General features: G+C 41.9%; 2 protein-coding genes and 1 non-coding gene across 7 annotated transcripts; all 3 read right to left on the reverse strand.

The window, feature by feature from the left end:
- Window positions 1–9,860: 9,860 nt before the first annotated feature.
- LRP5 (LDL receptor related protein 5) lies at window positions 9,861–166,892 on the reverse strand. The gene is made up of 23 exons (XM_063117061.1): window positions 166,757–166,892; window positions 121,029–121,425; window positions 104,405–104,602; window positions 100,590–100,786; window positions 97,465–97,596; window positions 82,795–83,191; window positions 82,074–82,245; window positions 60,388–60,604; window positions 56,711–57,000; window positions 56,044–56,270; window positions 52,781–52,965; window positions 49,073–49,396; window positions 46,451–46,653; window positions 43,119–43,330; window positions 42,333–42,523; window positions 33,082–33,291; window positions 30,314–30,439; window positions 25,509–25,745; window positions 24,161–24,271; window positions 22,138–22,374; window positions 20,028–20,167; window positions 18,024–18,121; window positions 9,861–16,328 (listed from the first exon to the last, which is right to left on the reverse strand). Exons 1-23 carry the CDS (start codon window positions 166,842–166,844, stop codon window positions 16,067–16,069), a joined length of 4,851 nt encoding a protein of 1,616 aa, XP_062973131.1. The 5' UTR covers window positions 166,845–166,892; the 3' UTR covers window positions 9,861–16,066.
- Window positions 166,893–218,169: 51,277 nt separating this feature from the next.
- Window positions 218,170–249,617, reverse strand: C2H11orf24 (chromosome 2 C11orf24 homolog). Of its 5 annotated transcripts, XM_063117064.1 has the most exons (6): window positions 249,511–249,615; window positions 245,390–245,502; window positions 243,366–243,416; window positions 224,434–224,682; window positions 222,108–222,221; window positions 218,170–220,408 (listed from the first exon to the last, which is right to left on the reverse strand). In XM_063117064.1, exons 4-6 carry the CDS (start codon window positions 224,657–224,659, stop codon window positions 219,249–219,251), a joined length of 1,500 nt encoding a protein of 499 aa, XP_062973134.1. In that variant the 5' UTR covers window positions 224,660–224,682; window positions 243,366–243,416; window positions 245,390–245,502; window positions 249,511–249,615; the 3' UTR covers window positions 218,170–219,248. The 5 variants fall into 5 exon arrangements, with proteins under 5 accessions (XP_062973134.1, XP_062973133.1, XP_062973135.1 ...); XM_063117063.1 differs by lacking the exon at window positions 245,390–245,502 and having other exon boundaries at window positions 249,511–249,617; XM_063117065.1 differs by lacking the exon at window positions 245,390–245,502 and having other exon boundaries at window positions 249,545–249,609.
- Window positions 230,382–230,453, reverse strand: TRNAE-UUC (transfer RNA glutamic acid (anticodon UUC)). The gene has a single exon. It is a non-coding gene; the product is annotated as a tRNA-Glu (tRNA).
- Window positions 249,618–288,358: the final 38,741 nt, after the last annotated feature.

The raw sequence follows: 288,358 nt of genomic DNA on the forward strand, positions 1-288,358 counted from the left end.
TAGATCGATGTGCATTTTCACATGAATAAGCAATAGTTCTCTGTTTTAGATGATGTATGCATGGGTCACAATAAGCTCCATTTCAGAAGAAAATGCTTTCGTATGATAAAGAGCAGGAGCGCAGGGGAAATGCTTCTTCAAGAAAGCAGTTCCCTGTGCCACCCATGGATTTGTAAGAGTTTTTAATGGATTAATCTAAGCAATTACTCAACTAAATGTTGCAGCTCTACATTTAAGCAAGCCATAAACAATGGGAAAGATTGGATCATAAACGCAAGTCTTTTTTCAGAGTATACCCAAGTTGCAATCTCACTGTGTGCCTCATGGCTACCAAGGAGAGAGCTTTTAGCGTTGCAGCTCCTGCCTGTGGAACTCCCTCCCCATTAATATGAGGCAAGCTCCAACAGTTTCTGCCTGCTTAAGATGTATCTCTTCGCTCAGGCTTTCCCTGTAGTGTCAGCTAGATTATGTGATTGCTTTATCTTTGCATGTTTAATGTTGTACACCACTGTGGTATTTTTATGTTCAGGAGTATATCAGTTTGTATACATCACTACATGAATGAATAAATAAAATGCCACACTACCTATTTATTATGCAGGAGAAAATATCATTCCCATACCAGCCATATATTTCTGGTTGTCTCTTTCAAAATAAGTTTCTAACCTAAATAAAAACTTAAGAGAGTCTAGGATGTAAATAAGTTTTTTGATAAATTGATTTATAGGAAGAGCAGGCAACCTGATGCCCTCCATAGATTTGGGATTACAGCTTTCACAAGCCCCAGCCAGCATGGCCAATGGGATTGTGGTCCAAAACACCTGGAGGACACCAGCTTGTCTATCCCTGGTTTACAGTTCCCACCTCTATCAAACACGCAACTCTGGGCCAACTGCCCATTACAAAGCACGATAAAAAATGATTTCTTGAAAGGAGAAACAGCATCCTCAGATGATGGTCATTACCTTTTGGATGCAAATTCTATTGTTGCAACCCATTATTGCTGCCAATCTCTTCATAATCCACAGTCTTCTATATCTGGATCTTCTTTTTCAAAAGCTCATTCTCATCTACTTAAGGCTTCAACCATATACTTACTTGTCTGGGAATAAGTCCATTAAACTCAGTGGAACTTCTTAGTTACATAAATTGTAAATTAACAAGTACCACATATTCTGTGTTAATATATTCTCATGGATAGGACCATCTGCTCCCATAAAGCCTTAATAGTTCTTATGCCTATTTTTCACAAAAGGCCAAACTTTTTGCTCCTACTTTCTCATAGATCTCCAAGGGACAAGTAAAAATACCGATCTTTCAGATTAATTTAAAATAATTTCCTCTACAGCAGCTTTCCCTCAACCTGGAATGTTTGGGATGACAACTTCCAGCATTCCTAACTATTGGCTGGGACTGATGGGAGTTGAAGTCCAAAAAAATCTGGAGGGCACCAGGTTGGGGAAGTTTACAATACAATTTGTGCTTTTTAACTTCTATATGAAGCCACTGGATAAGCTCATCAGGAGAATTTGGAGTAAAGTGTCATCTTTCTTCCTGACATCTGAGATAGATGAGGCTGTGCTGGAGCTGAACCAGTATCTGGACTTAATAATGGGCTGGATGAAGGCCAATAAACTGAAGATGAATCCCAATAAAGCAAAGGCCCCATGGCTAAGTGTTTCTCATGTCTGGGAACTGAGTTCTAGATAAGGTTGCACTCCCTTTGAAAGAGAAGGTGTGTAACTTGGGGGCATTCCTTGCTCTAGCTTTGCCACTTTAGGTCTAGGTGGGATTGATGGCTAGGACTGCCTTTGACCAGCTTCAGCAGGAGGGTGGCCAGCGGGGTTCTCCAAGCAGCCACTTACTTCATACTGGCAACTTCAGACTGGTCCTGGCAGCAACAGCAGGGAGTGGGTGGCCCTAATGGGGGTAGTGTGGTGTGGTGCAATTTACCACCTATTCAGGTCCGCTGTCTGAACCCAGGGGATTTACCCCACCTTATGGAAGGGCTAGACCTGCCACCTACAGTTGTTCCTGGCTCCAGTGGTTCATGCTCTGGTAACCTCCCAATTTGACTACTCTGAATCATTGTACAAGGCTTCCCTTGACAACAAACTGGAATTTCAACTAGCACAGAATGCAACTGCTAAATTGTTAATGGCTGTGACCTGGTAGGATTACATTACACTGATCCTGATGTAGCTGTCCACCAATCTGCTTTTGGGCCCAATTCAAAGTTATAGTTTTAACCTTTAAAGCCCAAATACCCGAAGGAGCATCTCTCTCTGTACCAGTCTGCCCATGTCTAGAGATCTGCCAGACAGCCTCTGCCTATTAGAATCTACAATAGAATCTACACATTATGCTTCAACAAGGGAAAGATCTTCTCTGTTGTTGAACACTCTCCCCATAAAAGCGAGACTGGTGTTGACTTTGATGTCTCTTCAGTGCCAGGTTGAAACCTTTCTATTTGCAAGGGGTTAGTCTGCCCTCTGTATGTTCCTGCATTTTTAACACACTCTTATTTTTGTATTTTGCATTTTTTAATCGTATTTTATCATATGACCATTGTTGATCTCATAATGAATACTGCCCCCATATCTTTTGATGAAGGCCAGTTTCAAAACCTTTTAATTAAAATACAGAAAATAGCAAATAAATAATAAATACATGTACAGATGTCAATATTTCAGAAAGAATGGGTATATAATTGAAGAGGGAGACTTGGGGAAGGTTTCCTAATAATTTACTTAGCATAATTATACCTTCGCTTTAGATACAGACCAATTTGAGGCTTTTCTACATTTTGGAATTCATAGTTCTAGCAGTTATTCACAGTTATTCAGTTTGACATTATAATCAACTCTACTAGCATGGTGATTTCTAAAATAAATCAATTTAGAAATGCTTAGGAATTGAATAACAGTCAAGACTGACAAAGAAGCTGAGCTTTGATTTCAGAAATCAGCTTGAGATTCCCCAAAATGGAGCAAATTCACTCCTGCCATTTTATTCGGCTTTACTTATGCATGGATGAAGCACAGCAATTCAGATTCCACAAAGGGAAAATAGGTGACCTACATATTGGCTCTGGACATCTGGCAGTTAACTCATCCTTTCCCCTCAGTTCATTAACACTTTCCTCCCCTCGGAGCTGTGACACACGGACACATTCAAGTGGTCCCTTGATTGCCAAAAAGCTGCTTCCTAAGTTTGTACAATAACCCCATTAGCTTGCTAACAAGCTCCAGCCAAAGGCTGGAATTAGTTCCCAGCGACTTTTTATTTCTGTTGTAGGACTCCTGTCTGTGCTTAAGAGAAAAGATGTCAGAATTAACGTCGTGTTTCAAGGACATGCCTGTAGTTTGTTCAATTTACCACCTGAGGGCCCCAGAATCCCACCTGATCGAGCCATTCTGCACTTCATAAAAAGAATGCACAGTCTAGAATTAGCACATATTTCACAATGTTATAGTTTGCACTCCATGATCTCTAGTCTGCTGCCATCTACTGGACTCAAGTTTTAATCCCCCCCCCGCCCCCACAACTTCCTGGGAAACGTAGTTATTGACCAGGGTTTAAAATTCTGGGATAAGGGAATAATGCACAATTATTCAAGCATAGTAGCTGCAACAGAACTGCAGTTGGCTATTGACACATGCTGGAAACATTGGCCATGCTAAAGCAGAAATTAAAGTTGCTGCAATTCCCTGAGGGGATGCACTTATCGTGCTGGTAACCACAAGAGTGTTTATTGCACTGACCCATCTGCATCATTGCTCTTCCCCAGCTGGCCTGGGCTCCACACACATGGCCTAGACGGCTGAGAGCAAAGACCATAAAAAATGGGTTGGGCACACTTGAAAAAGAACACAACCGCCGTCAGAGTCTGCATAATGAAGACATCAGAAACTGGCAAGGTTGAAGCTGAAATACAAAGCCATGCAATCAATAGTTGCACGTAGACATTCCAGGGCAACTTGGCAAGCCAGTCTTCTATTTCTAGAAGAGAAATCCAAGATGGAAACAACCAAGGCAGCTAAAGACAAGCGCTAGGCCCAGTTGTAGTGTGTTCTGACCAACTTAGTAGTCGTGATGGGAACACTAACCTGCTGCCTATGCAATCGAGAGACTGGGCATGTGTAAGACAGGTAGCATTGGCTTTCTACTTTCACCACCGCAATAGGAAGGTCCATTCATGGTCAAAACCTTCAAGTGCTAGAAAACAGCCACTCCCACTGCTTTATTCTCCAGTGACCAGCAAGGATTGCACTAGTTGGGCTGATGGCAACACTGTTCTTGACATTCCCATAATGAATGCTGGGAAGGGACAGAAAAACAGGGTTGACCGAGAGGGAGATCTGTTCCTATGTTTGAAGAAGTATTTCACAAAATGAAATGTTGTGGAAGAGTCCCTTTGGTAAACAAGAGCATGGACCAGACTCAAGTATTCAAGCATCAATTAAGAGAGTAGATGGCAGAGAGAAGGACTAAAGGTCTGCGAATATCTGAACATCACTGGGTAGTTTCAATTAACCTTGTTTTCAAGATATTTAATTCCTTCCACCCTATTCTGCTCTTCCATCACTGGGCCACTGTGGGATCAGGGCTAGTTGTATAGTCTGTAGAGTTGGTGTCCCACTGGAGCGGTGCAGAGGCAAAAGGATACCAACCTGACCCTTTCAGGAGACACTCAGCATTTTTGCTGTGTACTACAGCATTTGGCAATTCAGAGCACTGTCAGGTGGGCTGGCCCTGTGAGAGAAGGAATGAGAGAACTCCCAAGGTCTCATGAATTCAGCCTTCCTTATTAGGATGCCGGCAGGAAAAGCTGGGCAGAATTATGGATGAAGGGGAAGAGATGAAGTTTATCAATGTGAAGGCCCTTCCCCTTTCCCTGAACATCCCTAAAAAGGAAGTTTAGAGGGGAAATAACTTCTCTAGATGACTTTACCATATATACTGTCAAGCCTCTTGATATTCGCCTATAGGCATCTTATTAGACATCTGCAGAAAGGAAGGATTTATTGCTTGAGCTGGTGAAAGGGACAGAAGGGGAATGGCTCTCTAGGATAAACACCTTGTCTAAATACACAGTCCAGGACCAGATAGACTGGCCTCAAGTTATTTTATGCATTCTCAGTTCATCGGAAGAGGCCGACACCCCCTATTCAGGAAGTGGGAGAGCGTCTAGCACTGTTCTCGCCTCCACTTCTTTGCTTTATAAGGAAGAAGGACAGCTCCAGTCACTTCACTAATTAGAAAAACACACCGGTCTGGGACAGCAAATCTACCAAAATGTAAACTTGAATCCTAACCCTCTTGAGGTGGTGGACTCTCGCCAGCCTTCCAAAGAAGCAATTGCTATGGCAGTCAACCTAGCTGAGCTGAAGACATTCTTTCCTGTTTAAGTCAATTTTTAATTTGATCACTCTGATTCTTGCAGATATCTGGGGTTCCCAATCAGCAGACAATGTGTTGGATCACATTGATTTGTGACCATTTTTGCTTCTTCAGCTCTAAAACCTAAGGGAGATTTAAACACGATGTGGTTTGTTGTTTGGGGGATGCTCAGCTGTAAGGAAGATTATTCATCTATAGACATTATTTCTATTTTAGGTTTCTACACTAGCTTTGTTTTATTTATTTATTGTTGCTGTTTCCGTGGGGCTTAAACAATAAAAGTTGTCTGTGACTGAATTTGGAAGTCAGGGAAATGAGGATTTACAGTCTGTTGTTCATGTGGACACAGCTGTTTCTGATGATCATGAGCTTTATCTCAGACTTTCAGAGTTTAGAATTCTGAATTCAACAATTTAAAGTTATACTACTAGAAATTCTGTATTTGGCAACTAGAACAGATTTATTCAAATAATATGATTCGAATTAACTTGAATAAATTCCTGGTGCTGCCGTGTGTGTGTGTGTGTGTGTGTGTGTGTGTGTGTGTGTAAGTATGGAAGAATGGCTACATCCCTTCCTCTGGCTCCCTCCCCAACCACTGATGATTTGGTGGTTTCCTGACATCTGTACAGTTTTTTCCCAATTCTAAAAGGCTGAAATGCCTCCCTAAGGCAACTAGAAGCTAAAATATGCTGGCATTTTGGGCCCACCCATTTTGCCTTTGGCCCCACCCATGACTAGAATGTGGCTCCTGAGAAATTCTCCAAAACTGAATTTGTGTTCAGTTCCCCACCTGTGAAGTAGTGGGTGAAGTGTGGTGAAAAGGTAAGGTGAGGGACTGAATGATCCCACCTTACCACCATGTGCTCCTCTGCTGCAGGCAGCTTTGTTCTAGTCAGAAGTGAGTTGGGCTGGAGAGAAAATGTCCAGAGTTCCCTTGGCCCATGCACATCTTGAATTGTAAAAAAAATCAGATACACATCCACATAAATGAGATGTGAGAAAAAGAAAGCTACACCTGTCATATCTACTTTGTCTCTGAGGAACAACTTGTGGATTAGAGGCTGATATCCAAAAGAGAGCTGCATTGGTTGGGAAAGTCCACTCAGACTGTTGCCTTGACTTTTAATTCAGCCAAAGACACATGGTGTCAGAAGTTGCTTGGCACTCGTAAGAGCTAGGAACACTTTTAATTTTTTTTTAAATTTTTAACGAAGTTCAAGATTCTGTAGACTACTACATATACTAGTTGTTGAAACTCTGGAACAACAATTTCTAGAGGCCCTGGCTAGGCAACCTTATTCAAAAGAGAAGGAGGCTATCAAAAGGTCAGGCAGCAGCAAAGGAGGGTAAAGGGGAGGAACCACGCTTTATATTTATGTGCAAACACTAAAGATGATTCCCATCTTTCCATTGTGCAACTCTCCATTTAGAAAACACATGTTCAGGAGAGTCTATCTGTTCTGGCCATTGCTCCACTCAAGATGCTGCTCCATCATGGAGATGGGGAGCAAATGTATGAGCTTATTAAACACAGTACTGCTCCATAGACATCAGAGTCACCAACCTCCATTGCATTAGGGGTAGGCAACCCAGTGCCCATATTTTTTTGACTACAGCTCCCACAATCCCGGACCATGCTGCCCGGGGCTGATAGGAGTTGCCAGTCCAAAACTTCTGGAGGGCACCAGGTTTCCTAACTCTGGCTGATGTGTTTTTATCTAAAGATGTAAATGGGGTACATACATCATTAAGACGAATGCATGGGATAGATCATATCTATGTATCCAGAAGATGGTAGGCTAAACTACACAGGGAAGGCTTGCATAAACAGATGTATCTTCAACATGCATTTGAACAGCTCAAACCGTGGTATGGGATCTTAACTATGGCTAGCCCAAAACAGTCCAGCATGATGCCTAAATTGAGCCAGAACTACTTGAAATCTGTTTCAATAGTTGTTTGTGCTATGAAGAATAGGATAAACCCAAGATGGAGGCCTGGAACAGGGCAGAACAGGGAATTCCAAGTGTTTGGCTGTCCACAAGTGATGGTCAGCTCATACACTGGCATGATTCCGCATAGAGGCAAGCAAAACAAACACTTCACATAAGCGAAATTATTTCCAGATGCAATAAAATGGCAAAGAGCAAACAACCTGCAAGCAAAATGTTATCTAGCCAACAGCCTGTCTTAACAAGGGAAGAAAACAATGCAGTTGTTTACATTCCCTAGTGTTTTTAGTGGTGGTGGGAGAGACAGATGGACAGACAGAGATAGTACTGGCACACACATTTTAAAGGTTTTTTCAAGAAAGATCTGTCTCAAACGGTACATAGAGGTGGCTAGAGTTTAAGCACATGCTAGTTTTCAGAAAACAAGCTGAGGACAAAGTGAATTTTAGTCCAATCAAATCCAGCAATTCTTGGTGATGGATCCAATGGAGTATTGTGTACTGCAATGAGGGTCAAGAAACCAGAGCATCGTGTGTGTGTGTGTGTGTGTGTGTGTGTGTGTGTGTGTGTGTGTGTTTATCTTTTTACATAAATCACATTCTGCCTTCTTAACTTTTGCCATTGGGCTATTGGACCAAGCACGCACTTTTTCAAAGGCAATCAGATTCAACCAGCTGTTGCTCCAGTACTGCCACTCCCCGGCTCAGCAGACCAGAGGCAACAGCACTCAAAAATATTGGGACTATACATGTTCTGCAGCAAGAATGAAACAATAGCCAAGAGCTATTGAAAGGATGGGCAAATTAGGAATGCTTGTGAAAGGTCAGGCACAGAAGGAGACGCTGCATCATGTACAGTTGCATTTTGGGATATAAATGACCTACTTGCTGCCTAGAGAGAACATTTCTTCATGGAGAACCATGCCATCTTGTGGTTTTATTATATGCTGAGCGACCACATCCTCAACTCTTCCTCTGGGACTCCCACAGTGAGCACAAGGGCATCAAGCAATGACAGATTGCTACCCTGGAATTGGCAGCCATTCTAACATGCAAACATGTTAGCTGTTAAATGTTGCAGTGAAATGATTTTTACAATGTCTCCTTGTGAAATGCAGGAGAAGGAGGAAGATTTCTGGGTGTATAGCTATTTATCTCTACAGTGTCCTGTTCATTTTCACAAATCTGCCTGTATGATTCTCTGGACAAGAAGCCAACGCCAGCTGGCAAGGTTAATCTTGAACCTTATCCCATCCCAGTTATCCCAAATGTATTAGATTGTTTTCAATTGTAAACACATGAAGTGTGTGTGTGTGTGTGTGAGAGAGAGAGAGAGAGAGAGAGAGAGAATTTATGCTCAAATGCTTGCATAATGTGTATCATCTGGAATTGCCATTTCTAACAGTAGAACAGTTATTAGCACTTGGGAGAAGCAGAGTTAACTCGGGTTCAATATATTACTTAATTAAAAGAAGTTGGCTAACTTCCACTGTCTCTCCAATCCCAAGATTACCACACACAAATTATTTTGTTGTTTTAGGCTGCAATCCAAAACACACTTACTAAGGAGTCAGCCCCATTAGACACAGAGGGACTTGCTTCTCAGTAAACAATGCATAACATTGCACTTTCCAGCCACAAAAGCTGAACTAAGTCTAGTTAACTATGAGGTCAGCCATATTGTTTCGGCACCACACATTCCAATTGTCAATCTATTTACTTTTCTGGGCAATAACTTTGAAGCCTTCAAGATTTGTTAAAATTATACAATAAACATGGAATCAAAATCTCCCTTAGAGCAGAAATCTGCTTTAGAACCATATAAGGAAGAATGAAGCAACAAGTGTATTTTTTTAAGGTACCCTATGAGCTACAGTTACCCCTTTTTATCAACTCTGGTCATGTCCAAAGGATATTGAAGCTATGCTCAACATTTCAAAGTTTTTTTTTTTTAAAAAAATAATAATCTAGCTGTGGTATTGAATGTGTGAATAAGTCATAACATAAGTCACCAAATTTTGCTGCAGTTATCAACTGGTGAAACAATGGATGGATGAATCAGCACTTGATTATATAGTTTCTCTATGAACTTTAGGATACAATCCTGTACACACTCACCTAAGAGTAAGTCCTGCTGGACTCAGTGAGCCTCACTTTAAGATAGAGATATTTGTGGTTGCACAGTAAGTGTAAGAAATTTCCTGAAAAGCCCTTTGAAAAGATTATGAGAGGGGATAGGAGAGTGGGAACACCACCATAAACTTCAACACAAGTTTAAAAATGCTCATGTAAAATGCATTCATCAACATTAATGAATTGAAAGGGGGAAAGACACAGTCCCTAAACTTCAGAAACAAGTATTTAAAAATATGCATTGGAAAGAATGAGGCAAGTACCCTTTAAAAAGCACCTATTTCCACTAAAAGTTTACCCTGGCGGAAAAACACGCACAAACTCTCAACAGTGTTAGATTAAAAAATCATTTATGAAGGAAAGTGCCAAACAATTTTCCCCAAAGTTTTAATTACAAAACACAGTAATCAAAATCTATAGTACAAAATGCAAGAGCGTTAACTTTACAGGTATACACAAAGCCAGTAACTTCAAACAGAACTCTAGCATTGGTGATATGGGGCAATTGCAAGTAGTTACTTTTGGATGGGTTGTGCCCTGTTTTGTTGCTGGCAAGGGGCTGTACCTTGCCTAGTGGTGTGTGGGTAGGTAGGAAAAAGGATATTTTCATCAGTCCTCTTTATATACTGAATGCCATACTATAAAGAGTGGTTTTTATAACTCTTCTGCTAGTGATACAAGGGCTTTAATTTCATGGTATTAAACATTTTGCACTACTGTAAATGTCAGACCTTGGGAAGAAAATGTTAATGTTAATTTAACTGCACTGTTACTTCGTTAAATTAGCTTTACATATTTTTTGAAACTGATAGCATAATCAGTAAAATTATGACCACCAGGATTCCATCAAAAGGAGATGTGTTGGTTGAATAGAAGTTTCCTTGGAAAAGTATCATTTCTGAGCAAAAAGTCCCCCACAGGGATTTGTTCAAAGTCACATCAACTCTCTAAAGTCAATATTTAGTGATGTTGCATTGAAGATGTACAAATAAGCTTAGTTGCACCATCCCATGAATGCCTTTGTTTAGAATGAATTGAGCACATTAATATATTTTTGCCACACAGTGTTTGGTAAAAAATTAACCAATGGAGAACAATGAATAAAAGGCTATTGCTTTTTAAGGCTTTGTTATCATCTGCCCAAGTCAATATGCTAGGCTGTTTAAAAATACCAAAGGCACTTTTTTAATGTTTATGACAAATTGTGTCTATAAAAAGGGTAAGAGTATAAAGCTAAAATATTTAGGCTGTTTGCAGGATACATTTTACAATATAAATATAAAACAGATTGGCATGAGTCTATTATAACAATTCTTGGCAATATTTGTATATATTCATGTACATTTTACATTAGCAGCAATTGCAAAATATTTAGATACAATACAGAAAGCAGCCTGGATTTCATTTCTGTTTAAAATGCCCTCTGAATTTCATGTGTAACAGGCAAAGCATTACCCCCACTTTAAGATGTTTTGCTTAGAGTTGCCAGGTTGCAATCCAGAGATTCCCCCTTCTATCTTTCACATTCCCACTGAACTGGTGTGATGAGGCTGCTGCTTCTCCCACCCCATTTCCCCATGGTTCTGTCAGTTGAAGGGCCAGCCCAAGTAATTTTACTGCTTGAGCCAAAGAACAAGATGGTGCAGCCTCCCATTTTATATACAAAAGCTGACTGGATTAGCAGATGAACTTGTCTTCAGCGCAGATGATGGGACACCATCTTCCACTGCACCTGAAAGCACCAGGCTAAGTTAGGGGGAGCAGAGCAAGCTGCATGGTACACAGGCCTCTCCTTCAACACCTTACTGCCCCTTCCCAGCATCTGCCGCCTAAGGCAACTACTTCACTCTGCCTAATGGTAGGGCTGGCCCTGGTAATCTGCCCTCCGTTTCCTGTTCTGATTACTGTAATGAGCAGGATGCTAGGCATTCTTCATAGTAGGCCAGGCAGGTATCAGGGCCAGAAAAGTAGTAGAAGCTGCAGGTCACCTAACTGAGCAGTAGGTTCAAAGGTAAAAGGAGGAATCTCAGGGTTGCAACCTGGCAACTCTAATTTTGCTTCATTTTGTTCCAGGCCAATAAGCTTTTTTTAATTATTATTTAATTAATTAAATCAACAACTGTTCAGTTTCTAATTGCAAATACTTCAATTACATTATTTACAACGTATTTATCACCAATATTATTTTACAAGTTAAGCTTGACATTACACCTTTCTTCACACACACACTCGCACATGCACGCACACACACACGCACACACACACTGAAAAGTGAAGTTAACCACGGGGGACCTCCAGAGGACACAGCTCCTTGCCTAAAGGTGCTTTATTTTTAAATAGCCTACTTTTAGATACAAGGCTTTTGGTAAACTAAGCTATCTTTTAGGTCCATGATTTCTCTCCAAAACGGCATGCCAGGTTGGTTATCAATACTGAATTTGCTTTAAGGCCTAGAATAGTAGAAGGTTGGAATTGATGTCAATAAAAATGGGTCTAAATGGACTGAAGGGAATATTACCTACGGATGATCAGGAAACAGATTTATCTTTTAAACAATCCTGTAAACACTCAATGTTTTCCTTGAAATCGGTAGGATAGTCCTCAATGAATGCATTTTTTGTCAAGAAAGACAAGAGTATAATTTTCTTTTGTTTCTGAAAAGACTACGGGTTAAATCCAAGGATGTTTTACATCTTGCACCAGAGCAGTGTGTGAGAAAAGTGAAAATGTTTGCAAAGACTATGTTCTGCTTGTGCAACAGCCTACATAACTTCTTGCACTAGTAGAGGCATGACTTCTATAGAACCTACCTATTATAGCATTATGTGAACTCTTGTTTTCTGAACAGCACTAATAGCTATTTTCTGTCTGCTCAGAGAAAGCAGAGGAGCACCATCAATAATGTGAGCTTCCCCCACTCTTTTTTTAAAGGAGTTCAACAATCTACTGAAAATTCTGGGCTGGATCCAGACTTAGGTATGTGCAGCTGGGCTAGTGTAATGTATTTCCCCACCACTTCCTGACCACAGTGGCCCCTCCAACCCTCTGAAAATGTTACACAGAGGGTCAAGAGAACTTTATGAATGGGGTGGAGAGGGGGTATCAAGCAGAGGCAGTTTTAGTGAGTGGAGGTTTTCCATCCATGGAAGGCAGATCCTGGATCCAACCCTCTATTGTTTAAATGTTCAGTGTCACTTGTAAGAAAATGGGAAATTGGTGTGCACATGTAATAAAGGCTTGCAATGTTAACAGCTAAAGGAGCAACCTCTTTACAAATGCCACACAAAAATTAAACAGAGTTATGCCAAAGTCAAACAAATGGATGAAAATCACTTAACTGTAAAATATACATGCTTGCTTTACTTATAATTGAGTTAGATGTGGGACCGTAGAATAGGACCAGACTTTCCTGCCTTCCAACTCCATCAGTTTACAACATTAATCAGAGATTTGTTGAGAATACTTAACACGTTAACACACTATTATGACTTTGACCTGAGCCAACTAGATGCATTATTTTGAGCACTGTCTGTGTTAGAAGCACAACCACACATCTCTTGCATCCTGAGGTTTATAGGAATAGGACATTATGTTTGCAGTATTCATGGGCATGGAGATGACATTTACAAATAACAATAGGCCTTTCTCCACCATATTGATAAGAGAAGCAGAAGTTGTGAATGTAAAATAATGATATATTGAGAGACTGGCCACACACCTCACCCCATACACAGGTCTAAGCAGCAGCTCCCTTCTCTGGAATTACAGTATAAGGTTGAAACAGTCAGGATGAACAGACCGATGTAAGGAATGGAGTGGCAAGAAATGGAAGGAGTGAAACTTCACCCTGTCAGTATGATAGGAAATACTGGCCAGAGTTTGAAGGAGTTTCACATCAGGCTCTGCCAAAAATATTTGCTAAAAATCCAGCTACGAGTTCAAAAAGGAACATTTTTCATCCTTGTCAGTGGTTTTAAGGTTGTCAAAAGCTTGCTGCACCTGCTGTTCTGCAGCTGTGAAAACAGATTGTAATTTTTGTTCTCTCTCCCACCCCCTTTCCAATCATATGTCATTGTTTGTTTGTTTATATTGTAGCTTTTGCAATACTCAGGTTCAAAGCATGCTGTGCAATCCAATCAGACTGAATGTGCAAAAGCAAACATACAGGTAGGTAAGAAGCGTTGCTCTCTTTCCTGCCAGCCCACTATGAGAACTAGCATCTTCAAGTACAAGTACAGACCTGCCTTGACCCAGTACTCTCTTTTTGCATGTTGGGGGAGAGCCAACGTATATGAACAGGCTTTCACATTCAGTTCCAAAGAGAGAATAGCTCTAAATATACAAAGTGATTAGAAGAACCCATCCAAGCAAAAAGTTCCACATGTGCATCAAGAGGTATGGAGCTCGGATTCAGGTTGGATATGGAGTTCTCTGACCCAATCAGCAGCAGCCTGGTGTTGAGAGAGTAAAAACTCATAAAAAAAACAGAGCTTAAAATCCGGTGTGCCAGCATTAGGATGATATTAACAGCTATGCTAGAACTTCACTTCAGAACACAGTGCTATGCCAGTACTGCAGGGACATTGCACTAGTACCACAGGCAGAGCAGGATTAATGGTGGCTTAATGTTATATGGGCCTAGAATAGGCTGCCCCCAAATTTTAGGGTCCTCAGTTGATTGCAGAAAAGTTATTTGAAAGGAGATCTAGCATTATCATCTCCAAAAGGACAAAGAATGCCCCAGAGGGTAAGACCAAATCTAATAGGTTTAAGTTACTGGAGGGTAAATCTCCAATTGTACATTAGGAGAAATTTCTTACTAGTAAGAGCCCTTTGACAATGGAACCAATTAAATGGAGGTGGCTGGTTGGGCTAGATAATCATCTGGCTGTAAATGCTCTAGCTCTGGATGTCCTGCAGCAAGCACAGGGTTGGACTTGGTAGCCTACAAGACTCCCCTCTAACGCTGCTTAATCTAAAGCAGTCTTCCCTAACCTGGAGCCTTGGTGGGGCATGCTGGGAGTTGTAATCTAAAACATCTAGGTTGAGGAAGGCTGATCTAATGTAATTTGGTCCCTAATAACTGGAGTAATGCAGACGTCTTCTTCTCCAAGGGATGAAAATAAGTCAAACCTCTAAAACAACCTGAGTTCAAAATTTGCTATCAAGTCTTTCCAGTTTTTAGATAGCACACTTTGAAAATCTGCACTGGAATCCAAACCTGAGCACCAGAAACACTTTTGCCAAGGCTATCATACACTTAAAGAAATCTTAGTCAATTAAGCATATGTATTTCAACTTATCAATCAATTAAATCTCCATATGAAGACAACAATACTTCTGAAGGGGAAAAAAAGCATTTTCTCTGACTTGATAAGAAGCCCTAACTTAGAACAGGCACTCCCTTCTATGTGCATGTGTGAGAGAAGGAGGAATGCCTATTTTAAGACGGTATCTGCTCCCCATTGATTTGTAAGTAATTACATACATCTGCTGCTCAGTGACTTGATGACACATTTTTAATCAAAATATTTTAAGCAACTAAATGTGGCTGTCCCAATTTTTGCAAAGAAAAATATAAACTTGGAATCTTCACATAGAGATTGCTTGGGCCCAAAAAAGCAGGGATGGGGGGGTGGGTGGGAGAGAGAGAGAGAGAGAAGAAGATGCCTCACAGGCTGTACATCTCTGGAATATTGTGATCTTTCAGAAAAGCAAGACAGCTGATAGTGGTCTCTCTCATCGGATTATTCATTTCTATTTCTACCGTTGGTTCCATGGCTACATGTTTCCTGACAACTGCTAAGCTGAATGCATGACTTCTACAGAACGATGAAGTTTCATGTGCTTTCCCAGTTAAATATTACTTTAAGGCTGTCAGAACTTTGACAGGTGCCCAGTGGACCTGCGTGCTTATTTCATCACAGTGACAGTAGTTTGTGGTGAATAATGAAGTGAGTGCAAGTTTCAGAATTCCACATTTCCTCATGCACAGATTCCCCTGGAAAGTGAATGATGATGGAATGAAAACAGGAGATTTTTTGCATTCAGCATTCCAAAAGAAAATGCATTTTTGTGGTTAATTACCTATGATCAAGTATCCTTTAAAACAATTTCTTTTTTTAAAAAAATCTAATTTCCTGTGCGTGTATTCAAACAACATTGCCATTCATCCACACAGTATTTCTTACGCCCCCTTTTGTTATTTAAAAAACAAACAAACAAAACAAAATAAACTCAGCACATTCCCCATTACGGAATCAAAATGGTGATTTCAAAAAGCTCCAAGTATATATTCCCCGCTTCCCACCTCCTTTGGAGGTCAATTTAAATTTTGTGACTTCGATGCAAAGGCAAAATATGGCACAAAAGAATGGATATTAAGTTAAAAAAAACCACAACTTATAAATATTCTTTCGCTGTACAGTTTTCACAGCCCTGGCCCACCCATTTTTATTCACATTTTTTTAAGTCCCCACCCCATTTTAGATCATAAAATATATATTTAAAAAATCTTTGTTCATATTTAAAATATATTTACAGAAGAAGAAAAAAGACAAGTTCCTTCAGCTGAAATCATGAAGAGTCTGTACAAGGAGACGGGGGAGGGGGATAGAGGTGAAAATAACTTCGCTCTGTGGCTGGAGAGGGTGGACAACTCTCTTCTGCTGACATGTACTGGCTGCGGGGAGTGGGAGGAGGTGGGTAGGGGTCTGAGTCTGAATTTAAATCTATGTAGTATTTATTGGCTTTCCACCGGCTTGTAGTGTAGTCACTGTCACATACATCAGTGCTGCAAGGAGTAGTTGGTGGAGCAATCCCCCTTATAAGATAAGGCCTGGAAAATACAAGAGAAGTTAGCTGCATTGTAGAAATACACATTCTGACAAAGGCATAATTAATCCTTACATAGACACATAGAGCCTGTTCAGACAACACGCTATGCCATGGTTAGGCTGCTAACCCTTTTGCAGAAAATGGTTAGAGAGCATGTTTAAACCATGGTTATGTAGCCACCATAGTTAGGAATGATCAAACAACACACTAAGTTATGGTTCACACTACATGCTAAGCTATAATATTTAGCTCAAAATGCTTAGCCACCGTGGCTTAGCATGTCCTCTGAACAGTGTCAAAATCAAACTGTACTTGATAGAAAAAAGGAGGAGGAAGAGAGAGATGTTGAAGACTTACCTCTTTCCCCCCATCTGCATCCAAGACTATGATTGGCTGCAGTTTTGATAGCTGGTAACCAGATTACATTTCAATGATACAGGAAAACTGATTCTATATCCTACATCAGCCTCCCCATCTAGCAACATTATCTTTGAAGACATTTCTCCAAATACACTGGCCATCTGAGATAAGTGAGCCTTCTTGGATTCTCTGCGCCCACTTGGCAGCTAAAAATCTGAGATTGCAGCTGGGGGAGGATAAATGCTCACTTCCTATAATGCAGTGGATTGAGGACCTTATAATGCTTTCAAGATTTGAACAGGTGGCATATAGACACCACCTTCAAATGAATACTTATTTGGATATCTGATCCAAATAAATTGCTAGTAAGTTGTATTTTTATATATATATCCATTTCATATGTATTCATTGCTATGGATATAAGCATATTAATGTACTTAAACGAAAAAAACCTCAAAAAAGTAAAGAGGAAAAAAAGAGCCTTCTTGGTGGTGGTGCCCTGAGAGTCTTCTTGGTGAAATTCTCTTCACAGGGACCAACAATATCTTTTCATTGCCAGGCAATTTTTGTCCTCCTAAACTTTAAAGTTTAAGCAATTTTAAAATGCTGCTGCTGTTGTTATTTTTAATTGTATTTTAGAAACTATATTCGTGTTTTATTTTATTTTTAAAAAATGTAAAATCACCCTGGAAGCATGGCCAAAGGGTGGTATAGAAATTCTTTACAAAACCAAACCAAACCTTAATTCTAGTTGCAGAGGAAAAATCATAAATCAGAATGATTTTGCTCCTATACAATCTCCGGCTTTGCAATCCAAGGAACATGGCCAAAGAAAGAGGGATAAATAATTATAATCTCTCTCCCCCAATTGGAAGACACAAGCTGCATAATACTAGGTGTTCTTACCCATCCATACCCCAAATAAAATAGGGCGAGTTTTGTCAATCGTGGCAAGGAAAGAAGCCATCATGGCTTCTTCCCCCACTGCAATTGTCCAAAGCCAGTCACAGATTCATGCTACATCCAGAAAATACCATCCTGAATTATAAAGACCACAAAAAGGATACACTAATTTCTAAGGGCAGAGCTCTGGGTAGAGCTGGAGTAAGGCTAAATGCAGCCTAAAGCTCTAGATGTCTGTGTTCAATACACCTGTGAGCAGTCCTATATCTCAATTCTAAAACAGTTCAGCAGAAAAACAACACATTTACTAATATAACAAAAGGTGAGTCATGCTCAAAGTATAGTTGAAATAGAATGAGGTGAGAAGGTTTTAAGAAGTTAATTCTGGTTTACTGATATCAACATTGCATAAAGAATTCAAAAGGCATGTTACCTGTAAGATCTTGTTGTTGAAGGAATGTTTGAGGAATAGAATATTTCTGTGTTATAGAGGGAGCGATCAGTGGCTGGTGAAGGTGGTGGATTCAAAATCTGTGCAGGAATAAAATAAAAAGAAATTGTTTAATATATGACATTGCTTTTTGGAGTCACAGAAATTACTCTGGTCCTGGTGTACAGCACCAAAGCAGAAGTGTCAGTTCACACAAATAACACCTCACAAAGTGGCCTTTCACACATCCTTGGGCAGTATCCAACACTGTCGCTGCACTCCCGCTCGATCTGTTGCACAAGTGGGACTCACCAAACAACTCTGGAAACAAGCGGAAACACTTGATTCTGGATCAGGACATCAGAGAAGCTTCCTTCTGTAAGCTCTGCTGATTTGCCCTGTTCCAGAAATGAGCATTTCCACTCATTTTGGGTCGCCTTTAGAACTGTTAACTCTCTGCTGGTGCATAGGCAGAGTAGGTTACTGCCCCATTAAAACCAGTGTTGTATGAATTTGCTCTAAGTCCTGATTGTTTAAAATGATGATAGAACCATGTTTTTGTGAACCACCCAGAGAGCTTCGGCTATTGGGCAGTATAAAAATGTAATAAATAAATAAATAAATAAATAAAATAAATTAACATATATCAATACAGAATAGTTTCTGTCTGAAATAGAGGGATAAAATTAAATACTAACTGCCTTCATTGCTTATGGTTTAATTAGTATATTGGCAGTATATTATTCAGCAATATATGAAGCTATCTGATACCATCAGACCACTGGTCCACTTACTACACTTTTGTGTACACTGACTGGCAGCAGCTTTCCAGGGAATCTCAGGCAGAGGTTGTTCCCAGCACTGCTAACAGAGGCAGTTTCTACACCTGCCCTTTCCCCCGGGATCATCCCTGTGCATCCAAATGATGCACAGGGGGAGCAGAAAAGGACAATCCCTCCATTTTCCTGGGATAACCCTTAGGTGTAGGAAGGGCCAGAGACACATTTTGCTAACTGGAAAAGCAAACATTATATTTGGGACATTCTCCGTGTAAAGTGAGTGGTCTTGAACCTGCTCACACTCAGTGAGCTATTATCACTTGAGTTATTTTTTGGACTTCCTCATAAGTTACTGGAGATTCAAAACTGCTTTTGAATGTTTAAAATTATCTACTTTATTTAAATATTTCCTTCAGTCCATACCAGGTTTGACACAAGATATTTGGATTGACTTGTTCAGGGTCACAAAACCAAGCAATGGAATGAGCAAACAACTTCTGATATCTAGTTTGGTCCTGAGTTGCCAACAGCTGAGACAAGGGCACAACTGAATGGGATGAGTAGGGAAGCATTGTTCCCTTATGCAGGATCCCAAAATCCCAAAATAAAATGGTTGTGTTGGACCAATCAGTATAAGTCTGCTCTCGAGTTGTCTTTCCACCTCCTGCTTTCTTTGCTACGACTGTTTTTATTTATGGGGATGTTTAACTTTTTAGACTCCCCATTATCTCTGACCGAGTGTCTCTCTTTGTTTTCTCACTGGCATACGCCTGTGGGACTACATAGTACCAAATGTCCCAATAGGTCAGCAACATCAAAAGTTCACAAAGAACAGAATGATTACTTTTTGGAGGAAAATATGATACAAGAATGCAAACACACTCAGAGGAATGTTCTCAAAGGTCACCACCTTAACTAAAACATATGCTGCAAAATATAATATTGTTTACTCATTAGCAGACTCACTGATCATTCTACCTCCTCTGGGACTGTTATGGAGAACAGTTTCATTATTGCTCAGTGAACCGAACAAGAAGATGCCCAAAACCTTCAGTAGATACTAGGCCGGCCTGCAAGTAACAGGCTACAATGTTCCAAGGACAACTTTATTCTTGACTAACTCATCATGGTTCGGACATGTTTTTTAAAATAATTATTACATAGTTTATTTTTTAGCCAAGCACAGGGGAGAGAGGAGAAAAAGACTTCTAGCAGTTTCAAAGCTTACCTGTGGATAGAAAGTGGCTTTTGTACTAGATGAGCTACTAGAGGAGGCCCCAGTCACATGGTTTCTGTCATAAAGAGGGGCCCCACTACTTCCTCCCATCAGGCTCATGGAGCTGATCATAGATTTTCCACAAGAGATGCCTACACAGATATAACAAGATTGGTCTGCAGTTTCTGATAGACAAGATCGTACATGTTCATTGAAATAAACTGAAATCAGTTATTGTGGTTATGCCCATCTATGTGGTCTCCAAAACCCTTCTCATTTTTACCACAAAGCTCCCTTCCTTATGTAAAAATAAAGGCATTTCTCTTTCAGCTATCAGACAGAAGAAGTCTTTCCTATAGGAACTTCTATTTTTCCTTGAATATTAGAACTTAAGGACTTTCTACACAGTCAGCCTTAATCAGATCTTATCTTTGCACAATATTCTGATAAGCCCCTTTCTAAACACACTAAGGGATCCTGCTAAGGGATCCAGGGGAGGGGCTAGCTTACTGCTGTTACCATGCTTTTCTCTAATATTGTGTTGATGTGTGTGTGTACCCAAATAGGATAAGGGAAGGCCTAATTTTAAAACAAATGTTAAAATTCAGAAAATGGCAAGGAATTGCTAGGGGTGCAGACAGGGAAGAAGGCAATAAGCATCCCTGTGCTGTAGGTTTCTCTCAATTATGCATGCCCTAGTTACATCTGGACAGGATTACTGTAATGTGCTCTATGTGGGACTGCCTCTGAAGACACTTCAGCCGGTACAGAATGCAGCCGCTATAGTCCTTGTTGGGGCTAGACAGCTGAATCATGTTATACCAATTCTGTACTGCTTGCCAGTGTTTCTGGGCTGAATTCAAAGTGCTGTTTTTGTTCTTTAAAGCCTTAAATGGTTTAGGTCCAGGTTATTTAAAGGATTGTCAACACTTTTATGGACCTGCCCTTACGTTAAGATTATTGTTGGAGGCCTGACTTACTGGCCCACCATTAAAACCTGTACAGTTGGCAGCCACTAGAGATAGGGTCTTCTCAGTGGTTGCCCCTGTCCTATGAAACTTCCATCCAGCTATTGCTTCTTCTTTTTTAAAGAGGGGTTTTAAACTTTTTTCTTTTTTGCTTTTGAAAGATTTTTATTATATATGCTGCTCTTGTTACTGGTTCATTTCTAAAAAAAATTTTTAAAAGGATTTTATGAATGTTACACTGATATAGAATTGTATGTTACCATACCATACATCTTTATTGCGATCCACAGATCCATGAAAAAACAAGAATCAAACATATAGAATTGTACGTTTTGTACTGTAAGCTGTCTTGGGAAGACTGCTAAATGCATTAAACAATGAAATAAATAAATAAAATACACAAGTAAACATGGCTCTCAAGAACATGTTCCACATGGATTAAAATAAAGGGAAAGAATTGTGTGTGTTTTTAGCATACCTAGCCCTAAATTTGAGAGGGACTAGCTTAGCAACAGCAGTAAAGAGAATAACAGAGGGGTGGTTGAGGACTAAAATGTCCACTGGCTTTTTATGGAGTTCAAATGGGTACATGGTCTCCTCTATTTATTTTGATGGAAATGGTAGCTCCAATGGCACAAGGGACACAAATGCAAATGACATTCTCTACGGATATGAATGGAACAGCCTGCATGTAGAGGAGCTCTATGTATTCACTGAAGAACTCCAGTTGCTCTGGATTGGAGGGAGTATCTCATGTCATATATTTTATATTATGGTTTTATACTGTTGTTTTATGCTTTGAATGTTTTTAATTTTTGTGAACCGCCCAGAGAGCTCCAGCTATTGGGAGATATAGAAATGCAATAAATAAATAAATAAATAAATAAAAAATGAAGAATGGAAGTATCCTTGTTTCATTTTATATGTGGGGATCAGAGACACAAGGAGAATGACTTGACAAGAATTATAAAGAGAGTTTATCATCAGAGCTTTGACTTCCGTCTACATATGTGAGCAAGAAAGTCAGAAGTTTGCCCTTCCTTCTATTTTGGAATAAGAATTAAACTGCTATAAATTCTGGTATACCATGATAGGAACAATACAATGATTAATATAATATTAAGAATTAGATGTTACTGCTAGGCCATCCTTACCAGTAAAAGTGCCATGCTGAGAACTCCCTGGAGCAATAAAATTTAAGGGGACATGAGGCGTACCGCTGACGTATTCATGTGGAAAAGGACCGTTAGGCCCAGCATAACGTTGACATACCACCCGCTGGCAAACAAAATACATTCCTCCCATGACAAAAAGGGAAAGGATTATACCAATGACAGGCCCAATAGCACTACTGTGGGGCTGGGACTCATCTGAAGAGGATTTAATTTTTCCTGTTAAAAATAAATGACGATAAATTAAAATTAATTTGATGTAGATGCTCTGGCCTAAGCTCCACAAAGGAAGCCATATTATCTTCTCACATTTAAGGAGCTTTACAAAATTTAAGAATAAAAACAGTACAGTAACATAGAACGTACTTTTCGGCATATCTTCCACCCACCCAGTCCCCCAATTATTAGTAGTATCAACCTATCATTCTCTCTCAAGATAGGGCCATGGATAATTACACTCAGAACTATTTTTCCAATAATGTATAATATCAATATAAGACTTCAGATGCCATCTTTGACTGTGCACACACTTTCTTTTGAGGCTTCCCTGTCCACAGTAAGGGACGTCACCGGCAACTGGTTGGGGCTCGAAACCAGGTGACAAATTGCCAGCTTCCCCCCCCCCCCCAACGGAACCCATGACTTGCCGCCATTTCTTCGGCAAGCCGCCATTACGGCAGCTCATTCTTGACTGTAAAGGTTCCATTCGCGTAAATGGTATGGCCCTCCATTTAAGCAAATGGGACATTTAAAGGAGCAACATACCCAACATTACAGATGTTCATGCCTGTAATAGTGTGTATATCACCCCTTTAACCCAGGCATTGATGCAAATGAAATCTTTATAGTCAAGAACAAGCTGTCATTATGACAGCTCACAGAGGGAATGGGCGCTCGCACCCCACTGCCAACTGACCATGGTCCACCCTGCAGTGCTCACCAGGGTCGGGTAAGTGGTGGGGATTCAGTGAGTGGCATGAGGTGCAAGCACAGGGTAATCCATCCATTCCTAGTCCTCAGCCTATAATACTATCACTCTTAAACAGGAGCCCAAGCTCTTGATCTGCACTCAAAGTTATCATGACATTGGGTGCAATTCAGGAACATTAAAATCAAAGGGAACTTTAACATTTTGTACCATCTCAGTAGGACAGCAGCTAGAAAAGGACAAATAGAGAACAATGGCAGGGGGTTTGAAAAAGAATGAATAAAAAACATATTTGGGACTAAAGACACAAAACTATGCATGTTTAGACCAAAAAAATATATCCTACAATTCCCAGCATGGCTGGCTGGGGATGACAGAAGTTGTGATTCAGCACACTGGGAAGGCACCAGATTTGGAAAGGTTGAACTAATAAATGATCTGTAGCATTTCCTCATTCAGGCCCAGTTTTGGGGGTTCACCTAAGATGACTTATACTCCAAAGTTATTAACTACAGCAATTCAAATAGCTCTTTTACTCTCCCTGTTTAATTCTCATTATAAATCTCTTGAGACTACCTTAGGGCTATCATCTCTACTTTTTTCCTTTTAAAGGTCCTAGGGCTGAGAGAACAGAATTATTATCAGACCATCTATATTCAAAAAGGCTCTCAAAGCATTTATGGTTAATATAAACCACATAGGGCCTGAAGCCAATTTGAGCAGCCACCAAAGGCTCAGACAAAAATAATTGCATCCGCTTTGGCCTTTTGATAATTGCTTTTGGGCTACATTTTGTTGGGGGCCCAATTATAGCATACTAGCTCCTTGACAGGATGCGGATTGAGTTAGGTTAAAAAAAACAAACCCACCCAAGACAGATTTCTGAACATTGCAGAAAACTGTTAAAGGATATTACATTTTAAAACACACACACATATGGGAATATGGGATGTATCATGCTTCACAGAGTAGTAAAGAAGTGGATTTCTAGATTGAGGGGTAATCTCTCCTAAGGCCATATTCAAAACTAAATAGTATCTGTCTCTAGACACAATTTAGCAAAAGGTAGTCCCATACCGCATGAAAGTTCATCAGAGCCATCAATGCAGTCCGGAAAAGAGTCACATTGTTGTTTTTTGAGGATACATTGGCCACTGGCACATCGAAACTGATTTTGGAGACAAATTGCTGCAGGGGAAAGGACAGTGGACTATATCATTTTCAACCCAAATCAAATGATGAACAGATCATTACCATGTAGTTAGACAACAGTTTTTAAAAGTCCCCAAGCTGCACAAATGTACTTTTTGCCCTGTCTAGATGGAAACCAAACATATGCTTCACTGAAAAAAATGGTCAACATTGCATAAGCCCAATTCCCACCCTGCAAGTACGGCTTGGGCAGGGGGGGGGCATTTGTAGGCAGGGAGGATGAGGAGAGGATGCTGCACGTGTGCTGGCATATGTACAGCATGAGGCATGGGCAGGGCAAGCCTATAAAGGAGAGCCCCACCAGCAAACCCAGCCTCTTTCACTTTCTGGCTCCAACTCTCCCTCCCTATAACCAGTATGGGATTAGCCAGTCATTCCCTTTGGAAGGAGTAGGAATTTTATCTGCTATGGATTGGGTTTTGTGTACAGGTTTTTCACCTACTTCATACTGGGATTACTTCTTAGCAGAGGGTCAGTAAATAGGCTGACTGGTTGGGCAGTCAGGAATTTTGTTTATTAGAATAGGCTGGTGAGCACTTTGGGCACCTTTACGGTGATTGGCAAGTTTGGAGGCCTGCTCAAGGGTTGTGTGGCTGTCGTGCCAGGATATGGCTTGCCTTTGGAGACCTTCCTGCCTCACCTATTCGGAGTTGTGCAGCAATGGACGGGAGTGACGCAGGGTGGTCTCTCATCACTTATAAGAAGTGTAGCTTAAGAAAGGGACCAGGTTTACCCGAGTCCTGACTTGGCAGAGTGGCTTGCCCATAAGACAGGCTAGACGCCTGTAGAAAGGATTTAATTGAGTCCTGCACTTTCACATGTAGATCCAGGGTAGGGTGAATTACCCGCTTTAAATAAAGAGGCCCCAGTTTATCCCAAGCTCTGGTGTCCGTGTTGTTATTTCCTCAGTTCCTTCTCTGCTTGCAAATAGTTCATTGTGTGTTTAGTGCTGGCATATGAGGGCAATCACAAAGCTAAAATGGACAACCAATGAAATATTTATCATCCACAGCCCTTCTACGCTGTGCAACTGAGGATGGGATGGGAGGCAGGTTTACCATTGTAACAAAACACTGGTGGCAGCTCTAAACCCTCACAGCAGCCATATATTGTTTCAAAGAGTAGCTTCCATTTGCACTTCCCATTTGCCAGCTACCATAATTTTCCCCAGGAGAGCCCAGCTTGTGACACAGATCAAGAAAACAGAGCTTACCTTCACAATCAGCTTCATCAGATTTATCCTGACAATCAATTTCCCCATTACATCTCAAACTTGCATCGATACACTGCCCCTTTTCACACTGAAACTGGGTTCCTAAGCAGATTGGACAGCTATCCTCATCACTCTGATCATCGCACTCAGAGAATCCATCGCATCGCCATGCCATAGGGATGCAGTCTATCTCACCGGTTGCACACGTGAACTGGTCTGGAGAACATGTTGGAGGTTCTGGGAAAGGGAATTAAAAAAGCACACATGTGTTAAAGTCTTCCAAGAGATTAAACACTTTGAAAACAAAGAAAGCATTTCGCTGTATGCCACACATAACCCACTATGCATATCAACAATAGGTGCAATTTAACATCCTGGCACTTGAGACAGACATTACAGGCTTTGCCTAACTATGGCTCAACCTTCAGATTTTGAGCTTGATGCAGAAACTGCTGCATGCATAACCATAATGACAGCTGTCTCTTTGAGTCCACATGAGGCTTTCATGGTGCCATCGCCCTGCCTCATTCACCATAGGCTTGCGGACAGGGTGTGCCTGGTGTGCCCAGGCACACCCTAATATCTTCAGGGGTGGGGGTCCAGTTTCCCACCCACCCCTCTGCTCCCATGGGCAATTAGAAATAATAAAGCAGCAGGTCTGTGCATCACCTCCTGCCCTGATCCCTGCCAGCCCACTGCCTGACTTTCTTTAGCGGGCTGGGGAAATGCTCAATGCTCACTGCCTCTTTAAGACCTGGAGTCGACAATGCGGCATGTGTGTGTGTATCCCCAGCCTGCTAAGGAAGTCAGCCTGTGGAGCAGCAGGGTTGGAAGTGGGAGGCTCGTTTCCAGGGCCTCCGGAAATAGGCCCCAGGCAGCCCCTCTGTCCCCTCCCACAATCCTCTCCCTCACTTGTTCAAGAAAGGTGCAGCCACTCAAGGCAAGCGCCACGCCTTGTCTCACCTCCCAATCCTGCCTGCCCACTGCCAGGCAACTTACTTTTCTACTGCATGCGTCTGTCCAGGTCCTGGAGCCGTGCGCTGGACAGGTGCGCAGTGGAAAAGTAAGTTGCCTAGCAATGGACAGGCAAGGTTACGAGGCTAGGGGAGACAAGGCCTGGCACCCGCGAAGCCGAGGAGGGAGGGGATCATGGAAGGAGGCAGAGGGGAGCAGGCTGTTTCTGGAGGCCCTGGATGGAAAATGCTCTTCCTCACCCACCCTCACGCTTTCCCTTCCTCCGCTCCCAAACCTGGGCGCACACCATAATGAAATGTGCTGCACACACCTATGTCATTCATAGAATGTTATAGTATGTGTTTGTTTGTGTGTGTGTGTGGATGTCATCATCTTCCAATTTTAACCCTCCCCATGTTTTCTCACTGCTTCTTCCTCCTTTTCAGTTAAGGAGAAGTGAATGGAACAGCTGCACAATGCACTGATAGTGCTAGGAGTTGTCTGCCTGGAGGGATCCAAAAACTGTGGGTTTGCTTTTTGAAAAGCATATTGAAAAATTCAAATGACTATTATTTCTAATATACATCTGGAGGTGTACCTTGGCCTTCTGGACTCATGTACAAAATAAACACAAGTTAAAATGCAAATTCCTTAATAGCAAGTACATTCAAAAGTAGGTTCTTTCAGAAGATAGATACAATAGCTGTGTGGGTTTTATTCCAGTTTTTTTATTCCGTAAGTTTTTCTATATCAATTTAGTTAAAGCAGACAGCATAGAGTACCATCAGTAGTGAAATGCTGTGAATTGCTAAAGCCAGCAAAATTAGACAATTAGTATAAGCACCAATTCCAAATTCTAAGACAGTAGTTACTGTGTCGGTAGTCTAGAATTTGGAAGTCGCAGGAAATAAAACTGCAATTAGAATTTGCCACTCAAAGGACCAAATGTATTTAGGCAATGCAGAGATGAATTATCTCTCCCACTCCTGCCTGACAGGAGAGGTTTACCATTCATAGAGAAGTATTCCCAAATAAAAGCTGTTAAAAATATGAATATTTGAAAAATCATGTTTGAGAAAAGGCAATAAATGATTGGGTTCACACAACACACTAAACCATGATGGTTTATTTTCTGGAACAATCTATGATGGGTTAGCATGTTGTCTGTGGGATGTTCCCCCTCCGCGGTAAGTTATTTCCCACAAATAAGCCACCCTGAGAACCCACAGTCTCTAGTAAGGATTATTTTACCTATGGTGGGTTAGCATGTTGCCTGTTGTGCCAGTGTGGGCTATGGAAATCACCTACATAGCTGCTCGGCAAAAGCAGCCAAAAATGCTGCCACCACTCTGCTCCTCTCAAGCGATCTCTATTTCCAACCGCAAAAGAAGCTGGGATACCTGCCTGGTTGGATGGATGACGAGGGGTTGAAATAAAGTACTCTGTGTAGCTTGTTTGCATGATCGTCTAACCAGAGCACAGTAGGCTGTTTGCATAACCATCTACCCAGCATAGCTTGCCACCCCTCGTGGGTTAGTGTGATGTGTTGTTTACGCAACAGTGTGAACCCAGCCATGATCAAGTCATTGGGGCTGTTCCCACATTGCAACAGTCCATTTGTTAAATAAACCATGGGCTGTTGGGGACAAATGGGAGACAGCTGGCATGCTGTCTCCTGCATGGCCCCCATTTCCGCTTTTACTCCACAACCCATGATTGGCTCCTTCATAATTTGTGGAGTGTGAGGTCCAAACCTGGACCAATGGGTTGTTTAGTGGCTAAACAACCTATTTAACCCATGGTTTATTGTAGGGCTAGCTGAGTGGCAGCCATGCAGGAGGCAGCATCCCCACTCTCTCCCACTCATGCACAACAACCCATGGGTTTAACTGATGAGTTGTCGTTATGTGCGAACCAGGTCATTCTGAGATATTGACTCAGGGTTTCAGATTGCTATAGCCAGGACACAGAATAACATAAAGCTAAAATGATCAGCAAGGGGAAGAAGACATGGATTCATTTTGGAGTTGAAACATACAAAAGCAATAGGAAGAATGAATCTGTCACTGGCAATTTTTTGAAAATTGAGAAACATGATCCAATAGACTCTTTCCTCCTCTGCAGAATAGATACAAAAACTCCAATACCACAGAGCATGTTGTGGTCATGAGACAGAAACTGTTTATAAGGAAAATTACTCTCCCTAGGGAGCTCATAGTCCAGCAAATATGCCATTCAAGAGAAACAAGTATTTCCAAAGTAAACTTGAGAAGAGAAGCAAAAAGCTGAAACGTTGGAGAAGATTCTCTTCTTAAGAGGAGATTTTTAACTACCCAGAAAATACATATACATATACATATACATACATACATACATACAATGTTTTCAACTGTAAAAGAAATGTAGGGCATGTGCTAGAATATGAAGAACCATGTTATAAACAAAGTACCTCTATTGGAACTGGGTAATTTTGGGGGAGCTATAGCATTTGCTGCTGAGTTGCAATAGCTGCTCATTTTAATGCCGTTTTATACCTAATTATCGCACCATGGTTATAATAAGGAGTAACCTTTTTAAAAAAATTCTAGGAAAAGGCTTAGAACCCCAAGTACTATATTCAAAACTCCAAAGCAGAGCTCTTCAGCAATTAAATAATTTTACATGACATTTCGGCTTATATAAGCCAACTATGAACTGTTAAAGCCAGCCTCAGTTCATGAGACAAGGCTCCTATATATTCCTGAAGCATTCGGGTCCTTCTGCTCCTCAAGAAGCAGGCTATAAGATCAAACCACAACTCACTCAATGGACTAAACACAAACTAGGGCTGAGTTCAGACGACACGGTAATCAACGGTTGTTTCCCATTCTGTTCCTATTACCCCTCCACACCCAGTTGATTAGCGTGTTGTCCGAACTCAGCTGATCAATGGTGGATTTGCACCAGCAGAAAGTACTTCTGCCCATGCAAAGCAAGGCATCCAATATTTGCTGATTCTCCCCATACCTACTTCAGCAGTCTGTGCTATATCCTGCATTATTCAACAGGGTCCCCCAACTCTCAGGAACAGCTTTTTGGAGAGGGGAGGTTGCAGTGGATTGGGTGGGATCAGCAAAAATCAGCTGTCCAATTTTAAACAGAAATGCTTTCTACTAATGCAAAGGCATCTTTGGATACAATCCACAGACATATAGATGATTTTATTTAGATCTCAGGTACATTCAGAAAAGGGACAGTACAGTTACTAGCTTGATAAGAGAGTGGGTGAAAGGAGGGCTAAACAGACATGCTCTTTTACAAATGGCAAGGGGAAACTGACACTTTGTTTTGTTTCTTCTTCTCATTTCTCATCTATTCCATGGAACATGAGGAACCTAAGAAACCCAAAGTATACAAAGCTCTGAGTTTTGCTACAATGTTTCCTTACAGCATATCCTCATACTAAAGAACAAAGAACCACAAAGTAGTCATACAACTGCAAATTCCATTCAGCGCAATATATACAAGCAAAAACCCTTTCCCTCTAACGAAGATATTAAAGAGACATAGATGATCTCATTGCCATAAGTAAGGGGAGGTCAGGACAACTTACAATCATTGTGTGAAAACACATTGTGTGAAAGCCATGTGAGTTTCCTTTGAGTTTGTACCACAATCATGTATTGGGTGCAAGCACTGCTTGTTAATAGGAAGGGGACTGTGAGCATGAGTGGGTCATGGAATTCTACCTAACAAAGAGTATAACGCCTCTAGCATAATGAAGTCTAAATCTGCTTGCCTACTGAAAATTAAAGGAGCTTGGGAACTTCTACTGCAATCACATATAGAAAGCTTCCACTTAGATCACCTACCTCCACATGTTAAAAGGTTCTGCAGAAGGACCAAATGAACTGGGCATGAGCACCTTGGAGTTCCATCTCCTTTCGCTATACAGATGTGTGAACATCCACCATTGTCCCGGGAACATGGGTGGGCAGCTTTGTAAATAAAGAAAAAGGAGAAAAAACGTTGCTTGTTCGTAGCTTAGAAAATAGTTCTGTGCTATGAACTATTACTAGGTAAGAACACAATAAGTACATAAGACATCTGGAGTCCAAAGTTCTTTCATATGTATTTCATCACATTGCATCAAATTGCCACATCATAACTATACTCTCTAGATAAGAATTCATTTTTCTTTTTTGCTTGACACAAAGGTAGCAGTTAGACAAGATGAGGGGGAAACAAAACATTACCTTAGAGATTAGAGTGGTTTTCAAATAACAACATTCATATTTTAGGGGACTGAGCAAAGTTGTGTGCTTGTTTTGTTAGTAGCAGGAGCTGCTCTACCTGGCTCAACCAGATGGAGTAGAGTGACCATATGGAAAGAAGGACAGGGCTCCTGCATATTTAACAGTTGTATGGAAAGGGGAATTTCAGCAGGTATCATTTGTATGCAGGCAGCACCTGGTGAAATTCCCTGTTCATCACAACAGTTAAAGCTGCAGGAGCTATACTAGAGTGACCAGATACAAAAGAGGGCAGGGCTCCTGCAGCTCTAAATGTTGTGATGAAGAGGGAATTTCACCAGGTGCTGCATGCATACAAATGACACTTGCTGAAATTCCCTTTTCTACACAACTGTTAAAGATACAGGAGCCCTGTCCTCCTTTTCATATGGTCACCCTAAGATAGAGAGATATGGACAGTGGAACCTACTCCATTGGCTTAAACCAGCTTCAGTTGTCTTCCACCTGGCTCAACCAGCAGTAGAGATGTGACAGCAAGGCTTACTCCATCACCAGCTGAGAGATCAGCTCCATTGGCTCCTCCTCTCCCTGAACTGTTTACCTTCAAGCTGGTCATTGTAAGGTATGTGTAACTTTAAGAACTTGTGTTAGAGTTCATCTTCCTCTTTCCTTCCCATCCCCATCCCCTTTTCCTTTTGTGTTGTGTGTCTTTTAGATTGTAAACTTGTGGATGGACATTGACTTATTCTTAATCTGTGTCCAGTGCTTAGTAAATTTCAGGTACTGCAAAAGTGGTAATAATTAAAACTCCCAATATTAGCTTTAAAGGGAGATCTTACACTAGAAGTGATTGTAACTCAATGCAAGAGCTGAATTCCTTTCATAATGCTCTCCAGACTCATTCACATGGGAGAAATTCCCAACAAATTCATGGGACTTACTTCCAAGTAATCATGCTTAGGATACAAGCTGTGAGGCTGCAGCCCGCTAAATATATTAGTATTACTTGTTCACTATCTTGGAATTAGCCCTAATATTCCCTGTGATCAAAAGATAGGGAATTTTACTGAAGGGGAAAACACAAGCAACTAAAATAGTTATGTTTTTGCTCTCCACCTGCTTATTCAGGTATGAAGCCCAGAAAAAGAATCTGGATTTCTCTCCTTCTGTTTTGTTCTTTATCTTTATTTTTAAATAGACAACATTTAATACATAGGCTCTTGATGCTGTTGCACAGAATAGGAGCAGGCAACCCAGTGAAGTTGCTTTGGGCTGCAATTCCCACAATCCAACATTGGCCATGCTGGCTTATTTTTGCGTGGCCTGTTCTGCTTCCAGTCTCATAGGAAAGGGGCACTGAAGTTTCATATGGTATGGCCAGTTATGGCATGGCGTGGAACAATGACGCTAATGAATGGGAGAGTAATATTCCAAAAGAATTCAAATCCTTTTAGTTGACATAATGAAAGATACATCTTTTGTAATGGGTTAACTTATCTTCTTTTTTATTTTTCTGACTTACAAAAAAAGAAGAAAAAGTTTAAGAGATCATACAATCATAGAATAGTAGAATTGGAAGGGGCCTATAAGGCCATCAAATCCAACCCCCCACTCAATGCAGGAATCCACCCTAAAGAATGATACATATGTGGTTGTATATAAATACATATACTGTAATAGATATAATAGTATAATTGATTTCCTATGAGGGGAGGAGGGGTGGGATAATTATGACTGTTTGTATTTTTATTTCTATTTCTGTTTATTATTTCTGTATGTTATAGAAATAAAAATAATTTTAAAAAGGAACAATGACACTAATGAATTTTGAATTAATAACTAATGAATAAAGTACTGTAACAGAAAGAAACTGTCACATATTTATGAGACTTATCAACATATATTTGTCTTTCCATAGAACATGTCTGTTTACTTGAAAATGAAACTTACAAATGAAATCTTATGAAAAGCCTCTAATTAGTGTGGTGTAATGGAGCAAGATGTGGGCTAATCTTTACAGAGACTAGTGTATGGTGTTGATGTACATTCATATATGACAGGTCCTTCATTGGAGCAGGCAGTTGAAATAACAGATAATCTTTAAATCCTTATGATTCAAAAACAGATTACAACACTTAGTGCCACATGAGGGTTTTTTTAAAAATAAGGGGACTCAGCAAAAATTATCTGACAGGACTTGCAGATCAAAAATAGCCTGGAGATGGAAACCTGCTGCATCAGTGTATTCATACTGTATTGTTTTCATTTGTTTTTGGCCGCTTATGAACCTCCAAGCAAAATGTCACATACGCCAACAATATTTGCTTAAAGTTCTATACTACTGAAAGTGACCACAACTGAAGCATACAGCCCTGTGATAAACTTACAGAATTCCTCCATGTCGATGTCTTCAACTGCATGGATGCCTGTTAGATGAACAATTCGACCTTGTATTCTAGTCCTCTTGTATCCATTAATTTTCTCGACTCTTTCGATCATCTGCTGCTGGCGGTCAATCCAATACAGATGATTTCCCAACACTGTCAGACCCATTGGCTGAAGAATGTTGGAATCTTGTAATGTCACACGGTTAGCTCCTAAAAGTAAAATAAAACCTGTGTGATTACTTGCTTATTTACTTTAAAGTAAAACAACAACACTATTCTAAAAATTACTAAAACTACTTAATGACTCTGTTCAGATGACACGCTAAGCCACGGTGGTTAAGCATTTTGAGCTTCATTATGGCTTAGCATATTGTACGAACTATAACTATGTGTGTCGTTTGAACCATTCCTAGCCTTGCTGGCTACATAATCATGGTTTAAACATGCTCACTAACCATTTATTGCAAAGGGGTTAGTAGCCTAACCATGGCTTAAGCGTGTTGTCTGAACAGGCCCAGTACTTCATTTGCAAAGTCAGTATCCTGAGAATTGTACATATCACAGAAGCTTTGAAATTCTTGCACAGAGGCTCACAATTTAAATCAAAGGGATAAAATGGATACAGCAGAGGAAAGGTGAAAGAAAACATGTGCTCTATATTGGTGTCGGGTTTTTTTTCAGCAGCTTTTAAATACATCACTGCAACAGTTTTGCAAAAAAGCCTCTAAGTAATATTTCCTATTTACGCATCAGATTAAGAACCAACCTGAAGTGTTTTATATTGTCAGAAAAGACACATTCCAACCATTCTAGTATACCTTTCTCCCACCTGTTTTCCTCCAGATATATTGGGCTGCAACTCTCAGCATAAGTTGCAGTGCAACACATCTGGAAAGGGTCAGGGTGGGGGACAGCTGGCTTGGTCTAATAGAGCTGAGCTAAAGTATTTGTCTCACCCCCTTTTTTGGTGGTCATTTACATGTCCCATCGACATGTACAAGTCCTCACCGACAACACCACAGTTCTTTGGCACATCAACAAGCAAGGTGGCACCCGATCGCCCAAGCTTGTCAACCTCACTCTTCAGCTCCTAAACTGGACAATCCCACAAGGCATTCACCTCACGGCTCTCCATATAGCCGGCACCGACAACAATTTAGCAGACTCCCTGAGTCGGCAACTGCATCTCAATCACGAGTTGCCACTCTCGAAGTCTGTTCTCACTTACCTCTTCCGACAATGGGGTCACCCGTCAATTGACCTATTTGCATCCAACAACAACAAAGTATGCAAGAACTATTGCTCCAGGGCGGGCATCGGCTCTGCCTCCATGGGAGATGCATTCCTCTACACCTGGCATGGCACACTTTTCTACAACTTCCCACCGTTTCCACTACTCCACAAGGTGGTAGCCAAGATAATCCACAATGCCACGGATTGCATCTTGATTGCCCCGCGTTGGCCCAGACAAACCTGGTATTCCCCTTTACTTCAAGCGGCGAAGGGGAACTCACACCTCTTACCACTAATCCCATCCCTTCTGTCTTACAACCAAGGAAGGATACACCACCCAGACCTCCACACCCTAAACCTCACAGCATGGAGAATTTGCCCATAAACAGTACTTCTGCCGCAGAACCCTTCTCACCAGAGATACAGGAAGTCCTTTTAGCATCAATAAAGCCGTCAACCAGGCAATCGTATGCTAGTAAATGGACTTATTTTTCCCAGTTCGCGACAGATAATTCCTTCCAACCACATAAATGTTCGATTCGGAATGTCCTCACCTTTCTGCACCACCTGTACGACAAAGGGCTCAAGTACTCCTCTATCCGAGTATACCTCACTGCCCTCTCCTCACACCATGGGGAACTCCACCACAGGACCTTGTTCTCCATCCCAATTATAAAGAAATTCATGCGTGGACTGAAAAACTTGGTCCCGCCTTTCAAACCTCTATCCCCGGCTTGGAGTTTATCCGTCGTCCTCAATGCACTCACCACCAAACCATTTGAACCACTTGCCACAATCCCCCTCCATCTTTTGACATGGAAGGTAGCCTTTCTAGTAGCCATTGCATTGGGACGTCGAGCCAGTGAGTTATGCGCCCTCCGTATCGATCCTCCTTCCACAGTCTTCCACAAAGACAAGGTAGTCCTCAGACCGGACTTAACCTTCCTCCCTAAGGTAGTGTCTGATTTTCATATCAACCAACCTATTATATTGCCCTCCTTCTTTCCATCTCCTTCCACTGACTTAGAAAGAAGACTTCACTCCATTGATGTTCGCCAAGCTCCTGCTTTTTACAAAGACAGGACACATCAGTTTCACAAATCTCAAAAACTTTTTATTTGTTATGGTGGAACACAAAGAGGCCAAGCAGTTTCCCCTCAGCGACTTGCAGCGTGGATAACTCACACTATTAAACTTTCTTACCAGCTTTCTAAGCTGGACCTCCCCCAAGGAGTTAAAGAACACTCCACAAGGAGTTTATCCACATCGACAGTGTTCACCAGAGGAGTCCCGATAGTCGACAACTGTAAAGCAGCCACCTGGTCTCGGCCACTGACGTTTGCCAAACATTACAACGTTGACGTCTGTTCTCGAAGTGACTCTTCCTTCGGCAGGACTGTCCTCTCCGCAGTTCTACAGTGACACTGACCCTCCACCGGTAAGTGGATTAGCTTGGTAGTCGCCCATAGTGTGATGCACAGAGACCACGAAGAAGAAATGCAAGTTGCTTACCTGTAACTGTAGTTCTTCGAGTGGTCATCTGTGCAGTCGCACAACCCCCCCCACCGTCCCCACTTCGGTGTCTATCGATACCATTATCCTATCTTTCTCTCTGTACCGGGTTGACTGCGGTCACAAAGGAACTGAGGGAAGGTCGGGAATGCGCAGTCATGTGCACTGGATGGTGGGGGAGGGGTTCCCGCCTAGTTAACGTTTCTCAGCTACAAGAACCTTTCCAAGACGGCTAGGCGCACGCACAGAGCCCATAGTGTGATGCACAGAGACCACGAAGAAGAAGTGTGTGAATATAGGGGTGTGTGTGTGTGTGTGTGTGTGTGTGTGAGTGAGTGAGAGAGAGAGAGAGAGAGAGAGAGAGAGAGAGAGAGAGAGAGAGAGAGAGAGATATCTGTGTGGAATTTGATCATATGAACCACATGGTTATTTAAACCATGGTGGGCTGCAGCATGTGTGGGTGGCCATTTTGAATATTCAATGACCAGCTTGGTGTCTTGTGCAAACCCAGAGACCATGGGGAGTTATGTGAAGGTTAAATGACCCTTGCATAACTGAGGGTCCCTGGGTTTGCATTATATGACAAGCCACAGCTAGGCTTTGAATATGCAAATCCTGTCCAGCTTGTGACACTGCCCACCGTGGCTTAAACAACCCATGGTGTGCTGTTGGATCGTACAAAACTGGTCTGTATGTCAACACTGCTTTTTCTACTCTGACTTTCTTTAATGAATATAGAATAAAATTACAGTGTGGATGCAGAGTGCAAAATGCTAATAAACAAGCAACTCAGCTAATATACAGAATAAAATTACTGGAATTCAGCTAGGCATGCAAACATAAAAATTCTTCTAACTGCAGCTGTTATTTAATTGATTCAAAAGATTACAATGTACAAAGGAGAACTACACGGCATACATATTATATTAAAGGGAGCAAAACATCTGAAGGGTAAACATTTTCAAAAAAGCTCCTTGAAGTTTGTCAAGGCGCTTCCAAGCACCAATTTCCTGAAAATCTAATTATTATTATTAATTATTATTATTCTTACCATTTATATACTGTCCCATAGCTGAAGCTCTCTGAGCAGTTTACAAAGATTAAAATATTAAACATTTAAGAAAACAGATATACAAAAATTAAAACCTGTATAAACATAAAACAGATAATATACAAAATTTAAATACCATAAAAACATAAAACAGATAATATACAAAGACAATATCTGTTTAAACGGATATCGATCTGGGGGTCAGTTAGAAATATATAACACTGAAGTCTAAGTCCTGGCGGATGCCAAAGATTTTATTCTGAAATTGCCTAACATCTACCATGCCCTTGGAGCCGGCACGTTATAGCCCCCACCCCAACTCTGAAAAGCTCTGCTGGGTGGCAGATTAATTTGATAGTGGTAATAAGGTATTCTTTTTGCTATCTTCACTGCCCCTGAATATACCTTACTATAGGCACTTACCAGTGTTTGATTTCATCCACTAGAAGTTCATCTCCATCTGCCCTCAAGCCACCTCCTATTATGTTTCATCACTCTCAGCTCTGGGGTATACTATGGAGCCATACGAGCTCTACTCAGGAGAGGGTGCTCAGGAGCAATCATGTCAACCACCTGGGTCATTTCTGCATTCCCCAGTGCCTGCCCCATCAGCTGGAAAACTCCCCAGAGGCCTTTGGAAACCATCTGAATCCACTAGTCTCTGGGGGCGGACCATCTTAAAAGGTCCCCCACTCTTGGAGAGGAAAAAAGCTGCTGTAAGTCTAAACCTCAGCAAGCAGTGATTTGACCATGACAAAGGGACTGATGTGAGGTCCCCCACTTTCAGATCACCATCTCCATGTCCAGTTGTCAAAAATAGGTCTAGGGTATGCCCTGCTGTGTGTGTTGGGCCTATGGCATTTTCCAGGGTAGTCTTGGAGACCATGAAATCCTGAGCTGCTCCAGGTAAGATGCCCTTGGCAGGAATGTTGACATCCCCCAGAACCAACAGCCTAGGGAATCTCAGCAGTACACTAGAGACCACTTCCGTCAGCTCACCTAGGAAGTCTGTTGAGCAGTGGAGTGGGCAGTACACCAACAGAATCCCTAATCTGTCCTGCTGACCCAACACAGGGTGCAAACACTCCAGACCAATATCACATGGAAAGGGAGCCTGCAGAGGGAGATGGGAGTTCCTATAGACCACAGCAATCCCCTCCCCGACCCTCAGGTCTAACCTGATGCTGAATCAAGTACCCCAGTGGGCTTAGCTGGGAAAGACTGACTCCTACCTGCTCACCCATTCAGGTCTTGGTTATACATAACGGATTGGCTGCCTCATCTACAATTAAGTCATAAATGAGGGAGGTCTTATTATGCACAGATCTGGCATTTTAAAGCAGCATCCAGAGACCTGAGGGCTGGCTGATAGGACAACCAACAAACCTGCAGTTAGAACTGGAACACAGCACAGCACAGCACAGCACAGCACAGCCGTTAGTCTGGGCTGTGTTCCTCTTACCTGGCAAGTCCTCACAACTCCATATCTCCCTCTACCCGTCACTACACTGATTGGAGCCCCCTCAAATCCCCCCACTTGGCTCTGTATCCTCTCTCCCAGGCACATAGTTCAGGACCCACAAAAAGCCAGGGCAGAAAAAAACCTGCAGAGCTCACAGTTAGCAGTAGCAGTGAGCAAGATGAACAGCTCTCCCTCTTCCTTTGGAGTGGGAGTGGGGCAAAAGCCCCTCTTCCTGCAGCCACTGGCTCTCCCAGGACACCTCAGCCAGCCAGCTTATGTGTCCTCTTCAGGTGGAGGATGTCAGCAGTAGCTGACTGAGTACCTGGGGGCCTGATCCTGCAGGGTGTGACAGTCTGCTGAGCAGAAGTCCAACAGGGAGAGGGCAGCAGCGGCGGTGGTACCAGAGCAACAGCAGCAGCAAGCAAGCAGGCAGGCAGCAGCAGGTGGCTCTCCCTCTTCCCTGGGGTGGGGGTGGGGGTGGTCCCCTCCTCCTGCAGGCACTGGCTCTTTCTACTCTGCTTTTCTACTCTGCTTTTTATATTCTGACTTTCTTTAATGGACACAGAATAAAATTACATTGTGGGTGCGAAGTGCCACTCAGCTAATATACAGAATAAAATTACTGGAGCTCAGCCAGGCATGCAAACATAAAAATTCTTCTTACTGCAGCTGCTATTAAATTGATTCAAAAGATTACAATGTACAAAGGAGAACTACACGGCATACAAATTATATTAAAGGGAGGGAAATATCTGAAGGGTAAACATTTTCAAAAAAGCTCCTTGCAGTCTCTCAAGGCACTTCCAAGCACCAATTCCCTGAAAATCTAGTACTCATATGGTTTGAAGACAGGTATTAAATCACATTGGCTGGAATCCAAAGAGTTACTTTAGGTACACTCAAGAACTAGGCATGACCAGTGGGATTTATTGCAGTATGTTTTTGAAAGCTTCCTTGCTTTCAAAAGATAATAGAAGCCAACCACAGTAAAAAAAAAGACAAAAAAAAAAAAAGACAAATGTCTTGGGAATGTGGACACACTCTTGTGGAACCAGTTAACAGCTTAGGATCCATGCCATTGCCCTTAAATTGAAGGCAGTTCAATTTACGCACCTTTGGGTATATTAACATGGTTTTGGCATGGAACATTTTAAACCAATCTATAATTTTGTCTTCTCAGCTGACAATATGAAACATGCTATTTGCAGCACAAGTGTGTTGATTTATGAACAAACACAAGTACTATGAGTACAATGATCCCACAGAAATCAGAGTCATAATATGTGATGCATGTTGCCTATTTAATAAACATTAGAATCCCTTTTATCCTGATACCCTTTCTTCTTTTCATTATGCCAATAGGGCCTTGTTTTTAGTCTTCCAATATTAATCATAATCAAATATATTTTTTTCTGCAGTGAATCAAGAATTGCCATATTTAATTCACATTTAATATCTAAGTAATATCATGTTCATGGCGGAATATTCACCAATATCTATATCGGCACAAAAGGCCGACATTCATTTGTCTCTGCTCAGTACAACCTTCATTTCATTTTTATAATTTCCAGAGGAGTAGCTGTGTTAAGTCTGTTGCAGCAAAAATAACAAAGAGTCTCGTGGCACCTTAAATGCAAACACGTTTATTCTGCCATAAGCTTTCATGGACACTGTCCATTTCATCAGATGCATGGAGTGTTAATCTCATATTGGCAGATCTATATACAGATGCTGGTGGTGGGGAGGTGCATCAGGTTAAAGGGTACTAAAAGCAAAAAGTACAGACAGGGCCAGTTCATATGATCAAAGTAAGCCACAGTGGTTGTCCAAACCTGGGCAACACAGCTTGTTGGAGAGGGAAACAACCCTCCAATAAACCATGGGAAATCACACCCCCACGCGAACCACAATTTAAATAAACCACTATCATTGTGATGATTACTTTAACAGTCACATTTCACAAAACCTTGTTCAATAATAACACCATCATTGTAATGGTGAGCCAACTAATGTATGTAATGTGACCACACACACACGCACATACACACACAAAAACACCTATCATTCAAACCACAGGAAAAAGAGTTGCATCTCTTGGTGTATTGCACTTTACAGATAGTGGGCAGGTTTGCATAATCAGTAAAGGAAAATAAGCCACAGTGGTTTTGCACATGCTGGTCGTGACTTGCCTAATTTCCATTATTACCCTTGCTGAATGTGGGTTGGTGTGACATCTGAACCTGGCAAGGGTGGATGGCTGGGCTGGTTTACACCATCCTGTAACCCTAGAACAAACCATGGGTTTCAGGCTGGTTTGTAAATCACCTCTGTCATCCACCCTTGCCAGGTTCAGACGTCACGATAATCCATACCAAGCGTAATTAATCTAAGCGTAATTATACCAATAGGACCTTCGATCATGTGAACCCCGTCAGTGATGACGATCTTAACAGTTGCCTTTCACAACTGTTGGGCATTTTGGGGGGCAGATTCAATGCTATTTCCTGTTGTTGTTGCTGTTGTTTTTTTAAATAAAGGTAAAAATACAGGCAGTAGTAAGTAAGGCTACTCATAACAAGACAATAATATCACGAATTAAGCCGATTTAATTATGTGAAACAGAAAGAGAACTCCCAGAGCCCAACATTTTGTCCCATGTATGGGTTCACCTGTTCATGCTGGCCTGTTTAGAAATAAAATTCCCCTCTTAGTTTCTGAAAATCCTTTTCCAAAAATTTTCTAGTGATCAAGTGGGCAGCTACAACAACAACAAAGCAGAATCTCAATTTTCTGGAAGCTATCGAAATAATGTGGTGAAAATACATTTTATTGTCCTTTTTGAGGGAGAAATTAATACATTTTAAGTACATAGACCTTTCTAGAAATTGGGGTATCAAAGTGTGTACACATATAAACAACAAAGAGTCTTGTGGCACCTTAAAGACAAACAAATGTATTATTTTTGTTAGTATAAAGGTGCCATATATCTGTTGATTTTGTTGCAATAGACTGACATGCTACCACACTGGAAATCACTAGTGGCCACCATAAGACCCCATGGCTTGTAGTAAGGTGGTTTGGGTGGCTTGTTTTCAAGATGGCTTAGATCTGGTTTGCACGAAAACCACGCACTGACCATACACTATAACATGTTTCCTGCTCCCACCCCCACCATTTGCTTAATTTCCTGCACCACATCACAAGTTCCTGTGTTGTCCAAACCCAGCGTGTGGATGGCTTCTAACCACCTGACAACTCTTGCTACAAGTCATTGGTCGTCTGGTGGGTTAGAAGTTGCTCCCACTGAGCACTGCGCCGGGTTCAGATGATACGGCAACCTGGTAATTAAGCAAATGGCAGGGGAAGCAAGTTACAGTACATGGATTTCCCCGCTGATCGTGCAAACCCAGCCATCATGTGACATTTGAACCTAGCAGGGTGTTTTTTCCACTGGTTGTCAGGAACAGCTAGACAGCAAAAACTCCTGCCACTCCTCGCAATCTCGCTGGTGCCATCGCCACTCTCCCTCATCCTTTCTCAGCCCCAGAATGGATATTTAAATAAACATTCCAATCATCATCATCATCTTCATCATCTATTACTACTACTGCTACATTCAGATTTTGCAGTGTCAACTTGGTATCTGAAGCATGTGATAACCACACCCCCGCTGCCCCAGCAGCTAGTTACAAATAGGGAAGAACAAGAGTAGGAAAGTTGCAAAGAACATGATATGTAAATAGTACTAAGTTTTGGGATTTCATACCTAAGAGAATATGTATTTCCACCTCAGCCAGCATGATTATGGAATTGTATTATGATAAATCAGTATCCTAGAGAGGATACTAAGAAAAATCTGCTTTCCCATCCACTCCCCGTAACTCACTAGAAATTACAGCAGAAAGGCAAAGAAAAATCCTGGGACTTTTTTTTTTTGGAGGAAGGAATCTAACTTCTTTATGCTTCACATAACTGAAATGGAATAGAACGCACCTGATAAGTCACAGCTTTCAATTCGTTTGAGATCTGCATCCACCCAAAACAGCTTCCCAAGCTTGTTGTCAATCACTAGCGCGACAGGCCGGAGCAAGCCAGTAGTGAAGAGCACCTCTCGTTCTGTACCATCCAAGGCTGCCCGCTCGATCTTTGGGGCTCGTTCTTGCATATTGGTGAAATACATATACCTGATAACAAGTATGAACTGGCTCAGTTAGCAGAATTTTGTGGGATGGAAAAAGGAAATCTATAACTATTTTTATTCCGGAGGCTCAGAAAAGGTGTTCCCAAGTAGGATTTTACTGCTCAACTTCCAGGAATAATTAATCAATACCTTGCTCTTTTACAGCCTTTTGGTGAAGGGAAATCCCACTAATATTAGTAAGAATCTTGCTTGCCATTTAAAATATATCTGTAGCTAAAACTAAGGTATCTGAGAGGTTCTCTCCACCCCCTCCAGAGCCAGGTGTCCTTCATGGACATTTTGCTGCTGATAGGATATGCCAGCAAAGATTAGGTTTTTAATTTGAGGATAATTTCTAACAATAAATATAAACATACCCTTTCAAGGACTAAGGCTTAATATATCCCTGGAAATGGTCTGAAAGCTGTTACATTTTTAAAGCTAAAAGAGGTTGACAGTGGCCTACCAATGGGAGATTACCTGGGGAGCCTATGTGAGCTGCTCTGAACTTACTGAAGTAAAGAAAACGTGATGGATTTCAGGCTGTATACAACTTTACAAATTCTCCATTAATGCTTACAAAATAAAAGAATTCTCACCCACGCTCAGCATTTACTACTATGGCCCTTGGCTTGTCATGGTCTCCCCGTAGCACAACCCCAATCTGCTCCCCATTAAGTCTGTGGACATTGACTGTATTTGTAGCTTCACAGGTCCAGTACAAAGTGTGGCTGAAAACATCAATACTCAAGTCATGTGGTTGCTTTTCTGGATTTTGGCTTTGGTTGGGAGTACCCATGACTGTGAAAGGCTGCAAAGGAAAGGGAAAAAGAGAGAGCATAAATAAGTCTTTCTATAAGGCCAATCTAATAACTAGGCCTGTCACATGTTTAAAGATATCTAATAATATAATCCTTTGCATTTCTATTCAGAACCAAGTCCGATTGAGTTTAAAGGCTTATTCCCAGGTAAGTGTGAACAGGACTGCAGCCTCAGTTGATTAATTCAGTAAAAACAGTAGTTCTGAAGAAACAGCACAGTTTTTTCTTCACCCATATAAAGAAACAAGCAACACCTTAAGCAAGATATTCCCAGCTATGACTGGGAATAAGAGAATACCTCTTATTAAGATGGTGTCCACCAGCAGATTTTCTGCTGTCTGATCAATGGAATTATGAATAGAAGTAGGTGATAGAAGAAATAATGAATACACATAATATCTCTTTATTTTCATCATTCCAATACCAATCTCCCAGGACAATATGATCTTCAGGGGAATCCCTGCTGTCTGTGCTATGTTCTACAAATTTGTTTGGCAGTGGCATGGAGATCAGCCTTCTCTGTGGTGGCACCCATTCTGTAGAATGAAATTCCCTCTGCAGCATTGTCAGGTCTCAATGCTTGGCATGCTTTAGGCATTTACTGAAAATATGTCTTTTTACTTTGGCTTTCCCCCAGCTATGAACTCTCTGAATATTACATTATTGTGTATTTATTGTATTGTTCTATTATTTGTTTTATGGTGTTATTGTAAACCACTTTAGGATTTGAGCAAGTGAGAAGTGGTATAGAAATATTGTTTTTCACCATCATCATCATCATCATCATCAATGTAGTTTGTTTAATTCATTTGTCCAAGCATGTCTTGAAAAATTATCAGAACAACTTTGGAATAAGCAAACAAGCATCTTTGTAATTATATAAGGAAATTTAAATAAGAGGCCTATCTCTCCTTTTAAAAAAAAGCATAAACATGGAAATCTAATATTCAGTGGTGCTTATTAATGTTCAAAAACACTAATTAACAGAATTAATTAGAATATGAGGTAGCAAAAATCACAAAACAATTTAAACTGCAGATTTGGATATCAAAATGTCCCAAGGAGGTACTTCAAACATTGAATCTCTTTGGCCTATGCTATACAACAAGCCCTGACATAACAAGTACTCTCCAAAGTAATTTGCACCTAAGAAGGGCCACTAATGGGAAGCCATTAAGCAATTAACGCCTGGCAGGCATCCCTCAAAGAGTAGGCCTGACACTACAAGGCCTCTCCTTACTACTAGCAATAATTCATTATCTGGGAAGAAAATACTTCAGAAAATTAATCTCATTGGCCCAGATGGTACTCTCTCTTTCTTTCTTTCTTTCTTTCTTTCTTTCTTTCTTTCTTTTTTAAAAAAGCACTATACTTTCTTATTAAATATGGAGCTCATTGTAGCATATTCCTGGATCTGTTGGGGGGTAGGGTGGGAAACACGCTGGAAATAAAGGTCATCTCATATATAGAAAGAGCCAGGCTTGTGCAATACCATTTAGTCCAGTGTTGAGCTTGGGGGATACCCATTGAGATATCTTACTTGTCAAATGGCTACCAGTTTGCAGAGCAAAATAACAAAATAAATTACAATAACTACTGTTATAATATTGGAAGCCAGGCACAGGATTGTATGCTCTCATTCCCTATCCGCTTCCCAGAACAAACTGCCTCAACAGTCTGCCTTAACTACGTTTAAAGTATTACAGAAGGGCCAGTATTAAATTATATTTAAGGCTAACTAGGTTCCCCTCTTTAGATGGATTTGAAATGAAAGAGAAACTTCTAAGCAGCATAGAACTGACATAGATACAGGGCAGGAAGGAAGAAAGAGCTCTCTCAGATTTCTTTCTCCATTGTAAGACATGGAGCAACAGCTAGGTTCCCTAATACCTTGGTTGTTTCCACCTGTTAAGTTAATTTAGAAATGGTGTGGAAGGGTTTGTGTTTCTTTTTAAAAAGTGAACCCCCCTCCCCATTTAACTTATATAGGGTGCCACTTTAACTCTTGGTGGTACAAGTCCCTGCTTGTGTGAGAAACAAGCAAGCAAGCATGAGCCTTAGGCTCCTCACCCCCACCCCCATTCGAAGCGTCCATTCGAGCTTTGCATCAACCCAGTTTCCGATTTCATCCAAATATTGGGAACTTTCCTAGTTCCTCAACAAATTGCAGTGCACAGTGGGCTGTGGCGATTGTGCGAACCGGCCCACTACAGTTTATTATTAAGTCTGAATCAAGCCTAGCAGTGATACTATGAATAATAAATGATATTCATATTAAAGTTCTAAATGATATTCATGTTAAAACTCAAAACTGCTATGATAGTATCATACCCTCCGATATTAAACTCAGACATTTGAATGCCTATCAGCCTGAAAGTGAAACAGGGCCACCAACCAAAATATTGTTCCTACATCCTTAGGGGACCTGAAAATGGCCTGAAAAGGACCAATGAGCTTCCAGAGTTACAGCATGTTGGTGGTGGTATGAGAAAGGGAGAGAGAGAGAGAGATTGAGATTTAAGGAACCAGATCTCAGGCAAACTATCGGAATTTATCAATTAAGTCTATGACTGAAAGCAGTTTAGATACAGAATATTAGGGTGTTAGTTGAAAATAAAAGCAACAAGAATGAAAATGGAGGGCAGGGGCCCTGCTCTATCCCCTAAAAACTTATAGTAAGTATCCTGGAGGGGAATATTAGGGCAGGGGTTGAAGTTTACAAAGCTCTCCCCCATCTTGTACTCTAAAGGGATATTTCAGGAAAGGAAAGGCGGAAAGGACGACTTCTCTTTCCCCCTGCTCCAGAATTGTGTGCTTCCCACTGAAAACTGCTTTGGTTTTGGCATGGAAGTTCTCTAACACAGCAGGAGAAGCTCTTGGCGGGCTTTTTATTCCATTACCTTGTCCTCAAATTACTCCCGCCCTTCAAGAGGCCTGAACAGCACTATACTGTTCCTGTTTCAGATTGGTATGAGCCCTGAACAGAAGCACTGGGCTCAGCGGGTGGAGATTCACTGCAACACCCCACAGGTAGAACGTATTTCTAGCAGACCTATGACAACAATTGATATACGTTTTGTATACTGATATAGTATGATATAAAAACTTACTTGAGTGCCATCATCTTTGGCTCTTTTAATAATATTTTGTCGTCCATCTACCCAATAGATCAATTTATCCAAGGGATCATAATCAATAGCTTTGACATTTCTTAGACCATGAATAGGAAGAATGATGTCTGGACTCTGCTGGTCATCTGGTATCATCCGACTTATTGCAGACTTCTGACTAAAAAGTAAGAAGCTGCTTGGTGCTAAAAGAACACAAAGAGCATGTATATTATCACTTACAAATATAGAAAGACTGATATAATACATTTAAGGCACAATCCTATGCATATTTAGACAGAAAAAGTCCTAAAACTCCCAGTATTACCAAGCCAGCATGGCTAGACAATACTGGAAGTTATAGGACTTTTTTCTGTCTAAACATACATAGGATTGCACCCTTAGTGGGCTGGGTGGGTGGAGATCCTGGAAGGATCAGTAACTACATTTGTGAAAATAACAAAGAATGAAAAGAAGCAGTATTTAAGTTACAAGGTTTTGCTACTGGTACTGCAGAATTGAAAACTGGTTGAAATAAAATAATTATTACATCACTGGTCATCGAACAATATAATTATTAGTTTTACAACCCTGTACCTTTTAATGTCACACAACTGTGCATTTCAGGCTTTAAAAAAACTATTTTAAGCCATGAATATATATTTATTTAATTTATTGTGGTTTTCTATCCTACTTTTCAAACAAATTCCCAGGGGGACATACAATATATTCCCAGGGGGACTGACAAGTCATATTCACTTAACATTCCATGTTTCAGACTTGGGGTGAAAGCCACCATGCAGTGTTCCTCTTCTGTCTCTATAATTTTCAGTGGGGCTTATATAGGAATCCATGCAGGCCTGATCCAAACTGAACACTGAATAACCATCGTATTGCATGGCTTGCTCCCCTGGGGACCAGAGGCTTCCTGAAAACCTCTTCAATTTTTGCCTTGCCAGCTCCCGCTTTGGAAGCCTTTGGGCAAGATGCCCTCAATGGACCCTGAGTGGGAACATCTCCTCTTCTCTCCCCTCTGGCCAAGGCAACAGAAGCTACTGCTCCTTTTTCTCATCGCTCCTATCATTGTCACTGCTGACTTGCTTAGAGGGGACAGGTGAATAGGCAACATCTGCGAGGAGAAGCAGGATGGCCAGGGACTATAAGTCATTGAGACCAGCCTAGACTTTATGTGTACACCAAGCAAAGATGTAGAACATTTTAACAAGTGTTCACTAGCTTTTCCCATAGCATTTTCAGCTTGCTTTCTGTGCTTCACAGTAAGCTAGAAGGGTCTTCTTCCCCATTCATAGGCAAGCATTGAACAAAAACAATATGAAAATCTGGCACTGTTACTTTAACCAGAGAAGCCTCTGGGATCATAATACTGATGTTAAAATACTAATAAATTAAAAATGAATTTAGAGTTGTTTGTTTGTGGGTTTAGGTGACTTTTTCCTCCAAAACATGAAGGTGGCGTTATTACAAATCTCAAAGTAAGGTTTTTGGGAATCGCTAAAATACACAACAGCTGTTGTGGTTAACAGATCTATCACTGACTCAGTGTCTGAACAATATCAGCCACAAGCCCTGGAGAACCAATACTGTTTTTGTTTTTAAAAAATGCTTGTCTACAAATAAAAGCAAAGCCCTTCAAACTGAGACAACTTACAGGAAAGCCTGTATATGGAACTTGCTGCTCGAGGAGTTTAGATCATCGTTCTCTTTATCTGTGTTCTGTCAGCAATTGAAGTCTTTTCTTTTTAAACAAGAAAAGTTTGCTGTTGCTGTTTCATTCTATTAATTGCTCGCCCTGGCTCTCCCGGCCCCATTTTTCAATGCTGCTGTTAGCCTTGAATTGTGTTGACACATATCTAGTTGTTTTAACAATGGGATTCTTGTTCATATAATTTTTGTGGTTGTTTTTATACTTTGTTAAATGTTTTCAGAGTGGAAACCAGCATATACATTTTACAACAATCATTCAAAAATATATTGAATTTGGAAATGGGAGGAAAGGATTCGTGTGAAAAAAGGTACTCGACTTGCAAGGCCATCCTAGCCAAGCATTCATTGGGTGTGTATGCAGAAATCCTTACATACAGTCATAAGCATCCAAACTGCTGCTATGTATAAGGATTTCTGAACTCGAGTAAAGGTATATTAGTGTATTAGTCGACCACATTCTTTTTTTGTCCTGCTCCAGTCCCCGACATTCACTAAGTCCAGTCTGGGAAGGAGCAACACAACGAGATTACTGGAACAAGCTCCAATGCCAAGGGAAAGAATTAGAATTCCCCAGTTGCCTGGAGAATTGAATGGAAGGAACCACCTGTCAGTACTGGAAGGAAACAACAGGGCTAGAGTAGGAACCAAGTGGCTCCTTCCTCTTATCTTGGTTTTCTAAGTTCCTTCTCAAGATCTTCTGCTTCACAGTATGTTCTCCAGCTCTGGTTTGGCTTCCTGCATCAATAGCTGTGGATCACTCTCAACGTTCTAGCAATCTATCTGTCTGTCTGTCTCTCTCTCTCATACACACACACACACAGAGCGCTGTGCTACAAATATGAAAACCTGGGAGTTAAAAGAATTGCAAATATTTAGAGAACTACAAAAAGATAAACATACAACTGCAATTCCGGCTGTTGGGATCCAAGGTGTAGTGAGATGCACAGCCACATCTATAGCCATTTGGTATGGCCAGGCACAACTGCCCACAGTGCCCATTATTTTGCACACAATCATTGAAGCCATCCTGTCTTGATGAATGGAAAACCAATATATCCATCACATAATCCAGACGTTCTTGAATTAGTGTCCGGTTTCTCCCATTTGTCTTGTCAGCTCTTTCTATACTGTGAAGGTTCCAATCTGTCCAGTAGATGAAGTCACTGTACTGAGTTAACCCAAAGGGATGAGGAAGATCATCTGCTATTGTTACCCTCTCTTGCCCTGAAAAACATGGCCCATATATTGTTAATAAATACAGCAACTCAAACTTGGTAACCAAATAGTAAAAGATTAATTGCAGAGGATAGATTAACGTTTTTTATTTTTGTTTTCAAAACATAGTACGTCAAATTTGATGATATCAGGATTCCAAATTGTTACTAATAATTATTATTAATCACCAGGGATACAGGTCTTCCATCTGCAATTCCCATTCCCATCCTCCCCCAACAAAGGAAGCTTACACAACCTGTTGGATTGCACTTAAAAATAGGACTGGACTGGGCTGGGAGCTCATAGCAAATGCAAGTATTTATCAAACACAGAAAAGTTCAGTTCCTTTGAATATCTCGGATGAATGCTTCAGTTCCCCTCCAAAAGGAAGATACCAGTAGAACCATTTGGAGCCAGTAGCCCCAACTCTATTGAGAGAAAAACTTCTCTCAGGCAAGGGGCTCCCCCTCCACCAGCATATAGGCAATCTTCCGCTGCAAGGGCAATTTTGAAGGAGGCAAGGAGGTAGGTTATATATAAAAAGCTTCATTTCTTAGATGCTTAAGTGACACACACAAAAATGTGAATTTCAGAAGTTCCTTCTACTAATCCTCCTCCAAATCATTATATTAGCAATCAATGGCCATAGCGCAAGCCAATCATCTGATCACCTAGGGCAGGGGTGGGCAATTTGTGGCCCTCCAGATGTTTTGACCATCAGCCCTAGACTGCATAGCCAATGGAGAGGGATCATGGGAGCTGCAGGCCAAAACATTTGGAGGGCCAGAAGTTGCTTACCCCTGCCAAATAAGAAATTCCTTCCCTCCCCATTCCCAACTCTCATTCTAGGAAATGAAAAAGGAACAGCTCCCTCATTCTACCTTTGAAACTGCCTGCAGAAAGGGCTGTGGCTCAGAGTAGAACATCTGCTTTGCATGCAGAAGTTCAATCCCTGGCCTCTCCAGTTTGAAATATCCCTGCCTGAAACTCTGGAGAGTTTCTGCCAGTCAGTGTCAACAATGCTGGGCTAGATGAACCAAGGACCTGACTATAGGCAGTTTCCTGTGTAGCAAGCAGGGAACAATCCTCATGAGCAGCCGGTAGAACACAGCTTCCCTCTTTAATATGGGGAGAGAGAGAAGGTTGGGTTCTGAAGGCACTACAGAAGGATTGTTCCCTGCTGGCTTCCTGTGTGGGAGGGAAAGAGTTCTGTGGTTATCCTCTCCCTCGACTGAGGGACAACATATCTTAGCATGATACTTCTTTGCACAGCACTAATAAGGGACTCCTTTATCTCACAGACAACCTCTGAGACTATGACCTAATTCTCATGTAACGGCTAGCCACTGTGGGTGAATTTCTCCATGGGGCTTGCCGTGTTGCATTTTAAGAATGTAAGCCACGACATGGCTTGTCATTACGTGCAAACTTGGCAAAGGTGGGTTGCTGGGGTGGTTTACAAGCCACCTGGAACCCATGGCCTGTTTTAGGGTTGTGGGTGGCTTGTTAACCACTCCCAAAACCCATCCTTGATGGTTTCACACGTAACAACAAATCCCAGCACCCTCTGTGCTACAGCTTGAATTTTCAAATGGCATCTGGAACTGCAGTGAGAAGCCCTGCGGAGAAATTCACCCATGGGGGCTTCTTGTGATATGCAAACTGGCTCACTCTCTCTATTGAGGCTGTGGGCAAGATTTTCTCCTCCTTATTTCATAATTATAAAAATACTGCTCTCATCTGGAAGCCCCAACAGAACAGTGTTCTGAATCTGAAAGCTGCTTGCAGGGCTGTTTTGTTTGCGGCAAACCTCATCTGCAATTCTTAGAACATGGCTCTGTTGGGGCTTCCAAAGTGAGAGCTCTTTCTTTTTCTTCCCACTAATATTGCCAGACACATGAGGATTAAGGGACTCCATACACACCCTTGTACATATACAAAGAGTTCAGGGCAGCTCAGAGAAACATGGCAGCAGCTCCTAGCATGACCAGCTACTCTGAAGCAAGAGTATGAGAAAATGCACTGATGGGGAGTTCTTCCTCCTTCATTGTTCTTGCCCCTAAACAGAGGCAAAAACAAGAGTTCTAGTGATATATCCCCTTCTCCCTCCCCAGTAGCATCACCTTTAACAACAGCGTATAGGGCAGCAGAACTTCCTTCCTTCTCTGTTTGTCTGTATGGGTTTGCCATTGCGCTGGTATGGAAGTGGAAAAGTCCAAGTTTTTATTTTGCAAGACTAAAATTAGAGAGGAAAGTGCAGAGAAGGGGAAAAACTCATAATCTCTTTAAACTACCTTAGGTGATATATTTGGGGCTGCTGCTGCCTGAAACAAGGGAGGCAAAGTAGGGGGGCAAGATGGCACTACCCACAATCTACAGAGACAAAAGGAGAAGGAAGAGCCCTCTCCTGCACAAAGTGATTATAAGGGCTGCTACTGAGGAGGGGAGACATGGGCTCAGTTCAGACGGTGAACTCAACGGTGGTTTAAGAAGTGCACAGTGGAGTTTTTACACCACAGTTGAGAAATGTTAGAACATGCTGAGTGGGGAGTACCCCCTAACGGTGGTTTAAGAACTGCTGAGTGGAGTTTTTACACAGTGTTGACTAACGTATTGTCTGAAATGAGCCATGGAGCTGGATCCAGTGTTAGTCCTACATAGAGTAAACCCATCAAAAGAAATGGGACTTAAGTTAGACTAACATTGGATACAACCTGTTGCCAGAATTCTCCTTGAGACTGGTGGGTCATAATAGTTCCTTTATAAAGTTACAGGTGCTTTAGAAATTCTTACAATGTTTCTTCTATTTAATAGGCCCATCTTTTTTATCAAGAGAGAAATTTCCTGAGGTCTAAAAGATTTGATTGAGTTTTTAAAATAATATTTTAAAATACTTTAAAAATATTTCAGGGAGAAAACTTTTCAAGGTTATTAAATTGGCACCTAAAGATGCCATATGATACACCCAAGTCAGTTTTACACAAAAACATAACTTTGCATAGAAAGTATACAAGAGCATAACAATATGCAAGTGGATTATACTAATCATTACTATCCATTTTGCCAAAATCAGAAGAGTTTTTAAGCGAATGTTTCTCTCCCTCCCCCGCATCCAGTTTTTTTTTTTTTAGTTTTATGAGATATTGACAGAGCAATCCTATGCAAGTTTGCTCAGAAGTAAGCCCAATTGCATTTCAATTGCATTTATTCCCAGGTAAGTGTGCATAGGACTGCAGCCCAAGTCTAACCCAGGAATAGTCTATACAAAAAGGAGAGCTGAAGCTTGAAACTCCTGGACTCAATTTGTGGAATTCCTGGATTCAGCCACTTAATTTGTATAGGACTTCTCAGTACAGCATCTCATCTGATATGCTCTAAATTGTGTCATGCTACCTAGCATATCTGAAGACTCAATCATGCTTGTGTCCAGGTCAGTCCAATAGAGTCTTTGATCTTCATAATCAATAGTAAGATCGTTGGCACGTCCCACTTTATCCACTAAAGTGATGCTGTTTGTCCCATCCATGTATGCCCGAACTATCTTTGGTTTGCCTCCCCACTCTGTCCAGTACATGTACCTGGAATTAAAAATGAAACAAAAGTCAGAACACTGATTCACTGTTTAAATCATATCACACCATATCACACATACTCCTAGCCATGTAAAAAGAGGATAGCAAAATAGGTGCTTAATAAGTAATAATAGTATTAACTGTAAGAATAATACATCTAATCTTTCAACGACTATCTTAAAACATTTGAGTTGGAACAGCAGACATCCCAGATAGATTTTAGGCACCACATTGATCCTAGTTACATCTCATAGAACAAGTGTTTCTGTATGAAGATTGAGCAGGGGGTTGGATTCGATGACCTTATAGGCCTCTTCCAACTCTATTTTTCTATGATTCTATGATCTGAGGTTTTGATTTGCACAGAACTTATCAGACAGCACAATAAACAATTCAAACGTTTGCATATTTTTCTGTACCAGCAGGTAATGGCATGGTGTCAGGATACTCAACCCTACAAAGCTGATACACATAGAAGGGAAAACAGTTGAAACCCTGGTACCTTAGGGACCACCTTCTCTTCATAGATCTCCTATAAAGATCTTCCTCATAGGCCCTTATCTAGGCACCTTTGCCAGCAGAAGTGAGTGAGTGAAGTGAGCAGTAAACAAAGAGAGGGGCCATTTGGGGGTGGCACTCCAGCTTTGGAATTCTATCCCCAGGGATATTCACTTGCCACCAAGTTTGAAATCCTTTCAGTGCCAGGAGAAACCCCTTTTTAATTTTCCTAGGACTTTTAGACTTCACTTTATTTCTGTCCTGTGCTGGTGTTTTATGCTGTGCTGCTTCATTGTGTTTTTATTGTTTTAATTAGTTACATTATTTATGTGATTTGAAGCTGTGTTGCAAACCAGACTGAGAATCCTTTTTGGATTGAAGAGCAAGGTATCATGTTATAGAAATGAATGAATAGATATTACTATATGTAATGGGCAATTTTGTATTATTGAGTATTGTCACAAGTAAAGAACAAATAGGCAAGCTACTATGATTAGCCATTTGCTCCTCTTATCTAGAAGTGACAGAGGATGAAACCTCCTATTCACACTTAGGAGCAGCATAAGGTATAATAAAACACAGGTAGAATAAACATTACACACATGGAAAGATAGGGAATCAAATACAATACGGAACAAATGGCTAGATGTTAACACAGACTAAAAGTATCTTAAACAAACGCATACACCTTCATTTTCTGTCAAAACGTGCATGCAAATAGCTTATTCAAAAGGAAAATGCAATAGCTCATTCTAAAGTCTACAATGTATATTTGACAGTGTAATATTTGTAAATGTCATATTCCCTGATGAGATTCCGCCAGGAAGTTACATAGCTTAACTAAATAAGGAATGCAAACACTTAGGAATTAATGATACAACAAGCAAGATGTATGGAACTATTGACAGCAAGGCCAACTTTCAACAGATACTCAGCTTGATTTGGCTCTAAGCAAGCTGAAAGAGGAAACCTGAATATGGCTTTTCTGACTTTAGACCTCTTGGGTAGGAGAGAACCAAAGTGGAACAACGGGGAGCTTACATGCACATTGTAGTTTCGGGGAATCCTGCTCTTTATTCCCCAAAAGCTGATCTCAAAACATTTGGGGGGGGACGGGGGGGGGGGGAAGAGAACCACCTTATGGTCCTACCCCCACAATGCAGTCAGGAACTGAGACTAGTAAAAAACCAACCAACCAGGGAAGCCTTAACTTTAGATTCAGAAACATCTAGCTTTACACCTGAGGTTCTTTGGATCCCACAATTCACACTTAAAGTAGATTTTTAAGAATACATTTGGTAATAATCTCTCTTTCATACAAATTCATCAGACTTCAATTATTTCTAACACCAAAGCAGGAAGTGGATGGGAGACAAAACATATGATCAGTCCAGGGGCTGTATTTAGCTATCAACACGTTTTATTTTATTTTTGCACCTGCTAAGCTCTTGCTGAGTTTCATTTTTTTAAAAAAAATGTTTCTAATTCTCATGACTACATACAAATATAAGAATTTATTTCCTTATTTATTTAAGCAATTTATAGACCACTTGACTAAAAGACAACTCGAAGAGGTTAACAACATAAACATTTCAAATACAAAACACCCACAGTTAAAACATTTAAAAACAGAAAGCACAAACCATCTCAGTCAAAAATATTTAAAACCAAAAGATAAATACCTCAATTAAAACATTTAAAAATGGACAACTAACAATCAATGAACTGGGTAGCACACTCAGTCAGGGAAGGCTTGGGTGAAAAGACAGTATTTCATGCCAAAGATGTGCCACAGTAGGCACCTCCCACATACCAAGGAGGAGGGGGCAAAGTGGGTGCCACTTTGGGAAAGGCCATCTTTCGGGTTGCTGCCAGGTGGCAATCTGTAGATGGAGGACCAGCAGCAAGGCCTCCTCCAATGAACTTAACGATTGAACAAGTCTATATCGGGGAAGGTGATCTCACAAGTAACCTGGTCCCAAGTTGTTCACAGCTTTATAGGCAAGCAACAAAACCTTGAACCTGGCCCAGCAGGTTAACAGCCAGCCAGGCTAGTCACTTCAAAACCAGTGTAACATGTGCACAGGAGTCCCAGTCAGCATCCTGGTCAGTGCATTTTGAAACAGATTCAGTTTCTGGATCAAGGCACGAGGTTAATCTCACATAAAGCACATTACAGATCTAAATAAGAGGTTACCAATGCAAAGACTACTATAACAGATAAAGGTATCTGCAAGGCTCCTAACTAGAATGCAGATGGTAAAAATCTTTATAAATCAAGATACATTTCAAGAAACATGTTTTCAAGTTCATTTTATGACCTTAGGGAGCTCATTCATTTTGAACATAGACATCAAGCCATACCTGGCTTATTGGTCACACCAGCTGGCATAAAGACTCAAATCAGTCAAGGTATGACTTACACCAGCAACCAAATGGTTTTCAGATTAATACAAGCCATTTGAATTGACAGGATATATGGATTAGTTGTGGCCCTTTATATAAAGCATGTCCTGTGTGCTGAAACCATTGCCTGTCACTGTTCTAATGAAATTATGTTGCAAGGGAAAAACAAATCTTCCTTACCCTTTAGATGGGTCAAGAGCTAAAGACCTTGGGTTGTCCAAATCCTTCCACACAAGAACTTGCCGGTATAGCCCATCGAGGCGTGCCACTTCAATTCTATTGGTTCCAGTATCTGCCCAATAAAGGTTTTTCCCCATCCAGTCCACAGCCATTCCTTCAGGGTAATCCAGCCCAAACTCAATCACGTGCTCAACTGTACTTCCATTCATGAAAGCCCGGCTTATTGTCTACAAAACAGTTTTGTGGAATTGTTAAAGGAATTCAATAACACAAACCAAATTAAGTAATAATCACTGTTTTGCCAAAGTTATTACCCAAAAGAAAAAAGAAAATGCACATTTAGAAAAAAGGTTCTATAGCACTGCTAAAAATAAACAAACCAATAGCTATTTCAAATAGCTATTATCTTATTCACACCAAATGGCAGACAATATTTATGTTTATCTTCATATCTTTTAGCATAGTTTACAAACTTTTTATGTCTATTGATTTCAGTGTACAAAAGAAACAGACTTATTGTGCTCACCCAGGTGTGTGTGTTTTGTTTTGTAATATCTACAGGACAACTCATTTATTACCAAATTATTCTTCTGGAAACATTGGACTGAAACTAACTATGTACCGTAGGCTAGCAGAACAATGTGTTCAGTTAAGATGCCATGAATACCTTTAAACTAATATCTGTCCAATAGATTCTGTTGTCAGACACATCAAAATCGAGTGCAGAAGCTTCTTTTACACCAGTAAGTGGAATAGCTACATCATTATTGTTTGTTTCAAGAGAAATCCTGTGAATGGCTGCCCTGCTGGTGAAGACAAGGAAGGCTTCTGGAATGATGCAGGTCTTCATATCACTAAGTAACTCCAATCCGATGGGACAGGCACATCTGCATTCCTGAGGTGTGAAGAAGCACAAGTGGCTGCAGCCTCCATTATTCTCAGCACAAGGATTCGTTCCTGAAAGGTAAAACATTTATTTGAAATAATGGAAACTGGTTAGCATAGAACTGCATGCAACATAGCTGTAAACATTGCGGAGGGTGGGGGAGAGAACTCATATGCAGGGCGAGCATCAGGCATCGTTGGGCACCTGCTGAGGACCCACATCCCAACAAGGACCCACTGATAAAGAAGCTCCTGGACTTGCTCTCACTATGCCCCACTTCATGCCCAGGTGGGAACTAGAACATGAGTCTTCTGAGTCCCAGTCCAACACTCTGGCACTACACTGGCTCTCAAATATGGCTTCTCCCTCCTCCCTAATGTGGGGCAGATCTGTCAGGGGAAGAGAATGGACAAATCCCTCCCTCAGAGGGCTAGAGAAGTGCACCCATCAGGGGCTGTGCGTAGGGGTGCCAGTGAGCATGGCTTCACCCAGGTGTGGTGGGCACAATATGTGTAACACTGACAGTTGTGCAAGTTTGCTTGAGGGTTTTGCTGTTTTGAAGTGAGGGCTATTCCAACTTGTGCGAAGCCAGGTCTGTACACAAGTAACTTATAAACAAGTTAATCAAGATAAATAATGAAATGCCTTCTAGCAAAAGCAGTTCCAATGAAGCTGTTCATCACTGTCAAACCATGATCACATATACTAATGTGGCAGTTACCAAAAGTGGTTGAACAAGGCAAGCCATTTTGTTTGCATCCACACTGCAACACTAAACACCCTGTTACACCTAATCATATTCACGAGTCATTCAGGAGCTGGAGCTATGTCAAACATTTTTGGCCAGAACATTTGATCTTTCAGATAAAAACTTTCATGTTTCAGAAAAGGTGTAGCACAAATTGCCGCAATGGGAAAAACATCCCACAACAGTATGAAAGTAATGAATATCTGACCAAAAAGTTGAACATGGGACAGCAGAATGTAGCATTTCTGAGGGCATGTAATTACTTAGAAGCAAATGATGAGCACTGCTGAGTGCTGCAGAACTCATATTACTGACAGATTCCATCTTTGAGGGTGGTGATCCACGTAGAAAACACATCAAACACAAGCTTCGAAGCAATGCCCAAGCTTCTAGCAAGTACCTCTCACTATGACAACGGTGGTGGTGAACAGGAGAAGCAGCACTTGCTCACCATCTATGTGCTCACTGGTTCTCTGCCTGTCAAGCAAGCAAGTGGTCGCAATGATGAAAAAGAGGAAGAGCAGCAATAGCAGCTGGTGACAACGGTAGTGTTGAGAAAATAGACTTACTGAAGGAGAGCAGGGGCACGGAAGGCACCCTACCCAAGGGCCCTTGAAAACTTGGGAGCTGGCACTGCTCCTATGTCTGAAAGGGCTCCAAATAGACCTCCTCCCAAAGCATGAACTTGTCTTCTAGGATTAGTGTGACTGATTAAAAACATTTCCCCTCTCATTTATTTCAGTCCTATTTGAGAGCTAGAAGTCCCTGGTTCAAACGTTCACCTCAATCATAGACTCACCAGGTGGCCTTTGACAAGACACAACAGTTTTCGGCTTCATTTCCCTACTTGCAATATTGGAAATTGTAGTAACTTACCTTATAGGATTGGTGTATGGATTACTAAGATAATGCATATGAAACAGTTTTGAACATGAAAAATCCCCCAGCCTATATATAAATGCTTATTATTTTATAATCTTCAAGTCAGGTTGAAGTCTACCTTGCAACTATATGACCCATCATTAAAACCCAACCAACAGCATATGGAAAGACCAATGATATACCCTTTATCGATATTTTTTAAACAATTTTTTAAAACAATTTTTACCAATTCCAGTACACTGGGAGAGCCGCTTTAAAGGGCAAATGTGCCCCAGCTTTCATCAAACGCATTTTACTGAAGATCTTTACTAACTTAGCAAAATAGATCCTCATTCAATTGTCTGAACAGACCAACCATGTCTTTAATATCAAAATTAGATATCCAAGTTGGAATCAGATATCCAAATATCTGAGTTGGATAACTAAAGATTGATTCACTTTCTAAAGTGTAACAGATTCCAGGCCAACATGAGAATCCTGATGAACTCGGGAGACAGGTGGGCCAAATTTTGAAACGGAATCTGCCAGGCCTTTCTACAGCCATCAGATATGGTTCAGCCAGCAATTATAATAGAGAAGACCTTGCTCCTGCAGAAATTCTAACTGTGGGCAGAGTACAATGCTAGATGTGGTGCTAAGTTTCACACTCCAGGGGAGATTTCACAAACTTCTGAAAGGGATCTTGGAAGTACTCAGATTTACTTAACAGATCTCAGTTAAGTACAGTTAGGAGGCAAGCTTTCATATATATGCAGTGTAGAACTTTCTATCTGCAGATACAAAGGGAATGAATGGCCACTCTTTTCAGACATCATAATTAAACGGAAAGCCTCGCTAGACATAAAAATAGGTCAAGAGAGTATAATGGGATCTGCAGCTAATAGCTTGCCATTAAGAAGCTAAAAAGGGAAGGTATTACAAGTGGGTGTTTTGTGGCCTGTTCAATGCATCTCTAAAAATCACACTTGTTTCTCATTTGCAATAATGCATGATAAACTACTCATTTCACCTAATGGAACAACATAGGTAGCATGGGGGAAAATATGAATACATCAGCACTATGAGAGCTCCTCCAAGAAACCAGGTGACTAATATCACATTAAACCCACTCATTTTGCAGTCATTTTGGACACAGTTTAGGTAAGATGTCTTGCCTCCACAATCATCTATGCATCACCTGCCAATATAGTGAGTTGAGAGTGAGGATAGGAACCTAGGGCTGGGAAGGTTAGGAAAGGATCCCTACCAATGGTTGAGATCCCACCCCAATATTTGCTACAAACTCATTGGGGGAGCAAGAGGATGTCAACATCTCTCTCTGTCCTCCCAGCACCTCAAAAACTGCCATGGCACATGGATTTTGCATGGACCCTTCCCTTTGCTGCCAAGAAAAACTCCTGACTGCTAAAGGAGCATGCAAATGTGAGCCCCTGTCCAACTAGGAATACACATTTGGGTGGATGAATAGGAGCCCCTTAAATCAGTTTAGAATTTGTTCATCCTCTCCCTCCCTCCCTCTCTTTCCCTCTCTCTGTCGTACACACACACACACACACACACACACACACACACACTGCAGGGAATGGGTTAGGGGACTGGTGCTCAGAGCTGATTTTCCCAAGTTTCCCTTGCTTGTTAAGGCAAGGAACTTACATTGAGGGTTTCAATTATTCTATTTTGGCCAGAACAAGCTCGAATTCCTATTTAGCAGCTCACTAAACATTTCTAGATAGTCCCCACTGCCATTACAAGAACTGGCTATTGCAGTCATTACAAAAATAATACTGTGGGACATAGTTTAAATCAATTGTACATTGGCTTCACTTACCAACAGCTTTGGTAACACTTGCTGCTTTAAGGCCCATCAGGTCAGGCAACTGATCAATGATGATGTCTCTGCTTGCCCTTACTTTGTGAACTCTTTCAATGCTTCGCCTTTGCCAGTCTGTCCAGTAGATGTAGTCACCCAGCAAAGTAAATCCAAATATATGTGGAAGTTTATCTTCTATAAGAGTTTTCCTCATAGTCCCATCCATATTTATTACCTGCAAAAGCAATGAGAGAAGATAAAATAGTCCAGCTACAATAAATTGTTTGATCATTGTGTATTTTTAAAAAATGCCCTTGTTGAATAAGATGAAGATCCATCCAGTTTAGCCAAATTCCTCTGGGAAGCTTACAAGGAGGTCATAGCTTCCTGTTTCTCCTCAGCATATGGTATTCAGAGATATACGATGGCGGTATATTGTCCATGGAGGTTCAGTTTAGCTAATAGCAGGAGATAAACCCATGCATTTGTATAATCTTTAAACTACAGTATTTTAAAATTTAATATTTTATTTTTTACTCATTTATTAGTTTTATATTGTGCCATTTTTCCTCCAAATGGTTAGCCATGTAATCAATCACAATAAGAATCATCATAAATAAAAACAAATGAAATAAACTATATAAGGGAGGCAAACAGAATACTACAAAACAATAAGTATGCGGAGGATTGTAGCTGCACTCTAACAGTTGATTATCACTGTACTCCCTTCTCTGCTGCATCTTTTCCAACAAACACAGACCTAGTTTGCACAATTAGAATAAGTCACGGTGGCGTATTTATATTTTAATGCATGCAGGGCACAATTTCCATCATCACTGCCCAGACACAGCTTGTCATGTCTGAACCTGGGTGGCATGGCTTGTTGAAGGAGGAAATAACCTTTCAATAACCCATGTTGTATGGTTATTGGAGTGTTATTTTTCCCTTCAATAGACCAAGGTGACTCATTTTGATTGTGTGAACTGTTATCTGCTACTAGTTCTTCTGTGCTCACAGTCACTGGAACTTCTGAGCAATTGGAATGTTCACAAACATTCATAATAACTCAACAACTGAGCTAATGCTAAAGAAGTTTTATTTCAATATACATAGGACAAATCTCAGGACCAATAAAGATAGATGTTTTAAAAACAGTACATGTTTACTTCACGTTGCTTCCTTCCCCCGCCCTGTCCCACTCTTTTGTTGAGTTTGGGGTAAATTCACAAAACAACTATTTTTCTACAAATGTACTCTTTCTATGCTTAAACTTGGCATTTGTTTTGTTGCTATGGTCTCATTATGCCCATTACAATGCGCCTAAAAAGACTGCCCGATGCAGACTTTGTCTTTGAAAACAATTTATATACCTATTACCAAGAATGACATATCTTAAAAATAATTCCTAACTACACCATCAGCTGTTGTCAGCAGTACATAATATGCATGTCTTAGATTACTTGGTAAAACTGCATGTTAAAAACAGTAGCAGAGATCAATTAGATGATAGTAGACATTCCAGCAAATAAAATATATGGAATCCATTAATGGCAATTTGAAACCACATATCAAAGTAGATATACACTAGAGAGTTTGAGCATATCAGCTCTTCCCAAGTATCCTTATTGTATTTCATTCTGACATGGGACACCTATTCCAGGTGCACCAACTTAGGATGGTATTAAAAAAATCATTTGCACACAACATGAATGCCTGAAGTGACACAGGTTGAGTGTCATTTAAAAATGCAAGCATATATTTCTTTGGGATAATAGACCTAAGGCAAAGACATATTAAGCAATGTCATTAACCAGTTGCCCGGGACAAGTAACAATTACTGGGTAAGCAGCTTGCCAAATCCATCACTGGAGTTGTCCTGTGGCACATTAGGTGCCTGTGAATGAGAAACCATTTTGCACTCAATTTCAAGGTTTCTTTCTTTTAAAAAATATGGGGAAACTATACTTTTAAAAACAAATCTGAAAAAGGTAATATATTTTGTTGGGAATAAAGAAACATGAACACACTGAAGTGGTGCTAGAAGAGAGTTATTCTGCCCCATGAGAATTATGGCATGGAGTTCCAAAGGGCTCTATTTTGTCCCCCATGCTGTTCAAAGTCTACATGAAACAGCTGAACGAGGTCATCTGGAGCCTGATGTCAGCAGTCTGCTGATGACAACCATCTCTCTCCATGAAACTGCCAAATCACTGACCGTGTTTCCATGATCACCATGGCTTGTCAAGGCTTATGTAAGCCATGACGAGCTGCAGCAAGGCGCCATCCTGAAAATTCAAGCCCTGACCACAACTTGTTCTTTCATCCAAACCTGTTGGGGGTGGGTTGTACAAGAGTTAAACAACCTTCACATAACCCTAAAACAGATCATGGGTTCTGTGAACATTATGTAACCCTCACACAATCCTCCCAATGGGTTTGAATGACACAACAAGCCACAGTCATGGATCAAATATTCAAAATGGCCACCAGCACACAACACAGCTCACGGTGACTTGAATAAGCCATAGTGGGTTTTTTGATGATGCAAATAGGCTCACTGTTTGCTATTAGTAAAGGAATCATTGGAGGCTAACAAACCTTCTGTGAGTGGGTAATTAATCTGGACTCAGAGATAGTGTTCAACCCTCTCCCGCATAGCCAGCATGGGGAGAACCATGCCAACTACCTCTCAATGCTCAAGGCACAGAGCACAGAGACAGGGCAAAGGAGGGGTTCTCAGGGTAGGGTAGGAGACCAGGGTGACTTCGATACAACACATCCTATGGCTGCTCCAGCCTCCTTCCCTCCCCTTCCGAGGCGCCATCTGTCTAGCAGCTATGGCCATATTTTTCAACGTCCAATTAAACACTGTAGTCCCATCACAGCTGAGATAGGGAATCATCTGCCAAGGCAATTTATTGAAAGTAGGAATTGTTCTACAAATCTGTAAACCTGAAGTTTTCAAAACACCACAGAAATCAAGTGCTGATGAAGTTCCATAACACAGTATCCACAAGTGGAGTAGGAACCTGAACTAGTCTGCATTGCTGTTTGAGTACCTTCTTCTTACAACCTCACCACTGCACAATCCATGAAGTATCAGCACAAGAGCTGAGTTCTTATTTGCACATTCACCCCCTGATAGGCACTCTATAAAGTTTGATATATATCTGCAGATCAGCCAAATGCTCTTGCCAATGCTGTGGTCCTTCAGCCAAAATTAAATTGCATTTGAATGTTCATTTGAAGTTGACATACAAAGTACGTCCCCTGCTGTTCTATCAAGCCTTTTATACGTGGATTTTGGGGAGGGAGGGGAGAAAGAAAAAACAGAGCAGCATTGCTTCCCCCCCCCCCCCCCACTATTTCCCCTCTCCTCTTGTACCCTGTAAATTCCTACACAATCTGGTCTCCAGCACATATGGAATGTATTGTGAACAGACAATTTACCAGCTGTGATGGCAACTGTGAACCACAACATTGTTATAAAACAAGAAACGTCAATCCGTTTCACTGTAATTATGCTAATAAGCCACAAGCATAACCATAACAAATATCTACTATGCACATTTCCTTTTGTGTAAGATAATTAGTTGAAGGGAAACCTTAACAGAAGCTTCACTAACATTTAACAAGTGAGGCACACTTGGCCTGGTGCAACTTAAAACACACCCTGAAATTAAGCTACAATTATTTTAGGACTGGCTTCTCAGATATTCCAAACAGATTTTGACACTGGGGAATTCTCCAAATCAAATCTTAATTTATAATTGAAGTTTTCCTTCTGTCAGACTATTTTAATATCCACAGCATGCCCACTGATGTGTGGCTTGGCTTTTCTCTGCATCACCCAAGGGTCAGGCTTGCAAGGACTGGCTACAATGCAGTTGCATGTTGTCTTTTTGTCTAGAAAATAGCTTTTTAAAAATAAAATAAAATCAAAACCTCTATCAGATCACAGACTGGGGCAATTGTTCTCTCTATCTAAAAGCGGGATGGATACGCCAACAAAAATAAAAAGGTGAGACCTATTCAATATCAAGGAACTTCCTTGGAAAAGCAAAATGAATTCAATGTCCTCAACTTCTCTGCATGTAATTTTGACTTTTTCCCCTGAAGAAAAAGTTTGAGGTATGGAAGAGTGAATTAAGGATACATCTGTAAATTAGGGAGATTAAGTTGCAATGCGGTAAGAAAAGCAACATCTAGTCCAACCAGTTATTTTGGGGGGATGAGCCTGCTATGTTTTTGTGAAGTCCAATGTGATGGAATGCAAGGCCACTTTACAAAAAAATAAAATTATTATACATCTAGTCCTCTAAATTACCAGTACTACCTCACTTGCTTGACCTGTTAGCCCATAAATCATGCTGCTAGCTCGACAATCATTTTTGAACATCTTCTGCCTGTTAATTCCAAGAGGCATATTTGGTTCTATTCTATGAATGGATCATCATTGTTACATACCTCATTAGTACCTCTGAAGCAGGTCTGCCCTGCTGCTTCTCAAAGTGGTATGGGCAAGCTTTCATTTATTCCCTCCTGGGCATTATGAATCTGATCCCCAGCCACAAACTAACACCATGGAAAACTTTTAAATAAAACTAAATGGGATGGGAGACAGAGCAGTGACCCATTACAAGTGAAAAGAATGCAAATTTCTAGCCTACGGTGGGTTCTTAAGAGTAAAGAGGTGTCATTCTACATTCAGAATAAAATTTTATACAGACCAAGTACATGTTGAAACATCATTTCACCACTGGTATTCTACTTCAGGTTAGATCAAGAGTTGAGTTTTGGGCTTTTGGTGGGGGGAAGAAGTTATTCTTTCATCCTTTCCATTTTGAAAAGTTATGAAGTGTCATGCTTGAGCACTAGAAGAACAATTCTTCTGAAGAGAGTTGCATATGCACCCCATGCTTAAGGGTTGTTATAGTGCATGAACCTGGCAAGCGTGGGTTATGTGGAGGTTGAACAACCTTTGCATTACCCTGAAACAAACTGTGGGTTATGCGAGGGTTGTTTAACCATGCTTGCCAGGTTCACACGACACGGCAACCCAAAAGTAGAGGTTGTGTATGCAACTTGGCATCAGCGGATACCACAGCTCATTATGGGTTAAGCACCCCACAACAAGCCACAGCATGTTGTCTGAACCAGTTTTTGTTTTTTTAAAAAAGGGTACCTTAGACCCTATTATCACAACAGTCATTTTGAAATGTATGCTTCACCCAATGCATATACAATTCCTTGTGTGTATGCAAAGATCCTCAAATATTTACTCAAATAAGGTCAATTGGATCACAATCCTGACAGGGCTCAATTAAACTATGCAAACGTAAGTTTTCCACTGGACCAGTATCACTGTTTGCATTTCAAGGTATTCTGCTCATAGAATAGTCTTTCTAGCTGTCCAGCCTATACTAATTTGTTTTACATATTCTGCAGGGAATGAACCCAGAGTGAAAATTTACATAAAATATAAATATTTATCAATATCAATATCAATATAAATATTTAAAATATAAATATTTACTGTAAAATATGAAAGTTTACCAAACACATGTAGCGTTCAGTTTTTAAAAAACTACCAAAGCCAAACCTCTAACAAAGAAACAGGTAACATGGCTTAGGAGCTACAGTGTCAAGCTCAGGAGAACTATACCCTAACAGATATATGCCAACACACTTCTCTGCTATTTGCCTTGCTTCACTGCCTCATCAATGAGGATTATAAAGTTTCCAGAAAAGCCAAGACTGGTCTCGAAGTATGACCAACAATACTTCAATCTCAAGTAGTATTTCAGCTGCATTACAACATAAGAGCATAGCAAGCTATAGCAAATGTTACTTAAACACATAGTTTAAGGTTCCTGCCAACATAACCAGAGCAAGATGCACCGATTAGGTCTGGTTGGAATTTCATGACATAATGAATGATCAGAGGCAGGCTCAATTACACATCCCATTCTTTTCCCCTGCCCCCACCCCCCAGGCAACACACACTTCTATTAATACCTAACAAGACTCTGCAAACGATGCACCATTGACTAATTAAAGATCAATGCATGTTATTCTCCCCACCTTTAATTAATACATATCAGGGACTTTCATTGCCTATAGCTACACAAGTACAATTATGTTTGCCAAATCTTTGGAGAGATATTAAGTAATGGCCTCATTTAAACTCTAAGCCCACAGCTTATAAATATGGAAATCTCAATATATGTTTTAGCCCATGCAATGAATATCGTAAGGTCACACCTGTAAACACAAATGTGGCTTTATGTATCCATTCAAGAGATGGGGGTTATTATTGCTATTATTATAAATTGGATCCAATGGTGCCATGTGCAAGCAGAAAGATACTTTTACTTACAAAAGGGGGTGAAATCAGCAATTTCCCCTCCCCACACATATGCTCCTATTGGTTTGGAGAGTGTGTTGACACTCAGGACAAGCTTCTGGGCAGTGCAGATGCCTGCAGCTGAAAAGACTTGTTCTGCGGGGAGAGGTTTTGTAGAACCTAACCCATTGCTTTTACTAAATTAAAATTACACATGCGTGCAAGTTAAGCACTGAAAAGGAGTCCTACTCCATCCCCAACACCAACACCCCAAAATCTATTTACCTAAGAGAGGTTGTCATATAAATTTTTCCTTCACCCACTCTGTAGAGTTAGTCAGAAATAAGAGCAGCTTTTCCTAACCTTGTGCTCTACATAAATGTTGGTTTACAACCTCCATGGCTTGGAGATAATTGGAGCTGTAGTGCAACACATCTAGAGAGCACCAGGTTGGGAAAGGCTGGATTACAGCATACAGATAACTATCTGTCCAGTTTGTTTGGTACTAATTAACGGAACACAGACAGACACAATCGTATGTTGAAGCCATGTACTTTGCAAAGGCTTAGGGCACAATCCTATCCATGTTTAGACAGAAAAATGTCCTACAATTCGCAGCATGACCCAGCCAGCCATGCTGGCTGAGGCATGCTGGGAGTTGTAGGAATTTCCTGTGTAAGCATGCATAGGATTGTACCATTAAGCTTTCATGAAACCAAGGTTGAGCAATAGACTTCAGCCTTAAAAGCATACTACTGCAGTGATGGGATCTTGAGAATGCCAGCTTTCAGCCAGTGAAGTGTTTGCAGATGTCCCTAAATGGAAGGCAGACATTGTGTTAATCAACCCTGATACACCCTTCTTTGCATTCCTCTATCCCAGATTAAATACATGTTGTTCACTATCAGTGGTGCAGCTAGTGCTGGACCATGGAGCCAAAGTCCATGGCCCTGCAGCACTGGGGGAGGGCCCCAAATCACACACAGAGTGGCAGGTGCAGAAGCAAACTCCATTTTATTCCTGTAGTCATGATAGTGCTATGATTTAAGTGCATTTAAAATGCAATGCCGCACATGGTCTGCCATGGCAAAGATTTCTGTTGTTGTTCTAACATATCAGAAATTCAGAAGCAGTTGTAGACAAATGTTAAGTTGTGTGATTCACAGCAGAAGTAATAACCAACCCACCTGCCCAGACCATTAAACCTAGTGTCTAAAATCACTTAGCTATACCACTGTTCACAATCCCACTTCCCATTCCTTACTAACTTGCGTCTGGGGGCCCAGCTATACTTGTCTTCCCAGTTGCATGCTGGATGGAGAGGTGAATAAAGTGAGTGGCTAGGAAAAGGGCTCCTATGACACCATTGTGGCTCATGGGAGGCTAGTTGGATAATGTTTACCTCAGAGCCTTAAATAGCACAATTTCAGTTCTGTAAGGTTTCAAATCAGAATGGTGTTGACAAAATGCAAACTATCACAGGAACCAAATCAGACTACTGGTCCATCTAGCTCAGCATTGTGTACACTGACTGGCAGCTGCTCTCCAGGGTTTCAGGCAGGATTCTTTCCTAACTCCATCTACAAGTACCAGGGGCTGAACTTAGGACCTCCTGCATGCTAATAATGTGGTCAGCCACTGAGCTATGGTCCATCCCTGAATTTAACCATAGAGGATTGCCGTCCTTTGGTGCATGTCCTGCAAACCCAGTTCCTCCCCTCTAATAGGGTACTTTAAACTGTGTGGTGAATGTGCACATTAAATTGCAAAGAGAAGATAGTGAGGAATTTATTTATTTTTAGTTTGCCCAATTACAAGAGTTCTCTTGTTATTGGGCAGACTCTGGGTAGATCAGATAATCTTGTGTTGTGGTATGTGCGTCTGCGTGCGTGCAGGAATTGGCCTCAGAGGATACAGTTCAGGTGCACTCTCAGAGTCCAAACGCACACACACACAAATATATATATATATATATATATATATATATATATATATATCATGCCCAGGATAAATGGGCAGCGTGAATGGTCTATGCGTTGCTTTAAATGAAATGCACATTTCGATATGCATCCAAGTGTGGATTCCAAGGAAAGCAATGCAAAACACATAGACCACCCACACTGGAATGTGCATTTGGAAACACACCTACACAACCCATGGAATTTTTATGTGTCTGCCAGGACAGAGCAATGACTTAATCTAGCTCAATTTTCTATATTCTGGTAGCAGCCAGGCAAATGGCAGGGATATATTCACACAAAGAGAATTAATATGGACGTTATTGATTCAGGTATATTCAATCTGAACATAAAAACTGCACTTCTCATTATCATAATGATTAGCCAGCAAATGATTCTATTTCATATGTATTTATATGATCCATGCCATCTTGAGGTTTTTTTAATGTCAAGGTCAGCAACCTGAACATCTTTGCCTTGAAAACAAAAGAGAAGTTGGAATATAGATCAGTCTTCTTCAACCTTGTGCCTTCCAGACTACAATTCACATCAACTGCAGTCAGTTGATGATTGCACTTGTAGTGTACCTGTATAAGCCTCCTGATGTGGCACTTCATGAATGTGTTCCGGATTAACAAAAGAAGTATAAACAATATGTAGATCAAAAGAAAGGAGCTAAAGCTCATAAACATGAGATGGGAAACTTTTACGAGTGAACCTCTCTTACAGAGTCAAGAAAGGACACTCCAAGTATTCTCATCCTTTACAGAATGCTGACATCAGAGGAGATTCGGTTGATCTTGAGGATGGAAAGGAATAAAACATCTCAAGACTTGCTGAGGCCCAGCATGCAGCAAATGAACAAGATGGTGGTCTCTCTTTTGGATTTGAAAGCCTAGACAATGAGGATGAAGGATAGAACAGGGTTCTAAGAACCATTCAGCCCTCCAACTCTTTATCTGTTTCTCCAAATGTGAGAAGAAATGTAAGACAAAAGAAACAGCCTAGAAGATTTTGTAACTAACCTTAAACCCAGATCTTGTTAATTGTACCATTGTTTTGAAGGAGAGAGATGGAAATCGCTTTGCATTTTCTTCTCAGTGAGGAGGACCCAGAAACAAAGCTTGGATGTAAACAGAACTTCACTTTATTTCTAAATCCTTATTTTCTATCTCTTTCTTTTTCCTCACTTTCTCTTCCCCTTTCTCTCACTCTCTCCCTTTCTCTCTCTCCTCCTGGGGCACTTTAGAGACAAACCTCTTCACAACTCAAAACAAGGAAGTGCATACAACTATTAGAATATAACAGGTTCCCTCCAGATGGTTTGGATGACACCTATCATAATCTCAGTCATGTTGACTAGTAGAAGTTGAAGTCTATAACTGGAGGGCCGCAGGGCCCCCCCTCTCCTGATTAAAGCTTAGGTCCAATTAATTCCTCCACCATTCTTTCTAGTCCACACTTTTGTACAGCAGCAGGAAATAAAACTAGAGATAAACATTTACAATACATAGTACCCAGGAAACCATGGACAAGAAAGAAAAGTCTGATGAATGTTAATGTTCCTTCTCCAATGCAATATCATGGAAAACAACTTAATCCCTCCAATACCAAGTAAGTTCAATATGGAGTTCCAAGCAATTAAAAGTGTCAGATAGGAAGTGGGAAATATATTATGCAGTAGCAGTTGTATTGTGTTAAAATAAGTGTTTCTTTGGTCATAGCAGATGACAATACCATGCAGTTCTTTAAACTTTAAAATGGGTTCAGTAGTAGAGAGACTACATATACTTTCAACAGATCTTATCTTACAACTTTTCACAATTAATTTATGGGTTCTATGAATTCACAATGGATATTCGCATATTAGTACAAGGAATGCTTTCACAATAGCTTCACAATGGCAATTAGTCTTTTAATGCTTGAACTTCAAAATGCAAACCATAGTCCTGAACAGCAATGTATTCAATAGCCGAACAAGTTACCAAAGTAGTGAGATTCGGATCCAAAGATAATAATTAGTGTTGAAATAACAGAATGCTTAGGGAAGCATGTGGAAAGAAAATTTGTGAGCTGTTTTTTGTGACCTTCCTTTTAAATATCCATCTTTGGCTTTCATCTACTGACAATTACTAAAATAACTGGTAATGGGAACCATTTTAATAGTAGCAGCAGTCAGTAATGATAGTAGCTATAATCTTGCATACAGTTAGTTTGCCTAAATTCTATTGACTTCAATGTGATTTCAAGCAGGTTGTATGCAGTATTGCAGACAAACGTAACTATTATTATTAAAGATTAAAACCTGATATAATTGGGAAACAAACCCAGAGCCAACAATGGCAAGAACAATTAAAAAGCTATTAAAAAATATTTTGATAATCCTCTAACATCCTAAAAAAATGTGTTAGTACCCAAACATTCAACACATTTTTATACATTTAATATATTTTTGTAACAGCTACTGTTTGATAATAAACAAAACAATGTCAGTAGCTTAGATTTTAAAGTTCACACGTTTTAGATATAGAATTTTTTCTAGTTAAACCCACTATACCAAATAACCTTGAGCAACAATTAGTAACATGCTATGAGGTTCTTTGGTAAAGACAATTATCATCACAGCCAGAGGATATTCACAAAGGTTAAATAGATATGCAAATATAGCTGCAAACATGAAGCAAAGTAAAATAATAGGTGAATTTATTTTGTTTTTATATCCAGGCACTGCAAACAAAATGAACCTGTGACCAACCGAAGGGAAATATTATGTCTATAAAAGCGTGATAGCCATCATTTACAAAGCCCTTGTAAAATTGGCGCAAACGTTGGACAGAGTCACCAAAGACAAAACAAGATGAAAACTGACAAAGGATTCAATGTCCTTAATGGTTCACAACAGGCTCCCAAGGGAAAGTTAGAAAAGGAAAAGGCAGCAGGACTACCTATAGGAGCTGTCGATGCAAAAGGGCAGCAGGGGGCACTTTAGGTGAAGGAAGTCTTACAATAAAAGGTAACAAGCAAAACATATGGAACATTTTTCTGAAATCAGCATGCAGACATACCAGTGACTGCAATCATAAAGACTGTGAATTGATCAAGATTAAGGGGAAGGGCTCATCATTTTAAAGCTAACATATTGTATACTTTTTGCCTATACTAATTTCCCAACGGGGAGAAAATCAAATTATGAGAAGTTAAAAATAACTTAAGCAACCTAGGAATTTCTCATGGCTCAACTGTGGGGGTAAACGTTTTTAATTTAAATGTTTACCATCGTTGACTTCAGCAAGCTGAAGTGCAACTGTTTCTTAGTTCGAGATCAACTCCTTGCACAAAATTCTGATATGCCTTAAGAATTGTTTCTGTTTTATTTTAAAAATAAATAGTATAAATAAGCTACTTTTAATAGATTTTAGCTGTAAGCTTTCATAGTAACAGAAGCCTTTTAACTAGCAACCAAGGAATGAAGATAGACTAGAATGCAAATATACATAAACTATCCCTCAATAATATATACAATCCTTTAATACAATATACACAAGCAACAAAAGATATGCAGAAACTAAAAAAAAAGTCTAACCAAAACATGGTTCACATTTCAACATTAATATTGCAAAAGAAAAGAAAAGAAAAGAAAAGCCCTTTAAAATTAGGTATGAATTCCCTTCACACAACTCAAATAATTGTGGTGTGAGACAGTTTTAAAAATTGCCTGCTCAAGCAGATGATTTATTGACCGCTTTCACTCATGTCGTCCCATGAAAGCCAATGGAAATATACCAGTCAATGAGCAACTCCCCCCACCCACCCCTTCAACTCCTGGTTTCTTTAGAAAAACCTAAAAGGGGAGGAGAAAAGAGCCTGACACTGCATTTGCATAAGTGCACAACACAGGGGATTTCTAAGCATTCATATCGGCCAAATCAACCAAACAAATTGCCTGAAGAACTGCAACAGTAAGCTATTGGGAGTTCTTATGTCGGCAACTTCAGAAGTCCATTGGGAGAATAAAATCTTTTATAATTTTTTTTTTAAAAAAAACACCAATCACAATCCTTGTTCTGTCTCTCAAAACCTGAAAAAACCTGTGCACCACTAATTTAGCCTTCTTACTAAAGAATGAACACAAGATAAAAAGGAGCCGACAGCTGGAAAGGAGCCAATAGAAAGCTTTCAGGAGCAAAATGCAAAGAGAACCGTATTTGTTCTGCATTCAGAATTTTACATGGAACTCCACAGATGAGATGGCATATCTGGCCATAGGTCCAAGAATACACATTTATTACAGAGAATGCTGCTGTTAAAAAATAAATTGGAGATTAATGCCTTCCAATCAGAAGTGCAAGAAGAAGAATTCCTCTCCAGTTCAATTCCCACAAAGATGGAACAAAGTTTTCTTTCAAAAGTCACCCTTTACTGGGAAGGGTGGTTCTTTGCAGGGAGCCCTCAGTAGAGAAATAGACAACTCCTGGCTTTCTATTTATAGTCATTCAGGCAGTGAATAGTTTCATTCCAAATGCCACAAGGCATACATGCAACCTTTCATTCCAGGGTCCTTATTTGTGTTTCATTTCATAAAGTCCAAGGCTAGGAAGACAAAAAGAATTTTAACAAGTGTGCAACAGAAACTTGGGGGTATGCATGTAAAGCTTCTTTATTAAACTAAACTAGATCCTTAGACACTGGCATGAGAGGTGAAAGAAAATTCTTTAAAAAAAATTCCTATAGAGTTTTGCTTTTTAAAAGAAATGCAGTTCTAGAACTGGGTGGGGTGGGGCAGTTGTCCTGTCCCGTACCCCCTCTGCATTTTTTTTTTGCTTTTTTTGCTCATTAGCAGTGAATACTGGAGCCCTGCAATTTAAGCAAATCTTGGGATGGGGGTAGACAAGGAAAAGGAATGGAGGGGCGCAAGCATTTCAATTAGCTGGCTTTGAAGGACCCTTCTGAATGAGAAAGACAGAGCACACTTGTCAAATGCAAGTTCAAGTGAAAGCCACTTCTGCCAATGAAGTGCGCAGATGGCTGTGGGGGTTCCGCTACTCCTTAGCTGGGCCCCCATTATGTCTTTATTGCTCACAAAAAAAGGCAAGGGTCACCTACAGTTTAGAGTAAGTTAGCTTCCTTTCCCACAGGATGACTCTAGTCAATCAAAGTTGTGAGGAAAGCTTTCCCCTTTGAGTGACTGCTGTCTTGTCAGGGCACTGAACACTTATAAAAACTGAAGAAACACTTTTTAAAAAAGTCTTCCCACCACTGCAGACCCCAGTCAGATGGAACTGGCCTGAGCATTAATATTAACCTGTAATGCAGAAGGATTCTGGCTGCTGACACTATTTTCAGCTTATATTCCAATTGGCTTTTCCCCCCAACTGGGTCATACAATATGGAGTTGAAACTACAGAAGCCATGGACGATCCAGACTGTGTGGAAATTCGAGTCTCCTCTGTGTATTTCCCTAAATGAAATAGCATGGCAATGTGTGTGTGTGAGAGAGATGCCTGTGCTAAGTTAAGTCTGCCCCACAAACAGCTGAGAAAGAAATCAGTTATAGTCTGGCAAGTTCTGCATATATTAAGAAATTCAAATGGAACTTAAGTCAAATAAAGGCATCTTATAAAGGTAGCTTATGTCTGCATAAGATACCTTTATTGCGGGGTATCTGCTTGCAGGGCATCTCTGCAGGTGAATGCATTGTAGAAAGTGATTCTATGGGTAAATACAATACAATATAATATAATTGCAGCAGAAACAACAAAGAGGCTGCGTTCGGATGCCATGATAGCCAAAGGTGGCTTAATAGTCAACTCACAGTTGGTTATTTTGCAGGTTCTCCCCACACAATATGAGAAATATACAACTGTGAGTTGGTTATAGGCAAGTGAGAGTGGATTATTAATCCACGGTGCATTGACTAACTCATCCCTGCCCTCCCTCCTCCTTTCAATCTTCCTGCTTATATCCCATCATCCCTTGCTGCCAAACATAGAGTTCTGCCAGCTCAAGTAGAGTGGCAGCCGCCACTTTGACCACTCTTGCCTAGTGACTCTGTAGCTGACAAAAATAACCAACGGTGCTCTCCACACGACACGATAACCAACGGTGATTTAAGTAATGCACTCTGCACATCATTGGTTATTTGTGTGGGTTATTTCGGCAAAATAACCCACCATGGGTTAAAAAATTCCTGCTATACAACACGACAACCCACCGTGAGATAACCCACCATGGATTATTTAACATATACTGGGTTATTGTGTTGCCCAAATGCAGTCTGAGTTTTGTGGCACCTTAAAGACTAACACATATATTCTGACATAAACTTTTGTAGACACTTCACCATATGCACCAAGGTTAATTTCAGGTTAAGGGTTAATTTCAAACAGGCAGATTTCAAACCACTCTCTGGGCGGTTTTTGAACCATCTAGAGAGCTCCGGCTATTGGGCGGTATAGAAATGTAATTAATAAATAATAAATAAATTTATATATGCATGTTGGTGTGGTGCTGGTGGTAGTGGTGGGAGATGTAAACTCTGTTGTCAGACAAAACTGAAATGCAGTAAGTACAGATAATGATTTCAACCCCTGTCCCCATGTGTATATAAATCTGCCAATATGAAGTTAACACATCATGCACCTGATGGAGTGGACAGTGGACATGAAAGCTTATGCCACATATATCCCTGGCTGGCCTCCAAGTATAAAATGTGTTTAAACATAAGAAGAAAGGATGCTACAGCTGCCATTGTTGGTCCAAATAGGTCCCAGCGTGCCAATACTGACCCAGATGCTGACACGGGCCTGTTTGCTGCTGTCCCCATCACCTGTCACTCTCTGGGTGGTCATTCAAGGGGGTCCTGAGATGGCCCCCTCAAATTTGGCCCCCAAATCTAGCCCTAGCTGCAGCACTGCATATGAGAGCCTACTTAGCAATTTGAAGAAGAAAGTGAGATGTGTTGGGGCTCTCCACTCGTGCCTTTCTCCATTATACAACCTTATTCACTCTTTGGAGCCCAGGGCTGACCAATATGCACAGTTCATCCTGAGCTGCTTTTGTGATTTACATTTTAGCCTGTCACTCCCACTTGAAAATAATGTTTTGAATATTTTAAAATTAAACTCTATGTTTAACCTGTTGCTGCTTCTGTACTCTAGTCAGAAGATGTGGAATAGCAGCTCTACACATGGATGGTGAACATCTTCCATTTCATCCACATTATAGGAATTCACAAACATGAGAGATAGTAGTAAGATGCTTGAAAAGGACTGTGCTTGGTTACATTTTGGTGCAGAAAAAGGAAAACCCCATGAGGGAGTGAAAAACAAGCCAAAGGCAGGAGCGGAACCAAGGATATCTTCTGCAAAATATTATTTGTAATATTGCGTCCGAAACGCACTTTCATTAAACCTTTTTACAAATAATATTTTTGCAGAAGATATCCTTGGTTCCACCCCCACCTTTGTCTGGTTACATTTTGGTCCAGAATATCAGCTTCTGCTTTCAAAGTTAAAGGGAACTTTGTGTTATCTCAGACACCTATAAAAGAACTAGATGTTATTTTCACTCCAGAAACAAAGGGCCAAACTAAGTATGTTATCTAGCACACATGGTGGAACCACGTATGTTAATTTGGCTTATCTCTGTGTAAACACGCACAGCCTTGATTCAGTTCAGGACCAAGGCACTCCAGGGGGCGGGGGTTAACCCCCCAAAAAACCCCATTCTATTGACACTAGTGTTTTTATTTATTTATTTGCTTTTCTTAACTGCCTCTGCCTGGTGTGTGTGTGGAATTTCACAAAAACAGGGGGAGGTTTAACTCCTCCCCCAGAGCACTGCTGTCCCAATCTGAATTGGGGCTCCACATGCTTACATGATGGAGAACAATACTAGCACCACCATGTGTGCTAAACTGTAGGTGTAGTTTGGCCCAACTACAAAGACATTTGACTCTTAAACCCTGCTCAGGCATTCCTATTTAAAATGAATGAACACATGAGCCATATTCAGGCATTTGGTCCTCGTGGGTATCAAATGCATGAAGGGGCCAGCTGGAGCATGCAGGGCTCACTGCACCCCTCAGCATCACTGCACAAAGCAGCAACAACCCCAAGCATCTGTATGAAGAGGGTCACTTTTGCACATGTAAGGTTTCCTCTACAGGGGCAAGAACCCTGGTCATTTTGTATCCCAGTCCCTGTGGAGAAAATCTTACAACATAGAAGGTTCATAGCTCACATTTGACTACTACACCAGCTTTCAAAGTTATAGAGCTGGAAGGGATAGGGACAAATCCCCGAAGGTACAGAAAACATGTCTAGGCCTTTCCTGAACCCAAGTACATAAGACTTGTCTGTCATTTTAAAATTATCCTATCTATCTATCTATCTATCTATCTATCTATCTATCTATCTATCTTCCTTCCTTCCTTCCTTCCTTCCTTCCTTCCTTCCTTCCTTCCTTCCTTCCTTCCCTTCCTCAGTCTCTGTTTTATTCTCTTTGACTCCTTATCTATCTTACCAGGATACAAGCCTTTTGGATATGGATCACCACTGTATTCTGATCACACTTTGAAACAAAGACATACATAGTTATGACAGTAGAGATTTATACTGGAGCAGTTCTTTTTTCATTGTAATTCTAAAAATGCTAAAACACCTCCCCATAAAACGTCCTACAAATGTACAAAGTGCTTCCCACATAAAGGTGGCACTGCTAAGTCCTCTTTCCCGAATAGCAGGAAAGTACACTCTGATGTTAAGTAGGTAAAAATAATCTTTGGCTGGAAGTAGCACCTCAACCATGTAGAATTCATATAATTCTTAAGTTTTTTAGTTTAATGAATTCTCAGGATTTCCTCTCAATAAGCTTACTAAATTTAACAGAGTAGGGACAGTTCAATTATAGACACTGGCTTGGATCCAATTTTCCTCCCCACTCACTTGTGCAAGCAGAACACACTTTTACTCCCATTGGGGATTATCACACTCACTCCCATCTGCAGTCTCTCACCACCTTTAACCCCCCCCCCCCACTCCAGAGAATCAGAGGAGCCTTCAAAGCAGTGCAAGGTGCAAGACAGGTTCTTCAGCTGAGGGGAGGACACTGGAGACATATATCCCATGCACAATCAGAACTTCTGCTCACATAAGTGAGGTCTTATTCCATATGATAACTCTGCCTGAAGTTTCTCCTTTAAAATAGCAAGACATGGACAAAATATATAGGAAGTAAATGAAACTTAGCATTCTATTTCAATCATAGGAAATAATCTCTTAGTTATCAGAATTTCAGACTTGTGTAGAAGCTATCCAGTTGCAGCCACACTGGTCCTTTGGTTCAGTCTTCCTCAACCGGTCACTCTTCAGATGTGTTCAACTTCATCCCCAGATAGATGGGAATTGTAGTCAAACAATTTCAGGTTGGGGAAGGTTGCTTTAGTTGTTCCCTAGAGATCAGTCAACTCAATAGTGGTCATGATGATCAATGCCTATTTCTCCATTAACTGTGGGAAGGAAATTGCTTTACTTCTCCTCCTCCTTTACTACCTCCTCAGGAGTCAAAGGTCAGATTCTTCCTATTCAGGGCCCCCAATGGTCTCCTCCTCCCCATCCCATTTTTTGAAATAAAAGTTCATTTTGACATAGGATAAAGAATGCATAATTAATTTTAAATACAAAATGTAAGGTTTTTTGTTTGTTTTTTACAACTTTTAAAATACTGGCTAACTATTAATAGCTTGCATCCATAAGAACAAAGTAAGTTACTTACAACTCCACACTAAAATTAGACAAGTTTCAACAAATTAAAAATATCACAGGCTATGAACTTTAAAATTTCAAGACAAAAGAAGCCTTCTTCACATTCATTGTTCTTGCTAATACTCCGGTCCCCTGTCTCTTGCACTCTGGTAAAGGAAAATTTAGGTTGAATACTAAAAGCAGGGTCATTATGTCAATTTGCCCTGCAACTAATATTTTTATTCAGATTTTGATTGTTTTTCATTTATTTAGCTAGAGTTCTAGAACAAAATTAGAAATAAAACAAGAATATAACTAGGTTTTAATGAATAGGTGCAAGGATGAATTCCAAATCTCTGGATTAATTTGCATTCACTTCGGAATGTAAAAGCAACAACTAGTTCCTTCTTTCTATTATAGGGAGAAACCCTTCCATGCACTGAACAAGATTAAGATCGTTATTCCAAATATCACCTTTAATATGGTAGAAATTACTTGGGGAAAATGATTTCTAAATGGAAGTTTTGCACGTTGTAAGCCTTTTCTGATCCCAGAAATACAGAAAAGGCATTACCTCTTCTGAGTTTACAGAAACATTTTCACAATACCCTTTATTAAATGTGACCAAAGAGAGCAATCCTAGGAAGAATTGGACTATAAGAAGTATCAAGTGAGCTTTGGCGAGTTTGCAGATGGAGGGGGCACAATTACAGCCTGACACTAATGACCCGTGTCATGCTTCACAGACACTTTTTAGCATAACACAATACTTCAGAGAACGTCTTGGTACAAAGTCTGAATCCTTCAGGAAAATAACTACAAAGGTTTCGAAATTATAAAGGAAAAGGCAGAAATCCACATTTACCATTCTTCTAACGTTGCACTTTATCCCTAACTATAGCCTCAAAAAGATTTAAATTAGAAACATGTTGAACTGTTTGTTTGTTACTAGACAACTTTTAATTACGCCAATATACCTCAGGGTCATTAAGCAAATGCTGAAGGTATACCACAAAAATGGTTTTTAAAAAGTATTAGGAACTTCTGCACGTGGGCACCAGGGGCTCTTTGCTTCACTCTCTGCTGGAACCTTGTAATCCGTATTAATCTGTTTGTTCCTGAAAAGTACCTTTTTCTGATGAAGTCCTAAATTTGCTTTCAATTCATTTATGCCATTTACTTTGTGGCAGCTGAGTCTGTTGAGTCAGATATATTATTTCCACATTCACTATGTGAAATCTGCTATATTTCTCGTCTCCCTCCCCTCTCCCCCTCCCCTCTGCACATACTGCCAAACTAACTTAGCAAAAAGTTTAAAAAGCTGGGAACAATGTTACCACAGGGTGCCAAATTTGCAGTGAAAGCCCCAAAGGCTGTTGTCACGCAAAGTTTGACAAGGCTTGCCAAATGGTTTCTTCAGGATATAAACTGCTTGTGAAGTGACTGAGTCCTTTGTATTTATAGCTGAATGCTGCAGATGGGAAGGTCTTTGCCAAGAAAGAGTAACTGCTGTTTCTGCCATGTGAAGTTTTACACACATAAATAAAGCACACTCACTCCTGTGTATATGGCAGAATTGTCGGGAGCTTCCACCTCAAGGAATAGGGTAGGGGCAAAGATTGATTTTTCTGGAAGATAGCAGCTAAATACACAATCCAGGATTAATCCAAATAAAAAGCTATTATACAACCTCTTTAAAAATGCGCAAGAGAAATAATACCTGAGAAGTATTGTGATTTGCTAGGGTATAGAGAAAGCTACCAACTGAGCATCCTTGGCTATAGATCTTGCCAGGCAATCCCAAATTCTAGACTTTACTATAAGTCAATACACCCTTGAAGACTAAAGGGTGTCTTTCTACAACCCACTCCCATATACACACACCGCAAGCTGTTAGTTTATTGGAATATGTATGCTGTACTACTCCAAATATTCAGAGACGTAGTAACATTTTAATTAAATATAAGCAGTTAAAATAATCTCTATACTTTCTTTACTCCAGAAGAAGGGAGTCCTAAAAATAGGAAACAGATACCAAGGAAACCACTACATGTTCCAACATCAAGTGAACTAATAGCACCCACAAGTATACTAGGTGTTGATATTAGTGAATTATTGTTGCATGGACGGCAGCTAATCAAGGGTTTGAGATACTAGGAACAATTTCCTAAAGAAATTCATTTGGTAGGGCACATGCTTTTCCAGTCAGAACCAACAGTAGTAGGGTAGACGGACTAATGGTCTGATACAAGCAGCTTCATATAGGGCCACTCAGTCTCATTTTCTCTCATCTTTTAAACACAGAATTCTCACTTACAAAAAGGCAAAGGAGTACAGGTGGTCTCTGTGCATCCTTTAGGAAGCAGACTATTACAGCAAACAATATGGGCAACTCATTGTAATAAACCAAACCAACTACAGCTGTACAGGTCCATGAGGAAAACAGCCAAAATTCACAGTTAAGCAATAGCTTTATTAGGACCAACCAAAATGCCACAAAACAGGATGGAACTAGTGATTCAGTCAGTCAGTCAGCAGTCTTCATCTTGAGACTGAGTCCAAGCTGCAGACCATATGACCATAACATCTGCCTTTGAGTTTGTACATTTGTGTGTGTGCCCTTGCTCCCTGCCCAATTTTGTACCATCTAACCTTGAAGAGTTCTACACCATGAAGAATTCTGCAGAACCTAAACGCTTACACACTCTTTTGCCACACTTTGTTGCTCCTAATCTTGGTATGGCCTAACTGTGGGTTTGGATAATTGTAATAAACTCTAGCTATAACTCCTTTAATCCTTTAATTCAGGCTTAACATCTAAAGTTAACATGTTGGGTTGTATTATTTTTATTAGAGAGAAAAACCAGAAATTTGGAAATATTAAACTTTGCTTCATAAGCTTGTTAAATAGAAACATCAGCACACTTTTTCCTGTTCAGTTACTCCTTAATGGCCTAATCTATTTTTTCTTTTCCTTCTCTCCTAAGAGGCATTTAATGGTAAGTGTTTGAGGAAGAGGTATGCATTACTGCTCCCAGTTTGAGAGCTGTAGATTATACAAGATACCTTTTACTGAACTTACTTACATCTCTGGCTTAAAATTAGCAAATCTTGAAGTTATATAAAAACCTTCCATCAGGATGAACAAGAAAAGACAAATAAACTATCCTTACAAAATTCTCTGGTGAAGATTCTCAAAACAGAACAATATTTGCTTTAAAACTGTTCCAAAGTATCACAATATCTGATAATGATTTCCAGAATAAGCCAGAACTTAATAAAATAAACTCACTTTAACCTTTTAGTTCCAATCTTTCTTCTGTTCTTGTCTCTGACAGTGCAATTCTATTAGTGTCTACACAGAAGTAAGTTACATTGAATTCAATGGCGCTTACTCCCGGGTAAATGGGTACAGGATTGCAGCCTCAACCTATAAAACTGAATTTGGTTGCCATGATAAAACCACAGAACTCTCAGCCTCACTCCATGTTTGGTTTACAGAACTATGTTGTGCCAGGTTATTTCAATCTGTTCACAAAGTAGTCGTGATAAAAATGTGAAGTTTCCAAGGATAAAAGAAGAACAAATATGAACTCGTATTAGTTCAGAGAGAGTTAGCTCTAATAACAGTTATCTGTGCACATTTTTGTTATTTACCTCAATTTTGTCAGTCTTTGCATCTCCCCAATAAAGTTTGCCTTCTTCAAGGTCCAATGCCAAACCATTAGGCCACCCTAGTGAGGTGTTCACCAGGACTTTCCTTTCTGATCCATCCAAATAAGCACACTCAATCTTTGGATTTTCACCCCAGTCTGTCCAATACATGTAGCTGTTGGGAACAAGGAAAAGGCACACATGTATTCGTGCACACAAATATTTTATATTATTGCAGTTTCAGGTTGTAACTTTTGGTAAGAAGTGTCCCCAATAACAGGTACTAGAAAAAATTCTTCTATATATTCCCAGAGTTGGCAAGATCCATAAACAGATAATAGCAGGGGTAGGCAACCTAGTGCCCTTCAGATGTTTTGGACTATAACTCCCATAATCCATGACCATCAGCCATGCTGGCTCAGCCTGAAGTTCAAAACATCTGAAGAGTACCAAGTTGGGTCATAGTATCATCATGCTTATCATTTTAAATAAGGGGTAAGAGAAACATAATATTGCTCAACAAAACGTGAAGGATTTTGGCAAGCTTTGATGCTTGATCAGCCCAAATACAGTATATTAAATAGCAATGAAGGAGATGAACAATATAACTTATGCTAAGTTGGAATATCCAACATTTAAATACCTTGTTTCATAGCCTATGACAACAAAAGACAAAGCTACCACTTCATTCAGGTAACATTGATCTGAGACCTGCAAGACTCACCCCATCACAGGATTAAGTACTATTGCCCGTGGTTCATCTAGGTTTTCTGATATAAGAATTTTTCTTGATGTCCCATTCAACCGAGTCACTTCAATGCGATCTGTTCCAGTGTCTGTCCAGTACAAGTTTCTAGCCACCCAGTCCACTGCTATACCATCAGGATGATTGACTTCTGTTGTCACAAGGGTCTGGGCTCCAGACCCATCAAGGAAAGCCCGACGAATTGCTCTAACGTCATCATCAGTCCAGTATATGTAACCCTCCACAGGATCATAGTCTATTGCGATAGCATGCCTGATATTGTCTATTTGCAGAATAATGTCAGTGAAGTCTGGCATGTCCAACGAAATTCTTCTCAAATCTGTTCTTCTAGCAAGCAAGAGTACTTCTTCAGCACCTGGGGGTGGGGGAGAGAACCAGCAGTTATCAGTACTTTCCACTAAATAAGTTTAAGGAACATTTACTATTCAGAAGCCAATGCAGCAGAAATAATAGGAAAACAAAGTCTGACTTCACAAGCATGCTCAAATTTTATTCAGCTAGGGATCATATAATAGTGATTCTGAGATCCTAAGCCTCCCAAACTGATTTGCTGCATAAAGACAAAAACATAGTTTCTGTACCCAATGCCTCTCATTTCTGGTTACCTTTACCAGTCCTATGTTAGTATAAGGGAAATTAAGCCAAAATACTGCACTGAAAAATACATGGGGGTGGGGGTGGAGAAGGACCTATTCTATAGAGATGTCTGCTCCAGTGACAACAATGTTTTGGAGAGGAAGTGAACAATAGAAAATGCTGGTGCTACCAATATAGCTAGAAAGGTACATTTCCCAAACACAACTTCTCTATGAAGCCACCCTCTTCTAAATTTTTGTTTATAAAAATACAAATTTGAGCAAAATAAAAAGTACTAGAAGGCAAGATTTTAATTACTGAGACTGGCAAAATGGGAGGTGTGGGGAGAGGAGCAGCCAGCCCAGTCATGTCTAGATTTTTTTTCTTCCACTGCAAAAGGAAAAATGTATTGTTTCACAAAGATTCATATAAGAGCATACACACACACACACACACACGAGAGAGAGAGAGGGAGAGAGAGAGAGAGAGAGAGAGAGAGAGGGAGGGAGGGAGGGGCGGGGGATATGATTTCATCTGCTAATACAAAAAAAAAAAAAAAAGCAAAGTAAAGAAAGAAATTAGGGGAAAATATCTAGACATCATATCCCAGAAAGCTGTCAACTCAGCCAATAGTTGTTTCCTGAATATAGTTTCTATATGCAGCATACCTATCAAACAAATGATATGAACACGAGTCTTAAAGTTCTTTTAACATGAAGCACACAGAGTAAGTACAGTATAAGGGGGAAATTTAGAGGGCATGTCTACACCATGCCTTATCCCAGGGATCGCCCCAGGTTCATCCCTGTGCATCCACATGACACACAGGGGATCCCGGGGGCAGGGAGGGATGATCCCTCCCTTTCCCCGGGATAACCGGGATGGCTTTTACCCCAGTTTTTCCCGCATTCTCGGGATCGTCCCGAGACCGCGGGATGTGTGGGTGGCCATCCTAGTTTTGTCCCAGCTCCTCGCACCAGGCGTGGGAGCGGGGAGCGGGATCTTTTTTAAAAAAACCAACCCACTAACCTTATCGATGGAGCGCTTCTGCACTCATCTTCAATTTTAAAAAATGGCAGCTGTGACGTCCTCCTTCCTTCCAGGATGTTGTGCACCGCAAGTGGACTGAGGGGGAGTATCTCACAATCACATATTGTGAGATCCTCCCCCTCCCCTCCCCTAGTGTAGACATGCCCAGAGTCTGTTACAAGCATTCTCTTCCTTTCATGTAACTAAGTTTTTAAAATTATTTGAGAATTGTAAATTTTATATTACATATACTAATTTCAATGAACAATCTGACTAAACAAAATGGTAACATTAGGGATTATCAAGATTGCTAGGACACCTACAATTCCTTCCAACATCTTATTACATTTGTATTTCAGCTATAAATAATAATAAGAAAAATAAACAAGAGGCTTCTATCACAGCTTATAGCTGAAAGTCATCTCAAAGGGATACTGTATTAAACTAAATACAGTATCACAAGCTACAACAGACACATCAAAGGCAAGCAATCACAAACTAGACATGAAAATGGCACAATCTCTATGTTGGGATGGCATGCTGACCCCCAGGAAGAAACACCTGAGGAGAAGCAATTTCAGGGAAAACATAGGCAAGATGGGGCTGGGGCAGGCTGCATTTATTACTGATCACATTTCTACATTGCTCATTAGCTGAAGCTCTCTGGATTCAGCTTCATGTGGGATGTCAGGGGATTCTGGATTGTACGAAGCGCCACCACAGATAGAGAAGACTCTCTTCATGACAAAGTCCCTCTCTCCATGTAGAGGGTGACCTCAGCAATAAAGGAGAGGCGCACTCCCCCCTCACATGTTTAATAAACACATTACCAGAAATGCCTGAACAGGGCTCAGTCCAATCTTCCTTGTCAGTAGGAGGCAATGAAAAACGTCCATCTTACAAGTAGTCCAAAGGACAGCTCTGATAGAAGCATTAAATGTTTAACAGGCCATTCTATTCTGCATTAGTTTTATATGTAAGGTGAAGGAACACTCTTGCCTGTCTTCAACTTCCCCTGAACCTCTTGCTGCTGTGATATTTCCTCCTTAAAATGCCACTGACACTGGGGAAGGAATATTACATAGCACAATGGAAGCAGGGGCATATAGTCACTTCCTTCTACAGTATATGGCATCACAGACAATATATGTGCACTAACCCAAAAACATAGAACATTCTAGTGGTCTGAAGCTGGCATGGATGTGCAAGCCTAAGCCTTTGGGAGGGAAGAGAGAAACACACGCACACACATTATTTTGGCATGCCTTGGGGGGGTCTGTACCCAAGGGGCCCACAGCCTGCCTATGGTAATTTTCAAGAAGAATGCAGATTATTGCCACACTTTTGTGGCATTAGGTTTTAGATATATAATAAAATGATTGCATTCTGAAACTTGTAAACTACATGGAGAGTTAATTGGGTAGGTGGGATATAAATTTAATAAATAAAATGTGACACTTTATAAAAACAACACCTTGGTTTACAATATATTTCACATTTTTCATCTGTGTTTTGTTCCCAGGATGGACTTTTATTTTTGAAAAGATTTCTACACTCTTTTTTGATTCAATGAATCCCCTAGACAGCTTGATAAACTATAATGACAAAACAGAAAAGAAAATCACAGTAGCAAAACTCCACAGAAACTAAAAACCAAAAGATAAGCAGCAGAAATAAATCATCCTGTCCTCTTCCTGTTCAACGTGTATATGAAGGCTACCGAATGACACCATACAAGTATACAGAGAACACTGCTACAGGTACAACACCAACCAACTGTGTTCTCCCTCCATCAATCCAGGTCCTGCAGTTTCTCTGCTTAAATTATTCCTTGTATGGCCATAGTGGAGGACTGAAATTAGATTCTAGACAAAGAAAGAAAAGTAACAATGATGAACAAGTCTTTTCATTTGGGGAGAATTGAGGTGCCAGTCAAAAAAAGAATGCAGCTTCCACCCGTTCTCAGACTTGCAGCCTTGGGATGCTCATGGATCCACTGCTCTGCCAGGGTGCTCAGGTTGCAGCAGTAGTCAGGGTTGCTTTTTCATCAACCCCACCTCGTACAGAGGCTGCAGCCCTTTTCTCCAGATTCAGACCTAGTGGTCATTCATGCTTTTGGAACCCTGAGGCAAGAGAAGCATTTTGTTCAAGGCTTGCCTTGAATGGGGGAGGGGAGAGAGAGACACACGCGTGCGCACAGAGAGAGAGAGAGAGAGAGACTGGAATGACAGAATAAGCTGCACAAGATGCAGAAGAATCCCCTCCGCTGTGGCCATTCATATCTTGTCTCAATATCCTCAGATGGATTCTGAACAAAGGAGAAGAATATAGACCTAATTACTGACTAAGAAATGTATACAAGACTCTGTATAATGCAATACAGGGATGGGTAATTTATAGCCCACATACCAGATGCAGGCTGCCAAGCCCCTTTTGCAGATCCTGGTCTGGCGGGAGCCATTGCTGTGTGCACTGCCTGAAATATCCCCCGCAGGGCATGGCAGCTGACTATGGCATTGCCACCTAAGCTCTGCAAAGTTGCGTATAATCTCATAACTTTGAGAAAAGTCCAGGTGGCTCAACCAAACTGACAACAGGCACCGCTGTTGCCATGACAGAGAGACATCAAGGTCTCAGGATGGGAAACAAAACTGCCCTAATGGAATACTGAAAAATAGCCTCTATAAAACAAGTTATATAATGGCATGCCTCATGCCGTCAGCTTCAAAGAATGTGTAGAACATTCCCCCCATCAAAAAATTTATTATGTAGGGAATATTTATTCAAAAGTAAGCACTAAATGCAAGAATATATGGGTATCTGCTTACGTTCACAGTGGACCAGACAGGTGGTGCTTAATTTAATAGATGAGAGTAAGCAGAGACAGTATTGCCAGACTGGCTCAACTGAAGAATGAGAAAGGGTAAACACATGTTAATATATTCAGACATCTATGTGCAGACAGAAAGGGAACAGATTAGAGCTTCTGATGTGTTTAAATCTAAGAAAGAAAGAAAGAAAGAAAGAAAGAAAGAAAGAAAGAAAGAAAGAAAGAAAGATTATTAGTTATCCAGGTGGGTATAAGAATTGTTTTAATCAAACCAGTGATGTACCCATCTGTGCTAGGGCCGCTTAACTGGTGACTCTGCTGAGCTACTCACCCAAAAAACAACTGCATAGCTGTAGTTTAAATTAGGCCTGATTTAAATGTGAAGCAGGGGGTCTTTCCCACATAGCCAGTGTATTGTTTTAACTGGGTAACTGGGACCTCCACAGGAACATTAGTCCACCAAGGATCAATGACCTGTGATTACACCACATTGTCATTCTCACCCAGTTGTCATTAAAATGACAATTCTAAGAGAAAGAGGTGTGTGTGTTTAATAGGTCTTACATGGCCAAGGCCAAAGTTTAGGCCTGTGGAGATGGGCATGTCAGCAAGTTTAATGGAAAAATACTGTTAAGAAACATTTATATGTGGAGAGTTGCTTAAGTTAGGACTGCACTGAGCTTTATTTTCTGTAATATCAAACCAAGTTCGTGCTTTCCAGTCTTTTGAATTCTTTTAAGGTATTCCTTTTCATTTAAACCCAGACCATCTAGAAAATACTGATCTTTGAGAGTAAATGAACCCTAATTTATTAAGAGTGGAGACTTGTGGCAGACAGAGGTTTGACCACCAGTACCGTTAGTGGCTTCATTTACTAGCTTGCCTGACTCTAAGTCCACTTGACAACATTCAATGCTCTCTCCATTGCTTAGCACACAAAAACGAAATCCAAATGACAACACACGCCATATGCCCATGACCAGCAAAGCACAAAAACATAAAATAGGCACTCAAAACAAGTGGAGCAGGATAATATGCAATTTTCTGAGGAGGCAAAGATGACAGCAGGATTGACTATTTCAGACCACTTAACACAGCTATGGTATTACAAAAGTATCAACAGTAAGATACATTCTCATCGGAGAGGGGAAAATCATCTCTGGTGGATAAATTAGGCTGAGAGTGCCCTCATCTTAGTAAACCTGTTTCGTCATATAGGTCACTTGGATTTGAACCTAGAACTTTGTGACCCAACTCCAAAGCTCTATCCACTATATCACACCAGTTCTCTCCCCAAATAGCAATACCAGTTAGGTTGTTTACTTTTCCTAGAGGATGGAGGACAAAGAGGAGGGTGCACAAAGAGCCTAACGGACTTTCCCAATGCAGAGAATCTTCTTAGGCATACAGATTCTCGTTGCACCATCTCCACATAACATCTCCCACTTCCTTTCCTACTATGAAAACAGTCCTACACTTCTGCTTCCTAAAACAAGTCTCCTCACATCTTTCTCCACAGTCCCTTGGCCCTTTTTAAAATTTTAGGACCCACAACTCTCTTCATACACGTGTAATTATAGCTTCACACACACCTTATTCCTCCCACCCTCAATGACTAACTTGTGCCCCATACAGTTTGGAGTCCAGGTTGCAGCTCCTTTAGTGAGGAAACAATAGGTAGATCCAGAGTAGTTACCTACAGTATTGGATTTGATGAGACAACACACATCCAGAAATATCAGAAGTCTCCCTCCAAAATGAAGAACCCTCTTGAAGTAAATAATCAGTGCCCTGATGACAACTCCAGAGAAGATAGCTTAAGTACACAAACAAGGTTTCCAACAACATACTGAGCTAGAAATATCATAGCACATACTAACAAAAGTTTCCCAGTGATGCTTAAAAGCCTATAAAAGGCTAAGAACCAGAAGAATAAGGGTGGAGGGATACTTTCATAGCGTTGTTTTTTTAAAAATAATAATAATAATGACCTAATAACTTCTGTCTGCGAGGAGGCACACAGAGCCAGAACACACTGATGCAAGAATTTGTTTGTTGTTCATAAACCAATAGATACCAATTAGAACAGAGATTTTGGAAAACTGAATTTCTCTGAGAATCTTGGTAAAACATATAAGGTATAAAAAAATCCAGGTAATTAAGATTCAATGTTAAAAGAGACTTTGTTTCAGCAATTCTACGTCTGGTTCAGGCAGACACAATACATTCAGTACAGGGTAAAAGCACAGAAAGCCAGGGGAGTATCACAGGGGCACACATCCCCAATTTAACTCTGCAAGAAGCACACATCATCCTGAATTTACTCAGCTGGATCTGGTTGCTTGCTCTGACCTCTGTTTTCTAAGGCAGCAAATGCTGGACCCACACTGCCTCCAGGAAGCTCTGTGCAAATTATACTGTACAAAGAGGGCTTTGCTTTCTTCATCAAGGATGCATTTCCAAAATTTCCCATGCAGTACAAAATACAGCAGAAAACAAAGCATTTCCAAAATCAAGTGTCTGGATTTTCTTCTGTATGAATTTCCAACTAACTGCCATTTAAATTGTATTTCAAATATATAATCCCAAATACAAACACTTTCCTATGCTGCAGTGCTCTGTCTACTGCCTTCACTTCTCACCAACTGGGAATTTACACAGAAGTTTCCGTCCATCCGACCCCACCACTACTTACGATCCATTAGTACATCCCAAAGCATGATCTGATGTATATTTTAATTCCTTAAACACCATATACTTTATAGTCATTTTCAAATGTGGAATTAACTCAAGTAAATGGGCTCAGAAGCAAAGCTGTAATCTCATTTCCAGATCACATATGCATAGGGTGACCATATGAAAAGGAGGACAGGGCTCCTTTATCTTTAACAGTTGCATAGAAAAGAGAATTTTAGCAGGTGTCATTTGTATATGTGGAGAACCTGGTGAAATTCCCTCTTCATCACAACAGTTAAAGCTGCAAGAGCTATACTAGAGTGACAGATTTAAACGAGGGCAGGGCACTGCAGCTTTAACTGTTGTGATGAAGAGGGAATTTCACCAGGTTCCCCATATACACAAATGACACCTGCTGAAATTCCCTTTTCAATACAACTGTTAAAGACATATGGTCATTCTACATATGCAGTCAATTGCAGGCAACACTGAAGGGATGGGGTGGAGAGTTCAAGTTTTGATGCACCTGAGATTTTTTTCACTACTGGTTCTAGAGTTCAGTATACCTGACGGTTAGCTCTTCCATCCTCAAAGTAAAATTCACTACATATAAAATAGCCCATAACAATATTAGCCCATTCCACACCCAGATGCTTAAAAGTAAGCCAGGCAGTCGGCTATTCCTGACATCATATATGGGAGGAAACTCCCCACCCCCACCTCAAGTCTAGGTTCACCACCCAATCTGATTTTGTGCTGGAAAATCCCTTCATGGGCCAACAAGGGAATCTAAAGCATTATTTAAGGAAATATGCATGCTCTCAGTGTTTTTAAAACTTTATGTCTACATCCATCAATAACCATTCGCCAGGAAAAACATGGAAAAGAATGTATATGTAACACCATATGACTCACTCAGTTAGCAAAGAAAAAAAATGCTCAAATTCCTCATGTTAAAGGGGGAAAGCAAGAAACCTGGGCTCGCCTTCGAATTCCCACATTGAAGAAGCTTTGTTTTTTAAGTACGAACCTTTTCCCTCTGCCGCCACCACTATTAAATTGTCCAACTTATTTTTCTTTCCATTCAAATATCGGAGATATTTTGTCAACTGATTTGTTGAAACTCATATCCATATAAGCCTATACATTTTAATGAGATGCATTTAGGAACACCTGCTAACTATAACTGAATTTGAAAGGAAAAACAGACCACAAAACACAAGTGTTTGGTCCATTTATCCTCAATCCCTGAACACTATATTTTCATTTTGTAGTTAACAAGAAGCTATGCAGAAAGCCATCAAAGAGGGAGTGTGTGTGTGTGTGTGTGTGTGTGAGAGAGAGAGAGATGGTTTAGTGATCCTTTTGATTCATTAATTTTACATTTTAAATAGCCACACTAGGTGTAGTACTTTCCAAGATTGTTGTTTTGTGCTGCTGTTATTAAAAATTCATGTTCCAGCTCTGAAAATGGCAGCTGCATTCTATTTACAAAATTAACTCCAATCAGAGCTGACAGCAGCAAAGCCGTCCACCTCGCTAGCTCAACAAGAGCTGTTTGTCATTCTCCCCTTGGCCCACTTCACATTTGACAAGTGACAAGACATCTATAATACAGTAACAAATGTTCCAATTTATTCACCCAACCTAAACAAATGTAGACAGCATTGGTTGCCTTTGCTAATCCACACCAGAAAATGCCATGCTATTCCTTTCCCATTTGTCTGTCTACTAATCAGACTAGAACAATGCTCTATTGTGGGTGCTTCTCTGGCCCCTTCCTTTTCCTCCCCCTACCCCAAGGACTGCTTTTACACCCACCGTTTTGCTGGAAATCACTTTGCGAGGGGAAGTGTAGTGAATTCTAAAACATTAACTCACAAATCACACAACTATTGCTACCTTTGGAAAAGAGATTACTAAAATTTGACTGTAAAGTTGTACTGTCCAGACCCCTTAAATACATAAAACACCTTCACTTTTATCAAATCCAAACTAATTTTTAAGAGCCATATATACATGAGCCACATATATATATATATATATATATATATATATATATCTGTTCATTTCTGTAATGGAGTAAATTATTTGGTGAGTTTGGCCTGCATGTTATTGGGAGAGAACACAGTGATTATCAGAAGTACGGGGGGGGGGGGGGTAGGGGAGAGAGAATTATCATTCTAGTTAATATTCTTGCCAACACTACAAATGAACATTCAAAACAATGAAGTTTGATGTTAACCAGTTGTTAACACTGATCTTTGCATGGAAAAGAAAGTAACATGATAATTATAGGAGATTTTATTATATTATTATAAAATAAACTGGATGATAAATGCCACTATTGCAATATCTAACAGAGGAATTACAGGCAGAGGTAGGGCACCATTTCTGTATTGTTTCATATTTACTCTCAAACTGTTATTTTGTACACCACCAAAAAACCCTTAGTGCAACTTGTCACCCTCACTAAGAATCAAGAGGAAAAATCATATTCAACATTTACAATCCAATAAATAGCTAAGACAGCAGTTATAAAAATAGTGAGGTGGTTTAAATGAGTATTTCTCTATGAGTATTTCTACAATCTTAGAAATAGTTTAAATATTATAAAAATCAGAGAGATAATCTTCCATGTATGTTCATTAAATCATTTCTTCCAGTTAAAAAATAGGCAGGCCTTTTATGAATTAATTATTCATCAACACAAGCCTCTCCAAATCTAAAAGGAGGTATATATTGTATGAGAGAGTGTGTGTGTGTGTGTGTGTGTGTGTGTGCGCGCGCACGCATGTGTGCGTTCGTTTATTAGTCACTTAAAGCTTACTGCAAATTTCATTTTATGTTGAATGTTTGAGTTGTATCCAATCTAAGTCCTACTTAAAGTAGACCCATTGAAATGACTGGGAGTTAAGTTAGACTAACATTGGGTGCAACCCATTGGATAGAACACCCCTGTGTGGAAAACAGTAACAAATCTGATCGAACTGGTTAGCTCACATCTTATAACATCCAATTAAGATGTCAACTGCCTCTCCTTTGGGGAAGTTTGTATTTAAGGTTATACCTCACAATGTCGAGCCTAGAGTTGTGGTCCAGAAAAAAACCAGAATTTTTTTTGAAAAAAACCCAGCTCCCCCCACCCCGTTTTTTTCCAAAGCTTTTTTTGTTTTGTTTTTCAAAAAATTGAAAAAAAATGAAGAAAAATGGATTATGGAATGTTTTATTTTAGCATGATGAATAAATGTTTAAGACAAGGTGTTCAGATATTTACTTCTCGAAATGATTTCTAAAAATTATGTATAGTATCAGATTATTGCAATTTCTGTGCACCAAGGACAAGCAGGTCCCAGGTTGCAAACTGAGACTACAACTCTCAAATGAAAGAGCAAGATTCATTTCTGCCTCTAGGGGGCACTGCCATGAGAATGAAACTGATACTGATAGCTATAGCTCAGAAAATGAGTCTGATTAAATTTCAAGCATATTCATTGAATCTTGGTCCCCCTCTTTTTCTCAGTTCTTTTTATGGGAATGGGTACTTTATGTCTGCTTGACACTGTGGAGGACCAGGGAGACATAATTTTCTTTGTCACTAATGATGATGGTTTCTTCTGTTTGTTTTTAATTGTTTTTTGCCTGCTCCTCATAAACTGGCAAAACCAAAGAGGTTCCTTACAGTTCAGGAGCTTGTAGCTCCATTTGGTATTTTTTTTTTTAAAAAAAGTAAATTCAATTTGTAATAATTGTTTGAATACACTATACTTTTAATATACCAAATGTAATAATTTTATGACAAACCAACTTGTACATAATTACATTTTATGTTCCTAAAGTAACAAAGTGTCTTTCAATCTGTAAAAAGTGCTAATATTGCATTTTTTATTTTTCGAAAAAAAATCTGTTTTTTCCAGGGGAAAAACAGGGGGGAAACGGTATTTTCCATGGCTTCAGAATTTCTGGAAATATTACATCTCTAGTCAAGCCTAATATTTTTACAATTAAGTCATGGCCACAGCTCCACTACACTGCTACTTCCTCCCTTATGAAATAATCATTAAACGAATCACCATTGTTTTCAGGAACTATATCCTATTGTGTCATTTGCAATCTTAAATCAATAGTGAAGTTAGGTTTACAGATAAGTGACCTGTCCCCCCAAAAATCATAATAATACAGCAGTGGTGATAGAAAAAGTAGCATTTCAATTCACTACTAGGAAATATCACAAGAGTTCTATACCGGGCTTAAGATAGAATAAGACACACTATACTATGTTTTCTTCCACAGGACAAATAGTAGCTTGAGGAGGAGATCCCAAAATTAGGGGAAATGACCACTTCCCCTTGTGCCATGGCCCCAGTCTGACCACCTGGTTGGCTGCTCTTCACTTTAAAACAAAACTAAACAAAAAAAACCAATCATTGATCTCCTGTATCCTATCTAATTTCACCCTAAATCAAGGTGAGCAACAATATTGAAGAAGTTCTCAGTGAAGTGCAAAATATTTATTTGAAGGATTGGATTCTTGAGGGAAGTACAAACTGACCTACCCTGGCATGTATTTAGTTTGAAATCCAAGTAATTCCTTTCCCTGTGAATAATAAATTAAAGCCAGACTTTGGCCACCAAGGAGTTAATTAATAAGAGCAGGAATCAAAGCACGTGGATGTTGGCATAAGGCAGTGAGACACAAAAGATGCAGAGCTTGGGAAAGAAATAATCCATAAAACTGAACCAAAAAGCTACATTCTTATGCAAAACCATACTTCCTGTTCCCATCCCACTTTTCCCCCCTTTTGACAGAAAGCCCTTGAAAGAATGTCTGGCCCAACAATAGAAAGGTGCTAACGCCATATAAACAGTCACTCATTTCTGTGCCCTGAGCCAAAGTACTAAATGCCCATCGGGGCTGTTTCCCATTGCCAGAAACGCAATGTCAATATGAATGTTTTGAAAAGCTTGTTCTGAGCATTCAAGCAAGGTTTTCTAAAGCTGTAAAAGACAGATTTTTTTATTTTTAAAAAAAGGGTAGGCAGAAAAAAACTTTTTTTCAGTAACTTAGAAAGCTTGTCAATAATATAAATGCAGCAGGAGAAGTGAATGAAACTGGTCTTGCTTTCTAGCAGATACAAATTCAATTTGCAGCATTGTATATGTCCATACAAAACTATAGTTAAAAAAAACCCCACAGGCCAGGAAGAAGCAGAAGGGAAATGTAGTGGGTAGCTGCTACCATGATTTGGAGCATCAAAACCACTAAGGGAGATTTTGTTGTTTTTGTTATTAAGAGTTTCATGAATCATATTCCACAGCAAAATAATTTTTAACAAGCATCATTATTATTATTATTATTATTATTATTATTATTATTATTGTCGTCATCATCATCATCTTCTTCATCATCATTTATATACTGCCCGATAGCCAAAGCTCTCTGGGCGGTTCAGTATTACAATGTACTGAAATTTCTTCTAGAACATCAAAAGACCTACAATAAGAATACCAGCTTGTTATTCTAATGCCTTCGCTCTTTTCTTTTCAGAAGACCATAGAACATATTCTAAAGGGGTCTTAAAATAAAATTGTTCTAATTGTCTCCCCTGAGATCTTCCTTTGAGATTTCCTGCATTGGCAGGTAGTTGAACTAGAGGCCTTCTAGAGAGGGCCTCAGCCATCAGAAGCATGTTTGGTGGCGATGTGGGAGGGGGACTTTTTGGTGGTCACTTCCAGATTGTGGAACTCCCTCCCAAGGGGATTTAGGTTCTTGTCTGTCCTTCTGCCAGGAAGCAAAGACTGCTTTACTCAATAAGGTCTTCAGCTTGTTAGTGGGTCTGTTGTTTGGTTGTTGTTTTATTCTGCAATTGTTATGCTTTTTATTTTGTGTGGTTTTTGACCCTGTTCAGACGACACGCTAAACCACGGGGGTTAAGCATTTGTGCTAAACATTATGGCTTAGTGTGTCATGTGAACTATGACTTCGTATGTCATGTGAACCATTCCTAACCATAGAGTCTAAATAACCACCGTTTAAAACACACTCACTAACCATTTGCTGCAAAAGGGTTGGTGGCCTAACCATGGTTTAGCATGTTGTCTGAACAGGCCCATTGGGTTTTATCACTTTAATCTATTCTAAACTGTTTGTGTAAGCTGCCTTGACTATCATTTTTGGTAGAAAGGCAGGGTATAAACCAAATAAATAAATAAATGATTTTTGAGATCCCTTCCAACACTATGATTCTAGGTACCAACGTGAGTGAGGAATTGGAGTTGGTTGACATATATATATATAGGCTGATATTTAGTAGGTTTGACCGCATCCTTCTCAGGATACTTCATCAAATGTCCTTTGTTAGCCTGGGATGTTTAATGAAACCAAACTAAAAAATATTTCTCCCATTCTTTAAATTAAAATGTGGAAACATACATTGGCATTTTTGTACAAACAAAACACAAATTTCAGCAAGAAATGCTTCTTAATTAGGGCTACCCTATCCATTCAAAAATACTGACTTTAGCCAACCTTAATGATTTCCTCTTCTAACTCCCAACCATTGATTTTAAATATGTTTTCCAATTTAAATGTCAGTCTAAGTCCTTAACTGGGGTACTGGGAAGGGAGAGTGACTTTAAAATCTTATTGGTAGTTTCTCTAATTACTAATATCCATCCATAAAAGCTCAGGTATTGTTTTGTTAACTTAGTACTCAGATATTGCTTAGTATTTATGGCAGTGATGGTTCAATTTATTTCGATAAATTAAAGAGAAAATCCAAATGGTCTCTCCACCATGGTAGTAAAAATGTAATGAAATTACATAATTTACCATTTACTGCCCATTAACAGCACTCAAAATTTGTTACCTTATGCATACATTAGAAGCAGATGTTACAAAAACAAAGAATGGAGCAACAGCAATGGGATGTGTCCTTCTAGGATATACCAAGCTCCACCACACCCATGAAGTTAAGATATGATGTGATTATGTATTTCACATCGGTAGCCTCTGTATTTTAAGCTAACCCTGAATTCAGTAATATATAGGCATCTTTGTATAGACTTGGGGTCTTGAACTTCTGTCAAATGAATTTAGCTACAACAGACTTCATATACACAAAAGACCCTGTAATATGGGGCTGGAGAAGAACAGTGGTTGGAGAGAGAGAGAAAGAAGAACAGCACACACACAGGGAGCTGTTGTTGGGTTATTTGAGGGTTGTTTCCTCTTCCAACAAACTATGCTGCCCTGGTTTAGAAGACACAAGCTGTGCCTGAGCAGGTGATTAGGCAAATAGCACCCGGCACACACTGTGGCTTATTTAAGCCATGGTGATTGTATGAACCAGGTCAGAAAGAAGACAGTACTTAAATCACTTTTCCAGTCTGTAGACAAAAAAAATCAATCAACTTGTCCAAAACCATCTTTAAATTTACCCATTTTCTGGCATGCCTGAATTCTCTTGAGCAACCATTCTTCAGGCCATGGACATAACTGATAAAAAGTTACTTACCTGCTTTGCAGGTCTTGCCGTCTTCTTGAAGTTGGACTCCAGTGGGACAGTTACAGCTGTAAAATGGATCTCTTGGCGACAATAGGCACAAATGGGAGCAGCCACCATTATTATCCTCACAGGGTGTATGAACTTGAAAAATCAGAGAAGAGAGAAAAGCAATTTACATTTTTTTATAAAACATAGAGGAAGCTCAGTTCTCTGAAGTGAATTAAAAAGCTTTATTTTCCCCCAAAGGTCCAGGCAGGCAAACACTACAGAAACCTATTCTGAACAACTCTGAAAATATTTTAAAGAAATTATATACTTCTACTGACTATATTTTGAAAACAACTTCTATGTCCCAGAATTCATTCATATTCTCTCTCTCTCTCTCTCTCTCTCTCTCTCTCTCTCTAACAAATGACTGCAGGACAGGCTGCACAGTGAGACAAAGGATGCTTCCAGATGAGGCTTCCATTTGCAATTGCCCTGCCTCAATCACAGAATGTTAAGTTGTTGTCATGGCTTACACTACAATGCATTTGCACCTGTGCAATCCCCATTTGTTTAAATGGGGATCACACAGCACACTGTAGATTGCATCCTTCGTCTGTCACTCTACTATTACATTTTAAATATTTTTCTCAGCTCAGTTGTTTTCTACTAAATTATGCTGGATAAATAACTTAAAAGTGAAGTCTTAGTCACAACCCAAACATTTTTATATCATCTAAAACTACACATGTTGTAATGAACTGTGGGTTGTTGAGAAAATGAGCCGGAGCAAAGGTGCACACTGGTTCCTGCATGCCCATCTGCTCCTGCAGGGACATTCTGTTGTTTAATACAACATCTGAATCCAGAACTCTGGGTTGTGGAATGGGGGGAGGGGAAGGACACACAAACAACTTAGAGTTTAAATCAATGGATTTAAGACAGTATGACTCTAGGTATAAATCCTGAAAAACACTCAACCATATGTTTAATTTCAAGGGTGAAGTTCAGCAAACTTCCTAAAAGAGTTTTAGACTGAACACCCCAAAAGTCTCACCTCTGTTTGTGAAGCTAGGGTAGGGTGGGGAGATCTGTAGAAAACTACGGGAACCTTAGAGGAAACATTGCTCTCTTCTTCCAATACAAGCATTGCTAAAAAGATTTCCTGTGGCAACGACAAAATATGCTTGCAGAATTGACGTTGCATTTACTAGTACAATGCACACCTTCCACTGTGGCTGTGCATGTAGCCAGTGTGTCTTAAACTCAGACCTGAACACCTTAAGGTGTTTTTGTTTGGTTTGGTTAGATTACGACATCAAAAAGAAAGCCATCCAACAAAACAAAAGGGGATAATAATTTAGGACCGCCCGAGAAGTTAATATTCCGTTCACTCTCAGATTGTTGTCTGATACACAGGCCATAATCAGACCAGCAATATATAATAACTTGGGGAGAGATGGAATCCAAATCCAATCCTAGTCAAGAGACAGTGGTATCTGAGCTATTTCTAGCAGATAGTATTTCCCTGTGCACCAGGTTTTCCTCGCTACTGTCCAGAAATACTGTGACCCAAGGGCGGGACATTCCCTCAGCTGAGAGAAATGTCAGGAATTCGGAGAGCACCCACAACCCCATCTGGAACGCAAGGACACACTGTAGCAGTGCACATACCCAGTGCCTTCTACAGTAGCATTGCACCTGTTTCTCGGCTACAGCAGTTCCTAAATTCCTTTGTTTACTCCATGACTGTTTACTGTCAACCTATCCTGCCTTTTCAAAGCACAGGAAGCACCATGCACAGAGACCAAATCCTTTCAGATTTGTTAAATGTTAAATATTTATTTCTGAGATAACTCGTAAGTTTATTGTATACCTTTCCAACATTTAGCACCCACAAGCTACAATTTCCTAAACAACGCATAAGCTTCAATGCAATGCATCTGCTCCAGCTTTTTCACAAAATTTTCCATGATACAGACAGGAGTTCCACAGTGAGAGGAGAAATTCATCTCCTATGTCATACACAGAGCAAATTAGCTCTTCCTGCTGCACAGAATCTCAACAGCCATTTTGATAATCAAGCGTACTTCATAACAGCAGTAAGAGACAAAAAAAAATCAAAAAGGGTGGGAAGGGGGGGAGAAACAGACAATTCTTTAGAATTACTTATTTAAAGATATTTTAAAGATCGATACAGGTGGTACTATGAACATGAATCAATTCTAGATAAAAGGCTATCTAGATGAGCAGGTAAATGGGCTCGGAGATCTCTTCTGAATGAAAATTTTACATTTGTTTGGCTCTATTTTCTAGCACAAGTTCTACTTGCACTAGGAATCTCATGCATCAGGAATTAATGCCATTGCCAATCTCATATAAAGGCTTGGAAACCATTCAACTGTTCTGCTCCAATACACTGTTTATGACTTCAAACCAACCAAGCAATAATTATTTAGCAAAAGTGACCTGTGGACTTGCAGAACTTGAATTCCAAGTTTCCCACCTCGATATTTATTTATTTATTTATTTTATTTTATTTTATTTATTACATTTCTATACCGCCCAATAGCCGGAGCTCTCTGGGCGGTTCATCATTATTCCCACCTCTGTATCATTATTCAACTGTAAAACTCTAGCTTGTCTGTCCCCCCCCCCCCCAACATCACAGCAGCTAAGCTAATGACAAGCCTAGGAACTGTGACACTAACACCTGCAAATTTCCAATGAAACATCCCTGATTAGTGATGACATCAAGAGGCGGAGCAGAGCAGAGATCAAGGATGTTACAGCAGGAATTAAGAAATCAGAGGATGAGATGCTGAGTACAGAGGAGATTCTGTTTGCTTCCAAAGCTTGGGGGACATGAACATTATCGTATTTTGTAAACATGGTGGCAGCAAAACAACTTAAAACACTCTTCCACAAAGGGCTGTCATAGCCAGAAATTTAGCTCATCACATAACCAGCTAAATTTCAGCCTAACCTGCTATTCACGATGCTTGCTAGCACTGCAATAATGAAAAAAGTGTGTGTCTGTTTTCTCTCTGAAGTTCATGAGTACCTTATTCTCACAAAGGCCCAGATTTAAGATCACACATAACTGTATAAATAAATACAAAGACTGCAAATAAATGTAGGAAACGTACAATACGGCTGCCTTTCAGGGCTCAAAACCTGGATGTCCATTGGCGAGTACAGTGAACTTAGTATTTCTCTCCTTTTCTCTCCCGTCCTTTTGTTGCAGGCATGAATGGAGCGCGTCTGCCAGTCAGTCCAGTACAGGGTATCTCCAGCCAACGTCAGGGCAAATGGATGAGTGAGACTACCTTCCACAACCTTTTGCCTAGAGTTGCAGGGGAAACATGTTTTTACAGGTGATTTATACCATGACTATTTCGTGAGTTAATACTCAAAGCTAAGATGCAAGCTCCTTAAAAGCTTAAGGCAGGATTTTAAATAAAAGAACACGGACTTTCATAAACAGTGGAAACCACTTAAATCCTTTCAACTGAATAATCTCCCCCACAAAAAACTAAAAAAAAACCTGGGTCGGGGGGCAAGAAAGACCTAGGACTTCAAGACACATCTATCTGTAACCGGGTGCCTTTCCATCTATTACCTTGCCCTTAATGGCTTTTTGTACTACTGACTATGTGTTTTCAGCATTGAGGGTTCATCACAACAATTCTGCTACAGCAAATTTAATTCGCTATATGCAGAATACAAATCACTCTGGAATACCATCAAATCAGTAACAGAGGCAATTGTCAGTGACAGGATTTGCTGCATAGAGGATTTATTTCTTTAAAGTTTAATTTATTTAGCACCATCAGAACTAAAGGATGCTCAAAATGGAAAAGGGTATATTTATATCTTCTATTTCTGCTCCAAAGTAATTTATAGTCTGTAGTATGATACAAAGAGAAAGGAATTAAATTATTTGTGTTGTGCATAAAACATAAACATGACCTGCACAATGTTTAACCACTAAATCCAAGGAAAAGTTTATTAGTTGAGACAGTCTTGCTGTAATACTTTATCTTAAGTGACATCAGTACATATCAAGAGAAGCAGACTGAATTCTGAAGCTAATTTTGTTATACATTCAATGGAATGGCTGTGGGGTGGGTGAAAGGGTATTGTCCCACAGTATTTACTTGAAACCTGAGGAGGTATTATGCTTTCCACAGCAGCTTTTAAGGGTGCAAGATGAATTCATGTTTGGGTGAACAGTTTTACATCCTGAATGGCAAACATGCAATTTGAATTTCTATAGTACAGTAACATTTCTTTAAGGCAACATGAATGTAAAAAGGAAACCACTGTCTCAAAAAAGTTTTTTTCAGACAAAACTCCCTTTAAAAGAGCAAGCAGTAATAATAAAGCTGGGCAGAATTTCTGAGTTTTGATTTTGTTGTGAGAGAACCTTTAGCAAAAACTGGTGGGTTCCTCTCTGACTGGATCCTAATCACAACTCAAGGCTATGCAGAAAAGAAAAGAAAAACAGCATCACCTCAGAAGCAGGCAGGGATAGTAGTAGGACAAAGTCAGGTTTTACAGAGACCAGGTTCAGACACTGCCCCCCACAGTTTTTCTTGGGTTATTTAACCCACCATGAGCCACAGCATCCATGGGCTCCAGGCTGTATTTGCAACCCCCACTCAGGGGCATGTCAAACATAGGTTATGTGAGAATTAAACAGAGAATGAGTTATGCGAGGGTTGCTTAACCCCCACATAATCCATGCTTGCCGGGTTCACATGACACAACAACCCCCAAGCAGGGGTTGCATATTCAAAATGTCAGCCACATGTGCCCTGCACACACCACAGCCTCACCAAAGGTTAAGTAATCTACAGTGGGCTGTTGTGTTAGGTGAACAGCCGCAGATACTGACCAGGTTTAGATGATTGCATCATGGCTTCCTCCCCCATGCATGATGCGTGTGTGACTGTGATTTGCACGTGTGACTGTGATTTGCATAATTACCCACAATGAAGCACATGTTTCCTTGTTGTTCAAACCCAGCATGGCACACAGCAGAGCTAGCTTCTTACCCACATCACAACCAATGGCTTGTAGGCAGCTACAGACGACACAGCAACCTGTGCTGCATCACAGGTAACTATGCAAATCTCAGCTGCACACACATCACATGCGGGGGAAGAAGCCACAAAGCTACAATTGTCTGAACATGGCTATATAAAGCACAAATCATCACAAAACTTCATGATGGGCTGCACACGAAATCGCCATCAAATCACAGAACATATCTGTAAGAGATGGAGGTGACCTATGACTTTATGGTGTCTGGGAGGGGGGATTCCCTTGTAAAAATCTCTGCCTCAGATCCACATTTTTGCACTATGGTGGTGCCAGCAGTGCCTGATCTGTGACTTTAACTGTGCACTCTAATAGACACTACTGTAAGCTTTAATACGATGATAGTTTGTTGGGGGGTGGGGAGATACCATGTACAAATCATGGAAATTCAAGAGTATCTGTTTTAATTCTACTGATCTGACTTTTTTCCAGACTCCATGGAAAGTAAAGCGTGAATATATGGGAGGTTTGTTCTCTCTCTCTCTCTCTCTCTCTCTCTCTCTCTCTCTCTCTCTCTGTGTGTGTGTGTGTAGTGTGCAGATCTCTGTGACTGCTGGTATGAAACAATCCTATGCACACTTACCTGGGGAAAATCTCCATTGGAAGCCTCACTTCCAAGTAAATATGAATAGTATTGGACTATTTTGTTTGTGCACGTGTTTAAATCAGGAGAAATCAGAGGATCCATATATCCATGGCCATAAGCGTTTAAGAGGGTGGAGGAGGGTAAGAAAAAGACCACATCGAGCCTTGACATTTAGGGCAGGGGTGGACAACTTTGAGAAATCTGGGGTTCATTTTCTCACTGCTGGAACACACTCTTGCCACCAGCGCCACCTCAGAGAATTCTGTTGTCATAAAAACAAACGCCTATTTGTAACAAACTGCTACAGTATGCTACAATGGTCAAATTTAGCTCAAAGACAAGCTAAATGTGGCTGCTGTAGCATTCTGTAGTTTCCCACCAATTTTTGCAGATGAGTCAGAATTTTTTTTTGCTGTTGACATGAATTTTGACAGTGCAGTGGTGGGAGCTGCAGGGGACACATCAGTGGTGGTGGTAGTACAACTGTCCCTCGTCCACTGTGTTGCCCACCCCTGAGCTAGGGACTAGTTCAGCCTATCACCTAAACCATTCTTTATGTGATTGGGAATAATTTGCAGCAAACATTGGGCTTGTAGGCCCTCACTCTCTTCTCTTCTCTCCCTTCCATCAGAGGAGCTGAGTAGAACACAGTTCAATGTTACATGTAAACTCAAAGAACTATTGTGTGTTCCAACCAAAGTTGGTTTAAACAAACTAGGATCAAACCCTAGTTCCTAGTTTGGACGTAACAAGGAACTTCACAAAGGAGGAGGACTGAGGAGGAACACACTGAAGACTTACCCTGAGATCATGAGCCACAGAAGCACAGCTTGATTTCTACACTGACCTGAAGAACCAATACGATATTTGGAAACAGCTCAGATTGGAGGATATTACATTGCATAAATGAGACAAGGAGGGCCAGGGGGATGGGGCAGGGGAATGGGGACCAAGAACAGGGTTAAGGTGTGAATGTTGAAGACAAGGTACTATCAGGGCACAAAGATGAATAAAAAGGAAGAAGCAGTGATATGTCACAGAGTCAGCTGGGACAGATAAACAGGTGCTATTTTAAATATTTCCACCTCATCAAAATATCCTAGGGCTATTTGGTTGGGAAATGTAGGTTAAGAAAGAGCAGTAGGATTGCCTTGACATGGCTACCAGAAAGTGCACTAGCAGCAAATAAGTTTGAACAGAAAATGAACCAACAGTGACATTTAAGCCAGGTAAAATTCATGGAAGAACAAACACAAACACACACAAACATACCTGAAAGAGCCATCCAGATTTGCTCTGTGAATGAAACTCAGCTTTGCATCAGCCCAATAAAGCTTTTGTTCCTCCAGATCTATGGTGAGTCCATTAGGCCAATAAATATCAGAATCCACAATTATTTTCCGAACACTGCTGTCCATTCCAGCACGCTCTATTCTTGGTGTCTCCCCCCAGTCTGTCCAATACATGTATCTAGAAATTAAAAAATAAAATTATTATGGTGATAGAATAGAAACTTTCCTGAAGTTAAATCCCTATGACTTTAAAATTAAAAAGAAAAAAAGGAATATAAAATGTTCTTTTAAAATACGAGTGTCAATATTTTAAAATTCTACACTTTAATTGACAGCCTTTAGAAGCAAAACCATGTTGCCTCCTACGCCCTAGAACTATCTCCAACTTTTTCTTAGCATCATAGACTTGTGCAATGGCACTGTGTGCTTGGAGTTCTAGGCACCATTATAATAGCAAATATTTCATAAGGTACAAATGGTTACATGCAGTATTACACTATCCAATCTTTTAATCTACAATCTTATTTTCAGCCGAGTAAGATAAACCCTTTAGTGCAAAAAAAACCCCTATGGCCTTAGCTAGACCTAAGGATTATCCTAGGCAAATGGAGAGGTCGTCCCTGCCTGCTCCCGGTATCCTGTGTGTCATTTGGATGTACAGGGATGATTCCGGGGCGATCCCGGTATATAGGCCTGGTCTAGCCATGGCCTATGATTGCATCTGACTAATAGTAGAGTAGAATAACAACTTATTTATTATCAATTTATTTATTACACTTTTAGACCGCCCAATAACCAGGAAAAGTGTACAGATAAATTAAGATAAAAACAGTAAACAATAAATAAAAATAAAACAATAAAAAATAACACATAATAAGACTATGATAAAACCAGTACCAAGGGGGTAAAAAGAAGATATCACTTAAAATCAACGTAAAACCAGTAGCAAAATAAAACAGTGCAAAGATCTAAAAGCACTAAAACCCATTCTTAAAATGCCTGGGAGAATAGAAAGGTGCCTACATTATGGTCTTTACACCTGGTGCTGAAAAGACCATAATGTAGGCACTACGTGAACTTCTCTGGAGAGAGTATTCCATAAATGAAATGTCACTACTGAAAGGGGCATCTCTCCTGTTGCCACCTGCGTAGCTTAATTCAGTGAGGTAATCTAAAGGATGACTTCAGATGATGACCTCAGAGTCCAGGAAGGTAGATATGGGAAGGGATACTGCTTCAGGTAACCTGACCCCAAAACCATTTAAGGCTTTAAAGATTAAAACTAGCACTTTGAATTGGGCTCAGAAACAGATTGGCAGCCAGTGCAGGCGGCAAAGTACTGGCATAATATGATGATATCGGCCATTAACTTCTGGCTCATTAATCAGAGAATCAACTGAGTCAAACTAAACACTAGAGCGTTTATTAAAGAATACAGATGCAATGGGTATGTATTATGATATATACACAATACTGCATATTTGATTTCACATCTGATTTCATAACACTAATGCCCTAGCTAGACTTAAGATTTATCCCAGGATTGTCCTGGGGTCAAACCTGTTCATCTAAGTGCCACACAGGGCATCCAGCGCTCAGGCAGGGACAAACCCGGGATGATCCTGGGATAAACCTTAGGTCTAGCTACAGCCCAAGTTACCTATTAGTAGGCACCCTGTTCACATTACAGCTACAAAAGTAGTTGTACTAGATACTAGCAATAAATGTGCTAGTAATAAAAGTAATGACTGTACACACCCTCTTTCCTAAATTCTAGTTACGTAACAGGAAACTAATTGTTGCCATATTGTAGTTGTGCCCAAATCAGCTAAATAAGCTATCCCGAATGTATTGTAAAAAGCAAGTCATGCAATAGGATGCTAGGTCAACACAAAGGGGCAGTTCACATGATCAAACAAGCCACAGTGGCTTGTTTAAATTGGTGGCATGTGCCAGCACATGCCAGGCACTATTAGCCTAATTACCCATCTGGTTTGTCATGTTGTCTGAACCCAGGCAGCATGGTTTGTTTGAGGGGGGAAAAAGCCATGGATTATTTGAAGTTTCCCCCCTCAAATAAACCGTGTTTGGACAATACAACAAGCCACACCCAGGTGAGTAAATAGGCTAAAGGTGCCCAGAATGCATTGCTGATTAAAACAAGCCACAGTGGCTTGTTCTGATTGTGCAAACTAGGACAAAGTGTTCCCAGGTGAGATCAAACATTCCCGAAGTGAACAAGAAAATATAAAATGATACCAAATCCCTACACAATTTATGCAGTCATTGTAGTCTAACTAAAATAGTTCCAACCAAGTTGAGACACACACACACACACACAAAAGCATGGTGTTTATTGTGGAAATACTGACATAATAAATGCACCAAGAGGCAATGCTAGCAAATGCGACTGCAGGAGCAACCCCCACCCCCACCCCCACCCCCACCACAAAAACTTACCAGAGGAGCCTGCAGATTAAAATAGATCAGAACAGGCCTGTGAAACAGTCTCAGAAAAGCCATGTTCTTCTACAAGACTGACATGCTCCCAAATTTAGTTAAGCAGTGTGGAAGAAACACCAATGCCATACTTGACTACTGAATTGTGCCAAGGACAGAGAGAGTACTGGTTGAAAGGGAAACCAGGCAAGGAGTGCAGAGTTTATCCAGATGCCCGAAATCCACAAAGCCTGATCATGAACCTCTACACCCCAACCCCCACAAAAGCAATAGAGAAACAAGTTCCACAAGAGGAGCCGTGAATAATTTACAAATTGACTATCATTATAAATGGAACTTAGGACAGGAGGAGTTAAATGTTGCATAAGATTCCAATTTTTTAAAAAAATCAAAGCTGATTTTTCAGTTATGATTAATACTTGCAATACTGATGCCAGTTTTTTTACTCCAGTCTTTGAAAGAACTCGTATTTCTGCTAAACAGATCATTGGATGTTTCGTGTTTAAATGCTAAAAGAAGTCCATGCAACAGAAGAACTTTACTAAGCCACTGGTTTGAAAACTCCTAGCAAAGGTCAGTAAAAATAAATCTGCACAGAGACAAAGAAACCAGAAAGAACTTATTTTTAATAATTAGTTTTTATGTAAGTGATTGGCATTTCCAAAAATACTGCACACCTCGTTAATCTACTGTCTTGAAGGAACTTGACACATAGGAACTCATCTATGAAACTGGGAAAAGTGAGGCAGAGGTAACACTTTTGCTTCATGGTAGTTCAAACAGCAGGACAGAACTGTGACTCAGAAATCAAAAGCAGTTCTCATCCTCCCAGGAGAAACACATGTGCGAGCAAAGAGCCATGCCATTGGTTTCCTCAAGAATGGAAATTCGTTCCAGAACAAGCAGATTAAGGATACCAAAATCTTGATAGCTCTATATGTCTCTGGCTGTCCCACACTGCCCCCCACCAAACCCCAAGTCACACAAATACCATTCTGCCAAAAAATCATGTGAGAGAGATCCCACTAATGCATGTATTATCTTGGGAAACATACATAGAAGCAGAGCCACAATGGCATGGGAACTATTTGGACAGAGCAATTTCTGCATTAAACCAAACTAGTAGACTTATGTCAGAAATGCCTTTAAGTCCCCCACACCCCCAATTCCATGCTTACTAGAAATCATGAACTATTTAAATGTACCTGGCAACTTTTAATATATTTGTGACATAGAACACACCCCTACACAGGGGAGGATACAGCCCAAAGCCTACTATATATGTGTTGTACTATACACAGCTGTGGCAAAGGGTTGTTACCCCCACCCCCAGACAAGTCACCCCAGCCATAAAATGAAAGAAAATGGAGTTGACATCATGGACAAAGATGGCACAACAAAGTGATTCTAGCAGGTGCAGAGAATAGTTTTACTGCTCAGTGGGTCTTACACCTGGAGCTATGTCAACTCTGTCAGGGGACCAGTCAAATGCTTACAGAACTCCGTGTAAGCATCCTAGGAGCTACAGGACAACCATATCATGCAACAAGTTGTTTAGTTATTTAGCGATCTCTGAAGTGATATATAGGACTCTAATTCCCCTAGCTTGGGGTGAGTTACAATGAGAGGGAGGCATGATGGGAGAAGGCAAGTACCAGAACATAGGGGTTCCACAGGCAACAAAATTAGAATCCTGGTTTACCTAATAGATCCACGAAGAGCCAAATAGCATTGCGCATTCCTGAGAACCCCCATCTGATGTACTTAATGCATAAATGTGAGGAAGTTAAAGGGACAAAAAGGGGGGAAATCTCTTAAAATAAAAAGTTCATAATTTAAGTTTGTTGAATACATGCAGCTCACAGAGATGATGTTACATTCAGAAAGGAGACAGCTACAAACACTCCACACTAGCGCTGCTTTGTTATATCCTGTAATGGAGACCGATCTGGGGAATCAACCATCGTATGATTCTTCATCTCGGCAGTCCTAGGGATGATCTGAAACCTGCATAGCACCTAGTAGACTCTACTAGGTGAAGAATTTAATTTTTCTAAAGACCTACTAGCACACTATTTCTTCATTACAATATGGAGGGATGGTTTGAGAATAATCCATTTCAATTTTTCAGTTTTCATCTTTCATTATATCATTATTTTTTAAATGCACACACAGGTTCCAGCTGGAAAGTAATAAAAATTAAAATGCCTGCTTCCTACAGGAATTCTAGTTATTTAGCTTCAAGATAAATTTGGTATTCAAAATTAGAACTTGCTGCAGTGATGCAGATTAGGTACAAGAGGTCACGCTCATCGATATGGGGCATCAGGTTTACTGAAAATGTATCAGAATTTTCAAAATTAATAAAGCCCTGAAATTAACAGATTAATCCAGGTTGAATCTATTAGTGCTTAATGATCAATAAGGACTATATTAAGGCATTTGCTCCAATCAAGAAACTTGATGCCTATCAGTTTCATCATAAATGAGTTTTCAAGAAGTAGGGTTTAGCATATCTAAAGAAACACACCAAAGAGCATGCATTTCAGTAACATTTCATCTGCAAGGAATAGCCTTTGCCTTTGTTATAACAACCAGCAGGCCAGATTTAATGTTCTGGTAGTTTAGCTTACATCTTTGCTGTTTAGTAATTTTTTTAGTGAGAATGGAATGGGTCCAAGGTGTTCTATTCAGAGTAAATCTTAGCATTACATGATATGTTAACAGCACAATCCTATGCACGTTAAGACAAAAAAAGAAGTCCTACAACTCCCAGCATTCCCCAGCCAGCATAGGATTGCACCCTAAATCTCATCAAATGACACCCAACACCACATATATTAGATCAGTGGTCTTCAACCAGTGGTTCGTGACCCAAAAGTGGGTCATGAGATCAGTCCAGATGGTTTTCAGCAAAGCTGTTGCTGTCACGTTGGGCAATTGTGAGAGTGGATCCCATGTTGCAAGTTGGGGGTCTGAGGTGAGTCACAGGTCTGGATTAGTTGAAGATCACTGTATTAGATCACCCTTATAAATCAGAGCCAAACCATCAGCTGGCTTAGAAATTCATGAACCTTTTCTACATTGTACCTAGTAAAATCACTCCCTATTCCTAGCCAGGTCTGAAAAGGTTCCATGGTTTCATGTATATTTTACCTCTTTGCTAAAACCAAAGCATTTAGTGATGTCCAAGATAGATAAATCTTAGAATATAATCTGCATAAGATATTTAGCACTACACACTCCTTAACTCAATCCAATTCTGTGATGGGATTCTGTGCTCATCACAGAACTTTTGCGCAGGTTCCAGCCATTTTGGGAAATACCTTTCCTCGCTGCTCAGCTACGTTATAAAATTCAACAACAAGACTCAAGGACATCTATTTTACAAATATGTTGTGTCCATGTCGCTTAAAAACATACAAGATGGCATTGACCACATAGTCCTGTAGCAGCCCACTTGTCTCCTTTCACCTATCAAGCAGAACCCAGTGCAAAAAGGGAATTTTTCTAGGTCTCCCTCTTTAATACCCAAGATTATTCACCTTGATAATAAGATCATATGTCCTCAGTTCCAGATTCTTGGGGCAATTAGAGCTGTGCAAATCATGAATAGTCTCAAACACCAAAGCTGAGAAACTATACCCCTGCTAGATACAAAGCTTATTAATATTTAAATTGAGAATCCCTGAAAGGACAAGCATACTAGAGAACACATAAAACTTAGTTATTTTTAAGGTGCCTAGTATGCACCAGACAGAAATTGGCGGTGGGGGGTGGGGGAGAACCCTACAGCTAAGACTCTGCCTGTAGGCTCACAATCTAAAAATAACACAAAAAAACAACATGCCCAGAGAACCTCAGCTATGGGGCAGTATAGAAATGCAAATACTAATATAGAGAAGAAAATACTAATATAGAAAAGAAAATACTAATATAGAAATGCAAATACTAATATAGAAATGCAAATACTAATATAGAAATGCAAATACTACTACTACTACTACTACTACTAATAATAATAATAATAATAGCAACAACACAAAAAATGCTCTTCCACACTAGAGGTATTCAAGAGGCAGCTGGACAACCATCTGTCAGGTATGCTTTAGGTTGGATTCCTGCATTGACCACAGGTTGGACTTGATGGCCTTATAGGCCCCTTCCAACTCTACTATTCTATGATTCTAACTATGAGACAAAAGGAGAGGGGGGGGGTTGGTAGGAAAGGACAAATGTTGTAGAATGTGGCACAGATTGAAAGGAAAGGGTTCAAAATCTACTAATTAATCTAGAAATATGAAGGAACCCCCCCCAAAAAATAAATCAAGTAGCATATCAAGAGGAAAAGACAAGAGAGAAGAGATGAGTTTTTAATAATTTCTTAAAGTGAGATTGAGAAGAGGCCAAATTAATATATAAAGGAAATTAGTTCCACACATGAGGCCACAAGATAAAAGGCATAGAGACATGAAATAACATGGGGTGGAGATTTAATAAGGAGATTAGTGTGGGGTGAACTGCAGGGCCAAGAGAATAGAAAGAAAGCAATGAAGATATACATTTAAACTTTATGAAACAGGGGAAGCCAGTGAAGAGAAACAAATAAAGTTGTGAAATGATTAAAGCATGAAGAAAGAAAAATTAAACAAGCCAAAGGGTTTGGAAAGAGAACGAATGTGTTTAAACTGAGAGACAGGAAGGCCAATGAATAAAACATTACAGTAGTCATCACACGATAGAATGAAGGTCTGAATGCCACTTACCCCCTGTGCGAGACACACCAAATTAAAACACAGGAAATTAAACACATACCAGTTAGGACTGGCTGCTTCTCAGGCACCCAAAACTAAGTTTGTAAAGTATTAGTAGCCATATTAATCAAGCTCTTCATCAAGGATAATCACAGCTACATTCTCATTTACACAATTTTGGAATGGGGGTGTCTTAATTAAAAGTTGAAGCACTTTGAAGTTGAAGACAAAAGCTGGGATCGAAAGACCTACTTTCGACATGCCAAGGAGCATCTTTTACTTTCTTTCGTGAACAGCAGACCTTTCGTACACCACATCAAAAATGGCTGTTGAAAGCCCAGCCAGTTTCAAAAACAATTTACCATGGGTCAACAAGGGTGTGCATTTTAAGAAATTCAAGCCCAAAGCTCCCATGGCAAAACCAGATGTGCACAACTTTAGAGCCACAAGTTATATAGGAGCTTTTTCCATGCTCTTTAAGTAATAAGGCAATTATTTCAGGTTTGAGGAGATGGATGATTCACAATAGGGACCAAAGATATGTATGTATGTAAACAATCCCATTGAGTGGGCTGTGTTTGTCATGAAACCAGCAATGGGGATATAAGCTCTACAAACAGCAACCTGCCCCACAAGTACAGGGAGGGACTAAAAGGAATTTAAGGGTCAATTGCCAAAGTTCCAGGCAAAAGACCACCTGCCCTGGAATTGGCTAGGCACAAGGAGTATGTACTGGCAGAACAAATCATACATTCATTGTCCAGGATGTCAGGCCAAAGTTAAATTAAAACCAGAACTCTGAAAGTAGATGGTACTGCGATATTGAAAGCATAAGGTAAGAAGTGGGTGGTAAAATGCTGCATGGTGTTGATCCAACTACAAATTATAAGTAAAGCTTTGCCAATAGTGTTGCTTAAAGAAATTCAGCACGTTATGCATTTGCAGAACATCCCACCAAAACGGACTATGAATTTTTGTTTATACTAAAGAGCTTTCTTCTCTGCTAAATAACAGCATTTTCTTTAAAATCCCACCACTATATTATATGGTAGATGTAATACAATTCCTCATAATGAACTTTAAACTTCATGTGTTGTGTTCCAACTACCATTAATGTTCTTTTTAAAGGATCATAATTGCAGTTTCAGTAAAGGTGGTACTTCAGGCACTTGTATCAAATATTTTCCACAGAAATATAAAAGCCATAGTTTCTAATGTTTATATTGGAGAATGTACCTATTTTTAAAAGGTACGCTCCAGGTATTTTATAATCATCCTACAAAATAGATATTGTCTTTTCGTATATATGAAAATTAAGGCAATAAAAAATAACAAGGAATATTTTCAGTTTTATCCAGTTTTAAGATTACTGGGCTGCACTCTTGTCTTTTGCAAAAAGCAATACGGGGTAGTAATCTTCACTTGGCAAATCATTTTTGAGAGTCAGAGTCTTGGATTCAGAATGTACTATGAATACCAGAATACTAGATGACGGAGTAAAAAAAATGAGGCAGGATGGAACAATTGCTATAAAACAAAATCTTATCAAGATGGAAAGTCATCTAACTTTGATCTGGAATTTGTATTAGACTGTTTAGCTACTACAGTAACTTGCAAGGAAAAACAGCACAGATCTTCCCCTCTTGTACAATTGTTCTGGTAGTATATTCCCCCAAAATGCCTTTTGAATATGGGTTATTGTTTTTAACCAGTATGAAAGATTTAAAACAAACCCTAAGGTAAAAGCTTCCAATAGGGAGATTTTGCAGCCTGCCAACAACAATATACAACAAAGAAGTATCACACCATTTTTGTTTGGAAGAACCAAGGTGGTTCAATTTTTTTCTTAAAGCAACTGCATCTTCAGTTCCTACTCCTTATGGATGTCAGGTTACCTGCTATCCAAGTGCAAACACTAAGGATGCAATACTCAAACTAGAAATTGTGTGTGTTTCTCATGGCTTGAATCCCCTAATAATCAAAAAGCAATAGAAGCCGTTGGGAAGAGCAGACAGGGGCTAACTTTTCTTGGTCAGAAAAGTTGCTGACATCCCCCCTCCACTTTGCATATTTCTGCCCCTTGCAGCAGCCATGCCAGTGGAGGGGGACGTACCTGAGAGAAGAGCTGTGCAGAAGTCCAGAAGACTTTAAGCTAAGGCTGGTGCAGTGTCCAGCAGTGCTTGGTGCATTTCACAATCTATCTAAGCAGATGCCCCAGGCGACCAGCTGGAGCAACAGATGCTGGAAAAGTAAGGCCAGACTTCTGGAAGAGGCCATACTGTGAAACTCAAAGAGAACTTTGTAAAACACTTTACTAATGAGAGATGGTGAAGTTAACAAATAAAATATACCTTACTGAACAGCAACTTAACCTCCATCACCAACTCCATGTTTTAATCTTTTGCAAACAGCCAAGAGAGATTTGGCTATGGGGTGATATAGAAATGTAAATCATTATCATCATCCACTAGAAATAAAGGACAAAAGTACTAGCAGACATACACCCCTCCCATTTCTATCAAAGCATTTTATAGTTATAAGAAGTTTGCATTAGAGTTAGGGTGAGCTTTCCTCCCCACTATATATGGGAAATGTCTAGAATGTCATTTACTAAACAGGCACTGGACTGAAATTCTCCTAGACTGAATACACAATAAACAGGAAATATTAGTTAGATGGATAAACATTCAGTACGAAAATAAACTTTCTACATGAATATCCCAATGACATAATCGTATCTTCCTACAGGGCACTTGTAAGCACACCTTTTATATCACTAAAGTCCTCCCGCACAAATCACTCCCATGTGTCAGAGAAATAATGGTGGGATGGGAGAATGACTGTGGAACTCTCTTCCTAGAAAGGTTCATGAATTCCCCATTTTTAAGATCATTTTACCTGCTATGGCCTGTCTCTAATTTTGGTGCTGGTTCTTATATGTTTTGTTCATTGTTTTAATATGATGTCCGCTGCTCTGAGCATTGTTTTTACAATGGAAGGGCAGGATATAAATGTTTTAAATAAAAACAAACAAATATGTCATTCCTCAAGAGACTTATCTGGAAATGGAACTGTGCAAGTCCCTGAATATAAAGATCAAAATCTTTATAGTTTGAACTATAAAAGCTACTGGCTGTTAACGGACTCCGTTATACACAGTGTTTGGGTACAGATCCGTAAAACAGATTACATAGAAGAACAGCTCCATATACGTAATCCAACCCATGCCCATTACAAGGGAAGCTTTCCATCTAAAATTCAAGCACCCACGTTCAGTAATAAGATGACTGACCTTTAAGAACTTTGGTGAATACGTTTCTTCATTCTTGTCAATATGTCCCATATCCATGATCCTGAGACCTCTATCATGAAGCAGGGACAAGACAAGGTGGTGACTGTAGTAGACAAAGGGCTGGTAGCTACCTTATGGTACTTACCCCCGCCCCTTTCTTTTTATAAGGACATCCAATGCCTTGGAGAGACGGGCCAAAACAACTATGGACACACTAGAATTAAGGGCTTGAGCTAGAACAGAAGGCAAAATGCACCTAAGTAATGGCAGATTAATCAGCCCAAATAAAGGGACATCAGCAGTTTGTTACTGCTCCCCTGAGAGTTGGAATGGAACAACCATCAGTGTTGGGTTAGGGATAGCATGAAGAAAAGAACATAAGAAGAACTGTGCTGGGTCAGATCAAAGGTCCATCTAGTCCAGCATTCTGTTCGCATAGTGGCCAATCAGCCTGCTCACAAGAAACTCACAAGCATTTCATGTGTGCAATAGCACCCTCCTGCCCATGTTCTCCAGGAACTGGTTTACATAGGCATACAATATCTGACACAGGAGATACCATATAGCCATACAGACTGATGGCCAATGATAGCCTTGTCCTCCAGGAATTTGTCCAATCCCCTTTTAAAGCCATCCAAGTAAGTACTTCTTTTTTGCTGTCCTGAATCCAATCCACTTCATGGGATGACCCCAGATTCCAATCCACTTCATGGGATGACCCCTCCACACCATGTATAATTCTATTCACCTCTATCATCTCTCCCTTTCTTGCCTCTGAAGAGCCAGCCTAAGATGAAAAGTTGTATTTGGGAAACAACTGCTCCTAGATGGCAGTACAATCACATTTATTTTGTGTGGTCAACAAGAATACTTGGATAATTCAGGAGTTCAGATAACTGGTAGCATTGTTTGTATTTGGCTATACAAACAGTGAACTACAACATGGGTATGGATGAAGCAAGTTCATATGAAGAATGAAAACAAACGGAATTGCATTTGGAATAATGACAATTGAGCAGTATAGGTAACATAGTTCTAAATTATTAAAGCCCTGCCAACACCAAAAAGACCTGGTGCATATGTAACAGTGGCAATCTTAATAATGGTTAAAAGAATAGGATCAGGTTCACATACCCCTCCCACTTTTCCCTACTGTAATTAACTGTGCACAGGAAAGCTTCCATAATATCTCCTTCAAACTGCTGGTAACTATGCCTCATCAAATACATCCCTGAAAAGTCTCTTGAATTTTGGGACTAGGTTTTTGGATGCACAGGGTTTGAGGGAGGGAGAAAAAGGGGACATAGAGAAAAGTTCCCTGCATTGCCTTTTGGATCTGAACTACTATGTTTCAGAAATAATTCCGCTCTCGCCGGTCCTTTTTGTAATGGTTATGGAAGTTTTGGCGAAGGCACTAAGGGAGGATAAAGAATTAGAAGGAATTGGAGAGGTAAGGGAAATAAAGCTAAACATGTTTGCGGATGATACTTTATTGACCATTAAGAATCCATTAAGAAAATTAGAAAGAATTAAATATCAGTTGAGGGAATTTGAGGAAATTACAGGGTTAAAAATAAATTGGTCTAAATCAGAGATGATGTTGTTTAACTATACTAAGAAGGAAGAAAAGGATTGGGAATTTAAGGGAATGGAATTGAAAGTTAAGAACGAGATTAAATATTTGGGAATTAAAATTACAAAAAATCTAGAGAATTTAGAAAGGGAAAATTTAACGAGGTTAAAGAAGGAGGTACTAGAGAAATTGGAAAAATATAAAAGATTAAATTTATCTTGGTTTGGGAGAATAGCTTTGATAAAAATGAAGATATTAGCTAAAATTAATTTTGTATTTAGGATGTTACCTATAAAAATATCAGAAACCGAGATAAAAAGTTGGCAAAATATTATTAATAAATATTGTAATGGAGAAAAGAGAGCAAGAGTGAATAAAAATAATTGGTACCTAAGCCAAAAAAAGGGGGGAATGGGTCTCCCAAACATAAAATTATACTACGTAGCAAATAGATTAAGACATGTTGTAGAAGCAATTATGGGAGCAGGAGATTTATATTGGATGGAAGAAAAAATCATAAGTAAGGTAGAGATGAATCTGGAGAATGTTTTTTTTAAAGATGGAGGAAGAAAGTGGGTTGGAAGTATAGATAATCCACTCCTGAGGACTCAATGGGAAATTTGGAGTAAATTTAAAGGGAAGCTGCTTCCGAGCAACTCTCCCTTAGCACCGATAATAATGTTAAAGAATTTCCCAGAGGATCTAAAGGGTAGATTATGTAAAATATTAAAAGAGAAAAATAAAATAAAATTAAAGGATTGGGTAAGAGATATTAAAACAAGAGAAGATATGGAAAATTTGTTAAAGGAGAAGAAGCTATCTTGGCTAGAATATGGTCAATTAGAACAATGGAATAAAAAGTGGATTAAAGATAATAGAATGTGCAGAAAGATGATGAGGTTTGAAGAATTAGTAGTAAGTAAGGAGAAAGGAAAAGGAAGTAGTATAGTTTCAAAAGGATTAATGAGTGAAATATATAAAATATTGTTAGAGAAGGAGTTTAGAGAGAATACAGAGAAAATGATTTGGGAATCAGATTTGAAGATACAAATAGGGCGACAGAGCTGGGAGGGACTATGGAAACAAAGAGTGTTGAGAAGTTTATCAGTAAGAATAAAGGAGAATTATTTTAAAATTTTATGGAGGTGGTACCTAACCCCGGTTAGATTGAATAAGATAAGTGATCAACATTCAGCAAATTGTTGGAGAGGATGTGGGGAAAAAGGAACGTATTTACATATGTGGTGGCAATGCAAATATGTACAAAGATTATGGAAGATGGTGTTTTCAGAAATTGAAGAAATAGTGGGAATGAAAATAGAACAAACACCAAAAATAGCATTGCTGTCACTATTTGAAGATATAAAGTGTGGAAAAGGAACTATAGAGCTGATATCGAGTTTGTTGGTTGCAGCACGATTGATGATAGCTAGGAACTGGAAGATTCAAGGGGAATATTCTATTGAAGAATGGTACAAAGAAGTATGGGACATAGCCATTAATGATAAACTGACATGCAATATTAAGTGGAGAAAAGGCGTAACTAAAATAAATGAGTTCGAAGGAATCTGGAAACAGTTCCTAGTGTTTGTGTTTACTAAGGGAAGTGGGAAACCACCAGCAGAAGAAATGATTAGATTTTGGACTCAAGAATGATCCCGAGGTGGGGGGTGCACATTTATGTTAAGAATGAAGATGTTGTAGTGTGATAAGGCATATGTAATAATTTTTGATATTTGTACTCAACAATTATTCAATATGTATGCAGCAGATATTTGATGTATTTTTTTTCTTATTGTGTTAGTTTCAGTTATATTTTGGAAATGTTTATCTATGTTTATATAGCGTTGAAAATGAATAAAAATTATTATAAAAAAAAAAAAAAAAAGAAATAATTCCGCAAGTTAAAAACTTATGATTGTATACATTTTGTAGCAATAGCATTGCAGGACTAAGGCTGCAATCCTACACTCACTTTCCTGGGAGTACACCCCACTGAATACAGTGGGACTTACTTCTCAGTAAATACAACAGTAATCTGCATGAAATCTATTTGAAGTACTTACTGAACCATTTAAGTTAGTGTCAGAACCACAAAGTTTTTTTAAAAAAAGCCTGCAACTGATGAACTTGGAATAAAATGAACCCCCTCTTTTTAATGGTTCAACTCTCTGGCCAAGGCTGTTCCAGCATCCTATTTTTTTACTATTACAATCTTGTTAAAGTATCTTGCCTCTTCTTACAAATTGTATTGCACCTGACACAATAATGCTTCTGTTACACAATGAACTGTGCAACAAAAAGGTGATAACCTTAACCTAACATAATATAAATGAAAGCAAGGTTAAAAACGCAATTTTATAAACTAAAATATAATGTTAAAAGTGACATACACAGAGCATTTCACATGTACAATAATACAACAAAACAGTCAAACTGCTAGACAGAAAATGCTCAGTAGACTTAATCAATTTGGCCAGACGTGTTTCGACACTTGGGGCTTTGCTAGACCTACTGGGTGTTCCGTCGTTGAGGAGCGGTGAAAGCGGATTTTCCCGTTCAGCCGTGACGCCTCATCATCCACACCTGCCTTCGATTTGTGGCGGAAGTTTGCGCCAGTTGTGCTACTGCTGCCGCGAGCACGGTTGCGCAGCCACACCGGCCTGATTGCTGCGGCTTTTTTTTTCACTCGCCGCACGGTTTGCGCAAGTCCGAAAGACCGCAAACTTGCGCAGCCGTCAGCGATGCCGTCAGCGGCAGCAGTGCCAGTGCCAGCTGAAGTGCTGCTGGTGCTGTTGAGGGTCAACATTGATGCGGTCTCTTCCTGATGGGGGTCGTGGCGGGTGTAATATGACCCGAGGTCAAACATCTGCATGGGCACTCTGTGCCTACATCTCCCATCATGCCTCTGAGGTGTCGCCGCCGATGACCACCTCTGTGCCCTCTGCCCCATCCCAAGGAGCCAACCCACATCTGGCCGTAGCCATGGCAGCAGCCCGCAAACAGCTCTGCCCTCTGCCAGCCTGGTACCCACACCAACAGGCAGCGTACAGCACCGCCATTATGCGGCCACGGTGGCTGCCCACCGCGAGGAGTCACCAACTCCCCATGAAGGCGGACTGTGGGATGCCCGGCTTTCCGAAAACTGACCCACGCAGAGGTTGCAGTAGAAAAAACAGGCGCACATGCCCCAGCAGCGCACCAGCCACTTTTCCGTTCCTCCGTTCCTGCGCTAACTGTCACTGTGGAAATAATAATAAAAAAGCTGCTCCGCCGCGCTGCCCCAGCTGGCGGGCTGGGCACAAATGGCGGAGGCGGCTTGACCGAAGCCGCTGGCCACTCCCCTTAGCACGCCTTTTCCTGACCAGTGCGGACCGCAGTGACCTCACATCCTCCCACACGTACTCCGAATTAGCGCGGGCCGCCAGGAAAAGGTGCACTTGAACTCACTTTTTTAAAGTCGGGATAAAGAGGCTTCACCCCAGGATAACGACGGATCGTCGTGAACGTCATCTGGAAGCCTCGACGCGACTGCCGAAGGTAACGCGCGCTACAGCCTCGTCTAGTACGCCCTTGGTCTTCCTCAGTGGCCAGTGTGCCAAGCTGATTAGCACCGTGGGCTAATTTTTCTCGGGACTGACTTAAAAGTTCCAAACCATATAGATAATCAGATGTCACTTCCCACAATATACGGCATAATTCCAAATATTCAAAGGAAGCGTGCTTGCGAGTAGTGGCTGTTTAGAATACCTTCTATGGGCCTCTTTGATATTGTTGTATTATGGCACATGTGAAACGCTCTGTGTATGTTACTTTTAACATTATATTTTAGTTCATAAAATTGCATTTTCAACCTGTTTCCTTAACTTCCTTGCTTTCATTTACACAATGAACTGTAACAAGACTTTATGCCAGGTACATATTTGTCATAAAGCTGCAAAACCTATGCCAGGTCAGCCAGACCGTGTCTCTCTAAACTGATCGGTAGTTTGCAGGTACCTGTTTGTTTCCCTGTCTACTGCAGAGGGTCTTTAAACAGATTAGATCTCTTGGGTACTGTAACTGCAGAGTCTCTTTTACCTGCCAGCACTTTAAAGAGCTGTCTACATCTCCAAGCTATTGAATCTTTCTTTAAGCCAACACTGAGTCTGAGAACTGATTAGGGCCAAGATTAATATAAATGAACCCACCATGCATTTAAACACTAAACTTCCCACAGCAGCTTTAACTGTCCATGTTAATTGCAGATTAAAAATTCATAAGGACAGCTTCTAGAGAATCCAAAGCTAGAAAAGTTCGGCCGATTTAATGTTTTTGTTGGCACTTAAGTCAGGGCACTCTTATATGGCCTGTCATTCCTTCCCATGTTTTATTTAAAGGTAAACATATGTTCAGAGAATAAAATACTTTGAGAAAATGGAATTTGAAAGAAGAGATTATATTTTGTGTAGAAAGGCAGAAAATCCTAACTAAACAATCATGATCCTGCAAACCAATGCAAAATGTTTAAAGAAAGGATGTTTACCCATGAGCTGGATCCAGGGCTATTGCTCTTGGCTGGTCAAGGTCTTGCCAAAAGAGAACTTTCCTAGATGTTCCATTGAGATTAGCGACTTCTATCCTATTCGTTTCAGAGTCTGTCCAGTACAGTTTTTTCCCAATCCAGTCACATGCCAGGCCATCTGGTGAAACCAGACCTGAAACTATGACATTCTGCACCAGATTCCCAGTTTGATTGAAATAAGTCTGTTTGATGGCTTCTTCGCTCACATCTGTCCAGTAAATAACACCTTGCGAGTACAGGAAGTCAACTGCAGCAGCATCCTCTAAGCCACTGACAACGATCGTTGACTCCATCTTCACTCCTCCAGCATCCACCAGTCTGACATCTCGTCGGTTAGCAAAAAGCAAGAGGGGAGAAGCTATGAAAGGAAAAAAGAAATACAATGTTGTAAGAAGGGAGCAAAATCTTCACTCTTTTCATATTTTCTTAATAAAACCGAACAGTGATGACTAAAGGAGAATCTCAGGGCGATCTATATAAAAATTAAGCATTCAACATAATCTAAACATAAAACAGTAAAATCAAGAGGCGTAAAACAATTTCAGCCAGCATTTAAAAAATAAAATTAAAAAATTAAATGCCTGTGCAAATAAAAATGGTTTTCACTTGGCACTGAATAGAATACAGCATTGACGTGAGGCATACCTCCCATGGGAGGGCATTCCAAATTTGGGTCTTCTTTTCTGTGGATGATAAATGCACTTATCTTGTAGAAGGTACACAGAGTATCTTAATGCATGGGCAGGTTGATGTGGGAGGAGGTGCTCTTTCTGATATTTGCACCCCAAGCCATTTAGGGATTTAAAAGTATTTTGAATTGAGCTTGATAGTAAATAGGCTGCCAATGTAGCTCCCTCAGCATGAACGTAATATAGCTCTACCTAGGCAAACCAGCCAGAATTCTAGCAGCTAAATTCTATACTAGTTGGAGCTTCCATTTTCAAAGGCAGCCCCATTTAAAATGCACTAGCTGATATACTCGGCATTGACCGGGCCCCCTAAGATATATGTCTGTTAGGTAATCATCTTAAAGTAGTAGGCTGGTGCTAAGCCTGTGAGTTAACTTTTAAATGAATTAAAATCATTTATTTTTTTCCTCTCTCACCCTCACAATAACCCCGCAAGGTAGACCGGTGCTAGGCCTGTGAGGTAACTTTAAAATGAATTAAATTCATTTCTTTCTCTCTCTCTCTCTCTCTGTCTCTCTCTGTCTCTCTCTAACCCCTGACACAGTCCAGGGCTGCCTTGAAGCTGCAGCTCTCCAGATGAAATTCCCTCTTCATCACATGTATACAAATGACACCTGCTGAAATTCCCTTTACTATACAACCATTAAAGATACAGGAGCCCTGTCCTCCTTTCCATATGGTCACCATATGCATGGCCTACTTGACCATCTTCTGCTTGAGGCTCTTGGCAAGCAGCTGGGTCGAAGGCCTGTGCCTGCCTCGGCCTGCACTTCTCACCGAGCATGTACTCCAGCAGGATTATAGTAATCCAGCCAGGAGGTTACTACCATAGGGATCACTGTAGCCAAATTATCCATATCCAGGAAAGGCTGACACATCAGATGAAGCTGGTTAAAGGTGCTCCAAGTCACTGGGGCCACCGGAGTCTAAAGAGACAATGCTGAACCCAAGAGCACTCCCAAGCTCTGCACCTGCTTCTTCAGCCCCATCCAGAATAGGTTATGTCAACTTCCCAGCCCTGGAAACCACCAATCCACAGTGCCTGCATCTTGTCAGGATTCAGCTTTAATTTATTGGTTCTCAGCCAGTCCATTACTGAGTCCAGAAAACAGTCCTACACCTACACTCCTGGATCTGACAACACTCCTGCAGGTATGAATGGCCCGCAACTTACCAACGGCCCGCAACTCACCATAACTTGTGATAACAAGTTATCACAGTCAATGGTTTCAACGGCCATGGAGAGATGAAGAGAATCAGCAGGGTTGCATTTTCCCCATCTCTTTCCTGACAATCTGTCAGGGCACCTAAGACTGTCTCCATTCCAAGTCCTGGCCTAAACCAACATAGAAATAGGCTAAAATAATCCATTTCATCCAACAGCACTTGTCCAAAAAAGAAATATTCACAACTGGGCAATCGTTAAAATTTTCTGTGTCCAGTGGGGATTATAAACCATTTAAAGCGTGTAGGAATTTGCCATGCAAGCAGGGGAATCTGGTATTTGACATTATAAGGATATTAAAAGAAAAATAAAGCAAATGTCTAGTCTTCATGGCTCTGGAATCATTTGGCTAAAGAACACTGCCTTCAAACGTGTACTACTTTCAATATTCTGCACGTCCCAACAGCATTTTTAAAAAAATTATTATTAGTCCCAATTGGGGAACTTATTTCATTAATGCTTAGGAAACGACTCTGAATGCTAGAGTAACTGGCATTCCTCCAAAACCGTTCTATCACAAGCATAAAATTCATCCTCAATTTCGTAAAGGTACCTTTCCCCATATGATCCCTCCCATAGAGGACCTTCAAGGTCTATTGACCCAGTGTATGGAACTGATGCATTTGAAGCAGGGACTTGTTTGTTGTGTCCCCAGGGATAGAGAACTGCCTCTTTGAAAAGTCTCCTGAGCCCAAAATTGCAATACAACTTTGAAAGCACTACAAATTATTCTACTAGATAAGCAAGCAAGTCCACAAAAATTACTAGCTCCATCATTCCAGCATTCATCTGTGTCATACAAATCAGTCACCACTTTCAAGTCAGAACATGCTTATTGCTAAAATAAGTTTTTTTCTAATATCAGTACAGACAGGGCCAACACTACCATGAGTCCTAATGAGACAAGTGGCTCAGGTGGGAGATCAAGAAGGGTGACAGCCCTCAACTGCCTCCTGCAGAACTACTCAGCACTGCCGCTGTATCTATATGCCCCCAGCTGCTACCACCATCCATCAGCCCACCACTGCCACTTTTGCTACTGCAGCCAACTTTTGTAATCTTAAACAGCATTTGCCATTGCAGAAAAGCACAGCTGGTGGCACTTCTACAGGGATCTCATAATCGCTCATACTTCACTATGAAAAGAGGATCCTTTTCAGAGCAAAGCATTATTGGGAAGGTGACCCCAGAGACTGCCAAAACCACCATAGCAGCAAATGCTGTTTTAGAGTTTAAGCATATCTCCTACAGCAAACATTAAATCCTGGGATCACGCATGCTGCTACTGCTAATATAGCAGCAAAAACAACTTTAAGGGGGAAAGCAGGGGAGGAGGTAGCGAGAAGGAGGGCTGCCCTGCCTCAGGAGACACAGACACTTTCTACACCCAAGGATTATCCCAGGAAAATGGAGGGATCGTCCCTGCTTGCTCCTGTGATCCCTTGTGTGTCATTTGGATGCACAGGGACGATACCGCCGGGGCGGGGAGGCAGTTGTAGAAACAGCCACAATCTCTTGTGCCAGCCCTGGCTGTAGATGTCGAGGAGGTCTGCCTAAGGTGATAGAAAGCTGCCCTTATGCAGAGTAAGACCATTAGATCATCTAGTTCAGTACTAGTATACACTGACTAGCAGTAGCTCTCTGGGGTTTCAGATCAAAATCTTTCCCAGCTGTCCCTGGAGAGACCAGGGACTGAGTATCAAAGCATGCAGTCTACTACCAGCTAAGGGCTCATCCACTTCAGTTATTTTATATATTATACATTTTGCAAAATGTGTCTGATAGGCCTTAAAGTTTTAATTGATTGATCTAGCAATTAAATTTAAATGAACTGGCCTATGGCAGGTTTAATTAAGAATTATGACAGGCATGTATTTATTTTGCTTCTGGTGAGTTAATGTAACAGGAAATGAGAACTATTTGCCTTTCCTTAGCTATCAATAGTAGCTTTGGCCTATGGCGTAGTAGGTCTGGGCAGGTGGGTGGGGCTAGGGCTGGCATCCTCCTCATCCCACCTCACACTCATTCTCACACACATACACACAGGAGGACACGTGTAGGGAAGGGAGGTTTAAATAATCTCCCTCTCCATGCACGGTCCTCCCCTGCTAAATTACACTCCAGCCAGCCCACCAAACAGCTGTCTGGCAAGCTGATGGAAGCATAATTGAGACAGGGAGGAAGGCACACAGGAAGAGTCATCCCTGTGCATAGTCCTCCCCAGTTAAATTGCACTCAGGTCAGACCGCCAAACAACTGTTTGGCAGGCGGGCAGGAGCATGATTTATAGGGTGGGGGGAATTTGACAGAGGGCACAGAAGACCTCCAAGGGCCACTGGCTGTCTCCAAGGGCTTTAATATTTAAAAACTGAGATTTCAGTAGTAGGCAGATGTATGTATCAATTAAAAGGCAAGTTATTCAGCTTTTATTCTTTGATTTATTGACAAATGGTATCATACAAAATGTGTGCTTGCACTAGAAATATCTATATATTTCTTTTTTTTAAAAAAAATGCACAGCTCAGTCTGGACATGGCTGAAGTCATATAGCTCCTTTTGGATTTGGAATAGGGCAGGAGCCAAGCATCCTACAGAACAGCACTTCCTCTAACTGCATTAGCTTGTATGCAAACATGGACACCTCTATTTAGATAGCTCTGTAAAGCAAGATGATGAAACTTCATCATTAGTTTGTTTCCTGTATATTATATCATTAACATTAACGTGATTACCTAAACGGAATACCTATATTCCAGAAGAGGGCACCAACTGCTGCAAATAGCAAAAATTTGTTCAGGACCTGCCTAGTTCAGCAGCTTTCTACTGTAAACTAACACAGATCATTTCTCTGCCAAATTATTTGTCACTTCAAGCCCTCTGCAGCAATTCCACAAGTTCTAGCAACAGCTGCTGGATGTCTTCACTAATCAATTGTTGGCTCCTCAACAAGAAATTTGTAGCTCCAGCTGATGTTTCAGACTCCTAAATCCAAACTCTTGTCACTCAGCTCTAAGAAGAGCATGTAGAGTAGACCAGCAGTGAGAGATGGATTTGGACAAAGCCTTTAGACCAGAATTTCTAGTTCACATACTACAATAAAAATACAGCTTTATCTAAATCCAGTTTCTTTGCAATCATATATTTCAGATTTCTCTTGTCCATGTTTTGTCCCGACAAGTTTTATCCCATTATATGTACACACATATAAACTTGTAACTAGGATTTGATATTGAAATATTCAGGACTTGCATAAGAATGATGTATGATTTTGATATGTATCGATATTCATGATACGATTATATGACTGGAGGTCCAATATCCAGATCAGAAAAAAGTTGCAAGCTGTGAGTCCTCCAAATCCCTCACAACTATATGTTGTTCTTGTTCCCGGTGATACTAGCAGCACTGAAACCTGAAACAATCACAGTACCTGGCAGAGCCCAATTTGGATGTCTGCAAATCCTACTCCTCCATATCATCTTAAGGCTCTGACTATACAGACATCCAGACTACAACATTCAGCCAGCCTCCCACCACCACACAGACTCCTACACCTCACTCCCACTTTTTGTAATAGCTTGCCTGATGAAGAAACCTGGAGGTCTCAAAAGCTTGAACAGTTTTTGATGATCTTTGAGTGGGCCTAATAAGTGCGTTATACTACATGGATCTTGTATTGGGTGATGGTGACACTTTCCTTGAATAAGAACTTGAATAAGTAATGTTGCTTCCTCTCAAGTAAGTGTGCATAGCCTTAGGATTCTTTGGAGACAACTACGGCAATGATCCTACTTGAAGAGCAGTAATTTGAAGGAGAGGTGCATCTGTAAGAAGCCTTGCAGCTTTGGAAGTTTGGATGACAACTGGCACAAGTCACCACAGGATGGAGCATATGATGAGAAGTTTCCTTCAAGCTATACAAGAAGTATAGCTTGTGGCAACGAGGGACAGGGCCTTTTCGGTGGTGGCCCCCAGACTATGGAATGCTCTCCCTGATGAGGCTCACCTGGCGCCAACGCTGCTATCTTTCCGGAGCCAGGTTAAGACTTTCCTCTTTGCCCAGGCATATGGCGGCACATCTTAATCACCCACATGTTTAGTTTTTTAATGGTTTTTAATGCTTTATGTGTGTATGTTCTGTGTTTTAGAATTTTAAATTTTGTATACTCGTTTTAATCTTAATTTTAGAATTTCTGTAAACCGCCCGGAGAGCCCTGGCTATGGGAGCGGTATATAAGTGCAATAAATAAATAAAATAAATAAATAAGTGTTGCTAGCTGAATGTGGAAGTCAAGGTGCATTCAGCTGGTGGAACTAATCAACATCTTAACTCTAGGGGTAACACTACAACTGTACCAAATAGTGGCAACAGATTCCTACCACAAGCAGCAGCTCTAGATTGATAAGAAGTGCTGTGCCAAAAAGCATATGAGGGATAGGAATAGTCCCACTGGCTTCTTGCCTAAGTAAAAAAGAGACAAGCCACACTGGCATATAACATATCCAGTGCATATATCCAGGATGCCATCGCAGGAGCCTAATTAAGACAAGATACAGAACCTGAATCACAGAAGCACTGGACTATTCTTGCAGCAGTCTTAAAATGAAGCCTGCCTCACTCTTCAGGAACTATAGGTCTCTGTGTTAATTGTAGTAATTATGTAACATGTATTGCATGGCATGGAACAAAGTACATATAATTTCATTCATAAGGAAGCAAACTGAGAAATACTTCTGCTAATCTCCATCTGAAATGATAACCATGAATGCCAGGATTTGTTTTTAGGAGGGAAAAAGCAGGGGAGCTTTAAAACCACTTATATACATTTTCAAGTCAAGGAACATAAGAACATAAGAAGTGCCATGCTGGATCAGACCAAGAGTCCATCTAGTTCGGCACTCTGTTCACACAATGGCCAACCAGCCATCAGCCAGGGACCAACAAATCAGGTCATGGTTCAACAGCACCCTCCACCCATGTTCCCCAGCGACTGTTGCGCACAGGCTTACTGCCTCGAATACTGGAGATAGCACACAACCATCACGGCTAGTAGCCATTAATAGCCTTTGCCTCCAGGAATTGATCCACCCCCCCTTTTAAAGCTATTCAAATTGGTGGCCATCACTACAACTTGTGGTAGTGTGTTCAATAATTTAACTATGTGCTCTGTGAAGAAGTACTTCCTCTTATTTGTCCTGGATCTCCCACCAATTAGCTTCATGGGATGACCCCAGGTTCTAGTATTTTGCAAGAGGGAGAAAAAATGTCTCCCTATCCACATTCTCCACACCATGCATAATTTTGTACACCTCTATCAGGTCTCCCCTTAGCCTCCTTTTTTCCAAGCTAAACAATCCCAGTTGATGTAACCTTCCCTCATAGGGGAGATGCTCCATCCCCATCCCTTTTTACGGTTCTCAAACTAATAGGAACAATACAAAATCTTCTGGTTGTATACAGACACTTGTCACAATGAATGTACTGTTGAAAGTGAAGTATTTGGTGTGACTCAGCCTTCCTCAACCTGGCAACAGCTTTTGCCAGTATCCCAGAAATACACTTTGCTGGAAGGTATTCCATACCTGTCAATTCCAATCCACATTTAGCACCCTTACTGAGGCTGAGGAAATGTTATCCCTATCATCTGTACTGCTGGACATGAGTTTTGGTTACAAATAAATAAATAAATAAAATCTCAGTGTTTCAGTGCTAGGAAAGTACAATATACCCTGCAGCAGCAGAACAGCCTTGAAGAATGACATCTAAACCTAACAACTCTGCAATCATTGAAAACACCTCTCAAATGTCCCCTGATAAACAAATGCTGTTTGGAAAGATGTGGCATGTGGTAGGCTATGGCAGGAGTCCATGTTCAAAAGAGAGAAAAAACATCATCCATAAAGGAAGCCACACACACACACACACGCAAATACACAACACACAGAGAGTTTCTTTTCTGTGGAAAATGCAGTAAAGACATGGAGCAGCTAGGAAGCCTATTTGACAATTAAAATGGCAATATGTGCCATTTGCTTAAAACAAGACCAGATATTAGGCCTTGGGACTAATCACATATCATGCCCATACCCTGTTTCCCCGAAAGTAAGACGTCCCCCGAAAATAAGACCTACTTCCAGTTTTGCCTCTCGCTGTAATATAAGGCATCCCCCCGAAAATAAGACTTTTTTTGTTGTTCAACAATAAATGTGTACCGTATTCTTCTTCATGGAAAAATAAGACATCCCCTGAAAATAAGACCTAGCGCATCTTTGGGAGCAAAAATTAATATAAGTCACTGTCTTATTTTCGGGGAAACACGGTACCTATTAACTGCCTGTTTAGAACACATCTGCATTTACAAAGAGACCAAGACACAAATTTTCACATTAAACAGTAGTTTGTAGGAGAAATTGGTATTATTTGTACAACACAGAAACAGTCAAATTCTTGTTCAACTATGGCCTTAGCTAGACTGGGCTTTATCACAGGGCGAACCCTGGGATCGTCCCTGTGCATCCACATGATGCACAGGGGATCCCGGGATGAGGAAAGAATCATCCCTCCATTGCCCTGGGATAGAGCCCTCCCCTTTGAGCCCGAGACCACGGAATGTGTGGCCCATTGCCACGGTTTGACCCAGCTCCGCACAATTCCTGAAGAGCGCTGTGCCCATCGGGGGTAGGGTGAGAGGAGCAGGTAAATTAAATTAAATTTTAAAAAACCTACCTTTAGCGCATGAGCGTTTGTACGCTCCGTCTTCTTTAAAAATTAAAAATAGCGGGCGCGACACTCTCTTCCTGTGGTCATCGCACCTCACATGTAAACGGAGGAGGGATCTCACATTAATCGTAGGTCTAGCTAAGGCCTATATCTCTGACTAAGCTATCATGGGACACAAGTGTCTTGACTAGCTTAATACCTATCAAGGGCAAGCCCAAAGGAAAAAAAAAGTTGTTCTACTATGCTTGGATTTGGGTAGGCCTCCAAGGGAAATAGTTTTAAAAACTCAAACAGTCAAAGAACTCTCAATAGCACCTGAATGACAAATGCCATTTGTAGGGAAGTTGGAAAAATGTGCCTGATTACTATAGTAACTTCTTACAGAGGCAGAAATTAGTGGAGAAAAGGCTGTTTGAATAGGATGCATGGAAGCAAGACAAGAGAAGAGACAAGAGAATCTGATTTTTAAAAATAATAATTTTTGTTTGTTTTTAAGAATAGCAGACCCAAATAAAACTAATTTATTTATTTTATTTATTTAAAACATTTGTATCCCGCCCTATATCATTAAGATCTCAGGGCGGTGTACTTATGATACTAGTAAATCTAATTGAATTGGGACACTAGTAAATCCAGGTGAGCCAAAAATTTATATTCCAGCTTAGTACATCGATGGGGTTTTGAAAAGGGCCATTTCAGCCAATCGTAGATATGTATTTTGGAGATATTTAAGGAGAAGAGGGAGAGAAAGCAGTGGTATCTATCTTTGTAGGGTCCAGTCTGAATGTCATCAACTTCCTATGTATCCATTATTCACTGTATGTGCTTTTCAGGATGACACATTATTTGGAAGCACACTCATATACACATACATACGCAGTCACATTCAGCCAACATGGAACATGGGGTTTTTTGGGGTGGGTGTGGGGGGTGAGTCCTACTGTGTTCAATGGGACTTGCCTTAAGGAAACCTCGCATAGGATTGCAGACTTAGCCAGTCAAACAGCAGGGAGGAAGAGGCTTCTTTTACTATTTAGAATGACTACTTAACATGAATATTTTTAAACTGCTTTGCATTTTGCACCCAGCCCTGTTCATTGGCAGCTACTACTGTAGAACACCTGAAAACCATTGATCACTAACTTCAAAAGATAGATTAAACGTTGATTTCCATGCAGTGAACCTTCATATTTAACCCGAGTTTAAACTTGTCGAACACAGTCCTCTAAAGAATGGAGGACTATTTCTTTCATCCTGGAGAAGTGCGTGTGCATGGGTGTGCATGTGGGGAATTCACCTCACAGAAGCACACAGTGGCATATTAGGAAGTTTTTTCCTCCTGAAACAAACAAAACGTAGGTGGGGAAATTAATCCACACATCAGGTCACAGAACCTCTATTCCTTAGTATGTTGCCATCCTGCTAAACTGTGGATATCGCAAATTTCTTTAACCCAGTGGTTCTCAACCTGTGGGTCGGGACCCCTTTGGGGGTCAAACGACCCTTTCACAGGGGTCGCCTAAGACCATCGGAAAACACATATTTCCGATGGTCTTAGGAACCGAGACATTTCATTTATTTGTAATTAGAAATAAATATTTCACAATATATAATTACATATTGTTTTTGTGATCACTATGCTTTAATTATGTTCAATTTGTAACAATGAAAATACATCCTGCATATCAGATATTTACATTACGATTCATAACAGTAGCAAAATTACAGTTATGAAGTAGCAACAAAAAAAATTTTATGGTTGGGGGTCACCACAACATGAGGAACTGTATTAAAGGGTCGCGGCATTAGGAAGGTTGAGAACCACTGCATTTAACCAATAAAAAAATTTGAAAGTACAGCTTGGGCAACAGGCAAAGTTCAAGAACCTCTGTGATTTAAGAGCTTGTTGTAATTTCAAAATGGTATAGAATTCAAAAGCCTACATCCCTCACTTTAAAAGGTTTTTTCCTCTTCTGTATCATCTCTTCTGTATCTGCAAAGCCTATTATTGTATCATGGCTAGGTGTAATCATAATACATACTCAGTAGTGTCATGAATGTTTAATTGTTTGCAAAATACTTTTAAGATCTATTAGCTAAAGTTACTATAGAAATGTGAATACTGCTACATTAGCAACAGAAAGAGAAAGAAACATCCCACATTCAGTTCATCTACTGGGAGGTTGCGGGAGGGGTGTGTGTGTGTGTGTGTGTGTGTGTGAGAGAGAGAGAGAGAGAGAGAGAGAGAGAGAGAGAGAGAGAGAGAGAGAGAGAGAATGCTCACCCACCCACAAGTGATTTCTCAGTCTCTGTATATACTGTTGGTGTATGTGTTGGTGTGTATGCATACATATATACGTACCCCCACACACCAGTACATACAGAGACTGAAGAATCACAATACAGGTAAGTATAGAGCCAAGTAAAAAGAATAGTTGAGAACATATTACGTTTCAAAAGTGTTTATAATGTGTCTCTCCAGAAACTGTTGGGCAGCTGGTAGACTTCACCTTTGATTATTCTCATTGAGATAAATGATGTGAAAACATTGTCTTGTTCAGTTTCTTGTAGGGCTCTCATGTGTCAGTTTCTCAGAGTAAGCAATTCTATCCATTTGCTTTTCTGAGAGACCATCTCCAGTTGTCCAACAAGCCACAATGTCTAAACATGCAGCAGCAACAGCAAGCAAATTCTCTGCAGGTCTTTATGTAATAGCTGTTCATTTCCATTATGAAATACTGGCAATAAGATTAAAGCTCTAAAACTTGTTATATGGTATAATTGACTGATTTGTTATATGGTATAATTCCTATTACACCATATTCTAAAATTCTGCAACTACAGGACACAAAAGCCACATGTGTAACAAAGAACCTCTAGAGCCACATCCTTGCTAAAGAATGTTTAGTAGGGGGAAAGTGGCACCTTTCATGGAGGCCTCTCTAATCTGAGGCCAAATAGTCTGAACTCAATAGTCCATAACTCAATTCCACTGAGGCCGTTGCTAGATGAGGCGTTAGCCCGATGTGAGGCCTGGTCTCCCTCCTGTGCATCCAGATGATGCACAGGGGATCCCGGGGTCAGGCCGGGCTAAGTCCTCACTTGAACCGGGATAACCGGATGAGGTTATGGCCCGGCTTTTCCGCAGCCCCGGCCTGAGGCCGGGGCTGTGGAAGGTCTAGCAGGGTTCGTGGCTTTTCCTGGCTGCTCGCTCGCGAGTATCCGGGAGAAGCCATGGACTGGACACAGCACTACATAGGAAGAATATGAAATTGTCATTGTCGGGCAGGATAGACTCTGTTGAAGTGATGCTCCTGGCCAAACTGTTGTTTCTGTTCCACATGATACCTCTGCCACCTCCCAGTATCAAATTGAAAAAATGGCAAAAACTATTGGAGATGTTTATTCACATTGGCAGAAGGTCTCCTGTTTAATGCTTTTAGTGACTGGGTTATAATTCCTGTTAACCAATTGATCGAGGTCTTTGGGAATAAAGACACCTAAGAATCTCAGTCACGAATACTGAAATCTTATCTGAGACTTTCTCTGAATGGCACATTGGGTGTTTCAGGGGGTATTCATCATTGACTTATCATAGTTGATTTGCAGACCCAAGCAACTCTAAAATTTTGCCAGAATTTCCTTTAATGCTGGCAGCGCTTCTTTTAGATTTGATAGGAACAACAAATTATCAGCAAATTAATGTAAAAGATATTATTGAGATCGGACATGAAGCTCTTTGATCCTAGTGTCTATTCAGATTATGTGGGTTAGCAGTTCTATAGCTACAGCAAATAGGGCAGGAGATAGGGGACAAACCTGTCTAGGACCTCTGTGTAATATTATCACAAGAGAGTCTAGACCATTTGTGTGGATTAGTGCTTCTGAAGCCCAGTATAGTTATCCCACTCCTGTCAGAAAGCATTCCTCATAACAACTTCTTTTAAAGAGCTCCAGAATAAAGGACCATTCCAAATGATCAAATGTCTTGAAGGCTTTGAGTGTCAGGAGTGTCATCGGTTGCTTATTGTTAATGCTGTGGTGGATGATACTAAGTGTCCTACAAATAGGAGTTGCCATCTGCTTCGCAGGCATGAAGCCTTTTGGTCTTTATTTATATATGAAATGAAGGTATTTAGTCACTTGGCCATAATACCCATGAACAGCTTAGCATCTTCTTTGACAAGCAAAATGGGCCGATAGGACCGTACCAATTGAGTCCTTACTGGGTTTGTGGATAACTATCACTCTGGCTTGGCTCTATGGCCTTACCTAGACATACCTTTTGTTCCAGGAGAGAGGAGGGGAGACCTTGCATTACGAATAATGTGAGATCTCTCCCTCGTTTACACGTAAGGCACGACGACCTCAGGAAGAGAGGCGTTGCATCCGCCATTTTTTTTCTTAAAGGAGACAGAGTGTACAAATGCTCGTGCGCAGAGGTGGGTTTTTAAAAAAATAATGTCATTTCCCCACTCCCCCCCTACCCCCGATGGGTGCAGCTCCTGGCTCCGCAGTAATGGGCCACACCTTCCACAGTCCCGGGCTCAGCCCAGAACCACAGAAAAAGTGGGCCCAAAGTGGAGGGCTTTATCCCGGGGCCAGGGAGGGATGATCCCTCCCTGATCCCGGAATCCCCTGTGTGTCATCTGGACGCACAGGGACGATCCCGGGGTTCACCCCGGGATAAAGGCTGGTCTAGCTAAGGCCTATGTTTCTGGAATCTCCTCACCCATTAATATGCCATTCAGAAGTGCTTTAAGATGAGGCATGAGATCCTCACAGAACTTTTAAAGAACTTGCTTGTATACACATCTATTCCAGGTGACTAACCTAATTTCAGATTTTTACAGTCCTGATCTCTTCTTCAGAGATAGTTGGTCCAAATAAGATTGGTTTGTTTCTGAGAGCTGCTCAAGTCTCAAGGAATTGAACAATTCATTACTCTCTCCCTCTCTGTGATTGTCTGATTGCGAATAGTTCTGTACAGAAGGATGGTAAACTTTATTGATGGCTTTTGGCTGTGTTTTTGCCTTCTCTGATTTGTTTTTACAGGCCCATATATTGTTTCTGAAATGCTTTTTTTAATGCCCTAGCATGCATTTGGGAATTTTTATTGCCAAATTCATAAAGTGTTTTTTTAAAGATATATTAGTAAAGTTTGAATGTGCTCAGGATCAAGGGCCTGTAATTCCGCTCTTTAATCTAGATATTTTTATATGCTTTGTTGCTACCTGTCTGCTTGTTTGGACATGACAGCTTATCTATTTCCTCCAATAAGCACTCTCTGGCCTGGGACTTTTGTTTCTTCAAGCATGAACCTTCCTTAATAAAGAGGCCCCAAAGGAGCACCATTATAATGTCCCATAACAATGCAGAGGACATCTCAGGTCATGTATTTTCAATATAGAAGTATTTTCAAAATAGAAGTGTTATGCCCTCCTTTATGCAGTCTTTGAGAGGTTGGTGCAAGAGGCATGTGGTGTTCACCCTCCATATCCTAATGTGCTCATGGGGATTTCTAAACATTTACAGGCATGATCCAACACTGCAATAGAACCAATGTCAATGTTTTAGATTGCAGAGAGCAAGGATTGAGGTATTAACAAATAATCAATATGCGAGTATATTCAGCATCTGGAAGAGAAGAATGTGTATTCCTTTGTATACTTGGGGAGGTGTGAAAGTAAAATTCGATCTTTCACCTGCTTTACACTGCATTAAACTAGTTACATGTTAGCAGTCTGTCTTAGTGGCCTTTTCAAGAGACAGACAGCCCAGATTTTATTATTATTATTATTATTATTATTATTATTATTATTATTATTATTATTATTATCCTGCCTTTTGCCCAATAATGGGCCTCAAAGCGGCCTTACAAAGTTTAAAACATACATTGTATTAAAAAAAAAGTTTAAAAAAACAAACCAAAATTATAAGTCATTAACATACAGGGGGGGGCAGATTATTCTCCAAAGTAAGGCCTGCTGGAACAAACAAGTTTTAGCCTGCTTCAGAAAGCCCAACAAGGAGGGAGCCAGTCTAGCTTCCCCGGGAAGAGAGTTCCAAAGCACTGGAGCAGCCACCGAGAAGGCCCTCTCTCATGTTCCCACCAAGCGCACCTGTGAAGAAGGGACTGAAAGAAGGGCTTCTCCAGAAGATCTTAAAGCACGGGCAGGCTCATAAGGGAGAATACGGTCTTTCAAATAACCTGGACCCAATCCATATAGGGCTTTATAGGTCATATATCTCTCTTTATAGATATAAAGAGTAAAAGAAAAGGAGATGAAATTGTATAAAGGCCCAGAGGCCCTAATGGACAAAAGGGGAAAGTCTGTCTATATACTGAAAACAAGGAATCAGCTATTTTCTGTCAATATGTGGACCAAAACATGGTCGACGGTCAGTCAGTTTTGAGGCAAGAACCTCCATTAAATATTGTTACTTCTTTGAGATGTCATTCTCTGCTGCCTTATTTTTTCTGGTTATATGGACTCTCTGCCATCCAGGTTCAGCATCAGCAAATTGTAGATGGTTGCCAGTATCCTCCTCTCCAACAGCTCAGTCAATTTTTACATAGGCACATCTAGCACTTCACATGGAACAGCTGCATCAGATTGTTCCTTTATGGAAGACAATGAGCTTGAAGAGGAACCCCCACCAATAATGCCCACCTCTTCAATTTGATAAGTGAATGGATAAAGCATCTTATGTTTCTGAAGCATATCCACTGCTATATTCTGATATATCTTGACTTTCATTCCTTTATATTCAACAGCTTTCAGTCTATTAAGAACTCACAAGGTTTGGACTTTTGTGGCATAGTTTACAAAGTGGATTATGGTATCTTGAGGGTGTCACATGAGTCCCTGCCTGGTCCTAGGGCATGATGGGCCCTATCAATGGCCTCAGCTAGACCGACGGAGGGGTGAAGATCTCGCAATATTTTTATTGCGAGATCTCCCCGTCTGTTTACATGTGGCGCGCAACAACCTCGGAGGGAGAGGACGTTGCGCCCACCATTATTTTTTTAAAAAGAAAACAGAAGATGCACACGAGTGCTCATGCGCTCAAAGGTAGGTTTTTTTAAAATAATAATTTCTCCGCTCACCCCACCCCACCCCCAATGGGCGCAGAGCTCCTGAGGAGCTCTGTGGCCCATGCACAGTTCCCGGCTCCTCGCAAATAACTGTGAGGAGCTGGGACAAACCGTGACGTCCGGCCACACGTTCCACGGTCTCAGGATCAGCCTGGGACCATGGAAAAACCAGGCTCAAAGGGTAGGGTGAGATTCCGGGGCAACGGAGGTATCATCCCTCCCTGATCCCGGGATCCCCTGTGTGTCATGTGAATGCACAGGGACAATCCCAGGGATCGCCCCGGGATTTCGCCCCGTCTAGCTATGGCCTATGTCTTTATCTGTGAGCCATAGGCCAGACAGATATCACAGGTCACCAGGAGTGTAATCCTATCACACATACCCCTCTGCACTCTGCCACACCTCAAATACAGATATTCTGTCTATTTTACAAATCCTCCCCCTTGTGTAGAAAATCCAGAGTTAAAGATTCAAGGTATTTAAAATGTCTGCCCTTGGCTCCATAGCTGCTTTTTCAATGTCTGTCAATTATGCAGGCAGGTTACTCAGTTTCATATTGTGGGGCTGGAGTGCAACTGAACAATCTAGTTCTCATCTTGCATTACTCCCTTATTTAAAGGTGATTTTAGGGCTCTCGAAAGAGCCAGTGCCATGTTGGGCCATCTGAGCTGTTAGCCAGGTCCAAGAGATAGAGGTTTTCCTGATGGAGGAAGTAAGATCCCTTTCTAAAGTAAGCTCTAGGCTCTGCTTCATATCTTTTCCTCACAAAAAGATAATAAAGGCTTTAAGTGACACACTGCGGATCATTAAGAGCCATTAAACAGCAGGTAGGAGCAAGAGTGAAGATTTTATGCAGCCATCTTAGAACGACTGCAGCCCATGCCCCTTAGAACATATCAACGGCCACATTTGTTGGCATTTCACACCACCACCAGCACCACAAGATGCCTTTTCCGTTTCAATATATTTTCTAGGACCATCTCATCTTTAAATGGCAAAAAACTGAAATATGCCAGCTATCAAGGGAGACAGTTTCATTTTACTTTCTTTTTCATTCTGCATGTAAGTAATGTTTGAAATTTGGAGAAGGAGGAAATGAAAAATTATTTTAAGCTGTATAAGAATAATTTATGCATAGAATTTACAACAGATGTCCGAGTTTGGTTTTTCACCCCTACTTTAAACTTTAAGAGCCTATACTTTAAGATGGCTACTATAGTATACACAACCAGCTCCTGTTAAGCAATCTCATCCAAGCCTACATCTCAAAATATGAATTATTTTTAGTGTCAGCTTTATGTATGCTAAACATTGTGCTGTGTTATCATACTAGAGAAAGGTATAGGCTGAACCTTCAAAGCATCAAAAGTACCTAACAAGGAACCTGAAAAGCACAGGCTTAAGGCAGAAACCCATGAGGCTAGTGGGTTGCATGTTAGTCCTAGTTAGAGTACACACATTGAAATGCATGGGATTTACATTAGCCTGGAAACATCCCAGTTACCCCTTAAATGTATGAGAATAAGTTTATACATTATTGAGAATGAAGTGATAAACTTTTTCCTGAATTGTATCCACTTCAGGCTGCAAATTGCACAGTTGACTGTTCCCTATGAAAAATATCCCCAAACAGAGAAAAACATCCTACTTTTATACAATCACCTGCTGCTTGAATTAGTACAAGCTTGTAGCACTTGATTCTGACAAACTGACTCTATTTCCCACAGAACATTGATCTTCAAACCTAAGATTCATAAGGTACATAACTTACTAAAAAAAACCTGCAGCCCTCTAATGTACAAAATAATTCTGCAACCCTAGAGCCTATTTAAGACGCTGTCCAACACCACCATAGTGAGCATATGGCAGAATCAATGTTTTAACTCATCATCCAAATCCAAGCCCAATACTCTGTCCAAAGGACCAGAAGCCCTTGTTAAAAATAAAGGAAACCAGCCCTATCAGGGCTTTATCAAAGCGACAGCTAGCTACCCTGAAGAATATTAAATACAGGCCGGTTAGCTTGACATCTGTTCCAGGTAAATTGGTTGAAAGCATTATTAAAGACAAAATTAGTAAGCTTATAGAAGGGCATGTCCTGCTTACAAAGAATCAACATGGCTTCCACAAAGGCAGGTCCCATCTCACTAATCTACTAGAATTCTTTGAGAGTGTCAACAAACATGTAGACAGGGGTGATCCGGTGGACATTGTTTACTTGGAATTCCAACAGGCTTTTGAAAAGTCCCTCACCAAAGACTCCTGAACAAGCTTAGCAGTTATGGAATAAGAGGAGAGGTCCAGTTATGAATCAATAACTGGTTAGAGAACAGAAAGCAGAGAGTAGGAATAAATGGTCAATTCTCCTGATGGAGGGAATAAATAGTGGTGTCCCACTGGGATCAGTATTGGGACCAATTCTTTTCAACCTGTTCATAATTGATCTGGAATTAGGAGTAAGCAGTGAAGTGGCGACATCAAATTATTTAAGGTTGTTAAAACACAAAGTGATTGTGAAGAGCTCCAAAGGGGTCTCTGCAAGCTGGGAGAGTAGTCATCCAAATGGCAGATGTGGTTCAATGTAAGCAAGTGTAAGGTGATGCACATTGGGGCAAAAAACCACAATTTCTAGTATAACCTAATGGGATCTGAGCTGGCGGTGATCGGACAAGAAAGAGATCTTGGGATTGTGGTGGTCAGCTCAATGAAAATGTCCACCCAGTGTGCGGCTGCTGTAAAGAAGGCAAACTCCATGTTAGGCTTTATAAGAAAAGGAATTGAGAATAAAACTGCCAGTATCATACTGCCTTTATACAAATCTATGATGTGACCTCACCTAGAATACTGTGCACAGTTCTGGTCACCACACCTAAAAAAGGATATTATAGAGCTGTAAAAGGTGCAGAAAGGGGCAACTAAAATGATTAAGGGGCTGGAGCATCTCCCCTATGAGGGAAGGTTACATCAACTGGGATTGTTTAGCTTGGAAAAAAGGAGGCTAAGGGGAGACATGATAGAGGTGTGCAAAATTTGCATGGTGTGGAGAATGTGGATAGGGAAACATTTTTCTCCCCCTTGCAAAATACTAGAACCAGGGGACATCCCATGAAGCTGATTGGTGGGAGATCCAGGACAAATAAGAGGAAGTACTTCTTCACACAGCGCATAGTTAAATTATGGAACTCACTACCATAAGGTGTAGTAATGGCCACCAATTTGGATGGCTTTAAAAGGGGGTTGGATAAATTCCTGGAGGTGAAGGTTATTAATGTCTACTAGACCTGATGGTTGTGTGCTACCTCCAATATTTGAGGCAGTAAGCCTGTGTGCACCAGTTGCTGGGTAACATGTGCGGGAAGATGCTGTTGCACCATGACCTGATTTGTTGGTCCCTTGCTGACAGCTGGTTGGCCACTGTGGGAACAGAGTGCTAGACTAGATGGACCCTTGGTCTGATCCAGCATCAGGGCACTTCTTATGTTCTTTGTTCCCTCTTGCGGTAGTAACAACAACAACAACAACAACAACAACACAGTTTTTCCCTTGAGCTGCTCCTCCAGTTTCACAAGAACACAAGCATCAAGGATTAGAACTGAAGCAAGATGCCCTATACAGCTTGTTTGAAAAAGTCAAGTTCTATAAATGCATTTTTCCCCCATCATGACTTTTTCGCTATATAAAAATGTCCCAAAGTCTTGGTTATTATGTGCCAATAAAGCCAAAATTATTTACCTGCTCTCTCCCTAACCTTGCTTCACAAGCAAGCATCACCCTCTGTTATGTTAGGCAATTTGGGCAGCTAGCACTTGGTATTTGTTTTGCACAGGCAAGCACTGAGCATTTTCAGGAGTCTTGTGAAGATACATTTTCAGTGTAGGTTTTTTGCACTAATTATAGGGTTTCAGAAACCAGAGAGATTTATTTCAGAATCTTGGTTTTACTTGGCAGTCTACAGTTTGTTACTGCTAACATTATTATTTACAACGAAATATAGCACTCTGATTATATACTATTTCATTTCATTTGGACGAAGTTACTTTATTTCCCTGGAGAGACTAATTTCAAAATGACATTGTCCAAGCAACAAAAAAAAAACCCATGTTTGCTGGCAGAGTGGACAAAGGTGCTTTATAAAAGTACAAAGCCGTAAAAAGCACTTCTCAGCTTTAACATACTCCTGTAATGTACAGAAGCCAAATGTGTAAAGAAAATGTTGTGAACCTCATCTCTGTTGCCTCTCTGACCATGGCTCCCTGACCATGGCCCACAGCTCCCTTTCACCCAAAGTGTCTTTGCCCATTTTCTCTCTTTCTAACTATACACAAATACACATCTCTTCTTTCACTTCTCTGTTTTTTACTCTTTCCCTGTGTGTTTCCACTCCCTTCAGCTACGGTGTGCCTCTGAGCTCACCAACTTGACTAGCTCCTTTTGTTACTCAGGCACCTTGCCTGTCCAACATCTACTTCTGCTCATCATTCCCCAGTGTAGAATAAGTATGCAGCTTCACATGCACCTTTGTGACTTGAGATTTTCCTCCCATCCAAACTGACCTGTTACTTTGCTACACAGAAGCTTCACCGTTTCTCAACATTCTGTAACAAATATCTTCACCCCAGGTGTTCAGGATGTTCATGACTATTCCACAACATAGCCCTACTTCAATCTCCTGCACTCACAGAGTACCTGTTCAGGCATTCAAGCAAACACACTTAGAAACCCTCCTGCAATCAGGAAACTTGAATACTCAGGTTTCCCAATCATTGGGAGGTGTTTCAAGCCCATCAGCTACATTTGCTTAGAAGCCCTCTTCAGTCCTTCACACTGAACACACAACGGTCTGAAGTGAAGCCAGTTCCATAGTTTAAGCCCCCCAAAAGTTTGCTCAAACACATGAATAGAGCTTATATATCACCTGTACCAAGTCAACTTATTCTAGGCCTTAAATGATTTAGTATAGAAATTATATAGTTTACCAAATAATAATTTTCATGGTGACCTGTCAAATTTCCTCCTCTTCCCTTGTGGTATGTACTGATATACTGAAGAAAACAAACTTGCAGTTTTCTGCTTTATTTTACCGTCAGCAATGTAGTACTGAAGAGTTGCATCACACTGGATCCTTTACAGTATTTTAAAACACTAGTAGCTAACAAAACAATAATTGTCATCCTAGCCTATTTCCCAAGCATATGGTGGAAGCTCCACTGGAGTAGAATGATTCATGGCCATACTATATATGCTTTTCCTTTCTTTGCCTAGAGGGCCTCTGGCATGCCTCTGTATTTAAAATTACCAAGGCCCAAAAATTAAGCAGACAGCTTACAAACCACTTTCTGAATACAAATTTTTATCCTAGATTTCACTTCCTTTTTGGTAATGCCCAAACTTTTTAAAAAGTTACAGATGTGCCTAGAGGCTCCAGCTTGCTAGAAACTCTTCAGAAAAGAGTGTTACAGAGGAAGATGCTTATAGTAAGGAATCAAGGATAGAGGTGTGTGAGAGATAAGGTTGTGATTTGTCATTCCCAAAGATGGGAATGAAACACAGCTAATCACAACTCACCAAGTTTATTTAACACATTTCTATTCCACTTTCCCATTTCAAAAATCCATGTGCTAGCTTTAACGTCACAATTCATTCTACAAGTTTCTGCTACCCTACTCAGTCAATGGCAGAAGCTCCAAGCCACCCTTGACCTCATTATTCCTGGATTTGTGAGCTGATTTACAAGGTTGGCGAAGATGGGAAGCCCTGTTGCATAGCAGAAGGCAAAGGGAGGGACTTGTTGGCAATACTGCTGAAGGGTGAAAAGGAATTAGGAGGCTGACATCAGGATTTAGGCAGAATAGTTCAGTTTCCCAATACAATTCTGTGGCCAGAAGGCTAGTGTCAAGGATAAGTAGATGCCAGAGTCTTTCAGACTTTTCCCTGTTCATCAACATCATCGTCATCATCATCATCATCTATAGAGATTGCATATTCAAACACTTCACATACATTACCTCAGAAATCCTTATATCAATTTTATAATGTATGCCATCATCATCATCATCATCATCATATTGTGGGGGGAGGGGGAGGAGGAGACGAGGCTGAGAAATCGTGTTTCAAGGTAGAGATCTGAGCAATTCCCAGCTCACATTCTTAGCCATTAGGCTACATCAGCTCTATGTCTCCCCATGCCTGGTTCTTTCGTAGCAGGTAATTTGACAAAGTATAGTGTATAGTATAGAAAGCAGAAGAAACATGTAGAAACCAGCAAGCATGGGCAATGAAATTTAAGAATTCAAGTAGGGTAGCCTTTGTTGCCATGACAACAGGGCAGAGACTCCAATCAAAACTGAAGACCATGGCATAATTCTTGGCTGTTTAAGTTCTTGACTATACAAATTGTGACCTAAGATTCACTTGAAATTCATTTAGTGAAACCATGAGTGCACTTGTTCAGTACTGGGAAGCCAGCTTGTATTGACAACAGACAATTGCATCTAATTTATGGGTCTACATTTATGAATAATAAGTCTAAGGTTTTGGACTGACAAACACAAATCACTTTATGCTGCCACTTACACAGTTTCTGAGTCAGTATCCTCAAACAGACATGGAAAGAAACCTTGCCACACACAAACTATACTACCCTCAAAACCCATGGTAAAAAAAACCCAGAATGCTGCATAGTTCTTTTAAAACAAAGAAAACTTTCAAATGCCAACTGCAATTTCTTCACGCAAGCTACATGCCTTGGATTTTGCCACATGCATGCCCTCTCATTTTTCTTAGGAAACAATTCCTGTCCATTTAGGAACATTTCAAGTATCTTCTTACCAGAAGATTCTTCCATTTGGCTGGTATGCTCAATTTTTTCAAAATAATGGCCAAGCATCTGGGCCAAACAGGCTCAGAAATTCGACGACCTGAAAATAAGTTTGTATTGTCTATGCCTCTGGGATACATGGCTATAACACTTTTCAGACTTCCCATTACAGAGCCACAAGGGCTAGGTTTTATGCTAATAAAAGCAGAGATTATCTGGATCACAACGACAGCCTGCAGTGCATACAAGTGCTTGACAGAATGAAGAGGGGAGGGGGGAGAAGACTTCATAATACCTATTCTTAAGTAGGTTTTTTTTTTTACTGATTCTGGTTCTGTTCATCTTTGATGAACAAGTTGGTGCAACAATATAAAAGAAACAGCTGATAATTGGTGTGCCCATAACAACATCTGAGTATGCCATGCGTGGTTGCAAGGAAGTCTTGTCCCAGAAACTCCAGTCACTGTCTCTGCAGTACTGAAAGCAGCACTTGGGAGTTATGAACAATACAAAAGGAAATTGAGAATCTCCCTTCATGTAGTTCCAGAAACACAAAGCATTCCCGACCCTTGAGAGGCAATGCCATAAGGAATGAATTGACCTTAATCAGTGTTCCTGGCTAAAGTAGAAGTATCTCTAATAAATGAGAAGTTTGCAAGACATTTGGAAAGAAGGGCGAACACACACACACACACACACACACACACACACACACACACACAAACCCCTTCTTGATAAATTGTCAAATATAATTGTAATTACACACTTTCCAATGTTCAAGATTTTTAATAGATCTACAAAAAAGATGTTTAAGAAATCCATATCATTTCAGCCAAGTATTCTATGCATGTCTCATTACAGGAGAGAGGTGAAGGCCCAAGAAAAATACAGAAAACTTTCAGGAAAAAATGTGGGTTCCCCCCCCACACACACACACACAAGTCAGGACTTCCCTCCTCCCCACCCCCAAGTATTTCCATTGGACAAACTGGGAATTTGGAGGAACAGTGAAAAACCTCCTATGAAATATTTTCTCTTTTGGAATGAATAAAATGCTTTTTAAGACAAATTTCACTCACTTAAAATGTGTAGTATGGAGACTTTTATGTTGCACAATCTTCTACAGTATTTGAAATGGATAACATACTAGCAAAGAGTTAAATGGTTTCAGTGTTGTTAGACATTTTATTTATTTATTTATTAAAATATTTATATGTCACCAGTAAGACCCTCTAGGTAGTGTACAGAATGTTAAAACAATTTTTAAAAAGTTAAGAACACACCAATAAAATCTCCAAAAGAATAGAACCAGCTGTTGAGTAAATCCAGCTATTTTAACTTAAAATCCAAATATGCTGCCTGTCTTTAATATTATGAATTTAATACAATTTTTGTCTAAATAATACACTTTCTTTTGTTTACTAAAAATGTGTAGTTTCAATTTTCAACATTTATTATTTCTACTTCCCAGATGGCAAAAACTTCGATATACCCACCTAGGTAACAGTTTGCAACTCTTTTTCTTCTTTTCTCAGTATATTTCAATTTCGCTTGGACATAATTTTTACTTTTCAGGATGTAATCCAATGAACTTCCATTAAAACAGAGTATTACTTCTGAGTAAACAAGCATTGGATTCTTTTATATGAGATGCTTTGGGGAGGTTTTTACCCTGAATGTTGGCCTAAAAATATTTAAATAAAATTTCTCTGTAAATTTCATTAATTTGCCAAATAGTGTCCTTTTATAAGCTCAATTATAAATGAAACAGTTGTTGTTAAAATGGTAAAACAGGTTTGGTTTTAATAAGAAAGCATTGCATACACTTCATTTCCCAAAAAAATTTCCAGGACTTTTTCCAGGCCAAACACCCACTCACCCACACCCACCTCCCAGAGAAAAAAAACCTGTTTCTTACATGGTTTCAAAATTTCTGGAAATGTTCACTCCCTAAAGGAAAGTCATAATCTTTAGTACTGCTTACCCACTCACCCCAAGTGAGCACCTTATTACAAACCTATCACCAAAATCTCCATCTTGTTTACTCATTAACTACACACTTCACATTCACAATATAGAGTAATAATTTAGATATATAGAATTAGATCAGTTTGACATAAATGCCCATAAATGATTAAGTGCATGGGGGAAACACGCTGAAATAGGGTGCTGAACTTGAAGCCATGAAACTTTGCAGATAAATTATTTCTGCCCTGGGTATTTTTTTCTGAGCAATGTTCTATATTTCAGATTATTTTCAGTTCCAAGTATGTGCACTGTATATTCAGTGCAGATGGTAAAGGTAGTGTATCTTTCCAACTTTCCTGAAACCCAGTCAAGTTTTTGGAGTCAGCAGAACCAACATCTGGAACTAGAAACAACAGTGATCCGAAACAAGCATACCTTTGTGAGGCATTTTATTTTCTGACGTCTCATAGTGTTTTTGCAGGTCAAGTTTTCCATTATAACTAAACGCTCATTTAATTTACTCATCATTAAAAACTCTCCCCACCACAAAATCTCCTATTGGCTAAACTGCTATCCAAACCAAAACAACTCATAAAAAGCCCATCCCAAAATTTAAATAGGAAGTCCAGAGAGCACTTTTCTTTGCATATTTATGGCACCTGGAATCTTTTAAGAAATGACTTGAACTTGTTCCTATGCAAACCAAGCCAATTCAAAAATAAAAAATTAACTCCTCTTGCCTAGTATAGCACACTAGCTATTCACACAGGGACTAGAGATGTGCCAAATATAGATACAAGACTGACAGGGGGAAGCCCCATACCTCAACCTGGTTTGGAAACAAGCTCATGTGAACTAACAGAGGGAACCACACCCATTATGTACAGATGTCTGAACATCTCATAAGCATCCCATCTGGCGATACCAACATTGGTTTATTTTATTCATATTTCTAACAAGCCTTTCCCTTCCGTCACCCTAGTTTTGGCCCAATTATTCTGCAATACTATGGTAATAGTAACATTTCTGTTCACAGAGAAAAATCAGGCAACATAGGAAATGCTTAAGAAAGCCACTTCTCATAAGATGTTCAGATCAGAAAACAGTCTTAAAACACCATGGGTAAAGTGAGAAAATGTTCTGGATTCCCCTCTCCCTCAAAATTATATCATTCTTATGTTTCAAAGGATTGAACAATTATCTGAATGCCAAGTAGAAAATGAATCTTCAAAACATAGATTGGGAAATGGGAAGGAAAAATAGCATGGAAGGCGGGTCTATAAATCTCAGGGAGATGGGGTTTAATGACAATACTGTGTAACTGCTCCACAGTCTCTAATACAAGTTTTCTTTTAGGTAGATACAAACACAAATTTCTTTTCAGAAATTTGGGGAACCAAGTCAAATTTTCATATCTCTAGGAACAGCCCAACTATGATCATCACTGAATGTGGGATGCTTTTTGCATGGCAACCATGGAAAAAGATGGTCTGACTCTAATTACAAACAGAAACAGGTTAGCCCATGTCTACATAGGAGGACTGTAGGGAGCCAAATTGTACACTGAGACAAATCAAGGAGGACATTGTACATGCTGGCAAGGGGTGGGAAGGAAAGTAAAAAAGGTTCTTCCAGTTGCCAGCCATATGGCTACAGAAGTGCACGATTACACACATACTGTAACTAGAAATACTTCTATCTCCTGCTGGACACAGCATTCAAGACACAAACACTGCACCAGAAGAAGACAAACTAACTGCAGTACTGGGGTGTACAAACATCTTTAGGTAACTGTTTGCAAGGTTGGTCTACAAAAAGTTACTGATGATGTCACAACCTACCACCGCTCTTCCCCAGATATGTTCTCATTTCAATGGCAAACAGCTCTGATAACAAGGAGGAGAAGAGGAGGAAAAAAGTAATGCTCTGGTTCAAAACTGACAAGCAGTTAACTATCCACACAAGAAAAGCACTTGCAGTGCAATTCTTATTTGCTTCTGGAAATAACCCACCTGACATAACAATTTATCAATAAGTGCCCTCTCAAGGAGCAATCCCACTATAAGGAAGTTACCTGTACCTATACTTAAAATACTTCAAGTGTATTTTGCATACACTGAATTTGTGCTTATGCTTTTTGTGCAATGTTATGCATAAAGTACACTACTTTATTGCACAACTTTGCTAGGAATAGTTATACAAGGTGTGGGGGTTCCAAGTTAACCCATTTCAAAACATCCATTAGACACAGGTAGCTCCATTAGTACCTACTTTGAAAAACAAAAAGGGATATTCTAAGCTTTAAAACTGCCAGTGACTCTTTAGTCAGTTAGGATTTAAGAGATGGGGTAAAGGTTCCTTTACCTTTACTTAAATAAGTGGTCAGTTCATCTTCTCTATCAAGAGGTTTCTGTTTGCTGGACTGTCCAACCCCCCTCCCCAAATCAGGCTAAACAGGATGTTCAAGTACTGATCATTGAGGAAGTTGGAGATGGGCTGTGGACTGCTTAGGGTGTCTGCAACCTTCTCACATCTACTAATGCTGTTTAACAGGTTTGCCCTTAGGTTTGTCTGTGTGGTTATTTTAATTAACAGAATTAGAACCACTCCCCAGCACTACAACCACCACTAGGCTCCCAGCAGATTCAAAAACATTTTAAAAGGACATAGAGCTTTGTCCCTGACACACCAGCTTTGCACATGCGAGACTGATGTTTCAGTGCACACAAACATGCAGAAGCTCTAAGTGCACGGTAAAATAGTTCAGTCCCACGAGAATCATAGGCATGCCCTTCGTAAAACCTCAGTCCTCATAGGCTTCTACCTTTTCCAAGGTATTTGAACTTTGTTCACCTTCAGAGGTGAGAAAGTACTCCACTTTTCAGTTCTACAGCTCTTGGCCAACCATCGAAGAGGCAGAAAGGGTGATAAGAAATATAATATTTACCCAGAGGTGATATGAAAAAGAGCCTACAACATGTCATTCAAGTTCCACCTTCTCATCTCTCAGTGAATGCACCGATTCACTCCCCCCCCTGCATTTATTGCGCATCTTTAACATGGATGTGTAGCACTGAACTGATTTTCTGTTTTACATGGAGACATCTTGAAATCTAAATCCTTTTAAGAATGCGCTACTGTGATAACACTGATTGCAACATTACATTGTTTCCTTTAAAGGGCTTATAAGTTATATTTACACAGTTAGTGTGGCAATGGTGAGCAAACACTTGACATCTTAATTGCTAGTTATTTCTCTGAGACTTAAGTTAAAGCTTTCATGGAATAAAAAAAACTCCAATAAGGGCCTCAAGGTCACTCCTCTTACAGTTACCCCACAAGAATACTTCAGTATAACAGAGAAAATACAAAGCAGAACACAACTTAAGCTAACACAGGGTGTATGCATGCTCTTTCAGTTCTCTTTTATATACTGTAACTCAGTTATTAGATTGTAAGCCTATGCGGCAGGGTCTTGCTATTTACTGTGTTATCTGTACAGCACCATGTACATTGATGGTGCTATATAAATAATAATAATAATAATAATAATAATAATAATAATAATAATAATTTAGAGAGACTTTTGCCACTTTACTTGAGTTGTAACACATTGAAGGTAATAGAAATGACAAATATTACAGTAGCAGGAACTCCTTACTGCTTGCTTCTGAATGTCAATATGTGGTAGGGAACATAAAACATTAAAAGGAATAAATTATTTGTGTGCTGGGTATGTGGGCAAATTGGGAGGAGTACAAATAATATACTAGATACCTGCCCAACAAACTTTTAAAAACAACAACTTTTAGATGACACCAGTCCTTTGCTATCAGAGCCATAATACCAAGACAAGATTAGCAGAACTATGTATCACCAATTCATCGATATGTTAAAAGTGAATGGTCCAAGACTTGATGAATGTTGGCAATCCCAGATATTTTGTGAATGCCCCCCAAAAAACAGAGTTGCAGTGCTGAATGCTGGCAGCCACCTGAAGCAGCAATTCCAAAAGCCTTCTGGATGGACAGTTCCTCTCTCTTAATTCAAATATCAATGGCAGCAATGAAGGAGAAGAAGGTTGCAAGAGGCACAGGAACTGAGATGGGAAAATGAGTGAGGGGGGGTTGAGGATAAGGAGGAAGAAAATTATGATAAGATAGAGGTGTGCGTGTGTGGGAGACAAAGAAATAGTGCTATGTGAACGTCATGTATAAGTAATGTATATGGGAGTAAATTGAAACAGATTTTAAACACACACATACATACACACACACAGAGAGAGAGAGATTTGGGGGTTTTCTTCTGTGTGCACACGTACATGTATGTACACATATTTGATTTTGTTTACATAGAAAATGACAAAGCTAGTTCACAACATTTACTCACATTTACACACAGATGATATGAAGGATAAATAAGTGTTTTTCTTCACCATTCTCAAGACAACTTTAGGAATGTACAAATAACAGAAAACAAAAGAAACAAACAACAACTATCAGGGTACGTATGCTGTAAAGAGATAAATATATATATCAGTATATCTGTCTAGCCTACTGTTGGGTGAACAGACCCAGGAACCACGTTCAGAAAAGGGTAGGAAAAGAAACCCTCCCCTCGCCATGCATCATGAACTTTCTGGCTTGGAAGGGGCAGGGGAGACTTCTGAGGGCCTCAGAACCATGGTTGGCATGGAATGGAATCAGAGCCAACCATTAGAAAACCAGGCAACATCCTGCCTTTTGGTAGCAGCATTGACCTCAAAGACAAATGGAAAGGCAAGGGATAAGTGAAGGAAGAATGCCAGCACATCCTCACCATCCCATTCATCACTGCCCAGAGCAAGGCGCAGGTTCTAAACAACCACCCCAGCTTGAGAGCAGCAATGACTGCTGGGGGAAAACATGGGCAAGGCCAACTGTGTGAAACAGAACTGGGCCTGAAACACAGGACCTATGAAAGAGTCATGCTGACTGCGATAACCTCTCATCAAATTAAGGATTAATTTGAGACAGTTGAAGAGCCAACCCCCTCCCCCCCGTACCTCTGCAGAAACTGGGGTCACTGAGTGGAGAAGTTTACTGCTCATGAGTATCCACTTACCCACCTGATATGTTGTGCCCACCTGTACTTCCAGGGGAGACAGAAGACTGAGGGAGAGAGACAGCAACATCACAAAATGGCACCATGTCTGGTGGCAAGAGGCTAAAGCAATGGGAACCTGAAGCAGAAGGGACCCTCATCCCTCCCCTCCTGTGAAGTTTCAAAGGTAATTCCCTTTTCTATACAACTGTTAAAGATACAGGAGCCCTCTCCTCCTTTCCATATGGTCACCCTACCTAGCAGTATAATTCTAGAGCTTGAAAGAGAAACAGAGGTCAACAAAATGGATTCAGAAAATATGTGGCAGTGGTAGAAGGGAAAGCAATGCAACCAACACTGCACAAAACAGTCTTCACTTCTAGATTATTAGCTGCTGGTGAACAAAGTATTGGTCATCTGCAACTAATTCAAACCCTGTTTTTCAATGCTGCATCAACAATTTTATTTTCCCGAATGGATGAACATCTCTTGGAATGGAGTGCAGATTCCAGAACTACCTTCTGCAAATACTTTAAGTGTTGGTGGTTTTGCACATGCCTGCTATTAAATTACAGCATGCTGGGAGACTTTTTTCTTTTTCTAAAAAGATGACAAATAAGAATAATTTGGATTCTAATCCAGGCACATTTATTCAGTTATTGTAAATCCAAAAGAAAATTCTCACTAACACTTGAATAGGTACATTAATGACTGTAAACTGAAACTAAAAAATTCCGTATTCAAATGTATGGCAAATGCAATTTTTAAGAGGTTGAACAGACCCCTAAGTAGCTGTCATCTACTGTGGTGTGGTTTTACAACTCCTATGAGACCAATCAGTTCAGCAAATTGTGGGACTGGTTGTCCAGGGCTGGGGTGGGTGAAGAGAAAGAGAAAAAGAGAGAAACTCAGTGTGAATTCTAAGAATCACAAGGGACAGCTTTCAAGCGCCTGAAATCTGACTTATTACTATTGCACTGCAGTTTTGGAACCATTTCCTCTACTCAACTTAAATCTCACTTTATGCAGCTTAGCTAACTAGATCCAGATGTACCTTGAAGACTAACGTTTATTGTGGTATGTGCTTTCATAGGCAACAGCCTTCTTCATTCAAGGCATGAAGTGGACTGGAAAGATGGTTTTCCTCCAGAGTACCTCAACCCACATGGGGTGTGTATACCATGTATCTGATGAGGACAGCTCTTGTTTAATAAAACTCATGCCATAAGCCTTTAAATAGCAGAGACACCTGGCTTGGATCCAAAGGTGCCCTTTAGCTCAGAAAACTTCTTCCGCTCAAAGAAGAGCTATTTCCAACCCAGAAGAGCACTGTGTGAGAAAAGGGACCCCAAATCCAGGAAACAGCACTTGCTCTTGTCAAGTCTTTACAGCCATAATGGGTAGATGGGGTGGGTGGGTTTGCTGTGGGAGCTACAAGTTCCCCACAGGCTACATACTGCCCACCCCTGTGCTAACACCTGTATCTTCCTTACTCATCCTGTTTCTCATCCAGAAACACGATGGCCTTAGCTAGACCTAAGGTTATCCCGGGATCATCCTGGGGTCATCCCTGTTCATGTAAATGACACACAGGATATCCCGGGAGCAGGCAGGGACGACCCCGGGATGATCCTGGGATAAACCTTCGGTCTAGCTAAGGCCGATGTCTCTATACTGTGGCACAATACTGAAAGTTTGTGCCACCCTCACACCCCAGGTTTATGCCTTCTCCCTCCTTCAACATGCCTGTGAGGACGTCAAAGAGCTGCAGTTTCGCATGTCATCTAAACCCTAAATTCTGGTTAATCTTAACTATGGTTGATGAAAACAATTCAACTTCATAAGCTAGGGCTTGTTTCCACTAACAATAGTTAAAATTAACTGCAGTTTGTCCAGGTTCAGATGACACGGCAAGCTGCAGTTAATTAAAAATGGCTCATACTTATAATGTTCAACTACGGTTGAAGTGTTACATCTGAGCCATCCCAACAGGTTTATTGTGTCTGAAAATAATTTTTGCCAACTGACCCTAGTTTTGCTGCTTTATAAGGAAAATGACCGGCAGCAAGTACTCACTGCAAATGTTCATGCCCTTCTTCCTCTTACACTTTGGTACCACTCATGCACCCATGATGCCATGTACATTGCAGTTCATATGCATTTCTTTACTTGTGGTTCATTATATACTAAAATACACCTTTAAAAACAAGGACTGGTTATTTTCTTTTTATATCAAGACAGCCAAACATGTAACGCAGAGGGAAAAATAAGAGGAGAGCAATCTTAAAAAACCCCGAGAAGCACTGACTAAGCAACCCCACTAACACAGTCCATATGTAAAGACTGAAGTCAACTTAGGAAATCTGAAGCATAGGAATGAACATTTTTGTAAAATGAGTATAGAGTTTTACTAATCTAAACTTCAGACTTCAATAAATATCCCATTAAAGTTTTTCCCCTATATTATGGGTGCACAGGAATAGTTATTTGCAACATAGTTTTCTGTATGCAATATAGCTCCTAGGAGAGGAAAAGGCTGACAAAGTTACAACATAGCTTAATCTTATAACCATATACTTGACAACTAAAGAATATTTCATTTGCTGAGCCAGTAGATTTGGAAGAGTTGAGCGCAAGCTCTACCTACACCATAGCATTGTTGTATAACCCTGGATAAATGACTATTTCTCAACTATAAAATGGGTTGTTGTGTCTCCTCACAAAAAGACCAAAACACACACTATGAACTGAAAGTGCTATATTCAATATTAGTAGAGTGATATTGTGCTTGTTCTACAGATGAGTTATAGGAGGTAGAGATTAAACACATTACCTGTGATCTCACAATTAAATCTAAAAGAAGCAGGTACATTAAACCATTGCATTTATTACATTTCTATACCATCCAATAGCCAAAGCTCTCTGGATGATTCACATAAACTAAAACCCAAAATTACAACATGATACAATATACTATAAAAACTAAATCTAGAGCTTTTCCAACTGTGGGCCCTGAACCATGTTTGGGTCCCACATTTTCCTGGGCAGTTTGCATAATCTGTTCATTTCTAGAGGCTTTTCTTTTTTCATCAGTGTGACTGTACACCATTCCTGTAGCACAACCCCTTTGAAAGTCATCCTTTCTATGCTTAATGCTATTTGTGCTCAAACACTATTCAAGTACAGACCACCTATGTATACCTGTAATAATAAATAAATAAAAGAATCATAGAATAGTAGAGTTGAAAAGGGCCTATAAGGCCATTGAGTCCAACCCCCTGCTCAATGCAGAAATCCATCCTTATAGCATCCCTGGTTGTCCAGCTGCATCTTGAATGCTTTTAGGGTGGGAGAGCCCATTACCTCCCTAGGTAATTGGTTCCATTGTCATACTGCTATAACAGTCAGGAAGTTATAATATACACACACACATTCAGTGTTAACTACTGAACAGTTATTTGTGTTTCTGTTACAGAAGGGGAAAATAAAGCTCAACGGGTAAGTCAAGACTACAACTGGATCAGTCAAGTCTACAACTGTGCACTACAGTGGCCGGAAAAGGCCAGTTCCAGAAAAGGCCATTTCCCAGAAATTGCCTTTCCCATCTACAGTTTGCAACAGTAGATCTATGGCAGGACAGAGCTGCCATCTTCCTTAAAGATGGCAGCTCTCTTGTGAGGACAGGTGGTTCACCAGCATGAATGGAGGCTTCAAGTAAGTCCAGTGGGCAAACAGGCAGAGGGCAGTGACTGGCCATTGGGCTGAATCTGCCCAAAGTGCTTTGGCTGCTTTGGGCGAAGGCAGCCCAATCCAGTCCCAACTTGGATGAGGTTGGGGTGGGCTGAAGTGGCCTGCTTCAACTCAGATTCGGGGTTCAGGACCAAGACAGTGCACATCCCTACTGATATGCTTACTGACTCAAGCCTTGATCTCAGGCTGGATCAAATCTGAATTCTATTTTGAATGACCAGTTATAATCTTGTAATGTGTGAAAGAAAAATAAACTAGTTTCCAGCAGTAGCAGAAGGAATGATTGTAAAAAGACTTTTCACTGTAAACAAGTGTGTGCTAATACAAAACTACAACATAAAACACTTTTACAGATACATTATTTTGTACCATGAATTTCAGATCTTTTCCACACCACCCCAGCTTTTGCTAAAATGCAAGTAACAAATCTTATTTCACCTTCTACAGATCAACAAAACCTGTAATCAATTACATGTCGGTAAATCTGAAATGCTCCGAACTAATGTTGTGCCGTTATCTTTACCTTTGAAGTACCCTATGAGAATATCCTAACACAACAGTTCCCATATAATTTTGTCCCTACTACAACTTTCCCCAACCTGGTGCCATCCAGATGTGTTGGACTACAAATCCCATCATCCCCCACCAGCAGAGTTATATTCTGCCTCCCCACCAGCTGATGGCACAGTATGATGTTGGCCAGTGTGTTGAGCATCTTGGTGGAGGTGGTGGGTAAAAATGTGGAAGACCTTGTGTAGCAGAGCCTTTAAAGCCTGATAAGATGCCCCCACCTCTTCCCAGTTCCCTTCATTGGACACTCTGCCCCTACTTTTAGAAAGGCATGAGCAACAATTAGCTTCAGTGGAACTTCTGCATGTATCTACCTGTGGAGAACTGGTCAAAACTACAACTGTAAACTTTTACTCTTCAACGTGCCATGCCAGTGTATTCCGTTTCAGTGCATGGAATAGTCATACTTAAACATCATAGACACTACATTTCTCCTAAACATACCTAATGAATGACAACACACATATTTTAAACATCGTATCAAAACTACATGAATAAATCAGGTCTACACTTATATATTCTCATGCCCAAAACCAATGATGCAGGATGGAAAAAAATACACTTTTAGAAATGCATTTTTCATAAAATAAATTACAGAGCAATCCTAGCTACCCTTGGACAACCGTCAAACCCAGGGGTGATGGTCTTTGGATGCAGCAGATGTACCTCTGTGGTGGCAGAGTCTGCCCCAGCGCCTATGATATATTGGCAGAAAGCTCCACAGGCATAAATCTAACATCAGTCTTTTCACTGGCAGCAGACTCCAAAACAGGGTATTCCAGAAATAGGGTGGGAGCAGGTAGGAGGCAGGTTACTCTCCTCCCAAGAGGACCTTGGATTGTGGCCCCAGCTACACCAACCTGGACCTGGCATGCTAAAAGGCCTGGTAAAGCTGCCCCTCCTCCCCCCCATCCCTGGAACTGATGGGCAATCTGGCATTTCACTCTCCCCTCCCAACCCCAGTTAGCATTATCCTGTTGAGGTGCAATCCTATGCATGTTTAGGCAGACAAAAGTCCTACAATTCCCAGCATGCCCCAGCCAGCATGAATATAAATTGGAGAACTGGTATGGATACAATACCAGGCAAATCTAAGATTAAATTGTAATTTAACTCCAGGTCTTCTCCCCCACCATGTAATAGTCTATGAAGCACATAAATTTATGGCCACAACTCTTCATGCATTCTAAAATGAGCATATTGGCAGTTTTCAGTGCCTTCATTTCCCACCTCTTAAAATCTAATATGAGGGAAGTATATGATATTGAGTTGTCATGGTTAAAAATATTTCCAAGTATTCAAATAAAAATAGTTTCCAAGTAAAATTTTGAATTTGCTCATAACATTTAAACCACACTCAAGTCATCAATCCTATAGACACTTACTTGGGAGTAAGCCTCATTAAAATCAATGGGGTTTACATATGAGCAGAGTTTAATAGGATTGTGCCATTAAGTACACTTTGCTGGCGATTTTTTCCTTGTCAAGTATTTCTGTTTAACTACTTTTGGCTACTGGAAAACCTTTTCAGATATTTATGCAGCACGCACAATTAATATGACATACAATTTTTGTTTTCTTTACAAACTATGGATGCCGCAATGCATTGTACATGGGACTGCCCTTCAAAATTTACTGGAAACATCAGTCAGTTCAGAATATGGCTGGGAGACCACTAACTGGGACTGGATAATAAGAGCATATTGAACCAGTGCTTTGCCATTTTCACTGGCTTTCAAGTCTATTTCTGGGCTCAATTCAATGTGCTTGTTTGACCTTTAAGGTTCTTGATTCCTTGGGACCTCAGTATTTGAAGGATCCCCTCTTCCCACATGTAGCTACCTGAACTATGAGATTTTCATTTGAGAACAATCTTTGAATTACCCCAGCCAAGTGAGGTATGGCTGGTGTCTACAAGAGAAAGAGCCCATTAAATGAGACAACTGGTGGTGGAATGCCTGCTCCAGAGAGGCCCACCTGGCACTTATTTTAGTGTCATTTCAGCACCAGGCCAAGATCTACAAAGAGCTACTTTCTTAGGCCTTTTTATGTCTTCGTTTTAAGATGTTTTTACTCTCTCTGGCTTATGTTTTTATGCTGTATCAAACTGCCATTTATATTATCATTACTGAATTTGTTTCTCAATGTGAACCACTCAGAGAACTCTTACTGAATGACCTATAAATACTGTTTTTATGGGTTTTTTTTTAAAAAAATGTATACTTTTAATGTTTAATGTTGTAAACTGCCCAGAGAGCTTCGGCTGTGGAGCGGTATATAAATGTAATAAAATAAATAAATAAATAAATACTGTAAATAAATAAATGCAAGTTTGATATATAAGTTTCCATTGAGGTAAGAACAGCTGCAGAAATTGGTCAAGCCAGCAAATAGCACATACGAAAATCACAGAGGCTTTGACACAATACATTCCCACAGTTCTGAAAAACTGACATTGTGTGTCCTTGACTTATGCCCTATGTAGACACTCAGGTCAAGCAGTTTTTAAGCATAAAGTTCAGTCAGGTAAATTCACACATTATTCTAATCCACACATTATTTAAAAGCAGCAAATCAAACAGGTAGCTATGTTCTTCAGCAGTTCATATCATTAACTGGCAGACGGCAGTTAAATTTGCTTGTTTGCGTTGTGTGTCATTTTTAACATGCACTTATTTAGCAACAGCAAACTGCAAATTTACGCAGCCTTGTGCCAACATCTGAAATAGGTCTGAAATAGGCTCTAGAAATGAGAGAGTAAAGGAAGAAATAGATGCTCAAAAATGCCTGAATTTATTAGAGCCCAATGTGCTATGGAAATGCCAGTTCCTTTTTCAGGGACAAACCTCTTAGCTGTAGGGAATTTCTCAGGGCTGGCATGAAGAATAGACATGGTTGGGCACCTGCCAAGGGCCCACACTCATCAAGGGCTGACTGAGAAGAGCCCCTGGACTTGCTCCTCATCTTCACTATTGCAACCTCCTGGTTCACCTGCCTTTCACTTTGGCTCTGATAACAGTGGTGGTGAGAAGGAGTAGAAGATGCCACCAGCTCTCTGCCTGTCAAGCAAGCAAGCAGTAGCAAGAGTAGCTGGCGATGCTGACCAGGTTTGCACATAACACCAATTCATGGGTTGTTTAACCCATGGATTGCCAGGCCCATGAGCACACAGCTTCCCTTGTGCTCATCACTTCAGTGAGCTTCAATTGACAAGCCTGTTCCTGGGTTGTTCGATGCAACATCTGAACTGGGCACGCAGGAGACAGAATGACCATTACCTCGCTCACAGTCCCAACAATCCATGGTTTAAGCAACCCATAGGTTGTTGTTACATGTGAAGTGGGCCAATGGCAGTTAAAAGGTAGACTTACTAAGGGGCAGGAACCATTGAGGGTGTCTTGCACTGATATTCCTGAATCAAACTGAAACAACTGAAGACATTTTCTATTTGGTTTCTTGTTGAGAAGATGTTCCCTTTACAAGCCATATAGCTAAAAGTATACTACACATGCACACTCAAGCCGAAATCACCAAAATTTTAAGGACTTACAGGGCACATGAGTGACACAAGACTGCTTTTGCGCCACATAAAACCCTACCCTAAACTAAAACAAATGTGTTCCCCATAAAATCAATACTAATGTTGGTGCATTTAAAATAATAAGTTAGTCAACTTTAGCTTGATGAGTGAGAAAGTGTTTGAGGAAACCACTATATCTGATACAAGGTTTAGCAGTAACCCCATTGAGATGATGAGTAAGGTAGTAGAAAGCAGAGCTATGCAACTGAACACAGATGGATTCAAAGAGTTCATATTTTTAAAGTATGAAAAACAGGGGCAATTACATTTAAACTGCTGTTTTAAAAAATAGTTTAGGCAGTTATTCTAGTTTAGCAAGAAGTCTGAATTAAACATGCACATATTAAAACCTACACAAGCTTCAAACTCATCCATGACCCTTCATTAGGTACATTTGCTTGACATTCCAAAAACCTATCTTCAAAACATGGCTTGGAAAGAAGGAACATTCTGCAGACTCATGCACTTCCTTGTTATTGTCTCCCAATTCCCTCATCCTTCATCCAGTAACTACTAGTTCTTGCATTTTGCAAAGCTCTGAACATATAGTTTTCAAGTCAATGGTCATGCTCAATGTCCTCACAGGCATCCAGAAGCCTATTTAAAATAAGCTGACTTACAGGTATCTACCAACCAAGAGTATGTACTTCTAAGAAACTTTCAAAGTAAAATAGGAAATAGATTTAAGCTGACAATTTGGTGGGGGGGTTCCTATGAGAAGGAGAAATAGGAAATGTCTAAAGAAACCAGTATGGCTGTAAAAGGAGTTCTCTGATTGCCCGAGAATCAAAAGGGAAATGTATAGGAGATGGAAGAAGGGACATATGACCAAAGAGGAATATAACAGAGTAGCCTAAACCTGGAAGGATGGTGCCAGGCAGGCTAAGACCCAGAATGGGCTGAGGTTTGGCAGGAATGCTAAAAACAAAAACAAAGAAAAGGTTTTCTTTGGCTATGTAAAAAACAAAATGAAGATCAAGGAAAGGCACAGGTCTGCTGCTAAGGGAAGAAGATAAATTGTTAACAGGTGACTGAGAGAAGGCAGAACTATTCAACTCCTACTTTGCCTCAGTCTTCTCCCACAAGGGAATTTTAGTTCAGCCTAGAATAAATGATATAAGGGGGACCTTACATCCCAGGGTAAGTAAGGAGATGGTTAGAGAACACCCAGGGAATTTAAATGAGTTTATGTCTCCAGGACAAGAGGAATTACATCCCCAAGTGCTGAAGGAGCTTGCAGATATTATGTCAGGTTACTTTTGTCTGTAACCTTTGAGAATTCATGGAGAACAGGTGAGGTGCTGAGAGAATGGAGACATGCAAATGTTCTCCCCATCTTCAAGAGTGGGGAGGGGGAGGTGGAATCAAGAAAGTATTGACCAATCAGCCTGATGTCAGTACTGGGCCAAATTCTAGAAGAGTATTAAGTGGTCAGCCTCTTGAGCATCCAGAAAATAATGCATTATTAGGAGCCAACATAGGTTTGTCAGAAATAAGACATGTCAGATCAACTTTATTTCCTTTTTCTTTTTCCAATAGAATTATTAGCTTGGTAGATCATGGGAATGCTTTGGACATAGTATATCTTGATTTCAGCAAAGCATCTGACAAAGCTTCCAATGATATCCTTGCTGACAAGATGATAAAATGTGGGTTGGATGTTATTAATGTTATGTGAAGTCACAGGTGGTTGGGCAACTGTACTCAACGAGTGCTCATTAATGGCTCAGCATTCTCTGGATGGAGGTCTTGAATGGAGTATTACAGAAGCTCTGTCCTTGGCCCTTTGTTATTGAACATTTGTATTTATTTATTTATATTTATTAAATTTATATACTGCCCCATAGCTGAAGCTCTCTGGGTGGTTTACAAAAGTTAAAAACAGTGAACATTAAAAAGTACATAAAATTTTAAACCATCAAAAATATAAAAACAACATTATAAAACAGTATCCATTTTAAACAACTGTTCTGGGGTCCATTAAAAACATACAAACTTAGTATATGTTGTTAAATGCTATTAAATGCCTGGGAGAAGAGAAAGGTTTTGACCTGGCACCAAAAAGATAACAATGTTGGCACCAGGCAAGCCTCATCGGGGAGATCATTCCATAATTGGGGGGCCACCACTGAAGAGGCTCTCTCCCTTGTTGCCATCCTCCGAGCTTCCCTTAGAGTAGGCACTCGGAGGAGGACCTTAGATGTTGTGCACAGTGTATGGGTAAGTTCATGTCGGGAGAGGTGTTCCGTCAGGTATTGTGGTCCCAAGCTGTCTAAAGCTTTATAGGTTAAAACGACCACCTTGAATTGGGCTCAGAAATGTATAGGCAGCCAATGCAAACGGGCCAGAATTGGTGTTATATGTTCGAACCTTCTGGTTCCAGTTATCAATCTGGCCGCTGCATTTTGCACAAGCTGCAGCTTCTGAAACGTCTTCAAAGGCTGCCCCACGTAGAGGGCATTGCAGTAATCTAATTTGGAGGTTACTAGAGCATGGAAGACTAAAGCTAGGTTATCCCTGTCCAGATAGGGGCATAGCTGGGCCACCAAACGGAGTGGCCTCTGTGCCACCGAGGCCACCTGAGCCTCAAGTGACAGAGATGGTTCTAGGAGAACCCCCAAGCTACAAATCTGCTCCTTCAGGGGGAGTGCAATCCCATCCATAACAGGTTGAACACCCACCATCTGGCCAGAAGAACCACCCACCAGCAGCATCTCAGTCTTGTCTGGATTGAGTTTCAGTTTATTAGCCCTCATCCAGTCCACTGTCGCAGCCAGGCGACCAGTTCAGCACATCCACAGCCTCACCTGATGAAGATGAAAAGGAGAAGTACGTAGAACTGCATGTCATCAGCATACTGATGTCAACGCACTCCAAAACTCCAGATGACCACACCCAACAGTTTCATGTACATGTTAAACAGCATGGGGGACAAGACTGACCCCTGCGGAACCCCATACTGGAGAGTCCATGGGGCTGAGCAATGTTCCCCAAGCACCACCTTCTGGAGTCGACCAGCCAAGTAGGAGTGGAACCACTGCAGTGCAGTGTCTCCCACTCCCAACTCAGCCAGACGTTCCAGAAGGATACCATGGTCGATGGTATCAAAAGCTGCTGAGAGATCAAGGAGAATCAACAGAGTCACACTCCCCGTCTTTCTCCTGACATAGGTCATCATACAGGGCGACCTGTATAAATGACATGGATGAGGGTGCAGCAGGGATGCTTATCAAATCTGCAAATGACACCATAGAAAACAGAACCAACATTCAGAAGAATCCTGATAGGCTGGAAAACTGGGCCAAAACTAACAAGATGAAAGTCAAGATAGATAAATGTAAATCTAGTGTCATGCTAGAGAAAGTTCGCTAGCGTGACAAGACTTTTTCCAGCATTCACCAAGCAGAGGGGAGAGGGAATCACCCCCCCTCCCATTTCTGTTCACCGAATTGCTTCCATCAGTGGAATTACAACATTGGACACAACCCAATGTCAAAGGGACAAATATAGGATTGGAGAGAGCTGGCTTGGCAGCAGTACATGTGATCCATTAAGACACCCAGCTTCTTTTCACAAGCTGAATATGAGCCTAGAGGTGTGTGTGTACTAATACAATCTTAGACTGTATCCAGGTCACATGAAGTAATAGTTCAGCTCTATTCTGTATTAGTTAAGCCGTATTTGGAATATTGTGTTCATTTCTGGGCACCACATTTTAAGAAGCACATTGACAAACTAGATCACATCCAGAGAAGAAGACCAGCATTGTGAGTGCTCTAGAAACCTAGTCATAAGAATGAAGAGCCATGCTGGATCAGACCAAGGATCCATCTAGTTCAACCTTGTTTTCACACAGTGGCCAACCAGCTGTTCACCAGGAACCCACAAGCAGGACACAAGTGCAACAGCACCCTCCCACTCATGTTCCACAACAACTAATATACATAGGCTTACTGCCTCTGCTGCTAGAGGTAGCACATAGCTGTCAGGACTAGTAGCCATTGATAGCCTTCTCCTCCAGCCTTCTTTCACTGCCTTTTAAAGCCATCTGAATTGGTGGCCATCACCACATCTTGTGGTAGTGAATTCCATAGTTTAACTATGCGCTGTGTGAAGAAGTACTTCTTTTATCTGTCCTGAATTTCCCACCAATCAGCTTCATGAGATGAACTCAAGTTCTAGTATGTTGAGGGAGAAAAATGTCCCCCTATCCACATACTCAACACCATGCATAATTTTGTACACATCTGTCATGTCTCCCCTTACTCTCCTTCCCCCCCTCACAACTGAACAATCCCAGCTGTTGTAACCTTCCCTCATAGGGAAGATACTCCAGCCCCTTGATCATTTTAGTTGCCCTTTTCTGCACATTTTTCAGCTCTACAGTACATTTTTAAAAGTATGATGACCTGAACTAAACACAGTATTTCAAATATGGTCGCATTATACATTTGTATATAGGCAATACAATATTGGCAATCCCAAGATCTCTTTCTGGGTTGGTCATTGCTAGCTCAGATTCCATCTGGTTATACTTTGCCCCAAAGTGCGTCACTTTACACTTGCTTACATTGAACCACATTTGCCATTTGGATGTCCATTCTCCTAGTTTGGAGAGATTTTTTTGGATATGCTCACAATCCCTTTTTGTTTTAACAGCCCTCTGTATGCTGCTCTGAGATCTTAATGATATAGGGCAGGATGTAAATGTTTTGAATAAGTAAATAAATAATTTGGTGTCATAAGCAAACTTGGCCACTTCACTGCTCACTCCTAATTCCAAATCATTTATGAACAGATGAAAAAGCATTGGTCTTTACAGATCCCTGTGGTACCCCACTATTTACTTCCCTCCATTGGGAGAATTTATAATTTCTTAGAGCTGGGTATCTTTATGGGGAAACATGAAAGCAGCCTTCAAATATCTGAAAGTCATGCAGAAGATGGAACAGACTTGTTCTTTATTGCTCCAGAGGGCAGGTCTAGAACCAATGGGTGGAAATTACAGGGAAGCAGATTTCAGCAAAATGTTAAGAGAAACATCCTAACAATGCAAAGCAGTGGAACAAACTGCCTCAATAGGTGATGGGTTCTCCTTCGCTGGAGAGGATGGACACCCATCTGTCATGGATGCCGTAGCTGCATTCTGCATTGAGAAAAGGTTGGACTAGATGATCTCCCAAAACTATACATGGAACTTTACTGAATAGAATACATTTGACTTCAGGGAATAAGGATAGTGTGTGAATTTCCCATGCATTTCCCCTTAAGTGAACACTGCTGTCTCCAACTACAATGTCTGAATATTAGGGAAACAAACAATGCATCATACTAGTTGATGCACATACTACCTATGAAAAACAGTTGTCCAATTTAGTGGGTGGCTACAGAGAGAGATGACCACTTGGCAAACATTTCTGGCATTGCATGATATATACCACTGGTAAAGCAGGAAATGAGAACTAACAACAGAGTATTTTGAGCTTTTAGGGGGCAATGCACTTTTGTCTAACTCCACATGACATTAGTTTCTGCGTCTAGAACACAATATCAGCACTTTTCATTCACATTGCTCTCCTGCTGGTCCACATAACTAATCGAGGCCACTGTGGGATGGCACCCCACAATGAGTAATGGGGTACCCCCGGAAAGATGTGCCTATCTTTCTCCCCCCCAAGATCCTTATGCACTGTGGTTTTGCACAGTAGATCCAAATGCACAGTAGATCCATGATAGACTATGGCCTGGACACGTTCTTTGATAAGGAAGTACAAACAAGCAAGTTAAACCAACAACTGCCCAGAAAAAGGAAACTGTAACTAGAAATTTGATATAGTCAACCAAATGTTAATTTTGAAAAATAAAAGACAAAAAGAGTTAAAGAATACAGAGCTGTCATGCCAAACACCTTTGAGAGAATTTTACATCAATGTTGCTTTAACTTAAATGAACAGTTGTGACTTCAATTTCCTATACCGCTAAGCCATGATAAGTTCCAACTATTGACTGCAGTTATTTTAAATTTTGCACACTCTGGAGGTTTTTTTTTTTTTTTAATGGAAATTCTTTATTTGAATAGTCAGAATACACATCAACTGAATCACTATCAATGTAAATTGGAGACACGTTTTATACTGGATGTTGTTGCAAACAAACTTCACCCAGTTTAAAAGGTACACACCAGTTCCCCTTTTTGTTCTTAGTAGCTGGCCATAGTAAATACAGATGGTTTGATTATCAGAGGTAGATATATTTAAAATATAAGACAGCAACCAGATATCAGAAAATAACCCCTGTTTGGGGCTGTTTCGGCCCATGTCTTCCCCTCTCAAGATTTCATTATGCTTCAGAGACCTGACTGAGAGTGAAGCCACTGGGAAAATTAAAAAAAAAAATAGAAAAAATATTATTGAGTTACCTTGACACTGTAACAAACTAGTGGATCAATGAAGTCTAGCCTCTACAGGAATATTGACTCAAAGATTTAATTGTCAGGGGCGCAAAAGGCTTTTCACATTTATTATTAGGATGGTACAAAGATTTTAATACACAGCTACAGTTAACCCTGTCTGCAAAGGGAACACAATAGCTGTGGAGAAAATGGGTTGCAGCTCCCATATTAAATGACAGTTTTGGTAACTGCAGATGATTTTAAGAGAAGTGGGTGGCCTAATAAGAACTACCCTGAGGGGATACTCCACTGACTGTTAGCCACACTACTATATTTCTTCAACTACTTGGGAAATTACAACAATTAACATTCATTAGCGCATCAAAACTTCAGTTTGCTGCTGACTACTAAAGAGAAATAGACCTTGCTATTGTGACACTCCTGTGTACAATCTGAATCTGAAACTTTTCTATAGACAACACCACAAGAGAGTAGCAGAAAACCACAAGTCAGGTTCCCTTTTTGGTGGCAACAGTTCCTGGATCACTACCAAATAATTATAATTATCACCCTGATACTACTCTGACAGTAAGTAGGGGTTTCCGTAAGGATTTTTAAAATGTCCTCAGCACAAACCAAAACATGTGCTCAGTGCATTACATGGAGTGAAAATTATAAAATGTACAAGGAACGCCTCTTGCCTGATGACTCGGAAGAAGCCATAGAGAAAATACAACTCCAGCCCCTTCCTCAATCTCCATACGCACACCAGGCAACAATGCATAAACTTCCCAATGCATAAACTTTACACACACATTAGTAGAAGGAGGCGCGGGAGGATGGCGGGGAGAGACGCCTTCTGAAACATTAAAATGTGTGTTATTCGATATGGAATTGTACGTGATTGTCTGAACGCTCCCTGAAGTCAAGGAAGGGAACAAATGTTCACTGTAGTTAAAAGTCTGGGTAAACCCCCAGACAGACAAACTCTTCTCAGAAGTCTGTTTTGCCAAGTGTTACGTTTCACAAGTCAGGCAAGTCTCTCCCCGCCGCCTCCCGCTTCTCTCCCATACACCCCCCCCCTTTTACATCTTTAAAATAAAAGGAAAGAAGATCTGCTCTTTCGGTCCCCCGCAACCCCCACTCCAAAGCCGATGCCAAAAGTTTGATTCAGCCTGTGCTCGACACCCGACACCCTCTCCTCCAAACTCCAGGGAAATCACTGCGTCTGAGGGCCGCAAAGCGCTGGGAAAGGAAAACTTTTGTCTGGGCTCTCGAGGCACACAGCAGAGTACGAAGCCCGGCAGCAGCGGCCCCCGGCAAGCCAAAGGCGGCGGGGAACTTGCCCCGGGCAGCAGAGAAAGGGAAAAGTCCCCGAAATATTACATGTATTGCGGAAAGTGGGGGGGGGAGAGGGAGAGAGAGACAGAAGCGCCCTCCCTGTTTAGACGATAACTTGTGGTTTCTGGGAGACACCACGAAGGCGCTTCCTTCCTTTTCCCTGCCCCATCTGGCCAAGGCTCGGTCTTTCCGTCTCTCACCCACAGTCCCCCTGCCGTGTCCCCTTCGCCCTATTCCCCACGGCTACAAGCGCCCTGGCTCTGCGGCGCCGGGCCCCGCTCCCCTTCCCAGCGACCCCGCTCTCCCTCCCCACCTCCGCACACACGCCTCCCCCGTCCCAGTGCCATCCCCCATTCCCACTTTTTCGAGTTGCGAAGAAGTTTCCGTCTCCACAACAAAAGGCTCTGCTCGTCCCGCCGCCGCCGCCGCCACCTCCGGGAGCGCCGCTCAACTCACCCCCGACGGAGCCTAAGTTGCACCGAAGCACCAAGGCGCAGAGCAGGAACAGGAGCAGCAGCAGCCGCGGCGGCACCGCCGCCTCCATGTTGTGCCGCAGCAGCAGCTGCCCGCGGAGTGGCTCAGGCGGGCTCCATGCTCCGTGTGCGCCGCGCTCGGCAGGGCGGGAGGGAGGGAGGGAGGCGGGCGCTCTCCGGAATCTCCTCCTCCTCCTCCGTGCGATGCTGTCGCTCTGCGAAGGAGAGGGGCTGGGAGCCTCCCGCTTCCCTCAAACCCAAGGATGAGCCGAGCGGAAGCCAAGGGACCGCCCCGCCTCTTTCCTTGTGTGGGACAGCCGCGCGCCCCCAGCGCTAGCTGCCGCCGCCGCCGCCACCGCCTCCGGCGCGCCGGCTTGGCCAAAGAGCGCCAGGTGCTCAGCTCTCCCGTCAGGTTTGGCTCCCCTGGAATCACCCCCGTGCAAGTCCCTCACCAGACACACACACAAAGGTGCCCACGGTCCGTATCCCTCTGTCCTAGGCAGGTTTTCTCGGAAATCAAACATTTCCCCCCGCAATTCGACAGGGCTTAGTGCCATGTAAACGCAGCCCAAGGGAACCCAATCCAATAAGATTGCAGCCCAAAGATGTTTCACTCCCTGACGTCACCGGATCGCGGGTACTCGAGGTCTGGCATCTAGGCGCTGCTTTGCAATTCATGAGACCTGAGCTGTTGAGACTGCTCCTACCTTTTGCCGAGGATTGCTGCTTAATAGGCAGACATTCAACAAGTGAATCTTTCCTCACCACCGCATATCCCTCTGTTCCTGGAAAGGCTACACCTGTTGAACATCTTCCCTTCCAGGAGAAGGAGAGGTGGTACTAAAGCTGCCATCCCTAACATGATGCCCTCCAAAAATTTTTGACTACAACTGCCATCAGCTGCAGTCTGCATTGCCTCTGGTTGGGAATGATAAAAGCTGTAGTCCTAAATACCAGGTTGGGGGATGCTACTCTAAAACAGGATATGCAATGCTCATCTCAGAAATTCCTTGCATTTTAAACCACCTAAACATTAACCTCAAATTGGCGGACCTACATACGGACATGTTGGGGTAGGGGTAAAGGGAAGGTAAATTGTGTTGTCAGATGGAATTGAAATGTAAAACATATAGACAATGACAATTAATGTTTTGCATTCATGAAATGTTGTTGCATGATAACCCAAACATCACTGCAATGATGGGCCAATTAACTTGTGTAGTGAGAATTAAAAATAAAAATGTCCTTATTCATCACAAAAAAATAGATTTGAAACTCTTAATGAATTGTACTTCAGCAATTTCCTGTTGTTTCCTGTCCTTGGAATTCCTTTGCTGAAAAGTGGCTACCTTAAAGTCATTGACAGAGTGCCTTGAAAGGTCAAAATGTTTCTGAATATTGTCACTCCTGATATCAGATTTGTGTCTTTTGTGCAGAGACTGGCCTGTTTTCCCTGTACAGAAGGCAGTAGGGCATTGCTGGCAAATGCTGGCATATATTACATTAGAAGATGAGCAAGTATGTGAATTTCTAATGTTGCAGATAGCATTATTAGGTCCTATCTAATTACTAAGGTCCTGCCTACTATTAGATCCTGCCTCACTTATGTGCATGTATTCCGATTTAAATGTGAAGCAGAATCAGAAGGATGTCCTCTTATTTCCTTTGGGATGGAAACCTGCCAGGTTGAAAGCAGTGCAGGATCACTGATTCCTAAGCACAGTAGTTTGGGAAGCAGAAATCCCCTGGCAACAATTGCTGCTGTTATAAAATGTGTTACCTGAATCCGTGAACTTTGTACATTGTTTTTTTATATATATTATACACATCCCAACTAATTATTTCTTATTCATTTCTATATTCTTATTTCTTATTCTTTTCATGCCAACTTAAATGTTATGCAAAAAGCTGTTTTGTTTTGATACATCATTTTATTTAATAAGCAGAACAAACCCATGACCAGACCAATGAATAACACACATGATACTCCAGTTGCTTATCTGGCCTTCCACAAACTGAGATAAATTCCTGGTGGAAACTTGTTTTACTAAATATTGATGCTTACTTTTATTCATTAAGGTTCTTTATCCAGTACCCTATTACTTAAGTGGGGATGAACTTGAATACCATTCTAACAAATCCATTCCATTGTTCCAATCTTTCCCAGCAGTTTTATTTATAAGTTAAATAGCATGGGGGATAAGATGGAGCCCTGAAGGACATGACAGGCCAATGGCCATGGCATCAAACAGGAATCCTCCAGCACCAGCTTCTTAGATCGCCCCTCCAAGAAGGACCGGAGCCTGTACCTCCCAGTCCTACCTCAGACAGACGCCTCAGAAGGATAGTCGATGGTATCGTAATCTGTTGAAAGTGAGTCCCCGCCTCCCCCAGCTTCTTTTATAAGCTGACAAGGATCCAGCGCACAACTGGTAGGCCTCACGTCTCCAAGGATCCTCTCCACATCCTTAGGCTGTTCAAATTGAAAAATATCAATTGTAATTGGACAAGCAGGAGCCAAAGTTACATCCACCAGACCTGTATCAACTATGGCATTTAATTTAGCAAGGATACAATCAAAGTTATCTGCAAAGTGCTGTTCAAATTGATCACAGCAGGCAATCAAGTGTCCAATGATGGGAAAGAGCCAGGTTCAAATCCCCACTCATCTTGGCACTCACTGCCATTACCTCATAGTCAGTCAGTCACCTTACAGGGTTGCTGTGAGACTAAACATGTGGGAGACCATGTATGCCACCTTAAGCTCCTTGTAGGAGGAAAGGCAAGACGTAAATCTAAGTAAAAAAAAACCCAGGATGACAGGAAAAAACCGGATTTGTTAGGATTTTTGGTAACAAGCCTGGGAAGGGGGAAATTATGAATTTTGTAGAAAATCCTGATTTTCCCCATCCTCCCCATCCTCCCCACCCAAAGGGCAGCTCTACATTATAGTCAATGCCAATTAACAAAAAATGCTTACAGCTCCGTCATTTTTAAAAATAAAGAGATGAAACTTTGCACCATGATAGCTCTTAAGTAGGGCTTTAGCCCTGCCACGTTTGAGTCAGATCTGTTCATCTGTTGATTTTTAGCATTTTTTAAAAAAGTTTGAGGTTTTAAAATTATTATTTTAAAAAACCACTGGAGCTATAACCTTCAAACTCAGGTTGTCAAACCTCCTCTTTGGGGTTTTGCCCCTTGAGCAGTTTCAGCCCTTGACACGAAGGGGATCTCCAGATTTTAGCTAAGAAGTGTTGGGCGAGCAGGGCACCTTTCCTGACGCAGATTTGGTGGGCAGTTGGGCACCTGGAGCTCAGCAGAGGCAAGGTGTCCACAGATCAAAATGCAGGAAAGGAAAGGTCAGTCAACGCAGCCTACAGAGCAAAACAGAATGGGCCAGAGGCCTTTTTCTCGGAGTTCCACATCATGGGTGATCAAGGGTCATCTTTAGAGAAAAACTATCATGTCCAACAGTAAGATGCCAGTCGAGAGAGAGGCTCTCATCTTTGCAGATGCCCGGTTGCTGCAGATGTTGGAATCTGGCATGTCATTGCTTTGCTTTGCTACCCCTTCCCTTCCACTTCACTTTGTTCACTTGTGAGCTAGGCCCTGTCTGCATTGCTGGCAGGCAATGAACATTTAAAGTGTGTGTCAGAGAAAAATAGATAGATTTGCAGCTTTGGCTGGCTGGCATATCTCTTAGAGACAGTTAGACTGGAGACACAACTCAGAGGTGGCTGTAGTTTAGCCCTGGGAGTCTGGCATGCCATACAGAGCCTTTCAAGAGTGTCTCAAAGTCAAGTGTTAGTGCAGGCATTGGCTGGCTGGAGGTGTTGGCTGGCATCAGTTTCAGACAGAGTCACAACTCAGAGATGGCTGTAGCTTTGCCCTGGGAGACTGGCGTGCCACACAGAGCCTTTTAAGAGCATCTCAGAGTCCAGAGTCACCAGATGTGACCAAGCTATAAGCTGGCACTCTACCCCTGGCCACAGGGTAAAAGTGCACAGCCTGGCTGGACCATTGGGAGACTTTGGCGGGGGGGGGGGGAGAGATTGTTTCAGGCTGAAGACATTGGCTGGTTGGCATAAAGCAGAGTGAGGCTGAAGGCAACCCAGATGCACCTGTAGCTTGGCCCTGAGAGGCTGGCTTGCCACCCAAAGCATTTAAGAGTGCATCAGAGTCAAGCGGTTGTGCAGGAGGAGAGGAGGCAGAGGTGACCGGCAGTGGAGGTTTTTAATAAGCTGGCACCCTACCCCCAGCCACAGGGCACAAGTGGGCAGCTCAGCTGGACTGTCAGGAAACTTTGGCAGAAAGGGAGGGAGGTTGTTTGAGGCTGGAGGTTTTTATTTGGTTGCAATGACTTAGAGAGGTTGATTCTTGGCAGGATCAGAGCAAATTTGCAGGCAGAGTTATCCCTTCTGAGGGGATGAAGCCAGCCAAATGTCAGAAAGATAGATGCAGGGTGGGTGGGTTACATTTTATGCAAAGGGAACCTTTAAAGTCTTTACAGAATTTGCTTACCCCCTGTGGTTTTGTGGGCAATTTTAATAAAAATTACATACTTTACATGCAAAGCATGTTCTTGACCACTCAACTTCAGCCCCTCTCCTAATAGAAACTAATAGAAAGACATTTGAAATTATAAGTATTGTCTAGCTATTTATAGGCATGATTTTAGAGTTGTGTGAAAATGTTCTTGGATTTCCTTGGAAGAAAACATGTCAGTTAAACCATTTTCAGCTTAGAGTACAACCTCAATCCTATCTTCCACAGCTTTTATTAAGAAAGATGCCTCCAGTAGATGAGACTAGAATCACCATGGTCTTGATATAAAGAACTTGCTCTAATTTGTAATTCCTGCTGATCGTAGAGCAAGCCACCTCCCAGCCCCATTTTAATATAAAACCTTGCCATAGTTTATTTTGTTTATTTAGCTATAGATAAGGACAATGTTCAAGAGCAGCAACATTGATTGGATGCTGTAAGAGCTGCTTGTTGGAAAATAAGCTAGGAGTAGTAATATTATCTACAAGAGCAATTCCCAAAGAAGGGCAGCAGTACAAAGTACTCTCTTCAATAAATAAATAATAAAAAATAGGGTGTAGGCACGTTGTAGCTTGCAGAAAGCCAGACTTGCAAAATTTGTGACTCACCAAACTGAACACAGCCTTCCAGCCACGAATTGTGGCCAGCCAGGTTGACAATGCCCCTGTTCTGCAAGTCTCGAGCAGGCAGGAAAAACAGAGGTGGGCTGCATCTGGTTTAGTGGGCCAAATGCTCACTGCACAAGTTGTGCAGGCATGAAGTAATACTAAAACAAATGTTTGAAGTTGGTTTTCCACAACCTGGTGCCCTTCAGATGTTTTGAACTTCAGCTTCCATCAGCCCCAGCCAGCATAGCCAATGGTCAAGAATCCTAGGAGTTGTACTCCAAAACATCTGGAGGACACCAGGATGGAGAAGGCTGTTCTAAGCCATGGTCATTTGCTTTTTGAGCTGAATAACAAGAAGGATGTTTCCATCCTTCTTGTTATTCAGCTATGACTGAATCGTAGGGCTTTAGTGTGGATAGAAGTGCATTAATTAGGTTGCACAAAATGAAAAATCAAAGGAAATCTTGCTAGACTTTGAACTGTGACGAATAGCAGTTCTCCCGCCACGAGCCAATTTGCCCTTTAACACTACCTGCCAAATCCTTAATATGAAATGATTATTTTAAAATAAATGTAACGCTTTAGTAGCAGTGCTGTCCTTGGGCAAAGACTCACAAGTTTTGCAAACAGTTTGTCTTGGTGGGGTCCTGATTCTGTGTGAAAGGCATTCATGACAGAGCCCGCCCATGCAGTAGCAGGCCTTTAGCAATACAGCAGCATCATGGGAATGACAAACCCGCAGAAGAGAGGCTGCCATGGCACTATGGTAATATGTAAAGGGCACCAAAGCACATCTCAAAATGTTTAAGCTACTCCTATACTAACTAGAATGCTGAAAACAGATAAAACATGACTGAAGACACTCTGATTACAAGAAAAGTCTGAACAGTGACATTCACACATTTCTCCCTGAAAATGAGGGCATGAAATGTATCCCAGAATGTTAATCAGTGCCTGTACTAAATAATATTTGGCACAAATATACATAGCCCAAATTCCTGAGGGGTAGCCGTATTAGTCTGTTGCAGCAAAAACAACAGAAAGACTCGTGGCATCTTAAAAGACTTAAGAAATTTATTTTGATATAAGCTTTCATGGACACTGTCCACTTCATCGGATGCATGAACTATTAACCTCAAATTAGCAGATATTTGGGTGGAAATTAGGATGTAAACTGAGTTGTCAGAGAGAATTAAAATGCAAACAAGGAAAGATAGTAGTTATTACCTGAAATTCAATTCAGCAAGAGATTCAACTCTATGGTTTGAATAACAACAAAGTTTTTTTGTATCATGTTAATCAGATTCTTATGTTAATTGGCTATCCATTGCAATGATGCCTGTGTTATCACCCAACAAAGTTTTGTAAACGGCAACTGCTAAGGTTATTTATTTATTTATTTATTTAATTACACTTATATACCAGGGCTCTCTGGGCGGGTTACAGAAATTCTAAAATTGAGATAAAAACAAGTATACAACATTTAAAACTCTAAAACACAGAACATACACACATAAAGCATTAAAAACTGATTAAAAACTAAACATGTGGGTGATTAAGATGTGCCGCCATATGCCTGGGCAAAAAGGAAAGTCTTAACCTGGTGCCGGAAAGATAGCAGCATTGCTGCCAGGTGAGCCTCGCCAGGGAGATTGTTCCACAGTCTGGGTGCCACCATTGAAAAGGCCCTGTCCCTCATTGCCACACTCCGAGCCTCTCTCGGAGTAGGCACCCGGAGGAGGACCTTAGATGTTGAACGTAGTGACCGGGTATATTCACGTCGGGAGAGGCATTCCGTCAGGTATTGTGGTCCCAAGCCATGTAAGGCTTTATAGGTCAAAACCAGCACCTTGAATTGGGCTCGGAAACATAAAGGCAGCCAGTGCAAGCGGACCAGAGCAGGTGTTATATAGTCAAACCTTCTGGTTCCCGAAATCAATCTGGCCGCTGCGTTTTGCACAAGCTGCAGCTTCGGAACCGTCTTCAAAGGCAGCCCTACGTAGAGTGCATTGCAGTAATCTAACTTGGAGGTTACCAGAGCATGGACAACTGAAGCCAGGTTATCCCTGTCTAAATAGGGGTGTAGCTGGGCCACCAATTGGAGTTTGTAGAAGGCACTCCGTGCCACCGAGGTCACCTGAGCCTCAAGTGACAATGATGGATCTAAAAGAACCCCCAAGCTACGAACCTGCTCCTTCAGGGTGAGTGCAATCCCATCCAGAACCGGTAGAACACCCCCCATCCTGTCAGCGGAATCACCTACTCACAGCATCTCAGTCTTGTCTGGATTGAGTTTCAGTTTATTAGCCCTCATCCAGTCCATTGTCGCAGCCAGGCACCGGTTCAACACATCGGCAGCCTTTCCTGCTGAAGATGAAAAGGAGAAATGGAGCTGTGTGTCATCAGCATACTGATGACAGCACACTCCAAAGCTCTGGATGACCGCACCCAGCGGCTTCATGTAAATGTTAAACAACATGGGGGACAAAACCGACTCCTGCGGGACCCCATGCTTGAGAGTCCACGGTGCCGAGTAATGTTCCCCAAGCACCATCTTCTGTATCCGACCCGCCAAATAAGAGCGGAACCACTGCAGAGCAGTACCTCCCACTCCCAGCTCAGTGAGTCGTCCCAGAAGGATAGCATGGTCAATGGTATCGAAAGCTGCTGAGAGGTCGAGGAGAATCAACAGAGTCACACTCCCTCTCCTGTCTTTCTCCCGACATAGGTCATCATACAGGGTGACCAAGGCTGTTTCCGTACCAAAACCAGGCCTGAAGCCCGACTGAAATGGATCCAGATAATCGGTCTCATCCAAGAGTGTCTGGAGCTGGCCCGCAACCATCCGCTCAAGGACCTTGCCCAGGAATGGAACATTTGCTACCGGCCTGTAGTTACTAAGATTTTCCAGGTCCAAGGAAGTTTTCTTCAGGAGTGGTCTCACTACCGCCTCTTTCAGACGATCTGGGACTACTCCCTCTTGTAGAGAGGCATTAATCACCTCCTTGGCCCAGCCGGCTGTTCCATCCCTGCTAGCTTTTATTAGCCAAGAGGGGCAAGGATCCAGAGCAGAGGTGGTTGCACGGACCTGTCCAAGCACCTTGTCCACATCCTTGAGCTGTACCAACTGAAACTCATCCAAGATTACAGGACAAGCCTGCGCTCTGGACACCTCACTAGATTCAACTGCTATAACACTGGAGTCTAAGTCCCGACGGATGTCAGAGATTTTGTCCTGGAAGTGCCTAGCAAATTCATTACAGCGGTCCTCAGAGAGTTCTACAATGTCCTTGGGGCCAGCATCTAATAGCCCCCGAACAACTCTGAAAAGTTCCGCTGGGCGGCAGATTGATGATGTAATAGAGGCCACAAGATATTGTTTTTTTGCTGCCCTTGCTGCCTTTGAATATGTTGCATTATATGCACTTACCAGGAGTTGATTACATCCATTTGGAGCTCGCCTCCATCTGTCCTCTAGCCGTCTCCTATTTTGTTTCATCGCTCTCAGCTCTGGGGTATACCACGGAGCCGTACGAGCTCTACTCAGGAGAGGGCGCTCGGGAGCAATCCTGTCAACCGCCCGGGTCATTTCTGCATTCCACAGGTCAACCAGGGTTTCGACAGGAGAGCCAGCCCTATCAGCCGGAAAACTCCCCAGAGCCTTTTGGAAACCATTCGGATCCATTAGTCTCCGGGGGCGGGCCATCTTAATGCGCCCCCACCCTTGCAGAGGGGAAAAGCTGTAAGTCTAAACCTCAGCAAGCAGTGATCTGACCATGACACGGGCACTGATGTAAAGTCCCCCACTTTCAGATCACCATCTCCCTGTCCAGTTGCAAAAACCAAGTCTAGAGAATGCCCTGCTACATACGTCGGTGTCGGTCCGATGGAATACTGGGACAGTCCCATGGTTGTCATGGAGACCATGAAATCCTGAGCCGCCCCGGATAGGGTGCCCTCGGCGTGAATGTTGACATCCCCCAGAACCAACAGTCTGGGGGCTCTCAAAAGCACATCCGAGACCACCTCCGTCAGCTCAGCCAGGGAGCCTGTTGAGCAGCAGGGTGGGCAGTACACCAACAGGATCCCTAATCTGTCCCATTGGCCCAACACAAGGTGCAAACACTTCAGACCAGTAGTTGCATGGACAGGGAGCCTGGAGAGGGAGATGGAATTCCTATAGACCACAGCAACCGCCCCTCCCCGGCCCTCAGGTCTACCCTGATGCTGAACCAAGTACCCCGGTGGGCATAGCTGGGAGAGACTAACTCCTCCCTGCTCTCACACCCAGGTCTCAGTTATACATGCCAGATCAGCTGCCTCATCCACAATTAAGTCGTGGATGAGGGAGGTCTTATTATGCACTGATCTGGCATTTAAAAGCAGCATCTGGCTGATAGGGCAACCAACAAACCTGTGGGTGCGAGGAGGGCCGGAACACGGGACAGCCATTAACTGTCTGCTCCGAGTTCCCCTAAACTGGCAAGTCCTTCTCGCAACGCCATATCTCCCTCTACCCATCACTACACTAATGGGCACCCCCTCAGATCCCCCCACTTGGCTCTGTATCCTCCCTCCCTCCCACAAAAAAGCAGAGGAGACAGACAGAGAAGATAAAAGAGCAGCAACAGGCAGGCAGGCAGGCAATATGTGTGTTTTTCCTAGGTGGTGACGTTGGTTTCCTGCTCCTCTGTCTGCAGACATTGGTCATCTATTAAGATATCACTCCACTTTCACTCTTCCAGGGTGGCCAGTTGTTTGTCCACAGCTACGTGCCCTCCGGCTCGCGCCTCCAGCAAGCTGGAGGCTTATATACCTGAAAAGAGGGGTGGAGCAGATGATCACTCTCAAACACCAGCCACTGTTGCCCCACCCGTCTCCCCAGCAGATATTTATTTATTACTACATTTCTATACAACTTAATAACTGAAGCTCTCTGGGTGGTTCACTGCAATCATCATTTTCTGTACTTTTTTGCATCTCAGTCCCCCTGATTACACAGTGTACATTCCCCTGCCCCCCAGCATGTGTATAGAAGTCTGTATCTTGTGAAGTGGACAGTGTCATGGGCTTTTCTACACGAGGCTGTTAATCCGCTGCATCTACTTTCAGTTTTGTCACAGAATTAGGATCCGGGTGCTACACAAGGAAGCTGGTAGTTTGGATATCAGTGGGGTGGTGAATCTCCTCTGAGTTTTAATCAGAACCCTAAAGGAGTTATCCAAGGTGCTGAACTCAGTTGGGAATATGGTTCAGCATCTTGGATAGCTCCTTTAGAGTTTTGGCTGGTTCTGACTGAAACTTGGAGTGGATTCACAGTCCACTGACACCCAAGCCATCAGCCACCCACTGGCTTACAGTGGCAAAAACAAACAAACAAACAAACAAACAAACATGGAAGTCTACTCCATTCCACACACTTTCTGTCTTGAGGAGAAAGCTATTTCATAAAGATAAACAGTACCAGGATGTTGTTTGCATTCAAGCATTAGGCAGGGAAGTAGTACCACACACTCTGGTACCTAACAATTAGAAAACATGAAAATACATCTCTGTACATTTTGCTCCACACTTTTCAAGAGAAGTTACAGTGGTAAAGGTACATGCTTCTGGGGATAATGGGAGCTGTAGTCCTACACATCCGGAGGGCAGAGATGGTACATAATTAATAGCTTAAAAGTTGCAGTCCTAGTTTAAAGAATAAGAAACTTGCATCATCGTGACTGTGTAGTCTGGTTGTAATAGAGAGTATTGCCCTGTAGATGGCAGCATTGAGTGTGTTGCTACGGTTGCTTAAATTTAAGAGAATTCATGGAAATTAAGGTAAGAATTAGGAGAATTATTAACTATTCTTATCAATCTTTTCAAGGTAAGCTGTTACTCAACATTTTGAAAAGATGTTACCACTTCTAAAACACTGGCAGTTTTGGCCAACTGACACTGATTTAATTTGACTGCAAGTCCCCTATGCTACAAGACAAGTAGAAGGGGACTTCAAAAACCATTTGTGATATGGTGTAGGAGCCTGTTCCAAGAAACAAGGAAAGTAAGACAGCCAAAAATCCTACTGGGGCATGAATGAAGGAGCTCTTTGGAGCCCACTCAGTGTCTTCTATGACAATTTCCAAGGCCATGAAGCACAGCGAATGGCCTTATTATGTAATGTGCTGTACATCACTTACAATAAGGAAACTGCTTGGATAAAGCTTTATCCCTAGATATGAAACTAAATAACATTAATCGAGATAAAGGCACCAGTCAATTAATTTGTGTAGGAGCAATACAGTAAGATGGATGAATGAAGCACCAGTGGATAATTTATTTCTGGGTGCTTCCAGGTGAGGCTTTTATGGTGCCCTCACCTGGCTTCATTCATGGAACTTGACGGGATGGGGGGGGGGCAGGCAGATGACAGTGACTTCTACTCACAGTCTTGCTATGTTTTCCAACCAGTTCTTTCCATCTTTTTTCTCACAGTGGAATCAAGGAAAAAAAGACAGGAGCTGTGCAATGCCTTCTGATTGTTACCGCTAGGACCTCTCCATCTGGAAGCACCCTCTGATAAAGATTGAGGGTGAGGGTTGTGGCGTTACACCCCACAAGTCAGTTCCCTAATGTATGTCTAGAATTTGTAAGTCTATCGTGTTTAGAATGTTGATCTGAGTGGGTGGAGATTGAATATCTTAGGAGTGGGGAGGAGGATACACTGTATAAGGGAATGACTGAGGTGATAAGAGGTGTGTTTTTAAAGTACTTTGGTTCAAGGAAGAATTAGAGGATCAGGGTAAAGAGGGTTGTCTTTTGAGTGTGGTGTGCAGATAGTCAGTTGGTGTATATTAAACAATCCTGATAATAAAGTTCAAGAGTGAAGGTGTGAGAGAAAGGAAAGCGTGTATGAGAAGAGAGAAAGGATTGGATGAGAGGTTTTAACAAGGGTCTGAAAAGTTTTATTATGAAACAAAGTTTGTGAACATTGAAATAAATTTTTATTCAGTTTGTTTTACTACCACAAAAATCCCACGTGTCTCCTTGGCATTTATCATCTGCAGTTATATACATATAATACCCATTCTGACATTAATTCACCATCAGCACATATAATTCACAGCGCATTGTTTTATTCCTGAACTTATTCCTGTTTAACCCCTTTCTCCACATAGTTTGTAGAAAGGTGGTGTTTGTCCCTAACCTCAGGCTCATAAAGTGGTGGCGCTTAGCTTGAGCAGGGAGTGTCAGTGCACAGGCCTGTTGTAAAGAGCCTGTGTCGTGGCACAAGGGTTTCTAATGACCACTTGCTTTTCAAATTCAAGCAAAATTTGTACTATTAATTCACTGAACAGTACACTATCTGAGTTAAGAACTCCAAATGGTATTGTAACAGGAGTGATAATTGGTATCTTAGTAGAGGCTGCAGTCCAAAATATCATTGGAAGTAAGCCCCATTGAATACAGTGTGATTTACTCCTAAATTAACATGTGTATGGTAGTACTGTGCAGGGATGTTCCTTTGGCTAAGGAAGGGGCCATAGATCTAAATGTAATTCCAGTAAGTATAATGGAATATAATTCTTGCTCTTCTTTGATCATGAGCAAAAAGACCAAAGTGCTGCTCCACTCTGAAGAAAGCCAAATTTGCAATCAGGAGCAGAGCCATGCATTCCGGTAATGCCAAGGGAAATGTTTGTTCAGGCAAGGTCAGGTTAAGGTCACCTTAACCACTTTAGAATGCACAGAGATCATTCGATCAGTGTGAAGAGGGTGGGAAAATATGGGAGGGGGGCAGTTCTGCCTGCATTTTAAATGAGGGAGTATTTGAAAATATGAACCCTCAACTATGGTCATCCATAATTCTACCAACTCCCTTTACGGCTTCATTCTGCACAATGTGTGGCAAATTCCTAGGTAAGGCCCAATTAAAGCATGATGCTGGGCACACTAAAATTGCTCACCAACATTGTGACATTCCATGTGACCCACTTCATGTTTAAGGTGGAACTTTAGCAACTACACATTAGCACACCAGGCAACTACAGGCACCAACAGGCACTACACCAGCATGCTAATGCTATAGTGTAGCAGATGAGAGACTGATCTAAGTATAGAGCCGATCATGTGGAATGCATGCTCGCTCAGCACCACATTCAGACCAGTCCTGAGTCATCGCAGAATAGCCAATTAGGAACTATGTATGCTGCACCACAGGGGGAAATAGGTCTTAAATTTGTTTGTTTAGTTGGTTATTTAAATAGTGTAACTCACATAAGATTAAAAGGTGACTAAAGAATGATGATTTAAGATCAGAGGAGATGACAGATTCTTGAGGACCAATATAACCATACAGTGTATCTATGTTTTATTACATTATAAACGGCCTTGTCAGTCTTGGACTGAAAGGTGGTTTATGCATTCTATATATCCATATAGAATGTTATGTTCATATACATACAATTAGCTTCAAGATTATTTTTCAGAAAAGGAAAAAGTACCCTTTTGCACTCTGACAATGAGAGGTTATCAATGGCTACTAGCCATGATTGCTATGTGCTATCTCCAGTATCAGAGGCAGTAGGCCTATATACACCAGTTGCTGGGGTACATGGGTGCAAGGCTGCTGTTGCACCATGTCCTGCTTGTGGGCCCCTGCTGGACTAGATGGACCCTAGGTCTGATCCAGCATGGCTCTTCTTATGTTCTTAGGTGGCATTTTGTCCTTGCTGTCCAATCACAAATTGCCCACCCCTGGGTTAATGAGTTGTGAAAGCATGTTTCCCCTCTTTGCCAAGCTCCTTAAAAACCATGCAAAATGGCTTTTGCATTTCCTTACAACCAAACCTCTGTCAAACAGACACCTGACTCCTACGGGGTGCAAGGCTAAGTTCTTAATTTCAGATTAGCTGCCAGCTTTTTACTTCATATTAACTTTAGATGGGTAAGTCTATCTTGTTATTCAGGGTGGTAGGTGATCATCACTGGCTCTAGTGTAGAAATGTATTTAATTATTTATAACACTTATGTACTGCTCCACATCTAGACAGATTCTGGAGCGGTGAACAATAAAAGATAAAAAGATAAAAGAATAACACTCCATATTAAAAATTATTGTTTTTAAAAACAGAATAATGACAAAATCTGTAGCTGGTCATTCAAGGAAGGCTTCCTGAAATAAAGATGTCTTCAGAAGGTGCCGGAAACAACACAATGTTGGTGTCTGCCTGACCTTCGGAAGCAGGGAATTCCAAAGAAAGGGGGGCACTATACTGGAGGCTCCTCTGCAGATGGATTCCAATCAGGGCACAGGTTCATGTGGAACCTCCAGCAGCATGCCCTCTGACGACTTCAGTGAATGGGCAGGTTGAAATCTAGACATTCACTGTCATCTGGTTTATTATTCTAGTAATTCTGAATATTTTTGCATGCCAGCTTTATCACTCTCTCTTCCCCACACACACACACACCAGGACAGGCCCTATCATAAGGTAAAGTGAGACGGTTGCCTCAGGCAACAGATGCAGTGTGCCCCCTAAAACCTGCTGCCTGCAGCCTTCAGGTGTGGTGAAGGATGTTGTCCCATCGCCAGTGTTGAAGAAAGAATCACCTATCAGCCCAGTCAGCTTGTGTACATTAAATGTGAGGGGGTGCCATCTTGTTTTTTGCCTTCGACAGCAAAATGACTTGACCTGGTGCTATGCATGCCACAACATGACACACAGTCTGGCTCATGAATTACATCAAGCATACTGTAAGTTATAACGAATGCAGTATGTTTCTATACTTACACAATACCTCCCCATCAATATGATTGAAAAAAACACTGAATTTTCTCTTTTTCTCTGTGTGAGAAGCCACAATGTCAACAAAGTCTAACTGTTCATCTAAATTTTCACCTTCCTTTTAATGCTAAAAATCTGTCCTGAAAGACCTTATTAGATTGTAAGCCTATGCGGCAGGGTCTTGCTATTTACTGTGTTATCTGTACAGCACCATGTACATTGATGGTGCTATATAAATAAATAATAATAATAATAATATCTTATACCTGGCAGAGTCTCCACTCCAAATAAATAAAAAAACCTATTAGATAATATTTAGCTTTCCCAGGAAGTTACGATGTTACACTAGTCATGGTGCAAGTATTGCAAATATTTATTTTGGCTCTGGAATAATCTCTGACACTGGGAACATGAAAGACAGCTCTGCTGCTTTACACAACACTAGCTATGGCAAGATCCCTGCTCTACAGAAAGCCAAGCAGCATTGCTTTCAGCAAGTCACCTAAATTTGGAAATGTCTAAACTCTAATGTCCTTGGGCTTCTATTTGGAATCTCATTCCCTGACCTGGCAACCATTCTTCCTACTCCCACATAAGTGAAAGTGGCTATTGGGTGGTTAACTAAAGGGGAATTCACTCCACACTTAGATCCACTTCCTTCTGTATTTCAGACTCAACATGGGCCGAGTCTACACAGAGTCTTCGGGGCGCCTGGAGTGCACCTGCAGTGTGCCCTGAAATCGATGATGTAGACAGTACCTTAAGCGTTCCAAGAAGAGGCGGAGGAGGAGGAGGAGGAGGAGGAGGAGGCCCCGCATCGCCCCTCACAGGGACGGGGTGAAGAGTTGCCAGGCCCGGCGGCTTCGCCGAGGAATCAGCTGCGTCCTTGGCATCGCCCACCTGCCCGCTGGCCTCCTGTTGCCGGCAAAAGAGTCACCCGGGCCCACCCGGGTCGGAGAGCTCGGCGGAAGAATCCTCCGCCGGCTTCTTCCGCCGAGCTCTATGACCCGGGTGGCTCTTTCGCTGGCAACAGGAGGCCGGCGGGCAGGTGGGCAGCACCAAGGACGCAGCCAATTCCCCGGCAAAGCCGCCGGGCCCAGCAACTCTTCACCCTGTCCCCGCGAGGGGCGATGCGGGGCCTCCTCCTCCTCCTCCTCCTCCTCTTCTTGGAACGCTTAAGGTATTGTCTACATCATCGATTTCGGGGCGCACTGCAGGCGCCCCGAAGACTCTGTGTAGATTTGCCCACAACCAATTTACCATATGGCAAGGTCATCTACCTTTGATTTAATTGGTCATCTGCATGTAAATGTACATCCCCCCCCCCGTGTATTCTGCAGTACTGTATGATAAAGGTTGGGGGGCTTATCAAACAGTAGGGCTTCCCCACATTAACCGTGTGCTAAGTTGGAAATCTGAAGTGACCCAGTCTTTCACATGTTCAAATGGGCTGAGTCCAAGAGTGAAAATAATTTTTAGGACTAAGCTCTGGTCAGGCTAATGACTCATGGAAAGTCTGAAGCCAGAATAGCCTTAGAAATAGAGGACAATTTATGGTTGCCAGCTGAATTTTTCAGGCAAAGAGAGAGAGAAAAATCCAGTAGGTGAGGCGTTTCCCAAATTTGCTGCAAAGTTGTGTGTTTGGAAACGTTTCTCTTGTTAATTTTTTACTTACTATTAAGTTAAAGATACAGGAGTCCTAGGAGGGGGTGGGGGTGGGGAGTTAGGAATGTTAATGGCCTTTTAAAAAAAATCCCAAAGGCTGTATTCTTCTGCCTTGGAGTGAGATAACATTTTGCACAAAAGTCCTAAGCTACCTGCGATGAATATATGCACAACTGCTGCCTCTTCTCCTCCTCTATGACTGGCCCTCCGTCCCTCCCTCCCTCTGTACCCATGTCCAGTGCTGCACTCTCTTCTTCAGCACATGCTCAAGTTAGTGGAGACCAAATTGCACCATTGAGCACAACAGGGAGATTTTTTTTACACAAGAAACCAGCTGCAGAAGATGGAGCACAGTTACACTATTAACATTAATGTGAGTATTATTGATACTACTACTAATAAAATAGTGGCCAGGATCCAAAGAACTTCTATAGGCATGCACAAGGGCTTGGGCACGTCCTGTGAGATTTTTTCAAAAAGAATCCTTTGAACAGCAGACTACACCGGAGACTGCTTTATGATTTTCCCTCAGTTTCAAAAGAGGTTTGCTGTGTGACATTGGAGGCTACTGTTTGAGAAACAGAAACCCACAGCCCCTTTTGGCATGTAGAACTAGTTTTGTTCGGATCCTGGCTATTTATTATAATAATAGTAATTATTATACTATCAACAAATTCTATGCATAGCCAAATGGACAGACAGGAATTTTACGACTTTCAGTGCTATAAGTATTAAGAGCGTTCAGTCAAAGTCCAGGGCCGTCGAAACACTTAAGGATAAACTGGCAGCCACTAACAACCCACACCAGCCTTAAGCACATACTAGATAATAACCAGCTCCACGCAGCAGGTTGCTAAGCTTTCTGGTAGGATGGTGGGGCTTGGGGGTTGTTGTTGTTGTTTTGCTTGTGTAACTACAAATAATATATATTTTTAAATGATGGCAATTGCCACATGACCTTCTCCCACAACTGCTACTTACCAAGATGTCAGTCTTCTCGGCATACAATCTCAACAGTTGCTTAACAGAATTTTTCAAGAATGCACAGCTCCCATTTAAGCACTAATAGAAAGGTCAGATCATCAGAAGTGCTGAGCGTGCAGCAGCTTCTTGCATGCCAGCTATCCAGTTGCCCAGCCTGCTCACTGGCCCCCGTCTTCTGCTGTCTCCTCCTATCAGGCATCTAGTGATGCACTCATTCCTTGGGGCCAACGGGCATTTCTACAACTTTCCATCTTCCCTTGACTCCTCATTTCTGACTTTCCAGACCCACAATTAGTCTTTTGTCAGCCCTGCTCACCTACTCTACTACTTTGGCAAAGCCATCCATTCTTTTCCATTTCTTATTTCTCCTCATCACTTGCTTTTTCCCCAAGTCCATCAGAGGCCATAGAGTGGCCAGATATCCTCTTTCGCAGAGAACACTCCTCTATTTGAAGAGTTGCCAAACCTCTGTCCTTTATTTCAAAGATGTCTTCTATTTGAAAGACCTTCCAGTTCCAGCCCGGTTTAAAGGTAAAGAGCCATCAGAAAGAAGAGCTGGGCCTCAACATTGTGCATCAACAGTTAACATCAGGACTGTGGACTGAGCAGGCACACCATAGATGCCCTGCTATGGCTGGGTCAGGTTCCACCAGAGGACAAACTAGGGGCAAATCTGTTTAGCAAAGTCAAAAGCATGCAGAGGTCAGAAATAGAAGATTAGCAGTCAAGCAGGGAGTGATAAAGGAGAAGAGCCTGAATGAAGCCAAGGTCTAACACAGGTGAGTGGTCCAAACCAAGCACAATTCAAGGAACAAGCCCTTTGCAGTTCACAGGTCAGCAACAATATGGGAGATCAGTCCAAACAGGGCCAGGAACATTATGTTGCAAGGTACTGAGAACTGATACTCAGGCACTGTTCAAGCAGCAGCTAGAGTGGAACTGAAGGTTTATGTAGCCTGAGCTCCCAGACAGCTGCAGTTCATCACTGCCCACCCCCAAAAAGCCCTATTCATGAGGAGGGCCTTCCTCACAAGGAAGTCTGTACTCTTGTGGATACTTTTTCTGCATGTGGGTATTCCTTCACCTAGCCTGGCCTGAACTTGTACCTTCAGGCACCAGCATTCTCAGAGGCTGGGTGGTGGCAGCTCTGCATCCTCTTCTGAGTTGGAAGAAGAGCTTTCCACCTTTCAAGAAGAAAGATCAGAAGCTAACACCCACCCACCCTGCAGGCTCAAATCACTTGAGTGGCTTGTTCCCTGAGAGTATTCAGCACAGGAACCTAAGGTAATTAAGACCCATTTGCTTCACAAAAGACTTACGAAAGGCATATAATACACATATACACATGGATCAATACAGCTGCCTGTATTTTTGAACTCTCTTTGTGGGGACTTTCATGATGAGCACCTGCCCTTCAAAATTTACAACTACACTGCTGATAAAAAAAAGAAGTGCAACTAACAGAATTCTCCCTGGGTCTTGAACTTTCCTGGGCAGAGGTGCCCATGGTAATTTCTACACCAGCCCGAAAATCCGGGCTGGTCATGGCCAAGTCCCTGTGCATTCAAATAATGCACAGGGACTCCCGGTAGGAAAGAGGGATGAGAACAGGTTTTCCCAGGGATAAATACTCCCTGGAAAAAAACAATTCTTCCCACAGTCTCAGGATCGTCCTAAGACCACGGGAGGTGTAGCTGCCTGTCCCCTCCTCAATAGAGGGAAGGAACTGGGCAGGGAGGAATCGGAAGTGTGGGAATCGGGGCTTTTAAAAATTTAAACACCTTACATTTAGTTGGAGTGCACGTGCGCTCATCTCCTTAAAAAAAATGGTGGGTGCGACACCCTCCTTCCTCCTGGGATGTTGCGCCTGCATGTGGACTACGGGGAAGATCTTGCAATCAGGATCTCGCAAGATCCTCCCTCCCTCTACACTGGCATTGTGTAGAAAGGCCCAATGTCCAACCCTCAGCTGCAGTTTCTAGCTACCAGTATATGGGCCTGTTCAGATGTAACACTAAGCCACCATAGAATCATAGAATAGCAGAGTTGGAAGGGGCCTACAAGGCCATCGAGTCCAACCCCCTGCTCAGTGCAGGAATCCACCCTAAAGCATCCCTGACAGATGGTTGTCCAGCTGCCTCTTGAAGGCCTCTAGTGTGGAAGAGCCCACAACCTCCCTAGGTAACTGATTCCACCGTCGCACTGCTCTAACAGTCAGGAAGTTTTTCCTGATGTCCAGCTGGAATCTGGCTTCCTTTAACTTGATAAAGGGTTTGGGCTAGCCTAGCATGTCACGTGGGGGGAGAAAAACAGTACCACAGTGGTTACGGAACCACCGTGGCTAACCATCATGTTGCAGTAGCATTAATGGGCCAGAGTATGGCTTCCCATGATGTATGTTTGGCTGCCTGATGGTTAGAAGGCTGCGACCATAGAGACTGCACTTCCAGTGGCTGTGGACTTTTTCTTTGGTTGTGTGGCTATTTTTTTGTATTTTTGGAATGAAGCAGCCATCAGGAGTCACGGAGGATGTTGGGATGCACAGTTTAACCATGTGGAGGTATGTGCCCTTACTACAGAGGGTGTGGGTGGCAGAATCATATGGCACCACATGGTTCTCTGGTCATGTGGTGGGCCTGCTTGCAATGGTTCTGGTAACCTTCCCCTCTCCATAGTTGCCCCAACCACACCCTCTCCTCACGCATGTGAATGAGATCTCAATATGTAAGATGTGACTTGTATTTTTTTTAAAAAAAACTTTCTTGACAGGCTGTTGTTTCCCTAAAGGTTAGATGATGTGATTGTACAATGTGATTGTAACTATACCTGTTTATATTGTGCAGGTAGTGTGAAACATTTATCAGCCTTTGGTTTGCCTCTTCCTTTCCATCTTGCTTTTCTCTGGGTTTGAAACCTTGTGCAGGACATGGATACAAGGCTTCCTTGTTACCAGGTCTTTTTGATGTACTCTCTCTAAGGCACTATAACATAATGGAAAGCAGCTGAGGCAGGCATGGCTCAAACAAAGCTTTACACATTCCTGGTGAGACGGCCTCCTTACCACCAAAACCCCTGGACTTCTATTTTCTATAGAACACTAAAATCACCAGTCACTTTCCTTCGTCAACACTGTAATTTTCCTCCCAGACAGGCCTGTCAAATTTAAGATTGGATGTAGTACTATTCTTAACTGCACTCTGTCCTTCCCCACTGACCCACAGATCTGTGTGGCTCACAAACCTCCACTACAGGAGTCCTAGTATAAGTAATATGTAAAGCACAGAGGTAACAATGGGGTTTTTTTCCCCTAGAAAAAGAAAGTGGGGGTGGGTGGGCAGAATTTGGCAAAAGAGACATAATGGATAAATCATGAGACTGGCCTTGGTTCCACAAGAATTTGTAACAAGGAAAACACATTTCTGAAAATATAATATTTCTATCGAAAAGAAGAGTTGTGCCTTTTAAGACAATAGGCCTGCACAGCCCATGGATAACCCTCCAGCCATATATGGTGGCACATCAACAGCTCTATAAATCTTCTGTTTTGAATACCTAGCTGAGTGTGTGAAAAGGATTGCCGAGCACCTGGACCTTGATTCAAATCTCAGCTCAGTCATGAACATACCTGCCCTGTTCAGAAGACACCTTAAAACATAGCGAATAAGGCAAAAAGCCTTATTCACCATGGTTAAAGCCGTGGTTTAAGGTGTCACTGGGTGGCCTTAGGAAAGCTGCTATTTTGCAGTCTTGCCACTCGTGGTGCGTTTGTGCTGATCTACTTTTCAGGGTTGTGGTAAGACATGCTAACTGGGAATTATGGGAATTGTAGACCAACAAATCTGGAGGGCACCAGGTTGGGGAAGGCTGTTATAAGGATTACCACGATGGTGAACTGTATAGGAAGTGTTTTGAGCACTTAGGAATAATGTTTCATAAATCCAATGTAGTAGTATTAAAAGGAGCATTGGCCCAATTCCATATGAAGCTGCTTCTTCTATCAGGGTGGCTTCTTACTGGAACCACCAGAAAACTACACTCCATCTAACTTAGAGGGCTGGTTGTTATCTTAATTGCTGTGGCAACATTACTATTCCATTGCCTCTAGCCATTTGGTGGGTAGCCCTACTGAACACATGAGTCAAGTCCACTAGCTGACCACCACTTAGCAATTATAATGAAATCCATATCAAATCTGCAAAAGATCCAGTGGTAATTCCCGGCCTGATTTATTCTCCCTACCTATATCTTGTAATAGGCTGAGTTTTTGTTTGTTTGTTTGTTTCTTGGTATGGTCTGCTATAGGAGTTAAAAATATCTCAGCCTTCCTAAAACCTGGTTCGTGCCTTGGAGGCAAACACTTTTTCTCTTCCAGTTGTCAGATATCAAGAAAAAGGAAGAGAAGGAATAAGACCTGGCTGTTCCATTACTCTTATGCATAGGTATTTGACACATTACTTTTGACAACCCTTAAGACATGCCAATAAAAGTAATTATTGAAATTGAATTTATACAGGTTATAATAAATTGGGATTAAAGAACTGTGCAACAGCTCATACTCCTTTTCTTGCCAGTCATTTATCTGCTCAACCCCACCTTTCACTGACCCCCATACTCCACCCTAATGTACTTTTCCTCATGCAGGATTCCAAATACACATAAAATAGTCCAGAATGTTGCAGCCAGACCATTGACCAGGGCTGGTTACAGGAAGCACGTGATCCCCTTGTTACAATAGCTTCATCTTTTCAAGCGTAATTCAAAGTGTTGGTTATGACCTATAAAGCCCTATGTGGCTTGGGATCAGGCTACCCGAAAGACCGCCTTCTCCCCTATGAGCCTGCTTGGATTTTGCTCTTCGGGAGATGCCCTTCTTTTGAGACTGCCCTCTTTTGTGGCAACATGAGGAAGGGCCTTCTCAGTGGCTGCTCCCAGTCTGCAGAACCCCCTGCCAAAGGGAGGATCGCCTATGAAAACTGGTCTGTCGAGTTGGGTGCTGTTTTTATTCCGTTAATTCTGTTGTGTGCTTTTAATAACAACATTATTGCTCTAACCAAGTTGTATTTTTAAAAAGTTTTATTTCCTATGGTTGTAAGCCGCTTTGAGTGCCATTTTCTTTGAGTGCCATTTTCAAATCAAATCAATCAATAAAAAAGCTTGTACAAAATGCAGCGGCCAGATTGATAGCTGGTGCAGGGAGGTTTGAGCATATAACACCAATTCTGGCCCGCTTGCATTGGCTGCCTATATGTTTCCGAGCCCAATTCAAGGTGCTCGTATTAACCTATAAAGCTTTACACAGCTTGGGACCACAATACCTGATGGAATGCCTCTCCCGACATGAACCTACCCATACACTGCGCTCAACATCTAAGGTCCTCCTCCGAGTGCCTGTTCCGAGGGAAGCTCGGAGGATGGCAACAAGGGAGAGGGCCTTTTCGGTGATGGTCCTCCAACTGTGGAATGATCTCCCCGATGAGGCTCGCCTGGCACCAACACTGTTATCTTTCAGGCGCCAGGTGAAAACTTTTCTCTTCTCCCAGGCGTTTAACAGCATTTAACAATGGTAAGTTTGTTTTCTAACGGACCCCCAGAACTGTTGTTTGTTGTTTAAATGGATACTGTTGTTTTTATGTTTCTGATGGTTTTTATATTTTGTATACTTTTTAATGTTTACTGTTTTTAACTTTTGTAAACCACCCACAGAGCTTCGGCTATGGGGGCGGTATATACATGTAATAAATAAATAAATATTGGTTGAAGAGGCCTCTAGCCCCATTTCCTCTCCAGAAAATCACCTGCTTGTGTGAAATCCTGTTTTCTACCTCACAATCTGAGACTGGCAATGGCCTCTCTTCTAGATGTCACCTTGACATCCTAATCCATGATTCTAAGGGTGCAATCTTATGCCTGTTTAGACAGAAAAAAAGCTCTACAACTCCCAGCGTTCCCCAGCCAGCATAAGCAGACTAGACAGGTCCATCTGTAACAGCAAGTATATTTCATCAGCCCACTCTCTGTAAATATATTACAGTATGTTATAAATTGTGCCACACCTTTTGTCTTCTCCTCAAACTTTGCTGTGTTAATTAAAACAATCAAGTCCTTGGGGCCAAAATTTGTGTTAGCTGTGTTCACATCATCATGGGCTCTCAATGACAGATATGGACAACATAATAGCCACATGAAATTCTGGAAGAAGCACTGAATTTCATATTAATGGGGTTTTAGGTGCTTTGATAACTTATACATCTCCACTGACTCTTTGCAATAATAAAATTGTTTTAAAAATGCATAAAAACCAGCTAAGATCCCCAATTACTTTGACAGATGATGTATAACTATGAGTTATTATGCTAAATTTATTATTTCAATTAAGCAGCTGCTGCAGAGGATATTTTGTGTTCCCATTGCTTTCATATTTCTATAGTAACAATGCAACCCAACAAAGTATGTTTAGGAACCATACTGAAGGCAGACGAGAGTTTGTAGACATGATGAATGTACCTCTCTGGTTTGTGGGCTTGATTCAATGCCTACTGCAGTCAACCAACATTTCTCATTCATTTTTTTGAGCCACCATTCTAGTGACTTGCAGTTACTTGCATTTTTGCACTGCCATGAGGCTCCCATTGTTTAGGCTAGGCCTGCATGGCCCAAGGGATACATATAGGCCCAGATGCTTAACCTTCTGGCCCATGTTTTGTGCTGTGCCTGGCCTCTCTGGCGGCTTGTTAAAGGAGTAAAAAGAATAAGAGGAGGGGGAACTATTCATGGCAAACCCAGGCATGTCTTGTGCTCCAAAAAGGCGATTATCAGTAGCATACAGACAGAACCTCTGCCTGTAAGGTTGCCTGGGGACTGGCAGTAGCAGGAAAGTAGCTGGCATAGCCACTGGGGTTGGTGGACTGGAGGCACTCCGGTGTCGTTTTGTGTGTTGCTTGTGTGGCGATGCCACACAAAGTATGGGATGAGTCATTTCTCCCTAAACTGTCATTGTAAGCTCATTGGCTTCCTCTTTGTGTGGGTGGCTAATGGGCGTCATTGTTGCTACAGTCCCCGCTGGTGGGCTTTGGCAGTGTTTCCATGAATGCTGGGGGTAGATGTGCCATTTTTACACCATTTTTGCATTTTCTGTGTGTTATTCCCAGGGTCTCCTGCAAGTCTCTGGCCCTGAGACGTCACTGGATAATTCTCTCAGCCTACCCGAGTCCAGTCTTTCTCTAACTTCCCTCCCCAAAATAAATTACCCCCACGCCCTATTCAGTGATAAGTTGCTTTCAAACAAGACTTTATCATGGCTTCATCTGCAGAATTTCACAGGAGGTCCAGGCGTCTTGGCCTTCCACTTGCACCCCTCCTACTTTTTGCCGCTGCTTCTTCTGCCTTTTTACTTACTGCAGAAAATCTGTCAAGGGGGGAAAAAAGATGGAACTGCAATTTTTGTAAACCGCCCAGAGAGCTTCGGCTATTGGCCAGTATAAAAATGCAATAAATAAATGCCCTTTTCATTGTTATCACTAGAAAGCACACCCATGGAGAGCAACAGGGCTCTCCTTTGATATATTTGGCTGTGTAAATTAAAGCCAGTGCAAGGGGTGTGATACGTTATCCTAAAATCCCTCAGACATTAACTAATTTGAATCAGTAAATTTATTTATTGAAAATAACCAGAAGAAATAATAATTTGATATAGAACAGCGAACAATTGTTCTAACTGATAATCTAACCTAATAAAACTGACTCCCGTTTTTAACAGCTATCCTTTTAACCCACAGCCTTTCTATTAGTTCTTCTTTCTCTCTTCTAATCTTTACAACTCCATCTTCTAAATGACATTGTCAACAGAAAGCCCCATCACATCTAGGTAGAAACGCGCGGCTCCTGTCGCTTCTCTGTCGTCACTCCGACGTAGCTTCCTGAAAACAGGAAGTAACGAGGCCCATTCAGTCTGGCAAGAGAAAGCAGCAACTGGACTTTTTCTGGGGGGTGGGGGTTGCAGTGCAAGGAAGGCCAGAAGGCGCGGAAGACGCGCGAGAGGCAGACGACTCCTGTGAGCAATCTGTGAGTGCCCAGTAACGAGCGTGCAGTATTATTATTATTATTATTTATTTATTTATTTATTTATATAGCACCATCAGTGTACATGGTGCTGTACAGAGTAAAACAGTAAATAGCAAGACCCTGCCGCATAGGCTTACAATCTAATAAAATCATAGTAAAACAATAAGGAGGGGAAGAGAATGCAAACAGGTACAGGGTAGGGTAAGCAGGCACAGGGTAGGGTAAAACTAACAGTAGAAAGTAACAGTAGAAGTCTGCACAACATCAAGTTTTAAAAGCTTTAGGAAAAAGAAAAGTTTTTAGTTGAGAGAAAAGTTTTTAGTTGAGAGTAAAGTTTTTAGTTGAGCTCATCAGATGGAGCTTGGATTCTCCCTACCAGTCATCCACTCTGACTCCACCAGTGCCCATCATTCCATCACACTCCACTGCTGTCAACTATTCTTCAAATTATTCTTCTGTTACCTTGTGGTTGTGTGTTTCCCCACCCCCTCCCCTCCCCTCCCAGGCTGAGCACACAGGATACGGTGCCCATTCCACTGGTGTAGTGGTGGCTTCTCTTCCTTCCCCCATTCTGTGAATCTCTCATTGTCAGCGATTAAAACAAAGGAGAGCCCCAGGCTTCTAGATACCAGCTGTAAGTCCAGCACTTTTCACCATCTCTCCTTTCTGGGTTTTAATACTGAGGACCCTTCATATCCCACACACTCCGGTTGCTTGCGGTGATTCCGGGAAGGATGTGGTTCACCAAAAGTCATATTTGCCCTCAAATGCTCAATTAATTTCTCTTCAACTTAAACACAAGGAACCAGTTTCCACCTTCGACTCTGCATCTATTTTTAGTAAGCGTCATTTTTCCTTCTGCTTAGTTATCCATATTCCCTTCTAGTGCAGAGACGTAACAAATCTGGCAGTGAACTCCAAGTAGCAAATAAAATTTCTAACTAAATCTAAAAGGAGAGGGAAGAGGGACTACCTGAAAATCAAGGGGCTGGGGGCTAATAAAAGGGACAAAGCAAACTGCAAATAAATATTCAAAAAGATGGAAGGAAGGACCCTCATTTTTCCTGGTCTTATGTCATTACAGGGTTTTTTTCAGCACATGCTGACTTGAAAATTAATGGCTGCATAATCAGAAAAAATGGGCAGACAATCAAACTGCTCCATCTTAGTACTTTTATTGTTACTGGAATTCTTTTTAATGTTGTATTTTAAATGTAATTTTAGTATTTATACGTGAACTGCTTAGGGATTTTCTTATATTTAGCAAAATATAAATATCACAAATAAATAAATTAAATAAACATTGCTTCCTAGAAAGGGATGGTCACAACTGGAAAGCAGCCTGAAATAAAAGACCAGGTTTAGAGGAACAATCATTAAAAATAATGGGCAAAATCAATGAAGAAACCCACCTATGTAACCCTCACCCACCTCCAATGAATTGGATTTTTGCCACATTTACTATAAATGTGTGAAATTAATGCTTGTGCAAAAGATGTTCATAATGGGATAGTTATTACATCTTTTATTTGAGTGACTAGTGATTAAATCATGGCAAACTTCTAAAGGTTACAAGTTCTCTCTTCCTTTGGACACAGGTAATCGGGTGAAGAACAAAATGGATCAAATAACAAGATCAGAAGACAGCAGGGTTGATAGCTTATGGCTTTTAAACAATCATTTCAGCAAGGGAAAATAAGAATTTGCTTACCACTTCTGTCTCTCAGTCTGTGGAACTGACTTTACAACAGTGTCCCAATAAGGCTAATGTGAGTATTTTTTAAAGAGGGCCTTCCAGGTATGAATTGCAATTCCATGGTTTAAACACTGCAGGCTAGGGATGGACAACTGGGCTGAAACAACTTCATCTGGCCTCTGGTGGTCTTGCCAAAATTTTAATCAAGGCGTGGTAATAAAACATTGCTCACGATATGCCTTACAAGGAATATGCACAGGATTCTGTGTGTACCTCCCAGACATGCTCCTGCATTGCTACTATCTCATGCACATTTTGCAAAGACAAAGAACCAATGCCAATCTGTGACATGTGGGGATCTTTCTAGAAGAGCATTAGTCCCTCAGTACATCTCAGTGGGTTGTATATCCAATGTTAGTTTAATTTAAATCCCATTCATTTCAACAGGGCTGCTCTAAGAAGGGCTAACACTGCCTACAGATCATTGTTTACTTCATATAATCGGAGCACATCTGCTTCATTTCTGTTGCATGCCTCATTGCTAGGTAAGGCCAATCTTATTATAGAGGCTGAACTTCTGTTAAGGGGCTGGATTGTTCTACCCCTAGATGAATCTCCTGAGAATACAAAAGGTGGCCATTCCTGCTTGTAATAAAGGAGAATTTTTACTCAGGATCCTAGCTTCTATGCTAATTGGTAGCTACACTATCAGATCAATCAGAATAATCAGACAGTGGGAGGATTCCATTGAAATGAATGATGTGCCAAGAGAGCTTCAACTATTGGGCAGGATAGAAACACAGTTAATAAATAAATTGATTGATAATGTTCAGTAGCAACGAAACAATCCAGCTATCATATATCAATGGATGCAAGTCCCAGCTGAAGCTCAGGTGGTCTGTCTATCCATCCTGAGGATACATGTCTGTTCCACCCTAGCTGCAGAATGGTCGTGTAGAATAATACATATGAATCACATCTTATTAAAATGGTACACTTTAAAATATCCAAAATTAATAAACAATTAAATTAAATCAACAGAGAATTGATTGACTAGATATTTAGGACAGAACTATGTGTTATTAGTTTTTATTTATTTATTTATTTATTTATTTATTTATTTATTTATTACGTTTATATATTCTGGCTTTTCCCCTCTTGTAAGGAGCCCAAGGTGGCTCAAGCGGACCGCTTCCTCTCCATTCTATCTTCATTACAACCCTGTAAAGTAAGCAAGGCTCAGAGTCAGTGAATGGCCCAAGTCACCCAGTGAGCTTCATCGCCAAGCGGGGACTAGAACCCGGATCTCCCCACTCCCAGTCCAACCATTATACCGCACTTAACAAACACATGCTCTAAGTTCTATGTCTGCTGAGAACATGAAGGGATTGGAGGGCAATCAACTGGAAAGAATTGCTTGGAATTGCTTGGAAGGGGTGGGGGGTTACTTAACCGTTCCTATGCCCCCTGATTCTTCCCTGCAATTGGGCCTCCTGACCAGTTTCCCTCTAGCTGGGTTTCATTTTGCTTTTGCTTTCAGACCCTGACCCAGGTTCAACTCCTGGCTGCTGATTGCACCCCCTCCAGCCAATGCCTCCCTGCCCCCTCAGTACCATTACTGAGGGAAATGTAGAGCTGAGGACCCCCACCCTTGCTCCTCTTGCACCATTTTGTTCTGCCCTTAGAAACCATGGGACACATTCAGTACTGGCTAGCCCATTACTCTAATCCTAACTTTTGGAATTCAAAGAACATCCTGGTTTCTTTTGAGTTGAATACAGTGGCGAGGAAACTGCTTACTGATAGGAAGATGACGTACAGAGAGTGGTGGAGTGGACTGAATTGGTAATGATTTCTAAGTCATTTAGTGAGAAAGGCAAGAGATGAAAACAAGCTGGGCTAATGAAGCCAGCATGTGCTACTTAAATGGAATTGGACTGGCAAGTATAAAAGACCTGGGTCAAAATGGAGATTTTTAAGTGATGAAATGGGAGCAATAAGATCTCAAGAGAGGTGGGAAAGAGTGCCTTGATACCCTAATTACATGAACTGCAATGCAGACCCCAAAGCTAAGCTGAGTACCTTTAGCCCTTTGATAATAATAACAGAATACCATTCTGCTGAATATGTACACCAGGGAAGCAAAGCATTTATTTGTTTGATCACAGTTGCATCTCATGCTGACTCCAACCTTGTATCTTCACAAAACCCCTGTGAAGTTGGTTGAGCTTAGAGATTTGTGGAGGAGGGCTTGTAGCTCAGTGGTAGAACATGTGTCCAGTTCTGGGCTCCACAATTCAAGAAGGACGCAGACAAGCTGGAGCATGTTCAGAGGAGGGCAACCAGGATGATCAGGGGTCTGGAAACAAAGCCCTATGAAGAGAGACTGAAACAACTGATCATGTTTAGCCTGGAGAAGAGAAGATTGAGGGGAGACATGATAGCACTCTTCAAATACTTCAAAGGTTGTCACACAGAGGACGGCCAGGATCTCTTATCGGTCCTCCCAGAGTGCAGGACACGGAATAATGGGCTCAAGTTAAAGGAAGCCAGATTCCAGCTGGACATCAGGAAAAACTTCCTGACTGTTAGAGCAGTACGACAATGGAATCAGTTGCCTGGTGAGGTTGTGGGCTCTCCCACACTAGAGGCCTTCAAGAGGCAGCTGGACAAGCATCTGTCAGGGATGCTTTAGGGTGGATTCCTGCATTGAGCAGGGGGTTGGACTCGATGGCCTTGTAGGCCCCTTCCAACTCTGCTATTCTATGATTCTATGTGCCCTGGGTGCAGAAGGCCCCAGGTTCAACCCTGGCATCTCTTGTTAAAAGAATCAGTAATAGGAAATACTGTTGTCTGCCCGAGAACTGCTGACTACAACTCCCATAATCTCTGACAATTGGCCATGCCAGCTGGGGCTGGAGAAAAAGGCTTTCAAATGATAACTTGAGGATGCTCATTAGTCACTAGAAGGGGAAGAGCAAGCCCAGGGGGCTCCTGTTGGATCATGGGTCCTCAGGAGGTGCCCTATCATACTTTCCTTGATGCCAGGCCCAGCCCTTGTCAAGACAGTCACTTAGAATGGATTCACTGCATCAGATCCAACAACCTTTCTTCAATGTTTCACTGTTTGATTCCTTTTGGAGTCAGACATCTTTCCAGTTTTCTAAATGGACACATCCAGACTTCGGAACATAGGTTTTGGCCTATGATCTGAACAAAGTTGGAATGCTCTCCATCATGAGCTTCTTGCAGAAAAATACAGAACTTTATAGTGCTAAAAATGATTTGTGAATGCCCACCATCTGACAGGTGGCAGTCAGGACATAGGGTTTCTTCTAAACACTTCTGTGATCTAAATATACATTTGTGTCAGGTTGGAACTCAAGACAGTATATGTATTGAGTTGTCACTCTTTTCCATGGAACAGCTCTGCAATAGAAGAATGAATGGGGGAAATGATTGACAGCAGGGGAGTGTGATGGGGTTAGAGTGAGTGAGACATAGCAAGAGTCATTTGAGAAAGATCAGTTAGAAGATGGAGTTAGGGAAATGAGAAGGGAGTGACAAAGGAGTAGTAAAATGGCTGGGGCTTAGAGAGGATGGCTCTTAAAGAAGGGAGTCAGTTTTATTAGAGGATATCAGGTAGAACCATTATTTGTTGTTCTTTATAAAATGATAAGTTGTTTAGGTTGTTATTTTCCATAAATATATGTAAGCTGCAACCCTGTGATCCCTGGGAGAGCATCCCAGGGGCCATAGGATAAATCAGACCTAAGGGTGGAGAGAGAGGTCCATCCTCAGAGGGGGAGATCCAACCTGGACTTTCCCCACCACCACCACAGCCCTCAGGAAATCACCAACTTCTCCAGTGTTGGAGCTCTGACGTTGCTGGAAGCAAAAAGAGGGCAGATCGAGGGCAGATCTGGACAGGCTTTGGCTCCACAGGTTCAAATGGGAGAGGTGGAAAAACAACAAGAGGAATAAAAAATGCTGTTCCTCCCTCCCTCCCTCCCTGCTAGTGTGATCCCAACAGGGCTATGGATAAAGAAGTGCCTCCGCCGTCGGATCGTCCTTCCCCCATGGGTAGGATTGCTCTGTTGCTGATTCAAATTCCTGCATGTGTTCCGGCTTGGGGTATTATTATAAGACAATCTATCCCACCTCATGTGTTGGCTTTAATTTACACGGCCAGGTAAATGAAAGAAGAGTCCTACTGCTACCCATGGTGGCAGCAGTTTATTTCAGGGGCAGGCTGGTGGGACGTCTGGACTCTGTGGGCTGGCTGGGAGACTTACCCAGGGGGTCAGGACCTTGTAGAGGATCCCTGGAATGTCACAATTGCAGCTCCTTTTTCATGGGAGGTGGGAGCAATTCCAGAAAAGTGGGAAATTAGTAAAGTTTAAAACTATATGATAGATTGCTATAATGAAGAGCAATCATGTGTGCTATTTTACCAATGCCATCCTATGCAATTTGTGTGTGCATGCCATAGTTTTGACAACAAATTTGACTTGCCTTGCCTAAATATAGTTTTCCTCAATGCTGCAGGTCGTTCCATCTCTGCCCAAAACATACCCAGGGCCATCTCCATTTTTGAGAGCAATGGCTAGCTCAAAGAAGGTATACCTAGTCTATTTGACAGGTGTTTCTGTTGCCTTTTTAAACGTTTCTGCCTCTTAGCAAGAGTTTGGGAACCAAGCAGAAGCTAATGACCTAAATCGTGGTTGCTGCTGTTGGATGTTTAATTAGGAATTTAATATGTGTAACTTAATTACCTCATGTTCTTTATTACTGCCTGCAGCCATCCTCTCCCTTAGGCTGCAACGACGGGGCTGAGCCACTACTTGAATCAAAGGCATTGAAGGAAAAACCTTAATGCTTCAAGAGGGGATTCAATAGGTGGCATGCTTCCCAGACATGATTATTTATATAATGCTATGAAGTGGCCTCGCACAGTGCTAGGATCTGCTTGGCGGTAGCAGGAGCCAATTTGGGGCGGATGAGATGGAAAGCCGAGATCTTCACCACTTGTGGCACTTCTCTCAGGAGTTAGGGGGTTGAAGTCTGCAGTCTGGGCCAAATTCCACTGTAACCAATTCCAGTTCTTTTTGCCTAGTTAAAATTCTGTTCAAATTCCAGCTGGATTCTGTTAGAAGTCTCTGCTTCGCAACACTATTGTGCAACATAATGCCAGGGTCTGTGTACACACTACAGAACTTGGCATTCCCCATCCTGGCTGAAGCACCTGGAATCAAATATAAAGTAGTGTGTGTCAATAACACACGAAGATAGTGCTAACCTTTCCCAGACTTTCTCTCTGCCAATATTATTAACATTATTATTCTTGTATATGGAGCTAATTAGGCACCGTCTCATGTTACTTTACCTAATCTTAAGAACTGTGCAGGAATGAATGTATAAACATATGAAGCTGCCTTATTGGACCATTTTATTTATTTATTCTAAAATATATAAGCATTTTGATCCCCAAAGTGACATACAAATGTAAAAGCAGCATAAAATAAAATAAAAATGCAAATGGAAGGTCAGTCATAATCAGATTAAAAATTCCGAGCAGCACAAAAACACCGTTAGAGACAGATAGACATCAGTAAAACGGAAAATACGTCTTTATCTGTTACATTTCTAGTTAACAAACATTAAAAGTCCATTGAAACAAGATTGTCTTCACTAGGTTTCAAAATGTTAGTAAGGAAGGGATGAGATGAGCTTCCTGGGGAAGGTTTCCAAAGTCTGGGTGCTGCAACTGAGAAGGCCTTGTCAAATTGATCCGTCTAGCACAGTGCAATCCATTCCTTAAGTAAATGTGCTCAGCTCCTAAGTCAGAGATGGTGGTCTACTTAATTTTTTTTTACATATGAATTATATGTTCCTCCAAGGAGCTCAGAGCTTCAGAAATGGTCCAGTATGCAGTCTTTGCTCCCAGTAGTGGGAGCATGCCCTGAGTGGAGTTCTGTGGAATTCCCCATAGGAATTGCCAAGAGAGAGAGGAAAAATATCACCAAAAAAAGAGGACACCAATTTGCATACATTAATTGCAGTGGGGAGGGTCAGCAGGGGGAGGGAGGAATAGATGGAAACCCACCCACCCCCAGATCTGCTGTTGGGATCCTCTGCTGCATCTTGGTCCTGCTGTGAATAGGAGCCCTAAGTAGGTGCCAAGTGAGGATGGAAGCCATGGAGTTTTCCAGGCAGATGCTGTCCAGGCCCAGCCCTGCTTAGCTTCAGAGCAAGAACAACAATGGCTGTTTCCAGAGTTTAAAATCTGTGTTGTTACTTTTTGTAGTGTTATTACATAAATAACTCCTGGCAAGTTGAGCAAATCTCAGTCAACAGATGTGAGAAAGATTCTCGCCTGAACGTCCTTCCCCCTTCTGCCTCACTCCAACAAGACATTCTGTGAAGCAAGACCTGAGAGACCGTGGGGAAGCAGCCTTGTGGTTGACTAAGCAATCACAGGATGCATTCCCCAGACACCTCCGGGGTCATAGAGAAGCCGCTGGGAAGCACAGCCGACAGGTGCCTCATCACCACAGTGTGCTTTCCTCCAGCTGTTGACCGAGCAAAATGGCTTGCCACAGGCAGCCAGGAAGTGGCAGCAGTGATATGTGGCAAGTGTAAGGAGACAGGAAGCAGGCTATGGCAACAATGCAGGTCCAGAAAGGGTGGGAAGGAAGAGAAGAAGTGGGCCGAGCACTTCAGGCAGAGGGGTGAGAAAACACCATTAGGTCCAGTCCAGTGAGGTGCCTTTCCTGTTGCCTACAGATCTGTGTCAAGGAGGGGAATGCAAAAGAATGGAAGCCTGCCAGTAATTCAAAATATTGTTCTCTAGCCTTAATAGTAAAAATAAAATAATTTCATTCTCATTGCAATATAAAAGTGGGTGTCATTGGTCCATATCATACATGGGATATAGGTAAACTTGCACATGCATGGTTGGCTGGGGAATGCTGGGGGTTGTAGGACTTTTTCCTGCCTAAGCATGCATAGGATTGTGCTCCAAACTATGGAATATAGTCCAACCTGGCATCTGTTCCTTACTATGTGAATGCCCATGAATATTTCCCGTCCTCAAAACAATGTTCCAAAGCCTTCACTCATTATGCGGAAAAGCCGACTTAAAGCGCTCATCCAACACTTAACAGCGTAACATGAAGAAAACATGTAAAATGGATAATCTCAAATGGCATGGTTGTGCCAGTTTAGCCCCACATATTGCAATAATAAATTAGTCTACTAATCTTTTTTTCTTTCTTTATTCTAGTTTTATCCCACCCTTCCTCTAAGGAACTCAGGGCAATGTACATAGTTCCCCCCCCCCCCTTTTATCCTCTCAAAAATCCTATGAGGTAGTTAAGACTAAGAGCTCCATCAGACGAACGTTTTATTACACACTCATTACTGGGCACTCAGGGATTTTCGCGTGTCCCTCTCACAACGTTGTCTGCCTCTTGTGCATCTCCTGCCTCTTCTAACCTTCTTCATGCAACAACAACAAAAACACCCCAGTAAGTCCAACTTATTTTTAAAAACAGAACTTGCCACTATCTCCTGCTGTATGCAGGAGAAGCAGCGGGATCAAAACAGCTCACTGAATGGGCCACATGCATGTTGTTTACTTCCTCTTTCAAAAGAGGAAGTAATGAGGGACAAACGCGCAGGCAGAGATGTGACGGTAAGGAAACACGATTTTTCCCTGTGTGATGGCGCTCTTTGTCTTGAAGAATGCAATGCCAGTTTAGATTATTTTTATAAAGCACCTGCGAGTCCTCCCTGCTACCACTGGGGGACAGGAGAACAAATATATCATGAAGCAAATGCATTTTTCTTCCGTGTGAAGACAGTCTAAGATAACCTTTCCCAATCTGGTGCCCTTCAGATGTGTTAGACTGCAGTTCCCAGCATGCTGGCTGGGAATGAAGAACCACAGCTGGAGGGCTGCAGGTGGGTTATAGCAGAAGCAAAAAATAAGACACATGGGTCTAGTCCCATGATTAGCCATGACTAAGACTGCAATCCTATGCACTCTTACTTGAAAGTAAGCCCCATTTAATTCAATGGGACTAACTTCTGAGTAAACATGCATAGGACTGGGCTTTGTGTCTCACGGAAAGCAATCAAACAAGGTAATAATGGCTGGCCCAAGTCCTTTCGCTTTAAATGGAATCAATGGAACTTAGTAATGACTACATTTAGCAGGATCAGAGGCAATGTTTATCTCTAAGCCCACCGCACTGGACCCTGTGTTATTTTTTGAGGGAAACATAGCTCTGTGATGTAATCAAAACTATGCTTGAACTTAATTTGCCTGTGCAACTGTATTAAACTTCTCAGCAACCAAATTTCCAAGGCTGCACATCAGCCACCGTCAATTAATTTCTAGTTGCTGAATTGCAATACAGATTGGGAATTGTTTAAAATTAGATTCTCATTCAAATTCTTCATTGGGTAAACTCAGCTATGCTTATTTTTTGCATTTGCACATTGGTGAACATAATTTCTACATGAGGCTATTATTTGACTGTTAATCGGTTGTATATACTTTCAGTTTTGTTGCAGAAGTGAGATCCAAGCACTTCATGAAGAGTGTTTCCTTTACTGCTTCCCTGTTACAAAACCTCTAGGTGGCACTGTGGTATAGAAGAACAGCATAAATGCACAAGTGAAAAAGTCTTTTTTGTTTTATAAATAAATACTGCATTTTCCCTGCTCTAAAAAAAAAACACACGCTGAAAGTGCTGGTTAGACACAAAAGCGAATCTGGAGGGCCACAACATCATCTAAAGAACCTGTAAACAACCATGAGTTGGGAATGATGAGCACACAATAAATGCCTCATGTAGAAAAGCTTAGGGGACTGACTAGAAATGCTATGGATAGAAACATTAACTAACTGCTTTCCCTCTCCCCTACTGAACTGTTCAACTGTCACAGCCCAGAATCATAGACTAAGAATGCTGTCTTCTGTTTTAGCATAAGAGAGGCTCTGAGACATAAGTAGCGTCAGGACCCTGAGACCGCATCCAGTATTTGGGTATCAGCCCACATTAAAAGAAAAAGGACTGAGCAACAAGAACAGTTTGGGGTTTCTAGGTCAGTGTTTGATCTATGAACCTTGTGTAAACCCTGTGTGTTCTATTTTTCTGGGGAACGGCTGCAGCTCTGTGGTAGAGCACACTCTTTGCATGCAGAAGGTCTCAGTTTCAGTCCTTGGTCTCTCTCCAGATAGGACTGGGAAAGATCCCTTGTCTGAATCCACGGAGAGCCACCAACATCCAGATGGTCCAATGGTCTGACTCAATATAAGACAGTTTACCTTGTTCCTAATATGGGACTCTTAGGGTCAATCTACATGTTACACTAAATGCATAGCATGCAGCTAGATCTTAAGTTCTTCAAGATAAAAATTGCCCCCTGCACAGCTATGAGGATTAGAAAAAAAAACTCATTAATGGGGAATTCCCCCCACCCCCCAAGCCTCCTAGCAGCATGGAGGTAGGGATAGACAGTTGCGGTCTGCGATGATTTCACCTATGACTGATAGGAAGTTCATTCCATCGTGCTTTCAAAATTCTCTTTTTTAAAAAGGTGCTAATATATTTATTAGTCCGAGGGCTGCCTTTTAGGGTTTTGTTCTTTCTTTTACAGTTTCTAGCTGCTTGGACCTCCTACAAAGCACAGAGGTTGCATGTTGAAAGTATGTCTGAAAATGTCCCTGTGACTGGTGGTATATACCAAGGGAAAAAATGGCTGTCCCCATCCATCACTTTGTGACATACTGCAACTCACAGGAGCCTTTCCAATGTGCACAGCAGGAGCCATGCTTTGTAGATGCTCCAAGTGCCTAGAAACTGTGTGTGTATGTGTGTGATTTTTATATGTGGCAGCTCTCAGACCACCTTGTAGAATTTGGCAGGAGTGTAGATTTCAGAGTAGGCCATGTTCCAAACAGCGCATTCATTTGGAAAGTATGGATCAGGTGAATTTGTACTGCCATGCCCCAGCCCTGAATTCCTCAAGCATGTGGGTGGGCGATTTTATCCCAATCACACATGGGGAGGGTTAATGGGTGAGGAAGTGTGCACAGAGGTGGTGCCACTTCACCACGATTTTTTTTAAAAGAGGTTTTTTTTAATGGGATGGAAGCAATAGGACCATCAACCCACACATTGGTATAGCTGGAAATGTGCAGGATGCAAATGCACAAAATAGTGCTATGTCCTCACTTGTGTGGAGCCTTGGTTGTAATTGGGTGACCAGCTGATTGCAGAATCATTAGGATGGAGGGGCCCTTGTTTCCATGGAAACAACCAAACTCATTTTCTCCCCTTAGGGAGGAATCCCCTAGGTCTTCCTTCTCCGACCCTATGCTTTCCAGATGTGTTAGACTACAACTTCCATTATCCCTGATCATTAACCATGTTGGCTAGGGATGATGGGAGTTTGAACTCCGAATATCTGGAGGACACCACGTTGGGAAGGCTGCTCTAGGGAATGATTTGTAGCATCTGCCTGTAGAAAGACATTTTATTCAAGTTAGTCAGTCTTGCATCTTGCTTCAAACTTGCCTCTTGTATCATCATTATAGTTGCTTTATCTTTCATCTAATTTCCTTCAGCAAAGGTTTTAACTTTTATTTTTGTGTCAGTGTCTTTCACTGGAGCTTAGCACAGTATCACTTCAGTGGCTTAACTAAACACCACCGTTAAAATAATTGCAGCTGTTGGCAGCAGCCTGAACTCGGACGGGTTACAATCATTAACCATTTGGCTACTAGCTACAATGCCCAGCACATCAGACAAGTAAAACTGCTACAACCGTGCATAAAGTTGCCCTGCCAGCCACTAGACAAAGGCGTGTTTCCTGGCAGCCAGCTTGTTATTCTTCCAAACCACTCCAAGTGATCTGTTCAGTGTTCCACTCAATCCTGGCTGCAACACAGTCAGAAAATGCCCTTGGGCAGTCAATCCCAATTGCACTCTGTCAGTTTCAAAAAAGAAACTGACACCTTGTGGAGAAGCTTTGCCTACACAAGGTATAAATCAACTTTGAGCCTCCCTCTCTGGCTATTTAGCTGAATGGTTGGATGTGGTTAAAGCAAGAGAGGAAGGCAGGACAGAAGCATTTGTAATGCAAGTAAGTCTTCTGGTCAGTCTAGATTTTACATGGGTAATATAAACTAACACCCTAAAGCAGCCTGGTGGGCAAATTCAGCCCTCCTGGTATCCCAAACCCAACTCCCTGGGATTCTGCTTCCCCACCCACCCACAAACACCAACTGTTTGGTGGGTTCCCAGTTTTTGTGCAGTTTTTCCCCATTCTAAAAGGCTGAAATATCTCTCTTACCTTTTCATCAGAGCTCTGGCACTAAAAGCTTTAAGCTAAAATGTGCTTGTGTTTTGGTATTTTTGTGCCACTCTTTTTGCCTCCCCCCAGAGAGCTTTTCTGAAATGGAATCCGGCCTTCGGGCTGAAAGAGGTTCAATGCTCCTGCCCTAGCCTACGTAAGGGCCACTTAATTACCCCTCCTGGCATGAAAACAGTTAAGAGGCTTTCGTAAGGCACTGATGTCCTGATGGAAATCAGAAAATATATGACTATACTCAGATCTTTCATAAATGTGTGATTGTAAGCAAATAGAGCTTTGGGTATTGGATGGTATAGAAATGTAGTAAATAAGTATATATATTAGTTGTTCTCTTCACCTTCTTCGCCCTATGTAAAGTGCAAATAAAGCATTCAGTGGGGGGCAGTTTGATATGCACCAATATGTTTCCATTCCACCTGCTTATTTTCCAAGTGGAGGCTCACAGTCCAGCTCACCTAACCACAGTTGCTTATGGGGTACCATAATACCACTATACTATACTATGATTTAGGATTACACAAGCATGAACCTCAGGTTTGCACACTCTCTGTTTCCCTCACATGCAGATAATTGTTCCATTTCTATTTTAACGGCAAGCTGTCAAGCTATGGTTTGTACAAACCATAGGTTGCCTATAAAACGGGATCGCATATCAGTTTGTGGTTTGTGTACAAACCATAGTTGCTGAGCTCACATAAAATGGCAAACTATGGCTTGCTGCTAAACCAGGAACAGAAATGTTCAATTGCAAATGAAGGAAAGAGGAGATGGGGAAGAAGCTGTAACTCCTGCTCTTAATACTAAACCATGGTTTAGTGATACATCTGAATACTGTGTTCTTATCAAGAGTGGACAAGCCACCCAATCCCACCTCTATTTTGGCAGTTCACTAGGTATCTACATCTCTTTGTCCATCCTTTGGTGATAGATGTCTCTCTCAGAGAAAGAGAGCAAAAAGGGTTCTTATTTAGCAGGTCAGACTAACTGAGCGATTCACTGCAAGTAAGCAGTGTTGGAACAAAGAGAAAAGCAGAGTTCCGCTCCGTCCCTCCTTCCTTTTCTGCAAAGGTTAATGGGTATTCCATAGCCCCCTTTATTGCACCAGGCATGACTCAGTCCCAGCTGCGGCTGGGAGTGCTGCTGGAGAGTCATGCGACTTCCTCCACCTGGTTTCCTGCCACCAGGCTCTCTGGCTTACAGATGAGAACCACTTCCTTTCTCTGTGCTCTGGCCATAGCCCCATCAGGCGAAGTCCCTGGGATCCTGCTGACACACCCATTGCTCAGAGCCGTGGGGAAGAAAGCACACAGCCATGCACACTCCTTCCGCTTCAGTTTAAGACAGGTTGCGGGGAGCACGTAGGATGGGTGGAAGAGGACAGCGTCATCACTAGGAGCAGAAGATGCAGATAAAAGAATCCATTAGTGAAGCCGGTAAAGAGCAACAGCTGTGGCTGGTGCTGGGGGTGTGAGTAACAGATGTCATTCATCCTCTCTCAAGACAGTAACACGGGCTTTGCCTAAAGAACTACGTTTCTGAACTTGGGCAGATTTCAGGACAGGAGTAGGAAAGTGGCATCACTCACATTCTTTAGATGGAATACGCCTTGGACAGACTGATCCAAATAAAAGTTCCTCATGGCATCAGGTGCCGAAATAGCACTTAATATACGTACGCGTACTTAAACGCACATTAGGCCTGAGCGGTCAGTGCAACCAGCACAATTCCATGTCAGTGGGGCGGTGAATTTGTGCACCTTGGAATTTTGACTGAAACCTGGAGCAGTTCACCATCCCACTGACATTGGAGCCACAGCCTCCACTGCAATGCATGTAAGATTGCTTTTATTGGCAAAAGCAGGGTTGGGGAAGCTTTTTCAACTGAAGAGCTGGAGTCCATTTTGAAGAAGCTCTCAAGGGCTGTGTTCCCATTGGTGGTGGGGATGAAGGCAAAAGAGATGAGGCCAAAACCACCATTTTAGTTTCAAGCTTTTACTGCCAGTAACTCAGCCTCAGGAGAGGCATTTTTGTATACTGCCCAGAGAGCTTCAGCTACGGGGCAGTATATAAATGCAATAAATAAATAAATAAATAAATAAATAAATTCCAACCTTTTAGAAGGGGGGAGGGGGAGAGAACTGCACAAAAGCCAAGAAGCCCCTTTCTTTGCACGATCCTTGAACTATTTCTAACTAAGCTCAGAAAATGCTTAGATTTAAAATGACCAACTTCTTTTTAAAAGTTGCAATTTGTACTACGAAATACAAAAATTATACCTTTTAAAAATAAAGGGCAGTATATGAATTTATAAATGAATTAAATAGAAGTGTTGCCAAAGCTCATGGTTTATTTAATCCCTCCCACCCAATGTATTAGGGAGTCCTCAACTTTTTTTGGAGCTTCGGGGGAAAGCCCCGGGATGGTTCCGCAGTGGCTGCTGCGTTCCAGCGCCACCACGGAGCCACCCCTGTTGTGAGCTTTAGGACTTGAATGCACAGGGAAGCAATCTTTGGGAGGATGAAATGGTAGGTATGGCTGATTGTAGATATGGTTGAGGATTATTTTGGTATGTAGGGTTATTTTGCTAGGCGTGGCTGATTTGGAGGGTGAAATGGCAGGTATGGCTGATTGTGGAGCCCTATCTATCTATTTATCTACTGAAGCACCAAGATCATATGAAGGCCACCAATGATGACTTTCATACCATAACTCCTTTCAAATTATCCATCCTGTCACAGAAATGTCATCATCAGGACCAACATTAAATCAGGGGTTTAAGCAAAAGGGTTTAAATGTTGGAGATTTCTACCCACCGTTTAGAATGTCACAGCCTTCAGCTGATAGGAGAGTGTCGAACAGAAAGAACTGAACTGGGAAGTATCATGGAAGAAGCATCAGGGGCCCAAGGCTGTTGCTCTGTGAGAACCTGAGGGATGATTATTAGTCGGGCTGCTTGCTTCAAGAGTCCACTCGCTTCCAGAATGCTCTGCTTGTATATTTGTGAACGAACAGAAATCACAAGGCTCCCGCGTTCCCTTCTACACTAGCTTTTATTTCTACTCTTTGTTCACTCACTTTCTACTACGGGGCACCCCCACATCATGTCATCAGCAAAACATGGTTCCCCTGCGTTTCCCCTGCGCTGCTTCAGATTATTTTGGGAGCTCAGAAAATTCCACTTCTTTTGGACAGAATGGAAGAGCAACGCAACCGTGGCAGATGCAGATCGCCTTTCGTCCCTTCCCCTGGCAGCTTCTGCCTAATTGATTGCTTCCTGTTTCCTCCCTAGCCTTAATTAGACTGCTCTTTCCTCCTTCCAGACTGTGGAATGAAGAAATGCAATTCAGGAAGAAATAACACACTAGCCCCTTTCTCCAGCATTTATTTCCCCCCTTTGTATTAAAGCAGGGCTAAGCAAGCTGGTATCAAGTTGTTTTTTGACTACAAATCTAATCATCCCTGACCATTGGCCTTGCTAGATGGGGTTGATGGGAGTTGTAGTCCAAAGTATCTGGAAGGTGCTTGGTTGCCTATCCCCACAGTAAAGCATTATGTGGGCTGCCTGGCCAGAACCCCTTTGCTGCCCTACCCACAAGCAGTGTGCAGTGGGAAAATAATCGGTTTCCTTTCTCTCTGTGCAGCACCTGAGCTGTGGCTGCTGAAAGCAGCTGCTGAGTCCTCAGCGAATGTCAGAAGAGAAGAGGGAAGGGGCAGAGCAAGGCTCTTTCTACACTTAAGGGCCTTCGGAGAGGGAGAGGGGGACGATCCCGGACTTACCTGCTTCCAGGATTGTCCCCTAGCGTACAAATGCCAGTGTGACATCCCGGAACAAACAGGGACATCGCGAGAGCCATTACAAAAACAAAAACAAACAAGAACCGGGAGCGCAATTGCACTTCACCAAAAAAGTAAGTTTTTCTTTTTTAAAAAAGCCCCGGCTCCCCGGCCTGATGTCCCTGGACTCCCCCCCCTCCCCGGACTGGCTCCTCCCTCTTTCCTGACCCTCGCTATTCATGGGGAGGAGGGAAGAAGCCAGCACGGGCACCCACACCGCCCACGGTCCGAGATAACTGCAGAAGCAAATGGAGGGGTCGCCCCTGCTTGCTCCCAGGATCTCCTGTGTGTCATTTGGATGCACAGGGCGACCCAGGGATGACCGCAGGAAAAATCCACAGTGTAGAAAGGGTCCAAGTAGGACTTTGTCTGAGTGGAACAATGATTTTGGGGCTGCCTTGACAGTGTTGGGTTGCCCCTGCTTTTAGAGAAACCCCACAGCACCGATTCACAGCCACTGTGGGGCAAAGATGATGTTTAGACAGCCCTGTTGTCTATCCAAAATTGGGTGCTTCTGCTTCCTTTAGCTGGAGCTTCAAAATGGTTCAGAGAGGGAGGTGACTCTTGGTGGGGTGAGAGAAAGAGTGAGTGTTGAGGAGAAAATAACAAAAGGACTTCTTACACAGTCCCACCTCTTCTTCTTCTTCTTCTTCTTATTATTATTATTTCCAGCTTTTTTTCCTCCAAGGAACCCAAGACGATGTACATAATCCTCCTCCTCCTCTCCATTTTGTCCTCACAACAACCCTGTGAGGTTGATTGGGCTGAGAGTCTGTGACTGGCCCAAAGTCACCCCGTGGTTTTTCAAGGCTGAGCAGGGTCTAGAACCCAGATCTCCCGACTCCCAGTCCAACGCTTAAGCCACTACACCACACTGGCTCTATACTTTTCCTCCCCAATAAGTCCAATGGAGCAGTGGAGATAATGCCCTGTTTTAGGTGCAGTGTGATGGCACCACCGTTCAATTTTGATTCTAGCTCCTTATGCCAGAGCAGCATCACAACAGCGTTAAAAGACTGTAGACTGATACTAGCCAATAAGTTTCCAATGTCCTTACAAGAAGGAATGAAGCCCTGTGAAGAGGCCACCTCTCACTACCTGATGCTCAGGGAAGTTGGGCGAGCCCTCCTCTTGTGGCAGCATATCTTATGACCCCTGCACATGGAAACTGCAACTATTTCGCTGAACTGGGAGTCAACATTCTTATAAGGGCTTCTTTCCCCCAGAAATAGTGTTTTATCTATCAGGAACATGAGTCTCTGGGGAACAAAATGTGCAGACTCAATCTGTTCAGCAGGCCTCCTACATCCAATGGTCTGTGGGTGGGTGGCAGGCCAGCCCTGGCCAAAGGTTGCATGGAAAAAGTTTTTTTCCGAGTGCATGCAGATGTCAGTAAATAGCATATGGCTTGTTGACAATGTGAACTTAATTCCAAACTGTTCTGGATAATAATAGGTGACCAGGACATGTTTAGTTTAGAATTGGAGCACACTGGAGTGTTGGGTAAAGTCCTCTCCCCCATTTAGGGCTGTTTGTGGTAAAGGAAAATAATAATAATAATAATAATAATAATAATAATAATAATAATAATAATTCTGAACTGTGGTAATTTTGTTAATTATGCAATACTTGCATGAATTATGCAATTAAGTGCATTTTGCATGAAGTATTTTGCATAAGTCACCCAAAGAACTTCAGTTATATGGCAGTCTATAGATTGCATGTATGTATGTATGCATATATAGGTGATTGCTCAATTTCTCAATAACTGATGGGGGAAAGAAATTAACGTCTTCTCCAGAATTTGTGCAGAATATAACTGAATGTAGTAAAGCCTCCCTCCTATACAGGAGGTGGGAAGGATAAAAGGAACTCAGTAGTGTCCGGAAAGTACCACTTCTGCTGCAGGATTTATCTGAACTGTTGGGGTGTTGTTGGATTCTTGCCCAATACAAGTAGGCAGCATTAGAACATCGTGCAGGAAGAGAGTATACAAAATGTCCTGTTGCAACCCAAGGATTTGCAGCATCAACTTCATTCACGGGGTCTCCGCCAATGGAAAGTGATCTTCCTCTCCAGCCCTCCTTCCCTCCATCTCCACCTTTCTGGACCTAGTTTGCCATTCCCTGCATTGTGGCAAGTTTACCTGCCCTTAAATAGATGAAAATCCAACATTTACTGGCCTGAATTCATACCCGCCCTTTTTTATTTTTGTACCACTTAGACTTCATGCAGACATGAAAGCCAGACGTACGACAGGCATGTCGGGTGGCCACTTGCGCATTGACAAAAGAGAGGACAAAAGAGGACACGGAATTGTATAACTTTTGTATTTGCAAATGCTTATATGTTTTTTGCAAAATGCTTATATTTTGCATTGCTGCTGTTTTTATCTGGTTGAGCTTTTATACTGTATTTTATATTATGGTTTTATACTGTTGTTTTATACTTTGAATGTTTTTAATTTTTGTGAACCGCCCAGAGAGCTCCGGCTATTGGGCGGTATTAGAAATGTAATAAATAAATAAATAAATAAATAAATGCAAGTTTAGACATAATCATTATAATTTAAATAGAAATGCAATACATCTCACCATAGCAGGGAAAACTGGAGCCAGGGGACTTGTGTGCCTGCTGCCCAGGTAGGAAGTGTTGATGGGCCACTTCAAGGCCTTTCCTGCTCTCCCTTCCGATACTTATCTTTCAACTAGGCTTAGACTGGACAACCTTTCAAATAGAGGAGACCTTCAAACAGAGAACTGCCCTTTGACAGCCTTTCAGATACAGGATTGTCCTCTGTGAAGCTGCCCTATGTGGTGGGGTTGTTATTTATTGCCATTTGGTTGCCTCCTTTTTGTTGGGTAAGACATAATAGACAAAATACGTGTCTATTATGTCTGACTGTCCAAAAATGACAGATTGATTGTCAAAATGACAGAAATACCTGATAGTTCAGAGTGCATGTTCTTTGCAGTCATTTGTGCAATGTTGTACTACCTTTGTATTGTGCACTAAAGATACCAACCAAAATATCTCTGTGTGTTTGTTTTTAACCTGCTTTCTGACTCAGTCTGGACACACTCTGCCTCCATTGACATTACATTGAACAGCTATCTGCTCACTGGGTATATTCTCCTACTTCTATTGCAAAATGCTCCTTTCCACTCTAGTGTTTTGTTTGTTTTTAAAGGCCCATGAGGCTTGGTCCACTCACCCTGGTAGTCGGTGGCCTGATGTTCTCCAGAAGCCTCACAAGCCCAGCCCTGTTTTGGTGATAAACATCTGAAACAACCTTCTCTCCTTCCAGTCCCACACAAGTTGAAAAGGGTGTTGTGGTTAATGTCTCATGAGAGACATGCAATGTTCCATGGGATATACGCTCCCATGTGGTCGCCACACTTCCCTTCCCTCTTGGCTCATGCACACGCCTTTTCAAATGAATCAGACTGAATACATTATCCTAGGCTATGCTATGAACACAGCTGCCTGGGTTTGGCGTAGACATGCAACTGATATTAACCAATCTTATTATTATTATTATTATTAATGCTACTGCTACTTTTCTATACCACCTTCTAGCTTAAGCTCTCTGGGCAGTTCACAAAACAGATGCAAAACCATATACTAACAAGAATATAAAACATTAAAAAGTTTAAAGCAGAATTAAACTAGGGGGATGAGACCAGAGTAAAAGCCAGCAGCAATACAAAGATTAAAACAGAGAAACACTTAAAAAAAAAGGACAAAAAGCCTGCAAAAATAAAAAGGTGCCCTTCACAGAAAGGCTTCACCTGAGAAGACCACAATGTAGGTGCCAGGTGAGCCTCTCTGGGATGCTTATTTCACAACTGGGGTGCCACCGCTGAAAAGGCCCACTCCTTAGTAGCCACCTACCTCACCTCATATGGTGAAGACACCTGGAAGAGGCCCTTTGAAGATGATCTTAGAGTCTAGGGAAAAGGTGTATGGGAGATGATGATCCTTCAGGTAACCTGGCTCCAAGTTGTTAGGGCTTTGAAAGTTACTACCAGCATGTTGAATTGGGCCTGGAAATGAATTGGCAGCCAGAGCAGATCACAAATACAGTGAACATAGTTTGCATCATTGTCCCATGATGCAAGATGACCCCACAGTAATGAAGTTTGAGTAAAGGATCCTCACTGCTCAAATCCAATTATAGGAAAACCCACTAATCAGCCTCTCTTTCACACTTACATAGGAAGCTGGCTTATACTGAGCCAGACCATGGGTCCATCCAGCCCAGTATTGTCAACACTGACCAGCAGCAGTGACTTTCCAGGATTTCAGGCAGGATTTTTTCCTAGTCCTACCTGGAGATGCCAATCATTGACCCTGGGGCCTTTCGCATGCAAAGCATGTGCGCTACCACTGAGCTATGGCCTCACCCTACTTACTTTCACACACACATCCCAGCATTTCAACTTTAATCCCTTCGCCGTGCATAAGTTTTGGCACAACGGAAGTGCCAGTAGCAAAGATCTAGCCTGAGGTGGCGCCACGAACCGCAAGAGCTCAAACTACGGAATCTTTGTGGCTGTGTGCAGTGCCCCTTGTGGTGAGCCACAGAACTGCATGTTGCTGCGTGGGCCTAGGAAGCTTAGTATCTTCAGGCCTGGGACTGACCCTGCTCTGTGGCAAAGCCTGTTCTGTCACAATTCAGTTCTCAAGCAGCTTTCCCCTAATCTTGGTGGTCATCGTGTCTCAGGAATTAATGAGCATGCTACGCGACACAGACAGAGTAATTACCATCCTTTGCAATTAAGTTATTATTCATCACTAATGGATGTCTATAATTGGATTCTAGGAGTTACTTTGGTTAAGTAATTGCCTGCCAGAAATTATATAACACATTTGAAAATAAATTTGCAATCTCACCATTATTTTATATATTCAAACCTTCTCTCACTCACCACTTTCTTCCTATTGTTTAGTGCTTCGACTTATAGCCGTTGGCCATGATAAAGCTGTGCCAAGTGATTTGGTGGAAGAGCTTCACTCAGCCAACAATTTCTGGTCAGCCTTAAAGTGATGTTGGTAAATGCCAGGTGAGTAAGGGGGGAGGGGGGAACTCCACCATACAAGATTGGTTAGTTGGGGCTGGTGATTTGAAACCTAGGTCCTGTTCAGATAACACACTAAGCCATGGTCAGGTTGCTAACCGTTTTGCAGCAAATGGGTGAGCATGTTTAAACCATGGTTATGTAGCCACCATGGTTAGAAACAGTTCACACGACATGTTAAGTCATGGCTCACACGACATGCCAAGCCATAATGTTTCGCTCCTGCATGTTAGTGTGCCAGCTGTACATTCTTATAAGTAGGAAGGATCTAGCCCCATTCAAACCTGATTTGGAAACTTCCACACTAGAGGACTTCAGTGGGCTTTAGATAGATTTACACTCACAAAGCATCCCAATACTACTATTGTACTAGTATTCTAAGTATTGTACCATCTTCTAGTATTGTACTGTCTTCACCAAACCTAATTCAAAGTGCTAGCACTGACAATGAAAACCTTTTAAAACTGGACTTTGTAAAAACTCCATACATATTGAGAGTGCTAAACATATAAACTAAGGGGACAATCCTATGTGTGTTTAGACAGAAAGAAATCCCTACAGCTTCCAGCACTGTTGGTTGGGGAATGCTGGGAGCTGTAGGGCTTTTTTAGGTCTAAAAATGCAGAAGATTGCACCTTAAAATAATATGTAGCTGGAGCCTGACATGGGGTTGGGGTGGGAATACAGCACTTCGCAGGCTCCAGGCAGTCCCCCACTTCTATTTATCATACTTAATGACATCTGCCTGCCCCAGCAAGACAGAGCTAAGTGCTTTAGTCACTGAATGAATCATGTACACAAATGTTTGCTGTATATATATATATATATATATATATATATATATATATATATATATATATGGAAAGCTGTACATTCCTACCCAAATAGTTCCCTTCTGTTTAATTGGGGTCAGCAGGATGTCGGGTCATCTCAATGCAACAGCAGAATAGCTCTAATTCAAACATAGTCCACAAGGGAGGGAGGAAAGGAGAGGAGGGAAGAGAAGAATCCTCAGCTAAGGAAATAAGGGGAACAGCGCATGAGAGCACGGAGGGCACTGGGAGTACTTGGAGGCATCTTTCCAGAATCTCTGAGGATGGAAGGAGATGGAAGCCATCTGTCTAGTGTGCAGCACAACAGCGCACCCTTTTGGCACATCCCTGTAGCTGCACAAAACAACGGAAAATACAAATTAGCCACAGTCATTGCTTAAGAGTTGCAATGATTAAAGTGAAGGAAGTAGCTTTCTCCTAAAAGGATGGCTTAGGGATATAAATGGAGATGGAAGGGACCTCAGAGATCATGTAGTCCTACCCCCTGTTCAATGTAGGCTCTGTACTGCAGGGTGCAGCTACAGCATCCCGGACAGTTGGCCACCCACCCTATGCTTAAATACCTCCAGCTAAGAAGAACCCACCACCGCCTGAGGTAGTCTGTTCCGCTGCTGAACAGCTCTGACAGTGCATGGATGGGAGCAATGAAGCTTGGTGGCTCCGATGACAATTAGGCTGTGAAACAGCTCTGGGTTTCAGTCAGAATTTTAAAGGAGCCATCCAAGGTCCACCAGCCTCCAGTGGCAGCAGTAGTTTCGTTCCTCTCTTGCTGTATCCCAGTTAAGTCCCTTCTTTCTTCACACCCCTTATAAAGAAGAACAATGTGGTTTGCCTCCGTTCCTGAGCTCAAGGGGAGCCAAGCATCCACTCCCACCATTCTGCCTTACAGAAGAGGACTGAACAGGCACTACATGATGCTTAGAATGTTGGACCAGGACTGAGGAGACCTGTGTACTGGTCTCCACTCTGCCATGAGGCTCACAGCGTGCCTTTGGGTCAGTCACTGACTCTTAGCGTAACCTACCTCACAGGGTTGCTGTGATAAAATGGAGGCGAGGAGGATCATGTATGCTGCATGGGCTCCTTGGAGGAAAAGGTGGAACATAAATGTAACAATCTCATTCGTTCTGGAACTATCAAGAAGCCAAAAGGACATTCTTAAGGGTCAAGCTCTAGCCCAGTTACTCTACACAACAAAACACGTCGAGATCGAAACAATATCACTAGCCCTTAGGTGTCAGGAGAATTCAAACAAGAACAGAATTTCAGCAAATTAGGAATTGTGAGATGAGCTCATCAGAGACAATTTCATTCCAAATCCTGTAAACAGATCTGTGCCACATACATAACCCTTCTGCCTCACTGATCTGACATTAAGGATAAAATATTTAGCCAGCCTTTTGTATTCCATTGTATTCATTTGCATCCTCCTTGGCCAAAGTTATTAAAACGTCCTAAACATGCACTGGTACCTTCTGCATTTTCTGCAAAATGGATCCGGAAAAGATTGGAAGCGTGTGGCACGTTACGTCCCTCTTCCTGCTTCTCTCCTTGTATTTTCATACTTCGTCCTTTTCAAAGCATTTGAACCAAGAGATTACAATTTTTGAAAAATCATGGAAAGGTGCAATCAATGCACCAGGTTTCTAATTAAAATGTAAATATCAGTTTATACAGCTGGGTGAGAAAATAGGCTAAGTAGTCAAATTCCTTAACAAGAGGGAGAGCCACCTACAGTACAGCAGAAATGGGGAACCTGGACCCTCCACATATTAAGACTCCCGGCTGCCATCAGGCCCATCTAGCACGGCCAAGAGTCAGGGGTGACAGGAAATACAGTTCAGCAATATCCAAAGGGTCACAGGCTCCCTTGATCTATAGGGTATTGGTAGAGCAAATTGCTCAGAAGAACTCATCACTTTCTTCAGGAGATGGTCACCCAAGGTTGTTTTTTTGTTTTTTTTTATTTGTGGTTAATTCTGTCCTGTGCTCACTGAAAATGGGACACAGAATATATGGTGGGGTGTCTGTTTGTCTGTATACAGTGTAACCCAGGTGTAGGAAACATTTGCCCTACCTTCCCTTTTTATTTTTATTTTATTTTAAAAATAAACTTTCTTATTGGCAGCTGGAATTGCTTTACTGCAAAGTGAGGGCCTCTAGTTGCTCTCACTGTCTTTCCCCAAGAATGCCTCTGGGCGACATGTGGGTCTCACAGATATTCTTAGGAAATGAAGATGGTAGGCAGCTACATGACAATGATTTCATCTGTAGTGCACCCATTTTGTGGTGGTGCCCAGAACAGTTTCTCAAATGGGTCCAAAAAGGTTGCTTAAGGTTGTAAACTCTCTCAAGTAAATGGCTCCCCCCGCCCCTAGATTGGTTGACTTTGCAGGCAGAACCCAAGTGAGCCATCCAGATTTTTTACCCCAAGTACAGAACACTCACCAAGATCTTTATCTAGCACTGTTTGAACTTATTGTCATGGAGTTTGCTACCACATCTGGAACAAATGGTAGCTTCCAATAGCAGTATTCCCCTTTATCATGAGCTGACTTTTGCATGATGTATGCTGAGCTAGAATAAGTGTTGAACCATTCACAAGACTGGAACATACCATGTTTATATAGCTGACAGTCCTAATTGGGTGTGTGGGGCAATAAAAGTTCAACAACCTTTCTATCTATATTCCTTGAGCCTGTTGTCCCAACACACATGGAGCAATTCACAAGACTGAGATGCACTGTGGCTGGAGAAAAGTCAACATAGCTAAAGAGAAAAATGGGGTGTATGAATGGTTTGATCAAGCTGACAGGGATACCAAGAGTCTTTGAGAGATAGGAAGAACATCCACTTTGCTTGTGAATTCAGGTTGTCTGAAGACTTTTGGGAATGTGTGAGTGGGAGGGAAATAGAGCCAGTGAACCTTGAATTGCCCTCCAGGCCTCATTTATTAAGTGAGTGGATACAAAAATAAAATCATATAAAGGTGCAGAAGCCCTTCAAGGAAGAGCCATCATGATCAGGAAACAGCACAGCATTAACAGGATCTAGTAAACAATTTTTTAACAAGCAGGGAGCTCGCTGAGACAAGATGCCTGATCCCCCAACGTTACAACCAGCAGGAAGCAGTGAGAACACTTAGCAATTCTAGGGAGCATTGTTTTCTTCTTCCAGAGACTTCAAGGCTCTTTATAACCTGTGAACACACATCGCTCCTGGGTTGCATCTTGAGCCAGCAGCTTTCCCAATGGCTGTTTACCACCGTGGTTAGAAAAAGTGAAGCTAAATGTACCGTAACTAAGAGATCTCAACCTACTCAAAGGTGCTTTTGCCCTTGGCACTCTTTGGGGTTGCACCACTTGCACCAATGCTGCCAGCTTTTGGTCAGCCAGTTGGACTAGCAGCAATTGACAGAGCCCCCAGGTGACTTGCAGGTGTCAGGAATGCCAACACGTCAAAAAGCAACCACCCTCTAGCCAGAAACACCCGCTTTCACCATTTGTCTCAAAGGAATAGTTAGGACAGCCTTCACCAACCTGGAGTCCTTCAAATGTATTGGGGCTACAACTTCCAGAATCCAGTTAGACTACAGCTGGTAGTAGAAGTCCAATACTCCTGGAGGGCACCAGGTTGGGGAAGGCTGAGGTAGGGCATGGACAGAACCTGAGGAAACAAGCCTAGGAAAGAACACGGTCCTCAGAGGAAGGTGTTCTTTCCTCACACTGACCACTGACACCCCTTCGCAATGGCAAACAAAACGCGCACCACAAAAGCAACGCGGTAGCTTGAGAAATAACATATCCCATGGTAACCTGTCATCGTGAGTTAAAAAAATACTTTTAAAAGTAGAATACATGGCATTTCTCCTACATTGCACCAAAAGTAATTTGGAAGCACTTTCAATTGGTCTTATAGGCAGAAGAGGGAACTGAAAGTTCCCCTTGGCTTTCGACTTCCCTTAGTAAAAGCTGTATATATTAAGCTTCTTCTTTTGCATCTCTATTGCTTTCACATCTCTGAATCTGCATACATTCCATTGATCAAGTAGTCCACTTGAGTGTAGTCTTTCTTCCTGTAGCTCTCATAGGCCTGTATGGCAAATAAGACTACAATTATTACAAAAAACAGGACTCCAAAGAGGAGCGCTACCAAGAGCAAATTGGAGTCTTGCTGCTGAAAGTTATTCTCGCTACCCGTGTCCTGCTGATCCTTGCCTTGATTTACAGTTGTCGATTTGGGCAACGTAGCAGGATTTGAAGTTGTAAACCCTGGCAAGGGGTGGAAAGAAGTTCTTGCCATGACCACTGGACTGGTCATCTCCATCTGCTGCGCAGTAGTAGAGATTTCAGCACCCTTCATCGTGACAGTAGAAGTTGCCTTCTCTGACGTAGGCTTTGCCTTGTCTGTCGCAATTGCTGGGAATTCAGCTGACAGTGTCGTTGCTGCCACAGTTGAATTTGGCCCCGTCACAGTCGTGTTTATGACCATTGAAGTTGGTGGGTTGTGGGTTGCTGGAGCCGTAGATGAGCTGAGTGGTTTTGCGCCATTTCCAACACTGACAGAGCTAACTGGTGTAGGAGCCTTAGGTGCAGTAACTGTTTTGTGGGAAGTGGGAAGCACTACAAGTTTTGTTGTTGTGGGCAAGGTAGCAGCAGTCGTCCTAAGAAGAGGTTCTGTTGGTGTTGTGTTCTTGGCTGCTCCTACACTGGCCTGAGTCCCTTTTGAACTTACTGTATTCTCAACCTTAACAGCACTGTCATTTGAAGGGGGAAATGTGGCAGCTAATGATGTGGTGATGTGAGGAGGGATGCTGGGAACTGAAGAGGTTTTTGGGGAGCTAACCGTTGTGTTCCCAGGAATGGTGGTTATATGGTTACTAACGTTAGTTATGGCTGTTGGTTCCGCTGCAACTCGAGAGATGGCTGTGGTCACATGGATGGCGGTGATAGCCTTCTTGGCAATGGATGGCATTGTTACTGCCACGTTGCCTGGTGGGCCGACTGCAATATCTCCAGCTCTCGTTGCTTGAGTTGTTGATGAAAGAGGCACTTTTATAGTTGTCTGAGCCATCGTTGTCTTATTCAGCATCTCTCGCCCTTTATTCGACTCTTCATCATTATTAGTCTGATTGAGAACACCATGGTCTCTTCTTTTACGGATCATGAATTCTTAAAAACAAAAGCAAAACAAACCCAAAGACATGATCAGGATTGGGCCCCCAAAATGCCTACACATATGAGTTTCTGGAGCTATACTTGAAGGCCACTTTACTTCTGTGGTGGTTGCCTCTAATTTCCTTACAGTGGATGAGAAACACAGGCGCAAGCAGCCACAATACATCTACCTATGATCTCACATAAGGAATTGCAAGTAATGTTATTTCCTCTGGCTCCTGTATACGCAAGCAAATACCACTTGTGGTAAGGAAATAGGTATTGGCAACTTTTAAATAACTGGCCGCATGGATCTCTCGGACTAGCTATGTTCTGCTTCCACAAGTGACAGTAACTACTCTGCAATTACCGAAGCGAGCAACTTTGCTAGTATTACCACTGGTTAGCTGTATGCAGGCTGCTTGCGTTCCGATATACCATTCTCATCCACATCAGATTGGCAAAAGATTTAATAGGGGTCATATCAGAAAATGAGCAAGAACTAGAGGGGCAGAAACAGTGCTTCCTCCCACTGACTCCCACATAAGCCAAAGCCCGGGCAAATGGACCTTTAACCCCCACTTCTTAAGGTTGAACAGCAAAAAAGTATTTGCTGGAATTCTCTCCTCATAAACTGCTCACGCCTGTCAGCTCACAGCTCACAGATGCCTAAGAGGCCCAAGCTTCTGCCATTCATGCTGGAGAAGAGTTTGGTGTCTTTTAAGGATCTCTTTGCCCATGTCTCTACAGGAGAAAGTGGCAGAGATGTGCAAGCAGGTGGGGGATCAGGAGATATATTGGGGACTAGATGTAAAGTCCCGAGAGACTGGACTGAACTACTGGGGCACGACTTGCCTTCCCCGCTAACACTCCCCTTCAAAGCACATCTAAAAAGCCCTTTCTTAGAACAACATCATCCAATTCACCTAAACCACCAATGGGGAACGTGTGGCCTCCAGACACTGTTAGACTTGAATTCCACCATCTGCCACTATTAGCTATGCTGGCCAGGGCTGATAAGAGTTGGGAGTTCAGCAATATCTGGAGGGCCACACAATCCCTATCCCCAACCTAAATATTTGGAAGAAAATCAATTTTTTAAAAAATTGAAGGGAGGGAGGGAGAGAGAGCGCACTAAAACAGGAGGAACACCTTTCTCATCAGTACCGCTGGCTCTTGGCTGAAAGAACCCGTTCAACTTAACAAGGCTGCTAAGTCCCTGAAAAGCCTTTTGAGGACAAGAAACAACCATGGAAAGTCACCCTTTTAAAAACACATGTACAGTAGAATTCTCACACACTTTACAAAGCTATTCCCCCAGTTTCGAACATGCTCTGTTTTGTTATGTTGTCACTTTTAATTAAAACAGAAGACGCTTCTGCTGTAAAATCCAGTGTTAGCCACTTATGCTAAAACCACTCTGATTACACTCCCAGCCTCCAGTTTCTAGCTTGAAACCCAACAGAATACTAATATCAAGGCTTCCTTCTGTCTCTGGGCAAACATGGGTAGAAACGAAGAACATAGAGGGGGGAAAACAGAAGTTGTTGACAATGTCCCTCTAGAACTACTATCTCTCTGGCAAAACTTGTGGCAATTAACTAGAGCCCCTTTTAAAACGCTCTAAACACTGAGAAGGTAAATAGAAGAAAATGTTCCCTTGCGAATCAAACTTTTCATTTTTTTTCTTGGTGGGGCGGGTTGTCCACATTACCTCCCATTAGTTCTTTAACATCCTGTGTGCTGGCATTCTGACATGCACTCAGCTGAGGGCAGCGCAGGAGGACACAGTGACTCTGATACAGCACTGACCAGCAGTAGCGAATACCTAGAACATCACAGGGAAAGCAAGTCAGCACTCTCAACTGGCATAAAATAAATTCTATACCGCAGCCTTCTGGTGCTCTACAGAGGTTTGGGACTTCCAACTCCCATTAGCCCCAACTAGCATGGCCAATTATCAAGGATCGTGTTGTGGTCTAAAACATCAGGAGGGATTCAAGTTGGGGAATGCTGATCTACCAGAACTGGAGTTTAAACAACAAGCAACCATCTCTATTTCAGGTCTTTAATAACATCCACCCTAGAGCTCTTTAGAACTTCTGAGGAATTGTTTTTCTGTAATTGGCCGGAATTAAAATGGATGCTCTACACAGTACTTCATATGGCACTATATTTATCCAGAAAAGCCCTCCCTCGTGGACAAGATTTTTCTAGGATGTTTACTCACAAGCAAGTCCTATTCAGTGTAAGTTCCATTGTAATGTTAATTAAAAAGTTCTGGCTGTGGGTCCTGCCTGTTGATTGCGGCTGGAAGTTTTGTGATGAATAGCCTCTTAATTTGCCCTTTATTGGCAGCTTCTGTTCCAGTGGAGGAGGGAAGTGTTAATTAGCAAACTTCATACTAGACTGAAGAAATCAGAAATTAAAGCCCTGCCCTCAAAACTGGAATTGTAACAATAAAAGGAGGCTATTCAAGGGGCAATTAAGATGCTACTCACTACTAATCTAAAATGTGAACCCAACGAATTTCTCCCCCATCCCTAGCTAAAAGCAACTCAGGGAGCAGGACTGGGGAAAACTATACCTGAGGCCTTGGAGAGTTGGAGGAGACCAAGTCTCTTAGAACACACCAGGCTCCCTGCCCCTCCTGATGTTTAGTTTAGTTGACATGCTGCAAAGTGAAGTATCAGCCTCTTTCACCATATTTATTTTGAAGGAGGCTTCTAGACCCCATGTGACATTCTTGTCCAAGTTACTTACCTCATCAGTTTGTGCAGAAACCTGTAGGCTCAAGAGAATGGTTTTGTGTTTGGGAACTCAGACCCCATCTCTGCCTTGCACTTATTCTTGGATAGGTTACTTTTTTTAGCCTCACCAATTTGCCTTCTTTAGGAATGGGTGTTTTGTTACTGGGCACACCCACCATTTTATGAATGGCCAAGCCACCCCTGGCAGCCATTTTGTGAGAGCACCCATACCACTCTCAACATTCCAAATGTACCCACTGGCCCAAAAAGGTTGCAGAAGCCTGGAGTAAACAATGCTGGACTAGACAGTCAAACTGTCTGTGTAAAGGTTTGGAGCACAAGTCTTATGATGAAAAGGCAAAATGCTAGAGCATGTTTACCTTATAGAAGATTGCGGGGGCAGACAGATAAAGAACAGTGATTGGAGAAATTGGCGTAAGATAGTAACTCCCTACATCAGATGCAAACTGGACTAAGTTACAGTAGCCCCACATAAGCCAGGTAACGTGAACAGTTGCTCTAGAAAACTGCGAAGTCTTCTTCCTTTAAAAAGGGTGAGCAAGTTTGTTTGTTTTTTAACAGCCCCCAGAACTGTTGTTTTTAAATGCATACCGTTGTTTTTATGCTGTTTATGTTTTTTGATGGTTTTAAATTTTGTATACTTTTTTAATGTTCACAGTTTTTAACTTCTGTAAACTGCCCAGAGAGCTTCAGCTATGGGGTGGTATATAAATGTAATAAATCAAATCAAATCAAACTTGTTTTGGCCTACAATGGTTATGCTGGCTAGGGCTGCTTAGAGTTGTAGGCAAAAACATCTGAAGAGCCACAAGTTGCCCATCCCTGCCTTAAAGCTTTCAAAGAGGAAAAATGAATCTCTGTCAGGGATGATTTAAATCTAGAACATCTTTGGGTGGAATGAAGTGACCCTTGAAGCCCTAGTTAAAATTTGATGCTAAATACTTTCTAGGACCACAAGGCATTCTGATAATATGGCTACAAGGACACACAAGAATGTGAAACTCCCCCAGATTTAGATGCATCTGGCCGTAGAGTAAGTTAAGTAGTATAACACAATTTCCATGCTAGTGACATGCCCAAAGGCTCTTCTGTGCTTGCTGCATTGTAAAAGCTGAGCCAGTCTCTGGGAAACTGATGCGGTTTTCAGTTTAATGAAAGCTGTGAAGTCGTTTAGCTGCTGCATAGATAAGCTGTAGTTAGAAATGCTGTGAAAGATGTAGGCGGAACCCTCCCCCCCCCCCAAATGATGGCACAGTGAAGTAAACTTACCTGAAATGGTTGGGCCTTTACAAGCTTGTTCACAATGCTTTTCACTGCTGAGTAGATACACGTGGGTTACCTGGACCCCACTCTCTTTTAAGATGGAACTCGCCTTTTCAGACACACACAAGGAAATCAGTAGGAAACACACAACAGCCGTCCACATCTTGAAGGCTTGCCTTGGAAGGAAGCCAAGTTTCTCTGGATGGTGTTCTCCAGATTTACTAGCCGCCATCAGTCAGACCTCAGGTGACACATCTGCCAAGGAAAAACACCAGTGTATACTGTCCAAATGTTTATGTGACATTTCCAGGCTTTGTCCAGGTTGTTGTTTTTGTTTTGTTTTATGCTACAGCACTCCTTTTATGGATCTTCAAGCTGGAGCACACCAAAAGCCTTTACAAGTGTTAAAAAGCTATATACACTGATTAGACAATATGCCACAAGTGATTCAACAACAGCAGTTACTTCGAGCTTGGAATGCTTCTCTATGAGCCTGTTCAGACAACACGCTAAGCCATAGTTAGGCCGCTAACTCATTTGCAACCAACAGTTAGTGAGCATGTTTAAACCATGGTTATGTAGCCACCATGGCTAGGAATGGTTCACATAACACACTAAGCCATAATGTTTAGCTCAAAGTGCTTAAACACTGTGGCTTAGTGTGTCATCTGAACAGGGTCTATATCTTTCCAGCAAGCTCAATGGAATATGGCACAGGTAGGCTGCCTGTGACCCGCATGCAGCATTCAAAGGCCTTGACTGTGGCCTGCAAGCAGGTGCCCATGCCCTTAAATTCCCCCCTTATAAACCTACCCCTCAATTTTTCATCAGGCTAGGGGGAGAGTTGCTTGTGGGAAGAGTCTTGCCCTGTGTTCCTCCTTCCTAGCTAACCCACCAGGCAAGTGTTTGGCAGGCTGGCTGGAGTGGGATTGGGATGGGAAGGAAGGCATGCAGAGAGGCAAATCCCAGTGCATCTCCCAACCGAGCTAAACGCAGACCTCTCACCTACCTAATTTAATGGCACTTTTCCCAGCACCTGTCAAATGGCCCATAAAGCTGGGCAGGCAGTGGGGAAGGACCATATAAAAGGAAGTGTAGACTTCCTCATCTCTGCACACTGAAATTGTGTGTGCATGGGGGTGGGTGGGAGGAAGTGTGTGTCTATGTTTGCGTATTTAAATTTATTATTCAGATTTATATACCGCTTTACACAAAAGTATCAAAGCAGTGAACATAAAATACAATGGCATAACCCCAATAAATGTAACAATAAAAACAACGCAATATAATTAATCAGCTATGAAAGTGCAAACTCTACCATGTGTGTGGTAGAGGTGTGTGTGTGTGTGTGTGTGTGTATGTGAGACAGAGAGAGAGAAAGAGAAGGGGGTAATGACCAAGGGAAGAGGTGAGGGTGAGAACGAGCCCGGCTTCACTCGCCAACAATATGTGGCCCCAATATGTTGCCTTTATAGGCCAAAAGGAGTTCTCATCCCTGGTCTATAGAATTGACTGTGGGCATGCGACAGGGTCAGCTAGTGAAGCCAATGGGTGTCTGGACCAGAGCAGTGCCTGGATTAAATATACTAATGACCAACTGAAGCTAAGTACTATATGACAGAGGTAGGTAACACATTTGGAAATGTGAGAAAATGTCCTGGGCACAACCACAAGTAGGGCTAATCACAAAGGACAAGTAACCTGCCTAAAGGCATTCATGGGAAATTAAGATGGAAGCAGGTAGAGCAGAGGTTCCCAACCTTTTTGAACTTATGGGCACATTTGGGAATTTGAGAAATTGCTGTGGGCACCACCACAAAATGCCTAGTCACTGCTTTGACGTCAGCCTGTCGCATCTATGGATCTTAGGTTGCATCTGATTCAACAACAAAAAATTGTTTCATGTCTATTGGACACTGCAATGTCTCTTTAATAATGGATTGTCTAATTCAGCTAATTGCTGCTGGTGCAATACAGCTAATGCTTATTTAAGACATATGTTTGAGCAATGCCCAGTCGTTTCTTCTTTTCTGGAGAGGTTTCATAGATAAATTTTCTACTGGAACAGTCTTTAATATTCATTGAGGTACACTCATCTTTAAATTATTTGTCTGCTTCATGGGAATTAACAAATGGTCAATGTCAATGGATTCTCTGTGCCCGATTGATAGCTAAGAGACTGATATTACAACATTGGAAGGATAACCCCTCACTTCCTATAATGCAATGGATTGCGCACCTTACAACGTTTTCAATATTTGAATGGGTGACATAGAGACGGAACCTTCAAATGGATACTTGGTCCACTTTTATTGAAGCCTATGTATACTTGTTAGAAAGTTGTATGCATTTCACATGTATTCCTTGCTATAGGTATATACAAATCCATGCGTGTATACTAAAATAAAAATAAAAATCAGATGCCCGACAGGGAGGGCAAGTGTCCCCACAAAGAAGCTAACTGACCCCAACTTTTATCCCAATAACCCTATAAAGTCTGCTAGACTAAAAACGAGGGAGTGGCCCAACTTCAAATAAATAGTGCAAGTAAAACTGTGTAAAAACACCTGACACCAATGCCCTATGTCTAATCTGGATTGCATTTACGTTTCTTTACATTGCTGAAATTAGTGCTTCAGAAAATGGGTACTAATTTTACTACTTTATCCTGCTACCTCTCTAGCAACACTCATTTAGAGAACTATTTTGCAGCTCCTTTCAATATTTCCTATTATCCCATCCCACCCCTCAGTCATCTTTTCTCAGGTTTGTGATCAGCCTGAACTCCTGATATACAATATGTAATGACATGCATGAGTCAGCAACAGAAGATGAAATGGTTTCTTTTAAATAAAGCATTTTCATGATGCCCCTTTTCTGGAATCTAGTTACACACTTTAAGCCTCAGAGACAGCTTGAGCTGCTATTTCACTACTTTGGCTAAAATACTGCAGAATGAGTTTTGTTGCTGGTCAGGGAGTAGAATTATCCCACTATGTGAAAAGCAGCTTTATGGTCACCTCCTTAGGTGTACCGAACATGCTATTATAGGAAAGTCTTCTTTCATTTCTCCCCCATAATACTGATACTTTTATGACTCTCTTTTGAATTATTCACATTACTTGGAAAACTTTCTGCCAGCAAACAAAAACAGAAGCAGCAGATTTAGGATTTAATACCAAAAACAGGTCCTTAAAAACATTTAAAATGTAGATCTCCAAGTAGATGCCAATCTCTTCATGGATTACAATATTCTTTATAGGAGATAAAGCCATCTTTCCCACCAACAACCTCAAATAGGATAAAGACTGGATTTTCTTACCATATGTGGGGCAGGGAAACCACTCTGCCATAAAGTCTGTCTCTGGCTTGACTTCTGAAAACTCCTCCTTCTCTCTATATATGGCAAACTTGCCACATTAAACCCTACCATAATGTTTTTGCCAATGTTATTTATGCTTTCTTTAAATGAGGAACATTGAGTTGTGCTAACATTTGTGATGCAAGTACAGGTACTTGCTCTGTGCCTGGGGTGCAACTCTAGAATAAAACATGTAGCTTTTTTGGGTTGGAGTGCCTGCAGTCTCTTAAAGAGCAAAGAATAAATTATTGCACAATAATCGTGAATTCAACAGCCATGTGAGTCTGTTGCAGCAAAAACAGAGAGTCCTGTGGGACCTTAAAGACAAACAAATTTATTATTGCGTAAACTAGTCTATGGCTCAGTTCAGACAACACATTTCTCAATGGTGGTTTCAGAACTCCACAGTGGAGTTTTTACACCACTGTTGAGAAATGTGTTGTCTGGAGGGAAAACTCCACCCCATGGTTGAATTTTTTTAGAAAACACTCCATGCTGAATATCCACGCTGTGCAGAGAGTTCCTGCACTACTGTATTGTGCAGAGGACTCTGTGGAGTTTCCTGCTGTGCTGAGTGGACTTTTCCCACTGGCTATAGAGTTCCCTGGCAAGAGCGGCGAAAGGAGCAAGTGCCGCTCTAGGAGAGCCACTGGGACTGTTTTTTCCCCCAGCAATGGCTGATGGGATACCATCAGGACGACTGGGGGAGTAAATAAATAAGTAAAACAATAATCAAACATCGCGTTGCGTTTTACTCAACTCCACGGTAGCCCACAGTTACACAATGGCGGAGAAAGAACATGTTGTGTGGGGAGCACCCCCTACAAACTCAACCATTGAGTGGAGTTTTCACACTCTTTAGAGAAACGTGTTGGCTGAACTGAGCCTATGAAAGTTTATGCTATAATAAATGTGCAAATAGACAGGACTCTCTAGAATAAGAGCATTTTACAGAGCCTACAGTCTTAATGGGGGGCATTAGGATAAACCATGTTATTTTCTGTAATAAGAAATCATCTACCCTCTTATTTATGAACCCCACATTTGTTAACATTGAACTATGTTCGCAAGACACAGGGCCATCTTTTAAATTGCAAGAACTTGCTGGAGCTCTAAGTACCTGCCCGGACCCTAAGGTCATCCTCAGGGGTCCTTCTCCGTGAGCCCCTGCCAATGGAAGTGAGGCAGGTGGCTACCAGGGGGAGGGCCTTCTCTGCTGTGGCACCCTGGCTGTGGAATGAGCTCCCTAAGGAGGTTCGCTTGGCACCTACATTATATGCTTTTAGACGCCAGGTGAAGACCTTTTTATTCTCCCAGCATTTTAACAGTCTATAAATAAATTTTAACTTGGTGTTTTAAAATTGTAATTTTGCATTGCTGCTGTTTTTATCTGGTTGAGCTTTTATATTGTATTTTATAGTATGGTTTTATACTGTTGTTTTATACTTTGAATGTTTTTAATTTTTGTGAACCGCCTAGAGAGCTCTGGCTATTGGGCAGTATAGAAATGTAATAAATAAATAAATAAATAAAATAAAATGTCCAAGGGAAATAAAGCATGTTTATAGTGGGGGGTGGGGGGAGTTAAAGGAGAAACTGCATGATATTTAGCCTCGCATATCTGTCTGGAAAAAGTTTCAGCCTAAAGATGGAATGGAATGAATCCTTAGGTGAGAACTTTGCCATGAGGTTTAATTGTCTGAGTATGCATACTGTTGGAAGCAACAACGGGGCATCCCCTGGCAATATAAAAACTAGCAAGCAAACCTTATCTCCTGAACACAGTGAGCCTGAAACAGTTTACAAAGATAAAAAAAATCAGTAGTAGTACTTTTACTATTATTACAATTTATGCCCCACCTATATACAAAATACCCTAAGCAACATTAAAGCTAAAACATAGGCTAGACTCACTTAAAAGAATGGGAGTTAAGTCAATCATTACTAACTTAAGTCTCATTCATTTCAATGTGTTTACCCTAGAAAGGACTAACATTGGATAATATCTCACGTCTCCACTCGGAAATTGAGTTGACACTGCATGTGGGCATTCCAGAATTGTAAAATGTGGGCATTATAAAAGCTTCAAATAGATTATCAGAGGCATGATAATGCCACTGAACCAATGCCATTTGGGCACATGGGGAAAGAGAAACACACACCTACTTAACATTGCTCCTACATTTTTGTGAACCGCCCAGGAAGCTTCGGCTATTGGGCGGTATAAAAATGCAATGAATAAATAAATGTGGCTTACATTGCTGTGTTCTCAGGATTGTGGAAGCTGGTCCTTATCCATGGCTTTAACTACAGTGAATAACGCAAAAAGCCTTATTCACCATGGTTAAAACCGTGGTTTAAGGTGTCTTCTGAACAGGCCCAATATAGTGTACAGCAAGCTTCCCCAGCCTTGCTGCCCTCCAAATGTTATGGGCTACAACACCCAGCTTTCCTGACCATTGGCCATGCTAGCTGGAGTTGATGGGAGTTGAAGTCCAAAACATCTGGCAGGCATCAGGATGGAGAAGGCTGGTCTACATTCACTCGCAGCAGCTCTCCAGGGCTTCATGCAGGGGTCATTCCCAGCCCTGTATGGAGATGCCAGGGATCAAACCTGGGACCTTCTGCATGAAAAGCAGATGCTCTACCACTGGGCCACAGCTCCTCCCCTTGAGGATCTTCCACTTGCAATTTTAAAATCTTTCCAACTCTTATGGTTGCACGATAAAGATAAGGTATGACAGTACTTCAGAAATGATTGTATACCATGGGATGGATGCAACACTGGTCATCCTTAGTGGAACAATTTTCCCTCCTCTTGCAGTCCCCCATGAGTGCCCCAAATCTTCTGGAGGGCTGGGAGACCCTCCAGAGAAGCTTTGAGGCACATGGAGGAGGCTGTAGGGTAGGGAAGTTGTGTTGCACCAGTGGATGTCCACTCATGCAACACTGGATCCAACCTTGTATGTTTAAGGTGTTGGTGTGTTCAAGCTACCATTAATTGCATGTTTGATTTTCAAGATATTCATAGTGTCAACAGGTTTGGCTCTTTTTCCAAATATAGCATAGGGTCAACAAAACTAGAATAAAAACCACAAAGCCAGTGAAGTCTGCAGCTGTGATATTAAGTAGCACTCCAGATGTATTTCTGAACACAGAATGGACCTACTCCTACAGAACAGGCAAAACAACCACAACTCCAAGTTGAGGAATAAGCAGAGTCAATATTTGTACCAGGAGGGGTGGGATCCTCTGGGATGCCAAGCAGCGCTGAAAGAGAAGCCAGAGGGCTGTACAGGAACTTGGCTCAACACTGCAGAATCTATGAGCAACACAAAATATTCCAAACACCTGTGTGGAGTGCAACATGCCACTGTAGCCAAAGCTGTACCTCTACATGTAGCACAATGAAGTGCTACATGTAGAGCTTTTTGAAAGATTTAGTTCTTACAAACCATAAATAGCCCCTAACAGCTTTCCCTACATGTCCCAAACTAATCTTTTGGACGCATAACTCAGCCTGACAAACATTACAGAACATCTGCCTATGCTGCTGATGTATTATTTTAGAACACACACAATCTGACCAATCTTTTCTGATCTGCCCGGAGAAATAGGGTGTGTGTTGAGGAATGGCTCAGCTCGTGCTCGTGCAATGGTCAGTAATAAAGGCTGCAAGGTAGGGATGAAGAATTGATGGCCCACTTCAACTTTCCATCTGGCCCATCGCCTCTCTTCCAAGGCCCCGTATCCTTGACAGAGCCCCTTCTCTCTCTCTCGGGTTCTCCTCAGCAAAAGCAAGTACAAGAGCGCCCCCAGTAGGTATGCAAGCAACATGCAAGCTTGGAGGCCCAACCACATTGTGCAGCAGTTAGAGTAGTGTAGCATCCTTCGGAAATACACCCCAGTTGCTGCACTCCACAGCAAATGGCATTTTAAGAAGTAAATTGCAGGCATGGGGTGGGAGGGTGAATCTGGACTGGGACCCTGGAAGACAACTTTAACTTTGCCGTGGGAAAAGGGGAAACTTCCACTGGAGTGAACTACTGTACTATTTTATTGTTATTGATACTTTAATGTTTTTGTAAAGCAGCCTTGTAAGATGTTTTTCTTAAAGCTGGAGTATAAACCCAGAAAGCAAAGTTTCCTCTGCAGAGGTGGCAGCTGAAGTGTACTTACAAGTGTATACCTCTGTATACTAAACCAAGGCATGCAAGCACTATAAGCAAGCAGAAATGCAAAGGACGAGAGGCCAGGGCATGTAATCTAGACAGTTCTTCCAGACTCAAGACGAGTTAAAAAGAAATCAATGTTAACGTCTCATCAGACACAGCATTCTACAACACACTTCAAAAGAACCCTTGAAAAGTTGAACTTACTGTAATTAAAGTAGTCAACAAGATAGTGTTCATTTAGCAAGATTCTTTTCTGGGTGCTATTTGCCACCATAAATAAGTAGATGATAATTCCCACAAGAGAACAGCATACCACACCACAAAATCGCACCGCATGACCCAAAGCATGGCACCACTGCTTTTTCCTGCTGCTCTCTTTGTTTTGCGGCTTCATTTTTTTCTAACTTCCATGACAATTATAGAACAAGCTGGTCAGGTGGGAAATTTACACAATTGTCTCACCAGGTGCAACCACTTAGGTGATGTAACTCCACCTTCTTGCATTTCCTGTCCACTGCCTTCCTACAGAACAGGGCTAATTCTAATATAGTGAGTTACTTCAAAAAGCTTTTGATTCTTGTCCCGAAGAAGCACCTGATCTACGTGCTCCCAGAATCACCAAAATCCTGTTTCAGCAACACAGACTTCTTGCCCTTACTTGTTTATTGCAAAAAGGTTAACTCGGGGACAGCCTATGAGTCATTTGGTCTGTCCTACCAATTCAAGAGCACAAAATAAGCATCAGATTCAGACTGCACAGAAAACGAAATTCAAAGTACTTTATTACTCCATTTTCAAGCAGTCAATTGGACTGTGGGTAGTGTGGAAAATATGGTGAACTTCATATTTGAGTATGTGTTATTTGAAACACTATGTGATATATTATAGCCTATTGTCAATTCAATTTCAGAGACCATGTTTTCAAATATAGATTTCATGCGCTTAGTCACTTTAAATTGCTACTTCCTCCGTGGAAGGTATCTCATAAGAGAGTCTAAGTGCTAGCCTGGTAGGTACACAGCAGATAGCATCCATTTACAATGACACCAGTGATTGCTGGGCAGGAAACATCAACAAGACCCATTTATACAAACAGCTCTCCCTTGAAGGCAGCTACTATGGATATTGACGCATACACACATATAATGGGTTAAGGGGAACCATGGGGTTCCTTGTAAGGTTATCATGGGATCTTTAATGGGCCTGTTCAGATGACACGCTAAGCCATGGTTAGGCCACTAGCCTTTTTGCAGCAAATGTTTCATGTTTTTAAACCGTGGTTATATAGCCATGATGGTTAGAAATGGTTCACATGACACACTAAGTCATAATGTTTAGTTCAAAATGCTTAACCTCCATGGTTTAGCATGTCATCTGGACAGGGTCAACGAGAACTTCAGAACTGACAGACAAGGCTCCTTAAAAGATAGCAAGGCTGCAAATCACCATCTTCCCCTACAATAGTTTGGTTCACACATATGGTTAGCCCATAGTTTACTTAATCCATGGTAAACTGCCCAACCTAAAGTTTGTCTGGTGGCCAACTGAATAAACATAGTTTACTTTTGCAATCCCTACGTTTTTGCTTTCCCTCCTCCTTTGCCTGCTTGTCTTTCTGTATCCCAAATGCCTTTATGGTACTTTAGTATTGGCATGTAGTGTGGCTGTTGTTGTTTTTTTTAACCCCACACCTCTGTAGCCTGGCAAAACAATTCATGAAAAACCCACAGTTCTGGGTTCACACATAACGACAACCTATGGTTTAAACAACCCAGACTTCAGAACCCAGCAACAAAACTCTCTTTCTGGGTTGATCATGGTTGGCTGCATTCACACATCACAACATCCCAGAATTCAACAACGCATACCATAGGTTAGCGTTATGTGCGAACAAAGTGTAGATGTCAAAGAGCACTGCATGTATTCTAGAGCACAGTCAGTTCACGTAGGTCAATAATGAGGCCTAGCAAAGCAAATGTGTGTCCTAAGGCATGTCTCAGAATCCTCTGCAAGGCACTCCATTTTTGTGCTAGACATTCATTGGCGGATGATCCGATACAAAAAGGGTTGCAAGGGCGGTAAAAAACTTGAAAAATGCTCAGAATTTTCCCCAAGCACATGTAAACAAGTTGCCTTTTGGAAAGGATAGTAATGGAGGTGCACAACTGACACACACATGCATGACTCACAGCCTTCACAAAAACAGAGCCGGACTAGGCCTTATAACAAAAAAAAGTGCAAAGCCATCAGTGGAATAAAACACTGATTGTATATGTGAGACTTATGGGACCGTATTAGTAAGGAGGATGTGTGTAACGCTTTGCAAATGTCAAGATTTAACTTTGTTCAAAATTGTGTTCTCCTTTTCCCATTTCCATTTCCATTTCTCTCTCTGTCTCTCTCTCTCGCTGTCTCTTTCTCTCTCACACACACACTTGCTATGGTAGAATGCATTGCTCCTTGAAGACTTCCCTATGAAAAATGACCAGGCTGCAGTTCCATTTGTGAAATGTCACTTTGTTTGGAATATCTGAAAAAATCTAGTTCAATATAAAGAAAGATGAACTGCCAAGCATCCCAGCATAAAAGCCATGATTGGACAATCAATCTGTCAATGCAAACACCTCAAGGGAATAAAAAACTGGATTGTTGCCTTCCAGGGACTAATCATGACGGAAAGGCACAAGTGAAAATGTAAATGCACAGTCTCCATGTGGGAACAAGAAGTTCTTTGCTTTTCACACACTGCTGCAGATTAACAGAACTCTTAAAAGCTGCAACTCAAAGCCTACATCCCCAGGGGTGCCCAGGTAAAGTCTGTCTTCAAACAAGCTATAAATGCAGAGGGTGATCTCCCCAGAATTTCTTTTCTTTTCGAGAGGCTCAAAGGGTATCGGCTACACAATTGTACAGCAGCACCTCTAGAAGGGTAGCCAGGTTAGTCTGTTTCAGCAAAACCAACAAGAATTTTGTGCCGCACCAACAGATTTATTTTACCATTCCGTGTTGCTTTATCCATTTGGCAAATATGCCATTTAAGACTGGCCCAATAGAAACCTACATCCCTGTTCAGCAATTACTTTGGCAGGAGGGTCACTTCGAGAAGAAATTTGGGGGTGGGAGTGGATGGGATGGACTGAAGGCCCTTCCCTTCGGCAACGGGAGGGCCAGATGACCCAGCTCAGGAACTGGCCCAGAAAGCTCCACTTCCTAAACCCAAGCTGGAGATACCATGGGATAGATACACGTTGCTGTCAACTTCTGATGAAATCTGGGGGTGGGGATCTACACTACTGCTTTTAAAGCACTTTGAAAACGTTTTGAAACCTGTATATGCAGTGTGTCCTGGGCCCCAACAGTTGTCAAAACTGTTATAAAGCGCTTTAAAGCAGTAGTGTAGAAGTGCCCCTGGTGCCTTAACCCTCAAAATTAACTTGCTTCCTTAAGAGCACAGTACAAAGTTAGGAACAGCCACTCCTTTTTACAATTGATAAATAGCACAAGCATATGAATAAGCACTAAGTACTAAAGACAAATAGTAGCAGATAGATAAACATTCACTCTTCCTTCAGGACATAGTTTTGATATCCCCACCCCAGCACTACTTTCAACTCAGGAATCAAAGCAGGTAAACATTGGATGCAGCTCTCGTACATGAGTAAACATGAATAGGATTGGGCTGCAGAAGAACTCTGCTTCAAACTGAAGTGTTGGTGCTATGTTACCAACTTCCCTATGCTTACATGTGTTTGGAGTTCTTTGCATATTTTAGAATTGATCTAAATTGTTCATGAATGCTCTTAAAGTCATGCATAGCTCTGTTCTTGCACAAAGCAGCTGATACGGTTGGCACTATAGAACCAGCCTTCATGAAACAATCTAGGGAAGTCGCATGTAACAACAACCCATCTTTTAAACAGCCAATAGGTTGTTGTGCAAGACCAGGATTAACCGTGGGTTAACCACTGGGTTGTTTAGCCCCTAATAACCCAGTGGTCTGGATTCAGACATCATGGTCCACAGCCTACAAAAGAGCCAAGCATGGGTTATGCAGTAAAAGCAAAAGTGGCTCATCCCCGGTCATGCGCAGCAACCCATGGGTTGTTGAACTGATGGGTTGTCGTTATATGCAAACTAGGTCTGTGTTACAAACGTGACAATTCTGTTGTACAACAGCATATTGCAGCCTTCCCTAACCGAGCACCCTCTGGACATTTTAGATTACAGCTTCCAGGCAGCATGGCCAACAGTGAGGGATTATGTGGGCTGCAGTCCAAAACCTCTGGAAGGCACAGGGTTGTCTATCCCTTTCTGCAAAACTGGTATCACTACAGCTGGAGGGTGGGGACTGTAAAGTCTTTAGAATGGTGCATAGGTGAGTCACGTCGCAAACCCTGCTCTCACCATGCTCCTGCACTAAAGAGCTTTGTAACTACTGCACCCCCAGATTTAGTGATAGGGGCTGTTGTTTGTGCAGTGATGCCATGCCACACTGGTGTGCTGCTGTGACAGGCTGGATTTGCAAACGATGCTGGTACAATGCTACAACCAGGCCATTGTGTTACACACAGAGAGCTTGTTGTTGTTGGCACAAAATTCTATACCAGACAATTACTCCATTAAAATGAGACATCAGGAATACCCAACTTAACTTTTTAAAACATCTTTTGATGAACCAGACCCTAAGTTGTAGCTCATAGTATTTTTCTCCATTTCCCCCCAAGCGCCTAAATATCAACTGTCATTTCCATAACTCCGGCATGCCATGGGCGAAGCAGAGCAGCACAGTCAGGGTTCAGACCCCTACAGTACATCAGCTGCATTCTCTGACCTACAAGCAGCTGTGTGCATTTTTTAAGCTACATGTTCTCCCTCACCTGAGAACCTCGGGCAAATCAAAGCCACTGTCCTCAGAGTCTCTCTTCCCATTCCTTGCTCACCGAACTGATTTCCATTAGACTTAAGCAGCAGCATTAAGTAGAGGTTTTTTTATATAAAGTCTCGGTACAGCAGCATCTGCAATAGTGATGTGAAAGCACTTCATGACTTGCACTTAAAAACAATGCAATGCTGATACAGGGGCAGAGGGGAGGAAGAATATCAGTGGGGAAAACTTGAAAGGCTACAAAAATGTGGATTAAACGACTTGAAGATAAAAAAGCAACCAACGTGGGGTCTCAGTGGGAAGATCCAGGGGGTGGTGCTCAAGTCGTCAGGCACTGTCCTCTTATGCAGGCAGTCATCTAAGCGATGCAGCGGTTGTGTGCACCTGTACTCCAATAACATTTTTTGTTCATTTCCAGGTAACACATAGCTGGAAGACGTTCATTTGGCAAGGTGGCAATTCGTTTAAAATATTTTAACTGAACACTTTTTATTCTTGTCCTAACTGATGGCCATCCAGATTCTGTACTTAAAAAAGCTGCAGGGGTTCCAGCTGGGAGAGAGAAGAGTTTTCAAAGAAAATTGTTCTGCACAATTTCCAGGGCATTAATGATGGTGTTGTCAAACCCCCAAATTTCAGACCCATAAAGCATTTGCGTTATTGCTTTGATGTTGGAAGACTTTTAGGGCAGGTTCAATCAACTGTCCCCCTTTATTAGCACCTGTACTCAAGACAGCCCCTGCTTCTTTGCGGTATAGCTGGCTAGCATGCCACGTGCGGCAACTTTTTGGCACAGGGAATGATTGTCACCTCCATTGCCTGGCTTGCGAACTTCTAGAGCAAGGGTGGGGAACGTGCGGCCTTCCAGATGCTGTTGGGCTGCAACTCCTACCAGCCCTAGCCAGCATAGCCAACGGTGAAGGACGTTGGGAGCTGCAGTCCAACACCATCTGGAGGACCATACATTCCCCATCCCTGTTCTTAAGGCTTTTGACTGACTTGTGATAAACCCACAATGCTGGCCATGATCCAATTCACCAAGGTAGCATTTATGTCCTTGTACGGTTTGGACTGTGAGCGCCAGCAGGCCACCCCTGCTCAGTTTTGAAATAACTTCATGGCCTTGGGCAAGTCACAATTTTACACCAACCTTTCTCACAGGGTTGTTACAAGGACAAAAATATACACCCCCTCTATGCTTCTTGGGGAACGGGTGGGGTTGATACATTTCAGGAGCCACTTGTGACACTGTTCCTGAGGCATCAAATTTCTCTTTATTAGGACCAGCTGAACATCAAAGTGGGGCAGCTTTTGAGTTTTACACAATTCCTCAAAAACTAGCTCAGGGATTTGTGGTTTTTAAACTGAGTCTAATAGAAGGGAGAAAGGATTATCGCTATTCTTGTTCTTGTTTTCCCCTACTGGACTGTCTGATACCTCAGGTTATTTGCACAGGTTTAGATAATTTCCCACTATTGCCTATATTTACTTTTTTGTGCAAGTTTAATGAAGTGCACAGCTCACCTAGTTCCAACAACCCTTACATAGTTTGGGGCCCTAATTCAATTCTACTTGTTAAAAAAAAAGGTGCATATACTAAAGTATACCAAAAAATTTCAATGTCTCCAATCAGTAGGGAAGAAAAAGTCACCTAACAAGAATTCTAGGGACAGTGGTGGATATTTTGCCAAAGAAAAGGCACGAAGAGAACATGAAAACTGGATGTACCCCAATGTAAGAAGAGCTGTTTTTCTCAAACCTTTAGGCTCCAGGAATCTGGGTAACAGACACTCCTATAGAAGACTTAAATGTCTCCCAATGCTGCATGTACGCTTTGTATTATTGAGCTTGAAATTACTGTAAAAAGTCACAAAATGCTAATGCACACTCGAAAGTCACAAGATCCACCTAGCATTATAAAAGAAAATAGTACCTAAGTGCACTTGATTAAATGTCAGAGAGACACAGTAACCAACGCGAAGGATCTACTCAGTGGTAGCAGCTTCCTCTAAAGTCTCTGCAGCCTGATGAAACAGGAGAATGTGCAACTAGAACAGCCTTTCCCAACCAGCTGCCCTCCAGATGTGCTGGACCACAACCCCCGTCATAACTGAGCTGGCTGAGGATAATGGGAACAGCTAGAAAGCACCCAGTTAGGGAAAGTTGGTCTAGTAGGAGCATGACAAATCTCTAAGTTTAGCCATTTACATGTTTCAAAAAGAAAAAGCGGAGCTGGCTTAAAGCAACTATGACCCGGTTCGCACATAACAACAACCCATGGGTTGATTCACAAACCAAGGGTTAAAACTCTGGGTTGTTTCCCCCTCAACAACCCAGAGTTCCAGGTTCACATGTCATGCCAAACAAACCAGGAGCAAGGCATTCCTGGGTTCCTTTCTAGATCAGAAGCAAAGTGGAAGCAGTGAATAGGCAAGAGGCAGTATGCTCGCTCCTGCACAGCCCCAACTAAGCATGGATTAACTAACCCATGGTTGATCATTACTTGCAAACCAAATCTAGATGGAACACGTCTTATTTATTTATTTATTTATTTAGAGTATTTATATACCGCTCCCCATTGAAAAATTTCGGAGCGGTGTACAAAGTAAAAGTAAAATAAAAACAGAATAAAACAGTTAAAACAAAATTTAAAAGAAGCAAAAACAGAAATCCAAGGCTGCATGTTAGAGAAAGGCTTCTTGGAAAAAAGATGTTTTCAGGAGGCGCCGAAAGGAGTACAAGGTCGGAGCCTGCCTGACCTCCAGAGGCAGGGAATTCCACAGGAGGGGTGCCACCATGCTGAAGGCTCTTCCCCTGGTGGTTTCCAATCGGAGGATGGATCTAGGTGGAACCACCAGGAGCAGGCCCTCGGATGACCTCAGTGACCGGGCAGGTTGGTAAGGGAGAAGGCGCTCTCTCGGGTATCCTGGTCCCAAGCTGTTTAGGGCTTTGTACACAAGTACAAGAACCTTAAACCTGTTTTATCTAGTCAAAACATGCGGAAACATGCATATTAGTCAATATTAAGCAGTAACTGTCTTTTTGGACAACTTTTATGTTGTTACCGAGTACAGCATTCTTGCCTTGGATGAAGAAGCATTTTAAATAAGCTTGTATGAATTATTGGAATTAATGTACATGTAAACTTCGAAATGAAGGGAAACTTTCTCAGTCCCACAGGAAAGCCTCCAGACAAGGCCTTTAACTATGTACTTTGAGCTCAGGAGGGCACATCTTTGTTTTTTAGGCTGTTTACACAGATTAAGAGTCATGTGTTTATTATGGACTTTTCCCACCTATAATTCAGACGGAAAATTGCTGCGTAGTTCAACTCTTCATACCTTCCCTGCACCAACCATGGCAATTTGGAAGCAGAGGCAACTCTGGCCTTGCCTTCTGCGGCTCTCACATGGCAGTGTTCTGCCTGCCTGTGCAGATGGATGAAGCTTTCAGCCTAGGGAAGATCAGGTAATACAAGAAGCCCTGCGGCTGGGCTCCTCACTCTGAGCCGGAGGGGCTGAGCTGCTCATAAACTTGGCTTCACGCTTGAAGCCTCACTGAACTGCCTTTTTGTTATTTATTCGTTCAGTCGCTTCCGACTCTTCGTGACTTCATGGACCAGCCCACGCCAGAGCTTTCTGTTGGCTGTTGCCACCCCCAGCTCCCCCAAGGTCAAGTCTGTCACCTCCAGAATATCATCCATCCATCTTGCCCTTGGTCGGCCCCTCTTCCTTTTGCCTTCCACTTTCCCTAGCATCGGCCTCTTCTCCAGGGTATCCTGTCTTCTCATTATGTGGCCAAAGTACTTCAGTTTTGCCTTTAATACCATTCCCTCAAGTGAGCAGTCTGGCTTTATTTCCTGGAGTATGGACTGGTTTGATATTCTTGCAGTCCAAGGCACTCTCAGAATTTTCCTCCAACACCACAGTTCAAAAGCATCTATCTTCCTTCGCTCATCTTTCCTTATGGTCCAGCTCTCGCAGCCATAGGTTACTACGGGGAATACCATTGCTTTAACTATGCGGACCTTTGTTGTCAGTGTGGTGTCTCTGCTCTTAACTATTTTATCAAGATTTGTCATTGCTCTCCTCCCAAGAAGTAAACGTCTTCTGATTTCCTGGCTGCAGTCAGCGTCTGCAGTAATCTTTGCGCCCAGAAATACAAAGTCTGTCACTGCCTCCACATTTTCTCCCTCTATTTGCCAGTTATCAATCAAACAGAGATGCAAAACCTCAAGCCCAGGGGCCAAATCCAGCCTGCCTGGATTCTCCAGAAGGTCACGTCCCCTTCTCTCCAACCACCAATAATTTAATGTTTCCCGGCTTTTGTGTAGTTTTCACCCCATTCTAAAAGGTTGAAATGCCTCTCCTAAAGCTTAGCTACTGACAGTCAGAGCTCGAAGCTATAGCATGCTGGTTTTTTTAAAAAAAATCTGGACCTGCCCCCTTTGACTTTGGTAATGCTTCTTTTGCCTGCAGCCCCACCCACCATTGGAATGAGGCCCTCCAAAAGCTTCAATTGTAACACAATATGGCCGTTGAGTTGAAAGAGGTTCTGCATCCCTGATCTAAAGGAATATTTCCTCCCATATGCATCTGCCTGGGCTCTTTGATCATCTGCAGAGGCCCTCCTCCAGGTGCTCCCACCAAATGTAGGTAGGCAGATGGCTACAAGAGAGAGGGCCTTCTCCATTGTGGCACCCTATTAATGGAGTGCCCTCCCCAAGGGTACTATAGCCAAGCTCCCACACACTCTTTTGGACGCCAGGCAAAGGTATTTCTCTTCTCCCAGGCATTTTAGTTTTTTATTATTGAATTTGTTGTGTTGAACCAGTTCTGTTGTGTAAGGCACCCAGAACTTTGTTATGGAGTGGCATACTAAATACATACATGCATACTGCCATCAGGCCCAACAGTACTGAAGACAGGTAAGGAAATAATATCTAGTGGGTCAATTTGCGTGTCAAGATGGCAAATCGATCTATAAACGCCCCGTACATAGGTTGTAAGCGTGACATCCAAACCCACCTCATTCATAGGTTGTCAGCATGACTTCCGAACCTGCATATTCTATGTAGCTTAAGTGTTACACTACCCAGAGTTAACCTAACAACAAATCATATGTGAGTTGTTTAAACCATAAACAACCCGTGGTCTCCAGGTTCTGCTATCACATTTATGTAAATAGGAAGTGGCTCATGCACAGTGCACATTCCCACAAATTGTCAGTGAGTGAGCACTTTGCTGAAGTGTATTCTCTGGAGCTTACTTGATGCTCCTCTCTTTCTCTCCGCTCATGACAGAGTAGAGGAAAGGTGAACTCTCGGATAGCCCGTAGTGCTTGCAGGCTCCTGGGGAACACGTTTTGGAGTCCAACGGGGGCAAGAGAGACAAAATAACTCCCCCTCACCTGCTGTGAACAAGGGAAATATGTAATGAACTTAATCATGGAGCTCCAGAGAAATTGTGGAGCTCCATCTACAACCACATCTGCTGCCAATTCCTCCTTCTCCTCACAGCTTCCTGAAATGCTGCTCCTGAGGGGGATTTTCTAGAACAGTGTGGGAGGTGGCACAGGAGGTTGGAAGGATAATCTCCAAAACAAAATCCCTCCCTTCCTTCCTCCAGGAGAAGCCCACACTGTATCTCAGTCCCTTATACATGGGGTCTTCAGTATTGTGACTATGGGTACCAAGGTACCCACAGACCTCTGTCTTGGTGCCTACCAGGCTCCTTGCCCTTCCTGTTTTTAATTTAATTTCTTATGATTTTATAAATTTATTATTTTTAGCTGGGATAATGACATGTGACAAAGCACAAGCCTCCAGCACCATCTTTATTTGGATCCAAAAGAATGATTTTTGTCAGACCCCCATCTCTGTCTTTTACTTTCCTTTTAGTTCTACCAGTTTGCTTACTGGGAAATGAGTGATTTTTGACTGGCCCTGCCCACAGCAACCGCTTTATGAATTGACAAGCCCTTCCCCCACTTAGCAGCAACAGCAAACTCTCAAAATTGCAAATATGTCCAACAAGCCAAAAACCATTGGAGACCCCTGCCTGAAGGAGCCCTTGTGTTTGTGGAAAAGCCACAATGACACATTTGTATCATACAAGCACACCACAAGTGCTGGGATTGGCTGTGGCACCCTGTTGAAAGTGCATTATGTGGGAAACCAACATTAGAACCGCTCAGAGATTTTATATTAAGCCGTTTATGTGTATTACTAATAAAGAAGTAAAATAAATGTGTGTAAGTGTGCAAAGCAGTCCTTAATGTAGGTTCTCTACTCCATACCTCACCCCATCCTTTCTAGGTGAATTAACCTGGTTGAGCAGAGTACCTTCCCACTCCTAGACAAGTAGGAACTCCCTTAATCAAACATGTGGTCTTCCTTAAGGGATCATATAACGGACCCCAAGTGTTCCCTAATTTAAGTTCTCCCACAGTCATGACAAGTTTATCTGCATTGCAAAACAACCTGATACAGGTAGGAACCCAGCCTACAAAAACTTACCACATCCGTGCTTGCAAAGGGCATTCTCAATCGATGGAGGAACTATTAGTCCTACAGCAGAGAAAAACCAAAAACAAAACACAAGTCTCAAAGTTTTAAAATAGAAGAGTCTTCAGAATATTGGGGTAAAGTATCCAATTTGAATATAAGAGGCTAAAAGCAACATAACACATATACAAACTAATTAGAAAGAGCAATACTTTTAGGAGCAAGTTCAAAGTGCTAGGAGCTGGAGTGGACGCTAATGTGACAGGGTCCCTTCCTCGAGAGCGTAACACTCTTAGTCAGATGCAGTGGTGGCTGGTACCCATTGATGCTCACGTGGTGGAGGGCTGGGCAGCTAACATGAAGCAGAGCCAAGGGGGCGCAGAAGGCTGAGCCAACTAGAGTGTGAAATCAAAACAAGAGGGTTGTATCTGACCCATAAGACACCACAAAAGCAGTCCTCTGAAGCCACATTCGCTTGACTCCAAAGTCAGACTCGTCGGTGGACATGGGATTGCATGCAGCAGCATGACAAGGATTCCTGTCTTAAAATTTCAGCTAGCTTGTAGGATGGTAGCACAGGTCAGGAATACAAGCTGGGCTCTGCCCTCCCACGCTTAGCGACAGCCTGCCTCTGGTTAGATGGCGGAAAGAATGACAAGTTCTTTCTGCCTCTGGTTAGATGGCAGAAAGAACGACAAGTTTCTCCCCCTGTATGGGGGAGGTGGGTTGCGAGTGTGTGTGTGTGGGGAAGTAGTATGGGGATGGGAACATAGGGGGGAGTTATCATAACAGAAGGCTCAGACAAGTCAAGGCTATGGCAGTTCAGAACTTTTTCCTGCAAAGCCTTAATTGAGGAAAGGTGTATGTGTGACAAGGATGCCAGCTGATCCAGGAGAACTGAGCTGGTCCCCAGAGTCCTTCAGGCATGCTCAAGCAAGCACTTCTGCAAGTTATCTCTCCCCCCCGCCACACACACATACATGCTCTCTTCTTTTATCACAACTCACGTTGCATCATAGGCTGCTTCCGAAAGTCCCTTAAGTTTCAGGGATAGTTTCAGTAATGGAGGGTTCTGCATTCACAAAGGACCAGAGTCTAGAAACAAAATTGCAAGCAAAAGAGCTCCCTCAATAGCCCTCAACCGCTTTACAAACCTGTGGAAGAAAGTCTCCTTTCCAGTATGGTGCTCTTTGGCCAAATACACACTGAAAGAAGGCTAGATGCAAATCACAAGCCACACTTTGCGAGCAGCAGAAATTGAATCCTGAAGATTATTTATTTATTTATTACATTTTTATACCGCCCAATAGCCGATGGCTCCCTCTCCATACTAGATGGCAGCTCAATTCACCAAAGTATGATAGCACAGCAGCCAGATTCATCCAGGTGGCAGCAAGGTCAGGGGTTCCAGAACTGATTAAGACTTTACTCCCAGACTCCAAGAAAATTAGGTCTTCCTCACTGAACTACTGGCTATGGACTCGATATATGGAAAGCTAAGAACAGCATCTCTCCCATGGCACCAAGATGGCGACTTCATTCACAGCACTGCCTTAATACTTGTGCAATAGCCTAGTCCTCCTGTTCATCAGATTGGGAGATACAGCCTCATCAGCTGGAGACAACCAGCCAGAGACCTTAGCATTAACATACCTTTCTCATGAATGTATCTTAACAGGGACCACAAACCAGGCTAGTCAAGGAATTTTGCAAAGCAAAATTCAAGCCAAACCAAATCACAAACATACCAATGAAAGTTTGGCCAGGGAACCTGAACTCCTAGAAGAAGTGAAATATATTGACATTAATTTGTTTGCAGAAGGGGTGTGCCGGATTTTGAGGCCATGACTTTTTCCTTGTCCTGGGTCCTTGGTAGCAGCCCATCAAATATCTGGGTCTGCTGAAACATCTTTCTGCTGAAACAATAGGAAGTCTTTCAAAAGGATTTCTGCTGCTCCATAATGAATTTGTATCCTGCGCTTCTTCTCCAGCCATGATTACTCAAACCCTAACTCTGGATATCTGTATTTCCCTACCTGCAACTAACTGCCATGCTTAATTCCTGGCAGTTGGACGCGGTGGAGCATCCTCAGTCCATCCTGGGTGTTTTTTTTCCCTGTACGGTGACAACAGATAATTCTCTTTCCTTCTGTTGGTTACACAAATAAAGACACTTTCACATACATACACACCATGAGAAAAAAATATCCTCTTCTGCAAAAATGTTGCTAGCTGAACCTCACAGCACAGTCAGACTCAACTGTAAAAACTGTGGCTGTGACATGCAACAGCAGGACTCCCTCCTTTTAAAGCAGCTTTAATAATGGCTGGGGATGATGGTCCTTGTAGTCCAACACGCTTCAAAGGCACCTGGTTGCAGAAGGCTAGTATAGAGGATTTGTTCCCTAGCACTGCATAATAATAACTAAAAATTACAGTAAAAAAAATACTTTGGCTTCTGTAAAGCAGGCTCACAGTGACAAACACCAGATGTATGTGGGAGGATGGAGACCATTTTGAATGGAAGTAGAGGGAAAAGCTGGAATTATCTAGAATAAGAAGAATGTTAATAATAAAAAGCTCTAGTAGCCACACTTATAGAACTGCCCAATGTTTGCTGTGACTCCCACCACAGGAAAAGAGTATTGCATGAAGTGATAAGACTCAACCAGATGAGACAAGTTCAACAGGATTCTAAACAAGAGGAGGGTCCGGTTTAGCTTCCAAATAGAACCCCCCCTCCACCATGCATGCATGCACAAACAAATACACAGCATAGCAGTATTTACATGAACAGTGTTAAAAAGAGCCCTCCACACACACACATAAAGCTTTATGTTTGCAACACTGCCTGCTGAATCCCCAAAACAGTAGTTTTAAGATGCATCAAAGTAGGCAGAGACCAGATCCTTGCACAACTACTATTTCTAAACATGACAGAAGCACCCTTCAGCTGAAAACTTGATTGCAAGAAATCACTATTACAGATGTGAACAAAGCACCCACTATCTAGGAGGGCAAGGTGCATAGCTCAATAACTACAGTATCAAACAAAAGATGCGCTTACCACTTCTAATAGCTAACTCAGGTGGTTGTGTGCTAACAGGACTGTAGCCAAAACATGACCACTGAGAAAGAAGGAAGCATTCACATGCTTAGATTTGTAGAAGTATGAAACATTATGTTAGAAGAGGCATTCTCTCCTGATAGTGCTCACCAGTTCTTGTCAGTTCTCATATTAATAATATGAGAACTAATAATTAATAATATGAGAACTTTTTTTTAAAAAAAAGCCTGTTGTCTGATTTAATATTTTAGTCATATCAAAATTGGTATGTGTAACTGGTTAAGCGATTGAAGCTGCAGCTCTGGAATCACAGGGCAGATGGCCACTTTAGTATGCGTGAGACTTCCATTAAGGGCACTGAGCAGGAGTAAAGGTTTAAACCCACCTCCCGCCGTGCTGCAGTCCCAATCAGACTCAGAGGTTCCCACAACCACTATTTAACTTTTAAGAAAGAGGGGGACTCCCTGAATCTGATTTGGACTGCAGCACAACGGGAGGAGGGATTAACCAATTGCAGAGTTCCAATGGCCAACCTCCCAGTGTCACGTCTAGTTTGTTCCCAAGCTTCATAGATGAGTAGGAGAAAGGGAAGGAGGTTTTCTCTCTCCCCATTCACACCCTACAACACAAGCCTCAGCTAAGAAGCGTGGGTGGGAGGAAGTGTCTTCAAAAGTCACACACTTCCTCTTCCCAAATGCCACGGGCCCCACACTAGATTGTGAGCAGCAACACAATTTTTCAGAGCCTGAAGGAACCTCCAAATATTTAAAAGCTTGAAATACAGGAGAGAGAGGGAGAGAGAGAATTAACCCAATTTATCTTTTGTGAAGGAAATGTCTGCACACTAACAATGTAGCTTAGAGACATGCCATCTTGTGAACTGATCCTGTAAACTACGCAGACTTTTGTGCTTATCAGATACAATAGGATATAGTGTGTTTCTTTTTAAAGAAAAATGCTTATGCACTGTAATACATAGATCAGAGGTTTCAGCCTTTCCAGGTCAGAGACACAGAGGCCATTGTGCCTGCCCTGTGTCTACGGAGGTAGGAGTGGGCTAAAAATCCCCACAAACATTCCCATTTCACAAGTTTTTAGGACACACATCAAAACAGACCATATGCACCTGCAGCTAAATAGTGCTATATTTGCCAATATCTTTCAGGATTCAGGAAAGTCTCTAATCTCAATTTAAATATTGCTTGAGATAAGAAATCCCTTGGTAAGATATTTGCAGTGGTAAATGCCCTCATTGTTCAAAGTTCCTCTTAAATTAAAGTCAAGAGGCCATCAAGTCTAGGCGATTAACATACTATCACCACACCCTATTTGATTAATTCTGACCTCAATTTCTGATAAGCTGGAAGAAAACTCACAACACAAAACATACTTCTATATATAATCCTGAATGGCTAAGCACAGGATTACACTTGATTTACAAACTGATTTTATACAGCTTACTATTTCTGATATATCTTTTAAAACAAAAATTAAAGAGAGAACCAAGAAGAAATCCAGCACGAAACGCCTAAATTATCACTTATCATGAAGTTTGATTCTATCATTTGTGGCTTGAATTGAGATCACAGATTTTCATCACAACAGAGGCATTTAATTAACTTGTCATCATCAGGGTGTTTATCAACAGTACTTTGTGAATGGTCACTGTAATTCTTTTAGATATATCTAAGCTTTGGGGGGATCTACACTACTGCTTTTAAAGCACTTTAAAAATGTTTTGAAAACTGTATATGGAGTGTGTCCTGGGCCCCAACAGTTGTCAAAATTGTTATAAAGCGCTTTAAAGCAGTAGTGTAGATCCCCCCTTTAACATAAAGATCATGGTCTGTATTTCTTGCATATCATTCCCCTCTGATCTCACTGCTAACGTTTTTTCTTCTTCTTCTTCCCCCTATACCCATGTGTGTATCCGCCAATTCAGGAATCTGATGAAGTAATCTCTTGCCCATGAGAGCTTTAGGGTACCGCAAGACTTTGTTCATTTGCTGTAACAGACTAGCACAGCTATCCCACTAGAAACAAAATCAGAGGATACTTTCTACTAGATTTCTTTGTAGAAGTTGCTAACAGACTCACAAAAACTTTCCTTAATAGTCAGAAGATGCCTTTTTAGTATATCATGTTAGCATATACCTCTCAACCCACCACCGTCTTCCAAGTACCAGGACTGGTACTTAACCAACCACTGCACAGGGAAGAAAAATATCACTCAGATAAAATAGCATTCCAACAGTAACAGGCAGACCTGTGATTTGTGATGCTACTTTTAGAGTATGCAGTCAGTGACACATTTTCGAGGCAGTATAACAACGCTCACTCGGCAGCTGCCTGAACAGCTCCAGGCAAAGGATTCCAGTCGGCAGGCCCGTCATGATTTCCCCAAATCTCAGCCCTTCCTACTTTGAGAGCAGCCGGCTCTAATCTGGCTCTTTCCAGATGTGCTGGGCTGAATCTTCCATCAGAAGTTCAACACATCTGGACGGCACCAGCTGGGGGAGGGTTGTTTCAGAAGTACTTCGCAGCTAGATTTTAAAGGAGGGGAAGAGAGGGGTGAGGAGAAGCGGAGAGGGCTGGGATTAATAGGCTCATCTATACCACTGGAGAACAGGAAACAGCAGCTGAGCGCCTGTGTCCAACGGAGCTTGGACTCCACCCTCTGCCAACGTAAGAACGAAACGGTGCAAACTCCAGGTTCACATCCAGGGTAAAAGCTGGTCAGCACCGCCAAGCTGAGTCCGGAGGGCAGGCGACAATTCAAGGGATACTAAGCAAGCGCGCACATGCACACACACGAACACACCCACACCCAAAAAAGGGGGGAAGCATTGGCAGGATTGATTATTCGCCCTTCAGGGCGCACAGATGTTTCCCAGGGTCAGAGGAGGCGTCTCTTCCCTGGCGACTCACAAACTTCTCAAGGTGCAGCGAGAGTCGTGAGAACCCCCTTCAGCGCTTCCCGCTCCCCCCCAGCGCTCCCACAGGTTGCAAGGCCAGGGAGTTACAGCGGGGCCCCCCTACCCCCTACCCCCACCACCTCCAGCAGAACTCGAAGGAAGAAGGCTGGACTACCCTCCCCGAAGTAGCCGCCGTCGCCGCATCGCACCTCCATCCGCCGGGCCCACTTGGAATGAATGCCGCTACGGAAGCAAAAGGCGAGCGAGAAACGGGAGCCCCCGCCGCTGCGGCTCCGCCACATGCCTCCGCGAAGCCCCGCCCCCTCGGCTCACTTAGCTCCGCCCGCCGGCACGGAGGCCCCGCCCACCATCCCCTTCTGCACTGGCGCCCTCGGGACAACAGACACGCCTCCCTCCCGCGGCCGCGGCCACGCCCTCTCGCCTCCTCGGACCCCATACGCCTCCAACAAAGCGTCATCCGCGGGAACCCGGAAGTTATGGCTTCTCCCTCGGCGTTCACAGCCACAGTGGCGGCGAACGCCACATTCACCAGTCGCGTCGCGTGACGTGGGGGACCGTGTTACGCAAGGCAGGGGCTGTCCCTAAAAGGGGAGGGCGGTGGTGGGAGGGGCTCGGCCTTTGCTCCGTCTCTGCCCTCCGTGACGTTGCTGGAGTTGGAGCGGCCTCCGCTCTTGGGAGGGGGCGCCGCGCTTTCGCCTGGCTTGTGCTGTTGGGGACAATAAGCGGCTTTTCAGGGTGGGGAAGGGAGTAGACGGGAAGAATATCTATCTGTTCAAAAGAACTCAATCCATATTTTATTGGTATAGCACTTTTTAAGCCCACTTAATTTTGAAGGAACTGGGCGCCTAGCCATGAAAATAGCAATTAAAAAAAAAAGCGCTATCAAACTTTATCGAAATATAAAGCCACCAATATACAAATAATCCGCCTTACCGGCTTTCAAATGCAGGCCCCCCATGGTGATCTTGAGCTGCTCCTGCGCTACTGGTGCAATTATATAATATTTATTTCAAGACAGCGATAATGCTGTGATTCTAACTGCTCTGCTCACTGGTTGATGCTTTTTCGGTTTTATTTGTGTCTCTGTGTGTTTCGCTAAGCTGAAGAAAAGGGCAGTAAAGGGAGACCCGATTATACATGTTGTGGAAAATGAACCCGCGGTCATTCCGTGAAACTGATTGGTGGGAGATGCATAGTTAAAGTAGGAAATACACTTCTACAAGATGCAGTGATGGCCACCGATATGGATGTCTTTAAAGGCGGATTGGACAAATTCCTGGAGGAAAAGTCTATCAATGGCTACTAGTCCTGGTACCATTGATATCAGAGGCAGTACACCAGTTGCTGGGGAACGTAGGCAAGATGGTGCTATTGCACTCCTGTCCTGCTTCTGTGTTTCCCGTGGGCAGCTGGTTGGTCACTGTGTGAAGAGAATGCTGGACTAGATGGACTGTTGGTGTGATTCAGCATGGCTCTTCTCATGTTAAGCTGCTTTCTATCTTCTAAGTAGCAAAGTGGGTTATATACCCATATTGTTTAAATAACAAGTGAAAAATACTTGATCCTTTGAACTGGGAAAAGCCCACAGTTTGATACCTAGAATTGAATAGGGGAATCGTCTTTAGACTGCAATCCTATATACATGGGACACTGAGAGTTCTCAGTAGACATGACTAGGATTCCTACTTTTAAAAAAGAATCCTTAGAAAAAGAGCTTACTAAGTTTGTGGGAGTGTCTTAACTACTATAGAAAGCCCTGGGTAGTACATTACTCTAAAATTTATTTGAAAGAGAGGTTGGACAAAGGAGAATGAGGTTTGTACAGTACATTGGAGAATCAAGATTAATTTGTTACCCATTCACATACTTCATCATGCATAGGATTGCAACCTTAAGTGATTGTTTTGTTGTGCTTCTGTGGGGTCACATGTGGATTGGCTTTGGCGTTCAGACCCTTCCTCTGCTTGTACTTAGCTTCTTGGGTGAATTACTTGTCATTTGACTACCCAGATCTCCATGGCAGCCTGTATGTAACTAGCCACATCCTCCATAAGAACCATTTTGTGCTGGTACCCACAACATTTTCTCAAATTCCCAAATGTGCCCACAGGTCCAAAAGGTTGGGGGGGCCTGTTCTAGGAATGTATTTGTTTTTAAAATGCCATTACCCACACAGAGCCTTAAACAGGATACAAATATAAGTAAAAGGAAACCTTAATTAAAATAGCCATGCTGCAAATCAAAGCTAAGCACCTTTTCTGAAAAAGCAGGCAGATGTGCAAGTGCCTCTCCTCCTGTGATTCTTGCTTTATTCTGAGAGCTATTATGGGATACAAAAGCAGCATGTGGTTTCCTAAGAGTCTTTCCTTAGGTGTCTCTTTGCAGCACACCAGGACTTTTTATAGCAGGGATTACTGACGCATTTGTTTGTTCAGGTACATTCCTTCAGTGTGCCCCTGGGTGCATTCAGATGCCATTTCAGCTGGTTCTAAAATGCCTTCTCCCACAAAGCCTACCTTTGTTCACTCTCAGATTGTGATACCAAGCCTCCTAATTCAATTATAGTCAATGTTCTATTAAGACATTTGCTGTAGATGTCATTATTTCCTTGTCACCATTTGTCTCCCACTCATCATTCAGGGAGTTCAGTAGACATGGGGATTATCTAATTCTATCCATACAACAACCCTGTAAGGCTAAGATAATGAGTACAGCAACACTGGACCAGACAAAGTCCAGCATTCTGTTCACACAGTGGCCAACCAACTGTTGACCAGGGACCCAGAAGCAGGACACAGTGCAACAATACCCTCCCACCCATGTTCCTCAACAACTAGTGTATACAGGCTTACCCAGTGGGTTTCATGGTTCGAACCCAGGGCCAGGTGAAAAGTTAGCAGCCTTAGCTATAGACTTCTCAGCTGTTGTTTGCAATGAGCAGCAACACAAGGCAGGGGCCTGAAATCCATGCTATGCCTCATCCTTGCAGCTGAGCATTTTTCTTAACATCATTTTGCTACAGGATCAGGAAAAGAAGAAATTCCTGGGATGCACAGACCAAGAAAGAAAGACAAAGAAAGATTAAACGACATCTTAGGGCAGCTGTGATTTTATTCACATTGTCTAACATGATTCTAGTGGATTTGATGTGGTGCTCAACACATGTTTTCAGGTATCCAGGGAAACTCCTCAGAAATGGCTGGAGGAGACCTGCCATCCAAATTTGTTCTATAGTGCACCTCTGAGTTAAAAAAAAACACATAGTACTGTAACTTCACAATGGAGCTTTCAGGTTCTGGGGTCTGAATTTTCCAGATTTGGGCATTTCTGGGAGAATCAATTTAATCAAGTTTATTTTAAAAACAGTTTGAATTGTACTTACTAAATTAAGAAAGTCACAACCTAGGCATTGAAGGGGAGGGAGGATATAAAAAAAAGTGTGATGGAAACACTTCTTTCTCTTTCCCACTCCACCTCTAAACTAGGTCAAAGAAGTTTTAGTAAATCAGTTACCTATGACTTTTGGCTAGTAAGGTCATGATTGGAATTTCAGATGGAGAGCAAAAAGCAACAGAGAGGTTTTCCCCTCCAGATCCAGACATGTCTCTAATATACATCTATTCCCCACAGTTCATATCTACCTGGGTTTCCTGCTCAGGCAGGTTCTCTGCCCGACATGGTACGGGGCCCATATAGCCTGTGATCTCTGCACAACTTGTAGCATAAAGTCAGTGCAAGGTTTTCCCATCCCATGCACTATGTTTGTGCCACATCCATGGCTTCTTTGAAAAGTTTGTCACTCTCTGAGTTTAACATTACAGTGCTAAATACTCTGTGGAAAACCTCCTGAGCAGACACACCTCCTGTATAGGACAATTTATTACCAAACAAATGAAACTCATTTCGCATTAAGAAATGAAAAGCACAATTTGTTACGGAGTCTTTCTACATGAGGCTTTCATAGTGTGCTCATGATTGTTCGTTCATGGTAGTTTGTGGGTCTGTTACATGTCATCATCCTCCAGGGCTTTTCCCGCACTTTGCAACTATTATCCCATTTTTTTACCTTACGAGGAAATTGTGGTATTTTTTTTCCTAAATGACATTATGAAACCTACATGTAATTGTGCAATTCTTCTGTACCTTTCCTTGGATATAGTGCAAGCTAAGGAGGCTAGGTTGGGACAGGAAGGATGGGGTGGTTTGTCATTGGCAAATGCTTGCTTCAAGTTCCATCAGACGAGTGTTTTATTGCACGCTCGTTACTGGGCACTCACGAATTTTCATGGGTCCCTCTCATGACATCGTCTGCATCCCACATGCTTCCAGCTCCTTCTTGCCTTCTTTGAGTGACAAAAAACTACCACCCCAGTAAGTCCGACTTATTTTTTGAGACAGAACTTCTCGCTATCTCCTGCTGTGTGCAGGAGAAGCAGCAGGAGCAAAATGGCCCACTGAATGGGCCACGTACAAGTTGTTTACTTCCTCTTTCGAAAGAGGAAGTTATGAGGGCAAACACAGGGAGGAAAAGGGAAGGTAAGGAAACACGATTTTTTCCTATGTGATGATGCTCTTTGTCTCGAAGAATGCAACGCCAGTTTAGATTATTTTTATAAGGCATCTGCGAGTCCTCCCTGCTACCACTGGGGGGCAGGGGAACAAATATATCATGAAACCAGAAGCATGTGGTGCTTTGTGAAATACATGACAAAGGAGTTTTGTTCCCCACCGCTCATTCTTTGTTCTGCTACTGAAGTGGGAAGCCTCTGGCTTGTGGATGTCCCCGCAAGGCTATAATATAAATCAGCAAGAGCTGCTTTGGCAGGAGGCTTATGGATGGTTATTTATTTAGAAGCATCTTTTAGGATTACTGTCTGAGAGAACAGCACTGGGTGGAGTTGGTGGGGGTGGGGAGAGAAATGACTCTGACAAACTGATCAGTACAAGATATACAGATTACTGAAATATTAAGATGCCATAACACTTCAGAAGTCAAGCAATATATTAACATTTTAGGATTTGTTTTCTGTAAAAGGAAGAATGTATACTTGTGTTCAAAAAGAAAAGAAAAAGCAGCAGCAGCAAGAGCTCATCATGGGACTACGAGTACAGAATCATAACGTGACGTTTAAAGGCTTTTACACCACTTGCTCTTCGGACGTTGTGCTCTTTGTGCAGATAATGCATTTTATCTGATCCTTCCCATCCCTTTGTCCTATGGGCTCACCTAACAGACCTCCTGCAATCTTCATTTACAGGTTCTCTTTGCTTACCTGCAGTCCCCATCTTGGTGCCCTCCAGATGTTTTGGACTCCAACTCCCATCACCTCCAACTAGCATGGTCAGTGGTCAGGAGTGCTGGGAGTTGTCATCCAAAGCATCTGGAGGGCACCAGGATGGGGAAGGCTGTTGTATACTGTTCAACTTGTCTAATTCCCAAAGTGATGGGTACCTCAGAGCAACTTTTATTGGGCAGGTTTCCTTTGGAGGAGAGAATACTGGGGACTTAATGTGTGTGACAGCTACATAAGCATCTATTTTCAGTGCAGGTGTGTACAGGAAATAGATTAAAATGTAAGATGCTGTTGAGCAGCCTGATGCTAATACACCTTGAAGGGAACTGACTAGTTAGTCAATTTCACTTGTTCTGGTTATCTTGGCCATTTTGTGCTTCACTGCTCCCAAGGTCATCCCTCATCCCATGTACTGGTAAACAATTACACCTTGGAGCTTCCCTTTCATAGTACTACAATGGCAGAAGAAGGGTTTTAACTGATTAGGTGCTGTTTGTTTCTTTTGTATTGTTGCGTTTTTAATTTATTTGTTTTTATTTTTTAATTTGAGATCCTTTTTTTAACCTGTATTTTACCATTGTTAGCTGCCTTGAGTGCCGTTTTTGGCAGGGAGGTGTGTTAAATTAAATTTTAAAATAAAAAGCGGCCTTATCCTGATTCTAGCAAGCTTAGATCTTGCTTAGAGCTGCTGAAGATTTTTGTGGTTCATTTCTCTATTTAAAGAATGGTAGGAGAAGCTGATAGATATAAAAAGTAGTGAAACGGAATGGAAAGCAGCTTTATTTATTTTGATAATTTATAAAATTTCAATAATAAAAGGCCAAAACTGGCCCAACTGTAAAAACTTCAAGAACCAATTAGCACTATATCCAGTCAAAACCTCTATGCAAACCAAGATAAGGGAGGGTTTTTTTTAAAAAAAAAACCCAGACAGCCAATATATTTACAAGTATCAAACCATTTGACAGCCTCCCAAGTTAAGGTCACAATGCTATGCTTGTTTCAAGAGAGAAAAAGTGCTGCAAGTTACAGGACTTTCCCCCCTGTCTAAACATTCTTAGGATTGTGCCCTAAGTAACAAGACTTCCTGGCTGGCACCTTTGTATCTGGGCAAAAATTAGACAAAAGCATGTCCTACCCCATGGCAGTATAGACTGCAAAATTATGAAATCCAGGAATTCCAGAAGAGTGCAAACTGATGCCTAGAACTGAGAAACCTGGTCCCTCAATTCACTGACAAATGGAACAATGCAGAAACTGCATAGCATGGCAAACAAGACCAAACTTACAAATACTAGAAAAACACCTAAATGACTGATATAATAGAGAAATAGGAAAACCTGTTACCTATCATAATACCTGAAGTGGAACATCCCTCATGTGAAACAGACCCAGTTCACAGTGGTACAGAGAATCTATACCCTTCTTAAGTCCCCTGGGGGCCAAATTTCTAAAACAACGTGCTAGGTGAGATAGCCTTGCTAGATTACACCAAAGGCCTTTCTTAGGAAGGAGGATACACAGCAGCACCTGACATTCTCAGTGTCTTAAAGAGAAGACTTCCCAACCAAGCATCCTCCAGATGGGTTGGACTACAGTTGCCACCATCCTCATTCAGCATTCCCAATGGGTGGGGATGACAGGAGTTGTCATCCAACACATCTGAAGGGTGCCAGGTTGGGGAAGGCTGCTTTAGAGCATTTCAGCAGTGTATGCCTTTTCTCCAGATGTCACCCTTAATTGGTACTACTCAGGCCATAGCTAGACCTAAGGTTTATCCCAGGATTATCCAGGGGTCAAACCTGTTCCTCTAGGTGACACACAGGGGATCCAGTGCTCAAGCAGGGGTGAACCCTGGATGATCCCAGGATAAACCTTAGGTCTAGCTGTGGCCTCAGTCTTCTGAGCTCATGAAAGAAAGCAGCACAAACTTAAATTCAGTTCCCTTTGCCTTTATGCATTTCTGCTTCCACTCGCACCCCTCCCCATTCCCAACCCTGGAAATAAGGCTGTTTGCTACCTGTTTTTCTGACCAAAAGGCTCTGTATGGTGAACAACTGTCCAACAGACCGGAATTCAGTTGACGCCTGCTGCACCAGCTGCACCTGCTGGATTTCTGGCATGCAGCTCTTAAAGATACAGAGCGTAGGGGAAAATGTGACAAACTGCCAAGGAAAGAGATAGCCAGTGGTAATGCTACTGTAAAGCTCTGGGCATAAAGTTGGGTGCCAACTTTACCCAAATGCCGCTATGAAACAGAGTTTCATCTAGTTGTGGTTGCCAGATTTAATATGGGACTGGGTTTCTCCTGCACATTTCACATTTTTACCCTTTCCTTCCCCTCCGTACTTGCCACTAAAAAGTCTTTAAATAGTGCTGTAGTATAGTGCAACAATGCAGAATAACACAACCATACTGGTGCAGAGCTACCCTTTGTTTTGTGATCCAAAAAAACCCAAAAACAACCCACCACATTTTCTCCCTGCCCCCAAAACCCGTGAAAGTGGCTGGAAAACACAGGACAGAAACTTCTGCAACTGCAGGTGGTGGAAAAAGCTGCACCTGTCAAATTTCCCCTTTGAAGTAATTTTTAACACAAGAGCGCTATGCCTTGTGCAAACTGGCAGTTCTATGCCTGGCACCAGCATTTGGTGTTCAACATTGGACGGTCAGAAGACAGGACTCCTGCATCTTTAATAGTTGTGTACAGAACTGTTGAAGAACCCTTTCCTCTTGCATCTGGTCAGCATAGTTCAACATCCTGTGATTAATGCATCTTCAGACACCATTTAATCCACCCTTTCTCAACCTGATGCCCTCCAGATGTGTTGGATGACAAGTCCCAGCATCCCCAAACAGATGGAACACATCTGGAAGGCACTAGGTTCAGGAATGCTGATTTACTCTTATTTCCAGAGGAGCAGCCATAGTCCATTGCAGTGAAACAATGCAAAGATGTTTGTGCCATTAGCCAACCACTGTTTTGTGAATGGGCACTGTTAAATAAGGCAAAGATCATTGTCTGCAATTTCTGTGTTTCATTTCCCTCTGACCTCACGGTTTACACTTCACCGCCACCAGTGTGTGAATACAGTTGAAACACAGCATAACACTGCATGCGGAACTGATGAAATGGACTGCATTCCATCAAAGCATACACCATAATAAGTGTGTTTGTCCTGAACATGCCACAAGATTCTTTGTTGCATTTACTCCTGTGTGCTTATTTGAAAGTCATTGTCAGTGGGGGGTTTAGATCCTATTTGCCAAGGAGTAAATAACCCCGTGGATCTGGCAATTCCTGCCTGCCCTTATTTAATGAAGAGGGATGGGGGAACCCCAGTCTAGGATTGCAGCCAATGCTGTATCCTGGTTTTATTCTTTAGCGCTGATGAATGAAATGGACGATCATGAATATGGCAGCTAAACTGCACAGGTTCCCAAAGAATTGCAGGCAACAACCCTGAGTGCTGGGTCTTGAAAGCATAGTATCACATCAAATTGCTCATCTCTTTCTAGGGAGATTTGCCTGATTGGAAGAAGATGCAGGACTGTGCATGCAAGGGTGGGAAGAAACGTGATTGACAGAAGTCTCACTCCTCTTTGAAATCCCAGGTCGATAAAGAGAGGTGATGTTCTGCATTTTTGAAAATCTGTCATTTGTATGTCTGGTTGCCTTCTGATGGGGATGGGCAAAATCAAATGCATTCATTTTTGTCTTGTGACTTTTGCACACATTAAGAGTACAATCTGGTGCACGTTTAGACAGAAAAAAGTCCTATAACTCCCAGCATTCCGCAGCACCCTAATGCTTCTTTTCTTTCTTTTCTGTGTAAACGTGCTCTGGATTGTGCCCTAAATTCTTTAGGCCTTTTTGTAGTGAATATCTCAAAATATGAAATCAAGTCTGGTTCAGAGAGAGCTTAGATCAGCCTTCCTCAATCAGGCACCCTCCCAATGTTTTGGACTATTCCTAGGATTCTTGCCCATTAGTAATGTTGGCGGGTGTGTGTGTGTGTGTGTGTGTGTGTGTGTGTGTGTGTGTGTGTGTGTGTGCTGCCTTAAGCAAAACCCCACACTTTCTCTCCAGTGTGGTGGCAGCAGATGGTGACCAATCAGGGATTGGCATCCACTTGGGAATACCTCCGTGGTGACTCTGGAGTGAGGATATAAGGTGGATGTGCCGTATTCACCTTGCTCCAGGGTGGGGGGAAATCAAATTAGTCCCTGATTATTATTATTTTTTACGTTGCAGCTTCATGACATAAATCCAAACCAGTGCCACAGACGCAGTGCCACTGCACACCCACCACAGGGCTGTCAGACTGTCTATGCAGCCTCTGGGACAAATGGGAGTTGATGTTCAAAATGCAATTTGGGGAACGCTGACTCAGATTGTCTGTGGCTCCCTATTGAATGTACACTCGGTGGCATGACTCGGAGCCACTTGAAATGGTTGTATTAATTCACTCCTTTGTTGCGGTGTGGCTGTAACCTACAGTTGCCGCTATACACAAGACTATGCAACCAATCATCCAAATTTAGGATAATTGGTGGCACCAGCACATGATTCAGTACAGCACCAGGCAGAGAGCCAATTAGTGCAGCGATGGATCTCAAGCAGCCAGTCCAGCCTGGTGCCCTCCAGATGTTTTGCACTACAGTTCCCAGCATTCCAGACCATTGACCAGGGTGGCTAGATCTGATAGGAGTTGGTCCAACACATTTGGAGGGCAACAGATTAAGGGAAGCCTGGGATAGTCTGTCCAGTGAATTAGCCCTTTATGCAGGGGGTTGTAATATTTTTTTCCATGAAATCCAAACATTTTTCTATTCTAGCTAATGCTTCTCTTCTTGTTTATTTTTCGTCATGCTTAGAGGCTGGACACTGTTCTCCACCTGCCGTTGCACTCCCATGAATTCTCATCTAGGCCTTTAAAAACACAAGTGGCACACAAACGCACACACACCCTATAGCAACCTCATGCTGTTTCATTTTAATTTAAGGAGTTGTTTGGAGGCCGTGCACTATCTCTGTCCAATTCCGGACCATACACTACCTTGATCTTATTTTTAAAACATGCATGGCTATCCTCTAGCATCTTGGCTATGGCTTACATTTTTTCCTGGATGTTGTGGTATAGCCTTTACATTTGGAGCCTTATAAGCCTATTGTGCAAAAGCTAAAACAAAGCTGATGATTCGGCATCCCCTTCCGGCCTGGGTAACCCTGAGATTCTTCTGACCTCGCAAGGGTTGTACTGCAGAGATCTCTGGTGGCTGTTGTTTATCACATGACGACATGAGGAAGAGGTAAACTTGTCAATCATTGCTGAGTGCCTAATCAACAACGTTTATCAGAGCATGCCTCTGGCTCTGTGGGAGAATGTGGGTGTGAGTACAAGTTGATGTCACTTTTGGCACCAAATTGACTTCCTCCTGTAAATAAGAGAGAGAGAGAAAGAGTTACAGCTATGGAAATGTCTTTGAGAGAAAGCCACTGGCTGCGATGTTGGAGGAGGCACACAAACGCAACCAAGGATTCAGCTATTTGCAGGGCTGTTTCTTGGGGGTGGGGGTGAACAGGTTGACTGCTTTGGGAGCCTGTGGGCCTGTGCCTCACTTCGAGAACCCCTCAGAGTTAGGCATGGGGTGGGGTAGCCCCTCTGGGAAGCTCTGCCAGCTGCTTCCCTGCTATAGCAAATTCCACAGCAGAGAAGCAGCTGGAGAAGTTCTTCACAGAACCCACCTGGAAGCCTCCCAAACACCTTCCTGTGAGGGGTCTTTCTTCACTGGTAGTTAGAAGGTGAAGCTTGTGCATATTTACTCCAAAAACACGCATCAGAGAAGATTGCTGTATAGAACTGAGTACTGGTGACACCTAGTGGTTCAATTCCAGCAGTGACATACAGGTGGAAATGGAGATGTGGATGGGAGCCAGGCAAAATAGGGTGTCGTCAGACAAGCGTTTTATTGCACGCTTGTTACTGGGCACTCATGGATTTTCACGGGTCCCTCTCATGACGTCAAGCTCCATGAGACGGGGGAAAATCATACTTCCCTACTGTCACTTCTCCGTCCCTGCTTTCATTGCTTGATACTTCCTCTTTCAAAACAGGAAGTAAACAGCATGCACGTGGCCCATTCAATGGGCTGTTCTGATCATGCTGCTTCTTCTGCACACAGCAGGAGATAGCAACAACTTCTGCTTTTAAAAATATATTAGACTTTCTTGGTATTTTTTTGTGGTGCAAGGAAGGCCAGAAGGGGCGGGAGGCAGACGACATTGTGAGACGGACCCACGAAAATTCGTGAGTGCCCAGTAACAAGCGTGCAATAAAACTCTAGCCTGATGGAGTTCGGCGTCTGCATCCCGTGCACCTCCCACCTTCTGGCCTTCTTCAGACAACAACAACAAAAACAACAACCAGTAAGTCTGACTTATTTTTTGAGATGGAAGTTGCTGCTATCTCTTGCTGTATGCAGGAGAAGCAGCAGGATCAAAATGGCTTACTGAATGGGGCACATGCAGGTTGTTTACTTCCTCTTTCAAAAGAGGAAGTAATGAGGGACAAACGCATGGGCGGAGAAGTGACGGTAAGTAAATACAATTTTCCCCTGTGTGATGACACTCATAAAGAAAGGAAGGGTGGAAACACAGAGACTAAGAGCTCCATCACACCTACTTTTTAAATCCAATTTTTATCTGCGGTTTCCCCCTCCGTTTCCTTAGCGAGTCCAGCACTGGGCACTTTCAAGTCTGTGCATTGTTGCACTCTTTCAGCTCATGTATCTTTTCACCTGAAGTGCGACTATGCCGGTGAAATCTCCCACCCTGCCCCCTACGTTCTCCTTTCCCCTGCAGTTTTTTTTTTTAAAAAAATCTTTATATCTGTGGAAATACAATAGTACAGCAGCCTAAAATTGTGCAATTATGTTAAAATAACACACTATACTTTCCCCTAATATCATATTAAACAAACTCCATGGAAGGGAGGCTGTTTGTAGGAAGCAGGAGGGAGCACATGGGCTGACACTGTTGCTGCCCCTTGACTTGGGAAAGGTTTACGGTGGGTGGGTGGGTGGGGGAGTGAACCTTTGTTTTCCTCATTTCAAATTTTAACTAATTTCTTTTGTAAAGGTGGTAGGTCCCCTTCTTTGCACCAAGGTAACCAAAATGCTTATGTCTGCATAAGTTTTGAAGATAACGTGATCAAACTTGGCCTGGTGATAACTCTTAAAGAGGGCTTTAGCCAACCCAAGTTTGAATCAGATTGGTTCATCGCTTGATTTTAAGGATTTTTTAAAATAGAAATTAACAAAAATGTTTACATCTGAATAATTTTTAAAGCTAAAGAGATCAAACTTGCTACAGTGGAAGTTCCTAATGAGGGCTTTAGCCACGCCAAATTTAAGTCAGATCGGTTCATCCCATGATTTTTTAGGAATTTTTTAATTTCCCCCTCTTAAACCCATTTTTCTGATAGTCCACCAGTGTGAAGGACTGATTTTCCTTTCCTTTGATCATGGGAAGCTGTGCATCTCCAAGTTCATAGATCTGCTGTTCCCTTAATCAAGAGTAAATCCCATTGATTTCAACTGCATTTACATCCAAGTCATACTAAATTCAGTAAACCCCATTTAATACAGAGAGACTTACTTCTGGGTAAACAGAAGTAAGGCCTCAGAAGTAAGTATAGGGTTGCAGAGCACTTCTTTCCAGTTTGCTGTTTTAGACTTTAAAAAAGCTTCTGAGTGATCACACTATTAAAAGTCAGTTCTACACGTGACATCGTGACAATTAAAAAAGTAAAACAGCATTGCAAAAAAGTGCAGTTTCATCTTGACTGGCTTTGCCTCCAGCAGGGTGCCTGTCTTTTATTTTTAAAAGGCTGTATGAATGATCACATATTTGCCTTGTTGTTGTTGTTGTTTTAGAGAGCAAAACTGGTGGTGGTGGGTGACAGTGCTGTTTTTTGGTAACATTGCAGGAGGCCAGCCAATCGGCATAACACATAGCTGACTTCTGCTTCAAAGATGCAGGACCATGGTGGTTTTCTTCTGTGCTGGAGAGGAAGAGGTGCTTTGGGGTTGAAAGCCACGAGGGCACTTCAGCTGCTTAAAAAGATGTGATCTATCTGTCTTCATCCAAAGTCCCGGACCAGTAAAGGGGAGAGAAAAGCACACAGGCTCTGTCAGTCAAACACTCTCCTGTGTAATGATGTCAGTGCAATCAATGTGCAGCTGTTTCTCATTTGTAGCATGGAGTCTACACCCCTCTTGCCTCCAGGTCAATTTCACTTCGCCGTTTCTGACAGCCGGAGCTAAGAATGTTCCTAGACTAGCTGGGAGAAAAAGCATCTCATTTTTGTGTGCTTCAGGTATCTAAACATGCATACAATTTTCTTCAAGGTGCAACAAGACTCTTTTCCATTTTTGCTGGCAACAGATGAACACACCAACCCCTTTGGATTGCATGTTTTCACCACCACCCCTTTTGGACCAACAGTGCATAATTGTTAACAATTTATTTGTAATTGTTACCTTCCAAATGGTCATATTCCCACCAAAGATGCATAACAACTGCTGTATTTATGGCTTCATCCATACGTTTTCTTGAACTGAATGCTGATATAAAATACAACTGATATGCAGTTTTGAAGAAGGGTTTTTCCTTCATAGCAACATTCAACGAGAGAGCGGAAACTGGTTGTCCTGTCCACCCCTAATATGGACCCTTTCAATCCTTTTCCCAAGATGATTTTTTTTAATTTAAAGTGTTACAGAAAAGAAATGAGTACAAACAATCCTCTAACACTTAACATCAAACCAACAATTATATAGATATGTATAATATACAAAGAAAAGAAAAAAAGGTTGATTGATACAAGTACTAGCGGAAGGAAGCTTAATCAAAATAGGAAAAAAATTAAAAGGAAAAAAAGGAAAATGAAAATTAAAAGGAATATATATATATTCCTTTTAATATATATGTGTGTGTGTGTGTGCGCGTGCGCGCGTGCTGTAATCCTTCATTTGTTGTTACAATGTCCATGTACTCAGAGTTGAAGCAGGCATACATGGTTGTACATCCTTTTCCCAAGATAGAACAATGTCACTCACTTTCCCCATTTAACCTGAATGTTTCTACAGCAGTATCACTGTTAATGAAGAGTGTACAAATCTTTGAAAGCAATCTTTCCCTTCCCTGGAGATTAACTAATTCCTATGGAAGCTTATTACTTCTGTTTGCTTGATTGCCTGGATTTCTTTTCTGTAGACTTTTGAATTATCCTGTTGACTGATTTGTGATAGGTACACGCATCATGTTTTTTTTTTCTTGATTGCTAAGCATGAACCTGGAATCTTTTAAAAGTGAAAAATAAATATTAAAAAGGGGTGGTGTGTAAGGATCATGTGAGAGAAAACATAAAGCAGGTGCTTTGCAGGGTCATGCCAAAGAGCCCTCAAAGAGATGATTTCATTTCTCCAAAAGACTTATTTATTTTTTACAAGCCATACAAGCTTCCCATAATTCTTCTAAAAGTCCTATCACTTGATCTCAATGTTTTCTTTTCTTTTCTATTTTTCCATTTGCTTGCTTTGGAATTGGGATCCCCTTGCCAATTCTAATCCCTGGCTTAGAAGCTACTCCTGATCCATAGTCCTTTGTATTAGCACTGCCCCAAATGCTACTGCTGGCACTTTGGTGACCCATTTGCAAAGTCTCCATGGTCTAAACCACTACAGTATACTACTGGACAAACATGAGAACTAAAGTATCTCCTATGGGGATTTTTTAAACAATGTCCATAATTCTGAATGTTACTAGATGGAGACAGAGAGGGAATTAAAAACACACACTAGTCTATAAAATATTGCATTTGGAAAATTAAAATTAATTTATATTAATTATCAAGAGTTCCATACCAATTTTTACCTTAGCCTTCCAGATTAAATCTAAACATTGCATTGTCAATTGTTTGGTTATGGAAAAAAACATTTTTATACCACCTTTTGGCCTTAAAAAGGGCCTCCAATGTGTTTTACATCAGTCAAATCTCAATACACAAACAAACACAGAAACATAGAAGCCAGAGTTAAGGAGTTAAATCAAAAAACATAACTAGCAAGATTAAAACAGTTAAAAACCTGGCAGAATAAGAATGTCTTAACTGGCTGTTTTATAGAGAACAGAGAAGGGGCCAGCCTAAACTCCCTTGAGAGCAAACTCAATATTGGGGAACCGCCACTGAAAAGGACCTGTCCCCCATCATACCAATCATACCTCTCTTGATGGCAGAATGCAATGCAGCCCCCCACCCCACCCCAAATATGATGGCAATTGATGGGCAGGCTCAGACAGTCTTTCTGTGAGTGTTGTTAGATGGGTGGATTTTCACGGTTCCCTACTGTTGCTACAGCCTCCTGCTGCTGTCCCATAATAGCGATGATCTCTTTACATAGGGAAAGAGGAAGCAGCAATGATCACATAGCCCATTCAAGAGCCATTTTTATCACAACGCTTTTTCTGAAGGAAATGGCAGCACATTCTGTTGTTTTAAAAAAAGACGGATTAGAAGGAGTCTATTTTGCAACGGAAAAACAAGTGGAAGGAGTGAGAGGTGCACGGGAGGTGGAAGTTGTCTAAAAGACGCGTGAACATCTGTAAGTGGGCAATAGCGAGCGTGCGATAAAACGTTTGTCTGATGATGCTCTGTATCCCTGATTGATACATTTGGAATGATGCCAAGAAATGAACAAGATATGCTCATGGGCAATTTGGAGGGATTTAAGAATACACTAATCTCCTTGCAGTCCTCCACTGAACCACTCTCAGCATGCATTTCTTCTAAAGAGAATGACAGTCAAAAGGCTGTTATGGATGACTTGTTACCAGTACAAGAATTAAGGGAGCCTCCCGTATCCCATACCCTCCTGACTCAGAATTCTGAGATTCTACTTGACAGCTCCCCAACTCACAAGATGGATCTTGCTCAATCAGTTGAACAAGAGAACACTAACTCTCCACTAGTAGGTGCAGAAGGGCTGGAAAGTTTGATGTAAAGGGATCTGCCATCTCACCTGCATGGAAGATCTCAAATTGCCAGCAACTTCTAGTTCTTCCAGCTGACTACCTAAAGATCCTAGCTGCACAAAAGCTATCTCCTGGAATATTGCTTGATGGCAGAACAAATTTGTGGATAATCACCATCATCATCATCTTACCCACCTCTGGATTGAGGCAGGGAACAACATCAAATATAAAAATACTGTAAAATATATAAAACTGATTAAAAACATATAAAACCACTACATTATTAAAATAACAGCCAGACATTTTAAAATTTGACTGGGTAGGCCTGCTGGAAGAGATCAGTCATTGAACAATATTTGGCGGGGAAATGATATCATCTTTCTGCAGGAGACATGGTACCAGGACACTTCTTTACTCTACTTGCAGGAGTTTCACACCTTTGACTTACCAGTGATTAAATATGGTTCCCATGGGAGAGCAAGCGGAGGGCTGGCAACTTTAATTTCAGTTGAGATTGAGGAAAACATCCAGCAAAGGGACTGGTCTGACAGCACGTATATTCAGATAGTCCAGATAGCTAGCAAATATCTGGGGTTAATCTTTGCATTAATGTATACTTCCTTGTAGGCAGGAACTCTAATTTGTGGTCCCAGGTTTGGTCTTCCCTGCATATTTTGCTGGAGAAAGTTGAGCAACTGCTGCTTAATGCTGACATCCTATTAGCTGGGGACTTTAATGCCAGGATTGCCTGGGATATAAATAGTTCTATATATAAAAAAGAAAAAGATGCAGGCTAGCTTAGAGGCTTCATTCATGGTACCTTACTTGGCCCTCCCTGGACAAGGTGTTGAACAAACAAAGGGTCTATATTCTGAATTTGGTCTTCAGATTTGGGTTCTACAGTCTTCATGGCACTGATTGTGACAACTCACATGGATTTCATACTTTTTAAAGCTGTAGCAATGCCAGTGTTATTGATTACATTTTGGTCTCTTTGCCATTTCTCTCATGGGTTCACACATTTGATATACACAATAGACCAGAGAGTAACCACTTACCCATGATTATGATATTCTCCACTTGTATTGTGCCACAATTTGGGGTGGGTGGGTTCTGCCACCCCAAATTGAGCATGGGTCTCAGTGAGAAGATAACAACCCTGCCAAATCCCCAGCAAATGCTAAAATGGAGGCACCTTGCAATATCACCCAACTCAGACATTTATGATTTTTCCTCCAAACATCATTTCTGTGATAAATCCCCATCAGACTGTAGCAGGACCCACAAGGAAAGGTTGGCTTGACCAGGGATGCAGATTAAAGCAGCAAACTCTGCACAAACTCCAGAATAGAATCAGGGTGGATAGATCTGATTCCTCAATTGAATCCAGTTCTGTTCTCAAAACAGAACTTAACTCTTGAAAGTTAAGAAACTCCCCTATCATAAAGATCAGTAGAGAGAGCTGGGACTCTGTATAATACCAAAAAAAATGACAGGAAGTTCTGGGAATTGGTAGCTATGAGCATGCTAGCATAAAATTTTATTCCTGATGCACATATTCCAGCTGAGACATGGTTCCAGCACTTTTCAGTACCCAGAGGGAGTCCATTCATGAACACTCAATTCCTGAACTAGACTCACTACCAATGTGGCCCACAGTCCTAAATTTAAAGCGTAGACAGCTGATTGGCACTCTGTCTCTAGGGAAAGTCCCATGGGAGGATGTGGTGCCCCCATAACTTGTGTTATTCCCTGAAACTGGAAACAAAGCATCATCTACTCAATTTATAAAAAAGGTAATAGGCAGGAGCCCTCCAGTTATCAACTATTAGCCTTCTGGACATACCTTCCAAGCTATATACTCGTCATCTTTTAAATAAACTGGAGATCTGGGCAGAGATGACAAAACCTTTTCATCCAGAGCAGACAGGTCTTCATAGGGGTCACAGTACAATAGACCACTGTAATACCTTGAAGGCTTTGATTCAGAAGTATACCAACAGCCATAGAAAATGTCTTTGTGTTGCGTTTATTAACTCACATCAGACTTTGATGGCATTGATAGATCCAGATTGTGGAAAGCTTGAGAGGACTGTTATTGACAGACAGCTTCTTAGATTAACGACTGAACTGCACTCTAACCTTACAGTGGGCCGCCAAGGGTACTTAGATGGCCCTATTTTATTAAAGAGAGGTGTCAAGCAGGGTTGCCTGCTGGCTCCTTTTTTATTCACTTTTTATATTAATGATATAGTTCAGGCTACGGAGTCACAGAAATTTTCCTTGCCTTCCCTCAATGGGAGTAAAGTCTCAGTCTTACTGTATGCTGATGACATGCCACTCATGTCTTACGCTGAGATTGGTTTTAGAAGAATGTTGGTTAGATTGGCTGATTACTGTGAAAAGGAGAAGTTGAGGGTTAACTATGACATTGACAAAACAAAAGTCGTCAAGATTTAAGCACAGGTGGACAATTAACGTTAAGCAAATTAAGCAATGTCTCTTTTTAAAATACCCAAGGGCTGCCATCTGGGTACTGGAGGGCCCCCCCCCCCTGCTTCCTGGTGGAACGCAACCAATTACCGGTCATCTTCTACCAGGGACCGCCCCCTGATTGACCCCAGAGTGAGGTCAGATAGCAGAAGAGCCATACTGATGTCACTCCCATAAAAGTCAGGGTAAGTCCCTGACTTTTCAATGCTCAGCTTTGTGGGAAAGCCCCATGGCTGCGAAGCTGCATCTGCATCGTACAACTGATTCAGCACCGATCTTTAGCCGATTGTTTTGCAAATAAAATGGCAAACATGCATAGCAGCCAACTGAACAATGGCTACTATGCAATCAGTTTGGCTACCACTCCAGTGCTGTCCACTTTCTACCCTTAAAGATGGCCTAAAAATAATTTTAAATAAACTAAAATATGTCTTAAATGTGCTGCATGAACCTTTTTATCCATTCACTTGTCACCTTGCTAATTTTTTTTGAAGGAAAAGTTATTTGTAAAGGTGCATAACAGCTTCAAAGATGGGGCGGGAGAAGTTTCCTGGTGACATTGGGGAAGCCAGCCGATCGGGGCTGTGCACTAACTGCTTCTTTTGCTTCAGACTTGCAGAGTGGCATTTTTCAGAGCATCTCCCTAGTGAGGAAAGCAGTGGAGGCTTTTGGCTCCGATGTCAGTGGGGTGGTGAATCCACTCTGGGTTTCAGTCACAACCACTTAACACTCTAAAGGTATGAAAACACCTTGGACGGCTCCTTGAGAGTTCTGACTGGTTCTGATTGAAACCCGGGGGTGGATTCAATGCCCCACTGACATTGGAGCCACCACCCTCCACTGTAGGAAAGGAGTATGCATAGACTGAATGCTGGGAGGTGGCTCCAGTTCAGCCTCACTGCTCTGAAATGTTATGTCTCTGCCGTAGCTTAATTCTATTGGCGATAAAATCAGTTCAGGAAAAATGCACTCATTTTGTAAATAAAAAGGCTTGCCTAAATAGGGACTTTAAAACACACACATACACAAACACACACAGTGCTTCCCCCCTCCTCTTTTTTCCATGCTTAAATGGACAAACCCCTCCTCCTGCTGCTGCTGCTGCTGCTGTTTCCATTGCAACTAGTGACCTGGGGCAGATTACTGTGGTGCATGGCCAGTAAGTCATGCTGGGCATGTTTCCACCCTAGCTTAGTTGTCTCAGCTTGACATCTTACTGAATCTCTTACATGGATGAACATGGGAGAAGAAAGGTCAGAGTCACAGATCTGCTTGCAGCCTGAACCCAACTAAGAAGAGATGCAAAGGGGACGAGAGAGAGAGAGAGAGAGAGAGAGAGAGATTGGGCACTTGTGCGAGACAAAGGTCCGCCTCCCCCTCCCCCATAGCAGCTGTCTTCACTGTACAAGCCCACCGACCCACCCTTGCACACTTGGCAATTAGCTGATTGCCCTGGCAGGAACTAATACACAGCTCATGTCTAAACCCCGTAATTCAGGTTAATTGAATTTATCAAAGAAACACTTCTTCTGTATGCAAAGTCTAGCCTAACTGATTGGCAAAGGGGGAAGAATTATACATTACAAGAGCAAATTGCCAAGGTAACATGGATGTCGGGGCAACGTTTGGAGGGGGTTCATTGGCAGATGGGAAGAGGGATACCGCTTAACCTTCTCCTGCCGGCCAATTCTCCTCAGCAAATGAGTCAGATCCACTTTGGTTGGATCTTTCACTCTTCTGACTCGATCCCATTTATGTTGGTGGTTTGGATCACGTGACGCACCCATCTCTGGCATAGCTGGACCTTCTGGCCTCCCTTTGCAATAACCCCCCTCTCCCTGCTTCTCCCTTGATATACCGTATTTCTTCAATTCTGAGACACACTTTTCCCCCCATATAAACATCTCTAAAAACGGGGTGCGTCTTAGAATCGCGGGTGTGTCTTAGGTTTTTTTTTCTGTTGGTGGTACTGAAATTAGTGTGCGTCTTACAATCGATGGCGTCTTACAATCGAAGAAATACGGTACATTTCTGTCAAATCACAAAAGCTCATGCCACAATAAATCTGCTAGCCACGGGACTCTTTCTCTTTTACCACTGACACAAAGTTTGGTGAGGGAAAGGCCTGCCATTGCCAGCAGATCTCAAAACAATTTGTTGTGAGTAGTAAGTAATACCCCACTTTTCAGCCTCAGGGCTGAATTCAATTTTGGAGAAGCTTTGGGGGCATTCCAATGGTGGGCGTGGCCAAAGGCAAAAAGGGGTGAGGCCAAACCTACAAAACCTACCAGCATAGTTTAGCTTAAAGCTGTTACTGGCAGTACCTAAGCCTTAGAAGAGACATTTCAACCTTTTACAATGGGGAAAAACTGCACAAAAGCTGGGAACCCACCAAATGATTGGTGGTTGGGGAAAAGGGGGCGTGGCAGCCTGGGAAACCCTGGAGGGATAGATCAGGACTGCAGAAGGGCCAGGTTTGGCTCCCTAATCCTGATGCAAAACCAAGCATACCTATTATGTGCTGTCAAATACTGTAGCTTGCTTTCATACTTTTTAGGGTGACCATATAGAAAGGAGGACAAGGCTCCTGTATCTTTAACAGTTATATAGAAAAAGGGAATTTCAGCAGGTGTTATTTGTATGCGTGCAGTACCTGGTGAAATTCCCTCTTCATCACAACCGCTAAAGCTGCAGGAACTATACGAGAGTGACCAGATAAAAAAGAGGGCAGGGCTCCTGCAGCTTTAACGGTTGTGATGAAGAGGGAATTTCACCAGGTGCTGCACACATACAAATGACACCTGCTGAATTTCCCTTTTCTGTACAACTGTTAAAGATACAGGGGGGCTGTCCAACTTTCCATATGGTCACCCTACATTAGGGTTTGCCACTAAGTGCACATTCAGGGGAGCTGCAGCCAACTGTGTCTTCCAAACAGGAGCACCTGGATGCTCCATGTGTTTCCAGACACATCTTTGTAATTTTCACATTTTCCTTTTTTTAGGTGTACACAGTGGCCTGGTTCAGACAACACAACTTTGTCTGAACCACACAACTAAGGAGCATAGTTTAGTGTGTTGTCTGAACCAGGCCAGTGTAATGTATTGCACACTCAAAAAATGTAATGTGTGAAACAGCCCTTTAGCAAATGTGGAAAATCTCAATCCATTTGTTAAACGTATACTTTGCCACGAGAACATTTGTTATGGAAATTTCATTTCTGATGTATTTATTTTGTAGACATCTAAGCTAACACATTTTTTAAAAATCCCTTCATGGAATACTTCCAGCAGAGGGTGCACAAGTGACTGTGTCCAATGTGCCATGTGCACCGCCTTGCTTGACTTCTAGCAAGGCTCCCAACACAATAAACCTCTTGGGGCACAATCCTATGCATGTTCAGACAGAAAAAAGTCCTAAAATTCCCAGCATTCCCTAAACAGCCATTTATCTGGGAGTAAGTCATGTTGAGCTCAATGGGACTTAGACCACCAATGTTTTATGGGCAGTTTATGGCCGCTGCTGTACTGAAATATGCAGAATGCTTTGTGAGGCAATCATTTCTGCAATATGCAGGACAGGTGCTTCTGTTCCTTGCACAGAAAAAGAAGAAGAAAAATGGTTTAATGAATGTTGAATGGCATTAATGGAGAAAAATTGTCCTGCAGGAAACAAACATCTGGCAGCCAGGTTTGCCTCTGTGTTATTTGCTACAACAGTGCAGGTTATGGGCAAAGATAATCTTGAAGGGATCATACCTGGCATTTATGTACGACAGGACCTGACATATTAAATTCATTGCAATCTGTGAAATAATATTTATTTTAAAGGTAATTGTCAGGTTTATGAGTTGACTGGTGTAAAACAGTGATTAGAATCTCTATTTTTATTTCTTTTTAAAATTCTGACACCCTGGCCCCTGCCATCTCTACCGTAAACACTGAAGTGGCTGTTATTCTTTTACAAAAAAAGTTTGGGGGCTTTTATATATGTATTTGCTCATAACATGTAATTAGAGCCTCAAAGGATTCTGTATGGAAGTCCATACTTATGGGATTCATTGCTGAATTGCAGGTTTATTCAGGTATATGGGCTTGTTAGGAATTTGTAAAGCCTACTGCTTTTTCACTCATGGATAAGCAGCAGACAGCAGTCAGATCTGCAGGGCTGCGGAATTTCTGCAACTCACAGCATCATTAATGAGAGGTTGTATTAAAATGTAAAACATTACTGAACATCAGAGCTTGCCAAAACCTTTAAATGTGTGAGCCTGCCAGCATTCTTAACTTCCACTTATATCATTATTTAATGGGTATGGAATCTTTTCTCCCACTGTAGGGTTTGTTTACTATTGTGTGTCAAAGCTGCAATCCTATTGCAGGTTGTTAGGCTGCTTGAATCTCATTGACTTCAATGTTATTTAAACAACTTAACTGTCTGCAGTATTGCAGCCCAGGGGACTGTCTAGATGTGTTCAAAGCCCCGCGGTGGCTGCAAATTGGCACTGCGTCAGTTACATGACACAACCGCAGATTAGCAGCCACTGCAGGGCTTTTCCACGAAGCTACGCTGTTAAAAAGTCGAGGACTTCCCAACATTTTTGTTGGGAGCAAGGTCACCATCTATCCGGCGGTCTTTGGGGCTGATGGTGACCAGTGATTGGTTGCTGGAAGCCAGGAAGAAGGGGGCAGCTCCTTTAACCAGCTGACCACCAGAAATCCCATCTTGGTGTGGGGATTACCAGATGCCATCCTGCAGAAGTGAAACCTCAGGGTTTTGAGGAACACGGTGTCAACTTAGTGCCATGAAGGCAGGGCCTACATGTGTATCTAGTATTACAGTTTCTTAACATGTCTCCTCCTTGGCTGGTAGACTATGAGCATTCTTGCTGGGCAGAGCAATCAGATACATTAATTATGCTCCCAGACATGAAAGGAACCAATGAGCTCACAATGACAGGGACATTGCCCCCCCCCCCCCATTTCACAACCCACAGAACATACAAAATGATGCCACAGCTCCCCCAGTCTATTAGCCTTGGTGGCAAAGGAAGCAATGGCCCCAGTCCCCAGGCATGCCTCCATATAGGGGCTGAAATTGCCTTATGCTCCTCACAAGCACTGTTTTGGAGCACAGGATACAAAGGGGAGGAGGAGACACCCATCTTTTGCTCTGAGCCCAATCTCAGTGCCCTCCGGAGAGGCTGACTTCCCACTCTCTCACTTTGGGAGAGAATTCAGAGTGAGAGATTGGGTAAGCGGGCTTTCTGGAGAGGCCTCCCACTGGCATGCCCACCAATCTCTCACTTTGAGGACTTTCCCAAACCAACAGATTGGGGGGGGGGGGGAGCCACTCCACTGAGGGTTGAGGGTGGCAGCAATGTGCATTTTCTTGCCTCAGGTGGCTGGACATCTTGTACCACCACTGCCTGGGACAAAGGCCACCCACAGAGGGAAAATTCTTCTTCATCAGGTGCTGCCTGCATACAAAAGACACCTGCTGAAATTCCCTTTTCTATACAACTGTTAAAGATATAGGAGCCCTGTCCTCACTCTCACCATATCTTGTCATGGCAACATGGTCAGGGTAGTTGTTGACGTGTGGGAGTCTTTTTCTTATCCTCCCTCCTTGCTGTTGACTTCATTGGGAGGGGAATTCTTTGAGCCGGGCGTGGGGCTGTTGTGATGCTGCACTGTCAGTGGTGCTGTAGCCATGGCCTGAAGAAATACAGGATATGGTGTAAGCGTGCTCCTCCCCTTTGCTGGTCCTGGCCCAGCCCCATTCGGCCTCAGGCCTGTTTTTACGGTTCCACTGGTGTATCTTCACTGTCAGGACAGCTAGAGTGGCTGAGTGTTTTGCCAGTGTATCTGGGGTGTTCCTCTAGTATCTGTTGTGGTGTTAGCATATCTGGCATCATAGTAAGACGTAGCAAGGCTTCCACTAAATCTTGTGGCCCCATGGGATTTTGCCGTTAGCACACGCTAAAGCAATACGATTTGTGTTTACGGTATGTGAAAGGGATAATTGGGGACTAGTTTTCAACAGCTGTTTAAGGTCTAGATCCCTGTCACCCATCTGTATATGTGGGTTCAAACTTTCCTTAAGGGAAGGAAAAGAATGAGCAGACAAAAGGTTCAGCTCCCCTTCCCATGCCACACTTTAAATACACACACACACACACACACACACAGAGAGAGAGAGAGAGAGAGAGAGAGAGAGAGAGAGAGAGGTGAATTGCCAGTAGTGCATCACATCTAGTTGTACTCCCAGGTTTTGAGGACAGGGTGAGCTGACAGAATCCAAGAAGCAGGTGTGTCTTGAAAGTTGCTTATCAAAGCTACAGGAAAGGGCTAGGCTGCAAAAGCAAGAACTCCGTGTGAGTAGCCCTCCTTCCCTTTGGAAGAAGTCAAAGTGAGCGCAGTGCTTGCCCACACCACTTCCTCATGCAACCTTCAACTCCTCAGTTACTAGTCTACGTTCACTGAATGGGGGGAAAAAAGCCAGGAGGCTTAAACTCTGTTTTGAACTCTTTTCCTGCGTCTCTTTTTTCCTCTTGGGCTTTTCTTTAGAGATGGGCACAGAGGAAAGCACAAAGTGTCCTTCATCCAGAATGACTATTTCTCAGAAGTCCCCATGTTCCAACAAAACACATTCTGTTCTAAGTGCTCATTCATGTTTATATATTGACATGGGGACCAGTGTTTCAGATTGCAGAGGCAGTTGTGAGAATCAAGTATAAAAGAACCGTAACTTTCCCCTAGGTTCAGAGAGTTACAGGCTGTGTTTTTCACAGACCATTTGCATGTGTTTGTGATGATGATGATGATGATGATGATGATGATGATGATGATGATGATGAGAGAGAGAGAGAGAGAGAGAGAGAGAGAGACACCTCTGCACTTTTCCTGTTCTACAACCCATAAAGCCTTTTAATTGAAATGAAACCACACGGCGTGATATACCGCCACGGGCATGGTCTGGCCATAGGAAATCCAGCCCAAAAGGCATTACTTGCCATAGGCTGAGTCCAAACCAGAAATGCCACAAGAGTCCAAAAATAGCACAGGGAGTCTGCCTCACCAACATGATTGAAGCAGCAAGGCAGCAGACAGCATGCATAAAAGCAAGCCTGTTTATCTGGTCAGGATCCGAAGGCGGGGTGCGGAGTGTGTGTGTGTGTGGGGATATGACCAAGAGAGGGAGGAGTAGCAAAAGAGAACATCAACAAGCTCTGCTTGATTGGACTAAAGGTCCCTGTAGCCCAACGTTCTATTTCTAACAATGGCCAGTCAGACGCTCTCTAAAGAAGCAGGACAGGAAGGCAACAGCAGCCCTCCCCTCTTGTTTGTCCACACAAGAAATGGTCTTCAGGAGTATACTGCCTCTGCTATGGAGGAAAGCAAGAAATTGCATTCCAGCAGTTTGCACCCAGCAAAAGCTTCGGCTATTGGGCGGTATAAAATGTAATAATAAATAAATAAATAAGTAAATAAAACAAACACTGGGAGATATTTAGACATTACAAGAAGTTTGGAATCTAGCCACACTCTATAAAAACAAAATGGGCATAACAGTTTGCAAAGGAGTTGAGATAATTTTATTCCCTACTATCTAACCTTGACCATGGTATCCAGGTTTGTTCATTTGTATGGCCTTGTCATTTGATCTTTATTATTAGTGAGAAAAATTAGGCAGTTGTAACTCATTTATTTGGGGATACAGATTAAAATGGCATGTAATGGCAAATGTCATTGAGCGTCATCACACGGAGGAAATTGTGTTTCCTTACTGTTGCTTCTCCGCCCACGTGTTTGTCCCTCATTACTTCCTCTTTTGAAAGAGGAAGTAAGCAACTTGCATGTGGCCCATTCCTTGGGCCGTTTTGATCCCACTGCTTCTCCTGCACACAGCAGGAGATAGCGGCAACTTCCATCTCAAAAAATAAGTTGGACTTACTGGGGTGCTTTTTGTTGTGCGAAGATGTCTAGAAGGGCAGGGGGCGTGCAGGATGCAGACAACATCATGAGAGGGACCCATGAAAATTCCCGAGTGCCGAGCAACGAACATGCAATAAACCGCTCATCTGATGACGCCCATTCAGTGTAAGCAACTGTAAAGTGAAGCAAGTTGGGGCAAATAATCCCAACTCCAAGTATAAACTGATGGGATCTGAGCAGGCAGTTACCGACCAAGAAAGAGATCTTAGCATCATGGTGGACAGCTCAATGAAAATGTCAACCCAGTGTGCGGCCACTGTAAAGAAGGCAAACTCCATGTTAGGTGTTATTAGGAAAGGAATTGAGAATAAAACTGCCAGTATCATACTGCCTTTATATGAATCTATGGTGGGAGCATGTACAATTTTGGTCACCACACCTAAAAATATATATTGTAGGGTTGGAAAAGTGCAGAAAAAGACAACAAAAATGATTAAGGAGCTGATGCAACTACCCTATGAGGAAAGGTTACAACAGCGGGGATTATTTAGCTTGGAAAAAAAGCAGTTAAGGGGAGACATAATAGAGGTGTATGAAACTATACATGGTGTGGCGAATGTGGATAGGGAGACATTTTCTCTCTCTCTCTCTCTCATAATACAAGAATCCGGGTCATTCCATGAAGCTGATTGGTGGGAGATTCAGGACAGATAAAAGGAAGCACTTATTTACACAGTGCATGGTTAAACAATGGAATTTGCTAAAAAAAATATGTAGTGGTGGTCACCAATTTGGATGGCTTTAAAATGTGGTTAGACAAATTCCTGAAGACAGCTATGATTGCTGCATGCTACCTACCTCCAGTATCAGAAGCAGTAAGGTTATGTACAACAGTTGCTGGGGAACATGAGTGTGAGGGTGCTGTTGCGCTTGTGTCCTGCTTGTGGGTTTCCATCAAGAGCTGGTTGGCCACTGAATGAACAGAATGCTGGACTAGATGGACTCTTAATCTGATCCGGCATGACTCTTTTTATGTTCTTAAGTTCACATGCAAATATGGGGGGGAGGGGTCTGAAACACATTTGAAATCCTCTTTTGCTCACCTCTTTCTCCTTTCATGAGCCAATCAGCATCCTCTTTAGAATTATTTTTAATAGGGGGTTCTTCCCAGCCAAATAGGAGTCATATCCCCAATCTGATGACATGATGATGCCACAAAATAATCATGTAGCAAATCTGGGTGGGCTAGAGGATAATCACAGAGTGAGGGTAATGCTTCCTGAATGGACTCTAAATGGATAGTCACCATGCCGCCACATTGCTAATCTGATTATGACAGTGTCACATCACCAATTCAGAGTGAGGGCAAGAAGGATTGCCCTCACTCTAAATAGGCAAACACTTTTACACCTGTTCAAAGCCCTACCAGACGAAAATGACAAAAGGGAGCTGCACTTTTAACAGTGATGAAAATGTTTGCAGAATGTACTTCCCTCCATTTCAACTCAGCCCTAAGACAGATGTCTTTTTCCAGGTAGCACATCTTTTGCAGGAATATTGTTTTTTTCTTATCCACAATGATTTATTGGTAGCAAAATGCTACTCTGTCAGTTGTAACCACATTGAATTGTTTTTCAGCAACAACCATTCTGCAGCAGTGCTGCCAAAACTTAGGTTGACCATATTGAAAGGAGGACAGGGCTCCTGTATCTTTAACAGTTGCATAGAAAAGCGAATTTAAGCGGGTGTCATTTATATGCATGCAGCACCTGGTGCAATTCCCTCTTCAACACTACAGCTGCAAGAGCTCTGCCCTCTTGACCAGGAACCCTCTTGACCTGTCCTCCTTTCCATATGGCCATCCTAGCCAAAACTGGTCCTCAGATCCTGGCTGCCCTAGCATGAGCCACTCCTAATGAAGAGCCCTGGCTTGGCCTAGCTGTTATTATAGAAATAAAATTTAAATGAGTCTCCAAAGGATTTTTTATTTTATTTTTTGGTCCCAATAAACTAAAGCATTAATCAAAATCTCTGAAGAACAGGTTTGTTTCGGGGGTCAATTCTTAGCACTACCACATTTTCAAAACTCTTGCACTTGTGAACACACACTACAAAGCAAGTATGAAATTAGGGAAAGAAACCTGGGAAAGAAACAACAACTGGAAAAGCAGGTTCTGCTTGTCCTGTGAGATATCCACACCCACTCTTTTTTTTACATACTGATAGCTGAGAAGGAAAGACTTTGAACTGGTTTGCACTGAACAAGAAGCCATCCTGCATGAATTTCCCAGTCAGGTTTCTCGTTGTGGCAGCAGCTGCCATTCTGAATATTTGGGTGCGGTGGAGGCACGTTGTAGCACCCCTAAAACAGTCCATGAGTTATGGGTGGCTTATCAATCACCTCAACAACCTACCCTTACCGGGTTTACATGTAACAAGAAGCCACAGTACTCCCCCACCACACCCCAAATATTCAAAATCACAGCCATCGCTGCAACAAGAACTCCCGCAGGGAAATTCATCCATGATGGCTTGTTCTGTGCAACCCCAGCCTAAGAGCTTTACTGGTGATTGACATTCCAAAGGTGATCACTGATCACCTGTAAACCACACATTTAGGAAGTTGTCCCCATTCTGACTTCAGGTAGCTTAGAATAGGCACAGAAAAGAGACTTACCATTTCACCAAAACAGCAATGGTAACTTTAAATCCTTGTAACAAGGAAATACCTCTTTCTTGAGAGACTTCCTGTTACGCTTCCTGTTTCCCAGCTAGTGTGGCTCATCACAGCAAAAAGTGGAAGTGCTCCTAAGTGGTATTGAATGCTTTTGGAGACATGCTCAACCTCTTATAATGTGTACAAAAGAACCTTTTTAAAATCCTGACTCTACTTCCAGAGTAGGGTGACCATATGAAAAGGAGGACAGGGCTCCTGTATCTTTAACAGTTGTATTGAAAAGGGAATTTCAGCAGGTGTCATTTGTATATATGGAAAACCTAGTGAAATTCCCTCTTCATCACAACAGTTAAAGCTGCAGGTGCCCTGCCCTCTTTTAAATCTGGTCACAGTATAGCTGCAATATCGCTCCTGCAGCTTTAACTGTTGTGATGTAGAGGAAATTTCACCAGGTTCCCCATATATACAAATGACACCTGCTGAAATTTCCTTTTCAATACAACTGTTAAAGATACAGGAGCCCTGTCCTCCTTTTCATATGGTCACCCTATTCCAGAGTAATGTCTACTTGTCTGGTTAATTATGGTAGTAGCATCTGTACATTCATGGACATTCAAATATTCCTGTTCCCACACTTTGCCCCTGATGTGCACTTTATGCTGATGAAAAGGAACATATTGTGGCCAGCCCATGCACCTTTCATGTTGTAATGGATGCTCTACCCAACTCTTTCTATTCTGGAAGACCAAGACAGCAATCCCTAGAATCACCCACACTTCCCCTTTTATCATTGGTTCTCAAGCAATGCTTGTTGGAATTATTGTTACCCCTACAACAGCAGGGACATGTTCAACTAATACAGCTGTGTCAAAACACCTGAATGAATGCTGCTGCAGATGAGGACCTGAAGTAAAGAAAATGATCTGGCTGCCAATTTGAGTATGCTATCTGATCAGACAGACTTGATTATGCTCCATGAGCAGATCTTTATTTATTTATTTATTTATTTATTACATTTATATACCGCCCCACAGCCGAAGCTCTCTGGGCAGTTTACAACAATTAAAAATAGTAAACATTAAAAGTATACAAAAATTTTAAAAAACATAAAAACAGTATAAAAACAACAGTATCCATTTAAAAACAACAATTCTGTCCATTAAAAACAAACTTAACGTTGTTAAATGCTGTTAAAATGCCTGGGAGAAGAGAAAATCTTTCTATTGATACTACAGCTAGGTCAAAAAGTATTTAACAGGAGTGCAGGGGACCAGAAGTTTCTGGGTCGGTTTCAGAGTTTCATTTCTCAAATGAAAGGTGCAAGGCCCCAAGCCTGCCTGGAAGTTACACTTTCTGTCTTGGAAACCCTTACCCATAAATCCAGAGCAGGAGATGATGGGGATTGTAGTTCTTCTCAATGACAAGGGAAAGGCACTCACATGCTCCAAGGAACATTTTCATTACTTTATCTGTTACAGGGCTAAGCCTTTGTATGGAGAACAGTTTCCAAGGCTAAACCCAGAGGAGCTCTGGTGGATTTACTGCCGCCGTCTCACTTTAGGTTGTCCTTTATTTTGAGTTAGATACCATATTAGTATCATATTAGACGGTACTAATGGGTCATTCCAATGTTTCTACATATAAATGAGTTAAATCCCCTACCAAAAAAAAAAAAAAAAGCCCGGTACGAAATCATGCAGCATGTAATTACACAGTTTCCAGAAGCCATAAATTACATTGGTTTCTATAGCCTTTGGAAGGTTTATCAGCAATTAGTTTGTACCATGTGAGGTAAAGAGAATGCTGTTTTTGTTTTGTGCCCTAGTCAGCATAAAACACAGTCGTGTTGAAGGGCCACTATGAGACTATAGTGGAGAATAGCTCTCCCCAACTCCTTCCCCAAAGGTCCTGAGTTTAAGTACTGCCCATCCAGCCGTCTTTTAAGCACAGCAACTGTGTATGAGTGGGGGGGGGGCAGATTTTGGCCCAGGGGTGCCACTTGCTGACTCATAAGCTAGTGTAACTAAGGACTACTTTTCATACTCAGGACTCATACCTGAATACAAAATTCTTGTGAATAGCTTCAAATATGAACTGATCATGCACATATTATATTCACTACTTCCCTCTCTTCCAAACCATATGGAAGAAATATTGGAATTCTGCTTTTGAGTATTTGGAAGTGAGCAGCAGTGAATTGAAGAATAGTGCTAATTAAGCGCCCTTCTCTAAACCTAACCAGCCTCTTCACAGCTCAGATGAGGAGAAAGTACAGCCAGGCCACAGAGGAGGATCCCAAATCCTTCCATCTCTCATTTTAGAAGCTGAGCCCTGGCCAATACTAGACCGGTTTGGCCTGGTTTGCCTAGGAACTCTGCGCCTCCACTTGGACAGGTATGAAGCTACTGATGCTGAACATCTGTGGGAATCAGGGCCATGAATCTGAAATCTGCCATCCAGAAAAAGCATGGCCGAAATCGTTCTTCGGAACTAAAAGCCCAATCAGGGAAATGTGTCTGGCCCTAGCTGTGCAGGAACCAATGTTGCACCGCTGAAGGCCTTATTATATTGGGTAGACAAATATTAGTCAAATCAGGCATGCAGTTTAGCCACATGCCATCAGTCTGTCAACAAGTATAGATGGAGAAGTGTGTGTGTGTGTGTGTGTGTGTATATCTCAAGTTCTATAAAACTGAGAAACCCCCTAGGCTGAAAATATATGGGAAAATGTCTGGCAGTATTGTCCTATCATATTTATTTCATTTCACCTAGGCCTTGAACAGCTTGATATTACCTAGGCTTAATCATGCTGATGAGAGATAGTATCAAGTCTGCTGGGAGGATGGCATACAAGCTGTTCCCAGCCTGGGTGTTGCTATAAACACAGTAGATTGGCTCCAGACCTCTTCCCCTCCCCCCTGCGCTTTTAGTGCATGCAGCAATTAAAGCAGCACATTGCACATGTCTGTTAATTACAGCAGAGTAGCCTAAAGGCTTCTAACTCTGCCACACCGAGTCATGGCTGGATAGTTCTGCAAAGACCCTGGGACCATCGTCAGCCCCCAATCTGAGAATGTTTGTAGGTGTGCAAAAGTCAGAAGTGCTCAAGTAAAAAATGTACTCAGGAAACATGATAAAGGTCCCTAGAAAAGACTAAATATGCAGCTGAAGGGCACAGATGTTCAAGAAGGGTCAGTGCACCATCATTAGTGAATCTAGACAGTGAGGTGGTCATCTCCCCATGTCATTCATGCTCCAGGTTAATGTTTGTTTATTTGTTTGTTTATTTATACATTTATATCCCACCCTATATCATTAGGAACTCAGGGCGGTGTACAGATAAAATCCTACTAACAATATAAAACCATTAATATACACAGCTGAAAACAAATTAAACCTAGGCTGCCAGTCAGATGCTGAAATACAAGGCTGCAGTAAACCTAGGGGAAGTCCACACACCGTTCCGAAGGCGCCCCGAAGCCCCTTGAGGGCGCCCCGAAAACGCTCGTGTAGCACATACCTTAATCGTCCCCAGAAGAGGCGGAGGAGGAGGCGTGTTTTGGCAGCGCAGACTGTGGGCGGGCTGCTCCTGGCTCCGTTTCCCTTTAGCCAGCAGGCCCTGCGAGAGCTCCCAGCAGCGGGCCTGGGTCGTGGGAGGGAAGAGAGCGGATGGGCGAGGAAAGGGGAGGGCGCCTCCCACGCCCCCGGGACCACGCAGGGGCCGCCGCCCCACTGCTGGGAGCTCTCACAGGGCCTGCTGGCTAAAGGAAAACGGAGCCAGGAGCAGCCCGCCCACAGTCTGCGCTGCCAAAACACGCCTCCTCCTCCGCCTCTTCTGGGGACGATTAAGGTATGTGCTACACGAGCGTTTTCGGGGCGCCCTCAAGGGGCTTCGGGGCGCCTTCGGAACGGTGTGTGGACAGCATCCCTGGCAAACCTCATGAAACTCAGAGGGACTTATTTCTGAGTACAAACCTGGAACCGAACTGGCTTAGCATCAGATGTGAACCCAGATGCTGGCAGTTGCTCTCAGTGGATGGATCCCTTAACTGAGCAGGTCCCTGGAATTTATTTATTTATATTTATTTATTACATTTATATACTGCCCCATAGCCGAAGCTCTCTGGGAGGTTTACAAAAATTAAAAACAGTAAACATTAAAAAATATATAAAAAATAAAACCATAAAAAACAACAGTATAAAAACAGCAGTATCCATTGTCATGTTTTAACCTGTTTATTGGTTTTTATTTCTGAATCTGCTGAATGTAATCATTTTTTATTATCTTCTGAATCTATATTATTGCCATTAGGCATAAAAAGGTGTGATAAAAATAATTACAATAAATGAATAAACAGAGACAGAATAGCAGAGGACTAAAATTAAATGAAACACAGAACCTGGTGAATAGGAGAGCTGGAGTGAAAACAGAGGGGGAGTAAATCTCAGCTGATGACACTGTGTTCATACCTAGGGAAGCACATTGAGAATTCTTGGTTCCTGGAGTTGCCTGAAGGACGTGAGTGAAACTGTGCTTCCTTTCCTCACTGCAGGTCAGGGGTCTGGGCTGATAGTGGCTCAACTGAAGGCAGTTAATCACAGTACTTCCTACAGGTGCAATTCCTTCACTACCCCTTAGTCCTCTGGCAGGCAACTGCTTGCGGTAATCATTAGCGATAGATGAACTGTCACAAATCATTTGGATGGCGCATTATTTGTGCCAGAGCTGTGGGGGATGCCTAGCTAATAAGCAACGCAGCCATTTCCCTTGATATCTGTCAGGATCAGGCCTGTTCTCCCTAGTGTGAGGGACTGGGTTTTGGAGCCTCAGTCATACTGGATGCTGCAGAAGCAGATGTACCCCAGGAAATGGGGGAGGAAATTCCCCAAGACTCTTCAGGAGTCCAGGAGGAATCTTCCCAAAAGATTACCAGACAGGAGATCCAGGCTCAGAGATCCCCCTCCCCACTGGGAACTCAGTCTCTGTTGGAGGGGACGGAACATCAGAGCTGACAGACCCCAGAATCCACAGCAAGGTCAAGGGGGCCGAGGTGGGTCAACGAGATTGGCCTCTTGGCAGAGGTTTCACCTTGAAAACCTGCCCTGAGGGAGGTATTCAGTAAAACTCTGTTGGGCACTGTGGGGCTGGGGGAGAACTGTCCATTGAGTTGATAGGCAACTGCCTTGCTTTGTTAGGCTAATTAAGCTTAGAGGATAGCTCCAAGCTTTCACACTCTTTTCAGGTATGAAGAGATGTCTTTTTACTGAATAAAGCTTTGTGGGTCGCAGGGCAGTTCTCATTGTCTTACATCTCAGTGGGAGAGCTTAGAATCAGGACAATATCCCTGATTCTATGTTTATATCCCTATGATATATGTGTGTGTATGTGTGTATTTTGAAGGGAGTCTGCCTGTCTGCATTTGTGTAAAATAAAGCCATTAATATCCCCAGTGTTGACATATGAAGTCACAGGCCAATGGATGTATTGCTTTCTGTTTGGTGCCACGTGTCTGCCCTGCTTTAGGTAATGCCTTTAAAATAAAATAAAATAGTAGAACTCTGGTTGTTGGCATGTGAGAAACATCTGCTTAGCTCTATGCATGTAATCATTTCAGTCAGCCTCCATCAACCTGGCATCCTCCAGATGGGTTGGACTACAACTCCCAGCATCCTGGATGCTGAGAGTTGTAATCTAATACATCTGGCAGACACCAGATTAGGGGTGGCTGAGTAAGAAAATATATTTGAGCAGCCCAGTAATTAATCCACAACGATTCTGGACAAGGCTTTTATCGTGCAATCGAACTGCCTCATTCACTGAGTTTTACATGCAGTCTAGATGTTGAGCATCTCTCCATTAAGCAACCCCACTCCCACTCCTTTAGTGGGCTTTCTTCTTGCACAGCCATTCTGGAATTACAATGCCTCCACCTATGCTTCCACCTCCCCACCTCCCTTTTTGGCAGTTCCCATGGTGGGTAGTTCCATATGTTCCCATTAAACAGCCAGCAGTCAGAGCTGCAACGTTACAAAAACATTTTGCTATCCAGGAAGTGCACCAGCTCTTTCATAGTGGTGTATATTTATTACAGAATTTTCAGCAAATTAAATCTCTGTGGAATAAACTTCAAAAACGCTCAGAGAGGCATCCAGGAATGACAACATTATGACAAGGGCCGGGACACATCAGTGAGTAACCGATCTTGATCGCACTACATACGCTCAATGTGAAGAAGCTCATTGTCTTCCTTTTATAATTGCCCCATGCTATGCCACCGCTTCTCCCATTGTTCTTCTTGCCCCATATCCATTCATGAGGGAAAGATGGAATGTTTATTTATTTAAAATTATGTTTAGGCTGCCTTTAAGGGTTGAATAGTTGTGCCAAGCCTTTGAATTTGTAGCGCTTGGGACTTCAGCTGATCTTCTCTTTCCTGTCTCCTGCTTTTCTCAATAGCATGGGGAGATCCAGCCAGCATGTAAGGGAAACTCCTGAGTCCTCAAAACAGGTTTTTCACATTAAGAGCTTAAGTTAAGGTCAGGGAATGGGGTCAGAGAGACAGCAGAAAAGATAGAACAAAAGGTTTACTCAAGCTCAGAAATGGGGAACCTCTGCCCCACAAGCCTAATTCAGCCCACCAGGCCTCGGAATCCGACCCGCAAGACTCTCCCTACTGGGAATGACCCTTGCCCCTTGCCATGCTCTTGCATGTTTCTCTCGTGATCCAGCGTTGACCAGGCATTGCCAGAAGGATGCCATGCTTGCATTCCGGGTACGTCCTGCTCCTCTAATAATAGTCTTTGCCATCCATCCTTTTGTTTCTCTGAACTAGTTTTTGTGGAGCCGCTCCTGAAGAGGTTTATTAGTTAATTCAAGTCAGCAGCCCACACCTTCCCCAAGCAATGTAACAAATCAGGGCATAGGGTCTATGCCTTTCTAGGCGAGGCATTTATCATGTGCTCATGTCACTCACAGAAGTTCATGGGTCCTTTTCAGGATGTCGTCAACCTCCAATGCCACTCCCATAGTTTTTAAGCTTCATTCCACCATTTTATAAATCATAAAAAATGCAGTAATAAATAAAAAATGGCGTCAAAGAGGTGATGTACTTTCGGAATCACACAATATGGCAGCGCTATCTACTGGCTATATAAATAAAACATATGGAACTTGCTCACAAAGGAAATGGGGGGAAAGAGTGGGGGGAGCACGTGTATTCTGCTCATTGTAATTCCACAAAGACTCCGGGAGATGAAGCCCCAATAAGTGTGTGGGATTTTTGCTTCAATGTAGAGAAGTCCTATGTGAACAACTTTCTAGCATTTTGGTGGGTTGTTTCTATAGGAGCATTGAAACAGCCAAGTATAAAAATATTTCATCATATTATCTTTCTGTCCATACAATCTCTGTGTATGTGAAATATTTCATTACAACATATGCACAGATCTCCTATGCCAGTTCTGTATCCCCTCTGGCCTACAAGTATCTAAATGCCAATCAAGGGGGTGGGGAATCCTGGTGTCCACAAGACTCAGACCTGATAGCTGCCTTTCCATAACTCATTCCTGGCCTACAGCCACACTTCTGTTGGCTCAAGTCTTGCGATGCAGTATCAGTTAAGCTGAGCAGAATCAGCCTAAACACTGTTATGCGTTTGGACTGTTTACATTACTGTCAATGGGCAGCCAGCCAGGGACTTGAACAAAAGAAGAGTAATGTTTCTTGATAGCTGGAAATCCTCTCTCACCAGCCCTTGGAATGTAATGATCATCAGAATTTGGAGATGTGACACCCTCCAGCTAGTGGGAGAGGATATGGGAACAGGTTAGAACCACCTTTGCAGTTTTACTTCAGAAAGAGAGAAAGAGAAATGGGGTGGGGAGAGAGATCTTGTAGCTGGAGTTAAGTGGGCTTTGACAGTGGCCCTCTGTTTTGTTGTCTGGTTTGGAGGTGGTGGTGAAGTGGAGCCAGGACTTGCAGGGACAAGCACCAGCACTTATTGATTAGCAGGAACACTGACATCTGCCATCCCACTCAGAATTCCATGTTCCCTCTGAATATAGCTGCAATTCCCATAGGAAATGGGGCTATTTGCATGATATAACAGTCTACCATTGGTTATTTAACCCATGGGGAGGCTTGAAGTTACCCATCATCATCTAGCGCTTGGACAACACACAGGTTACCTGGTCAGTCTTCTTGATTGTGGTTATATGTATTGTATTTCTATTTAAATTGGAGTTACTATTACTAAATTTGTACCTGTAGATAAATTTGCAAATTGGTGTCCTCTTTTGTCTTCTTTCTTGATGATGCAATCCCTCTTTTTTGGCCAATGTGTATAAATGGCCACCCCAATAGCTTGTGCGGGGTTACTAATATGGACTGGGCTGCCTGTGTTGATCTGGCTAGTCTGTATTAGTAGCTACTAGTAAGTCTAAGGATTGGCACAGTCCTGTTCCCACTCACCATCTGTTGGCATGCACAGATCATGCTGAGAAAGCATGGCATGAAACTTCCATGGTGCTTTGACTTCCCTTTCCTTATAGACTGGCAGCTGCAGGCATTTTTCATTTCAAGGAAAGTCAAATATTCACCCTTGAAAGATCAAGTCCTCTGGGCATTGCCTCAGACTAGGCCTTAAAGCATTGGACATGTCTAGTTCAAACTCAGGTTTCTCTCTGAAGGATCTAGTTCCATCCCATCAAAATGATCTAGAATGGCAGGTAGGGCAAGTCACTTGAAGCACTGAGCAGTCAGAAGCATGAGCAGAAACAAAGAATGCAACTAATGATCCTCTTGGGGCCAGTTTGAGGCATAGCATTAGCTGAGCTCAAACAATTTATCCTCCATCAGGTCCTCCCCGCCTCCCCCACAAAAGCAATTCAGCGCTGTTTCTCACCAAAGAAAAACTGATGGGTGGTATTAACAAGAAGAGACTAGAATGTGTCGGCACATTTTCCTAGTTAAGTTCCCAAGCTCTGTCGCTTATTCAGAATCCATGTACGCGTCTAGGCCACTGTAGATCTCTAACAGTAAAGATAGATTATTTGATTGATGAAACATTCCATACTTTTTGCTTAGGGGCTAAAAGAATGCCCACCACCGACATTCTATTATTTCTAGTAAAATAAACAGGTTTTCAACATGGGTTTATGGAGGTCTGGCAGGATGGAAAATAGTGGAATCATGTGGCTAAGTGGAAGAAAGTGGAAGTTGCCATGCATAAGGAGAGCCCTGCTCGATCAGACCAAGGGTCCATCTAGTCCAGCATTCTATCCAATCAGTGGTCAATGAGCTGCCCATAGGAAACCCACAAGTAGGTTTCTTGATAGCCATCAGGCCTGTGATTGAAGGGGAGAAAGGCAAACTTCTCCCTGCAAGCTGCTCAGAAAGCGCTCTTGGGTAGAAAGCGCTTGCCGTCATGTGGGCAGTGTTGCATGGAACTCCGTGAAGCGGAAAATCAACGAACTCAGCACATATTAAAGGGTCACCAGCTATCTTTGCAGGATTTACAGTGACCCTTCTTGTTGTTCCTGATTTCACTTTTAAAAGGTGGCAC

This window comes from Elgaria multicarinata, chromosome 2 (assembly GCF_023053635.1).
Source record: "Elgaria multicarinata webbii isolate HBS135686 ecotype San Diego chromosome 2, rElgMul1.1.pri, whole genome shotgun sequence".
In the NCBI taxonomy this organism is placed as follows: Eukaryota; Metazoa; Chordata; class Lepidosauria; order Squamata; family Anguidae; genus Elgaria; species Elgaria multicarinata.

Bases quoted from the DNA above. Each gene is read 5' to 3' on its own strand.
- LRP5 (XM_063117061.1), bottom strand. From the start codon at position 166,844: ATGGAGGCGGCGGTGCCGCCGCGGCTGCTGCTGCTCCTGTTCCTGCTC. The intron at 57,001-60,387 runs GTAAGTGAAGCC...TTTACCTTTCAG, and splicing joins AAGTGTTACCAAAGCTGTTG to GAACGAATCCTTGTGCTGAG. The intron at 20,168-22,137 runs GTAAGGATGGCC...ATATCTGTGTAG, and splicing joins TCAGCATGGCACTTTTACTG to GCATCTCTTGTGGAAAATCT.
- C2H11orf24 (XM_063117063.1), bottom strand. From the start codon at position 224,659: ATGGCGGCTAGTAAATCTGGAGAACACCATCCAGAGAAACTTGGCTTC. The intron at 222,222-224,433 runs GTAAGTTTACTT...GTGATGTTCTAG, and splicing joins TAAAGGCCCAACCATTTCAG to GTATTCGCTACTGCTGGTCA. The intron at 220,409-222,107 runs GTAATGTGGACA...TTTGTTTTTAAG, and splicing joins TGTTAAAGAACTAATGGGAG to AATTCATGATCCGTAAAAGA.